General features: G+C 43.3%; 3 protein-coding genes across 12 annotated transcripts; all 3 read right to left on the bottom strand.

Moving 5' to 3' along the window:
* Positions 1-2,163: 2,163 nt before the first annotated feature.
* On the bottom strand, positions 2,164-89,147 carry mical3a (microtubule associated monooxygenase, calponin and LIM domain containing 3a). Of its 10 annotated transcripts, XM_080027966.1 has the most exons (36): positions 65,500-65,623; positions 47,568-47,997; positions 46,890-47,097; positions 46,547-46,663; positions 46,309-46,410; positions 45,105-45,260; positions 44,549-44,649; positions 42,400-42,657; positions 41,802-41,917; positions 41,321-41,447; positions 41,039-41,132; positions 40,182-40,329; positions 38,247-38,443; positions 37,939-38,057; positions 37,759-37,821; positions 37,436-37,609; positions 29,950-30,136; positions 29,155-29,249; positions 28,497-28,590; positions 25,147-25,342; positions 24,154-24,431; positions 22,502-22,642; positions 21,880-21,942; positions 20,499-20,573; positions 20,219-20,332; positions 20,047-20,126; positions 17,681-19,784; positions 17,492-17,586; positions 16,780-16,956; positions 15,497-15,547; positions 14,459-14,566; positions 12,384-12,477; positions 10,215-10,265; positions 4,402-4,501; positions 3,304-3,377; positions 2,164-2,704 (listed from the first exon to the last, which is right to left on the bottom strand). In XM_080027966.1, exons 2-36 carry the CDS (start codon positions 47,844-47,846, stop codon positions 2,520-2,522), a joined length of 6,621 nt encoding a protein of 2,206 aa, XP_079884092.1. In that variant the 5' UTR covers positions 47,847-47,997; positions 65,500-65,623; the 3' UTR covers positions 2,164-2,519. The 10 variants fall into 10 exon arrangements, with proteins under 10 accessions (XP_079884092.1, XP_079884085.1, XP_079884083.1 ...); XM_080027959.1 differs by lacking the exons at positions 16,780-16,956; positions 21,880-21,942; positions 65,500-65,623 and adding exons at positions 36,407-36,505; positions 89,013-89,147; XM_080027957.1 differs by lacking the exons at positions 16,780-16,956; positions 21,880-21,942 and adding an exon at positions 36,407-36,505.
* A 1,689-nt stretch (positions 89,148-90,836) lies between these two features.
* On the bottom strand, positions 90,837-127,953 carry LOC307250258 (UPF0606 protein KIAA1549; the record flags this gene model as incomplete). The annotated part of the gene is made up of 20 exons (XM_080027287.1): positions 90,837-93,212; positions 94,155-94,312; positions 95,314-95,458; positions 96,396-96,452; positions 97,808-98,140; positions 98,593-98,737; positions 98,831-99,051; positions 99,934-100,139; positions 101,866-102,002; positions 102,960-103,195; positions 106,991-107,178; positions 107,964-108,141; positions 111,442-111,587; positions 111,677-111,736; positions 111,903-112,095; positions 113,237-113,367; positions 113,477-113,636; positions 114,067-114,155; positions 114,309-116,474; positions 127,815-127,953. 20 exons carry the CDS (start codon positions 127,951-127,953, stop codon positions 92,979-92,981), a joined length of 5,322 nt encoding a protein of 1,773 aa, XP_079883413.1. The 3' UTR covers positions 90,837-92,978.
* Positions 127,954-139,164: 11,211 nt separating this feature from the next.
* On the bottom strand, positions 139,165-208,734 carry hipk2 (homeodomain interacting protein kinase 2; the record flags this gene model as incomplete). The annotated part of the gene is made up of 15 exons (XM_080027509.1): positions 208,437-208,734; positions 190,167-191,346; positions 156,973-157,096; positions 156,181-156,300; positions 154,645-154,731; positions 150,435-150,619; positions 150,137-150,299; positions 147,669-147,894; positions 146,877-146,998; positions 143,815-143,945; positions 142,261-142,443; positions 141,106-141,462; positions 140,449-140,693; positions 140,151-140,311; positions 139,165-139,662 (listed from the first exon to the last, which is right to left on the bottom strand). The coding sequence occupies exons 1-15, from the start codon at positions 208,453-208,455 to the stop codon at positions 139,165-139,167; spliced, it is 3,801 nt and encodes a 1,266-aa protein (XP_079883635.1). The 5' UTR covers positions 208,456-208,734.
* Between the last annotated feature and the right edge of the window lie 282 nt (positions 208,735-209,016).

The raw sequence follows: 209,016 nt of genomic DNA, 5'->3' as shown, positions 1-209,016 counted from the left end.
CATTTTATCATACAATATGGACATTTACCAGGCATTGATGGTCTAATAAAAAAGTTGCTACAGCTGCATTATGGGACATTCCATAATTCTACATTTTCCAACGGTCTAAAATAATGCTTTCTTGACCTCTGCTGCTTAGATGTGATATCATTCATCCTTTATTATGTCTCTTGTGAGCCGGCCAACTTTATGGAAGTGCAGCTTCGTGCAGTTAATCGTCCCAATATTAATGTAATTTTTCTCGGCCCCATCACAGAGCCCACTTAACTTTGTCTCATAACTGTATGTAGCTTTACGCTTTATCAAGTATTTATCAAAATAAATATGCTATAATTCTAAGCCAAAGTATCCTGCTGCTACAGTATCTCATGTTCTCAGCCAAAGTTAACTGATATCAGTCTAATCATTTACCAAGTTAGAGCTGATAAGTGGAGAGAATGGTGAGAGCTCTAGCCGGTTTGGGAAAAAAAGTAAGGGGGGAAATCAGGTATCCACCCCTCAGGTATAGTACATTATATATACTGTATCAATTAATTTACAATTGCGCTACATAAATGTAATAATATGGAGGTGGACAAACATGTAAGAACAACTGCATTGTTTTATTGCCGTTTTCAGCATACATCCAACACCCCTATGCATTTTAGCTACATGAAGCATTTACATTACAAGTCATGTGTCAACAGAACAGTTTAAAAATTAGGATTCAATTTCTTTACATATAATACAGTTTGCACACATGTTAATAAATATCAATACAATCATGTCAAACTTATCACACACCATCTAAAACGACAACCCTTAAAATTATGTAACTCGTTTTTCTTTTCTTTTTTATTCACAGCTCATACCAAGTCATACATATATGCCTCTAGTGTATGTGTGCTGTGAAACAGTGACCACCTGTTGTTGTTTTTTTTACACAGTTGTCGAAAAAAGGCTAGTAGATTTGACTAGCCCCCTAGATAAAACCATTATGTTCCTGTTTGATGCAAGTTGCTCATAAAGCACTTTGCACTTCTTCAGTTTGTTTGTTCGGGGACCTGACCTGTTATATAAAGCCATTTGAAAAAAAAGAAGAAAAAAAAAGACGGAAAGCTCCAGTGGGAGTGACGGCCTTAAAAACAAATCCACTCAGAAAAGAGAAACTATAACTTAACTATAGAGAATGAAAACGAAAAAAAGGCATCTTGTTCATGGGTAAAGTGGTAACACTGCCATATACTGATGAAGTAAGTGCTGTGTAGAGTGTACATTTCTTGTGGTGTACTCCTCAGATTTTGCAGCATAAGTATGTACCAATACATACAAAATGAGTGATGTGAGCTATGCTGCTGATAATCTCCCATTACTAAACAGTAAAGTCGGCTTCATTAATGCTAAAATCCCAAAAGTAAACGATAACTGTCAAGTGTGATATACAGTGAGTGTGGCATGTCACAGAGAGGCCCGTCATTATCCAGGCATGTGAAAATGCTTTAGTGTTCATACAGTATATAGTACAGTATAAGTCTGTAGTCTATGCCCTAGCTATCAAAAGACAAGGTTAAAGTTCTTCTATTATGCCTGCAGCCTTCATTCCTGACATGCAATGGCTTACGGGGGTGCACGGGAAGTTATGCACGTGCAAGACAACGAGATGTGGGCACTCTCCTGTGAATGCAAAATAAACAACTTAAACTGTTTATCTGTTAAAAGCAAACAAAGACAATAAATACATTAAAAAAGAAAACATGGCCACATTAAATGTATTCCTAGTGTTGACTCACTAAACACTAGAATGGAGAGGGGGGGGGGGACAAAATGAGCCTCTTGCGGTGTGTTTTGTGGTTCATTAGGATGCAGAGTCTGTCACTGTATAGAATAGAAAGGCAGCTTCAGCAGAGGATGTCCTTCCTGCAGTCAGGCTAATGGACACTGAGGGGATTGATACACACCTCTGTAGCAGTCCTTTTCACGAGGAGAGAGAGGACCCTCGCCGCGCTGAAAATGTAGCATGTTCTACTAGACGACTATACACAAAGAAACACAACTCTTTACAATTCCTTTACATCAGCAGGACCGTACTGCATCTCTTCCCTTTTTTTTAGACGGTGGAGAATGAAACAAGTCTTTTAAACATTCTCCCAAAGCCCCCGACCCCCTCCCCCCCCCCAACCCCACCACACAGGTTCGAGAAGATCCACTTCAAGGCTGGGCTTGATAAAGCTGTGAGTGTGCTCGCCCTCTCCACCCGAGGAGAGAGAGAGAGCAAGTATAACTGCAAAGTGATTAACGTGGACTGCCGTGTGTTTTTTCGGGCAGCGGATATGTAAACGTTGCAGGCTGCTCTCGACATCATAGGCAGCCGAATTGTCCGTGTGTGTGTGTGTGTGTGTGTCGGCGAGGGAGACATCTTAACACATTCACTGCTGCAGGTATCCGGCAGACTGTTTTTTGATCAGAGATGACAAAGCGCCTGCCTGTCACGAGACAACTTGTTTTTCTCCAAAGCAAATGTCTTTCCTTTACTCCTCTCCTTAAGCCCAGTTGAGGTTGAAGCCCTTGGAGAGCATGCAGGCCTCCATGTCCTTGTCCTCCTCCTTCTCCCGGAGCCTCTGCTCCTCCAAGAGGGCCACCAGGGCGTCACGCTGCTCTACCACCTCCAACATCTCGTTCAGGATCTGCTTCTCCTGAGCCAGCTCCTTCTCTGTTTTCAGGTGGTCTGAGTGGGGAAAAGGGGGTGGGAAAAGAAAGCATTTAAGAGGCTGATTGGATTATACAGACAGAACATTGTAGAGCTAAAATGACGGGCTGTTTGTTAAAGGTCACACATAATGAAAATGTTCAGATGCGAAATTGTAATTTGGGTTTCTACTAGAAATTGTTATCATGGTCAAGTCTCCAAAAAAAAAACTTTGTATTCCTCCCAGTGCCATTTTTATATCTCCTCTTTTTAGCCTCTGTCTGAAACGGTTCGTTTTTAGAGCCTGTCTCTTTAAGCCCAGCCTTCCAAAAAGCCCAGTTCGCTCTGATTGGCCCTGACTCTTACTGCCAGTTTGAAAGGTATCTCAGGCTTATCACAGGTGGAGATAGTGCTAACTTTGTTTTGTAATGTAGAGGGCTGTGTGTTCTCCCCCGTGACATCATGTGGGGGAAAAAATGTAACAAAGGTTGAACAAAGGTTTTCGAAAAAGGTGGAGAAAAGAGAGATGGTTGTTTTTTTTCATCATACTTTGGGAGTCTCTAGTTGCACTGGGGACCCATATTATTGTCGAAAAACCATGAAAAAATGTGACCTTTAATAAGCAGTCCTGAACTCACCTTCCACAGCCATTCGCTCCCGAAGTTCCTGCTGCAGCCGGCTCTGTCGGTCCTCCAGCTCTAGCTCTCTTGCGCTTTGGGACAAAACAAAATTATAATTTCACTGACGAATTATAGCGTTCAACATTCATGATTTAATTAGCTGCGTCTTTAGGGTTCCTTTAAGATTTGTAGTTGTTCCAAAAAAGATGAATGCTCATGCTCTTAGTAACCTATGATGAGTGAACAAACAATCGACAATCTAATGACTTTTTTAGAATGTAATTAAGTTGTTTCTCTACAATGAATTGCACATTGATCACATATCACGCTGAAAAATTATTATGAGTTCATAAAGGCTTCCAAACTTTATAAACGTCTGCTGTATTATTTATAATAATCATAAAAGTAAGGAGATAATATGGCAGTGTTATTTTGTCATCTGTTTACTCCGTATTAGGTCATAATTGCCTTGTGCTTAAATGAAGAAGTATCATTACATCATCAGGCAATTTATCACAGCTATTAGAGGTTGCATTACATTTACTGGGGCTCTAGGGTCATCGATTGAGTCAGAGCGAAATATCTTAACAACTCTTGCTTATCACGGTCCCGGGAATCGATCCTAGTGCCTTTGGTGATTACATTACGTTTCCCTGTAGCACCACCCATAGCTAAAAAAATGTCCCAGTTGACCGGGACTGGAGTTCATTCAAGGATAGCTCTAAACTAACCACCACATTTCCATCAGCCTCAGTTTTACCTTGAAAGAATAATGCTTAAAACATGCTAAACATTACCAAGCTAACTGTAAGTAGAGTATGTTAGCAAGATGATCTTAGCAGTGAACTCAAATAACAGTTATAACTGAGTACAACTGAATGTAATGAATGTTAAGTATTTAGAAGGCACATCGTTTTAGCAGTAAAAGCCTTTACTACATTTTCCAAAAAGTTGTAACATAACTCTGAGACTGACTCCTTAATTATCATTTAATAGATACAAGTCTTAATACAAAAGACATAGCAGCTTAGACTGCCAAGCTATGAATCTCTTGGAAATTAAAATCCATGTTGGCTGACCACAGTTTACCTACCCCCAAAGAGGTAATATACTTACAATATCATGAGTTCCGACTCATAGCGGACCAGGGCATTTTTCTCCTGGACCAGCTTGAACCACTCTTGCATTAGCTTGGGATCGTCCTTCTTGCCCATGCCTGGAGGGGAAGAAGGAGGAGGCACAGACAGGGAGTGAGTAAAACCTAAGATGGCTGGCTGATGACACTGATGCCACACACACAAGACAAGGACTGACACGGGCAATGCAAATGGCAGCCACAAAGCCAGGATGTCCTCGACCCGGGGATGGTGAGGTGGATGAGGATGGACTCGACATCACGCCATACTTAAAAACATGGCGCGCAGAAGATGGCGTGGAGCAAACAGCTTTTTCTCTGCAACTTTGGCAAGTGCATACACACTGGCACACACACACACACACACACACACACACACACACACACACACACACACACACACACACACACACAAACAGACGCCACCTGTTGTTGCAAAGTTGAGAGTTTGTGTTACCCAGTTTGGACTTTGTGTCAGGCGTATAGTTGCTCTTTGGGGAGCCTTTTGTTCCTCTTAATCAGTTGTCTTTTCCCCCACAGTAGTTTGGGTAGTATGAGAAACCCAATCACACCAATCAGTAGACATTGTGGAGAACCCAAAGTAATTATCGTCCCTTGCCTACAGTACATATTGGTCCACCAGCAGCAGAAATAAAACCCTTTTTTAGATCCCATTCATGCTGAGCGGCGTGAAAATAAATTCATGAATTCAGCCGACTTTACATATTCAATTATGGAGGTCAGATGTTCATGGGGTGACTTGCATCATCGAGAGCAATAGCTTAATTCACACTCCTTTTATAACGTCTGTCTCGGCCGGGGGTCAAAGCATGTTGGGTGCTAACTGGCATCATGCGTTGCAGTGGTGCAGCAGACTGCAGTCGCGCCGTAACGTAGCGGAGAGACCAGACTACGTGGCATGCTTAGAGAGTGTGTACTGCTAGGGGGGGGGGGGGGAGACGCATTCCTTTTTGCATGTATCTGACTGCGGCAGGTGGAGGAGCCAAGCGGTGCCGATGGAACACCTGGAGGCAATCAAAACCCTCAATGCAGCGTGACATACTTAGCTGGGGAAGAGGAGGCTCTCGCAAAACGAAAAGGAAAAACATTGTACACACATAGATCGCACGCCTGGGGTCTCTGGGGCTGGTTCTCGCTAATTAACAGAAGAAGGGGGTTAGAGAGAGGCAAAAAGCAGAGTCGCTCACACAGGAGAGGAATACAACACGTGGAGACACACAGGAGGAATTCTAATTGCAAGGCCTAAGTTTCTAAACCTTTCCCTACAGAAGTTTTTTTTTTCCCCATCGGACACGATTTAAACATCTCCCACCACCATCACCCCTAAGCCCAGGCTACAAACACAATGAGGGAAGAGCCACCCGCACAAGGCAATAACAAGAACGAGAAACCAGACCGCACACAAACAAACATAAAAAGCAAGTTTCTTTACACGGATTAGAGGCTCAAGCACTATCTCCGCCGACAGGTGTTGAGATGCGGGTACACACCAGATATTCCATACATTTTTTACGACTTTTTTGTTGTTGCAATACTTCAATATTTATAACAAATCATCACACACCATGCAAGCTTTTTTCACTCCTTGAACCACAAACTTGCCCTTGAGCTAGTCGAGCAGCAGGCGCTCCAAGCTCAATGTTATTATCATTTAATGATTACATGACACATTCAACTTTCATTCAAGGGATACGATTTCTTTAAAAAAAAGAACTGCAAAATGGATACTGCAACAGACTATGCAGCTTTACGAATCATTTGTTTAGCTCAACAGAAAACAGAACACATGCTGTTGATTAAAGACACGCTACAGCAGAGTAGGTTTCCCTTGTTTGTGGTTTTGTCATGTGTAACTAACAACGCAACCAATCTAGCATTTTCTTAACACTGCGCCCAAACAGAGATAGAATAACCATAGCTTTGCTACCATACCTAGTTACGGATGCCAGGTTGCCAGATTTGACAAACAAAAAAAAAGAAAGCCAGGACAGTCAAGCATTGGATTTCAACTTCTAAGAGCTATGCTGTGCCATTAAAATAGTTTGGACAGTAGTGTGTATTTCTGTTCTTAAACAGCATCCATTCTAATGCAAAGAACAACATTGGGGTTAAATGTATATTTGGGGCATTTTTTCCCCAACACTTTTAATCAATTGTATCCTGATAAATGCCTTTAACACTAAGTTTTGGGAACATTTGGGGGAAAGCTACTGAGCCTGATCACGCAGACACACACACACACACACACACACACACACACACACACACACACACACACACACACAAACAAACAAACAAACAGTGAGGACAGAAAGAGGAGGAGGGCCGGTTTGGAGGATAATGAGGGTAAAGGGCCCGGTTCTGGAGATCCATAGGGTTGCGATGGTAACCCGCCACACAACTGTGAGCAGAGGCGGGCGAGGTTACGTTACCTTCGGGGGAGAAGAAGCAGGGGCAGAGGGACAGAGGTCTCCGGCGCGGCACCACCACAAAGGGCTCAACTTCCACAAGACAAGATAGGGATAGAGCGTGAAGGGAAGGGACGTACACAGGGCGCAGTGGTGGGTCAGAGAGAGAGATAGATAGATAGATAGATAGATAGATAGATAGATAGATAGATAGATAGATAGATAGATAGATAGATAGATAGATAGATAGATAGATAGAGAGAATGGAAGTAATAAAGCAGGAGGGGAGAGCAGAGACAGAAAAAAGAGTAGAGGAAACGTGATGAGGGAGGGAGAAAGAACATCGAGGAGAAAATCAAAAGAGGGCAGGAGCAATGTAAAAAGGGAGAATACATATCACCTAGAGAGAGGAGGTGGGAGAGATCAGCTGTGTGGGGGGTGAGGGGGTGAAAAACATATAATAAAAATAATAATAAAATAGGAAAAGGAAACAAGAGAAGACAGAAACCTTGGGAGCACAGAACGGTAAAATAACCCTACTGTTTCGATCTTGCGTCTGCACTTCCGCGGATAATCTCCAGTTAGGCAACAACACCCAGTGTGGGTTATGAAATAGAAAAAAATCAATTATCAAAGTACACCGAACGATTTCATCCCATTAATGAAGCCATTACTCATCACCAGGAGTTCAATCTCCCCCTCACAGATGCAAATAATTGCTTCTTCTTTAAAAAGATGTTTCAGCCTCTCTGCTTGTAAACACTACTTCAACATGTTTAGACCACGCGGTTCAATTTCGTACCAGCGTGGTGGTGACGTTTGAAGTGCAGCTACCATTGAAGTGCAAATTGGGATTTTTGTAATACGCTACATATTTTGAAATTTAAGTAGGATCACTGATTAGGGTTGGTGCCAGACAACATACAAATAATTGCATGTGTGCCATTAAATGAAATGAAAGTAGAGGGCAGACACAGCGTTGTGAGGCTGGCGGGTATAAGGAGCCGGGGGTGCCAGATGATTACGACAAGGGAATATCACAGAGAGGGAAGTTAAATTCTGTTGGGGGAAAAAGGGCAGTTTACAATGTCTGTTTTGGACACATCGGAGTCCTAGTAAAATGTTTATGTCCCCACCAAATCACCTAATTACGGTTATGAAAGGCATCGTTAGCACTTTACGGCCACTAAATCTTTAATCCTGTAATCGTTAAAGTAGATGTTTTAAATTTTGAAGAAATATTACATAAAACTAGCTAATTTCAGAGTACAGGCAGTGTTGATCCTGGCTTTAGTTTTTTGGTGCCCCCTCCTGGGCTCGAAAAATGACCATGGATCTTCCACTACGTGCCTTAAAGCCTCGTAGCTATTCCCCAGCGCACAATCGACAAAAACCCGGTAAGTAAGACGAATAGTACTAGTATCAGCAGCAAGAATCCTCTTCCACACCGCATCCAGTTGCAAAGATTCAAAGAGAGAAAACCAGAAAACCTTAATTGTGAGAGAAACAAGCTGGATTGAGCTGGTCAACCAGTTAAGTTGGAAAACCTAAATTGGACGTACATTCATCTTTACATCCACGGACTCCACGCGATCTCCTGTCTTATTAGTGACAACAACGAACAGGACAGAACCACATAGAGGCACAGGCCCTGCTCAAATATGTTGAAATGCATCTTGTTCTTGAATTAACTACACAGGACATAGCTTTTTTCACCCCCTTTTTTTTGAAAAAAAAAGAGAAAAAGCTGGTGGACTTCACTCAACTGACACAACGAAGAAAAGATGCATTCCACTCATATTCAAACAAGGGGCAATGTCTACAAGAGAGACAACAGATACCACGAGACGTCTCACCCAGACACTTTGGACACAGTCTTTGCTGATTGATCATAGTTAAGTCACAGCAGCTAAGGGTCAAGGGTTGCAACATTGTCTATTAGCACTACAAACACACACACTCTGGGAGTTATGCAACTGAGCAGGTACGAGGAAGTCAAAGGCTTTTGCTGGGACTACAGGACAGGGGGGGCGCTAAGAGCCATGCCAGCAGTTTAGTACGAGTCAGTCCATGGCAGGATTTGCAATACTTTCACGGTGTGTGTGTGTGTGTGTGTGTGTGTGTACGAGTGTGCGTGTGTGTTCGAGTGTGCATGTGTGTGCAGGGAGTGGGGTTTATAAATTCATAACAACCATGATTAGGTGAGATGAGGTGAACCAAAAATGTCAGACAACATAATATTTTATTCAGCTAAAGCAGAATATTCTGTCAAAACAGATGCGCAGTTTTAATATTACAGTCTCAAAGCCCATCTGCTTCTACTTAAGAAATAAAACTTGTAGAAACTGGTCATGCAGGATCAGGTTTGATTACTTTAGATTGTTGTCTAAATTTGGATCAGTGGTTCCGAGGAGAACTACAAAAAACCCAGCAAGTAGGCCAGACTTTGGTGCGCGTCTATCGGTGCATTTACGGTACCGGTGCTTGAAGCGGCAAAAAAGGATAGTGCACCAATACCGTAACAGGGCCAATAGATGTGCATCAAAATCCAAGCGGCACATCCTGAACATATCTTCACATTTTATGATAAACTACTTCTATACTTGTTTTCCATCCTGCTGCTACTGTTTATAATTTTGGCAAACAAATGCTGTATTTATTTTATCTGGCAAACTATGCATTTATGGATATGCAAAGGAGGCGAGCTTCAATGAGCATCGTCCGTGTGTTGTCTGAAATAAACAAGGCCAGCGCGTTATTTACTTTTGCTTTGTGGTGTTCCCGTTCTTTATTCTGTCTTCTCTGACTGAGTGCTCTGCAGTGTTTCTGTGCACACAGAGTGTCTATCAGTGTTTGTACACAGATAAATAGTTTGGACGTTGTGTCTCCGCAACATGTTAATGTTTAAATCTCTACTGTCGTTTTTCTATTGTAAAGTCTGCGTGCGGGAGGCGTGCCAAATACAAGTTACTAATTCATCATTTCATCTATCATTCATAAGTTTACTGAGATCAAAGGGGATCTTAAGAGGACAGCATGAGGCCAAGTGTCTGATCTCTCGTTTGATGTATAGTGTCTGAACCAGAAACTCAGTTCAGTGTGCATGTGTGTGTCTGTGTGTGTGTGTGTGTGTGTGTGTGTGAGCGCTTGTGTGAGCGTGGGGGAGGGGGGGGGGAGGAGCAGAAAGTATTGCAATGAGGCTAAAAGACAGCCAACCAGCCAGCCAATCAGCCAGCCAGCTAGTCAGCTAATCAAGCTCGATATGAGAGGGACAAAGCTCAAGTAGTAAAAGAACAAAGGGTGTAAAAGACAGACTGTGTTAGCCATTAAGTTAGTTTTAAAAGCGACAGATTTGAAATACATACCGCCCAGATGCAAGTCGAGGATTTCACTGTAATTAGAATCTCCCCAATAGTCTACAATGACAGGGATATATTAAGAGATAGGAGTTATTTCACACAGCCCCAAACTGGGCACACAAACAAATACACGCAAAACATTCTCCAACAACGGCAAGTCATGCATGGGCTTGCAAAGTTGTTCCTACACACGCACAATCACACACACACACACACACAGACACACTGCAGGAATAATCGGAACAAAGAGAGTCGGTCGGTACTCACCACAGTGCATTATGCAGTCAAGCTGTGCAACGCTACACGGCATTTTCCCAAAATCAAAAGAGACTGCTACATAGATTTGCTGTATTGCCGTTAACTGGCTCAGTCTGCTTAATGCAACATCACGCAATGCCTCTTGTAATGTGTTGTGTGCCGACGACGTGTCGAGGAGAAGTGTTGCTCAATTTGACAGAGCTGTTCATTTTGTCCAATCCAACTAATGTGCGACAATGTTCGATTACAATAATGAATTTGATTATTTGATATTCAAGTTTCAAACATTGAAAAACCTTTGAGTGCAACAGAAAAATTCAAGACGACTCTAGATTGCCGTTGCTCAGCACAATAAGAATAGATAATAGATGAGATAGATCTCGACAGATTCATCAATTGAAATCACTCGGCCAAAGCGAATTGTAATAAACATATTTTTCAAGTTGTCAGCCTTGCAAGCCAATTTTCAGTTTGATTTCTCACATCCCGATTGCGTTCTCTAATTGCAATGTGATGCGAGTCTCGAACAGAGTACACAAAACTCTCCTCGTTGAGAGAGGCCGTGAAGGAGACGATAACACACACAAATCTATGTCGGGACACACACACACACACACACACACACACACACACACACACACACACACACACACACACACACACACACACACACACACATTCTCCTGATTGCATGCAGCTCGGACGGACTGACGGACGGATGGCGGACATGTTGTTGTGACGAAATGGGACAAAATGTTCAACATGTCAACGAGATGGGAGAACTGTTGCAGTGTGTCACCACAGATGGAGCCTTGTACATATAACAGTGTCACATGTCATTACTAAAAAAAAAAAAGTAAAAAAAAAAAAATGAAGAACGGAAACTACAGTCATTCTAATACCTGATCTTCGTTTGTGCTGTTTGGGTAACGTATAAGTACCTTTATACAAGCCTTTGAGAGAGTAGAATAATAAAACACGTTAAAACATACTTAAAACAATTGACTGGAGAAACAGCTGATGGGGAAAGTAAATAAGTTATTTAGTTGGTGGGGAAAATGGCCGTAATCGTAGAATTGTTCATTACATCGACGTGCACACATTTGCATGATGACAGCTTTTATATATAAATGTTCTTACCGGCTGTGTTAAGTAAATTAGGATGGAAATGCGCTTTCAACTCTCTAAAGAACAACCCGAGTAGCTCACTGGCATACAAAACTGAGCATCACGTAAATAATGTGTTATTGCTGCCGAGCACAAAGTGATGCTTACCGCGCTTATGAAAGTGTGCGACATAATGAACTGTGCTGCTCCCCTAGCAAATAACCTATTCTTCATCTCAGAAGTATATTGTCTGTGATAGTCCCTTGTCAACAATAATTTGGGGTTTATTAGTTTGGGGGGGGGAAACAAACATGTCTTTTTCTGCACACAAATCTACATGCTGAAATGTGCCGCAGTCCATCTGAATGAATGGTTAAAATGCAGACTGTGATTCCAACACGATTCAAATGATTGCGGAGGGGATGTTTTTATATATATTTTTTTTTAAGGTTTACGATATTCTAGGCTTTCTCATCTTAAATCATTGGCATTACCTTTATACCCCTGAGAGCTCTACAAAAGGCTGAACTCCGTTGACATTAATAAATGCAGAGCCAGCGCTGACACGTAAACAGGATATATAGTATTTGTATACAGAAAGACACAATAAAGCACTTGTAAATTGTGAATATAATAAAAATAGTTGTATGTGTTTTTATAACCAAATCCGTCACCTTTTAGGACCTTGGATACGGCGGGCGTGAGGTGCATCTGCAGTAGCATTACTCATACATCACGCCACATGGGATGATAAGAAAAAAATAAAATAAAAAGGGAAATGTACGAAGGTGTGAAGTGGCAAGCTGTTACCTGCTTCTCCTCTCAGAGCTTTCTCCACAGCCACACCCCTCTCCTCCAGCTGCCTCTGCTTCTCCTCCACCTGCTCCAACTGTCTCTGGATGATCTGAGCAGACAAGGCAGGGGTCACACAGTCACAATCACATAATACATGAATCCAAATGCACAAAAACAGCTCGCTACGTCAACTCGGGTTAAGTCACTCGGCCCGCACAGAATAACAATTTCAATCGAGCGCCACTAATTACAACGGATTTGTACCCGGAGGTTTCCGAGGGAGGTAGCCGCAGAGGTTAGGTCTGACTCTTTGACAGGGGCCACCGATGAAACGGTTTGCCCTCGTTAAAAATAAATATCTCAGGAGCCAGCCGGGACTGCAGGCTAATTAGCACTGTATTGATGTGTACAAGTATACGTGAGCAAGCATGTTCCAATGGTCAAATATTGTCGCATGATTTTCACAACAACAACAATGAAAAAAACGATTAACATTATAGCTTTTCCATTTTCAGACCAAGGGAACAGACAGGGGGCAGGGCACGAGGGGAGTCTGCGAAAATCGAAAAGTAGTTTCTATTAATGAGCACTTTATCTAAATCATCTGATAAATTATTAAGATGTGGAAGTATTCAAAGAAGTGGAGGAACTGACCATATATATCTTTTGCTGAGAGAGGGCTAAGTCAAAAAGTCAAAATTCCAGTACCACTACCGTACTTACAACACCCAATGCTAAGAAAAATAAATAAACCAGTATCAATCTTGAACACATATTTTTTTTAAGTATAATATTAACCCAACAATAACAGCCATTGTATGTAATCCTTTGATATTTTTTTATTATTATTCGGTTTTCTTCGCATGTTTTTTTAAAGGTTATTAACAGCCTGATATGTGACATGGCAGGTGTGCAATAATTAACAATGACTTCTTCAATCGACCCATGTAAAACCAGCTCTAAACAAATCAAATGGGGTTTGCTCATCTTTAGATGAACGATTGGCCAATTTTGCTCAAACATGCCCCTTTAGTGAAAATGAGAATTACCTTATTTATCCCATTGTTTAGTGTTGTGAAATATAAAGAAGATGCACGTGATGTGGTCCAATGAAATGATATTTTGAACTGAATAAGGTTGTGTATGATTTGATTGTTGATCATTTGGTAAAAGTGATATGAAGGGTAGAATGAGTAAAATGTGTCAAATGAGGACAAACAGCTAAATTTAAAATGCATTTTTTTTTCCCATCGGACTCTAGCTTCCTACGTCAGTGCTGAACTTTATCAGCGCTGTGCAGCAAACAAGCAGCTCGCTTCGGCTCCTGCAAAAAGCCACTAAAAAGGGAAGCTAAATTCAGGCCACTGCTAACCACAGCTCCTGGAGGAGAGACTTTGGACGCAGGCTTAGTGCTGAGTCAGTGGACTAGGAGCGCAGAGTGCACATCATCATCAATCACAGCGGATTTCCTGACCAAAGGAGGAATTTGGCCGCAATCCAAAAGGGTTGAGTCACTTTAGAGTGGCTGTATGGTTAAGTAAAATGAGATTAGAAAGAAAAAAGGTCAACACTGAGTTACTTTGTCAGCAACACTAAAGCTACATTAGTGTTATTGTGTGTTGTCCTGTATGTCCCTTTCTTTCTGCAAAAACCATAGACATATGAATACCCAAGTTCATTTAAAAATTGTTTGATATGCAAAAAGAGCTATTCAGGTCCAAAACGCTGAAAGCAAACCAAAGCAAAATAAATAAAAAACATAACGCTAACATTTGTATGCTCACATAAAAGAACATACATAACATTAAAACACATAATAATGCAAAAATAGAACAAAAATGCTAACAACATCATGCTAACATGCTCACAATGACACGGCTAACATGCTGATGTTTAGCAGCTATGATGCTCCTTGTCTTTGTTGCTTGCTTAGCACAAAAAAACAAGGCTGAGTAAACCTACACTTAAGTATTAGACAAACTCAATTTTTATTTTATTTTTGAATATTAACATTTCACTCTAAAACATAAAGGTCCACGTAACAATGGTGACAGAGTGAAAGGTCAAGAGGATCCCCAGTGGTCAGTTACCTGGGCTCTATGCAGCCTCTTAAGCTCCTCCTGTTTGGCTTGCCGTCGCGCAGCCTTCTGGACCCGGCGTGTCAGCTTGGCATTCAGCTCTTCTTCCGTGTAGGTTTTCTGGTGTAAAGGTAACAAAAAAAACATGGGTGAGTGAAGTCTAATTCATACATTTCTTATATGTGGACTTGACTCCATCTTGGGGCCCTGGCCCTTCAGCAAGACTGAACAGGAGAGGAAGGGGGAAACTCTGATGAGATCTTGTAGTGGGCAAGGGACAGCACTGACTAGCACAATGGAAACTTCTAGCCAGGGAATATTTAAAACTTCCCTACAAATCTGTAGGCTTAATGGTGGAGTCAGCGATTCTGGAGAATGCTTGATGTCAAAATCCCCTATGGTAAAAATCATTTAATATCGGTAGTGGATTGTGAGGAGATATTCACCGATTTTGACAAGAAGTGGTTCTGACAACAAGCACTCTCCAGAATCACTGACTCCACCTTTAATTCACAATCTCAAAGGTAACACAAAACATCAGTGTATGATAGTTCTTCTGATCCTTTTTCACATTATGATAGTTTGCATAAAAAAAGGCAATACAGTATGGAAGTAAGCAGGGATGTTTAACCCTTAAGCTGACTTGTGAGGACACAATAAGCTAGCATACAATCAGTGGAAAGAGAGAATAGAATAGAAAAACGTCCAGTTTCCAAGACTGCAGGAAGAGAGACAGTGCCACATTGACAGATATAGGCAGGTTAATATATCGTAAACCAGTCGAGAGACAAACAGCCCCTTGGTATCAAGAAATGCAGAGGTACCGTTGTGACCAGAATAGTGAGCCATGAGAGTCGTGTTTTAACAGAGTGGATAACCAGCAAGTGAGTTAGCGGGCAATGCGGTCAGAAATGTCACGTGCATCCACAGAGGACAGTTAGTTTTTGCGCATAATAAAGGTGTAACGACAGAAAACTGGCACATGCTCAGTTGGCTTGGGGGATGGATGGGGGGTGTTGGGGTTATCAATGGGAACATATGTAATACTACCTTTGTGGCGTACGATCTCTTGAACGCCAGTGCGTGGGGGACATAAACAGACTTGGGGGAAGACAAAAGAAAAAAAAAAAAAGGGAGGGAACAAAAACATGATACAGATGATGTGATTAAATGGGTTAATGATTGTGTTAAATTGTTCAAAAAAAATTATTAAAGATTAAAGAGTAATTATTTAGCTTGTACAATCCAAACAGGCAATGTTAATATCCCCACACCAGAACAACAATGACAGGATGCAATGACAATTTAAAACATCTATGTTAATCAGGAATGAGTCAAAACATAACAATTATGAATCACATTGTGAGAAAACTGATTTTAAAAAGATGTTTAAAACAAGTCTGATACTTTCTATGCTATGTCTACAATGACCTCTATAAGGACACATCTAACAACACAAAGATCTGGGAAACTGAAGACAACAGCAACAAGAGACTAGTCTAACAGGATTCCTATAGGCTCTTATTGAATCTCACATGGCCTGGCAGGCATGACACAAATATAACTGCCTATTAATGCTGCAGCATAGAGTCCAAATTCCAATCGGTATTGTTGGGCGGACAACAAAATGACAATTTATTCCTTGTATACGTTGTCAAAAAATGAAGCAAAACAAAATGAAGAGTGTGTCTGCATTTCTCAAATGTGTTTACAATGTTTAATGAATTCATGCCTCTGGGCCGTAAGCTGGACTCTTATCTATCTAAACAACCAGAAACACACACACACACACACACACACACACACACACACACACACACAACGACTCAGCAGTCACTGGAGACAATCATTTTGAATTTCAGACCAACGTAATGAATGCAAATGGATTCTGGTATAAAAAATGTGTAGAAAGTTTTTTTTCTGTGCTACATTTCCGCATAGTCATACCAAGATCTACGCCTTGTTCATAATTAATGAATCCAGCCTTCAGAACGATTCACTCATTTTATCAATTTCCCTTTGATATCACTGTGATGTGCATTTTAACATGTCATACTGTGGTGCTGAAGACCTTGAAAATGTGTTTTTATCATGTTTTTGGTTTTCATGATTTGCTCTGGGATAACCTGAAGATAAATCATTTAACATACTTTTTTTCTCTCTGAAATTACTGTTTAAAAATGAATGAAATTCACTATTAAGGATTCAATCGAGGTCAAGCTTAAAAGCCAGACACAAGCTCTGTGCAGCTAATGCTATTAAAATATGGCCCATTTACAAAATTATGTTGATATGAAATTCAAAAGGCATTTAACCCCCTTTCTGCAAAATACCTCCTCATCGTCTTTCTCCTTCTCTCGAACAACCTCTTTTTCCCGCTCTCTTTCTTTACGCCTCTCTTTCACCCTCTTTCTCTCCATTAACTCCCTCCTTTTGTCCTTCTCCAGTTTCTCCTCCTTTATCGCTTCCTGCTGCATGCCTGACACTATGTCAAAGATGTCCATATGCCGCTGGGAGTGGAAGAAGTTATTCAAAAACTTTTTTCTTTAAGGAAGTTAAAAGAGAAATGGATGGAACAGATGTGATTTGATGAGGATATGTCTAGCCTCGCTAAGCCAGGGGCAGACACTCAGCGTTTTAAAAACCTGGTTGTGAACACACCACCTGCTGGAGAGTCGTCTGTGTTTGCTTCCAATTATCAATTCAAAAAACTGAGGGGGTGTACTGTCAAGGTTTTGCTCACAGTATTCACCAAAATCGGAAAATCTGAAATTAAATATTGGCCATGAACACAGCCGTGTTCCATGTCTACAACGCTAGGGTCAAACATGCTTGCTGTTCAAAAGCTTTAGAATTTTAGCGAGGGGGTGAGTCACTTCCTCTCAACTGCTCAATGGAATTTTTGATGTTTGGATGTTTTTCAGACAAAAATGTAAAAAAAATTAAAAATAAAAATATTAATTTTTTTAAAAGCTCAGGCCGACTTTGCAAGACAATAGATGTTTCAATGCATAGTGACATAACTGTGCATATTGTTACACTCACATCTGCCTTTGACTTCTGGGAGGACCTCTCCAGAATGTCGTCGCAGGACAGGTCCGACTCCTCGGAGAAGCTCAAGTTTCTGCGCGATTTCAAGTCTGTAGCAAAATAAGCATAAAAAAAAACAGAATTAATCATTGTTCCTTCTACATTAACAACCAAACGGCCGTATGTTAAAACCTCTCTCCTTACCTGATGATTTCCCAGGAGACGACGTTCTCTTCTTGCCAGAGTCCTGGGTGGTGGAGCTGGACGATGGTGTGCTCGGACACGACTTACCCTCCTTCTTCTTCTTGTCCTTTTTGATCCCAGAGAACACTGCCTTCCACAGAGACTTGTGTTTGGGCGGCGTCTCGTCCGCGCCGGAGAGCCTGCTGCTGTCGTTGTTCTTGGCTTTCTTCTCCTTCTTGTTCTTGCGCGGCGAGAAGAGGGAACTGCGTTTCTTGCTCTTGCTGGCGGAGGAAGAGCCGTCCGAAGAGGCCACCGAACTGTCCAGGCTTTTGTTGCTGCTGAAGAAACGCTCCGGCAACGTTTCGCCCTTCTTGGACTCCAGGGCTTTCACCGCGGACGTCTTGGGCGACACGGATGATTTTTTACTTTTTACATCCGGGGTGGAGCTCCAGGCTACTTTGGGCGAGGCACCTTTAGCTACGTCCGACTCTTTCATCTTGTTGAGCTGTTTGGCCATGGCGTCTTTCAAAGCCAGGCTCTTCACCGACTTCTCCCGGGCCTTCATCCTCTCCTCGGCGATCTCCTTGGCCTCGGGGGAGAACTGAGTGGCCCTCTGGTTCTTGGAGGCCAGGGGGTTGACGGGGATGTTGGGCTTACCGTTTTCCATCGCTAGAGCCAGATGCAAAGGAGGCTTCACCCTGCTGTGTTTGCTAGTGGGCGGAGTGTAGTACTTGTTCATGCTGGTCTCGGGCGTCCGCTCGTCGTAGCCCTCCTCAACGTCGTCGGCGAACGGGATCTCCTCAACGGTCTCTACAAATGACTTCCTGGCCTCCGCTGGCCTCGGTTTCTTCTTCTTCTCCCTCATGACAACCACCACCGGAGCCTCTTTTGGTTCTGGTTCTGGTTCTGGTTCTGGATCTGGATCTGCCTGTGGTATGGAGACCTTTCTAGGCATAGGTGTGGGCACAGGAGCGGGCGACACAGGGCTAAGCTGGGTCCTCGGAGCTGGAACGGGACTCTTGATTTTGGCCGGCTCTTTGACGGTGGTGGTGGTGGCGGCGACGCTCTCAGGCTGGGGTTTGTCCGTTCCGTTGCTCCAGGCCGCCTGGTGCCTCTGCTGCCTGAAGACGGCCGGAGACTGGTTGGCGGGCACGGGGGGAGGCGGGCTGGAAGGTGGGGTTAACATGGCCGAGTCAGACGTGTTGTAGTAGCTGTCGCGGCTTCCGTTCAAGCCCAGGCCGGAGCTGCTGCTGAGGTCCCTCTTGTCGGAGCCGTTGGTTTTGGGCTCGAGCGGCGTAATGACCTGACCTTCGAGAGTGATGTTGAGTCTGCGGATGACGGCGCGGTGGTTGTTGGTGGTGGTGGTGGGGATGGCGGGAGTTTTTTGTTCCTCAGACACTTGTTGTGTCTTTACCGGGGCGGGGGAGTCCTGCGTCGGAGCCTGAATGACAGGGCTCTTCTCGTAGATTTTGCTGCTGCGGTCCAAGGGAGTCAAGCCTAGGCTCTTCCTGATCTCGGCACTCTTCAACCAGAATTCCTCAATGATGTCAGACTTCTTGGAGGAACTATCATCCGTCGAGGAATCTGTGGACTTTGAGGACTCCGAGGAGCCCCGGTCCGCTTTGGTCATGGGCGTGGAGGTTATCGCGGGGACGGGCTGAGTCCTGACGGGAGAGTCGGAGCTGCAGGGGGACGAGGGCTCCTGGCAGGGCAGCGGATGGGCACAGATAGGGGAGAGCGGGTTGCCAGTGAGAGGGCAAATAGAGCGGTGTGGGAAGACGGGAGATTTAGGCGTCCATGACTCTGGTAGTGGGGAGGGCTGAGAGCATATAGGGGTGCCAATGGGTGACATGACGGGGGATCTGATGGGCGATCGGACAGGCGACTTGACTGGAGAAAGGATGGGGGATGTGGAAAGGGGTGAGGCAGGGATAGTGATGGGGGAAGAGGCAGCAGCAAGAGTAGGGGATGGGACAGGGGAAGGATCTAGGATTGGAACAGGTGAAGGGCACAGGGGGCTCTTGGCTGTAGGTAATGGAGATGGAGTTTTCCTCTCGGGCTTTGTTTCCTCAACTAGGACCATTTCTGGGAAAAATCGAGTGCCGGGAGACTTCACCGGAGATGTCTGGAACAGAGAGGGAGACGGTCAGGGGTTAGGCAAAACCAATATCCAATACCTTCGACTTAAAAAATAAACATATCAAAATAATAATATTTTTATTTGTGATAATGTACAAGACAGAACAAACAAGTGCACACAAATGACAAACAACACCACATTTAAATAGTTATGATACTAAAATTAAAATAGTAATAATAGAAAGAGGGGGGCTTTTTTTTTTTTTTTTACCAATACATTCAAATTGATGCATGTGAAACTATCTCACCTGTGTTTGAGGCTCCGGAGATGGTTTGAGAGGGGATAGAACCACATCTTCCCTCTGGTTGGGGCTGACGCTGGATGGTTCTGATGAAAAAAAGAATGTTACTGCTTTTTATTCATGTTAAAAATGCACCTGTGTGATCGATTTTTGAGGAACTATAAGTGACATCATATACCGACACTGGAGGTCATTCTCAGACTTTCTGATTCCTTGTCTTGTTCGGGAACCACTTCAGCATAATCTGCCTGGTGCAAACGAGCCTCGGCTTCTGCATCTGAGGGGATGTCGTCTGGAATTTAAGCATAACATTATGAAATAAGACACTGCTACAGTGTTATAACTTGTTTGACAGTATATATATATCCTTGTATTGTAATGGACCAGAAGTTATTTGTGAGCCATAAAGGTTGTGACAGAATTGGTGGATTCATTCCCCCTTTGTATAATTTGCTCACCCTGATCTATCTCGGTACCGGGCTCCATGTCTAGGCCGTCCGCTTCTGCTTCTAGGTCGTCATCCTCACAGGGCTCTGGCATGACAGAGGAATGGCAATGAGCGAGTGATGCTAGTGACACATTCAATCTGTGTTGAGTGAATAGCAAAAGTGAGAACTTCTTAACAACCTAACCCCTTCGCTGAAATGTTCTCAGAATATTCTCACTGCAGGCTTAATTTCCAAAAATACAGAAAAAAGTTATAATAATAATAATAAAGAGCGCTACGGTTCAAAAGATCGTGGGTGGAGCGCTTTTATAGGAGAAATATGAAAGACTGGGAAAAAGATGAAAAGGCTTCAGAAGCAAAATCCTTTTTTTTTTTTTTTTTCGCTTTAAAGAAAATGGTTTGGTAGGAAGATAACACATCAGTTTTCGAACACATACAAATGAATCATCATGAACAGTCGGGGAAGTCAATACATTTGAACAAAGGATAGGCACAGATTAGCATTAGTTAAAAGATACATGCAGCAATCCATTTAAAAAAAATAGCAAACAGTAGGCATTCAAATCAAGCAGTAGACCCAACTGAATTGTTAATGACATCAGATAAGAGACGAGCAGCACTCCCTGGCGTACACAGTATTTGTTCCTATATGACTTAAGTGGCCATGACCTTCAAAGTTAATTGATGCAATTCTGAAATACTATTACAACGTTAAAAGTCACTTTTACTTGATGCATTAAATAGGCTGCTTTTCAGATAGGTGCACGCTAAAAGAACCTCTGAGGAGATTTTGACTAAGCTTTCATTTCAGAACATAAGTGCTGCCTATGACATCAAATACATGTTTTAGTACTCTCATTCCATTCATTCAAGGTTTCAAACACTTGATGGAGTAACTCAAAAGCCCCATTATCAGAACTTTGCACGAGTAAGTGCCATTAAAGTGTTAGTCCAAAGATGGAATAACAGCAATAGCAGATTTCAAGTGAAATACCTCACTCATTACCTATCAGGACAAGAAACACTATAGTGCTAAGTGTTTGCAGCCCCTTGATAGACCATCTGTGTCTGGAATAAATTAGACTGCATTACAATACTCTATGTGAGTAAAGAGAAAATACTTTTTTTTTTGGAAAGTTTGAAGAGGATGAGTGGGTTGGGAAGTGAAAAGTGAAATAAGCAGGTGTTGGATCTGACTCCCAAGAGATCGCAGCTCTTGTGGGTGACGGCCTTTGCAGCGTGCATGCTTGTGAGTGTACTGGGGCCTCTGCCTGGTGTTTGGTTTGCATGCCCTAGGAAAACCCTTCAGCTTGACAGACAGATACACAGAGAGTAGTAGGAGTCTAAGGCAGGGGGATGTCGTGATCCCTTTTGCGAAAAGTCTGTGCTACCTCCAGACATGGACTCCAACCAGACCCTCACTGCCTCGTGTCGGGCGGACGTGTGGGTGGGCGCTTACGTTCAAACCAGACGATACACAACAACGACGATGGGATAGATAGATGGCGGGGGGGAAATAACAGTAAAGTAATTAGACACATGGGGGGAAAGAAAAATAGCAGAACACCAACAACAGAACAAGGCAGGACACAAAAAAAATCTGAACAATTGACAAGAGGGTGGTTATGCAGCGCACTGGGGAAGAGGGGTGGAGGGGGTTGTGGTAGAAGGAGAACTGTAAATTCAGCCTTAAAAAGGGCCCACAGCGACTCTGAACGACAAATTAAAAGAACGAAACACAAAATTAGACATTCCAAAAAAAAAAAAAAAAAAAAAGGATGTGACACAAAAAAAAAATTATAAAATCAGGAGATGATTACAAACAACGAGTGGGTTAGTAGGTGGGAGTTGGCATCCTCCGGGCACGGACACACAAACAGGACAGCAGCAGCCACACTGGTGAAAATGACATGACATAGCCCATGGGCCTTGATTCCTTAACCCTGCCAGGCCTTCTGTACAAGGCCTTCCCCCCAGGTGTTTCCATCTTCCTCTGGGTTGGGGGGGGGTTACCTGTGGAGGAGGGCTGGGTGAGCTCAGAGGGATGGGAGACGCCATCTTTGTCTCCCTCAGAGTCCAGGTGTGCTCTCACCAGACCTGGAATGGCCTGGGGATCCACCGGCTCCAGGATTTGTTGGATCTGTAGGTTCCTGGCTAAATGAGGTTGTAGTGTTTGTTTGTTTTTTTCGGATTGTGGTGAAAATTGTGTGCAAGTCAAGATGATCAGGGGATAGATGAAGAGAGATGGAGGCCGTTGTTCAGGAAAGGTAAGAAGAAGAAGAAGAAGAAGAAGAAGAAGAAGAAGAAGAAGAAGAAGAAGAAGAAGAAGAAGAAGAAGAAGAAGAAGAAGAAGAAGAAGAAGAAGAAGAAGAAGAAGAAGAAGAAGAAGAAGAAGAAGAAGAAGAAGAAGAAGAAGAAGAAGAAGAAGAAGAAGAAGAAGAAGAAGAAGAAGAAGAAGAAGAAGAAGAAGAAGAAGAAGAAGAAGAAGAAGAAGAAGAAGAAGAAGAAGAAGAAGAAGAAGAAGAAGAAGAAGAAGAAGAAGAAGAAGAAGAAGAAGAAGAAGAAGAAGAAGAAGAAGAAGAAGAAGAAGAAGAAGAAGAAGAAGAAGAAGAAGAAGAAGAAGAAGAAGAAGAAGAAGAAGAAGAAGAAGAAGAAGAAGAAGAAGAAGAAGAAGAAGAAGAAGAAGAAGAAGAAGTAGTATGGGATAAAAGGAAAGAGAAAAGGTAAAAAAACAGTTAGAACACAATGGTAATAAATAATCCGAGAAGTGAGGTAGCGGGAGGCTGCATGCACTGACTACACTGCAAAAATAAAAAGAAGTCAAATCATAAAAGTGAGCTTTCAAGAAAATAGGAAAATCCATTTGTCGAAACGGAGCAATTCTGCCACTCAATAGCAAACCATAACTGCAGCAGCACCTAGAGGGAGAACACAACAACCTCTTAAATGTATCAGATTAGTGTATAAAAGCCATATAGCAGCAAAACAGCTGGTTAAAATGGGAACGAGGCTCACAGCAACACTTGGAAAGAAAGTAAAAAAACACACACACACAAAATACTTTGAAAGAAAGTGCAACCAAACAAACTGAACGAAAACCAATAAAGTAAAAAGCCACTCTCATATCGTAGAAATCCTTGAAAAACAAAACAAAATAAACCCACACCAGCCAGGATTATTTATTCATCACGCTCAAGGGTAAACTGCAAACACATCCACAGGCAGTTGCTGCTGCAGCTTGCTACCTTTAAAGGTACCAACATCCTCTTCATCTGTGAGGTACTTCTCCAGCCAAAGGCCTGACTGGAGCTCTTTATCCCACGGGCTGTAGTCCCCCTCTGCCAGCAGGGGGAGACAGAGGCCCGACAGAAAACCAAATAGAATACATTCAGATACACATATGTATAGAGTATACACAAAACAAACACACATAGTGGACATAGCGAGGAAGTTATGAGGAGAAAGGGATGGGGGGGGGAAGGAGCAGTGGATGAGGAGAACAAACGTTTGAGACAGACAGTGACACTTGACATGGAATAGATTTCTAATAAAAAGCAAAGTGGAGTTTTTGAACAGGAAAAAATGGAAGACCGGACAAACGAAATAAAGCATATGTCTAGTCTTCACAGGAACCATGCTGTCATCAAACTAACAGTGCTATTTACCGTCGCTCGACTCCTCCTCCTCCTCCTCCTCTTCATCCTCCTCTTCCTCGTACTCCTCTTCATCTAATTCCCCATCTCTGCTGACAGCGTCCCCCTCTCCCTCTCCCTCTCCCTCGTCTCCCTCCTCTCCGGCCCTCAGTTTGGCGTGGATCTCCACCGCCTCCTTCCAGGGCACCCCGCCCAGGTCTGAGGGGCTGCCGGGGAGACACTCCACACCCACGTCTGGATCCTGGTCCTCCTGCTCCTGATCCTCATCATCCATGTCAGACTCCGAGCTACTGTTGGAAAAAGAGGAGGAAATCAAGTTTAGAGTTAGGACTAGGCATGGGCCTGGTATCTGTTTTCAAGGTATTCCGTACGTGGTTTGAAAAAGTCAAGCTTTCAAAACTATTATTATTTTCCGTCATACAGTTCTAAAGGTATTAGCAGCATGTACCATAAGACAAAGGAAAGGCGAAAAGATTCTCGTGCTCAGCAGGGATGTGAACGACTCATTATTTTGACGTTGACATGAATCGACAAGTCGATAGACGTACTGTACCTTTTTTTTGTGTGTTGCTCAAAAAAGACAATGCTAACTGCGCTTTCCTTTAAGCAAACCAGCTGCCAACGTTATGTTCGGACAGTTGCGACGAGAAATGCTATAAGATCTCGAAACCTTGGGGAGAATATATCTGCCAATCATTTAGCCGTCAAATCAGTTTTTCGGCCCGGCGGCTATCACAATGGCGAGGTCACAGTGAAATTGGCCGGAGAATTCGGAGTTGCTCAGACGAATGCTTTTGGGTGTTTCTTTGAAAGGTGATTTAACATCACGGCCATAAAGGAGTGTTATATCACATTATGCGTCACAATTTGCACTGCAATGTTTTTTCATCTACTTTAAAGAAATTGTTCCCACACTGTACTCTTATTGCAAAGCTGTCTTTTTCATGCATGCACATTGTATGGAAGTGAAGTCAATTTAAAAATAAAAATAAATGTTCTCTTTACCTGGAGCCCAGGTCAGCGTCTGCGGCCTTGTCCAGGACACTGCTGAGGTTGTGTTCTGCCAGCGTCTCCTCTGGCACCTCCTCAAGCTCCTCCTCCCTCTGCATAGACAGGCGGTAGTTCTCCAGCTCGATGCGCTCTGGTGTTCCCCGCAGACGTTTAGCCAGGCTGGGCTCCTGCAGGCCGTTGACCTCTGCTACTGGAGGGAGGGGTGAGGGGGGGGGGGGACCATGGAGCAATGAGGTCGGAGAGGTAAGGTGAAGTGATGACGTCATGGTGGGCAGCAGGTTGAGACAGAGGAGAGAGAGAGAGCACAAGAAAATGCAACTGAGAATCAGGTTAGGTGCAACAGTGGAGTGCAGAGAACAGGACCCTGGTCTAAAAAAGTAAAAAGCAATATATGATATCAAAGTTGGATGTCTTAATAAGCCTTTTAAGTATTATAAAAACTTGGTTAAGAAAACAGCTTTTTTTTTTGCTGTCAAGAAAGTTAAGAAAGGACTGCGGGGGTGTGGCAGTATCAAATGGTCTCCATGGCAACAGTCATTGTTTTTAAAGAACGTTCGGGCAGAGAACCGCCGTGATTGGTCCAAAAATACTTATCGTGTAATAAGAACCACAGCATAGCCTGACTCATCTAAAACAAATGTATCAAACTTAAATGACATTATCTTTCATTTGGATTGATAAATATGCCTAACTCTTTTTAGATGTGTACTATCATGCAACTAACTTCCCAAATTGCATAGTTTGAAGGATTTTGTCATGCTTATTGTGAGAACATCTATGTCCATCCATCACACATCCAACATTGAAAACTAGTGCATCTCCATACACATTTGTTGTTAAACTACTTATTCCCATGTAATCCCTCTATACCTAAGCAACGTTGTATTTCAAAAAAGGACAAACTGACAAGGACACACCCATTTAAGATATATAACTGAATTTATTGCATTAGATTATATTCCTACAGCAAATACTATGAGAAAAAACAAATAAGTAAACACTCTAAAAAGAGCTCTGTCATACTTCAGTTATTAAGTTGGTGCCTTGCCTTTTTCCCATCCTGTGAAGCAAATCTTAAAACTGGATGTTTTTCTTTGTGAAGTCTTTATTTCCAGTGTGTGGAAAGTAAATGGAATGGATCCTTAATATTATTTCACACATTATACTACATGTCCCACTCACTTTATACTGATAAAGGGACATCAATCCTCTAAATAGTACAACATCACACATAACATAAGCAGTGACACTCTCGTCAATACCACTAGAGTGGTGTAGGTGTGACAGTGAATGTGTGATATTTGATACTGCATCATACTGATGAGGAATATGGTCGAAAATCTGCTGTAGTTTCTCTCAGTTTTGAGCTTTATTTAATCTGCAATACTAAAAATAATGAACATCCTTAATCATCATATTATTGGAATTACAAACGGATGAGGAACAGTGATCAAATTCATAATGATAAATAATGTGCATCTGGTTATTGTAATTCTCTTTTTACATGTCACCTATATTTGGTAACAAAAGTAATTTCTTAATATTATTAATATCCGGAAATTAATGTTTCATGTGTTCATACTAGTAATACTACATTAATGATGATGAGTAGCCATTTTAGTTCATAGTACTACACTTGCCACACAATGCAGCAGGCCTACACTTGATTTACTTAAATTCTAACTGTTGTTTTCTTACCAGCTTGTTCCCATTCATTTCTCTCTGGTCTGGTTTGTTATATAATAATATGCAATAATATGCGATGCAATTTAACGTAGCAAAGTTGCAATATATTTAGCGAAACAGAAGTGGGGCTTAGCAGCAGTGTGTCGGGGGGAAGAGAGGTTTAGGGATGCAGGAGGACAGGGCAGCTGGGGAGGTCCGACAGGGGAGTGAAAATCAAAAGAGAACCAATCACAGGCACTAATTCAAGCAAGAGGCGGGCTCTCAGTTTTAAGCTGCTCTGATAGGAGGGTGAAAGGTAAAGCTCACAAAAGTCACTAATACAGGCACTATATCACATCATGGTGAGTTTCAGTAAAAGGGATAATGTACAGGTGCATCCAAAATAAATTGAATATCAAAGAAAAGTACATTCAGAAAGTGAAACCTTCCTATATTCTAGATACATTACAAAGTCAAATACTGTATGTGTCAGGCCTTTTTCTTTTTTACTGCTCTACGGCTTACAGCTCATGGAATAAAACATCCAGTATCTCAAAGTATCAAAATATTAGGCCTACATATAACTAATAAAAAAAATGTTTAATACAGAAATGTCGACCATCTGAAAAGTATGTTTATTCTAGATTCATTTTACTTTGTGTAATGAATCTAGAATATATGAAAGTTTCACTTTTTGTATTAAATTACGTAAATAAATGAACTTTTCATTGATATTCCCATTTTTGTAGATGCACATGTAGGTGCAAAAAAGCTTTACAGAGAGAGAAAGAGAGAGAGAGAGAGAGAGAGAACACATCACAAAGCAGGCTCTAAAAGAAAACACATCACACAAAGGGGTAGAGCTCAAAGAAAGCAGTCACAGGCCACTAGAGGTTACAATCACAGAAGAATAAAGCTTGGCTCTTGGTCAAAACACAGGCAGGGAAACTACTTCATTTGAATATATTGCTATCTGCACAATTGGGACTGGTTTGAGTTAAGAAAGCGGGCACATGACTGCCACATCTAACTTTACAAATCAGAATAGGACACTGTAACAGAGAGTTGAACGAATGGTTAATACCACTGCCTGGAGAGCTGACCCGAAGGAGCTCTGTCCAACTATTTTTTTCTTTTTAATTCCAAAAGCCAAGGGAAATAAATTAATTTAAGATGCACAATTCAGTTCTAAAAGTATGCCGCCAGAGCGCTGCTTTTACTGCCTCGGTCAATCTTAAGTCATTAAATGGCTGCTGACAGAAGCAGAAAAAGAACGCTGCATCTTCCAGAAATCAATCAATCACTCACTGAGGATGCGGAATCACACGATTTACAGGAAGACTCCGCGTGGGGCTCAGTGAGTCGTTACAATAATCAGCTCAATCCATACAATCCCACTGGCATTAGTTAGCAAAGAGTAGAAAGGGAGTAAGGGAGGAAAGAAAAGGGAGGGGGGGCAACAGAGTCATGCTAGAGGAGGTTGATCAGGACATTGATGGAGAAACAGCAGAAGAGGTAGATGCAGTAGGTACACAGGAAGGGAGAGTCTAGGGGGTTGTGTGCCACCTGGTGGCAGGTCCAGGAGAGCGTGCGGCGGAGGGAGCGCAGTGCAGGGACTCCCGCGCCCATGGCCACACGGCAGGGCGCAGCCACCACAGACAGAGAGGAAAGCAGGGTACCTGAGGGCTGGAGCTCGGGGGAGGGGGCCGCCGCTGCCATCGACCGGCCGGGGGCATCCACCGTCAACGTAGGGGTTTTGGGCCTCTGGTGTTCCTAGAAAGAAATATGTAGAGAGAGTCAGGAAGCGTCAACCAAGGCAAAAATGGATGGAAAGGTTTACTACTGAAAACATTCCCATGGTAAGCCCTTGTTTTGAGCTCCTACTTAAAACACACAATCCGCTAGCCGCTGATTAATATACAATAACCAAATATGTGGTTTGATGATGTCATGAAGTTGCACAGGATCATGGGAGATTGCTTCAGCGTGACAATGTACAGCCGAAAGCAAGGCATACATGTGGTCTATCAAGATGGCACAAACAAAACAATACAATACAACACTACAATTTTATGAAGCTACTTCTTCCTTTCCCCTGTGTTATCTGGTCTTTTACAAGTCTATGGTTTTGCAGGAATTTTCACAAGTAAAGGGGTGATTGAAATTGTGTCTACGTTTATTAAAATGAATAATTTCTCTGATAAATTATTTGAAAATTGATGGAAACATTTGTGATGTGTTTAGTACAAAATCAATACATATTTCACCTTTAAGGCCAGCACTTTGAAGATGAGCCTGATCTCCACCAGGATTTCAATTTGTTACAAAAACACGTACCTTAGCAGGGATTGGAGCAGGGGAGGGAGCGGGCCTCTTTCTCTGAGCATAGCCAGACAGACGGTAACAGAAGTGGGGCTTGCAGTAAAATTTCCCTGTGGGATAAAAAGGAGACAAGACAGCATATGAGCAAATACATTCAATGCATAAATAAATACATGCACTACATATTCTGCAAAAATTCCCCCCTTCGCAGAGTCCAAGGGCTTAATCTGTTCTGCAGAAAAGAAAAAGAAAATAAGTCTTCCTTTCAGACCATCAGTGGGTTTAAGACCCAAGGGCTAACTCTGAAAAAACAGTTACTCTGTCTACATTGAACCATATGATGACTGTCCTTGAGCACCATAGACAAGTCCAGAGAGGAAAAAACATTGAATCATGGGACTGCAACTGAATCTGGGGTCAATTTAATGTCTTTAAAAGCTGAGGTTAACACGTTAAAAGCCAGACACTGTCGTAATTCAATGGTTATAGCATACAGCAAATTATTCTCGTTTGTATTTTTTTACTGTTGTTGTTGCTGTTGTTTGGAGATTGTGGTGTGCACACAGTCTGTCTGCCACCTTGTCTTTTTAGATACAACCACTGGAGGGCGCCAACGTCAGACAGTTTAGAATTATACAGGTGGTCTTAATATACTTCTTTATCAAAGAATTATTCTGTTGTCATGCTGACTTTGATTCAATTTGGCTGCAGGTGATATTCAGAACCTCTGTAGCAGAGATATCTTAAGGATATCATTGGAACCCTCAGAAAAAGAGAAAAAAAGGAAATCATTTCAGTGTTACGTCTTACCGTCCTCCACATCGAAGGCGTAGGAGGACAGCCGTAGCGTGGTGTTGCAGTAGTCACACTTGAAGCAGCTGCGGTGGAAGAACTTGCCCTCCGCGCTCAGCCTCTCCATCACGTACACGCGCTTTCGACAGAAAAAGCACACGTCGCTGCCACCGATGTTGACCGGGAACTCTTTTCTGAGAGAGCCCTGTGGAACGGATAGAGCACTGATCAGTTATTGTTTTGAAGGAGAGGAGAGGAGAGGGGAGGGGAGGTCACACACCAGGACACTCTTATTGTATGCTGGGTTTTCAAACTACTAGCAAGTCGGTGGTTACTGATCAGTAGGAATGGGGATCATTGGTCTACAAAAACAACTGTATACCAAACTGCAGTTACTAGTTGAGCAAACAGAGTTGGAACACATCAGTGATTTAACATATCAATGTGCCGATGATATGGGAGATAACAACACTCTCGGGCAAGCCACATGCCGCCAGTCTGCAGCCCCAGGAGTCTGGACAGCAAGCTTACCGCATCCCTCTTTTCAGCTAGGGGCTTAGGATCTTCCTGTGACTGAAGCTGATTGGCTATCTGTTCAGCCAATGAGTTAACTCCGCCTGTGTACATCCGTACATAGCGCTATGAAAGGCATTCGGAGGAGGAGAAGTAAAAAAAGAAAAGAAAGACAGTTGGAAAAACATTAGAAAAAATGAAGGATGGAAAGGAAATAGAACATGAAAAACAGACGGAATAGGTGAGATGACAGAGTGTGTTAGGAGATCACCGACAGCAACGGGAGCGTAAACACAAACAACAGTGTTGTGACGGGATGCTTAGACATGACAAAACAACGTTTCCATGCTTGACTGTTCAAGATGTACCGGCAGCCGTACCCAACTGCAAAAAAACAAATATAGCTCATAAACACAAAGCGCACAGCTGATAGAGTAACCTCTGCCCCCAGTCAAACAAATAATTCAAAGTTTAACAGTGTATTGATTTGTCAACAAAGAGCATAAGTGGATTTGCAACACCAGAAAACTAGCTCAGCCTTTTGAAGGACGACTAAATTCAAAAGTCCAACTTCTGAACTACCGTACGTGCTTACACACTCAAGTAAAGCAGACGTGCATGTACACACACACACACACACACACACACAAACTGCACTGTTTATATTACTAATCGAACAATAATATGAATGAAAAAAAAAAACGTCTGGAAGGGGCCATTCATAATCTGATTTCAGCAAGCAGTCAGCATATCTAAATGTGGTTTGAATCCCAAAATAATCTACACCGCAATTAGATTTCAATCTATTTTTTTTTTTAAATTGTAAAGCTCTTTTATCCTCAAGAAGAGAATAATTGAGGTCACGTGTAATACTGTATGAGGCAAACCTAAGCCGTGCCGCAAAGCTGGAAAAGGTTTTACTCCGTTTGAGCAACATGGGACTTACACTAGATGAGATGTTCACTGCCAAATCGCTCTCCTAATCCCAAACAACTACAGTACGGGCCAACTCCCTTTGGCAAAAAGACTGTGGGAATTATAATTGAGTTGAAGCACACCCCAGCTTAAAATACTTTGATATCTGTTCAGATAGAGGAAATGAGACGGACTAATTACTGTTGCACATGCTTATCGCAACAACCAAAGCAAACAATTAACAGGTTGCAAATCAGTTTGTTTGTAATTCACAACAAGCAGCCGGCTTATAAAGTCAGTCCCCGTTGAGTTTAAGTCGTGTTAAGTCATTTCTGTAATTAAGTGTGACGATGCAGCTTCCTGAAAGACCATGTGCAAGTTTAGTTTGTCAGCATCAGCACACTCCATTCCTTCCAGGCTTGAGGCGACTACCTGTCTGAAAGTATCGGAGGAGGAGGAGGGAGAGTCAGGGGGAGACTGGGTTCGGGCCAGGTGCCATTGTTCCATTATTAAACGGGAGGGTTTTTTCTTAGGCTTCTCGAAATGAGGGGAGAAAAGAGAGCAGTTAAAACCTTTTGAAAATGTTAATTTAACAATTGAAGAAAGCCATGCAAACTTCTCTAAGTTGATCATTTTAAATGTTCTGTTTAACACAATTTTCTGAAATCAAACCATTGGACTGAATTTATCTTTGGAAAGCAGCCCGTTGGTCAACTTCATTCCCTCTAGGGTCCTATATGCTAGCATAAATTGCTGAATAATAGTATGTAACTTACACTGATATTTTTATTTTTAATTATTTTATTTTGTTTCCATCCTTCGCAAATGGCAAATAAAGTCATTTGAACTTGACTCTAGCATCAAAATCCATTAGCGGTTAGCTAGTCATTCCCTGTCCGGTTCTATGCTAGCGTGTTAGCATACATTGCTGAGTAAGAATGGGCAGCTTGCACTATTGATATAAAACACTTTTAGTTTTTCTTGTGTTTTTACTAACTGGATTTACATACAATTGTAAGATTACATCTCATTTACCCTACAGTTTGTTAACAGCAAACATTCAGATCTCTTACAGAAAAAAAAACATTAGTCATCTCCTCTATAGTCAAGGTTAGCCATTGTCCATTTACAACATATCTTTTATTGTTTTGCGTTATATTTTATCCATCACCTTCATAGAAACAGTTATTATATTTTATTCACATGTACTGTTCTTAGTTATATGCTAGCAATTTTGTATCACTACTTCACCTGCCAAAGCAGATACTGTATATGGACGTGCTAAACAAACTGAACCATCACTTAATGGATACATGACAGATGTTGGTGTCTACTCCGAAAAAAGGTAAAGTTGACCAACAGGGCAAGTCTCCCAAAACCTTGTTTTACTTTATCAAAATATTGGATTTATAACCAGCTTGTTGTGTTAATAGGGGCATTTCACCTGTGGTCTGGCTGGCTTCCCCTCAAACTGAGAGGCGAGTTGCTCAGCCCTCTCCTGAATACTAAGAACATATAAGGGCATTTGATCATCAGAGTGCAGAGGAATAGCTGGCTCCTGCGGAGGAAATAGATCAGTCACAAAGGGAAGTACAAGGGGGGAAAATGTAGCTATTAACTGCCTTTTTGAGTTGTTGTTACCTAAAATATTCTCCATTCCAAATACGCTTTGCATTGAAGTGTAGGCTATAGATGGTTCGCTAGCCATTATTTCCATAGTTCCATGTGACAGCCTCTTATGTATGCAGTAATGTGAGCCTGAGTGAGTGCACTACATGAAAGCAATGGCCTGCAGCTAGCAGGGCTTTCTATCAGAAATGCTGACCCATTGGCAGACTTAACTTTCAGATAAATGAACACATGCTGAAGAAACTTGAGAGGACCTTCAAGTAAGGTCTTTTTTTCTCTAAAGTAAAAACTTCCAGTAGCGGTTATTTTTATCTCAGTAGAGCAGAGGGTGATGTGTTAGCGCAAATCACAGCACCCCATCCTAACCTTTCTGGGAGAGTCAGGAGAGGACAGTGGTGAAGCAGGACTCTCAGTTGTGTCAAGGGACAACTTCCACTGCTCTAAAAAGAAACGGGACGGCTTTTTCTTAGGCTCCAGGGGGGGAAGAGAGGAAAGGTTGAAAGAGGGAGTTAGACGTAGGAGGAAGTGCTAAAGTAAATCTATAGCATGCTATTTACATAAAGGAAATGCACCCCCCCCCCCACAAAAAACTTGATGACACACACCATTGGATACCATATTGTAATATGTCCATGCATGGTGTTCACCTTTGGCGGCCTGTCAGGTTTGCCCTTAAACTTTGAAATTAGGCGTTCAGCCCTCTCCTGAATACCAGGTATGTGAATGGGCCCTGGGTCAGTCAGATGCAGCGGCTTCCACTCACCCTGCCAAGGAAGCTCCATTTGAGACTAGTTGCTGATGATTATGGGTGCAGCTTATAAAAAGAAAAGCCTGATTTGTCTGCTTTTTATGTAACACAATCTGTTGACAGCTACTCCAATGTCAATTTCATGAAAAAAAATGCCTATAATAAAAACCAAACCACGAACAACAGAGATATAGCAAGTGACAAAACCGAACACACACCCATGCAATCATTCATTTACTGTACCCCGTATTTCAGAGGCTTCTCGTAGTATTCAAGCTCCTCTTCCTCCGGGCCTTTACCCAACTGCTTGAATGCAGAAATGAGCAGACACACGTAGTGTATTAAAACCTTGTTTATGCTCGATGCAAACCACATTTCTTCGTCATGTTTTTTTAGAACAGCTTGTTATGCAGAAACTCCGACGGCGCCTGACAATAAAGGTCCCCCGGGTTTTCATTCATTTACAAGCCGTCACAATCCCACCAACATACCCGCCAGCATGAAAACAAACCGCTCCGTTGATAATGACTCGAACTACCCAATCAAGGGGAAGAAAATATGACTGGGACCTTTCTGTGAATTTCATTTGGGGGGAAAATGCAGTGTTGTTTTGATTTACACTGCACACTGCAGAGGTCGGAACAGAACAGGGACACTAGATAGGGGTTTTGAGATCGATTTGTGGCAGAGACACACACACACACACACACACACACACACACACACACACAGACAGACAGATGGATAGAGCAGACTATGCGTCACCTCTGAGTGAAGAGAGAGCGAGGAAGTGGAGGAGGAAGAAGGGAGCAGAATGGTTTTCTTTGGGCAGCTCCGAGAGCCCGAGCCGGACACTTGGTCTGCGCCACCTCTGGCCTTGACGGATGAGTGGAAAGGATGATGATGATGAGATGAAGAGAATAATGATGAAAATGATGAGCTTGTTTCTAAGACTAATCATGCTCCATACTTCGAATTGCTGTCATTACCAGTAGGATGATATATGTCAATGCTTTCCAAATAAGCTTGCACAAATAAGAGGTGAAATTACATCGAAAATGTTTTGTATTATACACTCAATGCATCCATTTTGGTTAATAGAATTAGTGTGGCGTCCTGATACACTGGCACACTCCTTTTCATACACATACATACCGGCGACAAATTGAATATGAAAAAATTAAAGACCACAGGCAAGAAACTTTCAAATGGGAAAATAATTCACTGCTGCTCTAATTTGCCTTGCTTTATGGAAAGAGAGAAAATAAACGTTTACCAATATACAAAAATGCCACTGAATATAAATGTGGCTTAAAAAATGTAGTAAGTAAGTAAGCAAGTAATTAAGATCATCAAGCTAATTTCAAGTCTTTAGAACAAACTTTCTCAGCAGCTAGATACTTATACTGCGCAGGGAGAGGACATTTAAGAACAGCAGTGAATTAAATCCCTTTAAAACAGCACAGTTTGAAGCTTTAAATCAATGTCTTCAGAGACTTAATCTAGTGACAAGAAGACAACTTTGGAAGCATCAGCAGGAGGAAAGTGGTGCTGTCTCTCTCAGCTGGCTACAGCTACTCTTCTACTGACACTAATAGGAGTGACTGGAGGATCTTGGTTCTCAGCGAGCAACCTTTCAACACACCTAAGAGTGGGGTAGGTGGCTAACTAAATAGCAAGCTTAAGTATATCTACTTCCACGGTGAGGCTAGACACACGGCAGGGAACCAGGTCATAGGAAAGGCAACAAGGAAGAGGGGGGGGGAAGGTATACAACAGACATAATAGTAGGAGACTATCTATTACGTTTATTTTCTGTTTTCCCTTATCTGGTCTTACATGTTTTTATCTATCTTGAAAACACATCCAATCTTATTTCAAGTAGTCATTGTCCTGCAGAGCAGAAACATTAATGAATCACAGTTTGAATCAGCTTACTGCTAGGCCTGTCCCAACACAGGTGTCCATTTGGATCTTAGTGGAGGTTTTCCAGAATCGTGTGTAGCATAATGGGATAAGGTGATGTTGTCTGGCTACCTTCCCTTCCCTGTTGGATTTCTGTATGTAGGAGGAGTGTTTTGTGTGTGTGTGTGTGTGTGTGTGTGTGTGTGTGTGTGTGTGTGTGTGTGTGTGTGTGTGTGTGTGTGTGTGTGTGCGTGTGTGCGTGTGTGGAGGGAAGGTGGGGGGGATCTGGACTTAATAGGGATATAAAAGGAGCTACAGGACTACCAGACCATTGTTGTTAACCATACCTGCTCCCCTATGTAGGGCAGCGTCTGACCCTTGACCATTTCTTTGTAGCGAATGCTCAGCTGCTCCTGCTGCTGTGTGCGCCTCTGTACCGGGGACAGTTGAAACCGTGAAGGTGTTGCATTCAAATGCGTCTTTCAGGCGAACGCACAAACACAAACAAACACACTGCACAGCTATTTGATTGAACAAATTGCAAACTTTTGTTAACCACACAACAAGAGCTATTGAGTTAAATCCTTTCAAAATCTCAAACAACAGATCTGCAGAGCGTCTACGGAGAACGTGAGGCTTAGACTAGGTCGGGTCCCCACCATGACACATCATAGGGACGTACTACAGTAGGGTTAGAGACGGTCAGATTAGTCGTTAGTTAGCTAGTTGCTATTTGGATAAGGAGCGGCGGTTCCACTCTTTTACCTTTCTCCACGCTGGGACAGGTGCCAGGCGCTGCTGAGTCACACGGGTTTGGGGCGGGGAAGGGGGCAAAAGACGGTCCAGATTGGGCAGTGAGTCCCCCTTTGAGGTCGGATAGAGATGAGTGACAGCGAGCGGGGCCAATAAGAGGCCAGAACAGGCATGCAACAAGGCATCATGAATCGGTCCATGATGTGAGGTTGAAATAAAAAAAGGAGAGAGAAAAACAGAATGAAGGAAGTGAATCACAGGCAGATGGATGGAGTCACAGTGGTTTGAAAATGTGTGTTCAAAAGTAACAAGGAAATGACAGGGAGTCATAAGAAGATCATGCTGAGGGAGTTGTGTAGTATTTATAACTGCACTGTATATACATACAGTGTCATGCAGAAGGTACATCAATACACTAGTTATTTTTTTAGAAATTAATGTCCTTACAAACCCTTCAAATAATTCATAACTAGTTTGTTTTTACTAAGATATTCGTATAATTAGCTATTTTCATACACCTATGATGGCCAAAGCAATAGTTTAACAGAAAGAAGAAAAAAAGAAGCAGCTATTTCAAGACACACAGTAACAAGACATTTTTTCTCAACCAGCCACAGCTCCGTCAACAATACTGTCTAGTGTTCCGGCCGCGGCCCACTCCTCCCCTCCCACTGTCAGTCAGCAAGCAAATTAAAGCTCTGCGAAACCAATTCTTTTGAGCCCCATCCAAAGCCCAGTCAGCACTGTGAGGCCGCCTACATGATCCTTGGAACACAATACCCGGCCTGACCAATATTAGCATTCTGGACCGCAGCTCATCAGTACCCTTGCCTACAGCTCGTCCATCATGAGACTCAGAGGCCCTGCCAACCCAGCGCAAAATCTACATGTTCATGAAAAATACTCCACAATGACTACGCGTGCGCACAAAAATAATAATCTGTACTCCTACAGCGATCATTTGCGGAAAGCTTTATTTAAACCCGACCCCCTTCCAGTTGAAATACCACAAAGTGAACCACCACGTGACTTCCTCCTTACCTGTCGTTTGAGGCCTGTGGTCTGCGGAGCGTTCTCCTCGAACTTGGCGAGCAGCTGGGTGGCCATGACCTTGACTTTGTTGTGGTTGCTCACAGGGGAGGCGTCCATTTTCCTCTCCGACAGGACCGAGGGGGCGGACGGCCTGTCGTCGCGGCCGCCCCTGGATACCTCCTCCTGAAGATAAAAAGTGGAAAAACAGTCACAACGGTTGGTCTCCTGAGATTAATCAGTCTGTTCAGGTTGGAATAACGTCCTTTTTCAAAACACAACATAAATCACAAGCTCGACATCTGAGACATTCCGCCGTCAGAAGAATGACTCACATCTTCAGACTGGCTGGTTTTCCTTCTCTTCCCCAAACCGTCAACATCCTTCTCTTTTTTGTCCTGCCGATGACAAGTCACGAGTCAGTAAACTGTGATGTGATGAAGTGCCATTTTTCTTACATTGCAAGAAGGACCATACAATAGCGCTATTAACACAGGTACTTGTCAGAGACTCACCTTGGGATTTCTCTTTCTGGAAATTGCTATGCTCTGACCGAGTTTGCTGAAGAAGGAGATGGGTGATTTGCTGCTGGCTATCAGCGCTGCCTTGTCCTCGGGACTCAAGTTGTGATTATCTGAACATAAATCAACAAAGACAAAAATGGGACATTAAAATAATGACAAAGCACATTTAGTCCTCTCAGGATTATGGGTAATTATGATTACACAGCATCCGCAGAGGCGTCACTTTTTTTTAAATTGCATTAACCTTTCCCAACCCAGACTACAGAAGAGGCAGCCCTACTGCATCACCCCACTCTCACCTCCGGGTGGCACTGTGTCCTTAAACATCTCGTAGAACTGGCTGAGGTACATGACCATAGAGAGCTTGTCTGGCTCTACCACAGAACACATCTCCTTAGCAGCCATGCAAGGCGAGATGCCAAACTCCCTCTCTGCCACGTCAAAACCCAACTGGTTGTTCTTCTCGTGGTCTCGCTCGTCCAGCAATTCAAAGTCCCTGATCGGGGGAGGAAGAGGGAGAAAGAGAACAAAATACAAAGTGAGAATGAGATGAGGAGGGGAACAGAGCAGTGAATGTAATGTTAAAGATAAGTCAACACAGTCAATTTCACAACACAAGAGCCAATGAGATGTGCTTAAGGGTTATGGTCTTGACTAGGGTACATGTAAGAACAATACTAACACACGTTTTAAAAAAAATTGTTGTGTAAACGTTGCATTAACACACTTTTTGGCCACTAGGGGACAGCAGAAACAAACTGTGAACAAAACATTGACATTGACCAAGCTGATATGGTTCGTTTGTTTGGCCATCATCACTGCTTATTTCAGCCCAACAAGCGCAGAGACACATTATCGTTTTCTTGCAGCCCTGTTTCTGGCCACCTGTTGAATTTGAGACCAATATTCACTCTCACTCCCTCCACCCACTCCTAAGGTAAATATCGAGCACTATTTTCAACATCTAATTGCTAACTTTGTCTATCTGCTAGAATCAGCTGTTGTTTTTAAGAGGCATTTATGCTGCCGGCTATTTCGTCTAGAAAACCATGCTATGAGAACATAGTGAGAGTCAAACAAAACAGTAAAGTTGTGGGGTGTAAAACAAAAAGTCCGGGCGGTCATTATCTATGTCGCTAGGAGCACACCATTTTAAAGTCTTTAATACAATCCAAATAACTTGACATCCAGATCTCCGGGTGTGAACTGTGATAAGTGATGAGCAAATGAAGATTCACACTGAGTAACTTTGACATTGACGATTTGTCTTGATTATCTGGCTCTCTTTGTCAATAAAGAATGTATTAAATGTCGGCCTCATTTTGTAATAAATCAGCAAAACTAGAAAATGAATAAAAGGGAAAAAGCAAATCTATATATTCCGGTCATACGTATATACCGGAATATATATTCCTGGAAATAACTGACACTAATGAGGAAGCATTGGGTGTACAGCAGGCTACTGTACACCATGTGGAAAGCATTACAGTAAATGTCATTATACTGCAGTCAGAAAATACCATTAATATGGGTCATCGATACATCTCAGCTTCACATGCAGTCCATTTGAAAGCATTAGCAGGATCATCGAGCACAGAGTGAACCGTTCACTCAATTCCCCCGAGCCTGCTCGTCTTGTACATGCAAACACGTGAACCCATTTTCCCAAGGTACCTCCACTCATCCCGCTCCCTCCCCCTCCTCCCATTCACTGGCCTATCAAAGGCGGCGGAGCACAACGGCTACATTATTTGGTAAAAGGTCAGGCAGGACGCAGCCACTAACAGCTTATAATGTTAATTGGCGGGGTTTCCTCCAGAGGGTAACAAACTACATTAGGCAATGCGGATGGAGACTGTTGTTTATTGAGTGTGTGAGGGGCAAGGAGTGTTTATGTGTGCGTGTGTGTGTGGGAGGGCCCCCTTAGGGGACCCAAGAGGCCATTGTGACTGGTAGCTGTCACAATCATTGATTGTGGGTTGACAGTGATGAACAACCCAAAACCAGACAATAAACATAATTTGCAACAGACAAACTAACATCATCACAACAGGGCTAGTCATTCCAGACGGCAGCAGCAGGCTTAACCCCGGTCACTCTAACCATAATGAGGATACACTTTTGCAAATATTCGCTTGCAAATTCCAAAACTAAAATTTGTAACCATCTTAATCTATTTTATTCTGTGCTCCTAGTGGCTTGTGTTCTGCGTGCATTTCTTTTCAGATACTCACATGAGATCTGGTCTGTATCGGTGAATGAGTGCGCACAGGGCCAGGCCGCTCTTCCAAGACATAGTAAGGTCCGTTACTTTAACATTCCTGTATCCCTCCGTTTGTCTCTGGCACCAGTTCAGCAGCTTGCTGGATCGAGCGATGGATTCTGGCGAGGCAGGAGGAGAAAATTGAAGGCCTGATGTCATAGCAGGAGGTTGAACATAAACTGGCTTTAACATGGAAAGAAATATGAACTGTTCGCCACGCTACACGTCACTTGCTGGGAAAACGCAGGGCCTCGGTCAGGCAAGGCTTAGCATTGCATCATAAACTTTCATCCATGTTAGTACCAGTTTTCAACCAGACAATGAGGAAGTATTATGAACCATGAGATATAAAAAGTCACACTGATGGTAAAGGAAGAATGCAAATGAGAGGTTAGGAGGGGATGCAGAAATCATAGGAAACCTTTAAAACAGTTCGAATGAGCGTTATATTTTGAATTTTACCAGGGGCCGAATCTATGACCAAGTTAGCACACACACAAATCATTTCAGAGGCTGCATTCAGGCAATCCACAAGTTCCATCACTCGATTATTCATTTTATATCATCCATTCATGAGTCTGTAGCAATTCAACTTTAAAACTGTTAACACTATTAGGAAAACCCTGAAAAGCAACACCATGCATTTGTTACCTCGCAACTGCTTGTCAAGCAGGTAATTGTCTAGAGTGAAAATAGTTCATGGTTACATTTCAGCATCAGTGATTGCAGCAATACAGTACACTGATCCATCTGCACATTAAATAATGACTATTCCACTATAACAATTAAATGTATAGCCACCTTTATAAGCAATTAAAAGATACGAACCATTTCTAGCCAGCTTGGGTGTTGACGAGTTGATCACATTCTCAATTTCAATGCGCATTTCCCTGGACTCCCCTGTGTCACACAGGTGCCTCATCTGCAAAACACACACATAATGACTCTGCATCTCGTTATGTGTTATGAAAATGAGTTAAGTGTACACAAGTACAGACATGTTCAATGTTGTTATTAAATAGAGCAGTTATCCTTGAATGATACTTTCAATCTATTGTTTTACTGAAGAAACAGTAGAGACAAAGATGGCACCTTGGCTCTCATTCTCACCTGGCTGGGTTTGATATAGTTAAGGCAAATGTTGGGGTAACGTGTGGTGGGATCCACACTGTAGTGACTGAAGTTCTTGCTGATATTTTCTGGTGTTGTTTGGGGCAGAATTCGGTATATACTCTCCCTAAGGCAAAGAAGAAAACATTTGATACACACCCATGTTTTGTATAGGCATTATTGATGGAGGTGACATGGATTAAAAGAAACATAACAACATTGTTATTCAAAAGTCACATTCCATTCAGTGCTTATGCGGGCCTGTTATCCATTTAGTATTGGAAGAGGTGGGACTGATGCTTGAAGTCACATTCAGGCACAGTTTCTAGTAGAGCACTTAAAGATACTGGGGTGTTTGTTTGAAGAGAGGGAACATGTGTGTGTTTTTATGGGTGTGCACGAGTGAATGAATGCCAACTAAGTGCATGGGTAGCTTGAGTCTCCGTGTGTAGTGTACGCATCAAAGTTTCCACACCCTCACCTCTCAGCCAGGACCTCAAGAGGAGTTTTTCCCTGAGCCCAGCTCCTCACCATCCAGCCGGAGTCCATGGCTGCCAGGAACCCTCGGGCGATGCCAGTACCCATGGGCCAGAAGGGCTGGAGACAACAGCAAACACCACAATCAACAACCCAATATGGCCACGGAATAAAAGGGATATGAAAACAAAAAAAACAAACGGGGTAGGACTGTGACGCAAGGTTCAGCGATGAACTTGAATTTTACTACTAACAGTAAAACGTAGTGTCAAATAAGGCTGTGCTAAAGAATCGATATGGCAATATATCGCAATATTTATATTTGTGTCGTCTGTATTTCTAGCTCAAAATTCGATATATTGCCAGGTGCAATTCCTGGTATTGAGTGAAAGCTGGAAGCAGCATGGCCGACACGGATGACACAAATAGTGGGGCCCCTTCCAAATACAAAGCTCAACATCGCAATATACCGCAATATGCATCCTATCACTATGTATCGTGATGTATCATATCGTGAGCAATGTATTGCGATGCGTACCGTATCGTTAAATCATTACCAATTATCAGCCCTAGTGTCAAGGGACGCTCCGAATCCCACTTACCTCCAACAGGCTGTCGCCCACGAGCGCCGTCAGCAGATCATGGCCATGGCGTGTGCGCACCAATGCAGCGTTCTCTGAAGCATACATACAGGTGAAGTCGAACATGGCTACGTCTGGTTGGCCGTAGTGGTTGATGGCAAAGTCCAGTGTTGGCAGCATGTGGTTGGTGGAGAAATCGGCAGCTTCCTGGGCGTACGACAGCAAGGCAGCCTGGTCCACATTAGCCCTGGACAAGAGCATCTCTGTGTCTGCATAGTCCTACAGGAGAGATGAGATTAGAAGTGGCATTTAGAATGTAAACTAATAAAAGCAGAGATGTCCATACTCCAGAGAGGCTGGTGATTAAACTGTTAAACAACTTGAACAATCAGCAGTTTTGGGAGAAGGTCTTCAAACTGAACCTAGTCATAATGCAAGACTCACTTGGCAGATAGAAAAGATATTTGTTGGTAAAAACATGTATTTAAAAAGTGGTCGAGAGAAGACAAACTCGTCTGACATACAGTATGAAAGACAATAGACAAGGCGCAGCCAAGTCTTTTATTATATATGTTTGCACTAATGCCTAATTCACTTAACAAAGGAAGACAAGGCAGGCTCTTTTCAAAATATAATTCATTTCATAAAGTTTGTTTGCAGCCATTTTCAGTAAATGTTAGGTCTGTAAATATATTAATCGTCTTCTAGCAACGCAGTATCAAGGTGCATTATTGTTATTATGGTTACCTGTATTATTATATACCTTGTGTACCTGAGAATTTTTTTTTTTTTTGTTTCCTAATGCAAAGTTAATGGAAACCTTCCAGCCTTATGATGAATAACTCTTAGCCCAGCTCTAGGAGTATTCACAAAACCCATCAAAATTTGAAGACTGAAAGCATATCATCATTTATCAATTTTAGTGCCAGATTTATTAAATAAAAAGTTACACCAGATGTGAAAAGGCCCTATTTACACCTTGTATTCAAAATGCAATAAAATACATGTTACAACAAAGCTTAAAATCATGCAGAACACTTGGCAATCCGAGTGACCAGACCCCTTTTGGACAAAATCTACCTCTGACTAAAGGAACAATTTGAGGGTGACACAGACACTTCAACTGTGCTGCAAAGTACTACTTGCAGTGGAATGAACTGCGCAGCTCACGAGTCTCTCCAACAAGTAGCATCAAATCTCTACATGCTTCCATAGTGACATGTTTTCATAGAGGGCGGTAAAAGGCGCATTCTTCCATCTTCACGCTCCCTGTTTGTTCAATGCCAGACTGCTGCTGCTGGTAGTGGTGGTGATGGTAGGTAAAGGGGAAGGGCACAGCAGTGGAAGAAATTAATCAGTTTTTTTTTTCCCGATTTGCATTGCTGCCATGAACTGTGCTGCCCTTCTGCTGTCCCTTCCTCTATTCCTTTCCAAGGGGCAGGACTGAGTCAATGCCATTGCTATAAAAGGATCTGTCTAGGTCCTTGTTTTATAAAAGGGAATCTCCAGAAGTGACTATGCCAGAAACATTATGACTTTTGCATTAACATGTGCCTACATTCTCCAAAATCCCCTCTGGCTTCAGACTTTAGTGCATACCAAAAACCAAATTTATGTCCCCATGTAAACACAAACACACAGTCTTGCACACACATGCAAACCGAAGTATGTAAAACGATTGGAAGAATGATATATGACTGTAAATGGGTTTGCAAAAACTCTAATTGAAGAGACTTTTGAGGCCATTTAGAATCCTAAAAAGCCACCGCACAATCATAGCGCACCTTCAGCTATGTTTGTACATGAAGAAAGACATTTCGGAGGGCGTTCCGGTTTCCAGTGGAAAGTGGCCAGCCAGGGAAAGGAAAGTACCGTGTACAGTGAGGACACAAACACTCAGCAAGTATGTCGGAGTTGGCAGCTTGTTCCTGAACACTGTTGGCTTGGTTAGACCATTAGTCCCATACTGGGCAAAGACAGAAAGAGATTAAAGGGCTGAAAGAATGAAAAGAGAGCGAGACAAAGACTGGACAGGAACAGACTTCGGATTTTGTGGGTCTGTGTGTGCATATAACCTTCATGTCTACCACAGAAGGACATAATGAGATTTAAAAAATGTCTCCCACACACACACACACACACACCTAAGCTCTGGGCTTTGATCACTCACATGCAGAATGACTCCCTTCTCCAGCAGGCTCTGTTTTTTGGCAGTCATCACAAAGTAGTGCGTGTCATCCTTGTAGTAGACGATGTTTTCCAGGTCAACACCTGCAGAGACCCAAGAGAAAGACGTATTGTTGTCACATAGCAAAAAAAAACAAAAAACACAATCGTTTTCCTTATTGCTAAAGCTGGCTGTCATGTCGTCATTAGAGGAGCAATTACGCGACTCAGAGCACATTACCAAAGCCCCCGGGGACATCGGCATGTCAGCAGTAAATTGTGGCAGACTTGGCATCAGACCTGACGTTAAGCATTTATTAATTGGACCAGGTGACACATTTTTGGAAAGGTTGATCTGAGGACACATAATTGGTCCCGTTTACCTTTACTTCACCAAAAATGTCACAAGGCATCGACTGCTTCTTGGAGCTAGTTTGACCTAACGATTCCCAAAATTATAAAAAAAAAAAAAAAATGTATGCTGTATCCCTCCGCCAGTTGCCCCAGGAAAATTATTTGAAGTCCCTAAAGCAATGTAGCACAACAGAGGTGTGACGGACCTGTTGCTTCTCTGAGGTCTTGAAAGAACTTCTGGTTGAAGATGAAGGCCACGCCGCTGATCTCCTCCACCTTTGCCTCAGCCGAAGTGTTCCTGTTTATGAAGTTAGCCGTGATGGCGATGGCCAGCTTGCCCCGGAACTCCTTACGCCGAAACCCTGTGGGGAAAAAATAACAAGAGGATAAACAAGTAGACCTTAAAGCTCCCTGTAAAACCCACATCCACAAAATCCTTCTAAGGATGTCATTTGTGGAGTGAGTTGCATGATAGCAAGCACCTGAAAGGAGTTATTTATCAATCCCAACTAAAGATTTAAGTTTGATGAATTTAACAGAAATTTGGTTTAGATGAAGCAGGCTATGCCCTGGTTCTCATGAAACGTTAAGTATTTTGAACCAATCCCGACTGTTGATACGGCCATGACCATACAGTCAAACGTTCTAGACAGTGAAGAGGCTGTTTATGAACTAAGTTTTATAATATTTATGATCATTTATTTTCAATCAGACACCCAACTTTGATATCATATATTGATTTTTTGTGTTTTAGACCAGGTTTCCATTTATCACATAAATAAAACATTCCTGAATAGAGAGTAAACCCTCAAATCGCCTAACAAGATTTCTGTGTGTTCATGTTTTCTTTTACAACATATCAACCATTGCGAATGCATACTGTACACTATAAATGCAACCAGATGTTCCGTATCATGATAATGTAAACAGCTTTCTAGTTTTTTTCAAACTGTGTGATTGGAGTTCATGGTTATCCCAGAGGGAGCCCGCTGCCTCGCTTCATTGATGCAGCAGTCAGTACTACAGAGAAGGGTTATGGTACTACACAGGGATGTTGTTTTTGTTTTGTTTTTTGACTGTGTGTGTGAGGCCCCAACAGCCATAAAGGATAGCAAGCCAATTCACCACTCCCCATTCTGCTCTCCTGGGAGAATCCTCTTTTAACACAGCAGCCAGAAACAAACAAACACACACACACACACACACACACACAGATGTGCACAAATGCTCATTCATACATGAGGAATGGAGTGAGGTCAGGCACCCGACCACGGCTGTACACAAGTGAGATCATAATCCTTCTGGCTTGACTTTATATTCCGCTTAGATAAAAGAAAATAGAAACAAATAGTGCCGTTTGTGCTTTGTCTTGTTTCAGTAATTTCTCCCAGTCGTTGCATGCCGACTTGCCTGGTAGCGTGTTTCTCTTTCCATCTGCTCCGATGATGACATCAAACTCCAGCTCGTTGACGGGGTGTGTCCTGGGGTGGACCTCTGCCCTCCAACCTATCTCTGAAAATAAAAAAAATAAAAAAACGGCACGCGTATGACCAAAATGCATCAACTGAGCCGGCTTAGAAGTGCCTCTGACAGATAGTTCTCTGATGAATCACATGTTCAGTTTATTTTTCTTGGGCTTGTCCCTTACTTTCAGTCTCTTGATCTTCCGGGGGCTCGATGAGACCTTTGAACTCCACGTTGACATGGATCTCGATGCCCAGCAGGAGAGCCATTTTCAGCAGCATGAGCTGAAGCTGACGAATACCTACAATACAATATGGAGAAGGAATGACAATTTAGTCTAGTTTAGTTGATTAAGATCCCCATTAGCTTCAGTCTGTCTTATAAACAGTTCGCTATTTGACGGACATCGGAACTACAACACCCACAGATGTAATGTAGTTTTTCAAATGCAGTCAACAAATCCTACAGGAAAATATGCCACATAGAGTATTAATGATGTGGTGTAAGTTGCCATGTGTACTACTCACTGATATGATCGATAGCACCAGCACAGAACTTCCCGTAGAACTTCTTGGCCCCGAGGCCCCTGAGGTCCTGGATGGTGAAGGGCCAGAGGTGCAGCACATTGTTCCTGGAGAAGGCGTCTCTCTTCTCCAGCAGGACAACTCTGGCCCCCAGGAAGGCCAGCTCGATGGCTGTACGTAAGCCGCATGGTCCCGCACCAATGATCAGACACTAAATACAAGATGTACGGATGTTATCCAAGAGCTTTAAGGAATATATCATCCATAGACATGGTAAACCGAGTCAGGGCAGCAGAGTCACAGCCTGTCTTTGGCCACTTTGATATCACAACCATTCATACACATTATTTTAAAAATTGCACCTGCAAAGTAGTTCCTTAAACACAATTTAAAGTAGTTTTTATTTGCTTTGTGTCCACTGTGAACCAGAGAGGATGACATTTCATTTTTGAGACTCATTTGAAGAGAACAGTCACCTCAAGAGTCTCTGCAGTATCCCTCATAATAAACCAATCTCACACACACACTGGTGTGGCTGGAAAACATGATGCATCACATAACATGATTCTTTGAAACTGTCAATCAAATTTGAGCTCACTCACACTGAACTGAAGCTACCAACCAGCAAAAAGCCACCCTTGAATGAATCACTTGTATTGTGTAATAACCATTCAGGCTTACCTTTGAGTTGGCACAGGCTTTGTTCTTCTTGTACTCCTTTTGGCAGGCCCGCTTGTCTAGCTTGGCCCAGAGCGCTTTAGCCTTCCAGTAGTTGAGCTTCGACTTGATCTTGTGGTAGAAGATCCTGGTGTCGCTGGGCTTGACCTCCAGGTGGTCACACAGCTCTTGAAAGGACTTGAGCACGCCCTTGAACGTGGACGCCTGGACGAAGTTGTCGAACAGGACGTGAGACCTGTTCACCTCGTGTACCACAGCCGTACCGGCGCCGCCATCCCCCATGGTCCAGCTTCACGCTTGCAGGGCTGAGAGGGCCCTTCACCCTCCCCCCCTCCCCCCCAAGGGAAGAGCTCTCTGGGTCCAGCCCACAGCCCCCGGAACCCACTCTTTCTCTGATGGAGGGCTTTAACTCACAGCCTCAGGCATCTTCATCCTGATAACAAAGGGGGGGGGGGGAGAGAGAGAGAACACTCTGTGAACCATAGTAGATTATTCACCCTTCTTCTACTAAGTGTGAAGTTGTAATGAAACATTAGCACATGTTGCAGTTGGGCAGAAAAGCAAACGTATAAAGATTACAGCTTTGGAACGCTTGAGTGTTACCAACACAGTCAAATCCAACATTTAAAGAAACTTTAATTAGATGTTATGAACGAAGTGGAGGTATTGCATACGTGTTGATCCCTCTTTTGGGCCTCTCTGAGTCTAAATAAAATGTGCCCTTATCTTTTCTCACTGGACAATAATACATGTGAAGGCTGGTTTAGATAAGCAAGTTAAGCAGCAGTTAAGGAGAGAGACCAGCTCATTTCAAGTCCTGCTGTCATGCTTTTGCAGCAACATGTCCTAGAATAAACCTCATCATATGTCTATTAAATGAGGATTGCTGGGTGCAGGAAGGGCACTGAAACTACCTCAAGTGAAACAGGAAACTCACAGGGCACAAGGTAGACATGTCTATATGGCACCAAATATATCCAGACACAGGAAATGGCCAGTTCATCCCAAACACCATGAAACTAAAACACAATCCTAGTCATTCAAGATAACGATTTGGCCGAAGAACAATGTTTCAAGAAGCCAGATGCTAGCACGGATGACTGAATCCACTGAAGATGCCTCCTGGTTTGCTTTAGAAGCTTCTTGTAATACTGAGTGAGAGTTGACTTTTGCTGTTCGTTTCACCTGCTATAACTCGCAGCCATGCAGCTTTATGCGTTCAGCCTTTTCACCCCCAGGGGGACGACATTGTTCATGCTCTCCCCTTGTAAGCCTGAGGCTCAGCTGTCATGACTGGAATGTCTTGATGGGCTCTTCAACTCTGACTTCACATTGCAGCAACTTTAAGAACCTTTAGAATGTAAAAGGAGCATAATAGAGAAGAAGAGGATGAAAGAAATAATCTACTATAAAAGGAAAACGTTTTTGATTCAGTCTATTTGCTGGATACACAACAATGCAGAAACTTGTTTTGCATGGCAGGGGTTCATAATGGTTCAGCAAAAGGAAACTAATCCCAGCTGAGCATAGCTAACTTGTTGCTGACTAGCTTGATATTTGCCTCACTGACATGAGTGGTATATTATAAATCTTCATTTTTTTTCACTTTCTTAAACTATTCTTAGGATTATAGAGTGTGTGAGCGGAAAAAATCTAATCGGTTAAGTCGGTGTCAAGGCTTTTATCAAAACTGTTTTTATATAGAGTTGCCGCCTACAAATTATTTGAAGCCATCTTCTTATTTTAATATCAGATGTTCGGGATTGACTTTCGGCTCTAATCACAGAGCCACAATCACGAGCAGACGAGACTCTGTTCCTGAAATCCTGGGGAAATCACATGGAAATGTACACCGTCAACTACTTTCTCTGCATAAAATAAAACCTTGAGCTTTGTACTCCACAGTCCAGGATGTCGGACTAGTTCATGGAAACCAATGTAGTCCCAGTCCCAAAAGGCTACACATGATGAAAGGGAGGCAGGTACAGGGGTCAGCTGGCCTCCTTTTCACACTCTGCCAACTCCTCAGTGCAGTGAAAACAGCAGGCTCTGGGTTTGGCTCTGCCTCAGTCAGTCAGTCAGTGGATCGGGGCAGAATGATGCATTGCCAACACACACAGTTACGCAATCCAATGCAAGCATTTGGATAACACGCCACATCATTTCCTCTGAGTGAACAATGCACGGATGGAATATCACCTCAGAACATCTTCAACATCATAAAAAATCTGTAAAGCCTTTCCGCACCTGCAGCAATTGTGCCATGTGGTTATATGAACGATCAAAGTACCATTTTATGTCAAACTGTAGTTCCTCTGTATGAGAGTCGACATCAGACTCCATTGACAACGATCAAACAAACAAAATGGGGGATCTTCTGATCGATTGGGTGTCATAGCATTGCAAACATCTAAATGACTCAATCAATGGTGCTTCATTTGCTAGTCAATAATAATGATGGTGGGATGGGAAAAGGCAGATGCATTAACGTCACTCAAATAGGTGTCAGACATCTGAGACCGGTTCCTGTTTATCTCTACTAGGACTCCAAATATTGCGGTTGACTGCAGAGCAGACGGATGTGCAGTCAGGCTTGCAGTTCCTTTAGTGTTCAACACGTGCTTTGGGCCTGTGATAGCAGGCTGTGGACGAACAGAGCCAGCACAGTGTATCCTTCCAGTGTGCGGCCATCACACCCATGCAGTATGCAAATGCAAGAACACAATGTAAGAGTTATGGTGCAACAGGTGTAACATCAAATTAGTTGGTTAGTGCAAAGGCAACTATATTGGCTGTTTGAGTCTAAAAGAGACTAAAACTTACTATCTTCAGCATACAGTATAACAGTTCAAGGCTCCCATTAAAATTACTAACTTGCGCAACAACAGTGTATAATATAATGATATAAGCACTGAAAAGTGTAGCGCATAATAAACCTGTCCTGAAGTCACTGCACTGGTGTCCTGTGTGTCAAATGACAGATTTTCGTATTTTAAAGCACTCAATGGTCTCAGGCCCAGATACGTTGCTGATTTACTGGTTCCATTACAAAGGATCCAGACCCCTACGGTTCATCTGGAACAGGTTTAGGCAGCTTTTAGTTTCTATGTTCCCCACCTGTGGAACAATCCTTCCTGGACATCAGTGGTCTGCTAGAACAGTCATCTCATTTAATATCAGGTCTCAAAGAATAAATGTTAACTGTGGTTTACAATAAATGACATAACCTCCTTCTTATGTCATTTATTTGCTTGCTTTTGTTTTTCTATATTTTTTTAATGCTAATTATTTTAACCTTTATCTATTAGTATCTTTACTGCCTGTTTAGCAGGTCATTATTATTGTCTCTTAAGTGACATTTAAATGTTTTCTCAATGTATTTTTATGCCCTTTCAATTGCCTTGTGTCTGAATGGTGCTATAAAAACAAACTTGCCTGGAGCCCAGATTTCATAGGTCACCTTTTACAGCCCTAACCTGACGAGTAGTATGGAAACCACTATTTTCATTTGATACATTTTTCTTTTTTCCTCAATCATTTAAATTGGTTGGTGAATACAATTACAGCAAAAAAAGATTGAGAAAAACATAAATAACCAGTTCATTTTAGCCCTTTTTGCTTAAACTCAATTAATCGAGGTTGCTCTACTTATGCGTGAGGCATAGGTGACTGCTTTTGGGTTCTGGACTCCGGACTTTAATCCTAATGACATCAGCCAATACATTGTGACCTTATCAACCCTAAAAAGGCACTAGCATCTTTAAACAAAACAAGCTTAACAGGTATCCTGTCCCGACTGATGTCAAAAGGAAGACATCAGTCGGGACAAGAAACCCTGAAGTTTAGTTTCTTGCTATGTTACTCTTCCATTCCCAGCAGGGGCAGATGTAACAAAGGTTTTTTTTTTTATTTTACTGTTAAGACACAGACAGTACAGTGATGCATCAATCGACAGCCAAGCACGGGATATGGGAAGAGACTATAACCTCTATAAGACACATCTGAGAGAGCTATATCTAAACCTGAAGTCTTTGGAAGGAATGAGGGAGCTACTAATGGATTCGATTTATATAGCGCTTTTTTAGTCGAACTCAAAGCGCTTTACAGGGTTCCAGCCTTCCAGGTTCCATTCATTCACACAGTCTTACCGGTGGTGGTAAACTATGATTAGCCACAGCTGCCCTGGGGCAGACTGACGATAGGGTGGCTGCCATTCCGCGCCAAGAGCCCGTCAGACCACCACCTCAAACATACAGCATACAGTGGGTGAAGTGTCTTGCCCAAGGACACAACAACCATGACACAAGTGGCAGGGCAGGAATCGAACCGCCAACCCTTCAATCATTGGCCGACCCGCTCTAGCACCCGAGTCACAGTCGCCCCAAAATTGATAGACATGCTGCTTTGTCATAGTGTGTGTGTGTCTGTAAAGTGTGAAATGTCACACTTTACAGAAGATAGTGCGTCTCAGGCAGTTCTGCTGTGTGACATGCTACACCTTGACAACAGCAAAACCTGGCCTATAATTTGAGTAATAGTAGCCCCCTGCAGAGACCCATATGCCCCCTCAACAGGACATGTTGCACCGTGTGTGTCTGTGTTGGTAACGGAAACTACACACACACACATGACGGATTATCACTGGTCAGAGCAGCGATGTGACATTAATAACACATAAGGCGTGGGGAGGGTCGTCGTTATGAAATAAACTACTACTCTTTCCTACAATAAGTCCAACCAACACACAGCTTTGGCTTAGCACACACTTTAAATCTCCTGACATCTGGATGAGCTGCAGGATTCACACATTCACAGAATTCCACACATGTATGCAAACCCCTTACACACAAACAAACACCACCACAACATCAACAACAACAACAACAACCCCTCCGCGTATGCATTTACACATACACATTCTGCATGCCTTGGCATTTTACTGGTTGTATTACTATTGCATAATCCTCTAAGGTAAAAATAGAGCCACAGATAAGGCCACTAGGCTACACCACGTTTGGCAGCTCTGCTTTAATGTCCTGTCAGCTGTCACTACCAGCAGTAATGAGTAACATGTTTTTAAATAGTAAATTGATTTCTAAGCCTAGATAAATAGGGATATTGTATATTGACATTAATCAAAAATTGCATTGGCTTCTTGTATGTTTGGCCTTGTTGCTTTTTGATTTTGTTTGGTCAAAGTGGGGAAAAAAACAATCTGGGGATGCCACGTTATTGCATTTTTATTTTGGCTGCTGCATCTCATTTAAGTTTCATTCCAGGATCAAAGCCGGTGAGACTTAAAAAAAAGAAAAATCAAAACCCCAAAGGATAGACAATAACATAGTATACAAAACATGTCATTTTGTCTAACAATAGAAGAAAGAATACCAAGCAAACTCAACAAAGTTTGCTTTGGTGCTCTTTTACTGCAGACATGGTCAGTAGAAAAAAAGAAGAAAAAAATGGAATGACTGGGCAAGCTTGTGTTGGTCTGATCTCAAAATAAGCATTGTTTCCCTCCGTCAGTCAAACTCAGGGATGATTTATGCTCAGATGAGTTAGGTCTCCCGTCTCCTCCCGTCCACTCCAGAGAGCAGGACAGAATTTGTGAAGGAAAGTTCTCTACTCTCCCAACCAGAAATGGATATCAAGCAAAACATCTTCTAGTCCATCAAACTTGCAGCAGATCCCACCTGATTCACCAGTATAAATAAATAAAAATAAATAAATAAACTGCGATAATAGCTGGCTTTAACAGTTGTATGCCTCTGCTTATCTCCTCATGTTTGACAACTTCCCGTCTGCCTTTATTCTTAGCAGTTAACCACCACCTAATCACATGCCTTTTGTTCTCATTATGATAGTCACTGTAAGCCAATGTTACAGTTTGACTGTATTGCTATTAATTACAGAGAAATGCAGCAGCAGGTGTGGTCTTCATGGGACGCTCACAGGCGGTAAATCATACTGACAGAAAAAATAGAATAGTTCAATCTTATTTCTCGTTATTTGTTGTTGGTTGTTATGTGCACAATACGTAGGCCAGCAATAAGGAAAGTTCAAAGCCAAGGAAATGAAAACATGGAAAAATTCAAGACTTTGACTAAAATCTACTGTAGGTCAGGGCTCCCTATCTTAAGCGTATTAGCTATAGATGAGAAGAGAGACAGAAGGAAGAGATTGTTAAAGCAGATCTGTTTGTTGTACAAAACAAGCAATTTGAATACCAGTTTGCCTATAAAGGCTTTTTATAGACTATGCAAATATTATAATTAAAATCATGATTTATTATATTATTATTCAATTAGCCATTAATCAATTTTCATATAAATCATTAGTTGCATATCTGCTACTCAAACTGCTTAACATCTAACAAAGTTAGAAGTAAGTTAAACTTTTATGAATATGTCGTGTGGGTAACAACTCCGTTTGGGAGTGTATGTGTGTGTTCCGCCGCCATGTCCACAGCTGTGCATAACAATTAAGGTGCAAGCAAGCAAGATGCAGGAGAATATGTCCTTTCATAACATTGGGCCATGTTCCCACACACTTAAAAAGCATTACACTGTAATGTCTACAAGCGTATTCCTTTTATTCAAATTTCAAAAGGACTGAGGCTTTGTCTGGGACTCTCATCATCATAGAGTCTGCCTGTAAACCAGACTGTAAACAAAAGAAGGGAATTCAGACCCTCGGGTCAAACTCTGCAACAAGTCTGAGAGATATCATCCAGGATTGGTTCTATAAACACCGGCATAGAACACTGTGTTTGTCCAAGGATCAAAAACGGGTAAAATAATAATGACCTGAAAATGACAGTAATGATGGATTGTCACTCCCAACACCATCGCCATGTGTCAACAGAATGATGGCAAAAGTCAACAAAGTGAATGAATAGCTGTGTGGTGTTCTTTGGTATCCAACATTGTCTGTTGCTTCTCAGCTCTGGTGCTCCTGCATAGCACGATCAGCCTGCAGCACGGATGTGCGACCATTTCACATCGGCAGACAAAGCCTCAGCACTCACAGAAAACACAAATGTTTGTTGACTGAAATTCAACTTCAGCGACTCCAAACTATCTGGCTCTTGAATCACTTGTGCTTCCGACAGCCTGGCTGCGCTGTGCAGATGAGCACCTCATTTCAAGCTCCTACAACTGATTTATTTATTTTTCAAACCAACCCCAGCAAGAGATGAGCCTTTGAGCCGATAAACGTATGACTTCCATGTTGTCCTCTCGTAAACAGACTGACACATTAGAGCTTGACACGCTGTGGGGAAAGTGACCCATGTTCTCAGTCAAATTCATTATGTCCGTGGAGTCCTCCTGGGACCCATGATGAACCGAGATTTTAAAGTACACCATGTTCACGCAGCATCCTACGTCTGTGCCAGCATCAACACTGGTGCCATGTTCCATCTTCCCCCCCATTTCCTCTCCGACCCTCAGTTTCCAATAAAGCATCAATGTCCTTTCAAATGGATACTCTCGGTATGCAGTAGATTTAGGGTTTGGTTGAAAAAAACGTTCTCGATAGTGAGTTGCAGTAAAATCTACGTCGATAATGACTAAAAAGGTTATCTGGGTATATTGTTTACTTAGTTCTCACATACTACCTTTTCGTCAACGTTAAACTGAAATACAGCAGCTCCACTGGACCTCCTCACATTATGGCATCTAAAAAGGCTAAAATCTAAAAGTCTATAAGTGATTTCTTAGGTCAGAGGTCGTACTCCAAGATGAATTCCTGTCCCAGCCTGTTCGGTTGTGCTGCCCAAGCAACCCTCACTTTTGTCCCCCCCAAATGAGAGGACTTAACTGAGTCTGAGCCCTATTACATTACTAACTCGACCAGTCCACATGAGACCCGTTTTAAAACCATGACCGGAGATTTAGAATGAATTGGTTTCAAAGTGCAAAATAGCGACTCAGGGATATATTTACTGACGACGAAGGGTCTTTCTTATGAAATTCATATTATTGACGGCTTTGAGGGGTGGGGGGTGTCTGAGCCTGTGCCCAGACTGCTTGTCTATGGATGTCAAACATGGTCAATTAGAGCTTCCTGCCAGCTTTCGCTAAGGTGAAGCTATTTGATTTAGGAAACCTTTCGAATCCCAACTCAAATGACAATTCTCCCACCTTCATGCCTTTCAAAAAAGGGGCAAAGCAGGTGCTGTAGCTCAAACACTGCGAACGAAAGGAGGTATTAGCAACAATGCAAAAACATTGTAAAGCACAGCTACTGTATTTATGGCACTGCTCATAAAAATCTTCACAGATTTTTCAAATTTGGATACCTCCGTTGTCGATTTGCATATTTCACAGGAGCAGAGTGTGTGGTATTTGGTTACTCATACACCACAGATCCATCCTTCCCGGCAAACTACAAAGTGTAATCCGAGACCGGTTGGCAAGCACAAAATCAACAACACAGACTTGTCTCCAAGGCTTAGTCATGGCCGCAGTGGAATGGAGGCATAAAAGGAGAAAAGTAGAGAATGCCCTACAATGGACTGCGGGACCTGTTCATCTGATTTGTTTCATGAAACAGATGAGAAATCAAATCATATGGAAAAATCTAAATAATTGAAAGCTGGATATAGGAATCTTTAGCACCCATAGTAGAGCCAATAATATACAACACGTCAGTCAGAGTGGTTATATTTTCTTTCGGGCAAACTGAACATTTAAAATGTATTCCTTTGTCTCTCTGTGTGTTCAGAAGTGAAGGATGATGGACAGAAGTGTAAACGAGTTGGGCCCAGACATAAAATGTAACCCTTGAGGCCTCATCACTACATCAAACATTCTGTACACAAAGCTAACCAGTGGTATGTTTCTTATTCTGGCAGGCCATGGGAAACTATACTACAACTCCGTAGCTCTCCTTTCTTCACCATATCAATTACAAAGCTAATAGTTAAACTTTGAAGAGGCTCAGCTAACAGCCAGAATAACATTGTGTGACTGCTGAATCATGTAATAACCAGGCTGGACATAGTGTGATTCCATGCCAAGTTTGACCAAACTGAGAGGGCGGAATTTTGGTTATTATGATACTATGAATAGTTGTCATAATAACCATGGAGATTAGACCTCTGGCAGAACATTTAAACAAAAGGTGTTACCTGATGTCAACATGCAGACAAGACAAGAGACAGCAGAGATGTTCGGTACTCCAAATAAGCAACATAAGAGCAAGACAAACTATTTCATTTAGGGGAAAACTTATTATAAAAAAACATTGTCCCAGGCATGTCTAACACGTACACCTAAACCTTCTATCAAGATCTTTGCTTCCAGATTTAACAACATCAGGTTCGTCTGACGAAAACAAAGAAACCAATGGCTGCCTTGCGAAGCCTTGATGGGACATTGCAACGGTGACAGGCAGCCAGCACAAGCCGTAATCCTATCATGCCCACACTCGCTTTCTCTAATCTCAGTGTGTGGGGGCTGCTGTGTGAGCAGTTGTGATGGTAAACAAGTCGCGAGACCTGTCGGGATCGTAAGATGAAGGGAGTCGGCTCTATGCAAAAACACAGACAAGCCAACACCCCAAAGCTTTACTTTTCTCCAGGGCTCATACTACCTTACATTTGGAACTGTGACAGCCTGTCAAGAGTGCAACTGCAGAGAGGTAGCAAGCGGCAAGGCCTAAGTCCCATTTAAGAACTATAGCTATATTCTCACAGAATCCACTACTGGAGTGATGAGCAGGATACCTAACAGGTTGCATGTAAACTGAGGACTGGAGAAAGTGGGTATACAAATATCAGCGCTGGGCCAAGACCTGCCCTCTTTGGTATGAGGTTAAGCCTGTGAGTGCACACCGCTGAAACTCATTATTCAGTGTTTGCTTCTGCTCAGGTGTCGGTAACCGAAATCTACCGTAAGATTATTGCTGCCTTCAGTTTAACTAACTCCAGGTCACCAAATTCAACGTTAAGCTGCAAAGCAATGATCAATTGAGCATATGCCATATTGTACATCTTTTGAAAGGGCAAAAAAAGCTTACATACACCTGTATAAATCGTCAGCTGTGGTGGTAACCTGAGAAAACTCCAGAAAAGGTAATTTCCCCAACCACAAGTCAAAGCCACAAAGAAAACCTGTAGTAAAAGTGGTAAAGTCTAAATTGCACACATGTGCACATCAAACGGACAACAGCTAGAGAATATGTAAGAGCGGCTTTCTTCCCAGCCTCGCATTGCTGCTCAATCATTTCATTTCCCTCTTGCTTGTTCCACTGAATAGATCCGCACACCCAGGACCAGGGGACGGTCTGCCTTCCTGTGTGGACAGCAAAGAGCTGTGGGCTGATCCAGAAGGAAGGTAACTCAACACCCACACAGAGCAGTCAAGTGCTTTGATAGCCTCACAGGAAAAAAAAGTGCATGAAAACAGATTCCTTACAAATTACACTTTAATCCATGTCATAACATAGGATGCAGATGATAGTCAAATCAAGTGTGTGACAGGTGCAACACACATTACATTTAACCACTTGATGAAAGCGTAGATGGCTAAAGGTCATGTTTCAATAAATAAACAGAAATTAAAGAAGGGGAGGAAGAAACGCATGGAGGCAAAGTCCTGATGAAATAATTCAAAATTCTGGGAAGTCATTGACTGCAGAAAGCCACCACAGCATATCTACAACTCTGTGATACAGGAAACGGTCCCTGAAGCAGATGATAAGCATCTTCCTCAAGTAAAAATAAAGTGTGTATAGTCTCATAAGGGCACAACTCAAGCGTTCCATACTGCATACACAAACGTTTAGTTAGAGCTACAAGATTAACTTTTCTGCCCGTCATTGCATCAGTTGCAGAGGAAGTAGTTGCACCCCTCGACCTTCGCTTCAATGAAAAAAAAAACTGGTTAGCAGTGGCCGAAGCTGGTAAACCCACAGATTGATCTCCAGATCCCACTCTGGTGGAGGACAGGCCAGGAGACACAAGGTCTTTGTAACAGTTAGTTCCCTGTCTTCTGGGAAAGAACATGTGGTGGGCCTGCCAGAGAAGAATCCGTCTCTTGTCTAGATCAGGCTGATAACAAGTCCCACCAGCATCCCAACCAGAGAGTGAATGTGAAACATGATGTGGCCTCAAGAGGGATTTACGATTTACGGGAGTGTAAGGGCCCGACTGTGAGAAAGGTTAACGCCTATAGGCTTAGCAGCTGTTAGACACTTCCTTAAGCCTGGTAGCTAAAAAGGACAAGCTTTTATGTATGTTTTTCAGAATATAAAAAGTCTAAGACCTGAGTAGTTACAGAAGGGCCTAAATCCATCAGGCAACACCAGCCTGATACTTGGTAACAACTGTTGGCGCTCACTCGTCTATTGGAGCACAGAGACATGGTTTATTTATCGCAAGGATCCAAGAGCTTGGACTTCAACGGGTGCGCCGGTAATGGGGAATGGTGTCCGCTCACTTCCACTTCCACTGTTAGCCCGCACAAAGCTGAGAAAATATGACAAAATCACAAGACCAAAGGTTATATTTGAGTAACAAAATGTCTTTGTCAGTGGCCCCATGTTCGCAAAAGATAAATGGTTATTTTTAGATATTACCTTATAATTGTTAACCATTAACCTACAATGATTTGGATAAGTGTTCATTGGAACTTGGTACGAGAAGGGAAAGGATTTGAGACAAGAGCCATATCACGTACACGGTGGAATTTGTGAGTCACCTATAACAACCATATGAGCTGTTTAACAGCCATGCGAGAAATACTGTTTGACATTTACAAATGTGAAAACAATAACTGCGAGTCCACTCCTATGTCTGTACTGTATTTATTCCATAACAATCTATGACAGTCCTGACACACACAGAGGGAAAAGCACGATTGCTCGCCACTGCTTTAGCGTTCAAGGGTCAGCGGGCTGGTAAAATGTAAACAGTCTCATTGGCTTGGTCTCAGGAATGCACTTGTCACACTGGCCTACTTCTGACCTGCGAGGTAGAAGAAGGAACAGCCAAGAAGCAAGTATTTAATCCACAGAAGAGAGAAATCACCAAAGCAAATAGACTGAGCTGATACTTAGTAGGCATACACGCAACTTCAACCAGTGGCTTTGTTGTTGCTGTTAGTTACAATGCCTTTCTGACTCAACACTCAGGGAAACGGCAAATGAGATCATTCAGTAAATGACACACAATTGAAGGGGTACATGGTAATTGTTCCTTACAGTGGGTGCTTGCTGTGGAACAACACACTCAAACACTTAACAGCATCATGCCAGTAGCATCAAGTTACATCTCGCCTTTTAAGGAATTGCTGCAGACTAGACCTGCTACAGTAAAAATGCATGTGGGTTTGACATCATCGGGGGGGGGGGAGCAACCTTCTGATGAGTCAAGCACAGCAACAACAGAGCTCTGGGCAACCTGACATTTGGGCTGCATCGAGCGAATCATGACACAGCAGGAGCCACCTTTAGAAGACTTCCTTCCTTCCTTCTGTCCTTTCATCTGGCAGTGTTTACCACATCCATGGTACTTTGCGGGGTCAGAGCCAGGCAGGAACTCACTCTCTCTCTCCTCACCATCTGAGAGGCGTTCAGCGAGGGGTTAGAGAGCTTCACCGACCCTTACCTATGCACATCAACGCTACCTTCCATGGATGCAGCAGATGCTATCGATGGAAGTTAAAACATGCACAAATCTAAATGATGTGCAGTTTCAGGGTGCCCAGTTGGTTGAGGGGGGAAGTTGACTTTGTCACATAATTTAAGGGAAACATAATTGTCAAGGGTGTTTTTCCTCCCTGACAGGACCTGTCTTCACACAGGATGGAAGGATGGGACTACACTGGGTATGAACTACTATAGAAAGAGAACGGATTCTTCATCATGATTACATTGCAGCATTAAAGCGTGCGTTCACACCAAAAAGCGATGCTCGCATATTTATTTACATAGGAAACCATTGGTTGAGGCGCGATGAGGCGTTACAGGGGATTTCACGCTTCATGGCCTGTAACACCTCATCGCTTGAAGTTGAAAATATTGAACTTTTGAGGCGATGAAGCGTGACGTTTAGCCGCGATAGCCAATCAGCTTGGAGAACGACCGGATGTCACTGACATCGGCATGGAAGACAGTGTACAGAGGCTGAGAAAGACAGAGGAGAAAAATGTCTTTGCGGGGGCAGCTGGTGCTGTATGACAGCTGCTCGGGGTTCTACAAGACGGAAGCTAGGCACGTTAGAGGCGATGGATGCAATGAATCAAAATAAACCAAAACATGATCAAGCGGCGCGTTAGGGGCGTTAGATACGATAGCCATAGTGAGCATCGCTTTTGGTGTGAACGCACCTTAAAGGCCTACTTCACCGGTTTGAATATGAAGGTGTATTGAATTCTGAGATCCTATGTAGTATAAATATGCAAAAAAAAATTAAATCGGTTCATCCTAGCCTGAGAGAAGGCAGTGTTTTTTTAAACCCTATATTTCTCTTTCTCGTGACATCACAGAAAGAGAAATGTAGGGTTAAAAAAACGTACTTTATATTACTGTGATGTCACAGTAAAAGACATCACAGTAATATTTACAAAGTAAGTTTTTTTTAACCCTATATTTCTCTGCCACGAGAAAGAGAAATATAGGGTTAAAAAAAACACTCTTTCTGCCTTTTCTCAGGCTAGGATGAACCGATTTTAAAAAAAATTGCACATTTATACTACATAAGATCTCAGAATTCAATACACCTTCATATTCAAACCGGTGAAGTAGGCCTTTAAGAACTGGATGTTTTAGTGGAAATAAAACAACAATACACTGCTCAGCTAACCTAGGACTGGATATGATATGATATGATGATAAAAAAATCTTTACAGTTACACAGGGGATCTAATTGTTCATTACATTATCAATATACGTTTGGTTTGGCTAATCCTTTAAATTTAAAACCTGTAAAATCAAGATCCTTCATCATCACATTGACATAATAATCACCTTTTAAATCATCTTTATCAGAACTGTAAAAAAAAAAAAAGGCAAATCATAAAGGATTCAATGAACGTCTGACCAATTCCCTCAACCCCGTCCTGCAAGCAACACAAAACTATCATTCCATCTAAGCTAAAGCTAACGACCCAATGTTGCAGGGGATGCTACCATGGAAGTAATAAAGGGATGCTACACACTGAAGGTTACTGATTCCAGTCTGACCCAGCTCCTCTTCAGGAAGCCAGACTTCAGCCTTCTCCAGTTGCTTAAAGAGCTGAGTCAACCAGAGAGCAAACATCCTCCTCCCTCGCTGGCTCTGCTCCACATCCTGATATCTTACAAGAGATACCGTGAGTTATGAACACACACACACACACACACACACACACACACACACACACACACACACACACACACACACACACGGCTCAAAAGAGGCAGCACATCCCAGTTGACACCCTTTGACCTTGGAGAAGATGTCCAAAGTCTAGCAATGAAGCTGCTGTAGCCTTAAAATAAGAATTGTGGATGTAAGGCAACAAAAGGTCAATACCACTGATCAATAGAACTAACGCCCCAGCACTCCACTGAGACAAGATAAAAAGTCTTTGTCCAGAGGGAAACGCCTGTCAGGTCAGGACCTCTCCGCTCCATTTAGCCACAGACTGACTCCTGCTGCTGTGAGTTGATGTACAGTATCTCACAAAAGTGAGTACACCCCTCACATTTCTTCAAATATTTCATTATATCTTTTCATGGGACAACACTGAATAAATGACACTTTGATACAATGTAAAGTAGCGTGTTTACAGCTTATATAACAGTGTAAATTTACTGTCCCCTCAAAATAACTCGACACACAGCCATTAATGTCTAAACTGCCGGTTACAAAAGTGAGTACACCCCTGAGTTAAAATGTCCAAATTGGGCCCAAAGTGTCAATATTTTGTGTGGCCACCATTATTTTCCAGCACTACCTTAACCCTCATGGGCATGGAGTTCACCAGAGCTTCACAGGTTGCCACTGGAATCCTCTTCCACTCATTCATGACAACATCATGGAGCTGGTGGATACTGGAGACCTTGCGCTCCTCCATCTCCTGTTTTAAGAAGCCCCAAAAATGCTCAATAGGGTTTAGGTCTGGGGACATGCTTGGCCAGTCCATAACCTTTACCCTCAGCTTCTTTAGCAAGCCAGTGGTCGTTCGGAGGGGTGTTTGGGGTCATTATCATGTTGCAGTACTGCCCTGCGGCTCAGTTTATGAAGGGAGGGGATCATGTTCTGCTTCAGTATGTCACAGTACATGTTAGCATTCAATGAACTGTAGTTCCCCACTGCTGGCAGCACTCATGCAGGCAGCCCCAGACCATGACACTCCAACCACCATGCTTGACTATAGGCAATACACACTTGTCTTTGTACTCCTCACCTGGTTGCCACCACACACACTTGACACCATCTGAACCAAATAAGTTTATCTTGGTCTCATCAGACCACAGGACATGGTTGCAGTGATCCATGTCCGTAGTCTGCTTGTCTTCAGCAAACTGTTTGTGGGCTTTCTTTTGCATCATCTTTAGAATAGGCTTCCTTCTGGGACGACAGCCATGCAGACCAGTATGATGCAGAGTGTGGCATATGGTCTGAGCATTGACAGGTTGACCCCCAACCCCTTCAAGACCTGCAGCAATGCTGGCAGTATTCATACGTCTATTTTCCAAAGCCAACCTCTTGGTATGACGCTGAAAACGTGCACTCAACCTTCTTAAACTGGGCCACAGGGCAGTATTGCAACATGATAATGACCCTAAACACACCTCCAAGACGACCAATGCCTTGCTAAAGAAGCTCAGGGTAAAGGTTATGGACTGGCCAAGCATGTCTCCAGCCATAAACCCTATTGAGCATCTTTGGGGCTTCTTAAAACGGGAGATGGAGGAGCGCAAGGTCTCTAATATCGACCAACTCTGTGATGTCGTCATGAATGGGTGGAAGAGGATTCCAGTGGGAACCTGTGAAGCTCTGGTGAACTCCATGCCCAAGAGGGTTAAGGTAGTGCTGGAAAATAATGGTGGCCACACAAAGTATTGACACTTTGGGCCCAATTTGGACATTTTTTCTTAGGGTGTACTCACTTTTGTTGCCTTCAGTTTAGACATTAATGGCTGTGTGTCGAGTTATTTTGAGGCGACAGTAAATTTACACTGTTATACAAGCTGTATACTGACTACTTTACATTATATCAAAGTGTCATTTCTTCAGTGTTGTCCCATGGAAAGATATAATGAAATATTTGAAGAAATGTGAGGGGTGTACTCACTTTTGTGAGATACTGTATGTATGGCCCAATCTGGGTCAGCTGTAATATAGTGCTGTTATTCTTGTTGGAGGTCAGAGTGAAGCCAGTCAGACAAAGAACTAAAAAAACGAATCAGTTCCATGTATCGAATGGAGGCACGCGTCGGTAAGAGATTTTGATGCAAATCTCCAACAATAGGCAAAAAAACTGTTGTCAGACAGTGTGTGTGTGGGTGGGTGTGTGTGTGTGTGTGTGTGTGTGTGTGTGTGTGTGTGTGTGTGTGTGTGTGTGTGTGTGTGTGTGTGTGTGTGTGTGTGTGTGTGTGTGTGTGTGTGTGTGTGTGTGTGTGTGTGTGTGTGTATTGGACAAATACATGTGGAGCTGAGCAAACAAACAACACAACACAAGACGGTTTAAAAGGAGAGTCAGCAATTTTAGAGAAAGCTTGTTGGCCAAATCACTTTTTGTCAAAATCAGTGAATATCTCAGATCTACCTGTCCTGTACTTTGTGTGCGCTGAAAATAAAGACAGTGATAACACACAGCTTAGGCTCTTTTAACTAGTATGTAAACAAAGTGTTGGCCTAGGCATAGGTAAACAAAGTGGCCCACAGTAGCTAGCTACATGCCCTTTTACAGAGCCTAGGCTGTGTATTGAAACTGGATTTCTTTTCACCCCACACACACACACACACACACACACACACACACACACACACAAAGCGGATTGTGAAGAGATATTCACAGATTTTGACAAAGTGATTTTGACAACAAGCATTCTCCAGAAACGCTGACTCCACCTTGAAGCAGCAAACATCAACACATGATTATCTACAAGTGTGCCTGACTGCGGTTTGTGACTTAAATGAGAGAGCATGAAAACAAGAAGCGGGATTCAAAACGCATGAATATCCTCATGTTCAGTCAGTCCACCAGAGAGGAAAGACACGGTCAAGGTCACACAGTTTAGTTTGCCTTCCACTGGAAAAGTTGCCACACTGATACAGAGCGGGCTACTGACATCTGCTGTCCTTTTGTGACTCAATCATTGCTTATGTCAAAATAATGTATTGGGCTGAGGAATTGTTCCAGACAGTGAGCAAACAATGCCATAGCAACAGGTATTATCTCCTAGGAGACAAATGAAGTACAGGTTGTACACACGCATAGTAATAGGCCCATTATTACTTTTTCACAAGCCCAGATGCCAAGGCAAATCTGAATTAGCCTATATGTGCCATTATCGAATGCATAACATCCAGTGGATAGGTGTCAATAACATATAGACTCACCGTGGGGAAAGGGATTTTAGACTAGGCTACATAAAGTTTTCCAAGTTGAGGATATTTCAACGCAAGTGATCGCTCTATCCGTGCCGACCTGCCTGCAAACCAGCTGAACCGAATCAAATGCAGTGTTGGCAGATGCCCATTGATGCACCATTACAGCACTGTGCGTGCGTGCACAGTGCAGATAAAAACGTCAGATTTATTGTAAGCCCGCGTAGTTAGGATCGTTAAAAGCTGCTCTATCAAAACCGTCAAACCGTGACATTCCCAAACGTGCTGAGGTGCAGTCCGCGGATCTAGGGGAACGTGAGAAGGAGAAGAGAAAAAAATGCACCGTGTTTGTCAAGCGACCGGGAGGAGGGACTTGCCAATTCCTACCTTTTGAATCTCAGCGTGTTTACAATCCACTCGTATATGGCGGGAACAAATCCATATCCGTGTGAAGATCCCGATCTGCAACTTAAATATCCACTGTACGGTTGTATTGTTTAAGTGGGTAAATGCTTGTTAGGACCAGAGCAGGGGAGCCTCACGGCAGAGGAGAAGGCGCAACTTGAAACTGACAGAGAGGGATCGGTCTAAACCATACGCTCGTCAAGGAGGGGGGAGCGGACAAGTCCATGTATCAAAACACGTCACAGAAGCACCGTAAACGTGTTCAACGTTACTTTAATTCATGATAATACAAGACATGAGCAAACTCTGAGGGGTAGTATCGAGAGAAAAGAGTATTATTTTGGAATGTATCTGGGTTTGTTTGAAAATGCAACGTGAGAAACCCCCACCGCTCCTTGGACTGACCCTGCGTGTTTTAACTAAATTTAATCCGATTGGTCTCTTCCAACGTGACGCAGCAGCTCTGTTGCCTTCACATGGTGTCAGACACATTAGAACCGGTTTACACAACAGAGCAAAGCGGGCGGGATTTGACATGGTGGCAGCAATTCATTCAATAGATTTTCCTAAAAATCTCTCACTTTACTTAAAAGTTTTTTTATCTTGATTCTGTGTGTGTGATGTTGCACCTTCAATAAAGGCTACTGACTTGACATGACATGAGACGTTTTTGGTCAGTTTCAACAACTGATGCCCCTGAAGATGCATTATAATTAGCCATATTACACAGAACAATGTGCCATAGCAGCCCAGTTGATTTAAATAAGATCATATTCTGTGTTTGTTTAGGTACAATGAGCAGTGTTTGTGGCAGCCAGCATTTCCACATGGCCTCTGTTAAAGAAATAGGCAGCGCTGGGGGAAAAAAAGGGATTAGTCCTTTAATTGGCTGCGTTACATGCAGTTGTGGAAGTAATTCCTGAGGTCTTAATGAGTTTGATGCATCCTTCTCAAAGTGTCTTTTTCGACTAGAGCCTATGGATGCTATCTTGAAATAAATATCATTTTTACATTGAATTTAAAAGTTTGGTTTCCAACAAAGTGCATAGGCTATATGTGTGTGGTTTTAGAGGGGCTGCAGTTTGCCTCGGTGGAAAACCACCTCAGATAAATTATAAGTTTGAAACAATCGCTTTCAAATGGCAATACGTCACATGGAAAACAAAAGTATAATGAGTAGGCTATTTGGTTGCTTCCCACACACAGAAAGATGCATCACTGATACATGGCTTTGTTCTGTCTTAAACACAACACAATCAAACACTGACACTGTTATACACAAACAACATAGGCTACTGCAAAAGTAAACAGCCTGAACAATCCAGACTGCAAATCTAAAGAACCTATTAGACACTGTAATGATAATCCCACTGTAAGTGCCTCGGCTAATGCAAAGGAAAGGTCAATGACATGTGGGCCCCTTTCGTCAAAAAATAAATAAATCCACTCAACTATCAAAGTCACTGCTACTTCAAATGTACCACTCACTGCCAACAGCTGGATCACACAGTCTCACAATGTGACATGCTTATAGATAAAGTTCATTCGCTTTGATCAGTAAAGCCTCTACAGAATACAATGCTATGCTGAGCCCCTTTTTCGGGCTGTACTGGAAGGAGAACAACCCCTTCTGCTACTATCAGCTGCCTGCACATTACACAGGCCTCCTGGGGCATTCTGCGAGGTGGACACCTTTCTTGTGACCTCCTGTACACTGGACAGATAGGCGCGGCGTGTGGCTGGCAGACACATAGGCATTAGTTATCCCTAGATACTGTGTAAAACTTCAACTTGCATACAGAAGTGTGGAAGGATCAGTGCACAGGGATATTTAATGGGATTACAGAGAACCAAAGAGATAGAAGGATATGTATTTAATCAGGCACAATGTAATGGGCAGATACAGAGGAAAGGTTGTGTAGGGTTGAGTCCGCAGCAACATGTTATTTGCCTCAAATAAGTGCTGTGCTGCAAGTTCACGGGTAATTTCTATGACTGGTAGAAAATGGAATGATCATTATATTAGTGCAGCGCCAGCAGACTTGCTTATAATGAGGGGGTTACGTAATAATTTATTTTAGGCTGGTAAAAAAAAAACTAAAATATTAAACTTCTCACTTCCCACTGTGGCACCTTGTGAATTGGGCCATGTGATGCTGCATACCTGTTTAAGTGCATACTGGCTCTATAATTTCTAGTAATCCAAAATAAGTACTTTGTTACCTTTGTTAGACATTTATCTTTTCTGACTGAGTGAGTTGGCAAATAATACAAAAAACTTTCTGCAATTCAGGTCATGTGCATATTCAACACAAAAATACAGCTCTTTCGCATGTAACTGAAAGCATATTGTCACGTCCATCACATTATTGACATTATGAGGTTCACACCTAGTTAATGAATAAAAACAACTGACAGGACTTGCAGTGTTGAAATGGTACCGTCTCCACCACTGCTACAAGGCCATTCCACATATGAGGTCTCCGATGAGAACAAGCTGCCCTAGTTGGATATGTACGGATTTGCTAATTGAGCAAACCACAGGGGGAGGCATGATATCAACTGTGTCCCTTGTTTGAAAATGAAAGAGAGAGAGAGAGAGAGAGAGAGAGAGAGAGAGAGAGAGAGAGAGAGAGAGAGAGAGAGAGAGAGAGAGAGAGAGAAAGGAAGACAGACTTGGAGGAGTAACAATGAAGAAAAAGAAAGCACTGCCATCATCAGAGTTAAAACAGAATGGCCCGCTGCCAGATCAGAATACATCATAGAGAGAGTTTTGCCTTGTTATGAAACCGCCTCTCATTGCACTGAGCGCCTCGGTTCCCACCACGCCTCTGCTGTTAACTAACTGAAATATGACTGAGGAATCGGTGGAAGCTGACTGAAGCATGCAGACAATGGCTGTTTGCCTACCTAAGGTGAGGCACGCAGCTGCACACATTGCCAACATAACAAAGGAATTACACATGATGTCATCGCGCAAGCCTTCAAAGGCATCTGCCATATCACGTTATAAATAAACACAGGTGGACACAATGGAGTGAGTCAGACCTCTATGCATCCAGACACAATGAAGTAGGATGGAGGAGGATAGTCAAGGCAATAATAAGCACTTACGGCACAGTCAGAGTCAAGACAAGCACAAGCTGACGGTCCAAAAGGTATTCCTATGTCTGGGGATTTTATTCTTCTCTTTCTATCTCCTTATTCCTTCCCTCCCTCCTTCCCTTTCCCAGTCTCTTTCTGTCTGTCAATCTGTCTCTCTCTCCTCCTCCTGCCTCTTCCCCCACACTCTCTCTCTCTCTCTTCTCACCAAAGCAAGATGCTGCCTGGACCAGTGCTCGTTGTCATGGCAACCCAGATGGGGTCTGTCACGTGACCGTGTCTCCCTGGGTGCTGATTGGCTGAGCACTTGGAAGGAAGGAAGGAAGGAAGGAGGGAAGGAGGGATGGGAGGAGGGATGGAGGGAGGGAGGGAGGGAGGGATGGGATTGTGTGGTTGGGTGGGTGGTGATGTCACAGGCCCACCAGTTCCCAAATGGGAGGGATCTTCACTCAGGCTGCAAGCACACACACACACACAGACACACAGACACACAGACAGACACAAAGGGCTTCTTTTTAAGGTGGGGTTGAGGTTGAAGTGGAGCTATTAAGACAGGGTGATGGATGGATTTACCAGACTTGACTGACTGACCGACTGACTTAGTGGCATTGAGACTGACTTAAAGCACCACCTCTGACTCTGCTGATCTGTCTTGATGTCTGAGCCTGGCTCTGGCTCAGCTGCTCCCTCTCATCTAAAACACACTGCCGCACTCCAAACTGCCAAGGGGGCCAAGATGCAGAAATAACAGCAGTGTTACGAGACATGCGAGAGCACTCATATGTGGCAGCTTGACCCTACTGGCCTATACCACACTTCAACCCCTGCTACAGGGGCTGCAGGGAGCTATTTATTATGGAGCTGCTGCAGAAAGCAGACAGAGTGTAATTCACACAGTGATATTCCTACCGCATGCAAAGGAAAAACAGATAAACAATTGAGCCTTATAGGTCACTGAGACCTACAAACCAGAGGCAGCACTGTTTCTGCTCCTGCTGATAACAAGGCAATGACTGAGATGTATTTCCTGAATGAAAAAGTGACTGAGCTTAACACATACACTGAGCTTTATGTGCAGTGTCTAAAAATACCAAAGCCAACTCAGCACCGATAGGCATGCGCTTTACAGCCCATGTGCTATGATTGCATAATGATAACTTAAGTGCCCCCGCTGTCGAGCATTTAACTAGCGTTTTACAAACTTTGAAAGCTGATGGAAAAACTTGGCACAAGAATTGCAGCGATGAAAGCAGCATTGAGAGTTTTGAGTGAAAGAAAAAAATGTTCACTGAGGCAATTAAAGATTTCAGAAAGACATCCGGGCTGTTTTACTTTTTTACACCCCAATTGAGGGAAAGTATAGGTCTCAGTCAATGACACGCTTATTCCCAGCGATGGCATGAGTAATCATGGTTCAGGCTTGACGTCCAGACTGTTGTGTGAAGGTCTGGGATCAGTCCAGTTCTGCCAGAGATGAGAGATGTTCTTGTTCTGGGAGAATCCGGTGTTGGGTGTTCTGAGCTGATGTCATGTGTCGCTTGTCCAATGTATTGAGCCAGAAATATGTCTCACTAATCCTGCTTTGACACAGTTCTAAAACTTGGTGGCTATCTCGTTTTTTTTTCTCTCTCTCTCTTTTTCGCCTCTTTTTTTCTTTACAGTGGAAATGTTAAGAGTTATTTGTGTGTGTACCCTTCATTTAAAGGAAATCTGATCAAAAAAATAGATGGACATGGACAGACATCCAGACACCTGCCATCATTTTGCGTGTCAACACACACAAATATACACCAGCTAAGACATACACAACTTCCTCTTGCCTGATTTTTATGATTTTTATGTTACAAATAAGATAAACCAAACTATCAGGTTTAAATAAAAACTACACCAATAAATAAATAAGTAAAATCTAAAGTAGCTAGTTTTGACAACTTTAATATGTGTTTTACAGAATTCAATTTGCTCTTGATTATTCTCTCATCCCCAACTACCGTAGCACAGACGCCTGTCTGAATGAATCAGAAAAGTAGCTCAAACATCGTGGTCCAAAGGCAACTAGGCCTATGCATAATGCAGCCATTTTTCTTCTAATGCAATAACTGGGCAGTGAGCTTCATTAATAAAACATGCACTGCTGTCTCCAAAGCCTTCCATTCTACAAAGACCAGCAGACAGACAAAGTTAATATCACCTTTATGTGTGTGCATAGAGTGATATTCACTCACTTCTCACAAGTTCCTGTCCCAATCGCACGAGAACTGATGTAGGAACAAATGTTGATCATCTACTTTCTTTCTTGCTCAATTTGATAAGAGAGAGATTTAAAGCTCCCATATTATACACTTTTCGGTTCTATTATACACCATATTATATGGTCTTAGTGGTCCCTAATACGTTTTTCTTTAATTGTTTGCTGAAAAAAACTTTCAGATAATTTATTGTACTATGCTGATGTTCAGCTAATCTCACAATGGCCTATTTTTTAAAAAAGAGTTGCAGGTCCCCTCGTAAATATACAATCTTTGAGCTCCCCCCGCCCCCTGTCCGGAAGCGAAGCCAGATACGCCTCGCCCTCTGTCTGTCAGGGCCGTGGACCAATAAGAAATAGGGGTGTGGGCTGCACAGTGGAAGCTTCTGGCTTTACGGTTTGTGAGGTCAGAAAAGGGGATAATTCTGACTGGAGTGTTTTTGGGGGGAGGGGTGGGGGTTTCAGAAAAGGGGAGAGTGAGAAAAGGAGAGATTGTTATTTTTTTTGATATTTTGGCAGTCTCTAGGCACACCGTGGACGCATGGATATGTTGGAACACATTTAAAAAGTGCATTTAGCATAATATGGGACCTTTAAATAGTTAGAATGATCATGATAAATTTCAAACCAATTTCAAACAGTCAATAAATGTAATGTCAGTGATTATATTCAGGTTGTCACTGGCATTTTACACCAATCCTATTAAGTTTTATGTACAACGCATAGTCCATCTGCGCCCCTCCCATTTGCTGTGAGCATGAATAGATGGAGGCGCGAATGAGAGTGCTTAATGGGTGATCTCATCATGTTCATAGTCTGTCATCAGGAGCCTGTCATGGGCCAGTGATCACAATGGGCTACAGAGGAGGAGGAGAAGACAGAGAGACAGAACAGGGCTATTACTGGTCCTGGGCATCTGACATTTCCTCCTAAAATACTTGTTCACCAGTCTTTTATTTTTTTGTCGATGATGGCCATATTACACTGCAATAAGTGCATACTGGCGCACACACACACACACACACATGCACACACGCACACACACACACACACACACACACACACACAAACACACACACACACACACACACACACACGCACAACTGAACCCAGCAAATCCTCACAAATTTAAAACTATATAATTTCAGAATTCCCAGTAAGCGCACAGCAAGGACAATCACCGATGCAGGCAGAATGAGTACAGCTCCGGAAGGTTATTACTTAGTTAAAACAGGAGATAAACACAATATGAACCCTCTCAGTCCAAACTAATCATATTAAAACAGGCCTTCCCAGAACCACCTCACTATTTTAAGCAACATGAATCCCGCCAGTGCTGTAACTTGAACATTTAATTTCCTCTAGAACCAAGAGCACTAACCCTGTGTAAACACCACTTAGATGAGCTCCAGTCAGCTGCCCCTAAGTATCATGGGTAGAGGGAGAAATAAGGAGAAAGCGAGGCGTAAGTGTGTGTGTGTGTGTGTGGTGGTACGAAGTCAAACAAGACGGTGAACAATAGGTACTGTGTGGAAGAACACAAATTACAATGGCCAACAGGAGCAGAGGAGAGAAATGTCAGAAAGAGAGAGATCAGATTCCAGGGGTTATGGCTGTGTCTACGGTCAGTCTGAGCTGGTTCTATATTTAACTGTATGTGTTTAGGAGACCTCAGGCCGGGGCTGTGTGAGGACTGAGGACTGAAAAACAGAAGCAGTGGTCAGGGTGCGGCCACACTGGACTTGTTTCTCACACTACTGGCCGTTTATTGTCCCGGGCCTTGAGCTGCTATAGCATGGTAGGCTATAAATCCAACCTTTCCTAGGAAAAGGGGTCAAAAAGGGGTCAAAGGTCACGGCCACTTGTCCCCGACCCCTTCCCGATCCTTACCTCCCAGCCTAAAAGGGTCTGTGACTGAGGTGTCTAGGGGTTAAAGGTGTAGCAAGCTGTATACATGTCTGTATTTGATCTGCTCCAAGTGGTTCCCTTATTGAGCAGTGCAGGTGTCCGATCAAATCACTTTGTATAGCCCAATAACAGCTTGCCAACATTTACTACTTGTATTACATAACACACGCTGAAAACTGGTGAAAATGATGGCATTAGTTTTGCAGGTATTGGGTGAAAGATATGTGAGTATTGGGTAAAAGAATATGTTTGAACCAACATGATGCTGCTAGATGAAAACTGAAGGGATCACCAAAGTTATTGCAAGAGTGAGGGGGACATAGATTGTGTTCATACGACCTCCACCATAGCCAAAGTTATAAGAACACAAAACGGTGCATCACACGATAAAACCTAAAGCCTGAGAATACAAGAGCAACCTACTGTATATGTAGAATTGGTGTCTATGATACTGTGGATAATCCAGACCGCAGTGTTAACGGTTAAAAAGGGACATACTTAACGGCCTTACGGCAAATTAAAACCTCCTTTGCGTTCGGTCGATGGCAGAAGTCTCAGAGACACAAGTAGCATTTTATTTTTTTAGCTGAACCCACCCATTATTATATTCTATCCAATTTGTAATTTGTACATGATTCATATTGTTTTACTACAGAAAACTTGATAAAAGCTGCACCAAGACACCAATGTTTTAGTGATCACATTCACAGCGTACTTATCAGGAGGATGGGTCTTCCATAGTTCAGCTGAAAGAAAAAAAAACAGGATGTACAGGTCACTAATTCACTAATCAGATAATCTCAGTGAACACAGTAAGAGCAGGAGAGCCTTGAGTGGTCTTTGTAGGATGTCTGATGCACTCTCTCAGTATCGCTACAGCACTCAGTGGGTAACATACTAAAGAGCAACATCCTTTTACAGTATATTGTATTAAATCAATGCATACTCAATAGGCTACACATAGCACATAGAGTACATGCCTGTCAGCAGTTCTACACTGAGTTTTTGTTGTTGTTGTTATGTCTGTGTGTGTCTAGGACTTTGTCTGTATGAATTTTTCTCATTGAGCTCCAAGTACTCACCTTTAACCAACCTGTTCCTGACTGGCAGCCAGATCACAGCCCTTACCCTTGGGCTGGCACAAACAAGGATTTAGTAACCATGGCAATCACCTTTTCTTCCTGTCATGGCCAATATGAGAATCCAGAGAATATCGCCAAGCATGTCACATTTGTAGGCGGGATAAACAGCACAACAATATTATAGATATGTAGACCTTATATTCGGATAAAAACATATGGATTTTTTTGTATGTGTGTTGGGATACCATCTACAATTTCCAGTTTAGGTCTGTGAGGTAAATACAACACAGATGTGCTTACAAAAAGTCAACACAGACCTTTTGTGATTCAACAGGGCCTATAACCCCCATACCCAACAGCCCAATTAGCGGATAGTGAAGTCGCTTATTTAGTACCATTAAAGGTTCAGTAAGCGGAATGGTCAGTTTAGCTAACTTCCTGTCACTGAGTGCAGTTAGCGGTCCCCTCCCTCGTCCCCATGTCACCACATTAATGCTCTGCAGTCGTCAAACAGCAAGTTATCTAGCATCATCTCAAATAAGTAAGTGTGATGAAACATGATAAAAACCATCAAAACAGACATTGGGAAGGACTTTTACCTGCTCCGCCATAGTAGGCGCATAAACATTCACCCATCTGTGCTCTGCTCTGTGCACCGGCAGTGAGACGGGTGCCGGTTTGTAGCGTTCTCTCTTGTGATTGGATATCAGTTTCGGGATCCCCGAAAAGTTTATTTGCCGATTACATGCAGAGCGGTTGACTGAGAGATCGGCTTTATGAAACGCGCACACTATGTAGGCTAAGTGATCACTGTAGGAATAAAGAGCGATTTAACACTTATATTAACATAGATAAATCGCTTACTTCACCTTTAACATACAGTACATTAAACATATGCTTTTCGGGTCACTCTATAATGGCAGGCATATCATGCTGGATTCCCTTTTCACTCATATAGGCTACTGTGTGCCCCTACCACAGACACTAATCTTAACATAACTTAATCTTAATTTAATTGGATCAAGGATCAAGCCTGCTGTACTAAAGGAAGTACCAGTAAAATAAGCCAGACAAAACAGAGCATTAAATCATGTAATTGCATCTAAATCCAAGGAATTACATGATTTAATAACTTGAAATGACGTCACAGCACAAGGCTGTACTTCACCCAGGCATGAATGTTTCCGCGATGGTTCAGTTCATTTTCTTCATCTACAGCACAAGAACTCATGGTGGACGGAATGCAGTGAAACAGTGAACCTTTACAGCTGCACGTGATGCATATTAACCTCATTAAAACACTTCATTAGTTATGATAATGGATGGGTTTTAGACAGCCCAAGGGTCCAGTTATGTAAGGATAACACTCAAACTGATTAAACTCACGCTAACATGGTATCCTTTGTATTTCCTGCATTTCATTACAGCACATTTGTCTGGTCATATAGAGGTGGCTTACACTCCCTCCTGCTCAAAATAACAACTTAAAGAGATTTATTTCTCATTTATGTTTCAGAAAAAACTGTGTCAGTCTCATGTTGAGTGGAAATAAAAACACCACCAATATCTACGGACAGACTGGAGAGGAAACAGCTGTCTAATGACACCACTGGAAATCCAATCCACAGAATATATGCATACATCATTTTGTGTGTGTGTTGAAGTGCCTAAATTCTAATGTGTGCAAATATGTGTGCAAAATACTGTATTTTCAATCTAATATATTGCTATATATAGTGAAATATAGCAAAAGAAAATATCGGGTTGAAAATGTACCTGGTGTTTGGTTAATACAGCACCAATTAGCATCGATACATCTACTCCGTATCAATGGGTAACTGCGGGTACAGGTCACGCATGCAAATACTTCATCTTTGAACGTGAATTCTGCAAATTAAACAAAATAAAGGACCATCAGTCAGTATACCCTGCCCAACATGGCACAGAGGGTTTAGTTAAGTAGTCCCCTTATCATACCAATATACAGACTGCAAACAGAGTGTGCTTGTGACCACACTAGAATTTAAATTGTACTCTGCACTGCCAAGGTGCCTTTCTCTCTTCTGTCTTTCTCTCTCTCTCTCTCTTCCCCCCTTTGCCATGCACTTCATCCCTCGCTTCCTTTCCCACAGCTATGAAGTGTGCTGTATACTTACTAGCCGGATCAAACTAGCCAGCAGGCGCTAACTGTAATCTTCAGTGGGTAAACACAGTCCTGAGCAAACTTTTCATTCCAGCCAGAGACAATGCGGAGCTCAGCGGCGGGTTTTACACCATGACCTCAGAGCTCTGAACAAATCATTACACATATATGGCCCAGTCATCCACACTGAAAAAGTCTGCAGGCGGATTTTGTCCATCTGTAATCAAAAACCCGAGTGCCTCGCATAAGACAACATAAGCCGTGCTGAAGTTCTATTTTCTTATTTCGCATCAAAGCTGAAGTGTGCTTGACCCCATGTTGACCTTGATTCATAATGTGAAAACGGAGCCAGGCGGTGCTGTTTATCTAACGTTAAGTGTGTTGGGTTTTTTAAGCTCCCACACTTTGCATTTTATTTACAACTCATACGCGGGGCAGATGTTGACCCACTGGTCATTTCACAACGAAGCTGAGGTCATGGCTCCTTTTTTCGAGTCTTGAACTCGATACGGAGAGGCCATGATGGGATGGTCACGTTCTGCAGCCTTCACAATGAGTGTGTGTGTGCGCAAACACAGCCCCAAGGACAGGCACCAAATACCCCTCTGTCCTTACATAGAGACCATAGACAAACACACACACACGGACACACACAAATGCAACACACACACACACACACACACACACACACACACACACACACACACACACACACACACACACACACAGAAGACTGGGAGAGAAGAAACATTTACACAATATTGTACCCTCTGTAGCTCTCATAAACACTGTGTTTTACTGTGCCCTGCATTAGAGAAAAGTCAGTTGTAAAAATGCCTAGATACTTGACAAACACTGGAATTGTGCCAGTTATAGTTCCTGTAATGGATAATTTTCCTTCTCAGATCCCTTCTGTGCTGCAAGACTACAAAGCAGCCTCCTGCTGTCTGCCCTCAGGGCCCAAAGTCAGTTTCTGGAAGTTGATAATAACACAACAGGACATGTCTGTGAGACGGGCATGGCTGGAGGGTTCAGTTATTCAAAACTTTTAACATACATGCACGGACAAACATTTATAGGTAGCCTCTTTTTGCTATAGCTCTAACAATAAACATCCCATGAATCTCACAACACCAATGCACTCAATATTCCATTCTATAGCACAGTGTATTAATATTGCCGATCCATTACTGGCAGTATCTGACAACCCATTATTGGTGTCTCATAGCAAGACATTGATCTGTTATTCACACTGAGGCATATTCTCAGATGTCACTCTTTTTGATGGTTCATAATTGTGAGTATTGCCAACCCAGTCTCACAGTGAAATGTGTAATAGCTACGTAAGTTGGTCCAGATCGCAGAGTGTGAGACTGGGTTGGTATTGCTGGCTGACTCAATGTTTGGTAGTGGTGCTGTAATGTAGGCCTACCCATTACAGTGTAGTGAATTGTAACCTACCGGATATGATAATCATAAAAATAGCTTCTCAGACAATAAAACAATAAAGGAAGCAACAGACATTATATCAAGCCTCATCACCTTGTTCTCTTTTTCTCACTGCTCGGCTTCTCCAAAATTTCTCACACTCCTCCTTCCTATCAAACCAGATCTCTGCCCTCTGTGTCGATGGAGAAGAGCAAACACACACACACACACACACACACACGCACACACACACACACACACACAAACTATCGGCTGCAGCTGTTCAAATATTGTGACACGTGAGATGTTGGCTGGCACAAAGAGCGCTTGTATTGAACGACTGGGACACAAAGACTAGGGAACACAGGGAGAGCTCATCTCTGCGGCCTGTCCTCGCTTCTACACCGAAACGCGTGACACACACACACGCACGCACACACACACACACACACACACACACACACACACCTACACACACAATCACACAATCACACAGCATTGTATTTTCTGTACAGGGTGAGAAATAGCCGCACATGCAGAAAAAAGTCTGCACACACCGAGCGCCTGCTACTGACGCCACTTTACCACCCACAGTCATGTAAAGCAAACATGGCAATCAGGGAAATCTGAGGCAAAAAGCCTTATCTACATAAACCGTGTTTCAGATAAACATGACATTGAGTATCAAAGGAAGGCAGAGTAGCTAATTGAATTTTCTTTTAGCTTGTGAAAGAACAAACAACTGCTTTTGTGCTGCCGTTTGCCATGCATTGTGTCGTCGCTCCCGCCACTTGTAGCTTCTGTCACAACCATAGATGGGCGATCAAAGCAACATGCTATTCTAAGCCTCTATCAAAATCGGACATTTAAGTCTCTCTTTCATCACCTGCAACTGAGCGACTGTGTTTAGATCTAAAGGGATTATCTGGGGCCAAAGGATAGAAACATTCAACTAATCACTGGAAACAAGATTGGGTGGCTAACTGTTTTCACCATCAGCAATAAGGAGTTTTTAGGGTAGAATAGACCAAGTGCAAATCCCATAGAAAAAGTCAAACTTTATCAGAAAAAACAAACAACGTCACTAGAGGAAAGCTAAGATATCATTGAAGTTATTAGAATTTTATCCTGAGGGGAACAGGAATGTCAGTGCCAAATGTCAGACTAATTTATGCCATATAGGAGACATTTCACTCAAGTCAGAGGATCACAAAAGGAATTGGAATAGAAGAGGAATCCATAGATTAACACTTATAGATCAGGTAAGACTGTGATAAGAAAAGACATATGTGTGGAATTAAAATACTTCCTTGTTTAGGCTACACAACTTCCACGCGGTCAACTCACAAAAATGCCCCTATTTTAAATGACCTAACCGAGAACAATGTGTGACATTTCCTATGAGAGTTAAGAGACCTTTGAAAAGCCTGAATGATGCTGGTACTGTGTTTCCGTTTCAATGATATAAGCCCTAAAAGAGAAAAACACGTTCCAGTCCAAGGCAAATGCTATGGTTACACGTCTGAGTTTTGGTTATAAAAAAAAATCTTGCGGTAGAATTACACCATAAAGAGCTCCACCATGGAGTCAAGAAAAAATCCTATAAACTTGGAACAATTAATTATGCACTACAGGCACGGACAATGTGAACATCAGATAATGTAAGCTTTGCGGTCATAGTGGGGGAGATGAGAGAGAGAGAGAGAGAGAGAGAGAGAGAGAGAGAGAGAGAGAGAGAGAGAGAGAGAGAGAGAGAGAGAGAGAGTCACGTCAGAGTCCAGCTATTCTGATAATCCCAGTGTTGAGTCATGACCTCACTGAAGGGACCTCGCATGGTGTATGTCAAGTCCGCTTTTCCTCCTGGCTTGATGAGGCTCCACAGACCCCGGGCTCCTCGTGAGGGATGGATGAAATAATACTTTAATCTGAGCGGCCTCTTTAAGGTTGCTGCAGTGTGCCTGTGTACACAAACCTTGAACAAGGCTCATTGAAAAAAAAAAAAAAAAAAAAAAAGCATGTTTCGATAGTGAGAAAATGCCAATTCAATGTTTTGCTAGCAGCTTTCAGTTATTGTTGTTGTACATCAGTCAAAAGGCATCTCTGTGACCATGTCAAGCCATTGTGAATTTTAGACTGATTTCATTTGAAAAGCATGATGTCTCCTCTTCTGAAATGATGGCTGTCATGAAGGTAAAGCAAATGATGTGTCATATATATTGCTGTGAGTCAACTTGGTATAATAAGAGTTGACTCATTTTAGCTGTTCGTGATGATGAATACTGTTAAGGTAAGAGATCTGTAGTGCAGTGAGCAGAGAGTAATGAGTACGAAAACAGTGATGAATTTTTAAGCAGGTCAACTGCATTGATTTCTTTTGCATTTCTTACGCAGAGTATTTTACGTAAATGAACCATTAGAATAGAACCAACGTTATTTGTCAGAAATGCAGCCATTGCACTCCGCTCCACTCTCAATCTACAATTCAGTGTATTCAGTGAATGTAAGTATTTGATTTAAAGCTAACACCAAATCTCATGATAGTTAACTCTGTTGTAGGGAGTCCTGAAAAGTGACTTCTACAACAGATTACCAAGCCATAGCTTCATTTTGCATGTTATTTTTATGGAAACAATGCCATACTGTATATACTACATTCCTATGGCATAAATGACATAAACAACGTTCTAAGAGATGAAAACTGAAAAATAAATAGTTACTACATCTTGGCTTGGTATGAGACAGGATACGCTCCTTTTGAGAAAAACTCCTTCACCCAAAATAGAGCAAATCTGACAATAAGTTGCAAATGAAGTAAATCAGGGCAAACTAATGGACCATCTTCTCTTTGTCAGACAAAGTATGCTAAAATATGATCTCAGCACACGTTTTTAGTAGATGGACAGTTTATTGGCTTGGCTGTACATTTCTGTTTAACTAAGAGCTTAGCTTTTGTTAGTCCCTGGAGATACTGATACTTGTGTGTCTGTGTGTGTCTATGAATCACTTTTGGCCTGCAGCTCGTGCCCTGACATCAGCTCTGATCTGTGACCTCATGTCTTTGTTTCCTCTCCCTCGCGCCCCGTCGTCCCACGCAACTTATCATTACAGTAAATAGGGAAAGGGAAGGTTGCTATTATCACCTCTTGAAAAAAATAACATCCTTGAATAAACCCGTATAAGTGAAGTGATTCCACCGAGCCATTTAAACATTCGCCACATGTGTGCATCTGTTGAAAAACCACAATTACATAAGGGCATCAGAATTTCCTTTACTTATCCACTTATCAGATAGAGGCTACACTGGCATTCCGCTAGATTGAATGCACTGGAACTTAATGACAGTGCATGAGTCCATGTGTGCAAGCTGGATGTCACCCAAAAGAACAACACTCATTTCAGCCCTTGACAGACATCCCATAATTTAAGCATACAAGAAATGAAATGAAATAAATAAAGCAGCTCATCTCTGTGGCGCCTCAGTATAATGTGTGTTACCCTGTCTGTTCTTCTTCTCTATCCCTTTGGCAAAAGAAAAGGAGTTGAGAGACAGTTATGTATACGGGGTAAGCAGAAGCAGGTAAAGTGGTGCACACAGCCCTGTGCTGTAGCCTGAAATGAACCCACTCTCCCCTCGCTGAGAAAAAAATAAATCCACAAAATCCAAGAATAAAGCAGCTCAACCACACCCAGAGCACCCAGCCACATTCAAAAGGACTTTACAGAAAGAGAATACATCTGGCCTAAAGAAGATTCCCATAGTCGCACATGTGGCATATTGCCCCGAACTCAACTCAAGCGGGTCAAAGAAGTGCAAATGTGGATTATGAAAATGGCATGAACATTCGAATATTATACTCTGCACAATCCCTGCTGTTCCCCCGGTCGAGGGCGGCTCACAAACAGCCAGCACCCTGTCTGTCTGTCTGTCTGTCTGTCTGTCTGTCTGTCTGTCTGTCTGTCTGTCTGTCCCTCTACTCGGGTGGTGAACCCGCATGAGTGCCCAGCTGGAATCCAAACCCCGTCAGACAGGCTTTCTTTAATCTGGTATTGATATGTGGACTCTCTTCCATCAATGCAGTCTACATATTCAGAACAGCAATGTCCCCTGCCCAAAGCGTATGCATGAGTCCACTAGTGCATTGTGTCATTTTAGGACGGTTACTAGGTTACATGAGTGTTTGTTTGTTACTGTTGTGATGAAGAAGATGTCCAAGATGTCTGGCTCAGTAGGAGATGTGAAACGTGTTATTCTCAGACATAACAAAGGACACATACGTCAGCCAATAGCCAAAATAAGAATTGAATTTGATTGATTGCTAAAAAGTCACTTATTACAAAAATATTTGCAGTCGACCACAAATGTTTTAATAGGATGAAGGCAATTTGTTGTTGATGTGATGGAGGAGCACTTGCTGACAACCGGCTCATGTGAATTTTACAGTAATGTGATGACTTATTGCAGGTTCCCTCTTCGGCCGTGTGAGCTGGGTGATGTTTAACATATTTCAGAGTTTGCAAGTTGCAACATCTACTGATGTATGGAAAATGTCCACGCCCTCGGAAGTTACTTTACACATTTCATTTCAAGCACAGGAATTTCTAAAACATGACATTGTAATAGAAAACAACATGACAAGATTGTTCACCATTTAAGAAACGTTGCAGGGTAGCTTCCATTTTAGTTGTTTATAGGCCGCCAATTATGTTCTCACGATTTCAACCACATGCTCAAAATTCCCTCGCCCCAAAAATACACTGATAAAATTGCTCAGTGGCCCATTGCCGGGCCCTCAAGGTGCCCAGTGATATTTAATATCTCTCTCATTATAACTAACTACGGTATTACTACTCAACGTTTGTTTATATCGCATAGCATGACGACTCTGGTTGTTGTGTGACTGACACAGCGCCTGGCTGAAAGTTGATCCCGGTGGGATTGGGAAGAAGAAGAACCAAGGAGACAGCTGCCATGAAGCTTTTAGTCCTGTTTGGACTCTCTGGCCTCTCTGTGCATGTGTGTGTGTGTGGACATTTATCATATGTCCAAATGTGTGTTGCTTGCATCTATTTATGAACATCTGACCCCTTGCCTGACCTCATGCCGACACCCCTGGAGCCTATGTATGTGTCAAGGCGTGGGAACTCGCTCCTTCTCACTCTTCTCAAAGTTCAGGGCAGCACAATCACACACACACATGTACTCGTGTAAAGTACATGCACATAACGATGCAATACAGAGTCAGTAATGTGCACACCTAATCACAAGTTACTATCCACTTTTGGAATCAAATATCCTCAATCATTTAAAGCTGTCTGTCTCCTTTCAGTCTCCCATCTCCTGAGAAAAATATCTGGCTATTTATTGACTCTATCATGTTAAATGTTCACCAGCTGATTCACTTTATTTGGTCCGCTGTTAAGTACATTGTATCATTTAAGATATATACAGTATATATATATTTTTTTTTTACAACTGCCTCCTGCAGCAACCCGTTTGATAATTCTAGTATTCACTGATCAATTGTTATTCTAAAAACATTGAATGGAGCTTTGATGAGTACATTCAAACATCGGATATGATCTGATTACAATAATCCAATTGTAGCCTGGTTAATTTATTTAGGTTTGTTAGCAAACATGCATACTCCCTAACACACTAACTATTCAAGTACCTCAGTCGACCCCACTTCAAAAATTCCGAACTATCCCTTTAAGCAGAAAATCAACTCAGGTTATAGAAACAACACTTACTACAAGTGGGCCTGGACATGTCATGCATCAAGAAGCCTTGCCAAAGTCTGGCAGCCAGGTGTTGAGGATTGAAGCTGCTGTTTTGAATCAGTGTGAGGTTTCAGCCATCTCTTGTCAGATTTGGGCAAACCACTGAATAATATAACCACTGAGAGCTGCTTGTTCTCAGTCCACACTATATGTAACATAGCCTATGTCGTCATCAGGAATTAGTTGTGGATTACTTGGACAGTGATTGCTTAACAAATATTCAGACAGATGTTTGCAAACCTGCCACAGTCTTTTAGCCTTACATCCCTCCGACCTCTTTCTTGCCAAATGTCGCCCACATGTGAAACAGGTTAGTGGTGATGGGGTGTAAACAAAGGGCATGCGGGCAATGGACAGACAACACATCTTGCAAGAAGAACTAGTGGGCCGGTGTCTCTCCTACTGTCACGACCACAACAGATGTGTCTTTGTCCATTTGAAATACCTCTGCCTCTGAGGGAAGAACTCTAACTTGTGTGTTTAGTAGGTTTTCTTTTGTTTTTTGACAACTTTGTTAACTGACATGAACAGACATCTTTTTCCCATGGAGCATTGTACACAGTCACGGTCAGGGTCGATGGCTTTAGGCGTCATTGCTCTAAATTAAAAAATGTTTTGTAATATTATAACAGTTTCTATGGACGTTGCATGCGTATTTAAACAGAAATCTGATACCATGTATAATCACGCGATCATATGTTGCCCATATGTTTCCAGCCCAGTCTAATACATACATACAGCTGAGCTCATTAATAAACATCAGGTTACTATTTACATGGAAAATGAGGGTTTGCCCTCAAATGTACTTCTGAGAACTAAATAAAGGTTGATGGAATACTATTTCAAGTGCTATTTATGAGACTGAGAACATTTTAGGTTTCTTAAAATAAATTTTTCTTTATCAAAATGTGTTTAGCAGTTCTTCTTTTTTGCCCATCATCGTACACCGTGAAACTAGCTTAAGGGAAGGCAGTCCAGTGTCAATTCCTGAAAGACTAACAAGATTCATCCATACTTAAGGATGAAAGTGGAGCCCCTAACTCAAGTCCTGCAGAGTCAAATAAACATCCAACAAGAGTCCTGACCGACTCAGTGGGGGAGGGCATGAAAACAACAATGGCCGAGTGTCTCTATGAAGATGAGCTCATGGGCATTTCACTCGTCGCAGTGAAGAAATCTGTTCTTTTGTTTACTGGATATATAAACACTACAAGCAAAGAAACCTCATGAAATCAGTGTGTTGAGCTAATATGTGTATTTCCCCCTTATTCATTCAGAATATGTCATAATTCATTATTAATATTAATATACAAACTGAAGACTGAGGATGGGTCTGTATGGAGGGTTAATAAATAAAGCTTTGTGGCCTGACTGAGGTGGTCTCTCTCGATCCCAAAATCAAGCCGCTGACAGCTATTTAAAAAAACGTGTTCTGTTTTGATTGATGATATGGTTTTCAAAGTGCACTTCTATCCAAAACCAACTCTGCGTACTGAGGTTTTCACACAGAAAAGCAGGGGGAAATGGTGAGAAAAAGTTGAGAAAGGACGCAGCCTTAGTATTGTTGAATCTGGGCCGCAGTCAGATGATATCAGCGCAGAACACAACTCCGGCCAAAGATTTCCACCCGAGTTTTTCTTTAGTTTCCTTTTTTGTAACCCAGTGCTTTTCATTGTATACTGAGCACAACACATTGTCTTTTTCTGATGTCTGCTGATGAGGTTATAGCTACACTTCCAACTCCCAGCTCAGTAAGGGAACATGGAGGCAACGTCAGTGACAAGCTGTTGAGCCAGACACAGTTTTCATGAGCAGACCAAGGGCAAAGCCACCTTAAATGAGAATAAAAATGCTCAGCTTTGCATTGAAGATTTCGCTTCTTGTTAATGATGGCCAACAAGATGTCTGATGAAGTGAAAAAAGATGTAGGGAGATGCTTGAGAAAGGTTCCAACTATGTTTCAGAGTGGATTCCCAGTGGTGCTTACACAATGTTTTGGATGTTGTGGTTGTTCCAGAGATGCAATCAGAGAAAGACCAAGGAGGTTCTGAGATTATTTATAGAGCCATGTTTAGTCACAGCCTGTCCACATTAGGTCAGCACAAGGGATCACAGTAATGATACTGTGTGTTCTAGCAGTAAAGATTCATTCCATTTACTTCCACTAGTAACCAAATGTCAGACATTTTCAACAAAAGCTACATTTTTAGAGGATGAAAGACAAATCATGTGTGATTAAAAAAAACAATATTGTGTAGTCCACAGTGATCCACAAAAGCACAGTCTGACCAGACACAATATGTCCATGCAGGGTCCATCTGCTGAACAAAGCAAAGCTTTTAGAGAAATAACAGCTTAACAGGATTATCTGATGATTATCGTCCGGACGGTTGGCAAACAAAACATCAACTTTGAATTTATTTTAAATGTTTAAAGAGGTTAAAGAAATGCATGTTTACTGGAAAATACATAACATTTGAATGTTAAGCCTGGTGGAAATGCACAAAAACACACACACACATACACACACACACACACACACACACACACACACTCTCCCGATGTGTAACCTTTTTCAGCCCTTTCTCATTCACTTAGTGTTAATAATTTGACACACACACACACGCACACACACACACACACACACGCACACACACACACACGCACGCACATACACACTTTGTGTCACACACAACGTCCTCTAACTTGCCTCAGTCTGCACTGCTGCTGCACCAGTGGACATCTCCAAGAGCAATCGATTACGAAATGTACAGTTGTGGTGCAGCAAACAGTTGAAATGGTTTCAGTGCACATCCTGCAGAAGTCTCCCCTTCCCTATGTAAACACTCACACTGCCAGAGCTGCATTCTGCTGCTGCTGACGCTCTGAAAAACATCCAGAGGCTGCAGCATGGCAGTGCAGAGATCCAGTGTCAGTGCCAACATGGATTATCGCTGTCAGAAATGATCCGCTGTGGCATACCGAGTAGCTTTATAAAGCTTTATAAAGTATCAGAATACTTCCTAAATGTACTGCAGTCATTTTGAGTTACCTGTACTTTACCTGAGTATATCCATTTTTATGCTATTCAATTTATTACGTAGTCCACAATAATCAAGAGGCAACATTTTCACGTTTCCTTGTGTATTTTTAAAAACTACATTTATTCGACAACTTTAGTCAATAGTTAGTTACACTATTCTGAATTTGGACATACTGCAATAATGAGTATACTTCTTGTTTTTGTACTTTATGTTGATGTTGATGCTAATACTTCAATAGTTTTACTGTACTAAAATGTTCAAGGCATGACTACTGAAGGTCTGAGAACTTCTTCCAGCACTGTGTGTGTAGTGTGTATATTGTCCATATCGTAGTTTGAAGTTTGAGTAGTACATTCTACTAAATTAAAAAATGTTCAACTGATCGAATTGTATTTTTAAATTTGCTGATATTCAGAGGATAGTAATTAACTTTCGGCATCTCTCTTTTCACTGATCATTTCTATCCGGATATATTAAATTCTAATAGTGTTAGAGCCTACGAACGCTCCCTTCATCAAATGGGTCTATAATCCCATTTGTCACTCCATGCACCACGCCTCTCAATAAACATGTTCAATGTGTCAAGCTCTCTGGTTCTAAGAGGAACCAGTCGACAGTTTTGGCTGTGAAAGAAGCCGGGCAGCAGCTGACAGGGGCGGGAGGATCAGTGTCTGATGTCCGAGCATGAGGGCAGCTGCTGGTGAAAAACGGGCACTCTCCTATGAATGACAGCTATTCATCCCCCCACCCCACCCCACATCACATGAGCACTTGCCTCCTACTCAGCACAGCACAGCGCAGCAACAATATGAGGCTGTGTCTCCTGGTACAGTATAGAGCCTGGTGGTGGGGAGGGAGAGGGAGGCACAGATAACCTGCGCCACGACCTTGAGGACGGAGATGGCGAAAGGGAGTTTGTGTGAGCGAGAGTTACCTGACCTGACACACAGACCAGACCACAGTGTAACGCTGCAGTTAAAGCTACAGTGCGTCAATATTTCATATAAACAAATGTCGGTTACATTCAAGCCTCGGCCAAACGAGTTGGCAAAAAGTTGTTGAAGCCTATCAGATCCACAAAACTCCACTCTGTATTTCTCAGTATGGCAGCATTTACAAAGACAGTGTTGTTGTAATAACTCAGAATTTCTCATGGGGGGGGGGAGAGGGGCAACAGAAGTTACGCACTATAGCTTTAAATAAGCTACATTTGGTAGCTGTTTCAGAGAGAAAATCTAGTTATGTGTAATGCAGCAGCAGGCAGCAAGTAGGGCAGCACCAGCCAGTGGGTAAAAATATCACCTTCCTTACCCTTCCCCAAGCCTCACTCTGCTCTCCCACAGCTGCGTAGTGTTCATTTGTTATGAAAACACACCATGCGTAGGGGGGTCCTTTGTGTTGCGTCATACAACACAAACCTAACCTAATCCTCACAAACCCTTTTGTTTCTGCACCTCACATTGGGAAAGCTATAACCTCCCCTAACCCCTGCCTCTTGCTGTGTTATCTGCTGACGCCAAACGTCGGACAGAGAAATTAGAAAATGACCCAATTACAGAGCAAAGATAACCTGCACTGGGAGGGCCGGGGGGAGAGGGAGAGGGGTGGGGGTGATGGTGATGGTGGGAGAGAGAACAAGGAGTAGGTGGAAGGAGTGACAGTAAAAGGAGCTGCAATGGCGAATATGAGAAGAAAACTAAAGCTATAGTGCGTATATTTTTCATGTAAATGAATGTTGGTTACATTCAAGCCACCGGCAAACGAGTAGACGAGTTGATTAAGCCTACCCACAAAACTCTGTCTGTATTCCTCAGTATGGCAGGGTTTACAAACTGGTGTCGCCCCTTGACACTGGAGCTCAGAAAAATCCCAAGAAGCACCCAATAAATGTTACAGTAGTTGATACTCTGGAGGCTTACATCATGTAGATGCGCCTACAGTGTTGTTGTTATTACTCAGCATTCCTCATAGTAGGGGCAACAAAAGTTACACCATAGCTGATTTAGAAAAAGCAGGTATTGGTTGTGAAATATGTATGTAAAACAATTCAATACAAATAAAATCATATATACACATAGTGCGACAAGTGAAAACAGTGACATCCCTCGGTGACAGCGGTGGCACACAAAGCTGGATGCTGCAGGAGATGCCTGGCTGCTGCAGTGTCTTTCTTTGGCCAACCCATCGCAGGCATGCAGCAGCTGTGATGCAATGTAACTGAGCGGTGTGCAGAGCCCTTGCATAATGTTTGAGCCATGCTGGTAAACAAGGAGGGCGAGGACCACCACATCCTCTCCCGCTCAAGGAGACACCATGGCAACAAGGTATACAGCTGTCATGGACCCTAATCTTGGCAGGTCACGTCACTGGAACCCTTACTCGTTATTCATCATCAAACCACAGGAACGTGTGATCTTTGACAGGTAGCCACACACCCGCAGACAGACACTGTACACACACACACACACACACACGTCAGCAGCTAGACTGCACTGAGCTCAGGAGTAAACAAATGTAAACCTCAGTTACCAAAACAGACAAGTGTGGAAGGACACGCTGTTTGATCTGGTTGACAAACTCTTTTCTATTGCACCAATGCATTCCTGACATGTGACTCTCATCACAGCCAGCCACAGCCATACAGAACACCCCACCAAACACACACACACACACACACACACACACACACACACACACACACACACACACACACACACACATAGTTCCAGTGACTGGCAAGATAATAGCAGTGTACTCACGGGTGCTTCTGAATTCTCTGCTGGGATCAGTGAAAAGGCAGGTATCCTCTTTTCTCATCCGTCACTGGAATTGTGTAACACTTGTCCTCCCTCCCTGCTCTGCTTGTCTTTCGCCGACAGACTAATAAGCGAGAGTGGCCAACGACAGAGCAAGAGAGAGACAGAGAGAGAGAGAGGGAGAGAACTGCAGTGCTGGAACTCTGTCAGTGTGCTAAATGCTCGGGTCTGCTCTACGTCCCTCTCTGTTTCTCTCCTCCCTCCTTCCCTCCCTAGTAGTTTTCTCCAAGGTCAGTGGGTAGAACGGCATATTTGACTCCTCCCTGACTGGACAATTGTGCCCCCCTCCCCATAGCCTCCTACAGGCTGGACACCCGGGCAGTAATTACCATCATGATCCAGATTAACTCCTGGGTGTGCTCTTGTTGTGCTACGCTGGGCCTGGCTGACACACACAGACAGGATTATTGTATGTTTATGTGTGTGTGTGTGTGTGTGTGTGTGCGCGTGTGTGCGTGCGTGCGTGCGTGTGTGTGTGTGTGTGTGTGTGTGTGTGTGTGTGTGCGCGCGCGCGTGTGTGTGTGTGTGTGTGTGTGTGTGTGTGTGTGTGTGTGTGTGAGGGGAGTTTAGACCCCACAGGGCGGGCTATGAGGCAGCCAGACAGGACGGGATGGGACACTCTTAAGCCCTGGGGGACATGTAAGAATGAGAATAAGACACTTTTAGCATGAATTAGCAAGACAAAAAGCATCTGTGAAGGACTCATATAAACATTCATGCGAAATCCGGGAAACACATTTAGAATGCAGCAGCATGTGTATGAATCCATGACAAATACAATAAAGTAGAAGCTCACTGTCACAGACTTAACGCTTGCTAACACTACTTTAAATTCATCTCTAGCTGCAGTTCTCCCCTCGTTGTGCCTTTTCTCCAATTCAAGCGCTGTATGAATAACCACCAGGCTGTGAAAAGACAAGTGCCGTGACCGTGTTCCGGTGCCTGCACTGTCTAATGTGCACAGTGGAGGTCAGGAGCTTTGCTAGCTGTTTAGCTGCTTCCCTCAGTGAGATCCTGTGATGGGATTAAAGGGGGAGAAGTGCCTGATGGGATGAGACAGAAGTCAGTATATGAGCAGGAGCAGGAAGTAGTCCCTTCACCACCAAGGGGAAGTACAAACCCACAACAAAGGGCTTGTGGATTTCTTGTGGCTTGAAGCTAAACTCGGCTTACCATTAATATTGTATGCTTTTGTCCACTAAGTATTTATATTGTCCTATTCTCTGACTATTGGACATATGAAAAAGGCCAAGTCCTATCTGATGTATGGAAGCATATCTGACAAACACTGATGCCACACTGTGATTAGACTTTGCATAATCAAACACTTTCCATTCCATTATTATTATGTTCGCAATGTCTTGATTATGAACAGAGAAAACAACTTATTTTCTCCTATAGAAATCTTTGGAAGTAGGTGACATCATCAGTCAGCAGTGTTTGTTGTGAATACAGCTTGGTTTGGTTTTCTTGTGATGTACTGACACCCTCTGGTTGTTTATGGTAAGTACAACAACTTGAGCACTATTGATCATAGATAAGATATGATGATGTGTGTGCATGATGAGTTTCAGCTTTTCAACTCCAAATGAAAATGTTAAAACTAAATAAATAAAAGTGTCAGTGTAACACTATGATGGAGTTGTATTTAAATACACTGGTGCCACTGCTGGGTCTACCAATGTAAGGGCGATAATGTGTGAGAGCTCAAAAGCCATATATGGTTATGAACTAATTATAAACGCAAAATTCCAGGACACATCGAGGGACAGTTTTTCTTTTGTATTTCAAGAATTTTGGAACAGCATGCGAAAAAAAAAACAACAACAAAAGAAATCCAATAATCAAACATGCAACGTGGATCAAACATAAAGTTGGGCCAGCCAACAAATCATTTTAACACAATTAAAAACATAGAAATAGATTCACAAAACAACACCCCAAAAAAAATGAATTGAGAATGACGTGGATGGGCTGTTGTTACAGTACAGAACCAGCAGATGGAGGCATACAGTGTGAGATTGGTAACAGAAAACATGAACATGAGGTGACATGAATTAACCCATCTCCCTTCAGAGCAATGGGAACTCTACAAAATGACACTGTTTGATGATTGTTCAGCTCATTTAGGCTGGCTAACAAAACCTTGCATTGTATGTGACGGAATAAATGACAAGTAAAACAGAGCACACAGAGAAGCTCAAGTAGGTCACCTGTACAGGTGAGTCCAAAAGGCAAATCACATTGCAAATGAAAAAAGGACTGGAAGTAGCATCTGTTTTCAACTCGCTGTCAATTGTCGATTCTTGTGTGGGGAATATTTTTAATCCCAACTTAATACAGGTAAACACTCCAAAATATACTTTCAAACCCTGATTTTTACAATCCATCATTTCCTCTTTTATTTTTATATAAATAAAATATCAATTCAGGCCCCATAACATCACAAAATGGTGGTGGATGGTCACATGAAGAAAAGGTAAACTAGCAGAATGTTCAACCAGTAAGAGAGACATTTAAGGTGAACAAAATGACATTAGGCAAGGTCAATCCAGAGAAATGTAAAAAGCACGTGAACCGGTTGAAGTAATCCATGTATGACAAACAAATACAGTACACTTTGTTTTTCTCCTTCCTGTGCTGATAAAAAAAGGCAAAGCAAACTTTGAATAGTGCATGAAACAGGGATGGTGGTTCAATACTGGTCTCTATGACTTTCCCTCATTAACAGTTCTTCAACATGATCCGTGGAAATTACTTTGACGCTATATTATCCTCAATGAATCTCTTTTTGAATGACCTGAGCTGTACCAAGTAGTCTGCATACAGTGCATACAATTACAACCAAATACTGAGTACTGAGTACTGAATACTGAGTACCATTGTCAAGTACATACCCTTTGATTGGTGTGATTTCAAGGCCATTTTTCTTCATGTTTTGTCTAGCCGTCTGCGAGCTATTAATCATGAATAAAAACACAGGTTGTGAATGCAAGTTGTCCACTAAACACAAAAGTATGTACTGTAAGTAACGAGGTCAAAATATAACAAGTAAGACTAAGTCTGTACCACTGCAGGAAGTACTATATGGAAAGAATAGGTAGAGTATATAAGTGCTGTAAGTCTCTATGGACGCCCCCTGGTGCCTACTGTCTGAACTGGCTCGCTGGCTGTGAACTATGACCTGGCTTACTGTAGGCTCGTACAGTAGATCGGGTCAGGTGGATTACATCACAGTGTCAAGGCATAGCATGGCTCATCGTGGCAGAAAATAGTAAGTAGCACCTTGTGGTGATAGACAAGCGAAGGGCCTGCATCGGCAACACAACAAATACCTGTATGGTAGTTTAAGTCATGTTAAGAAAAAGAAAAGAATATATGGTGTGTGTGTGTGTGTGATAGGTGGTATTTCTGTTAAGTGAAGGCAGCATGAAGGATAGTCCAAAGAAATGCAAATAAGTTCAGACAGTGGACAGACCTTCCCTGATCCACAATGAAGTGCAAGGACAGACACATGGGCCGGACGAGTCCAGACATGTCATATCGTCTCATTCTGAAAAAGTTCCAGCATATATGTTTCACATTGTTCTTCATTTCATTACACTGTCTCTGGTTTGACATACTGCAGTTGATATGATTCTGTACTCTGCAAAGTACTACTACTAGTAATACTCTGAGCTGTATCCATCAACCATCCTGTAAATTCAGTATTTCACGAGGGCAGCTTCTTCAGGTAGAAATCTCTAACAGCAACCTCTTCAATTCACTTGAGCAGGACTGTCTCTCTGCTGTACACCCTCAGGGACTTCCATGGGAAGTATTGTTAGATTAGTTTGATGCAGGCAGGCAGGGTCAGTGGCATGACTGGTTATTATGGAGCTATACAGACTGGAGGGGGAGGGGGAAGCTTCAGCTGTGGTAGCTGGACACGGCAGCCTGTTTCTGGGAGAGACGTAACAGCTCCTCCCTGATGGCCTTGATGAGAGAGGCAGAGGAATGGGTAGGAGGGGAGGTGTCCAGGGGAGGTGGGGCTGACAGATAGCCCATCCCCGAGGTGTCTAGGTGGGCAGGGGGCGCAGACGGCTCCCTCATGCCACTCCTGGGCGTCTGGAAGATAGAGGAGTATTCAGGACAGTCCAGGAACTGAAGGTGAGAGGAAAGAGAAAGGCGGAAAGGAGAAAGAGGGAAAGGAGGAGGACAGAAAGTTGAGATGGTAACAGGAAGAAATTGTAAGAAGTACTACAGAGTTAGAGAAAAGAGAGAACTAGGGGAGATTTTCAGATTGTATCATAAAACAAATGTTGAACAGAGAGAGAGAGAGCTTTAAGGATAAAGCTGGCATTGTTTTATATTTCCAAGAAAAGATATAAATCAAAACTGACTTGATGGTTTTCGTTTCTTAAAACTCCCCTTTCTCTTTCCTGTCACTATCAGCCCCAATCACAGTGATTCCCATTGAGGATGTTTATCATTAAAATCGGGTTCTAAATATATCTAATTTAATTTTCATTAAAAACCCACTAATTTCCCCAAATATGTGGGCACTGTAATTCTTAGTAAATGTAACTTCAGCCGGCCTTAAATAGTGCATTTGTTAGGGAATATTTTCAGCCAGGGATTGATACATATTTGTGACTCCAGGGAGTATTTATTTACAAGAGCAGGCCGTCCTTTATGTGAGATGAGATCCACTCAAAATTAACTACAGTGACCATAGCCATGGTATTAAGCGTCATGTTACCCAGTGCAACAGTGACTTTTTTGACCAAGCATGGATCTCTATTGCATGGAGGAATGAACTGGATCAGGCTTTGGATACAAAGACAGTGATTGTTGTTCATTCAATCCCATTTCCATATCTATTTCAATGTAAAGCGCTCTTGTAATGCATGCCCTTTGAACCGCTTTTCTTGTATGAAAGGTGCTATACAAATAAAGTGTATTTTTATTATGAATTCCTTGTTTATTTTTGTTGTCTTTGGATTTGTTGACAATTAAACATATAAAATATAAATATTACATTAAATTGAACACATTTTAAACGTGGGTAGAGTCTTAACAAAATGTAATCAGTGATTCACTCACTGCATCTTTTTCGGGCACTGTCCTGGAGAAATTGTCGTCATTGTAGTGGTTCCAGCCAAGGCCTCCGTTCTGGCCTGGAGCAGCCCTGCCCCCTGCTGCTGGGTAACCATTCATCCGGCTCGACAGTCCCACCTGTGTAAGATGATGGAGCTGGTTGCCTACACACACACACACACACACACACACACACACACACACACACACACACACACACACACACACACACACACACACACACACACACACACACACACACACACACACACACACACACACACACACACACACACACACACACAGACATCCCATCAGAGCTGTAGTACTTGCAACTCAATCTTCGGTAGCCCCTTTAATGCACTTTGAAACAATCGCCACAGTCTTAAAAACACTGTGCTGTGCTTCACTGTATATGGTAAAGGCCAGAATCCATTTCTATTAGTGCGAGTCACATGTAACTGCAGCATCACGCTAGCTCTTTCAATAATTTAAAAGAGAGGGATGAGGCTCTTTCAGTCTGGCAGCTTTATGGGGTTGAGATGTGTGTGTGTGTGTGTGTGTGTGTGTGTGTGTGTGTGTGTGTGTGTGTGTGTGTGTGTGTGTGTGTGTGTGTGTGTGTGTGTGTGTGTGTGTGAAAGAGCAGCACTGTGGCCCACATCCAGAAGTGAAGAGGTGTCCCCAGACAAACCCTCTGTGTGAAAACAATAAATGCATTTATCAACCTCCAGGTTTTAATTCTTGAAGGTCTCTGTTTGTCTTCTCATATGCAAATGTTTTGTACGTGGATGAAGGGAAATAAGTGGAAATGAGGTTAAGGTACATGCAAAGGCATTATAAGTAAATAAATACATTAGAATAAATACCATCATATCATATTATCTTAAATCTGCCTCTAACTGTTAATTAGGCTATTCACCTCATGTTGATATCAGCCATTCTACATTGCTGTGTAAATATTTCAATTGTTTTTTGTCTCTTTATCAGCTTGTGGTGTTTTTTTGATGTATTTGCATTGTATATTGTGTAGGTATTGTTGTTTTTGCTTCGCATTTGTTTGACTCGACATCATTGCAAATAAGGGTCACCCCAATTGATCTCTCGAGTATAACTAAAGGTTAAATGAAAAAATTAAATAAGCAGCCTTGTTTATGTTTGTGTGTACCTGTAGTTCCCCCTACTGGTCGCGGTCTGGCTGATGAAGGGAGCTCATCGGCGTAGAGGCCCCTGCTGGAGTACATGCTGTCTGGCTGCATCTGCTCACATTGCCCTGCTGTCTCTCCTGGTGGCAGGTAGCTGGAGCCAAGGCCCTGCCTGAAACACAAAGAAATGTATTGTGTTCACTCACTTAGTTGGGTGACTGAAGGAAAACAAAATGTATTGTGTCAAATTGTATTGGAATTCTTCTCAGTTGCTACCTCTTGTCGACACCCTCATATCAATAAAGCATTTACAATAGGGAATAGCCGTGTCCAGCTCAGCCTTTCCCATAAAAGCAGGTAAAACACGGACATCTGCAGGTGCCAATGCTCAGAAGTTTTCACTGTAACAACCTACCTACTATATGCTTTAACTAATGCACTTTACAAATGTGTATGCAGCATAGTATATATTTCGTATTTCTGTGGATGTTTGCAATCATGATTGTGTTACCATGGTCACCCTGATCCAACAGTGTCTTCTACTGTATGTGGTACAAACTCATAATAACTCAAAATTGGTCTTCAAAGTTTCATAATTTAAAACCACATAGTAAAGTGTTTTGACATCTGCAGACGATTCCAATGTGCTATAGTATCCGGTGGTGATAAGTTGTTTGACCACAATTACATCGCTTAGGTTTCCTGTGGCCGCTCTGCTCTCTAGAAAAAGAAAAAAAAAAGAAAGCTGCTAACATTTTTGACTGTGTGCCTGCACAGTGTGTGTGTGTGCATCATTATGACGGGAATGTGTGAATGTGTATGGGGGGCTCTTTGGTCTTTTTGTGAGCCATTTAGGAAGAGAACCGCTGCCTTGGACCTGATCCATTAAAGCAATAAAATAAAGATGACTTTTTCTTTCATTATTCACGAGGCTCAACTCACTGGATGCCCTCAAGGAAAACAATTCCACTGGTTAAAGTGGTGGAGATTGGGCTCCGCTGATCAATAAAAAATCATTTTAATGTAGGAAAAAGTGGACGTCAAATAGGAATATTATTTATTAACTTATACATGAATACTCAATTTCTTCAATCCGCTGCTCTACTAACCTCGGCGTCAGGCCTTGGACAGAAGGAGGGGACAAGCCCAGCTCTGTGAACCTCTGGGGGGAGACAAGAAAAAACACACAGTCAGTGCTTAGGAAAGAGTGAGCAAAAAACAGTCAAGACAAAGATGAAAACAGAGACAGTTAATAAACTACATTACGTGTTGCAGGAATAATCAACCCATAAAATATTCAAGATCTTTATGTAACAGCTTTCATACTGTATCCAGATATATTTGGGAAGTAGGGTTCACTTGGTAGTAAATAGTGTTGTTTTTACTAAGCATGGTTCCTTCTTTTTCTTATAGCTCAATAATACCTCTCGTATCATAAGGCAGCATAAAAAAGCATTGAATACTATGCTTATATATTTCGATTGGGAGTGTGGACTGCATGGTTGCACCAGCAAAGTACTGATGATTTTCTTTTCAACGGCCATAATTCCAACTGCCTCACTGCTAATCTAATCTGAGCAATCGAATGAGCCACACTCTATACAGCTTACTGTGGTGATAATGTAGAGCTCTTCCAACCCTAAATAACTTATATCTTTCTTCCCGAATACAATGCTCGAGGGCACTAAAAACCTTTATTTAATTTTAGCTCAGCCTTTCCCTACAGTTTGAATTTCAAAGGAAAGGATATGCTACAGATAACTTGTACTACTACCACACACAGTGTGTTGCACATGCACAGTATTACTAATCTTAACGTGTTACCAAACTGCAGCACTGCATGGGCAGGCCTTTGTATGGTGCTACTATGATGCACCAACATCTCTATAATAAATAACCCTTGATGTAAGTACAATGTCAAATACAAAATGAGCTTTTGTTTTAAGAGTAGTTATTTGACTGTGCCTTCTTTGAACGCAGCCTACACTGACAGCCGCTAATGCAGAACAAGCACATGCAGCGGATATCACTGTAGAGTCTTAAGAGCAGTAGAAAGCTGACGAAGGGTGGAAGGTCGCAGCTCCACCGGGGGATGACAGATGGAGGAATACTTAACTGATTAGTTTGCTAAGAGGACACGATTAAACGTGAAGCTATAGGCTTCATGCTGGGAATGAGCTGACAAAAACCTCGAGTAAAAGGAAAGAGATAGTGACATCAAAAGGATTTTACATGTGTCTATTTACTGTTCTGCTGTTACAAATGTAAACAGGAAGGAAGCCTATATAGTCTTGGTTTGATGTTGAGATTACAGATAGGAACAGATGCATGGGAAAATACAGTTTATGGGAAAATGAACTAGATGCATAGATGCTTCAGAGAAAAGTTGTAATGTTGTCTCGATAGAGATCATTTTATTCAGTGCTACATAAAAAGCAATGTGATGACATTTTGACCAAATGGGTTCATTCTTCATCAAAACTATACCCTAAGTGCCAGGGGTTGGCTACTACTTACACTAGGGAAAGGGCCAAGAGGAGGGACTTGGTATGAGGGACCCCAAGGTCTGGGTCCTCGGCCTGGGGGGCTGGAGCACGTGGGGGGGTTGGTGTTGACCCCGGGGAGAGTGATGCCTGCTGTGCTGCCCTGAGAGGTGGGCGACACCAGGGCAAAGGCGTCGTCCAGCAGGGAGTGCATCTGCTGCCGAGCCTCCTCTATGGAGGGCTGTGGAGGCATGTAGGGCGGTGGGGGAGGGGCATGGCCCGGAGGAGAGCAGGCAGGATTCAGGAAGACGTCATCGGTGGGGGAGGGGCTCCTGTGAGGGGAGCCCTGGCCCTGGTCAGGGTCCGACTGGAAGAAATAAGAAGTATTCATGGACAGTTAGGATATGTAGAGGTAAGACATCCGAACATTTTTGAAAACCAATGAAGAGTTTCATTTATTTCCTGTAAGTTAATTCAAGATTCTACAGTAGATTCATTACAAATAAAGTAAAATGTATCTAGAATAAACATATCTTTCAGAAGGTTGACATTTCTGTATTATAAATCCTTCTTTTGAAAGGTTTTATGTCAAATTCTTATTTTTTAAAATACTTTTTGAGATTTTTATTTATTTTAATCCATGAACTGTAAACCGTTATCATCCAAATTAAAAGGAAATAAAAAACTGACATATTTCACTTTGTGTAATGATTCTAGACTTTATGAAAGTTTCACTTTCTGAATGGAGCCTCTTCAATCATATAACATTGTTGTACAAATGTACAAATGACTCTACAATGATTCTCCTGTGCCACTCACTACGTAGGCCACGTTGTTGACTCCAGGACACTTTCTGTAGACAGCGTCGCTGTCTTCACTGATGAGGTGGTCTTTGTCTGCCTCCATCATGCCTCCGTTCAACTGCTCCTTAAGCCTCTGTTTAGGAGAGCGCCTCCCTCGAGCACTGAAGGAAAAACAGCGAGGACTATTTATGTAGTCGACCCTACAACATTTATCAACCTGTCAAGTACAATGACCCGAAACAAAGAGCCCTTACCTTTTCTTGGATGGCATGAAGATGGAGGGCATCTGGACATCTGGGTCAAGGATCTTATCTATCTGTGTCTGTGCTTTCTGATAGATGTGATCCTGGTCTTTAGTGTCTGCGTTGCCGTCCTCCATGGAGGGGAAGTCGTAGTGGCCCTTCCTCTTGGCGCGCAGACGTATCTTGTTACGATGGTGCTCAATCTCCGACTTGTGCCTCAACGCTACCTGGATCTGAAGAGAACATTCTCTTTTTAGGAAAAATCCCTTGAAGACTTCAACAAGCAGGATGACAATATTTCATTCATGTACTGTACACACTATGAGTGAAAAATCACAAAAAACGCTGGCAGCATTAGAGAATAAATAATTGTATTGTTTGTTTATTTGAACTGCTAAATGAGTCAATATTATTTTCCAACAGGCTTCCATTGCTGTCATCTGCTTTTATGAGGTCTTACTTATTACTACACTGATGAAATTAAATTTTGGGCTGTGATTCCTCTGTACCTGACAAACGTTGTAATTTCTTCAAGCTAAATTGAACAGGAGCAGATGACAGCGTTGTCAGTAATTTTGAGATTAATTCACAGTTCATGTGTATTCACTCTGGTGGAACAAGTAAATGAGGCCGCTTTCACACCTGCAGCGTCTGGTTCTATTGAAGAAAACTCAGGTTCCATTTCTACCTTTGCTGTGGTTCTTTTGCGCAGGTGAGAACACAGCAATCGTACAAGCGGACCAATGGAGCATACAGAGACCTTCTTGAAGAGGTGGTGAGTGAAATAAACCTTCTCACACGGATTATGTGGCTACATTTGGGTTCACTTCACCAACTGATTCGGACCAGAGGAAATGATAGGTGTGAAAGAGAACGTAATCTGTTGGAAAACAAACCAAAGTATCATTCTCGCATCTGGTGAGAACCAAGAAAGCCAACCAGAAGCAGACTTTTAAATGCCCTTAGCCACTTAGCCTTTTTAATCCAAACCAATGTTTCTGCCTTTTATCAATGTGGTTGCACGAGTTGGATGCATTTTTTGTTTTTAAAAAACAAGTGTCGTTAGGTTTAATTTCATTCTTTGCTAAAATATTGAGAAAGTTAAGAGTTCAAACCTCTTTGTTTATCTGGTTGGCGTCAGACAGTTTGCCGTTGATTGGTGGGCTGTGCAGTGGTGGGACAGCCATGGGCTGCATGGCGATAAGCTGGACCTTGTTGGGGAGTCTCCTGCTCGCATCTGTGGTGCGAGACATCCGATCAACATGTTCAAAGATGGAGGCTGAGGACAGTTGCTCATTTGTACCATTCATAGGAGGAGGACCTACGAAAGGAAGCAAGAAAGTAGAGCAGAGGTCATCACTCAGTCATTACAAGTCTAAATGCTAATGTTGACTTAAAGCTATAGTGCGTAACTTCTTCATATAAAATAATGTTGGTTACACTCAAGTCATTGCTAAATGAGATGACACAACGTTGATAAAGCATCTCTGTATTTCTCAGTTTCGCAGCATTTTTAAACTGGTGCCGCCCCCGAAACGGGTGCAGGAGCTCAGAAAAACCCCAAGAAGCGCCCAAGAAATGTTTCAGTTGTTGATTCTACTGCTAAGAAAAAACCTGCGCGATCACAGGAGGCTTACCTTATATAGATGCGCCGACAGTGTTGTTGTTATAACTCAGAATTCCTCATGGGGCCGACAGAAGTTACGCAATATAGCTTTAAACTAGTGGGACTAGAACAAAGAGAACTACTGCGTAAAGATCTCTATCAAACATTTATGTTTTTACCAACTGGACTCTATATGACTTATAACACAAGTGTGGAGTCAGTGTTTCTGATGATCACATGAAATGAACACTGCAGCTTCTTCTAAAAAAGCTTGACTTCATTTCAAACAATGCCTTTGTTTGTGAAGTAGACTGTCTCTACGCTGTGTGACTGACAGCAAAAGCCAGTGACAGTGATGGATGGTGAAAAGAAGCCGAGCACAAAAACTAGCACAGAAACAATCAGACAACACACAAGACACAGCTGCTGCAGGTCAAGCCTTAGGTCTAAGGAGAGAGGGACGGATAGAGGACAAACTCTTACCAATTCTATTCTTGCCTGCAAACAGCCATAGGAAAAGGAAAAAAAAATAGTTTTATTGAGGTAAAGGACATCAAATAAAAGCATCTACGATAGACAGTAACTGTATGTTAACAAGAGAAAAAGAACTAGGGTTGAATGAAGTCCTGGCTTCTACGGATGCTGTTATAACTTCTTAACATGAAAAGAGCGAGGGAGCAGCGAATGAGTCATCTAAAAGAGGAGACATTTCTGCAGCTGATAAAAAGCTTCCTTCTGGGTCTTGTGAAGTTCGTAAATCAAAGGAAAAGGAGAAGGAAGGAGCTGCTTGTGTGATGAGCAGAGAACACGCTGATCAAAACACAGGCTGACGAATATTACACAATACTGACTGTGTCTTATATACAACCTGCTTCTAAACACTGTGGCAGAGCATATATATATACAGGCCCAGGAAGTGATTTATCAATAACAAAACAGAGAGCATTTCCCCTGTGGGTGAGACAGGCTGGAGTCTGTGTGCCTGACTGCCTTTTGGCTCCAGCATGTATAGTCCCAGTAGAGTGGTATTGCAGGCTTGAATCTATCAACAAGCTGTCAGATAGTGTAACTTCAGCTATTTTTTCCCAATTCCTGTTTCCTTCTCCTGCCCCCTCTCTCTTTCTGGGACTTGGTTTTTCCTCGACCGTGGAATAGAGTTCCTATCAGGTGTTACTTTTTTTATATTCCCTGTTCACATCTGTAATCTTTATGTCACTGATTGGGCTGACGCTGCACTCTGCTTTGTCTTTTTCCCCACCACTTCACTGTCTAGCCTGCCCTCGATGTGGCCCCTCAAGTCAATCAAATCACGCCGGCTTCACTTTCTGTCTGCCCAACAACCCCTCTGGGCTTCCTCCTTCCCCCCCTACTCCCCCCCCCCCCTCCTATTGGCTATCTGTGTGTTTGGAGGAGTGATGTAAGCGTTGCCAGGGCCACTTGCCATTTAAAACATTGATGGGGGCCTTACGGGTCTGCTTGCTGTCGCTGGGCGTGGCGTGGCCTCTCAGGTTCTCCTCGGTTGGATCCCGCTCGCTGGAATGGTCACTTACCACAGAGTCACCGTCCGATGGCGAGATCCTACTCCCGCAAAACACACACACACACACACACACACACACACACACACACACACACACACACACACACACCAAGAATAATCAAACACATACCAAAAAAAGAAATAAAGTGACGACAAAAAACTAATATTAATTTGACAGAGAAATTGACAACATTACGGAAGTCTTTAAATGCAATGTTCAGTAACTGCAGAATAACAATCTGATGATTCATATGTTTCTTGGTGAGAGCGGCTACAGAACTGGGAGATGCTGCACAAATTCCACTGAACACATGGAACATTCCTCATTCTAGCTATAATAACATTTGTTCATGGAAACTAGACACATGGTATGTGTTTGTCGTCCTAATTAATAAGTGATATACCTACTGAATGCGAGAGCGTAGGAAGTTCCCTCGCTGTCTAGTGCGTAAATAATTGATCTGAGGATATGTCCAAATCTTTTTTTTTCTGGCTGAATGACTGTCCCAAATGAGGAGAACATTAAAACAAATATATAGTATGGTAATGATAATTCAGGGCATCTTTTTTGGTACTTTCTCTCTGATATGAAAACCTATTTTTATTTTTTATTTTCATTAATTTTTTATTCGCTTGTTTTTATTGTCTGTTAAATGCAATCAGTGCATGAGAAATACAATATTTCTAGTGATGCGAGATTGAAAAAAACCCGTCTTGAGCCGCCATCAGTGCACGAGAAATACAATGTGTTGTGGCAATTTGTCCGCCTGTATTTGTTAGTGTCTAATCTTGATGTATTGTATGCCCCTGGGCCCTGGTAAGGCACTTTGAATTACATTGTGTCTGAATTGTGCTATATAAATAAACTTGGCTTGCCTTGCCTTTGACAACATAACTTACAGACACTAGCCTGATGTAATTTAATGTTCTTAATTCTTTATATTTACTTATCGTTAATAGTTTCTCCTGCCCTGTACTACAAAGGAGGCACTGACCTTCCTCGCCTTCGACCGCTACGAGACGCTTTGGTGGAGAAGGCCGAGTTTTTGGAAACGGAAGTTCGGATTTCTCCGTTCTCAGATGGACTGAAGCCATCTTTAGTGGACACGGGCAGGGCTCCAGGGCCGGGCCCCGGCGGGACAGGCTCCTGAATCACCATGACGTCATCCTTATTCTGCTGGCCAAGGTGCAGCTTGGCAAAGTCAAAGCCTTTCACACTGGGAGCCTGCAACTGAGGGGAGGCAAAGGGGGAGGGGGAGAGGAGGAATACAGTTTAATGAAATAGGGAATGGAAAGGAAGGTGGAAGGACATATGGCAGGCATTACACAGCTCAGAAAGGGTGTAAGAGAGGATGAGCATATACTGTAAATGTTTACTGAAGGACAGTGGCACATTCAATAATGCAGAATTCATCAGCTTTAAGTGGAGTCAGTCATTCTGGAGAAACCTTGTTGTCAAAATCACCTTTTGTCTAAATCAGCTAATATTGCCTCACGTACCTGTCCGTACTCTGTTAGCGCTGAAAAACAAATCATGTGTCAATACACAGCCTAGGCTCTGTATATGATGCTAGCTACAGAGAGCCCCCTTTGTTTACATACATTTTGTAACATATATGTTCACATATATAGAGCCTAGGCAGAGATTTGTTTTTCGGGCACAAATACTGTAGTATGGACAGGAAGCGGATCGTGAGGAGCTATTCATTGATTTTAACACAAAGTCATTTTGACAACAAGCGTTTTCAAGAATCGCTGACTCCACCTTTGAACATGACATATGAAGTAATATTAATCTCAGACAGTGACTAGCCAAGGCCGTTGCACTGAAATACCTACCGGAGAAGCAACATCCAGATAGATAGACATACTTAGGCTGAGTGACTGATGAATGGGTGTACAGGAGGGAGACTCAGACAGACAGACACTAATGAATAAAGAGAAAGAATATGAGAAAGAGGGACAAGGATAGATGTGGGGGGAAACATAGAGCTGCTTGCGTTTCCTTTGTACGGAGGCTGGAGATGAAAGCCGTGAGACTATTTGAGTGTAAAAAACCCTCTGGATTTTCCAACATAAAAAAAAACAAGTAAACAGAGGATATCAGATCCCGACTCAAAACTCTGGACCTGTGACGCTGAAATGTGTGTACTAGAGAAGGAAGTTGTGACGCCACCAGCTCCTGTTAATTCTCTGAATTACACATATAATCCATTTAATCCAGCGTGATGCTTTCCCGTAAAAAACTGCTAATCTGAAGGGGGGAAGAGAGAGAGAGTGTGTGTTTATGTGTGCCACTCTCCACGGACTTAAACAAGGCCAGCCATTGAAAAGGAAAATCTTTAAAGAAGCTGCAGCTGAAATAGTAACAAGCAGCCTCATTATCATTTACACTGCGGCTGAATGCAAAGAAAAAAACACTGCTGCTGTGATATCTCCTACACATTATACTCACTAATTACTACACGGCTTGGTCTAGTGGATAATTGGAGGATCACAACAAACAGTTGAAAAGAATAAATTAATCTACCACTTCACAATACAGGGATATTATATAAAGTATATTACTCAGGATTTAAAGGACTACAAACACACCAATACTCAAGTCCACAGCTACAGTCTATGGTCCACAGTGAAATCTAATGTCTAATACTTGAACATCTGTGTCTGGACTCCACAACCGGGTAAAACAGCTGTCTGACGTCTATAACCACAAACAAGCACTGGTCTCTATGGCTACCGAGCGAGAACAATATACCTCATCTTTGGCTCTCCTCCCTTTGGTTAACACTTTGGTTCTGTCTTCTTTCTTCACCTCCCTTGCTTTCGTTAACATTGCTTTGCTGTCTTGTCGTTTGTGCTCTACTGGTTTTATTCCTTTCTTTCCCAAGTTCTCCTTTTCATCGTCTTTGTCATCATCTTCTTCTTCTTCTTCCTCATCCTCCTCTTCTTCTCCTTCCTCTTCTTCCTCTTCCTCCTCCTCCTCTTCCTCGTCACTGCTCGAAATCTGTTTGCTCTTGGGAGGAGCGACTGGTCTCTGAGCAGAGGCAATGGTGGATGGGATCAATACTTTGAATGATGACGTATCGCTATCATTGCATCTGACGCATCCAAACTACTACTCAAACTATAACTACAGAAACACACACACACATAAACTAGGTCTTTTCTACACTTTCATGATTTGACCAGACACCAATCTGTACCTTCCCTCTTTTAACCTCCGCCTCTTCTTCTTCTTCCTCCTCTTCTTCATACTCCTCTTCTTCTTCTTCTTCATCTTCATACTCCTCCTCAATGAACTCTAAACCCGCTTTATATGGAGGGGGTTTCTGGCTAAAAGAACTCCTGGATTGTCTGAATGAAGGAGCGGACTGAGAGAGGGGGAGTGGTGTTAGGTGATACTGTAGATGGTCGTGTTAAACAGAGATGGCAGGCTAAGAGAGTTGAAAAAAAAACATCCTCCATACACAGTCTAGTTGTGATTCAACATGCAAAAATATTCTATTTTAGGAGTGGATTGGAGTGGTAATCCTGTGAAAATGTTTTCAAAATGGTGGAAAGGTTACTGGGACTTGGCTGTGAAGTGGCAGCTGAGAAAGAGCACTGGACGTGTGTGTGCCACTGCTACAGTTACTTCAAAAAATGTCAAGTGAAAATGTAAGTTTAGCATTTCATTTTAAAAGTCATAACGTTAGGAACTCGAAACTGGAACAAAAAATGTGAGGCCATCCTGTACACAAAAAAAAACAAAGAAATAAAGAATTGATTAAATAAATGAGCACTGCTCTGGAGTTTGCTGTGTCATATGCACAGTAAATGTAAAAACTAGAATATAATTCAGTGTTACTTGTTCTTTGTGTATCTCGAAGTGAACTTGCGTGTTTTTTGCAAAGAGTACGTGTTTTGTTCATCAGGATGCACAGTAGGAGGGACCTCAAAGAGTAGACAAAATATCTCTCGTGTAATTTAACTTCAGGGCAAAAAGAGTGCTTTAAAGTGAGAGAGGCAATGCTCAGAAAGGGAACGGCCTCAGCGCAGCCCAATGCCATTATTTCTCTTTGAAAGTGAAGGCAGAAAGGAAGGACACGCTTTTCAATGGTCACAAAATAAATGAGAAAATAGGGGGAAACTGAATGCCAATGGGCAATTCTGTTTGGTGCTTCAGAAGAAAGAGTATAGAGAGAAACATCCAAAAAGTTTGAAATAGAATGAAAAAGCCAATTTGATGTAGTAGCAGCATCTGTGAGTTCTAATCTAGTTCATGTCATTTAATAAATCTCTCTACTGGGATCATTAAAGTTTTAATAATCCCGACTAAAAAAAGAAAATGATGAATTCCAGATTCTTAGCAGTCTGCCAGGACATTCATGGCAATGACAGATACACCTAATTAATTAGCAGTTCATTTGGATTTAAAAGTGGTCTCATCTTTCTGGCTATTCACATCAGCTGCCTCCAATATTTCTATGCAGAACACACAGATGATTGAGAAAATGGTTTGTCCTTTAACACAAACCTTACCTGTTTTTAATATACAAAAGTCTGGTGATTAACACTGTCCATCAACCAAGACTTTCCTTTTCCGGTTACGTTTTCAGCTGCGTAAAGTAGCTACGAGGAACTTTTAAATATTTCTGAAATAGTCTTATTTTTCCTCTGATGATTAAAATGAGACAGCAAACGAGACCATCAGTGCAAAAAAAAAAAGTTTTACATAGTTTTTCCTAATGCCTTTGTTCGGGTAGGCTCACCCAGGAACAACACTACCGCTTTCGTCAGAACAGCGATGCTAGACTAAACACAAACTCAAAGGTTCCTCGTAGCCACTGTAAATGACATGGCACATTTTTTTAAACCTTGTGAAAGTCTTGTTCTCTCTTTGTCGATAATCGATTTTACACTTTTCTCTGACTTGCTATTTTCAAACATTACATTGAAAGAATGAACCGTGGATCTGAAATGGCTTACAAACACCAGCCCAATGAAGTGGGCCGTGAAGTCGCACCGAGGGGACTCTATATACCTTCTGTCTCTGCTGGATGGAAGTCATGGCGTCTGGCTGGAACTCCAGCTTGTCTGTGCGACACAGTTTCCAGTACAGGATGGAGATGATGAGGATAACCACCATGAGGGGAATCACCACGCCAATGACGATCCACGTGTTGGTGTTCCCAGGGTCAGAGGGTGAGATGGACGCTACCTTCTCTACAGCTATAGACAAATGAATTCAAGGATCAGACAATACAATGCAAAAAATCCAACACACTCAGCCATTTCATTTGTGTATATGGTTAAATTTTTTTCAAGCATATCCTTTTATTTCCTCTCAACCCCACTTCACAAACACCTTGAGAATTCAAAGCTAAACCATGCGGCATCGTTGGGAGCGCTGGCTCTTGTCTCGATGCTCTAATCTTAATTGCGGACATTCATTAGTTTTAATTAACACTCATTTCATCCTCTGGGAAAAGTACTGTAAGAGAGAAACACAGTCAAGACACTGAGACAAGAGAACACCCTTGAGGGGGATCACATTAGGCCTTCATCTCTTGTTTAGACTCCGAATGAGGAGGACAGGCTTTTTTTGGTACAAAATGTTCAAGGGGAGGAAATTAGCTGAAATGTTACTATAAACATAAAAATAAACTATCCAAACTGTTCCAAAACCTATAGAATTACTCAGTTTACTGCAACTTTCCCTTAGAACAGTTGCTTTGCCCATTACTCAAAGTAAAATATAGTCTATGCAGTAAATTGTATTTCAAGTCATATACTAACAAAACAACAATAGGGATAAATAAATATTCACAATAAATAAGGAAGTCACTTTTTTGTTATATCCATTTAGGCACATCAGTCACCTCCATGCTTAAACCCAGGAAGATGGCAGTGTTTGCTGACCTGTTAGTTTACGCATGCCAAGGACCATCTTGTTAATGGCTACACCACTTTTCTGCCCTTGAATGTCACTTGTCTACTAAGCAAGAGATACTCACGCTGTGCCAAAATGCCCTGGACACGATAACCCATGATGATGGCCGCCCTTTGAACGTCCAGGCTGTTGAGTAGGTTGGCTGCTTGAACTGCAGGCATCCTCTGGCCACTGGGACTCTCAACAAAATACACTATCTCCAAGGGATGGTCCGAGCCCACCAGTCGACTCACACTGACAACCTGGGAGAGGGTTGAAGAGCAGACGTGTGTCATTTTCATCCCCACCAAATAATCATTTGGTTCATGAGATAGTGCAGATATGAAATGGTTCGATTTTTAACAGTGCAGATCTAATGAGATTTAGAGCTATTTATTAATACCACAATGATCAAATACCATTATTCGAGTAAATTAAATGCATCTCTATATACCGTTATCCAAGTCAGTGTTTGTTTTTTTGCATTTTTTTAAGAGATAGAACAGATATAAAATGTGCTTCCCATAAAAGTTCATGAAGTTTGAATCTACAAGATTTTGGACAACATCCTAGACTAAAAGACAACTCTTCAGTTTATGAAACCATTTGTTTGGGTGCATTAGTGTGTTCGAAGAATCTGGTAACATTCATTGTCTCCAGGACACATTGTCTAGTACGTGGAAAGGATGCCAGGGCCCTATAGTGCTTGGCAATTACACAGAGCAATCATCAGGTCTACTGGCTACTGCATGATGGCTGCCAGTACTGTCCACCACTGTTTTAAACAAATTGGCAGACATCATGGCATCTTATGTCTTTTGCCAAACATAAACACGTCCAGATGTAGGAAAAAGGCTGAAGGACTCTCTATAGGCCGTATTAGCCCAGACAATTACCGATACCCGTGGCTGGGAATCCTCAGTCTTGTGGGTTAAAGCAATCATCTTGTTAAATGTCTTTATAACTCTGTTGATGAACTTTTAACATGACACCACTCTTCCCCTTTTCTGTGTTTGTTCACATACTGTATATTCATTCTGACGGGGTGCAGACTATGAGCTGGTACGATTCAAGTCCATCACAATTACATTAGAATTCCTGCCACCAGAATTACATTAGCTGTCTGACACGTTTTAATTTGGTTATTCCCATTTGTTGTAATTATCCCAAACTGCAACATTTGTGGCCAATAGACAGTGCTCATTCAACTGGAAAAGAAGTGCTTCAAAAAATGAACATAGGATCCATGGAAGATGAGGCACTACTCTCTCCACATATAACATTTTTTATTTCTGATGAAGGCCCTATTAAGTCACATTTTCAATAATAAAAATTACTTTTTATTGAAGAGTGTGGTACCTCATGTTCTATGGAATCCTGCAACATTAATCATTTTAAGTTTTTGTAACTTCAGAAACTAACATTCCGGCATTACCTACAATTAGCCATATGCCGTACTGAATTTTTTTCTAATGTATCAAATATGCATCCCAGTGAATCTACATGTTTAACTAGATTATCCCTTTGATTGTTTTTAAATAGCAGTGCACAGTGAAAAAAAGGCATTACGGTAAATATTAAATATTTTCATTGCATTGTATTTAATTGTATGTACTCCATAGCTCTTAAAATTAATATGACGCCTGTGTAGATCTGCTTGTAATTGTTGCAAGTTCTTTTTCATGAGGTGTTTATTATTTTGCCCATTATTTTAGCACCAAAAAACGTCTACATGCATTCGTATACACACACTACAATGAAAAGATATAGTGATAGCCAACTGCTTATATCAACTCATGTTCTGTATTCCCATCACAGTGTTCATTGTTTGAATATTTCTGTCTGTGTGTGTGTGTGTGTGTGTGTGTGTGTGTGTGTGTGTGTGTGTGTGTGTGTGTGTGTGTGTGTGTGTGTGTGTGTGTGTGTGTATGTGTATGTGTGCGGTCTCCCTCTGGGTGCCCTGAGGCGCAGAGCAGTCTGCCGTCTGCATTACTGGAAAGAGTAAAGCGCAGGTCATGCTTGGGTTGACACAGAAAAATAGCTGGGCAGGCTCTCTCATCCAGGGTCTAATACAGTCTATGCAAGCTTATTAGAGTGGAAAGTATGGCAGTGTGAATGTATGGGTTATCGCACAGCCCAATTCAACCTCCACTTTTATCTGTCTCGGCAGACTCATAAGGTATTCTCACAGCAGGTGACAAAAACACACTCATTCTGTCATGACGGGCTCAAGCATCTGTTTGAGATACAGTATGTGTTATGTGTGTGTGTGTGTGTGTGTGTAAGAGAGCGAGGCAACACATTCTTCTGAAGTTCAAACGCTCAGTCGGAGTCCCCCTCACTTTCATTATATCCAACAGTTATATGTACAATTTGTCTTTGAAATGTAAAAACTAGCTTTCTTAATGAGAGGCTCCTATCACGGCTGAAGGAACTGAGGCACATAATACCACTTCTGTGTATAACACACAGCCATATTTGTGAAAAATATGGTTTTGAAAGGCAGAAAGGATGCCAGAGCCTAAAAGTAGAGATCTAATCTTAGTGCAGACGCAGGCACTGGAGTTCTACCGTCAATATGGTCTTCCTTTTCCCAAAATTGCTGTGTTGGTTTTATGTAAAAGATGCAGGAGGCAGAAAGGTCGTAAAGAGCGAGACAGCTACTCACCCAAAGATGATATTTATCACACTGACAGCTCCCCTGTTTAAAGACCACCATATGCACTCAGACTTCATGAGGTCAGACCAAATATGCGTCTCTGGTCTCCCATAACAACAGTTTCTTTTATCTGAGTATTTTGCTCTCCGGGCTCCTTTAATTTATGAATCTTTCACCCGCCCTCTGTATCTCTTCCTCCATAGTGTTTACCTCTCAACAACAGAGACAGAGTCTTAATCATCTCAACTGTAGGACAAAGACAGAGAAAAAGAGAAGCAATAATAATTAATAATTGATCTGCTCTTAGCAGCTCTGTGGCTCGCTGAGCTCACGTCAAGTAACAGGACCGGAGAACTGAGGAAGAGGAGAGAGAAGAAGGACTCGTGGGGTTGTGGTCTCTGAGTGGCTGGTCCTCTGGGCTGAATGGGATGCTGCTGTTGCCATGGAGACAGAACCCTATCCTGTCCCCCTTTGAGATGAGCCGAGCAGGTGCGGAGCCAACCCACAAAAGCAAGAGCCTGATTAGTAAAGCAGTAAGGCTTTCAGTGGTTGCAAACGCTGCAACGCGCACATAATGAGGTCTCTGTGCTCAGGCAAGGTAGTTACAGAGAGAGCTTGCATCAGGGAATAATGATATAAATGGTACAAGAAAGCGAGCTCTTTCAAGATTGAGTCCGTAATCTTTTAACAAACTTCCTGTTAAAGAGTTTGGAAAGTTTGGTTGTGTAATGCACAAGAAATTAAACAAGTAATTCTGCTAAGTCTGAAAGTGTTTACCTCGATATGTGAAAAGTTCAATATTAAAGAAATTCGTTTTGTACATATTATCTTCTCCAAAGGCTTTGCAGCTGTGAATGCAAGTGCTGAGTACAGCATTGAGTAAATCTAAACATAGACCCAGTACCTGAACACTGCTGTTGCCTGTAGTGGTGGCTCTCTTAACACGTCTGACTAATCCCATTGCCTCCCCGAGTATCACAGCCACCTGGCGCTCCATGTTGGCTTGGAAGGTCCTCTCACCCACTTTCTGGTCCAGTACACCCAGCAGCACTATGTACACAAGAACCATAACACAAATCATCAGGTTTAAGTAGCTGTAGCCGCTTTTCACCGTGCTAAGAGAACTCAAGACGCCATACCTGTTCTAACCCAGGAGGAGCGAAGCAACTGGCTAGTGTTCAACTGGGGATAATGGAAAGCTGTAGGGGGGGAAAAGTACAACATGGTGTTAAAGCCGAGGAAGGATTTAACTAAATTCATTGTTGGTGATCACATTCAGAAAAATACAACGGCTATTAGTGTAAATCCGATAAATGATTAAGTGGAAATAGCTCAAACACAGAGAGTCGACCCTGTGGTACTCACGCTCAGCAATCTGCAGTACAGGGAAGCCCATGTAATAGCTGAATTCCACCATTGTAAGCTTCATCAGAGCAGTGCTGACCTCTGACCCCAGCAGGTTACCTCTCGTCCCTCGCACAGTGAAGGTGATGTCCACTGGCTGCCTGACTAGCCGCTGTTCCCGGGTTTTAGGAGCAGCCATGGTGATGTTTACAATCTAAAAAAAACAACAAGAGATGATCTGATGAGCCATTTTCTGGAAAATGCTTGTTTTGTCACATAAAGAGTTAAAATCATGTTCGCATTCTGAAAATCATTGGCTTCGTTGATTGGAAAGAAGAACAAAAAAAATGGTGTGTGCCCAAGGGTACAGTTTTCTAGTTGTTCATAAAAGATATTTCCATTCTGCAACAAAATCTTGATTTAATCTTCACATTTATTCCAACTAAAAGGCTATAATACAGGCATCAGAGTAATAGGATTACACAAAATTCTACCGAAGCCAGCTAACCAAATAGTCAAATAAGCTCATTATTAACAAACAGTAAGCTTCTTTAATGCTCAACAACTTGACCATTAACTCCTTAAAGTACAAGTATCCAAGGGAAGTATGTATCCCAGGTTCTTGTTGATGAGTGATGGTTAGATGGGAAGGAGGATTGGTGTGGCTTCCTGGTGATAGCCTTCACTCTTGCCTATGGTACCTGTGTGTAGTGGCTGAAATGCTGAGAGCGAGAATACAGCAGGCCAAACTGAGTAGGAACCTTTTCTCACAGAGCACTTGGACATAAGAATGGAAGGAGCTTATTAAGGTGCTCTTGGCATCCTCTTAGGAAGAGACTAAACAATAAATATTGTGGAATATGGATGGCGAGAGTAACGACTTGGCTACTCTGCCGATTTAGCTGCCCAGACCTAATTCATTATGGAAACAAGGATGAATGGTAAGATTGAGCAAGACCCGTCAAACCAAATTCATCACTTAGTTCTATAGCGATCTTAATAAACTTGCTTTCTCTACATCCCCAGGATGAACAGGAGAACAATTCATGCCACCATTTATTTACTGTAATCCAAAACCCTTCACAATCATGATTAAACAGAGCAGAGGTTTGGAAAGTAATATCCCAACCAGAGCCTACAGATAGATAATACGATATTTTTAGTAAAGCTATAGAATCCATTGGAGGAAAAGAGCTCAAGCAGAAAAGGGCTATTATTCAGAAGGCTCAAGATAATCGGCACTGAATTCAGCCTTGAGCTACTAAGCCAAAATGAAATACACCCTAATGAAAATCTCTTAGCCGAAATAGAAGTGAGAGGCTATTCGTGTTTCCCTGCCTTCTCGTCACACTCACGTGCACGGTGAAGTTCGTCGACTCCTTTGAGCGCCGACGCACTTCTGCAAACGCCTTGGTCAGACCTTTCTCGATGCTCTCACTGAAGTTGCAGAACCGCACATCTATGTGACTGGGAACAAACTGCAGCACTGCATGGAGTGAAGTAAATAAGGGTTTTAGATCGCCTTTAAAAACAAAAGTTTATCACAAACTATTTAAAATATCGACAAAACAAGAGCTCGTTGAAAGGTCATTTACCTGTGTGGATTTGATATTTACTGTCTGGGGTTGACCAGCTGGGAGAAACAGACAGGAAGCGGCGCCCAGACCTTCGCAGAGCATTGATGACAGATATGGCTGTGTACACAACTGGACCAGACGCCACCCGAAACACAAACCTCGGCGGGGGGTTCACAACCTTCACGGACAAAGAAGGAATATATGAAATAGAAGACGAATTACTCGTTATGTGTTCATTCACAGTAGAGAGCCTTGTGTTAAATAAGCAGCCGGAGTTCTTAAAGAGGTCATCGCGGTCTTGTGGATCTTAATGGGACTTCTCTCCTGTGGTTTGTTAATCACAGAACCACTGATAAAGAACTCGGGAAGTGGTCTGATCTTCATGGTTTATCTACACCACTGAAAATGTACAAATACACATACACACACACACACACACACACACACACACACACACACACACACACACAAACCGACACTCAAATGCCGTTTATGTGAGAGCCATTGCACAACACTCCATCAACTACAGAAATATTTCATATTCTCACCTCACACAGTATTACCTTAAAACTAATAACATGTCTTAACCCCTGTTGAGATAAATGTACCTGCAGTTCCACTGACTTGTTGAATTCCACTTTCAGTATGTCTCTCACTTGAGATTTGGCATATCCAACAGTGGCTCCGGAAGCGAAACCTACATAAGATAAGTATAAGTATGGTAATAGTCGTATTGTATTAAAACAAATATATGTGTAAAATTCCAATTACATTCACAGTTTCCATATGTTTCGAGTGGATTAGATGAAACATTGTTATAATAAAACACAAAGTATATTTTCAAACTTACCAACTTTTACTAAATAAGCAGGTCTATCAAAGTTGCAGAGGTACTGTCTTGATGTTGTTGTGGTGTTTAAAGTGGTGGAAGAGATGATGTTGACTCTAGTTGAGGCTTCAGTGGTGGCGGTAGTTATAGTCGTGGCTTGATGAGAAGTGGTGTTGGCAGTTGCAGTTGTGGGTACAGCAGAGACTGTATTAGCGTCACTGCTAGTTGGGTTCAAGGTCACAGCCGTGCTGTCAAATCCATCTTCAGTCACCCCCTGATCACCCATCAAGAGCGGGGGGACAAAAGTACTATTATAAGTGGGTTCAGTTGAAACTACAGTGATATTAGCGGGTTCTTCAGTTGTAAAAGTAGAGTCTTGGGGAGTTAAATCTATTGCACCAGCAGTGGTGTTGGCAGCAGCTTCAGTTGGAACAGTGGAAGAGTGTATAGTTGCAGTTAAGACAGAAGTGGTGTGTATGGTACTTTGTGGGATTGACTCTGTAATGAACCAATGGACATCTGTCAGAGAGGAGGAGGACATTACATCGACATCATCTGGCAGTAAGGGTGTGGAACTGGGTAGCATGGCTTCTGTCGATACAGTGCTGTCAAAGCCAAACGTTGGTGTAGCTGCTGACCAATCTGTGGTGGACACTTGACTACCCCAGGTGGAAGAGGAGAAGACATGGCTTGGGACTATGGAAGGATCCAGAAAAGGCTCTGAGGCATTGACCAGCTGAGGACTTTCCTCTGTGGTTGCTGCTGGGGTCGACTCATCATGAGGCTCAACTCCTGACAGATCACTTGAAGAACCATCCTCAGTCCATTTGGCATCATCGGTGAAGCTGCTGGTGGGTGTGATGTCTGTAGGACTGATGGACACCACAGTAATGTTCCCTCTGTGTTCAGCTCCAGATTCTAAACTGTTGTTGTCCTTGGTCAACTGAGTAGTGTAATACTCCAGGCTGTTCATGTCAGGTAAGAGGACATCTGTCGGTTGAATTGTGAAAGTATCGGGCCAATCTATGTCTGATGTGTCGGGTATATCATTGTTAGCTGCAGGAGTAGGTTCCAGTGTATAGTGAATTGTAGAAGAAGATGAGGAAGGATGAATGGATTTTAGTGGAACAATGGTGCTGTATGTTGTCACAAGGCTGGAAGAAGGTGAGACGTGAAGAGGATTCAATGATGTAAGTGATATGCCCACTCTGGAAGGGAAGGATGTGTCATAGGTTTCTGTATAGTCCTCCATGTCATATGGGTCAGTGGGCACCTTGGTGACAAATGAGTAATCATCTCCATTTGAATTTAAGAATGACATTGTCTCCAAGTAGTCACCAGAGCCCCAGTCCACTTCCATGGTGTTGGTTGGGTAGAAGTCCTCTGGAGAGACCTCAGTCGGTTCAGATAAAGGTGATAAGGTAAGGTGTGGGGCGATGAAAGGCACATCGTAGCCAGGGGCCAGAACCTCATCTGGATTGGGTTGTATGTTGATGTAATGTGCTGGCGTGTTGTCCTCCAAGGGGGCACTGCTGGGGTTCAGCTGATTCACATCCAAGATTTTACTATAAGGTTCATCTGCCGGAGAGTCAGCTAAATTCAGTTTAGGGGGCTCAAGAGGCGCACCAGTAAGTGATGTCAGGATTGCACCATCTGGTTGCTGGCGGAAAGTTTCTTTCCTCTCAAAATTTGGTCCTAGAGGTGTTGTTGACCTTGTAAAAGCAGGGGGGCTTAATGGTGCTATGGATATATTTGACTGAGGCTCAAGCCCAGATTTTGTAGGCATTGGAGAGGGAGAGGAAGATTGCTTGACAGGATTTGTCCTGGCCAGCTTCCAGTCTGTGGAGAGTTGAGCTGGTGCCTCGAATTGTGGGTTAGACCCCAATACAGGTTCGGAGGGGTTTAATGATAGAGTGGAAAGAGGAAGTGGTTCTTCTACAAGGGGGTCACTTGCTGTGAAGGATTTGGAGTTTTCAGAAGCAACACGTTTTGAATAAAATTCTGTGATGTCAGCAGTCTGAACTTCATGGTTATGTTCAGTATTGGATGGCAGGGCACCAGGTGAGTCTGGGCTCTTGAAGGCAGTATAATGTGAGGCTGGTAAGGCTGATGGTGATGATCTGGTTGAACTTGAAACATCTCCCAAAAAAAACACGGGATGTTGTGTTGGGACCAACAGAGACTTGTCTGCAGAGGAACAAAGAAAATACTTTAGTTTAGTACTGGAAAGAATAGGGATCCACCACTGACTTCAAACAAAGTAAATTACAAGGATGGGGGCTGGACTGATTAAAATAAGCAGGCTTTTTTAACTTCCCTTTACACACTCAATATCATTTTTAATTCACAAATATAGGGACCATAACTTGATTATTACAGAAAGTGTGTATTATTATATTTATTTTCTCCACAACTTTATCTGATATCAGCCTTAAGATGCAAACCACCCACTTCTCATCACTTTAAGCAAAGAAAATGTGCAACTTAGTCACATTGTTCAACACAAAAGCAGGCAAACAGCACTTTCCATGGCAGACAGGCAGGCACCTTTCTGTAGACCATGGTGTATAACTGGACGTCATGAATAACAATGGTATCTCATCAGTGGGATAGTTTAAAATAACAAACTGTTAGGCCACCCAGCCTCAACTAACCAAAATGAACATTGATCTGTGAGGGATTAACAAAACATATTGGACATGCTGACAAGGGGGTGGGTTTAGGATCTTATATGTAACCTTTGCCTATAATTAGACAAAATCAATACTATATTGACAGATTATTAATAAACTGAAGGTATTGACACAACGTGCAATTTGAGATCTAGTGAGGTTGGTTTACCAGAAAGCACTAGATATTTAGCAGCTCATTCTATTGAATTAAAACTACCAAGTGGTTCACTGACCACTTCACTTTCTAATTTTTGATTCCTCGACCTGATTATTAATCTAACCGGTGTCCCATTTGCTAAGGAGGCTACAATATTGAAACATAACCAAAAGCTGACACTGACAGTTTCCCTCGCTTCCAGTATTGAACTACGGGAATATGCTGACACGTATGCAATGACAATTTATTCCAAAATGGATACGTGTGAATTGGTCTTTCTGGTTCAGCATCTCGATGTCCTGGGATATTTACCAATGCACTCTCGGGAAAACATCTCCTATTCTTTATTTATGGTTCTGACCTTACAATGATGGATAGTGCATTCAGCTCATCAGGAAGCAACTCTACCCCTCATACACAACATTAGACTCCTAAGGGGTGACTTTAAACCAACCAACATGTAAAAATGGCAAATGTTGCTTATGCAAGACATTTCCAACTACATATGAGCGCCAAAGGCCTTCTTCTTCATATTGCATAACATGTTGTTTCATGCATGATTTAATTTGGGAAAGTGCCTTGATTGCACAACATGGTCAGGGTCTTCCATGTCCAAGAAAGTCTTCATGAGTTGAAGGGTAGGGAACAAAATAATTCTTAAGTAAGTCATAATAACAGACCCTTTTTACAGTTCCATGAATAGTATAATATTGAATTCTTAAATTGTTTTTCATACATTTTCACCAAGAAAAATATTCAAAGCCAAAACAAAGGTTTAATGGTTGTAAAACATTTTTTTTTATATCTTAACTTTTACACAGGAGCTGTGGCAGATAAACAGAACAGATAAAGAGAGATCAGTTAAGGTTCCTGCTTACATCAAAGGATAAGCTAGCGTATGGTTATCTGGGTTATAGATCATCAAAAAGGAACCATAATGCGTGCATAATGAGATTACAAGAATAAACAAACCACAATACAATACACCCAATATTATTGTTAAAGAAAGCTCAATGCAGAGCAGACTTCATGTCTTGAATGTGTCCTTTAAAGTGGGTCTTCAAATGAGCAAGACTTTATTGCCAGAAGTAAGCCACCAACAGCTTCTATATAGTGACTCAGCAGTTTCTGGTAATGTTGCTGCCCTTTGTAGTGTACAGATGCTCTGCAGAATCAACACACTTCAAAATAGCCACAGAATCAGCCGAGGGACACTATTTTTAACATTGGCAGATCAGGACTGATCATTTATAAAAAGCAAACAAGTCATCTTCAGTTAACTTCATCGCTTCATAACAGAAGACTGCCTCTGGTTTGGACCAGGAGAAAACTCCCAACTTAATTGTAACCTACCCTGGTACCTTAATCGAGTCAACATGCTATTATAACAGAGCCCATTGGAAAGGACATGGAAATGAAATCCAAGACATTCTTCTCTGAAAGCTAATCTGAGCTGTGCATTCTCCCAAGTGCCACACAGCACAGTCTGCTGTGCCAAATGTTTGAACCACCATGGAACCATCCCACAGCTGGGCAGCTATACACATTCTCAACTTATCCTGGACAGAGATGAACATGTTTGTAACCATTGATATGATGATGCTGTTACATGTTCTGTACAGGCTGTTTATTGATGGACTCATTTCTTAGTTTTGTTGTTTGTTTTAATTGCAAGAAAGATACCAGAATTTAAGTTGTTTTAGTCCAAGAAGAGTATGGAGCAAATAGTTAGCGGCCAATGTGAATGTGTGTTTGTGTTTCGCTGAAACGTAAGACTCATTACACAGCATTTGGCTGTAAACACATATGAAATACAAACAAAGACTATATAGACAAGCTCTGCAGGAGGCTGTGTTTGTTGAAGAAACATGCTGATGTTGGGAGGTCATTCTGCGGTGAGTGACCCCAAAATGTCACCTCATGTCATCGCACCCCTACAGTGACAAACCTATTCATCTATAGCCACATTTGGGACAATTAAACATGCATGAATGGACGGCAAAACATCCAGCTAATTAGGACAAATAATATTATTGGAAGGTGATTGATGATGATGATGGTGATGAAAGACAAGGTGCATAGAAAGACATACAGACAGACATAAAATACATGGTGGAACCATAGACTGTATATAAAGAGTGGAATCAAAAACCAATGCTCTCTTCAACAATGAAGCACAGTGTTTAGAATCATTGCTGTTGTTCAATCTCTGCATTATTAGGGCAAACACATTTCCATAAAAAATCTTTCCATATAAAATAAAATCCCAAACAGTTCTAATCCAAAACTGAATGATTATTGTATATAAAAAAACTGCCTGTTCGTTCTTAAAGGAATACTTTACCCATACGGAACCGGCGTTCTATGATTATAAAATCGCTATTATAATATAATGAATGAGGTTTTTCTTCCCTTAGTCTTTCCCTTTCCTTGGCCCAGCTGTCCTGTTAATCCTAACCCTACATTTTACCATGTGTGATGTCACACATGCAGGGTTAGACAGTGAGACCATAAAACACCCTTTCAGCCTTTTCTCAGGCTAAGATGAACCATTTTCTAAAATGTTTGCACATTTATACTACATAAGATCTCAGAGTTCAATACACCTTCATATTTCCACCGGTGAAGTAGGTCTTTAATAATTAAGCGGGCATGGTGATCTTAGGCAGAGCTCAGTTCAACAGACAGCAGCCGAGCACAGAGCAAGTGAGACTGGGCTGACATTACAGTAAGCAGAAGTTGACAAAAGGCCTTCCAAGACTAAGCAGCGCTGCCACCTGTCCCCTCGAAACACGAGTGTGTCACACTCGGCTGGCCACTCATTGTTGGGCCTGTCGGTGAAAATAAGCACAGAGACCCATGTTGAGGGAGACCTTTAAATTTCAGGTCACGAGAGCGTAAATGTCAAGTGCTCATCTCACGTAAATGACAGGGTCCCTCAGTACAGTTTTCCTTCCCTACTAATGTCACCCTCCCAGTCTGTCACCTTTTCTTTCTGGAGTACGTGAATCAGATCCTAATTTAACTGTCAATAAGAACACATTGCAGGAACAGGGTCAGGCTGTTACTATAAACAAAGTATTTGAAAAAAGAATAAATTATCTATACGTCTTATTTCTATTGATTAATATAGGCAGCTTAAATAAAAAAAAAATATCCTGCTTCTCATAGAGGAGTTAAAATAGCATGTGTGATCACATGAATGAAAAGAAATATGGCAAAGTCCCATTACTCTGACAACACTGAAGAATTAATGCAGTGAGATTTTCATTCATTCATCACATGAAAAATCCCAGACTAATAAGATTCTATTTCCATTCATCAGGCCCGGATGTGACTTCAGCCCAAACCTGGCCTATAATGAATAGCTGCCTTGTACATGAGCTGAACTAAATTTGCATTCAACCAAAATGAAAAGTCAATGAAAACAACAAGTCCTGAGTCACCTACTATAGGAGTGAATTTTATATTAATTGACCAGTCACTGGATGAACAGGAGTGACTGACGAGTAGACATATTAAGTGGGTGTAATAATAATTGAAAAAAAAAACAGTTTCCTACAAGGTGGTGTAAGCCGATCTATCCATCTATAAACAGCTGGTTCAGTGAAAACACATTTTTGTCAAAATGAAAGCAGACAATGAAACAAAAAAATAATGCCGTTCTTGAGGCTTGCTTGGTTTGATCGGCTTCCATTTATACATCCGGATGCAAGCTTGGGTCACTGCCAGCAATCATATAAAAAGGATACTGACAAGACAGGGATTATTACTGCTGCTGGCAGACGCAAAGTTTGTTTCTTTATAAAATTCCCACAATGGAATAGAAAAGAAATGGAGAAGGGTAGAGAGACTTTGCTGAATGCAGAGCAGCAGACACAACTTCAGGCATCTAAAATAGCACTAACCCAATTACCGAGGATATTGGAAAAGTCTTATGAGATCATTTTTGGACCTTCACAGTTCTTCACTGATGTCTGTCTGAACTATTTAGAAAAGCTCTCCGGAGACTTGGTGTCCCTGAATAAACTGGTTATTACATAATATGGAAAATAAGATAGCAGAGAAAACATGTTTTTTGCTAGTTGACTCAAGTGTTGCTTACAATTGCACATTTTTGTTTTGCTTCTGTATTTTTTTTTCCAATTCACCTTTAACGAATTCTTAAAGTTTGTCTATCAAAGTTCCGTGGAAATATTTTATTGCAACAGTCAAATGTGTAAGATTATGTTTTCCTCATTCATCTCATAAAATAAAGGGCAAGACATGTTGAGCCAAACTGCCATATTGCTTTGGGACTTGTATAAACATTACATAAGTATCGATGTTTGGATGTTTTTGTTATAACATTTTAAAAGCTAGATTTGTTCCGAATAAATGATTGTATTTTTCAATTATACTTGTCTGTTTTGAGTTTGAAATCTAATGAGTCAACTATAAACATAGCCATAACTGAGAATAGATAACAATGTACAGTACTTCTGCTTTCTCCCTGGCTACCTGAATGAAGCCTGCAACAGTGAACACCAACAGATTTAAATCCCCCGAGGAGGATAAAATATGATTTTTGTCTTCGCTGTCCTCCCATGACTACTGATCCCAAGGCTGAAACAGAGTTAAACTGATAATGTCCATCTGTAGACGGCACTCTGTCTGGAATTGAATCACAGAAGATACTTTAGCCTGGTCTCCTTTACTTCACCACTCCATGCGCATACTTACATATATAGATAAAGGGAACAAGGCAATACTCTAAACTAATTAAACGTTGTTTAAAATAGTGAAATATTTGGACGGATGTGAGCGCTGACATACAGAACAATTATGACGGCAGCATCATTTACAGAACACGAATAGGACAAACAAATGTGTTTTCTGATTCCATCTGTTTTCCAATGGCTTTAATGCTAGTGTTGGGGTGAAGCCTTAATATGACTTACCTGGTGAAAGGATGAGTACATATTTGGTTTAATTGCAAATACAGCTCTAGAAAAAATTAAGAGACCACTCCAAATATTAAGTGTCTCCCGTTTTACTATTTATAGGCATATGTTTGAGTAGAATGAACATTTTGGTTTTATTCTATAAACTACAGACAACATTTCTGCCAAATTTCCCTCAAAAATATTGTCATTAGGGGCATTTCCATTAAGTAATGTAGAGATGAAGATTGAAGAAAAGTCCTGATTGGTCTCCTAATTTTTATCCAGAGCTGCACATCCAAGCTGAAGGCAAGCTGTATGGTTCTCAGTACACTTGTTTACAAATGTACAGAGAAACACACAAAAAGATATGAGGTCCAATAGAATTTTTTCAATACTGACATTTATAAGAACCAACCTTCATTTAACTGTTAAAATTACTGTTCCAGCAGCAGGCAACCAATAGGGAACCAGCCAAGCAGCTGTGAAACACACAGACATTGTGCTTGTGTATGCTGCTCATGCACACACACACACACACACACACACACACACACACACACACACACACACACACACACACACACACACACACACACACACACACACACACACACACACACACACACACACACACACCACCCAGAATAATACACACACACATGACTATGTGTGCCGAGAAATCTGAGATACCAATTACAGAGCACTCTAATGATATCATTTCCTATGTTTGCCAGACTCCTTATTGCAAAAAAAAAGTTATTTAATGGTTGAGTAATTTGAAGAAAAAAAAGAAGAAAGAGAAGAAAGAGTCTTTTGGTATTAATGCTAGCTTACTACAACCCCACACATGGTTCTGTTTTCAGCTGAGCCCCCTTGCGTGACTGGCTCTTTATAGTTGGCTTGGAGCTGCGTACACTGAGTGCAGTCGAACAATCAAGATATGGCTGTGTGTTGACATTTGGTTTTATCGGGGAAGCTTTTAAGATGGGAAAGATCCCATTGTTTTTATCAGTGGAGTTCAATTAAATCAAGATCTCGGCAAAGGTTTGACTTCACAGGGGGTGTATTTATTAAAAAAACAACACCAGTTGCTTTCCGGTGCACTTACATGTCAAATTAAGATTATATCAAACATTTAAAGATCAAGGGACATATTGAAATGGATAAAGCAAAGGTTATGATTAGAATCTAAATCTGAATTCTAAATCCCAAATCTTGACCGTGATCTTAAAGGTCAATAAAGGTAAAGCTTAAAGTTTTTGAAGTCGGAGAGGTTGCCAATAGCTACCGTTTATTAATTCAGTTGTCTGATTTGGCCCAAAAAATGAGCATGAGAACGTAGACCTGACTGAGGTCATGCCTGCACTTCATCAAATATTCATACGACCTCTGTACTGTTTTCCTGAGGGAATACTTTTTAAGATAAGAGAAAGGAGAGTGCAATGAGAGGGGAAGCAGGATGAGGGGGGAGGGGAGCAGTGTGCGAGAGAGGTAACGGAGGGAGAATGGGGGGAATCTGAGTTTAAAATGTATAGTACCAAAAGCTGCAAGGAAAGCTGACTTCTCTCAACATTTTCAGTAGAGTCTTCGGGGGATTTGTAGCATGCCGGGATACTTTAACAGATTTAAAGACTTCAGGTAATAAAAGCTCACATGCAACAACTCAAAAGAAGTCTCCCCAGAATTTGTGGTTATGATGGTATGACCAATTTTTCAAGAGTGGGTTATGATGATGCAATAACCAATGCGTCATTCTTTAAGTAAAGTTGAGCACTTCTATGCACACAAGGACAAGCACGCACACACCAGACACACACACACACACACAGAATTTGGGTCCACTCTTTCACCTTCTGCAGTTCTGATTTTCTTCCAAAGACACAGGAAGGCAAAGACTTTGTAACCAGAGAGGCCTGGAGGACTGTGTCACTCAGCACCTTCCTCTACTTTGCCTGGGTTTCCTCCCAGCACCAGGCCGCTCTCAGGCTTTAGGTCCTGGGAGAACAAACACTGTAACACTGTCTCTACATGGGTCGGGTTAAGCTCTTTTAGAAGGGTCTGTTTTCTAATAGGCCTAAAAAAGTCAATATGTGAGCACAGGAGGGGACATATCTGTGCAGGAGTATAGGCCAAATAGTCACTGTCAGTTTTCTAAGTAGTTGCTGTGATGTTGAAAGGTCCAAAACCCCAAAATGATTTAGCCTGGAGTGGCTCAAAAGAGGCCATGGTGCCGAACCGCACCATCTGCTCTGATAAATATATATTAATAATCAGCTGCAGTTGGTCAGAGTGATTTGGGCTCAGCACAATATGGCCTCAATGTTGCCTTCTGTCCAATCTTGAACTTTTCATTGCACATTTCAGGCCCATGACACAAGAAACAGTAAGCACAGTCGGGGCGATCTATTCATTACCAAATTAGGGGTGTACAGTGTCAACAACTAGTCAGATCCCAGTCTGAGAGATATCGGAGGTCCCAGGTGTACAGCTCTGATTATAGACGGACAGAATAGGTTCAACAAGAGTATCATAGCGTGCATTTTGGTGATTCTCAACAGAACATTTAAACACGTCTGAGTAATGCTGAAATAATGGCAGAACCCAAATAGCATGGGTGAAACAGTTAACAAATTATATTAAAGTGTATTATTAATAACTATTAAGTATGTAAGGATAAAAAACTAGTACTAGTGCTTTGTAAAGATGCTCGACCTAACACAATTGTTGTGCTGCACAATATTTCTACCATGTTCGGACAGTTGTAGGATGCTCAAACTGGAATGGAAAATGGTAAAACACAGAAAAAGGGTACACAAAATCACTAACAGATGTACATTCACAGGCCCCCAATGTAGTTCCTTCACATTACAACCTAGGCAGTATGATGCAGGTAATAGCAGACAACTGGAATACATTAGGGTAAATGAGTCCGGAGCTATCCTCAGAATAGCTGCTGCCTGTCATACAACTTTGACGTGTGAATGTGTGATTGGAAAAGATAATGATGGACACAGATTAGCAAGTGGAAGTACATTGAAAATATACTGTCTGCTATCATTGAGCCACCCTTGAGCAGCAGACCAGCTAGGTTCCACTGCTATCCACACAGCCAAATAATGTTGTTTGAGGCCAGGCCAGGCAGATCTATCCGACAGTCACCGGCTGCTGTCGGATAGATCTTTCTGGTCAAGCTGAAGGCCTGGTGAGAGCAAAAGTAGCCACTGTTTGGCTTATGATTGCTGCTTCTTCCCCATTGATCTGCAACTGGGCTCCCCAGCTCTAATGAATAATGAATGGCCGTATTGTCATCCCACAAAGATCACATTTCACATGGCAACCGACTGCACTGGTAATTAGCCAGGACTTTGCTGGCCCGCTGCTCGGCTGTGTTGAACTTGCCAGCCACTGCACTGCAGGGAAAGAGGGAGACAACTGTCGGAAGGGAAATTGCAAGGGCACTTAATGGCATCACCTATTATAAAGTTTATGGTTATTTGTAAAGATCTTTTCATTTTAGGCATATGGGTATACTGGATGTAGAGCCATTTCCTTCACAGAAATTGAGCCCACGACCGGAAAGACCAACAGAAACAGGGAAGTAAGAAAAGGGGAAAATGACTACATGATGTTAGGGTCTGGAGGAACAATTATACGAAGGTCGCCATGCTCTATTTGACCTAGAAACTATAAAGTGTCCTTTTCTGAGACTGTAAAAAGAAGGCTGTATGACTGTATACCCATATTGGGGAAAGAGGTTTACCATAATGTTGGTTGTATGGCGTTGGCCTAACCGACTTATTATATCTTTAGCTGTATGACATAACTAACACAGTTTCTTTAAAAAGTAGTCTTCTGCTACAGGAAGCGGAAGTTTGTTTTTAGCTTAACTAACTTATCTCTGTATATAATACTCACTCAACAGTCAATGGAACATGTCTCACATGTATTTGACTTCACATTGTGCGGGAAGGCCTGAACATTTTAAAGGAATTGGCAACATAAAAAACAAACAGTGATTTTTCTGCACCTGTATGTTTTAACATCAAGGTCCGAATAAAGGGCCCAGTGAGTCTGAAAGCAAAACTGCTGTCCAGTCAAGTTTTATGGTGCCATTTTACAACGGAATATCTCATTACATTCGTCATGATCAGCTCAAAAGAACCAATTGCAAAGTTGACGCGTCCACTTGTTCCCTATACTTCTATTACCACTACATTTTTAAATAGCACAGTCTACTGTCACAGAGCTAATAAAATGCTTTAATGTAGCAACTAAAGTTAAGCCTGGACAAAGGAGTTTACATTTAAAGGATGTGTTTAAAAAGCTGTGAAAAACGAAGTAAGGCTTGCTTGAAAGAAAGAAGTAAACAATTGTGTGAGCTATTAGTTTATGACTGTTGCAGTGTGTTGTAGCAGTGAGGTGTAATTCATAGCTAAGTGTATGGGCTAACCATGGACCTATTATAAAAGTGGCTAACGTACTCATTGAATGAATGATCTGTACTTATCTCTATAGGAAAAGAAAATGCGAACCAGCTAGCAAACACACCGCTGATTGAATATGCTGAGCAAACGCAAAGTGGAATGTAAAACTGTAATGACTACAAAAAATATGAAAGATCACTCATCTGAAATATGACTTTCGGTCTCTTTGAAGGGTCTCAGAGATGCATTAATTTAAGGTAGATAGGCCAACGTTATCAAAATCCCTAAATCAAAATAATTGTGAATGGAGGTGATATAATCAACGTTATGTTTGACCTGATTTCCTGCACGAGGCTTTCACCCTGCCATTTACTACTACATAATCCCATTACAACGTAACATCAGGAGTTTTTTGGCTGCACTTAAAATGTGTTGTTTTCATTGGGGAGTGGGTTGGGTGGTATCATGAGACTTACTATAAAAAGTGCTCACTTTCATAGATACAGGGAAAACAACCATCAAGGACATCAAGCTGATGACTGGAAGGGCCCTGCCTGGTTAAGTTGGCCTTGAGCAAGGCACATGATAACCTCAACTGATCCAGTGCAGCTGCTCAGCGAGCCCACAGACAAGACTGTGGTTATCTCCTAAATGTTACTGTGTGTCATTGGTCTAGAATTGCTGAAAATCAAGCTTTTGTGCTGAACAAGCTAACAGTAAGTCCATAAGAAGATAAGAAATAAGACAATTCAAATGTTAAGGTTTAACACTGGACAAGCAGTAGTATAGGCTTCTGATTTCTCTCTAACTCAATCCTCAGCGCAAGTGAAAGGTAACCCTCACTGGAAAATAATCCATCAAGCCAAGGATCTAACTAGGTTGGCTCTTCAAGGACATTCAAGCAGTGAACTGAACAAACACACACTTATCAGCAGCATTCATTTATTTCATTGTTGTGTGCAATTTATGTAGGCATTCCATTCGATTATGTGATATATGAATATAACCATAACAATTATGAGATGTGCAACAATGATATGAATGAATCATATGTGGACCTTACTGTTTCAAAAAACACCATGTTGACTTCTTTTTACATGTGTTGATTTGCAAAGCTTTCCTGTCTCATACACTATAATAACAAACACATGAATGGGTGATTGTTTTTCTATCATAGTTCATTTTGGTTTGCATTTAGTTTTGGGTGTCTCTTACTTGCTAACGCTCCACTCCAAAGCTAACCGAACGTCGCACAAGAGATGCTAATCCGTGTGCGTTTACGTAAACACAAGGTACAAGTTAGTGGAGTGTGTCGTGTGTGAGCCAACGAAAAAAAGGTGTTCTCTTACCTGCAACAGGTGAGTCGGCAGCGATCACTGTTACCAACAGCGTCATCCCCAGGACCAACACCGTGTGCCGGCCAAGGGCATGCATGAGAGCCTTGAGTATCAGCTGCACCCAACCCACTGAGGAGACTAAACCTGCCATGGTGCGGGCGGAGGTTAATATCAAGGCATTTCACCCAGTGGAGAAGACAAGGTTCATTCCCAGGAGACAATCTAGGGTTCGGGGGTTTAATTCAGGCCGCCTGCTTCGGTCTCCTTTAGTTCAAGGCCCCTTCCTTCCGCCACATGTGGTCACACTGAAGAAAGGCTGCTGTGGAAAACAAGAACGCAACAGTGTGACACTCTGAACAAAGCAAGGGTACTGTTTGTCTGAATGAACATCATACCATTATTCAGCCACTGATATAACAGGATAACCACTTCTTAACTGAGCTATGAACATAAGGAACAGAGGACTAATTAAATTTTTTTCAAAACCCCATTTTAATTACACATGTCATAACATGCTCATTTAAGCAAGGGAGAGGTGTGTAAAATAACTCTTCTAGCATTGACAAGTCTTTTTTTTTTTCACAGGGAACTAGCTGTCTCTATTTTCTTTTCGTTTTAGTTCCAGGTCATTGGCTACATTTAGCTCTAAGCCTTTTTATAAACAATAGGTCTGGGGTTTCCGGCAGATTCTGGAGTGTTTTTTTAAGGGTTTCTAAAAAGTCACACAGTCACATCTCCATAGAAGAAGGCTATATAGGCTATATATATGTTTGTAAAAACTTTACATCCCATGTTAAAATAAAATACATCAAATCGGATGTGTGCAGACAGGATTGTCTTGGGCTATCTATCTATCTATCTATCTATCTATCTATCTATCTATCTATCTATCTATCTATCTATCTATCTATCTATCTATCTATCTATCTATCTATCTATCTATCTATCTATCTATCTATCTATCTATCTATCCTATTGGTTAAGAACCCTGACACATGTCATGCACATGGGCAACCTGTTATAGGCTATGATGATTATAATATTATTATAAGCATAGCCTGAATTTAGGATTTACTATCTGATTAGGCCCACATTAATTGATCAACCTACCAGACTCCACATAGTCGTTAACGTGCTAAATAAGGAAAAAAGAGGACCAGCGCAGCACAGACTCCATCTCCAGGCTGGGCTGTATGGGCTGTATGGGTGAGTTATCAGTCAAAGCGTCTCATCATGATGATACAGTGCAGTCTCTTGTCCTACATCCCGTCCCGTTACTGGCAAGTTTAGGTCATGTGGCTGCCCAAGAAGCTACATTAAGCAGGTTACATCCCTCATTTGACTGTCACAGACACAATTTCCCCAAAAATACAACATGTTGGCAAATATAGTCCTAATTTGGAAATATTTACCAAAGCTAGCGTTGAGTACAGAGATAAAACGTTTTTTTTCTCCTCCTTTCCCCCAGCCATTCCTGTCAGCCTGCTCATAGCTGCGCATTCAGACTTACCAAAAAAAAAGGAAGCTCCAATTCTATCAATTCCTTTGTCTGGGTTACGAGAAAAAATCCTCGGCTGAAGTAAAAAATGATGTCTGAAGCTTCGCCATTAACCTGCATGTAACCACCTGCCTGTGTTTGAAGTTATTACAATGTAAACGTGTTGTGCGCGAGCTGCTGGTAGCTGCCTCGCATCTGACACTCTTTCGGTAACAGTTACCTTCTCCCGTTCTAAGGATTGGGTTAGTCCCGCCCCCTGGCTGATCTGATTAGTTTCTAATTTATTAAAGCCCGCTCTCATTGGCTACGGTTCTTTTCAGTCAAAGTGGGGTTTTAAGAAACTAGGTTGGTCTTCCTCGACTGGCGTCTGCGGCTTCCACGGCAACGTTGCCTCATGCAATGATGTAGGCTACTTAACAACGTATAGTCATGGCTGGATTATATATAACTCTGTCTTTTATTGGATGAATGGAGTTTTAAACTTCTTGTCATGGTGCGAAAATCAGATTAACTCCGTCCATTTTTATCTACAAGGATGCTTCCCCAGAATAGCCTTCTGGCTGTTGTAGTCCTACCTATGCCTTTAATTTGCAACCCCATCGACATTTAGGCCTAGGCTATATTTAAGTGCAGCCTTTACATTTAACATATTGACAAGACACATGGAGGATACACTTAGTTTATATTGTAATGCATGATTTTAGACAGGAGGTTAATGCGCCATGTTTCCAAACAGCTTGTGATCTGGGCCCCACACTGCATGCTGTGAAAATGTTCCTTTTCCTTTAGCAAGGCTCCGTTGTTGAAAATAAATAGAGACGATCAGCATAACCTAATCACGTCAGTGCCAGTTTATATGCATCAATTTTATGGTACACACTGCCACCTAGTGGCAGTATAGTGTGACTTACTGGATCTTTCAACTAATATTGTGTTCCAAGTTATCATGGAAAAGCAAATCCAAAAATGTTTTCTTAAAATCATAAAATTATAACATAAATGTTACATTTTATATACAAACAGTTAATAGTACAACACTTATTTGAGCCCATGTATGTAAGAAAGTAGTGAGTAAAAGTTTTTATTAAATCACAGTTTTAATAATGTAAATCACATACACAGTGAGTAAGTGCAAGTGAAGTGGCCTACATAATAGAACAGAACAAAATGTTAAATGAAGTAAATCAAAACATGGATTTTAGGATGCTGTTTTTGTCTGCAGCAAATCCTCCAGTGGAGAATACATAGCCTACTGCCGGGTATAGTGGATGGCCTTGTAAGCAGTCAATTTCATGTTTTGCTCCTCTGCTTTGAGCTTGGGCTTTTCATCCTTCCTCTGTCTGTTGTCCTGGTTCTTATCAAGCCAGAATCCAACTCTCAGACTGCTTGGTGTCATTCCATTTGGGTTTTACAGGTTCTTAAGATGATACAAGTTCAATAACAAGTACAAACATAAACAATGAAGAATTGAATATGTAGGGAAAGGTTCATATGGAGCTTCAAATACAAATGTTCTCCTCTGAAAAAAAACATAATATTAAAAAAACATAATTAAAATAAAATTAATTATAGCTTAATTAGTTCATATTCTTGTGGACAATTTCCTTCCTAATACTGTATGCATGGTATAATATTGAACACTTTAGGGCTCGATAGGATCAATGTTAAAGTAGGATAAAGGACTTTGTTACGTGCGCCTTCAGACTTGTGACCATGCTTTGCAGCAAACAGGAGATAGGTGGCGCTGTTTGGGTTGACCTTCTCCCCGACAGGCTCACTGTCTGTTGTGTTTTTTTGCTCTCCAGCCCAGTTGTTGCAAAAAGTTTCCCTTTTGCCCTGCTCCTGTGACTAGCTCCTCATCCACCTTCATCACCTTTACCCAACCAAGCCTTTGTAGCTCAAGTTGGTCTTCTTTGCTTTTCTCCAGGACCTTTAGTCAATTTGCCCTCATCTTCTCCTCCTCTCTCTGCTCCTCCTCTCCTACACATATTTTTCTCTTTCCTCTCTTTCGCTTTTGCTCGTCTCAATGCTCTCCAAAGCAACCCTTTGTCTGTGCTCCATCTCCATTGCTTTCAGCTCCACATACAAGTGTCTCCTGACCTCTCTCTTTCTCTCCTCCGGGGGTAAGTTTCATCATGTCTTTCACAAGCTCCATTTCAGCAAGGAGGGAACTTTGATGTCTATGGTTCATCCTGGTTCGTAGTAATGCTCTGTGTGTACTGGTGTATTCGGTAGGTCTACTGAGATGTCTTCCCTTCAATAGGTTTTACTTGTTAAATGATGGAAATATACATTGTTACATAGAAGCCATAGAAGTCCATATACAGCAATACACTGTATCATACTGTATAACATTGTTTATAACGTAAACCAATATAATAAGATATACTGGGGCATCATAATCATGACTAAACTTAACAAATCCACACCATCACAATCAACATTATCATTACCAGCTTTGGTATTAACATATGGCCTAGTGCTATAAAAGAAGTGCTAGGCCTACATATATAAATAAATAAATACATTTATAAAGATTTACTTCTTACTCTAGTGTGCTGCATTTTGCATGTAATAATAATAATACAAATTTTATATATATAGCGCTCTTCTCTCACTCAGAGCGCTTATGTAGGGTGCAATGTAGCTGTACAATCAAATGGTTTTGGTGAAAACGGATCAATTTGCAATTGCGAAACAATCAATTGATCGCCAATCACATTAGCTAACATGGCCAAGTTACCTGGTGGTAACTTAGCTATGTTACACAATGTTAAATCCATGGCAACAGCCTTGAATTGAGGTGTTGGAGACTTTAAACAGTGCATCACCTTACCGCTGGGTGTAAAATCTCGAATCTTCAAGTTTTTCAGATCCTTTGAATTACTTCATGTCCCTGAACAGGTTGAGATAACTCTCTCACTTGTTATTCACCTGCAGATCGGCTGGCTAGTAGGTCTATTAAAGGTTATCACAGTTACACATACAGTAGCTATTGTAATTATCAAGTTTTTTTATATAGCTGTAATTTACTTTTACTTACATAAGGTAAGACAGTCACTACTGGTTTCAATGTCTTGCTTAATATTTTCTTTTCCTTTTTTTGCCTTTCGACAGGGTGTATGCTTACCAAACTGCGAACTTAAAGGGATAGTTCAGTATTTTTGAAGTGGGGTTTTATGAGGTACTTATGCATAGTTAGTCTGTTACCATATGGAGACGGAGGTCAGCACAGTAATTTTTTAAAAGTTTGGGGGAGACGTCGCTTAGGCAGAAGTCAGCATTGTACTGTTGCAGAGGGTGCCAGCCGAAAAAGTGTATGAATGCTTACCTTAAAACAAAATGTCTGTTTAATTGTATGCAACATTTTGGATTTGTTCACTGCTGATTTGTGGACTGATGGATAATAATTTTTTAGGTTATCATTTATATACATGGCAGAAACAAGTTTTTTTGGCTGGCTCCCTCTGTAACAGTACAATGCTGACTGACTTCTGCTACAGCGAAGTCTCCCCTAAACTCCTTATAATGACTGCGCTGACCGCCATCGCCATAAGGTAACGGTGTGCACTGACGTCCCATCAAACCATTTTGTAATAATAGTGTGCAGTTCATTTTCTTACAACATATATATTTTTATATCTTTTCTGATGTGGACCTATTGCTATACCCAATCACTCATACAACACACCTCAAACATGAACACACACAGACACACACCCACACACAGACACACACACACACACACACACACACACACACACACACACACACACACACACACACACACACACACACACACACACAACACACACACACACACACACTAAAGTCTACAGTAGAAAACCGAGAAAGAGAGACTGGTGCCGTGACTTAACAGTTTAATGTAAATCCAAGACAAAGTGTGATTACATTTCTACACATATACAATATGCATATGTGAGCATACAAATTCTCATTATTAACTCGATTCACCTCGGAGACCGAAAAAATGATCAAAAGTAACAGTGAATAACAAGCTATAACATAGTTCACCACAACGCGAGCCCCTTCTCACCCTACAGTTAGTAAAGAGGACAATTAAAATAACTATATTCTTCTATTTGACGAAGCTGTTTGCCTGTTAAAATCCTCCTGTAAAATGTACAATGCTATCATTCGTTTTTTTCAAAGCCTAATATAAATTCACTCCATTTTTCTACAACGAAAATGATCAAGAGAAGCACACAACATCATAATGGTAACACAAGCGCTTAGTAGCAAGTACTCAACTTGTTAGGAGGTTTAATTAATCCTTCTTCTTATTGTCATTATTATATTTATTTAAACATTCTATAAAGCCAGTAATAATATCCATTCTCATAACATACTTAATAATATTAAGCTAAGGAGCAGGGTAATACATAGAACGCTACGTCAACAGATTGAAATAATGAGACATCACACCCCAATAAACAAAAGCAAAATAAGAATAGACAGTTAACAGAGAAAGATACTAGGAAATACTGCAGCACACATTAGATTTATCGACAAAGAATGAAGATTTTACATCATTGAGAAACCATACAGCAATGGACACAAAAGGGGGTCAGGGTTTGATGCACTCTTAGGTCTTTAGAAAAAGTAAATAAACTGACATATTACTTGGATGGATTCAGTTGTGCAAGTATCTATTTGTGAAATTGAGCCACAAGCTGATATACTGATAGAATTGCGAGAATGTACCAAAAAAGGATTGTGACTTTGACATGACCTGTATAGCTTCAGATGATCACTTTTGTAGTGTCAACAGGCAAATCTGGCCTTGAATAGAGCTTTGGTGCACCACTTCTAGATTCCATTTAATTGACTCCACATAAATGACTTCCTAAGGGAAATGAATCCACGTCCTTGCCTGGTTTAGAGGAGTTAGAAGAAATATAGATAGTTGAGAACGATCGTATCTGAATCAGTTTTGGTTCTTAAATTCATACACTGTAATCATCTGACACCCTCTATCAGTGATGGCATCAAACCTTGACCACCTCACCCTGAATTCCCCCGAGGAATAGCCAGCAAAAGGAGCAGATCTTAACAAATGTTAAATAGGAACACACACACACACACACACACACACACACACACACACACACACACACACGCGCACACGCTCTCTCTCATCCAAAAGGGCTTTAAGAATGGTTGTGTAGCTCAAATTATGAATTTCTCTGTGACACAAAGTACATCAGCTCATGATTAATCCACCTAACACCGGTTCTTAACCCCTTTTTTTGTACTTTGGGAAGCAGCTGCGACTTTGCAGAACAAGTTATCCGGTACGAGTATGTCGGTTTTGATGTTGCGTGGGCTTGGAGTCCCCTTAGAGGAGTTTTGTCTGAAGAAGACTAATGTAGCACAGTGCGCCATCATGCTCTCAGGAATGTTTATCGGTGTATCCAAAGCTCAAGGGCTAGATGTAATTCATGATAACACCATGAGCAAAGCTGGAAGTTTGAGTGTATTTTAGAGGATCATTCCAGGCTTCGAAGAGAGTGAGACACTGCCTTGTTTTGCTTTTGTCTAATTTAATGTCACCTTAACCCTTTGGAGGTATTGTTGGTTATTTGGAAGGCAGTACTCATCAACAATAACGTCGCTTGCAGGGAAGGCTATGCTCACCTCAACAACACAAAAAAACAAAACATTTTTTACACTCTACTTAATAAGCACATTTTGGTAATTGTAAGGTCACTCGATCTACAGTACGTTAATGCTCACATTTCCGATCCCCTTCCCCCCCCTTTAGAAAAAACACAAAACATTGGTTATGTGGAACAGCGTAATTAGACAAAGCTATCATACACATCAAGTCATTTCCCACAATGTTACACATACAGGGCTTCTCTTAATTGGATGTTTCATTTGAGAAAATAGTGATTATTTGATACCCCCTAATTATGGGGATGGTGGTAATTTATACATTATGTCGCTCATATGGGATTTTTGCTGGATGGAGATCAGATGTATAATTATTGCATCATGCATGGCCACAAACGGTGTAGAAATTAAACAAATGGTCACCCACTGAGAAGGATCTAAAGCCATTTCAGATGTCACGTCTCACATATTACATTCATTGTGTGCAGGTGACCGTGTTTTTTAAAGGTTAAGGTTGGTACATTTTTGATTAATTCATTGTTATAGGTCATTCTATGTACCATGGCACGCTAATGCATTACACAGGGTATTTTTGTTTTATTTGTTTTGTGTGTTTTTTTTTTAACAAATAAATGTTCATACAACACCAATAAAGCTACAACATCAACAACAACTAAAAACACGTTACTGGCTTAACAATTTGGAGAGAGGTTAGATAATTATTGATTGATTTCGTCAATCTAAACGGGGGGCCAAGTGTGAGGAGTGAAGATGGTAAAACGGAAAAAAAAGCTTAAAAACAGACTGCAGCTCTCCTCATGGTTGAATCAAAATGACTGTGCTGTGTGCATTAAGTGTGCTCAATCCTGCCTGTGGTATTTGTACATTGTACTCACACATGCATTCGCCTTAAAAAAATCACTATAACGCTGTGGAGAAATTGCTTGGACCGTACTGTGCTGGGATGTACATGAACAGTCTGTTAAAATTCTTTGGTGGGAGGAGCGGGAAAATAAGTAGCGCGGTTATGCTAATCCCTTACGCTGACAAGAGAGAGAGAGAGGGGACGGGACAGCAGTGTAGCATGGGTAACGTCAAATTCCCTCAAAAAACAGTGGAATGTTTCAGTAGTCTGTCTCTTGACTAAAGATTTCAATTGAAAATCATCTCCCTTAAATGCATGTGTGCTTAGGCCCTGAGTGGCCTAGAAAGAAATTAAGTAGATATACAAGGAAATCAAAAGACAAAAACAGAAGCAGATAAGAATGGTGTAACCAGCAACATAGTGTGTAATCACATCTTTACCTGCCTGCACCCTGGACGCGTACATGCTGGAGCTGACGGGGAGTGGAAAGAGTTGTTACGGAAACAAGTACCAGGATGACAAACCACTCAAGAGCCCATCAAGGGATTGTTATGTTGGATTTTAAAACAGCACCCTCATTAGCGTTTACCTATACGGGCCCCGATTTTCATCCGACTAGACACTTGACTATCATCAGCAGTGTTGCAACACTTGACACAGGTGCACCCGCCACCTCCATGGAATACTTAACATTACTGTACACATCAACCCCCGGGTTACACAATAGAAATGAGCCTGACATATAAAAAAACACACACACACACACACACACACGCACACACACACACACACACACACACACTCTGATAAAACGTCCACAAGAATTATTGCAACAATCTCTAAAAAATAAACACAACATGTACTAAACAGCCATGTCAAAAAAAGTTCAAGATAATGTTAAGTTAAAAAAAGGAAGAAAAAAAACACTTCAAATGCAAGTACTATGGCATACCATGAAGGAGAGAGGGGGGAGGGGAAGGCTTTCACTAAAACACCAGCTGTTCTGATGTGCCCACATTCAAGAGGACAAATGAACAAAAGGAGATTATTTGTATCATTGGCTACGAGAAGGAAGTCGAAGAAAAGATGTCTGTTAAATCAAGCAGCAAAAACACACAAAGCGACAGCCCTATTGTTTTTTTAAATTCTAAGTGTTCAGGTAACCCCGTTCAGCTGGCGTGACTATGTCTGTGGTGTACCTGGTTTCGAAGACAAATGGACAGTGACAACAAATGGTCCACAAGGTGCCCTTCCAGGTGTATGCTGTGGCCTTTCCCCCTTTCTGTTCTATTCTTGCAGCTCTGAGATGCAACCCAAAGACCTCAAGCGCAAACAAATAAACTTGCGATTACCTTTAGCTCGGCAACGAATGACAAAAGGATTCATGACAGAATTTGTCAGAAGTGTGCATTCAGGTAAGGTAAGGTAGTGCTCCTACCGACCACCTGGACTCAGTGTTACTATATCAACCTGCTCAGTGCCAACTTGCTACCATTTTAGTCCCATTTAAGATAGAGTTTCACCCATGCCACTCCACAGTCCCTACCTAAACTGACCCTGTGCTTTCAACCAGCCCACCCCCTCTCACTCGTGCCTACACAGTGTATCTCTCTCTCTCTCTCTCTCTCTCTCTCTCGAAACCAACCCTCGATACTCTGTCTCTTCGCTGTATCCCAGCTATCTCTAGCCCTCACAGCACACCCCTCCTCCCCTCATGGCAACAACCACTTTCCGTCAGGCCCTTCTCTCTGACTAGCTTTTAACCTTAACAAACGACCTATACTGTGTCTCAAAACATTGTACTCTAACGCATTCCCCTGTACATGAAAACTGAGCTAATATCGCTGCTCTGAAATCACCATGCATGCATTTTTCCCTTGTGTGATTAAAAACAAATATATTCCCAAACTAAAGCCATATTTTGGGGTGAGGTTTACAGCTATACAGCTATACTGTACATTTTTTCATATTTTACATGAATATCCAGAGAAAATGTAACAAGACTTTTATCTATGACTTTGGTTAAGTACCCCTAGGCAAGTTATCTCATGCACACGTAAATAAAATAGCTCAGAGTGATTTCAACTCTGACATTAATCGTCGCCCTCTGTCCTTTAAAGGACAAGAAACAGCAAGAGCCTACACCTGGAAGAGCGCTACAACTGCCCCGACTAGGATGTGAAACCAGGGGAAACATGTCTCGAAGTATAGCTATAGTCTCTTGTGGCTTTCAGGATCCAAGCCAAGTAAACTGTGTCGTTATATCTGTAAGGCACTACGAGGGAACAATGGTCAAAACCTATAAAGACTAAAGATAATTCTGAAAGGAGGTGGACTACACACGGATGGCTGACAGTAGCACACACAGACAATCACGTTGTACATGCCTATGTTATTATAACCACTTTGTGCAATCACATTGAAAAAAAAATTGTAAATCTATTGGTATCAGGAAAAGAAAGAAAAGAAAGAGAGAAGGTTGTTCTTCTTTAAAAACAAACAGGTGCAGACTGCTACATTCTAAGAACGGGGCCCAGCTAAGACACCAAGCTAAAACTGATTTATCATAAAGGTGAAACATAAAAGGAAAAAAATATCTATAAATACACTAAAAAGTTTTGTTTGTCTTCTGTTGGTTATATATTTCCAGAAGCCTCCTCGGCTGGGGAAGGTGGAGCAAGGGGAGGGGGAGATGTTCCTCTCTTTTGCTCCCCCACACACCATGAATGATTTGGAAATATTAAGACAGTTCAAGGCCATCAATATTTTTTTTTCATCTTTGAAGAGCAGCAGGTTTCCGTATTTCACCTTCTCCCAAAATCTCTTGGGATTCCGAACTTCCAGTCAGTAACCCCTGTTCGACAGTCACTTCTCGAATTTAAGAGGGGGAAATAAAATAAAAAACTAAAAACCCGAAAAACCTCCACTGTCCCCAAAAAAGGCCTGCTCCCAACGTCCCTGCAAAACTGAAGAGACATTGCTTTTCCTCATGAAGAAAAGTAAAGAAAAGACAAATAAAAGCAAAAACTGGCCCTTCCAAGGGAAAACTAATTCAAACTGTACCCCTGAAATCCAGCCTTTTCCTTCCCTTCTTGAGCGGCTGTGAATCTTTTTCTTTTTCTTCTCCTTTTTTCTCTCTGTCGTTACATCTTCAAGTTATAAGTGACAGTTTTCGATGAGGATTGCATGTTCCTCTGTCTCTGTTTATATGTCTGAGGTTTTCGAGGAGAGGAGGGTCAAAGACGAGGGGCTCGGGGGGGGGGGGGGGGGACTGGTTGGGTGGTCGGGGATGTGTGGAAAAAAGCAGCAGAGCAGGTGTCAGGCTCTCCAGTGTCAGTCAGTCAGTCTAATGTCAGTTCTCTCTAGAGGTAAGGGTACTGGTTGACCTTGGTGGGGCTCAGCGGGTATCCAGTGTAGACGGTGGTGGAGGCGGGCGAGGCGCTGATGTAGGCCTGATGGTGGGCAAACTGGGCCTGGTACTGATGGCTGTGGTGCATTGTGGGCGACGGCAGCACGCGGTGGCCCATGCTGACGGGGACCTGGTGGTGGTGGTGGTGGACGATGCTGGGCGGGTAGCTGCCGTGCTGGACCGCGTGATGGTGGTGACGGGCCGAGCCCTGGACCAGGTGTGCCACGGTGCCGGTGGAGCCCAGGGTGGCTGGCGTGGCGTAGGCGTAGAGATGGGCCTGGCTGGTTGGCAGGTGCGTGGCGGCCAGGTGTGGGTGGTGGACGTGCGAGGTGGTATGAGAGGGGCTGCTGTGGTGGAAGGTGTAGGGCGCCTGGGTGGCCATGGTGGGCGTGATGTAGGCCTGCTGCCGCCGGTGGCCCCCGTTCCGCTCGGCCACCATGTGCTGCTGGGCCTGGGGGAGGAGAAGATGATGGAAAGTCAGTTGTTTTAGTAGATGGAACAAACGGTATGAAAACCCCTTCCAAAAAACTATTTGATAATGTCACAAATGCATCATTGACCTTACAGAGATAGTTTTAAAATGTTTGTGAATGCCCTTATTCGCTTATAGAGAGTTAGACGCGAAGACCAATATCATTGTCATGTCCATACAGAACATTTGAAGATACAGCTAGTTAGCTTAGCTTAGCACAAACATGTTAATAGGGAGAAATAACTATCCTTTTGTACTGATTAACCAAACTACATTTAGAGTGTTTTATTGAGATTTAAAGGTGAGGGTAGGCAGATTTTGTTTCCAGTTCTTGTGTTAAGCTACGCTAACTGCATGCTATTGCTTGCTTTAATTTTGTTGCACAGATACGAAAGGTCGTATAGATCTGAAAAAAGTGTTAATGTCAAACTATTCCTCTAAAACACAAAACATATGGCTCATCATACCTGGCTGAGATTGAGAGGCTGCTGCTGGAGAGGGTGTGGCCCTGAGCGCTGTTGTCGATAGGACCCGCCTCCAGTCATGCCCCCTGGTAGGTGATTATTGCCAGACAACACTCCATTGGTGGATTTGAACTTGTAAGCAGAATTCTGATGGTTCATTGCATCTGCAAAGGAGAGGATACAAGTTTGGTTAATTACAAAAATAGCAACTTTAATACCTAGCAACATATAGCTTCTAGGCTAGCTAATGTATGAGCTAGCGTTTTAAGGGTTAGGAAATAAATCCGTCATAGTCCCGTACCTGGCATCAGGCGTTCACACTCATTCAGGACCTCACTGTTCTGTGTTTTGAGAGGGGGAATGATGATGGTGCGGGGGTTGCCATTGTTGTAGTTGTCCAGTATGGTTGTTTTTGTGTCGTAGCTGTTGTTGTTGTGATGTTTGGACTCCATAGCATAGGGGCTGTTGTTGCTGGAACAGTCGGAGTCTGGGGAATCATGGACCGTCACACAACTGATGACATTCTTCCGCTGCTTTGAAGATGAACTGAGGGAAACAGAAGGGGGGCCAGAGAGGAATGTTACTGACAAATGCACTCCAGTGACTTGGTTAAACTCTAACCCATCAATAGAATAATGTTATATGTGCTGGCTGTTTAAATGTTTTCACTTACATTCTCCTTCAGCCTATACATCTGTTGCTACAATTGCTAGCTAGCTTTCCTTTTCTTCCTTCCGTGTGCTTGCTTGCATTGTGTTTCAGTACACCAATTTGTAAACGCTGTGTACGCTACACTGAGAAACACAGAAGAGAGTTGTGTGGAGCTTCTACGCCTAATCGACTTTGTGTCAACTCATTGGTGACAATGGCTCGAATGTAAACTGACATTCATTTTATTTGGAAAAAGTTACTCACTATAGCTTTAATCCCTTTTTTTTTCAAACCCAGAAGAACTGACCTTTTGTTATGTTTGTGGTCGTCCTCCTCGTCCGTGTCGCTGCTGATGGTGATGATGCTGACGGCGGGGCTGGGCGTGTCCGGGATGACGATGGTCTGTCTGGGTACGTGGTGCGGCTGGTGCTGGTGGTCTCGTGTGGTGCTGGAGGCCTGGTGCTCTGATTCGCCCGACCCGCCCCACCCCCCACCACCACCACCGCCGCCGCCTCCCCCACAGCCCTGAGGCAGGGGGGGGCAGTGGCTGGACGAGCCGTTCTGTAGCACCGCGCAACGTGGGGGCGTGTTCTCCTTCACCCGCTTGGAGCGCTGCGGGGACAGCACCACCTGAGACGACGACACCTCGTAGGCCGACATGTTCCTATGGTAGAGAGAGAGAGAGAGGGAGAGAGAGGGAGAGAGGGAGAGAGAGAGAGAGAGAGAGAGAGGGAGAGAGAGAGAGAGGGAGGGGGAAAGTGTTACCCTGGAAATTCAGACCGGTGTTTGGTGTTTTGTGCCCCCAACGGAGCCTTCAAGGCAGCGCTGCCTGGAAGACACTGTTGGGGGCACAACAGTTAGGGTTAAGGTTAGGGTTAGTTAGGGATAGTGCCTTCCAGCCAGCACTGCCTTGAAAGCTCCGTTTGGGGCACAAAACATCATCGAGCATCCAGACCCACCGCTAAACTGGTCTAGGCACGATATGGGGCGGGCGTAACCGGATGACGACAGCGCTGCGCATGTGCCTTCGGACTTGTGATAGTAAACAACAAAAATGGATGCGGATACATTGTTGTTCGAAACGGCGCTGGCCTCGACACTCAACGATTTGGAAGACGGCACTCAAATATTTCATCAGCAAGAAAGATGAATTTTCTGTTTTTTCCGACCGACCACGGCAAATACTTAATTTACCCTGTTGGCTAAATGAATGGGGCTGTATACGCCACCTTGTTCATTGCTCTGATAAGTCGTAGTGCTACCCAATTGCGTGCAGTGGTATTTGAAATGCATGCGTTGTTGCCGCCCTTGAGTTGGTAAGGTCTATTGCTCATCGCCAGACCCTACATCATTCTAGATGTGGGTCTGGATTTCCAGGCTAGGAAAGTGTTACATTGAGGGCAAAACACAGAGATGCTGAAGAGAACATTGAAGAGTTATCTGAGTGTTACAGTAATAGTACCTGCCAGACATCTGGTGCTGTTTGTTCTTTTTGGAGGAGGAGTTGTTATTGGTCGAGGGCTGCCTCATAACATGTGCCACTCCCACGTTGAGTGTCTGGTTAGATGGGAGTGTGACGTGGCCAGCCAGCAAGGCCGGCTGCTGCATGATGGGGTTATAATGGCTGCCATGAGGATGGGGATTCCTGTAATACAACAAAACACAACAGTAAGAAACATGCAAGTTGAAAAGGAAAGCATAAAATACTGCAAAGAAAACATTATGGCTGCATTCCAATACCTATACTTCCCTGCTATTTAGTATGGTATAAAAAGATTTAGGATGACCCAATGCATGTATTCAAATGTAGCATGCTTAAGAATACTAATACTAATGATAGTCATTTTTAGTGTGGAAATCAGCATGCTTTTTGGGGGCGATTCTGACCCACAATCCACTGCGCTTCGAACGTTTTGTCACATCCACAGAGCCTCCGAGTAAAAACAACCAGCAATACAACGGATATATAAGCAAGAGGATCAGCTCAAGGCACATTGTTATGATAAAATAAATACGTAAAAGTATGTCCCAATTGTGTTCCTATTGTATGCTTAGTTTATACTTTTTTTAGAGTATGCGATTTGGAACGCAGGGACTATGTCAGGAGAAGGGGGGGGGGGGGGGGGGGAAAGGTAGCATAGGTACATCTCACAGAAGCCAGCAGGTGGCAGCAGCTAACTTTTCTGAAGAAGAGGACAAAAAGTAGGAGAGGGAACAAGTGTGGGAGAGAGCAAAGAGGGAGGGCAGAGGAGCTGACACCAGCAGCTGTGGAGGGATAGCTCTGCAGAGGAAGTGCGACACTTTCCCAATCGTCTCTCAGAGGACAAGAGAGCTGCCACTGGACAGGATGGGAGGGTGAGACGTGGGAAGGGGGCTGTCTGGTCACAGATGGACAGCTCAGAATGAATTGGTGTACACTCGGTCCCAGCAGCCCCCCACACATACACATTATATACCTGCATCCTCCTTATCTCGCTGCAAATTGCCTCCGCCATCTATCTATCCATTTATCCAGTCATCGCAGTGACAGGCTATACTCGACTTGATGTGTCTACATGCACATATATCCCGTCTCCCTGAGGTAAAGCTGCTCTTATAAAAGCAGCAGTGTTCACGTGGGGCCTGTGATTCATGGCAGATAAAGGACAAGCTGTCAGGGAGGTACAGGCTCCTCGGTCAATCAGTCTCATGCCTTGCCAGCTTCCTATAGCACGTTTTGACCTATGAAAAGCCATAAAAACCAACGTTGGCCTTTTTGAAATCAATTTATCCGCCCCGAACTACACAGTCTTTTCCCCTGTACAAACTTGATTTCGCAAAGTGCTTTGTTTTTTGAAGCTTTTGAATTGACACATCAATTCAACCATTTAAATATTCATTTATCCATCCTTGTGTGAAGGACTGTGGACCCGCAAAAACTGTGGGCGACAATAGTCATTAGTCAGACGTCAATAAATGCTCTCCAACATCTGCGAAGGCTGGAAGCTGATGGAAGTGATGCAGCAGTGTTGCTCACCTCCAGTTGGCGAGAGGCTGTGTGCTACTCATGGAGTCTGGGATGACAGTGGCATGCTGGACTGAGGTGTGGGTGAGCTGCTGCCAGGCAGGAGGCAGCAGGATCTGCTGGGTGCCGCTGGGCCAGGCCTGCTGAGGTAGGACAAGACACAACAAAGAGGGGGGAGAAGAGGAGAAGTGGAGATATTATAGAACAGCCAGCTTGCCATATTAACAAAACATCCCATCTAAGCGTTTTATTAATGTCATTTTTATGAAGGCTGTCATGGGACCGCAGAGGTACCCATGATTAAATTGATTCATATTCATTTTTGCATAATTTAATTATTTACACATTATAAATGCATCAGCAAAGGGAACTCATTGAACTTGTCTGGTATAGGTTTAGGAGAGCGCTGTGATAAATTACAGTGTGTTTTCAAACGTGCACAACAGCTGGTTTTAAACGAGCAAGCCGGGCACGCGAAGCGAAATGAACCCCACCAGCTTCAAGGAGACGTCCATCGACAAACGAGATAAGACCAGGACTTAATAAAAATGTACAGCAGCTCCCTTCTTTGTCTGTGTGCGTATGAGCGAGTGCATCTGCGTGTTAGTGCGATTATGCGTTTGACTTGAGTCAAATCAGCCTATGTTCTAATTAAATTGGTAGGCCTATTCAAGCTGCTGTAAAAGAGGCTACTTTGTATTTCTGATGCAGAACAGGAGGGGCATTAGGCATAATATGCCCCGAGATGTGCCAAGATGAGTGTGCGTGCGTGCACGCCCGAGCATGTTACTGTGTGTGTAACCCTAATAGTTTAATGCAGCTCTATTGATTAGCACTTTAATGTCAGGGCTAATGAATTGTTCCTTTAATACATTTGCACATCTATTTACAATAACATCAGTATGTGCTGCAGCACACACACATTTAAACAGAAGAACAGAGAGAGAGACAGAGAGAGAGAGAGAGAGAGAGAGAGAGAGACAGAGGAGAAAGAGGAGAGGGAGTGAGAGGCACCACACAAAATGCAAAGCAGATTATCTGTGCACATGGTTCAGTAACTTTATTTTTACCTTTATCTCTTAACTTAACTATCTTAACCTCTCTCTTTGTATTCACTTGTTTGCTTTGCTCTGTCTCTTCCCATTATGTATGTGCACAAAGCAGCTGTTCTCTTATGTAGTCTGGCTGCAGGCCTATGGAAGTTAAATTGTTTTTGTATGAGGCATGTTGTAAGGTCCAAACCAAGCCAGCCTGTGGTTGAAGTGCTGCTGGCCAGCCAGACCTCCCATTGTCTGCACACTAGATGACTGACATCTCTAATGGGACATTGTGGAGCTGGTGATGGTCTTTACATCTAAGAACCACATCCAAGGCCTTTTATCAACATGCCATTAAGAGACTCTAATACATCCATCCATCTCCTGCTCTGCTCTATCTCTCCATTCCTGGCACTCTACATGCCTCTCTCACACAAGGCGTCTGCGTTTTGTTACCAGGCTGTCTGCCCTGAAATGGTAACCCAGTTAAGAGGCCGTTTTTCTTTCTCCTATATACCAATCGCTATCAGTGGCCCACACTGCCTCCCACCTCGACCTACACTCCCCGGGTGAAAAACCCTTTGTCACCTCGGGGCTTTGAGAGCCCTGGCTCTCACTCCCCAATTGTTTCCACATTTTCTGCATTCCTGCTCCAGATAAAGGTCCTGCTGCTTTCCCCTGCCTCGCTGTGTGGAGCCTCCTTCACTACTGCCCCCTCTTCGCACACCCAGGGAGCTCAGGGCTAAACTTTACATAGGTCCGAGGTGGGCAAAAAAAGGTGCATGGCCAATTTACAGTGAGCAGTGGTCGGGCTGGAGGCACAGGTGGGGGGAATGCAACCAAGAGGCAAACAACGACCCAGCCAAGCCCAGGGGACCTCCCACAGTAAAAGAATAAACATGCACGCCACACACCCAGTTATTAGGTGTGCTGCTCGCTGGCCTATATAAAACCATCTGCTTTCGTTAACTATTGCCTGTCTTTGTTTAACAATGTGTGCTGCAGACAGAGGCGAATACCTGCAGAGCGTGGCAGTTTAATGTGTGATCCAACACTAGATGCATCGTTTTCATGTGATTTGCATTTTCCTTATTAAGACGTGGATGTTTTTTATTTACATTTAGCCACAGGCAGATCCTGTCATCATATTCATATCAAATGGATCTAGTGATGTTGTGATGAATTCTCTGGTCATGCAAATCCTCATCCAAAGCTTTCCCCTGACCTCCTAGGATCCTCTGAGGCCTGTAATTTGGAGCGCCTGACTTGGAAGCTGCCCGGGAGCTAATCACCATTTGGTATCTGACAGTCTAACCCACCACAGAAACACAAGCGTGCGTGCATACACACGCACAAAGGCACACACACACAAAGCATTTCTGCCTGCCTGCCTACTGCATGATTAACTGGAGATAAGGGAGTGCTTCAAACTCCCTGGATTCTCAGGGATATTTAAAGCCTTCATGGAAATTTCCATAGGGAAAGAGGTGGTGTGGCGATGGAAGTGGTCTACAGTGTGTGTGTGCGTGTGTGTGTGTGTGTGTGTGTGTGCGCGCAGAGACTGAGTGATGCACAGTCACTCTCTGTTACTTCCAACAACTGCCTACTAGCAGCAATAGCTGGGGCTCCACTGTGCAGGCTCTAGTGAAGGCCCTCACTGTGTGAAAGGCTCCTGCCTTTGTGTGCATCAGACCATGGCAGCCTCAGCCTCCAGGAGAGCAGAGACAGAGAGAGAGCAGGGAGAGGGGGAGCGAGAGGGAGAGAGAAAGAGAGAGATAGGCAGAGAGCAATGCACAGGAGAGCTTGGCCTGAGTGTGCTCAAGTGAAACAGCTGCCAGCAGGGGCAGGGTCACGAACATTGAGTGATTTCCAGCTTCCATCGATGGATACTATTCTAAGTGAAGGCAGGCTTATGAAAAAAGGGATGCAAAGAGCTTTGTTCCAACGTGTGCAGTTCCAGCAAATGCCCTGTGTTGCTGTTAAGACCTGAAAAACTGCTAGTTCCTTCTCCGTAGTGGTACTCAAATCTTTCCTTACCTGTGTGAGCAGGCCAGGTTGGATCTGAAGAGGCTGGGCACCAGGGGCCTGGGTCACTATGGGAACGGCATTCTCCATCCGCACAGAGTAACTGGTGTGCTTGGAAGGCGACGCCTGCAGCCCTGTGCACAGATTAAGCAAATGCACATAGGATGTCAACAAATGAGATGACAGCTATATTCTCCATATCTGTCACTCATAAACAACATCGTGCCATCTGCGAAATGAAGAGATCAGATAAAAGATCATATTTGCACACTTATTTGTATCTGCATGCATTCAACAGAACGCTTTTGCTATGTTCGGAAATACAGCCACACTACTTGGAAAAACAAAAACAGTAGCCATGGCAATAGCATGGAAACAGCTTCTAATAAAGGGATTTTGTTTCACCCATGGCACTGAAAGAATAAATAAACAAATTGAATGATTCTTTAGAGCAAACACAGAGGAGACAAAAGAGGGGTGAGTAAGCCTTACACAGAGATATCAAATTTCCTTTCAAATAATTAATTGCCTCATCAAGTTGACACTGAATCACCATTTGTACGGGACAATAGACACTGCCTATGGGGGTTGCTGTGCCAAATCTGCGAAACAAAATTGACAGGAAAGTACAGTATATAACTAAAACCGACTACTCTACGTAGGCTACTACTACCGCATACCATAGTCAGTTCTATTGCATGATGTGGCTATGAATGAGATCTTGTTTTTTTGCACAAAAGACTACAAATCCCACTCTATCCGTTCATCCTAACACATACTGACTGACACACAGGCCTAACATACCTTGGAAGCCGGGTGGGCAGACGATTAGCGCCTGCTGGAAGGGGTCGGGCCGGGCGGCGCAGAGCTGAGGCGCCACAGGCTGCAGCGGCTGCATGCTCCTCTGGGCCACGGCCGCCATGGAGGCAGCGGAGGGCTGGTAGAGTGCAGATTGGTAGTTTAGTATGGAGACATCAGGACTTGTAAAGGAAAGGGTGGCATTGTTGTTGGAGGGAGCCAGGTTGGTGGCCTAAATGATGGGACCAAAATAAAAGTCATGAGAGTGGAGGTGATGAGGACGTGAGGAGAATGACAGGGAAGTGGAAGTGCTCCGAGAAAGGGAAAGGTTGGACAGGCACAGCAGGCATGAGGAAAACAACTATTCCAACAAAATTATGTTTGTCTGTTTAATAAAGACGCGAAAACAACCACCAGATCGAGGGAAGATGGATGGCGGCGCATCCATTATTGATGAGAGACAAAGAAAGAAGAAGAAGAAGAAGGAAAATTGGACGGCTGATTTGCTCGTGGCTTAAAATATGCAAACTGTTGATTTGATTAATTAGGGGAGAGAGAAAGACTGTGAGGAGAGACGCAATCAATTCTACAATTCATCGAACAATCCACTATCAACGAGCAAAATGCCACTGCAGCACACTTATTAGACTGAAGTGTTTGGGTCTTTTCGTAACGTTATACAGTGTGTACTGGCAAACAACCCTGCAAACAACAATAAATCACAGGGCAATATGAAGATCTTCCTTATTGAGACGCTTACACCATGAGTGTTTAACACACAAGGGGAAGTATTTTTGGATGTAATTGTTACGAAATCAATACGAGCCAATACAGTGAGCTGGAGCAAAAAATTTGACATTTCTTGTCACAGCTTCACTATCTCGCCTCAGAATTAATCAATAAGCCTGACAGGAGTAATACTTCACAGCCGACCCTCATTCTATAATGATTTAAGCACGTCTCGACCATTAATAAGACATGTGGAATACTAAGACTGTGCCTGGGAACATACCCAGATACAAACAAATGCTTTTAAGAAGACACTGTTTGCTCAGCTCGTATGAAGTGTTTGCACCGCGATACGTTGTCTAATTTTAGCCCTTTCATTAAGTGTACGACGTAGGGGCGGAGGGAAATACAGAGACAGCCGCTTTCATTTTTCATTTGCTCTCTTTAGCGTGTTCGATGAACACCAGGGGAGGAAAGCGTAATCAATATGGCACCGTGGCATTCATCATACGCAAGCAGCAAAAATATAAGCCAAAGATGCATTCCAGCCTTGCCAAAGAACGGCGCTGAATAAATCACTATCTTAAGTCTGTCTATAAGCCCTGGAAAGCATGGCGCAGAATAGACAAGCCGAGGGAATGTTAATTCATTTAAATCATACAGCAAGACAGGGTTTTTTTTTTGTCGCATGCATGCCACACATTGTGGGCCGACCCCCATATAGTGTGTGATAATGAACACTGTTTACTGAAGAGATGGGTGGAGGGGAAAGGGGAGGGAGGGACAGAGCAGGAGTTGTAACTTAGCACAATCTTGAGAAAACCTTGCAACCTGACGCTGGGTGATTCCGGCATAAGCCAAAAGTCAGCAGTTTCGATTCACGGGGCCGTACGGAAAAACCAAGCGGTAAAGCACCACAGGGCTCAACTCAGGGAAATGGGAGGAGAGGAACAGAAGACAGAGGAGGACAGGAGGAGTGAGAGGAGGAAGCCTGGTAAAGGGATTCTTAAGGCCCCTGAAAGCCCCCAGAATGCAAGGCAAGCAGGAAGTGGGGGCTTGTCATGTGTGTAATCAGCACTTTGTGACAATCCCACAGGACCTGGGGCACACGGACGGAAAACTCAGGCAGACAGATATACATGCGGCGAAGGCAGAAAAGGCAGGCGGCCGGTAAGCATGGAAACGTGCAGATAGACAGGAAGAAGGGACAGCAAAAAAAAAAAACGTGGAACAAAGAGACAAACAGCCACTCATGGGCTGTGAAGCTGTTCAACAACTGACAGCTGGCTGTTTAAAATACTATTATTCCGTAAAGACAGCGTTTGACTGGCTATGTAAGCAAGGTGCATCTGTCAGATTGTTGCCGGAGGCTTTCAGCTCGGCGTTAATTATCCATTGTGATACATATGCATTATGCGTATACATATATTTATGCACACACAGTACATATTTCCCTAATTGGTCGTTCAGGTGAAGAATAATTTTTTTATGCTTTGTCGGAATTCGTTCATTTTAGAGGTCGGCGAGACTTTTATTGTTTCCTGCACTTTTCAAAAACGTTCAATTAAACTTCCCATGTCATTGTTTCCATCATCATTTCATTGGAAGCCACCATGGAATTGCTGTAAACCAGAGCTAATACCATTCCGATTTCTGCATCCGACCGACAGCGTAAATACGTTGGCTATATTGGTGGCCTGGCAAGCATGCTGAGTGAGAATGTGTGTTTTTTTAGTCAGCGTTACCTGGCTGTGCACAGTGTTGAGCTGGTTGTTGAAGGTCATGGTGAGGTTGGTGGAGGTGCTGGGGGCCACGTGGGTGATAAAGGGCGTCTTGCTCTGGTTGACTGTGTCATACATGTTGACACGGCGCTTACAGATCTCCATGTTTTGGAAGCATGACTTCACGCTGTAACGGACAAACAGAGAAGCAATGAGCAATGTGACTTCTATGACAATGGCAATGTTTATTTCACACTGTTCAAAATGATAATTATATAAACAACAATGACAACAGGGCCTTGTTGTATTGCCACGCTCGTACTGTGTGCTGTGAGGGAAATCGAGGAGATGTGACATGGTGACAAAGGGGTGGTTGAGCGTTTCTATTGGCGTGATCCTCTTGTCCGCGTCGATGGTGAGCATCTTGGTTAACAAGTCGATGAACTCCCTCCGATCGGCCTTCTCCGACAGCATGTCGCTCCCCTCCAAGTCTGACGTCATGTTCACCTGGAAAAGCACCATACAAGAAAACTAATGAGAATCTTTTACATTTTCAAGCACTCATTCAATGGACGCCCCAAGTGTTCAAGGACTGCTGGTGTTTTCTACAGACTACAGACAAAAAGAAAAAAGCCCCCCACAGCTCATTCCCATGCAAAGGCCTATTAATACTCACAAGGCCTCCTCAGTTAGGGTGTCAGCGTATGTGTGTGTGTGTGTGTGTGTGTGTGTGTGTGTGTGTCACAGAGCCCCCATGATAACCTTGCACCTTGGTGACATTATAAACATTTGCACTGGTATTTATAGCACCCTTTTGAAATATCCCCCTGGCGCCTTCGCCGAGATCTTTATCTATTCCAAAGATGTGAAAACAAAACAAAAAAAAAACACGAAACCCAATAAATGCTGCCATTGGGTAGTAATTTAAAAAAAAACACTTCACAAAGGACACCATTTTGCGAGTTCTTCTGAAAGAGTTGACACGAGACACACTTAATCTAAATGTGTTTGGAGGCAGTTCTGGGAAGCTGACTTGGGACATGGTGTGTGTTAAACTTTGCAGCTTAGGTAGTGGGTAAAAACTGGACATTGCAGATTTCTGCAGACGAAAAGGCTAAATTAGAAATGATTGATTTGTTAAGGAGGGGGGAGTGGGGAAGGATTCTGGGGACCAGGGTTTTGATTTTTAAGTTTCTCTTGTGGGGTGACAAATGAGAAAAGTGGAACAATAGGTCACAATATCTCTACTCTGGGCTCAAGCGAACAAGCACATTGTCAAGGCAGTGCGAGAGGCAGAGAAAGGGACAGTGGCAAACGGGAGACAGGCAGCCTTGTTTATTGTGAGGTAGCAGTACTGTTTTTTTTTCCTCTTCTTTTTTTTAATAAAGATGCAGCGCTTATCTGTAGGCCTGCTCCAGAGGCTATCAGATGTGCTGCCAGTCAACACAGCGAATCTGATTCAATTCTCTTCCTCTATGCAGGTTATTCAGGCTCTGTTACCATTCCTCCCTGCTTGCCATCTCCGCTGGCTGCGATAAAGGAATAATCTGCAGAATGAGGTGAGAAATAATCACATTGTCCTCTGCCAGTGGAAGAGATGACTTTGGGAAATGTACATATGGGTTGCACATTGAAAAGCAGGTGGGAGTTGGCTGAGGTGTGCAACAATGATCAGACTGAGACGAAGCCCACGGATGGGAAAATATTTTTTAAGATATGTCAATTCATACAGTATTCCTTTATTCATCTCTTTAATTAATAGAACAAATATTTTTAATCGTCATTGTCTTTTAAAGGTACAGTGCGTAAACTTATGTTGCCCCCATAAGGTATTATGTCCGCTCATTTACATTAGGTAAGCCTTCGGTGATCACATATGGATGTTTTACTTTCTGCTGTAGGTACAGTATAATCAACAACTGACATTTTGTTTGGGTGCTTCTTGGGATTTTGTAGCTCCTGCGCCAGTGTCAGTGGGCCACACCAGTTTGTAAATACTGCCATACTGAGAAACACAGAGAGAGTTCTGGAGAGCTGATAGGCCAAATGAAGTTTGAGTCACCTTGTTTGGCGATGGCTTGAATGTAACCGACATTCATTTAAATGAAAATGTTAGGCACTATAGCTTTAATGACAGCAAAAGGCAGCCTTTTTCCTTTTTATAATTTGAATAGAAAATAAAAATTATCACTAAAAAAAACATAAAGACAAGGGGGCTTCAACTAACACGGCCAGCCGTGCGTGTGTAGCATGTCAACGGCTGTTTACGGAGCCACATCTGTGCCATGAGGAGCGCTGACATCCCGTCTCTGGAGTGAGGGCAGGGGAAGGCAGATGTCGAGCGGTGAGACAGATCGGGCTACGCCTCGGGAGATGCGGAGGATGTAGGCCTGTCTCCCGCACAGTGCTACTACATACAACATGTGCAGATCCCCCCTAAAAAAAACACGTTGTTTCTCAGTAGGGAAGAGTTGTAGAGGAAAGGGGGAAAGATTGTGATAAAATAAAGATAACGTGGAGACCATGCTGTTCCTCCATACTGCCATGGCTTCACTCGTGTGTCCAACAAGATATTGAAGGATTGCAGATCAAAGCGAATCCCTCTTTTTTCAGAGCAGCGCCGGCCCTTTTCCTGCCGTCTACTACATCAGGGCCTGGAGCGGGGTCCCTGCTGAATTTGCTGTAAGTTGGTCTCTTGATTTGCTCAAATTAGATATACTTGTGACTAAAGCCTCCCCACATTTCCCACCACTGAAAAAAGGGGAGGTTGATTATCTCTTCCTGGCACCCGGACCCTCTGTCTTTCAGTGCCTTCAGCTATATCATCCATTATACACGCAGACGCAGATGTCCACAATGCTGACTTGTTTATACAGTCGCGGATAGAGAGATGTGTGGGGGGGGGGGGCAAAATAGGCAGCTTCTCTCCCACATTAGGCTCTCTGCAGCCTCTCTGCTGTATCTCCTCTATGTTTTCCTAGTAAGCCAAGTCCGGCTGCAACAGCGAGAGGAAGATGGGACACTGGCAGCTTGAAGCGTATATGGAGACAGAGATGACCCAGGGGATATCATACCAGTGCAGGTTGGTTTCATTAAACTCTAAGCTGCATGTGTGTGTAGTGTGTGTGAAGTGTGTGTGAAGTGTGTGTGTGTGTGTGTGTGTGTGTGTGTGTGTGTGTGTGTGTGTGTGTGTGTGTGTGTGTGTGTGTGTGTGTGTGTGTATGTGTGTGTGTGTGTGTGTGTGTGTGTGTGTGTGCAAGTTTGTGCGTGTGTGTTTGTGCAAGTTTGTGCGTGTGTGTTTGTATGGGGTACAGTAACTGTAAATCCAACAAGCCCAGGCAGCGATACTATCTCGTCCCAGCCAAACTGCATGTTATTCCAGACAGGCCTGACAGCGGCCCCTAGGCGCTACTGGACAACCATAATTGTCTCTATCACTTAAGTCACTACATGTGTTATGTATCCACATGGCCAGTTTTTTAGAGGCTGCTGCCGGTTGTGAGCACCAAGATGGCCCGATTCCAAACTAGATAATTCACCTGCTTAACTCTTATCTCTTGGCTATAGTCATTATCAGAGGCAGGATCGAGGGTGCAGTGATGAGAAAGGGAGCACTGTCACACATTTTTCTTATGGTCCCTGGGAAGAACATTGTAATTTTCCATCAGCGCTGCCATATCTGCCAGCAGAAGCAGTATTTGGCCCAAGCGAAAGGGGCGAACAAAACAACACTCACTATCGTCTCACTGTCAGGCACGTCATATCAAAATGTCATGGCAGCATGTGAACTTTCCCACCGTGGAGGGATGTATTTACTCTGAGTCACAGAGGGAAAACGTAACATTAGCCATGTGGCCATGTTCATGTAGCAGTGTCTTTTCCCATACATACGTCCGCTATATAAGTCACTTCCTTTATCTAAGATCTCCTTGACACAACAGATTCCCACAGGTGACAGGCACGGTTGCAAAGGAAACCAAAGTCATGAAATCTGAAAACGTGTACGTCCACTATAGATGTACACAAGTGAAGCCATAGCCACAACACTCACTCCGGCTTAAATAAGAAAAGCAAACCGTACATACAGTATCGAAAGACGTTAAGCAGAACCGCCACATGTTGGGCTCAAATGTCTGTAACTCATTAGATAGCGGTTAAAGCCAAATGAAGAGCAGAGGCAGTGTTGAGAAGGGGCTTTGCAGCGAAACAGCTGCTTTCATTTCACTCTGGTCAACTCTATATAGCAGCAGCAGCAGCAGCAGGGCTACCAGTGCATCTGGAGATCAGGCCTAGTTGTCAGGAATAAATATTTTAAGGGATTTCAAATATTTGATTGATAATCCTTTGGGATGCGATGGATCAAACTGAACCCCTGTCAGTTGAGAAGTCTTCAAATATGAGACAGGTGGGTGTGATTCGGAGCGAAAGACGGAGCAAAAAGCGAAACAATTTATCTATTGGCCCGATGTGTGGGAACAACTGGGGAAAAGTGGGGTTTTTATTGTTTGCAATACTGGAAAAAAACGGCATACCTGCGCCATATCATCCAAGCAGTTGAAGATGTACTTGCGGGCCTCCTTCGACTTGATCGCCGTTTCACCCTCGTGGTCCTCTTGAGTCTGCGGGACAAGAAGCAGATGTTCACTCTGAAAAAAACAAAACCCCGTCACACTTCCCCTCTGGAAACGCACTATTTACATTTGGCTCATTACAAGCCCTCTTGTTGTCGGTGTGCAACAGGACTCGACTTGCCCTCTGAGCAACCCTGGGGTAGCACACAAACACTCTCTCTAACAGCCAAAGGGGAGGGTGAGGGGAGACATAACATGTGGAGGGCTATACACTATATCGCTGAGACAATATACAGAATCTAAACTGCACCAAACACACACACATGTTTCAGACGGACACACACATTGACGTAAAAGCACAGACGCGCATAAACACACGTCGTCATTCTTTTTCAAAGGATGCAAAATTTACACAAAACTGATCCGTGTTGACTGTAGAAACTTCCTGAGCGAACACATGATATGTTGAATCGCAGTCGGCAAAGCAACGCAGCAGCCTTTTTGCATGGAAAACACATGGCAAGGTCAAATTAAAAGCTGAGTAATCTCTCCTCGCTGAGTGGAAAGAAACTGGGGACAGGATGCCTTGACGTTTGATTTTCCACATACCAAAGACACTAGAAAATGATGAGGAGATACAGCCTGTGGTGTAGAGTGTGAGCTCATAATCTGTCCCTGTGCGTTCAATTCAGTGGCGCTGTCAAGTCAACTCTTATCTTTAGCAAGTCAGAACCCCCCCCCCCCCCCCCCCCCACAATGTTTTTTGAAGGCCTCATAAGTCATCATAGGTCGTAACGTTTTTCAAGGGGGGACTGAATTTTTTTTTTTTTTTTACATTTCAGCAAAAACATGAAATCATTGCGCAACTTTTACCTGACTGCTAAAAGGCCCATGGGCAACTGACTTGAAAGCATGCACTCTATGATATCGTATACTGTATCTTCATAGGCCAATCCTTATCATCAGCTGGTGTCAGTGTGGTATGTTACAGGGATGTATTAGGAACAAATTAACTCTACAAAAGAGATCAATCCTAGGCACAGGCAGGTGCACAAATGGTAAAAAAAATTGCCATACCCTGCAGAGATGGATCGGTATTCGCATAGTCCGATACAGTCAAGAGCAGACATGAGTTCACCCTATTGAACTTATCGAGGGGCCTACATAGAGGAACAGTGGAAAAGGACGTCAGGGAAAACACCCTCTGAGCTGAATCTCATCAGGCTGGGTTTCCATTAGCCAAATCCTTTAGCACGGATCAATTTTGCTCTCATTACCCTGCTCACACTTTGTTTACAGAAAGAATCGGGTCGTCACTGCCTCACAAAGTGTACCAAGCATTTCTGGAAATATCCTAGCATCCTGTGTGTGTGTGTGTGTGTGTGTGTGTGTGTGTGTGTGTGTGTGTGTGTGTGTGTGTGTGTGTGTGTGTGTATGCGTGCGTGCGTGCGTGCGTGCGTGCGTGTGTGTGATTCATTTGTAACATGTAAGCCGTACCTTAAGTCTCCAGAGTGGATAGGTGGAGTCAGTCTCTCTGTTGAAGAACCTGGTGGTTTTTGTCCCCGCGCTCAACAGATACTCCGCAGGCAGCCCCTGTGTCTGTGAGATGTACCGGATCTGCAAGTCACAAATAAGATGATGAAAAATGCATTGTGAGAACGTTATTATGCAGGATCCAACCATAAGTATAAGAATCTAGGCCGACATGAACTATTCCGGACTTATCTGGCTAGAAATATGCAAACATGGCCCTCAGCTCAACAGCCATCAGATTGATTTGGAGACTTGCAAATGAGACGCTGCTAAGTTTTTTTTTTCGAGCGTTTGTGAAAAAAAATCAGGCACGCTTGTTCGGTGATGGAGCGCGCTCAAGGTTTTGTGTCCCCACTGTGCCTCGTTCTGACTGATAAGAGAGAGAGTGGGGAAACGTGGCGACGTCTTGCTCTGGAGCACAGGGGCTGCGCTAATTGGACAAGTGGCTCTGTGGCATCTGTTCAGATAAACAGGGAGGTAGCGCAAGAATCATCAGGGGCTGTCAGGGGGGTTGGAATAGCAATCCCCCCCAAAAACACACACACACACACACACACACACACACACACACACACACACACACACACACAAACACAAACACACACATGGTGAGAGAACACGCAGAAATGCAGACACAGAAAACCTACCTGCACTTGAAATATGATACGTAAGTATGCTAGAGCACCAAAGCAATCATGATCAGGAGTTGTTCAGGAGACATTTTGAAGGTACGTATATACAACCATTATGTGTTACCTGATCGTATTCTGATGCCCCAGGGTAGAGGGGCCATCCTAAGAAGAGCTCGGCTATCACACAGCCCAGGGACCACATGTCAATGGCCTCGCAGAACGGCAGGCCAAGGATGATCTCTGGAGCCCTGTAGATAGAAAGAAAAAATACAGTGTGGTTAGAATCAGACGTAATTCTCTTTTGCCAAAATTTGCACTTACACAAAACATTTCGACCAAACTGAGCAGAACTGCTGTTATAGTGGAATTCCGCTTCAACTGAAAAAGACACTTAATACTCACACACTGTAATTGTGACATGACTACATTGTCATTGTCAATACAAACACATATCTCCAAAAGCTTTGTGAGGAGTTTCTTTCTTTTCACACTTCCTATATGAGCTCAACCAAGCACAGGTCTGAAGAGGGAATTAATTTCATTTTCATTTAACTTTTATTTATCCTTGAGAGACCAATTGAGGGGTGACCCTCGTTTTCAATGACGTCAAGTTCAAACAAATTCCAAGGAAAAACAACAATGCATACACAATATTCAATGCAAATACATCAAATACACAACAACAGGTGAAGAGAAGAAAAAACAAAAAACAAAAAACAATTGAAACATTTACATAGTGGTGAAGAGTGGCAGCAATTAAAATGAAATTAAATGGGTGAAAGTACAATATAGCCTAATTAAAACAGTTACAGGTAGAGTTTGGCAGATTTAAGATAGTTTGTTTAAATTGATTAAAGGATATGAAGGTATTTAGTTTAATTTGGAATAATCTAGGCTGCTGCATATGTAAGAGAGGAGACTTTCCACATTCCCAAACAAAAATGCGGGTTTAATTAGACAACATACACACACAAACACACTTAGAAGTAGACATATTTGCATGCAAGCACACTGCTGCCCGCCGTTCCACAGCGAGACAGACAACAGTGCAATTAATCTTCAACATCTGAAGGCTGTTTATGTTTTCTTAACACTGACCAGCTCAAAGTGGCCTTGAAAGTTGAAGTCAATAGGGGTTTCCTTTTCATATCACTTGTTTAGACCATTTCCAAGGTGCCACCTTGCAGATAACCTGATTGATTACCATGCATGTGTATGTGTGCGGTGGTTTCCTGGTCCACAGCCACAGCGCAACGTGGACGCAATTATGCCGTAAAAATAGGACCAAAACATAAATATTCTTTGTAAAGCATGCCATAAGCTTTAGCCAGTCTTTTAGTAGGCTACATCTGATGCCCCTACACAGGGCCACACAAATATACAATTTCACAAGGTAGAAGAGAGATAAATATCTGTGATTTGATGAAAAGGTTAGGCTTATTGTTTCAGTTATTCGAGGAGCATTGCAGTCTAAAACAATTTCCAACTTCCATTCAACATGTTTTATATCCTGTCAGAAAGATTAATACACTCCCTGCCAGCTCACATTTCTGACGGGGGCTTAAAATAACCCGAGAACACAGTAACAATCCAAAGCACTTTCAAGAGGGTTATTCTGGCTTTCATGGCCGTAAGGGGGGGGGGGGGGGGGTTACGTTTTTTAGTCTCACATGTTACCTATTGGTGAAATTTTTGTCACTTTGATATTGAAATTGGTCTCCGGCTCAGCTGACACAAACAGAAAGCGACAGAGCTCGCGTCCTATCTACGGCTTCAATCTAGACCGGACTACTGAAACCGAGATCCCCTCGCTATCAATTAACAACATATTAACAGCTCGACAACACAAGGATCACAGGAGCTTAAGGCTGATCTGGGGAAAGTTTCTCTTCCATAGCCGAGTTCACAACGCTGATTGCTGTGTGTGACCATGGTAACTAGGCTAGCGTTACCCCCTAAGCCTTTGGCGGGCTCTGGCGCTGGGATTTCGGTCGCGGGGGGAGAAAGAAACAAGGGGGCCTGGCCTTGGTCCCGCTGGAACTGTAGGTACCAGGGAAACAAAGAATGTGGAACACAGCATGGGGGGATGCTATGAGACTTTATAGCACTTTAGAGAGGGCGATGGGGTGAATGAACATACCGTACATACTTATAAAAAATTAAAAAATACTAACTGTAGCCATCTATTTACTGCTCAAGAAGGCAAAAATGGAAGAAAAAAAACAGGCTATTCATTGAGATACGTCTAATATAGAAAAGCAGACAATACAGAGCGGATGGACTATGAAACAACTGTATAAGAAAAATCAAACCGGAACGAGTCGAATAGAGGTAAAGAGAGAGGCAGACAGACATACGTAAAGCAAATGAGGGGGGAGCGATATGCCTCGCTCAGTGAAGAGTTCCTAGCTGTCACAGAAAGGTGGTTATTGGGGTCTGGAGGGCAGCGGTTGGAACAGACAACCAGGACAACACTCTAGCAACAGTATCTTAGGGCACCATTACAAAGCAACACAAGGACACCTTCACACACAATGAGCACAGACGTCTATCAAGGGGCTGCCAAAGAGACATAAAAGGAGCCAGCTAGGAGGCGATAGCAGACATAACGGCAAGGGCTACTGAAAAGGTATATAGGGGAAAAAGTAGAGATGGACACCAGGACAGGGGTCAGAAGCATGGTCGTCCACTAACAGCCTGTTAGAATGGCTGGTGGTTCCCATGTGGACATAAGGGAGAGGGACAACACCATTCAGAGAGGCAAGCACGTTATATTACAAGCAAAGTTATATTTGAAACTAATAGGAATAGGGGGTTGTGTACCTTTATATATATATATATATATATATATATATATCTTTTTGAGATATTCTTTTGGCATTTTTTGTGCTTTATTGATAGTGTAGAGACAGAGTTGAAATGGGGCAGAGAGGGGAGTGACATGCAGAGTACGACCGCGGGCTGGAATCGAACCCGGGTCCACTGCTGGCCGAGGCCCATGGGGGGACGCCCTACCAACTGAGCTAAGGGCGCCCCCACCTTTTTATCTTTCTCAATCAAACTTGAGGAAATGTTCATAAACAAACACATACCAACCCTCCTATTATTGCTTTGGAGTCTAGCTCAGTCTAAAGTCTTAGGATAATGGCATCAAATCAAATCACTTCTCAACAGTTTCAATTGAGACACACACACACACACACACACACACACACACACACACAGAACTACGGAAATACAGTTCTTTCACACAAACAGCTCGCCCGGCTTATGTTCTATATTGAAATACCATTGTTTGTACTCCATCATAATCACAGTAGTTTCTTCTTTTTTTTAATACAATTTACTGAAACCAATATACTGCAGCCCAGCCACACTTTTGGCCCAGCAGTTCCGTGACACAATTGGCATCTAAATGGGATTCACATACGTATATGTACACAAGAACACAAAATATATACTCCTGCATTTGCATGAGTATGAGCTCTCCAAAAATCTCATCTGACTGTGAGAAACCAAAAATATGTATGAGCCACGCTGCACGCTGCGAAAATTGGAGGCTGTTATTTTGGCTCAGCTGCGAAGAAATTCTCCTCCATCAAAATGCATTGTGGAGATGAAAGCAGCAGGAAACCCATTCATAAGATGGTCCTTCAGATCACGGTGACTCCGGTGCAGACCACAGGACCCTCAGCTTTCTCCTTGCGCCCCCCCCCCCCTTTCAGAAACTGACCTAAGTGACTTCCAGTGCCAATCACCAACGCTAATTCATGCTAGCTCACAAACCGGCAAAAAAACTGCCAGCAGAGCTCAAGTGGGGCTGACCCGCTGCCACACTGGACATCAAAGAAAGGTGTCTTTCATAACAGCCAACCAAAACAGAACCTGCTTTCAGTAGGGGCGTAATTAGCGCTGGGTCTTTTACCTTTAGCACAATGTTGCTACACATGTGTGAATAGCTTGTGTGCCATGACCACATGGACCTTGGCCTTGTGTCTGATGGAGGGATTTGCTAGTGTTGATGTTATGCTTGGATCCCTTTCAGCCTGAACCTGCCTGGGTTATGCTCCAGTGCTCTACTTTAGCCTTTTTTTCCTCATGGCTCCTCTCTACCTCTCACAGAAAGATCCTCCCGTTCAGAGAAAGACAGAGATGCTGAGAGAGAGAGAGAGATGGAGAGAGAGAGAGAGTAAAGGAAGGGTGAAAGGAACAAAGAGGGAGTAACAACGTTGCTCATGATATGAAACCACAAATGCAAATCTGCCACTACCAATGTATGCACCGCTGCCGTCGCATGCAAAGCACCCCACAGCTGCTGTTGCTGATTCAGGCCTTTCGCTGGCAGTGATAAACAACACACACATATGAGCAGCTCACAGACCTTGCTCCTTTCCTGTGCACCCCTCCCCGCCTTTCCTTAGTAGAGCACAAGAGATTGACAACACATGCAAATATGACAAGTTCAGTTTTTCATATCAAATAAGAAGGAAGCCATGGTTGATCTCTTTTGAAGGTGAACAAGAACACAAGCAGCATGCATTTACCGGTCCCATTTTAGTTTTTGGTTAGCACAGCGTGTTTGCATGCAAAACTTTTCTAATTAGCACTCAGCATACGGTAAAACCGCGGAGGATCTTTCGAAGTTGAAGTCTTAACCAATTTTTTTCATGAGGATAAGGGTTGTTGAGAGTATTTTTAATCGTAGCCAAACATGTGAACCTTGTTGTGGTGCTGGAAGAAAATCAGGGGATCACATTGCTCTGCATAGAACACACAACACTAGCCGCATATCTAAAAACAGCATTCTTGTCACCTGGTAGATCTTCAGAACTGGGCACTGAGCATGCTACATTCAGCTGACACTGCCAATCCATCAATCACCCTTTAAGGTGCACCCCACCTCGCTCATCTCCAGTTGGCATGGTGACCACACACAGACAGAGGGTGGTGTAGAGCTTCTCACTAAGCAGACCATAGATGTCACATACAGTACAGACCATGTGCAGTCAGACCACCGGCTAGCCAGAGGCTTTCTCTACGTTTTCAATGGCGACCCGACCGCATGAGAGGCCTCAGTGTTAGGCCTAGTGGGCTCTAACAGCACTGGCCTTTGACAAAAGGGAGAAAAAGGGAGGGAAGGATGGAAAGGGGGAGAGAGAGAGAGAGAGAGGGAGAGAGAGAGAGAGAGAGAGAGAGACAAGAGAGAGAGAGTCTGCATGCTGACATCCTCCCAGCTGGCCTGGTCATTGATGAGCCCCCAGTCCCCTTGGGAGCCAGAGATGGCACGATTCATGAATGGAGCCTTTCATTCTGCGCTCCCCAGCCCACCCCTACACCTCAGTCCCTTCACCCCCCCACACTCCGCCAGCCTAGCCAACCGCTCTATGCACCTCACCATCCACCCCATCTGTACAGGCCCCGCTGCCAGCTAAACCCCCTTCAAACCCCTCAAAAAAAGTAGGGCGCAGAGGCCAGGCTATAGCACTCCCTCCCCGCTCGCCTGTCCGCCCTCTGCTCTGTTGAACCGTGCCTGCGCTTGGCTCGCCTGCCAGCCCACACACACACACACACACACACACACACACACACACACACACACACAAAGACACACGCAGGCACACTCGCACAGACGCACACACCGCTGACATCACAGGCTGTGTGCATGTCAGTATGTATCCATCAGGCTGACCTTCCCTTAGCTTGGCTCCAGACGGGAGACTGATGGATCCCTGGAACCCCACAGCATAGACACACACACACACACACACACACATAAACATAAATGCACACCGCACACACACACACACACATATGGGTTAGCCAGCCTATGGTAATGGGTTTAGATCTCTTTCCCTTCCATTTCACAGACATCATCATCAGCCCTTATGTAAGTATGTTTTATTCAATAGGTAGACAGTCATACGAGTAGCATGTATACTAGCAAATAAGATCTCATACTGGGCATGTTGAGAGCACAGGTTATGACATAGGGCTGCGGCGGTGCACTTCACTGACCAGTGGTTACAGGAAAAAGCACTTCATGAGAAATGGGCCCGCCATTAACTTTTCTCCCTACTATCTCCATTTTCTTCTTTCCGCTTCCTCCCTTCCCCTCTCTCTGTCCCGCACTTTGCCCTTGCCTAATGTGAAATCCTCGGGGTTGGTGCTGTGAATGACTCCCTTCCTCCCCTGGGGGAATGGCATCTACATATTCATGCCCTCAAACGTTCCTCCACGGCCTCTTTGAAGATGCACCATGGAGAAACACTTTCCTCCGTATATTGCACGGTGGTCGCTGACTGTGAAATCAGTGTGCAGAGTGAAATCCCCTACCGTGCACCTGTGGCTCGTAGGAACCCGCCTCAACCCAAGGCACACACGCGCACACACACATACACACACACATGCGCATACACAAAACCGCAAACACACACACACATGTACATAACCTTCCCTACTGCTCCATCTGCTCTCATCACATCGGAAATTGTCTCACAGTGCGCAAGCCAAGCCATGTAAATGCACATTTATGTAGGCAGAGACTGATGGCATTCAAAATGTAAAGACTGGTTGTTCCAGGTGGTTCAGGGTTATAAATGGGGAGGGGGGATATCTGGACAAGGCAAACTGTTACACGGAGTCCTTGAGAAATGTTGTCTCACTGCCCAAGCATGGACGACATTCCTGGCGCTCAAGGTCCTGAAAACAGGCCTCCCGCTCGCGTTTTATTTCCCTCGCTCTCAGAAAAAAAGGCACAGCTTAAGCTCCGACAAGGCTGCACTGTTTCACCAGTTAAAGTGTTAGTATTCCCTGGGAATCTATAGCAATGCATTTACAAGGAAGGAAAGAAAGAAAGAAAGAAAGAAAGAAAGAAAGAAAGAAAGAAAGAAAGAAAGAAAGAAAGAAAGAAAGAAAGAGGGATGTTTACTGCACAGGGAGGGATGGAAGTTTCAAAGAATGTCTCACTGGAAAGCATGGGACGGTCATAATGATGCAAAAAGCAATAGTGACATTTGCAGATGCGCATTAGCATCTCCACTTTAACAGAGGTTGTGATAACATCAATTCAAATGCGTCACAGCAGGTGAATGATATAGATGGGTGACAGCTGCAAGTAGGATCATGCTGATTAAAAACAAGTTCAAGTACAGTATAGGTCAGCAGCCTCAGAGACGGAGTAAACTGTAACTGAGAGCCAACATACACAGCATATGTACATTCAGAGGTTGTCAGTGTGTGCCCTCTCCCAGTCTCACCATCTCACATTTAACTCCTCCCTCTTCTTTGAGGCATTTTATATAATGAAATATTAAGTGGGCAGGAAGCCACCGCTGTCACCGTGGCACACATGGCACATGGCACATGTCACAGCGTGGCACGGTCAATATTAGCGCACAGGATATGCCACACATTCTCTCACATGGCAATCTCTCCCTGTGTCATTACACACAAGCTGCTTTTCAGATGACTGCGTTCACAGCCCGTGTAAGATAACATATCAGATTGACTGTTAGGCAACATCAAACACATACTTTATTGGCCAGGCAACACACAGCACATTTACTGCCATGGAGACTCCCCCCCCCCTCCCCTTCAGTCCACCAAAGAGAAGCAGTGTGGTGCCCTTTTCCACCCGCCCGCTCGCTTCCCTCTCTCCCTCTCTTCGCAGCAGAGCTTCCATTAGCAATGCTTACAAACACAAAAAAACAAACAATGAGGGCAGCTACAGTGCAGCAGCTTAGTTGTTCGTTTAGACGTCTATGCGGTTCTTCCTCGTTCAACAGCTGGTAATTACTTATTTCCTGGGTTTTTTATTATTCTCCGGCAATGCTCCCGATCCTATAAGCAATGCATCTCATTTCCACCCGCAAACAGCGGGTCCTCCATACCCCCAACCCCCATCGCCTGGTATAGGGGTCAAAGGGACAGACCTCTCACAAATGGGTGGAGATGGAAGAGGAGAGAAGGCAGAGAAAGACGGAGAGGGTGGGCTGGGCACAACAATGCAAGATGGATGCCTCCCTTCCATCAACACCCACCCACGTACACACACACACACACACACACACACACACACACATGCACTCATATCCTGTCCCTTCCGCCTCTCTTGTCAAAGGGAAATGAGTGCCGGGAAGGATTTGCAATCTGCAAAAATGATGGGTGTCTGTCATACAGTGATGCTCTCTAGCCACGAAGACAGCCCAGAGAGAAGATGCATAGGGGGGGAAGAAGAAAGGAGAGAGGGAGCCCCTCAAGTCTCTCCAGCCCTATTAGGGTAGTGGACTGACAGTCAGACAGTATTAGGCCAGACCTACAGCAGCCAGTGGACAGACAGTGACCCAACCCCTCAGGCATGTTTCAGCTTTGCTCTGTCAGACTTGAGTATTCATTCAAATCAGATTTTAAAAGGAATCTCTAAATAATATTCTGAAAATGGGAAATTAATGTTGCATCTTGGCAGCAGAAATGGTTTCTTACAAGGGACACTTCCTTGAAAAGTATACAATCTCTGCCCTTCAGAATGATGCCGTGGCACCCTCCCACTCTGTTACCATACTGTCCATTGTCAACAACTAGCCCAGAGGAAATATGTGGGTCACAGAGAGCTCACTACTAGCTGTTGTGGGTAAATCCAAACTTAAGGCAGAGATGCAGACAGACGTGACACATTCTAGCATGCAGTCACTCCGTCTACCAGCTTAACCAGCTGGCAAGTCTGTCACCCATGCCTGAGACATTCACCAAAACAGACAGGAGATCAACATATAACGTGGGCAGCGAGACACACACTGCAGACGTGCTTATATAGGCGGTCAAGTCAGGCAGACGAGATCATGTCTGCTCGTGGCATAGGGATGGCTGAAATCAAAGCCTTGATCACTTCTGCCAATTTGTCCAAGTCAGTGTACTAGTGGTTTGACGTGCTAGTTCCAAATCATATTGCTCGGCTCAAATATGTCCAGCACAGTAAAAGCCAAAACAGGGTATTCCAGAGCAAAAAACAAAAAAAAAATGGGCTGAAAATCATATTGAAATTGTGTTATTGTACCCCTGCCTCCCAGTAAAAAAGCCCCGCATGACAGTTATGTAAACCGCTGGCCAAACCAATCACAAAATCCCATCTGACTGCTTGACAGCCTGTCTGTCTGTCTGTCTGTCTGACTGCCTCCCTTTCTTGCGAGTTATCAGTATTATTCTGCTGCCTGGTTGATGGGCATTATTGTCATTCTATTATCTAGAGTTTCCTAGAGCCACTAGTCCAATAAAGTCCAGAGCAAGAAATTGCAAGGCTTCTGCATCGATACGTCCCATTCTGTTGATTCTTAGGTTGACTAAGACAGAGATCAAGTGATAGGGGAGAATAAAAAATAAGGGAGGGTACAATCAATGTGGTTAGCTAGCGGAGCCTACACTGCATATGTGGTAGAACAACAGACGCTGCAAAAATCCATTTGAAACGCGGCGCCTGAAAACATATAGCTAAGAGCCACGGGGGCGCCGTCCTATTCTGTTGTAATGACATAAGTCAACCTGTCATTCAATACACATCAACAATAACGCACACACACACAAACACACTTTCACATACACAGTTTCAATCATAAAGGCTGCTCTGGTTGACTAGTTCCTTATTTCTGGGGCAAGTGAAAGAGCGCATGAGGCGGGGGAGACATTTGCTAGATATACTGAAATATTCTCCTCCACCAGGCATATACCGACATACAGTACATTTACTACATTTCTTTTACCTTCACCACCCATCCCCCCTTCATCCCTCCCTCTCTCCCTCTATCACTGGCCCTTGTTTGACTGTAGTCAAACAAGGGCCTGTAGTCTTACCTACCACCCAGTCGGGGCAGTAATACCATCTCCTGCCTAATCAAATTCTGCTGTGTGTGACATGAATTCTCCGTGCCCAAGGCTGCGCTGGCTCACGACAAGCTACGGGGCCGCAGAGAGCTGTAACTAAACCGCACACGCACACACACACACACACACACACACACACACACACACACACACACACACACACGCACACACACAGGTCCTATAGAATACAGCTCCCCATCTCTCGCTAACATTTAACACAGGCCAGGGGAGATACCTCATCTTGGATATGATTCCCTAGGCTTATTCTTTCTATCCGTCTGTTTATCTGATTCCCTATATTACTGTGCTACTCTCATTTTTGAGCTGTATGTGAGTGTTTCAATCCCTGGGGTGCAATGGGCTCATGGTTAGAGTTGAACAGAGAAGTGAACATTTTCCAAGATACATTATCCAAACTGAATAAATATACTTTGCTGAAAGGACAATTTGATCCCTGGAACCCCGTTTTAAGTTATAAAACGACCTTAAAAGTTACTGGTCACTGTTGTTGTTTACAGCAGCAGGACCCACCGTTTTGTTCACACACATATTCTAGTCTTATTTTTTGGATCCAGGTGCCTCGAAATAATGTTGTTTTGATTTATGGTGAAAGAATTATTCAATACTAAGAATTAATTATGTTTTGTAAACTAACCGCAGGCTCTGCAAATGTAAAAAAAAAATCAGCCTCCCTTGAAACTGCATAGCGCACCTTGAATTAGAGAGCGGATAAGACGGACTGACAAGAGGCTGATTACGATTGTGCCCTAGATGAGATCGAATCCTAATCCATTGCAATGGCTGACCCCTGTGTCCCTCTGACACAATTAACATCACACATGTATGACAGCCACCGCGTAAGCATACAAGAAAATTACACAGATCCCTAAACACGCACGCGCACACACACACATCCACACACACATCCTCCAGAGAGTCCTTGGGGAAAGGTGAAGGCGCTGTATACCGATCATGAGTCCCCCCCGTCCCTCCCTCTCTCCTCAGCCCTCGTGTCCCTCGATCTGCCCCAGCATGCCGACAGCCTGCTGTGCCTTCAGACACCGTTAACACAGTTTGTCACGCTGCATTCTTCCCTGACAAGAATTAGAAATGTCATCACGTAGAGAAACAACAGCAGGATTATTAAGGCTTTAGGGAGGAATTTTTGGGCAAATAGGACATTCCCTTCGGATAAACGGAGAGAGAGAGACGGATAGTGCTTGTTGTGTGTTTTGTGGACTTGTAAATGAGAGCTATACAGTTTCTCATGTCAGCTTCAGTCTTAGATGACACAAGCCATGTCCTAAAAGGGTCATGTGTTTGCTTTTTGGGTTTGTGCTTGGTTTCTCTATGTTTAAGACACATCAACACACATGGCATGGGCTATAAGCAAACGTCTGTATTGTCAATAAGATATTTTCACACACATCCATGGAATATGTGCATGAAAGCATTCAGATGAGGTTTTTCATGTTCATTCAATATAAGATATAGCTTCATTCCTGGTCCATTAAAGAACAGCAAACACAATGATTCTAAAAGTAATCCTCTGTAAATCAGAGACATGCACACCATTTGTAATTAAGCCTTTAATCAGTGCTAGTTGTGTTTCAATTGTTTTCGTCACTGCCCGGTGAAATGCACTAACAACTCTTTCCTTAAAGCACAGGCAATAAAAAGAAGAGATGTCTTCAAAAAACAATCACTCACAATGACAAGGTAATTAATTAGGCCAGGCAAAGTTGCCCAGTTATTTGTAAGTATAGTCACAGTTAATCACCTCCCAATGACAATATCCCTGTATTGTTTTCCCTTCCCTCTGTCATAGGGAGAGTGATCATTTTCTCCCATCCCCTATATATACACAGTCTACCGTGACAAACGATGAAGGCATGCTCAGCATTTAATGTGCCACGCTGTTCTATTGAGGAGAAACAATTACAGGACAGCAGCAATCAATAGGGCATTATCCTTTTACATGTAGCCTTACTTGAAGATTCAATTACTATGGACAAAATGGCATTGTTATTTCTTTGGTTGTTGTGGTCTCACTCACAGAGAAAGAAGGCCATGCTTTGATTCCATCTAAATTGTCATTGGAACAATTCTTGAATCTAGTCTAGTTATCACACCATTATGTCCACTATGTAAGCACTAAGGGGCAAGGTTACATACATTTATGTGACATAAACGTGTTATCTTAATGGGGCATTGCCTTGTAAGTATGACTGTGCTGAACTCGTCAAGATGGGTATCAATGTAAGAAGCACATTTCCTTCTCAAGTCAAAATCCTATAAAGAAAGATACAGACAGGGGGGAAAGGTCATGTTTATAAGCCAAATGATACAGTGTTAAAAAAAGAACTGATAGCACCACCTAAGATTGGACTATATTGCCCTTGGTCGTCTATAAGGACAAGATTGCTTCACTCTTTAAAGGATGTAGAGATACCAAAGAACAGATGCCAAATATGCTTTCATCACATAGGTTCACGTGATAGGCATGTCCTGGGACAACTCTGTAACTAATGGTTGCCTTCCTTAACCAGGTGTTTTACTGCCTTGACGTATACCTTGCCCAGAGGTTCCCTGCTCACCGAACACAAACTAACACACACACACACAACAACCAAAGCCTTTTATGGCGCTGAAAATTCTCCTTTTGTTTGGAAGTCGGAGGAAACAGACAGTTTTACAGTACCAGCAGAAAGTGTGCTGAGCGGCAGCGCTGGAGGTGCCTGCCGGAGTCAATGTGAATTTTAAACCGGGCGTGCAGTGCTAAACATGACACATTTACGATTTCTCACGCAAGAAATCATCCTGCACTGACGGGTTGTATACTGACAAAATCCTCTCTTCCTGCTCTATTTCCCTCCCTCCTTCCCTCTTTTTCTTCACCTCTCTCAACCTTTTTTTTCTTCTCCTTTCTTGCTGTTTGCACGAGCTGCTCCGAGAGGGTGCTGCTGCCTGGAGGGAGTCCAAAAGGACACGGTGTGAAATGAACACAGCTCTGACCTCCCAGACACCCCCGACACAGCCAATCAGATCACTCCTGCCCGGCACACGGGGCACTGTAATTGGTCGGTGGGTGGGATATATGACCAGTGGGGATTTCAAGTGGCGGGAAAAAAGAGAGGAGAGGAGAGGAGAGGAGAGGAGAGGAGAGGAGAGGAGAGGAGAGGAGAGGAGAGGAGAGGAGAGGAGAGGAGAGGAGAGGAGAGGAGAGGAGAGGAGAGGAGAGGAGAGGAGAGGAGAGGAGAGGAGAGGAGAGGAGAGGAGAGGAGAGGGGAGGAGAGGAGAGGGAGAGGAGAGGGAGAGGAGAGGAGAGGAGGGGGGAGCATGGGAGTGGTACTGTACGGCTCCTAGTCGGGACACTTTAACAGACCCCCTTTTGGCCCAGGACAGGAACAGGAAATCTCCAGAACAAAATCAAGCCGTCATCTCGGGCCTGACAAGGCTCACTCTGAAACAAAGCTGCTCTCAGCTGACTTGCAGACCCACCAATCCTTGAGGGAGGCAGCCTGTTCTAATCTGGTTCTGTCTCACATTCCAGGCGAGGCGAACAAGCTTGCCCCTAAACAGGAAATGAGTCCCAATGTCGTTAATTTCCCTTGGACTGGACCCTGACTGTGGCCAGTTGAGGGTTGGAAACAACACTACAAGTATAAATAAATACCTGTACACATCCACATGAACTGACAGACCTACAGAGGTTAAAAAACACATAAATGATCTATCGTTTTCCCTTTCTTCTTCTCCTTCTTTAAACACGTAGGTGTGGATGTGTATACACACCCTTCTCCCAGACATCACTGCTCACAGCTGCGTGCCCCGGGCCTTTGCTATCTACGGCCCAAACCCAGACTCACATCAGTCACATTCCACAGCCTCCCCGAGCCCCAGGGGCAGCTCCACAGCTAGGCACCGAGCTGGGTTGTTCCCTGACTCCATGGCTTGACTTTTTTTCCACCATCGCCATCCCTCTTGCTTTTTCCCATTCCGCTCACATTATAACATCACATTACATTTCATTTAGCTGACTATCTCACACACCCTGAAACACAGAACATATCCTGCTCTCATCGGCTCATTCACAGTTTACACGATGAGGTTAGACAGTTAGAGTGGCAGAGGTCACAACAACAGTGGATCGAGCTGCCGGGACGTTAATGAGTTCCTTTCGAAATTCTGCTGTTTGCTGAATATCGTTTTCATTCTCGCGTAGCGGCGGTTTCTTTTAAAGGTGTGTCATGTTGACAAGGGGTAAAGAGACATGCCAGCAAACTGACTACACAATCTGATAACTTCATCTGTGACTGCGCGAGGCTATATCTTGTTACCAGCGGACGGTTGACATACGAAAAACCGTAATAAAATTACGTAATGCAATAAATGATGGAATGAGACAAGTCGTGAAATCCTCCCAGGAACCGGACCCTGGTGAGATCGTAAGAGGGGGGGGGGGATCATGGAAACTTCAGTGCGGAGATAAAACACTTCTCCCAAGTAGTTCCTGCCCTTTAGCGTCTCAGCTCAGCAGTGACATTATAAGAGGGTGGTGCTATCATTTTCCAAACTAAGTGATAGTTGAGTCCGGTCTGTTTGAATATCAGCATCGGAATATAAACTCAACACTTTCTTAGATGTATAGACATACAGGCAAAAATGAAAAGAACATTTCCCAGAACCTTAAACCACTTACGAATGTGCAGAGTTGCATGTGGGAGAAAAGCACTCATAAAGAAGCCTCGGAGACATGTGTCCTTCCTGACCATGAGGTTTACACATGCAGGCTCCATAATGCCAAAAACATATACAGCGGCCCACTTGGACAGAAAAGCTGAATCCACACACCTGACATATAGCAAAATATCCCCAACTGGCAAACAAATACCTACATCTGCCTCTCAATGGGAGTGTTGACGCACATGTTTTTGTAACAGTGTTCATGAATGTGTGTGTGTGTGTGAGTGTGTGTCTGTCAGTAATTAGGGCCAGGCTAAGTCGCGGGTATAGTTTTTCCATCTCCCTAATAGAAAAAAGCCCATCTCCCATCAGAGCTGCTCCTCTCCCAAATAACACGTGGTCAAATGTGCACAAAGACGCACACACACACGCACACGCACACGCACACACACACACACACACACACACACACACACACACATACAGTACACTCACAATGCATCTCTGATGAGCTGACACAGAAAGATAGATTTGTTAAGAGGAGGGAGAGAAGGAGAGATATACGGAATGTTTGTGGGGAGTGCAATTTCAGCAACGCACACAGGTTCTTGTAGACAAAAACACACATAGGGAAAACCCCCATGCCCCCCCCCCCCCCACACACACACAAAATTGCAGCCGTAAAGTGCATCACTCTCCTCCACTAAGAGACCTGTTTATTTCAGACCTGCGACAGAAAAAGCCACAGCGGCATGCAGCCGACTTATCTCTTCCCACATCCCTTGAAACGCAGCGCAGCCCCCAAAGAGCTCCCCGGCGCTCCACATGCCACTTTCAATTAGTTCCACAAAGAGAGTCTTCCTCTACCAAAAGGGAAGATGGGAGCTCATTACTGAATTCCTCTCGTCTCTCTGCTTTGAAATATAGATCAGGAGGCTATATGTATGACTGCCGGGGGCCCTGGATGTGCCATTCGCCGTCCAATGCCACACACCAGTCCAGAGCAGATGAGTGCAGAGTGCCGCCTCCATGGATTAGCCACTCCTTGGGTTTAACAGCCCCAAAAGCTTAACCCTCTATCTCTACTATTAGCTTCTCTGGCTATGTCCTCCTTCTCAATCTATCTCTGCTCCCTCTTTGTATCTCTCTCTCTCTCCCTTAACTAAACAGGCTCCCAGAAGTCACAGCTCTCTCAGCACTAAAACCCACAAATGGGAAAAATAACAGCTCTGATAATCTGATGAGAGCGCGAGAGATAGAGAGGCAGCGGAGGAAATGTGCGGATATCATATCGCACGGCGGTACTACTACTAGAGTAAGCGCAGAAACAGAGGCAGGGGCTGATAAGGCAAATGCAAATTCATTGGGGTATTCTAATGAAGCTTAAAGTTTAGCTAAGCTGCAAAGGTGGGGCTCAATGAAAATGAGATGTTCAGGACGTATAGGAGTTCATTAAAGATAGGTTTGACACATTCAAATCCAAATATGACATAACTTCTATATTAAACACATGCCAACAGTAACAACGCTGTCATAAAACATGGCAGCTGCATTTTCTCTGAAAATAAACGGTCAGTGGGAACCTTTTTTCTTATCCGGCCCGAGCAGAAAGCAAGATAGCCACCATGAAGCTGCGAAGCTAGTTGATGCTTTCGCAGCACGATCACAAACATTTCGCTGTTTTAACTTTTTCACTGATTCTCATCTCATTACAGTGACTGCACTAGGCCTTCACTGTTGCGCCACCACATTCTTAACACTGCATGTGTGTGTGCGTGTGTGTGTGTATGTGTAGGCTATGTGTGTGTGTGTCTGTGTGTCTCTGTGTGTGTGTGTGTGTGTGTGTGTGTGTGTGTGTGTGTGTCTGTGTGTCTGTGTGTCTGTACATCTATGTGTCTGTGTGTGTGAGTGTCTCCAGTATGAACGTTTGTGGCATGACATCTTCATCTACAGACAGTACGTTTATACCTTCAATTAACAACTCCCATTAGCGCCATGCTCGGCGGAATAGCACCGACTAGGTCACGGGGAAGGCAGTTAATTAAGAGGAGATTGGCTGAAGCTAGAGGATGACCATCGGACAGAGTGCAGGGAGAGCTGACACTTTCATCTGGGTAGAAAATAATAATAAAAATCACAGTGTTGTGCCCTCCAGTTAGTCAATTCCCCGCCTGTCAATCAACCACCATGTGCGCAGGTATCAGGGTGAAGTGTCGGTTGCTAGGCCACTGATGGAGATTCGGTGTAGCAAGGGCGGGCGATAGAAGGAGGGAGGGGAGGAAGAAGAAGAAGTGAAAGAAGTAGGGAAGGGAGGAGTGGGTGGGTGGCTGTAATAGCAGTGAGAAGAGGGGTATAAGGGCTGGATAGATACTCTGTCTTTCTGTCTCTCTCTCTCTCTCTCTCTCTCTCTCTCTCTCTCTCTCTCTCTCTCTCTCTCTCTCTCTCTCTCTCTCTCTCTCTCTCTCTGATTCGCTCTCTATGCAAATCGCAACAATCACAGGAAATGCCTGGGCCTTGGCTCCGGCTAATTGCCACGGCAATAACAAAAGGAGGGCTTCCTTTGAGCGGGAGAGGCAAATTAAACATTAGTTTAGAGTTCTTTCTTGGAGACCGAGGGATGTTATAATTACCCAGAAACTAACACATCAGCACTTTAGTACGCCATGCGGCCCCACTCTGACAGCCTGGCGGAAGGAAAACAAATGTAGGCCTATCTCATATTCGGGTATGGGGGGGGCGTTTGGAAGGGGTGGAAGGGTGGATGAGAGCAGAGGGAGAAATGGAGGAGAAGATGGTGAAGGGCAAGTAGCAAGGGATGAGATCAGAAAGCAGAGGAAAGGGGGAGGACAGAGATTGAGAGAAGCGGGGGAATAATGAGGGGAAAGGATGTGGAGAATGATAGCCCGTCTCTCCAAACCACTTCATGCTGATAGTGAGGCATTCAAATCTACACCCACTATTAGCATATTGACCCCACCCATCTCCTCTGGCCTTATTTCCCCCCCCCCGTCTCATTATCATCAGACATGGTGCATGCATTGGACACAGGAAAACGCAAACCCAAGCTCATTTCCCATCACGTGTGTTAGCCTAAATGTCATGGCATGCATGCAGCGATGAAATGAGAACGCAGGACGTAATGGTCTGTCCCCTCCATGCAAAACGTGTGTTAGTTAGGCCGTCTAGTAGCCACCTAAGGGTTAAGTCGGCCAGCACTTTTTTGAATGTGAGCCGGTGCAGCGGAGCATGTTGCTTGCAGTTGCAGGCGAACCAAACAACAAGGCTGTTGGTCTAGCTGAGATATGCAACCATGGAAACTTCAGGAGACGTCCTTGGATCTCCTTGCCTCCAGAGGGGGAGGGAGGCAGGGAGGCAGAGCGACTCCCTGCCCCAGTCAGGAGGGCCGACGTTGGGGCTTTGAGCGATGGCATGTGTCCTGCATGGCTGCTTCTTTGTTTGATCTATGTCTGAGCGGGCAGTGGCAAAAGCCTGACACGCTGACCGACGTCTGCGTAACCTAAATGTTGACTCAAAGGGCCCGTCGCTCCCCGCAGCCACAGACCCTGCCCTCTATCTGTCTTTAGCTCTATTTGTCTAGTCCTTCCCGATCTTTTGGATTGCCCGTCTATCTGTCTTCATGGCTCTAAAATGCTTTTAGCGTCTGTCTATATGTGTGTGTCCGACCGTTTGTAGGTCAGGTCTGCTCGCTCGCCCGCCAGCAAAGCCTGCCTACCCCTTACAAAGTGTATAGACGCATGGACTCAATACGAGCCACTGACCATGCCCTGGAAATCTAATCAGCCAGCACAGTTGGATGTTTGTTTGTGCAGGCACACAGATGTGCATACAGGAGCGCAAACAGCCAGCCATGTACACAAACAAGAAAGAGTCCCAGCTATGACAGGCTTCTTTTTTTTTAGTTCCTTTGTAAAGCAGAGCCTGGCTGTTATGTGCTCTTGTTAGTATTTGTGCTCAAAAAGCTCAGGTTGTCTGTTGTATTAGTCACACAAGGCTAAGCCCCTTCAGCTCTACACGCCCATTTGCACACACACACACACACACACACATAAAGTTCCCTCACACAGATCCCTCTACGTCAGCAAGCAAAACTTATAAAACACACTCTCTAATTGGCATTTTGCTAGCTCCTATAATGTAAGAAACTTTTTTTCTATCCCAATTACTTCTCCCTGTTTATGTAATGGGGCTTGTTATTTTCTGACTTTTTTTTAATATCCTCCCTCGTATAACTGTAAACTATGTGAATAAAAGCCCTAATAGACCACAGGTCCTCAAGGGTTGGTTTCTTTTAGGGAAATCGGGGCCTGCGGTGATACAGTGTTTGCGAGCAATCCAGAGCGGTGACATCAGTTAATTACATAAATTTGGAGCGGGATGGAGCCAGCCATGAGAGAGAGAGAGAGAGAGAGAGAGGAGAGAGAGAGAGAGAGAGAGAGAGAGAGAGAGAGAGAGAGAGAGAGAGAGAGAGAGAGAGAGATTATGACACAAGGGCAGACTGAGCGGCTAGAGGGACACGGCCCAGTGTTTCTGACACCATGCATTCAGGGATAGAAAGGAATTACATCACTGTGTCAGGGTTATATAAAACACTAGACCTGCTGTAAAAGTCTCCAACAACCCCCTCTGAGGGGAAAAAAATGCTTCAAAGGAGTATACTCTTTAAGAGGGCCAGAGAAAAGAAATGGCCTAATTAGATTAACATATATTTTTCTCTTTGTGTTCAGGTCAGCTATGGGGCCATCTTAGAAAAAGAGCCAGTGAACTTTTTGCATCACTATTTATGTATGCACGTGAATTAACTACAAATACATCTACCGGTAATACTTCTAAAATGAATATCACACACTGACACCCAGGTCAAAATATAAGCTCCTCCTCTGTGTGGTAAAACAGAGAGAGAGAGAGAGAGAGAGAGAGAGAGAGAGAGAGAGAGAGAGAGAGAGAGAGAGAGAGAGAGAGAGAGAGAGAGAGAGAGAGACCTGCTTGTGTGTCGGCACTAGAGGGGGTATGAGATCTCCACCTCCTCATCAGTAGGCCTAAAGTCTATCCCATAGACGCTGCAGATACCCAGAGGGGAGATCAAAGCCTGTGTGTGATCCAGTGGCTGTTATATCACCCGCGGTCCGCTCTCCCACTGCGGGACCTCCTGTATATACGGAGCAGGCAAACAGGGAGAGAGAAAGGGGAATACAAAACACTGACCCCGGTCCCCCTTTCCAAATGCATTGGTGGTGCAACCTTCACGGAGTTTCTTTGGCAAAAAAGGATTTCATTTCCCCCCTCTCCACTGCGACTACATTTACATTCCACTTTGCATCCCATTAATTTCCATTTGACCACACTTGCATGTTTCTGCTGGCGACATGAATAGTCATGATGAGCTATACACAGGGAAAGAAAAAAGACGCACAGCCTCAAGAACAAAACAGTAGGTTTGAATGTGTTTTTTTTTCACTCATTGCTCAAAACATTATAGCCTCTGCACATCCAATGTAGTTTTTGCCGTGTTTTAATTCAACATTCATTTCACCAAGGTTGTCGATTATGATGAAAAAAAAGCAGACTGCTCTCTCCACTACAATGTTCACCTTGTTATAAACTCCTATTCAGAATGAGGCACTTCCTCCTTACCGCTTTCCTTTTTCCCTGTGGGTGCTTTTGGGTAGATAAAAGCGAGGGAAGAAGACAAGCGCGATTGGAGCCTGTTTTTTCTCTTGCCTCACTGGAAAGGCATCTCAACAGGGCCCGAGCTATTGACCACATCCACCATGGGGAGGGGACTGGGTCAATGCAACAGAGAGCAGGGGACCATTTTGGAGCACTTAACTATAATCAGTAAATGCACCCCGGTCGCAATTAGCGCAGGGCCACCCTGAGAGTGTTCGTTTTGCTCACAGCTCTGTCTGTCGTTCTCCTTTTTTTATTCTGCTCCGCGGGAACCTTGTAATGCAAATAGCACTCCTCACTCCCAGCTTTAACAATGGAGAAAGAAGGCACAGGGAGGTAGTGCTGGGGCTTGTTGCCGCTGTCTCTATTGGTGGTTATACACGAAAACAGTCGCTTCCCTTTGCTTCAGGCTCAAAATAATCTCAAAAGAAATCCTTAAATATTCTTAATGAGCATTGTCCCGCTCCTTCCAGCAAGGTTTTAAAAATAAACCTTTCAAAACTGGGCTCATTTTTGGTGAGAGCAGACATAACGGACCTCATCTGTCAATTGGCTCAAGATTTGTGACCGGTGATTTGCCCTGGTCCAGTGACGGCCCCGGTTTCAGCTGTCTGCAGTATATATCTTAAAAGGCTTGTTATACTGTAAATGGTCCTTCTGGATGCTTCACCAGCCAGCATGAATGCAATTAGCCCCAACAAAATGGCTTCTTGTTATACGTGAAGACTTGGTAGGGCTTGTGGAAGAGAAATATAAGTTTTTCATCTTTTTTTTTTGTTGTGAAAACCAAGGGGAGACAGAAATGTGGCAGGTACTAGTTGGTGCTGTCACAATGAGCCTCTCCAATGCACCAACACTCTTTTCTAACTCATGTATGATTCACTGCACTTACTCATCCATTCTCCCCCTTTCTTCTTGCCCTGTTCCCATGGAAGGAGAAAAAAAGAGGAAAACAAAGCCAAACAAACAAACAAACAAACAAACAGGAGCGGCCTTCTTAACCGACGCTGGCATTTCTGCTGAACAGGTGCTGTAGCTCTGATGGAGTTTGAGCTGCAGTGTGCATTGGCAAACTCAAAGGGGAGAGGAGAACTCCAGCACAAAGACACGCACATGAGTTCAAGGAGTTCCGTTAAACTCTCCCTGCTCCTGCGGTAACGCTTTGCCTTTGACTGGTTTTCGAGAGCAGCAAAGTTGACTCCGTAGGCAGCAGCGAGCGGGTGTCTGTGATGCTTGTGTGTGTGTGTACAAATACTTGACTGCAAGGGCACCTGTTAGCGCCGATACACACACCCGCACAATACAGTATCTCTGACCTCCTTTTCCCTCAACCACCTGTTTACTACAAAGGAAAGAACGGTATACCCACAATTACACTTTTTTTCTACAACTCCTCTGTGCCATATGAAATGCACATTATTCTGCATATGCATGATTTCGGTTAGATATTTCCAATTCTATCCTTTCTATCATCTCAAAATGATCTGCTGAATGGATCAGACACCCAGCTACAGTACTACTGGCGCATATATTGAAGCTCCGTGCCCTTAAGGCCAGCTTAAAAGGATGAGGCTTTGTGTTACTATATGGCTTCTGGATGTGATTATTGAAATGCAGGGTAGAATTGCATGAAGGGATAGAGGTCAGAGTAAAGGAAATGGAGGGAGGAATGGAGGGAGGGATGGAGGAATGGATGGACAGAAGCGGGAGGGCATCAGAGAGAAATGGGGGAAAAGGGGCAGGGATCACCAATGAAAGCTCCCTGCCGTTTTCTCAGCTGTTCTTCCCTGTGCACTGAGAAGTGCAGTGTACAAGGCCACATGCTCTGGGTAACTCACTCTCTCAAACACACACACACACACACAGACACACACACAGACACACACACACACACACACACACACACACACACACACACACACACACACACACTGCACTGCACTGCACTGCACAGCACAGTCTTAATGGTGAAGGAACACACATCTTTGTGTCTGACTTGAAGTCTAATTGTCACTATGGTGACACGGTGATCAACAGGGTTGGTGTGAGACCAAAGGCCTTTGGGTGTTTGTTCCGCCCTCTTCTAGCACCTATAGCATGTGTGTTAACTAGGCAAGAGCTTGGCACACATATTGACCCAGGTTAAGAGCGGGCTTCTCAATGTCATCACATTGTTGCATTGCTTCAAACCCAGATACCACCAGACAAATACTTAAAAGCACCGCTAGCAGCAAAGTCAGGCCAAAGACTTTAGGGAGAAACTAAACCTACTCTGGAGTTGTCAGGGAAGAAAGCGTTTCAGCGAGCAGAGCTATGACTCAAAGCCAATAATAATAACAGTGTCATCGGTAAAAATCTATACTTTCTTTCTGCGCAGAGAGGGAGCACAAATGCACAAAGCACACAGCTGGTAACAGGCTGCAGATGAAAGCCAATTTGGTTTCTTTGTGTAACCGAGAGCTTCAGTTGGACCACAGGTCCCCGTGGAACAAAGACAGAGACAAGCGAGGTAGAAAGGGGAAGAGATGGAGAGAGGGAGAGGGAACGAGATAGTGAAAGGGAGGTGGTGGTGGGGGGGGAGGGGTTAAGGCGTTCTGGCCCACCTGGGCAAACAATAGCAGCGAGATGAGAGTGTGGCTCAAGGGCCCTCCCTGTCCCTAAAGTACACAGCTGTCGGTTGGGGCGGGCAGGCAGATCAAAACAGCCCCGGTCTAGTTCAGGTGTTACACCTTTTCCACTAGCCAAAGGCTCGGTTGCTATGCCAACGCTCGCAACAGAGAGAGTCTTTTTAGATTTTAAGATGTGAAATAAAGCGTGTCAGTCTTCCTCATTCTTTACGACAAAGAAAAACTCAACAGAAGAGCAGTAAAAAGAAAAAAAAAGATTTGCATACACCTTCAAAAGAGGCAAGGACATTTTTTATTTAAGTCACGACGGACGAACGCATGCATTGCACAAATGAGAGCATTGTGCTGCAGTTTATTTGCGTGCTGAAAGCAGCTTGAGTAGGATCCAGGGTTGCACTTTAATGGATTTGTGTTATAATGTCTATACAGAGTGTACTGAGCCTTGATTTTCCTAGTTAGGGTGTTCAAGCCTTGAGCGGAAGGCAGACAGAAAACCTTTTGTATCCACTCCCATGTAAGCCTTATGCATACTTGCTCCTGATTAGCATGAGATACAAAAGTGTACATTGGTATACTTCAAGGATGGTATGTATGATGATTGAAGCCAGTGTGTATATGGAAATGCCATCATAAATAGATGCATGGGGGGGGATGCATGTAATTCCGCTTTTGCTGGATACAAGGTTAACCCTGAGGCAGGCTGTGGAAGAGGAGCAGATATGGGCCACTCAGTTATGGCATTATGGAGTTTTTAATAAGATGCATCAAGATCATCATCATTTCCAGGTCCCACCTTATTGGTCCTGTCAGTTGAGGCAGCGGGTTTGAGCTTTAGGTCGGCCTTTGCACTAGAGACTCACCTTCACCTTTTTAGACAACAACGCTGTCTTTGTTTAAAGGGACGCCATCTGTTTGATGATGACACATAGATTCTGGCTTTAATGAAAGACTGTGTGGTGGTGAAGCTGCCCCTGCTTTGTTTATAAGGGGGGTGAAACTAAAAAACACACACCGAGGTGCCGTGTGTTCTCTCAGCTCAGTTCTGAGCACACCTGGTGACACAGTGCATGCGTTCACTGTATATATAGATGCTAATATTTGCAATAACCTTGCAAATACCGCTGTAAATCACTCAATGATGCGGGGGCCATTAAAGGCTTTAGAGGATGTGAATTGAACAGGTTGTGTGCAGCAGGGACAGGACATAACCTCTGTGTTTAATCAGCCAGCGACACACACACACACACACACACACACACACACACACACACACACACACACACACACACACACACATACACACACACACACACACACGTGCAACCACACACATACAACCCAACTGCCCTGTACGACTGAGCAGTTACTATTCACATTTAAAGTGATTCATTTGCCTAGTTTGTTTTCTTTTTCTTGTTCCTTTATTTTCTTATGTCGTAGTTTTTTCTGCTTTTTCTTTTTCAGTTATCTACTGTACAATCTCAACATGTTTTTGATATATAGGGTCTTAGTGCTCTTTTGGTGCCTCTCAGCTTGTGCATCCAATAACCGGCTGACCTCAACAGACAATCCGACGCTCCTCGCTCATAAAACACTGGGATTAGTCTTCAGAGCTCGGTGGCCAAGCACACAGGAGAAGTTAATTCGTTTGCATGGCTCCTTTTGTTGTAAAATGTAGCAATGTTAGCAGTTTGAATATAGAATAATAGCAGTTTCCCCCCCCCCCCCGCAGTGTGGCAGCTTGTCTGCAGTAGTGACATCTCAAGAAGCGACGTGTTTTTGCCCAGGGGTAAAGTAAAACACCCTTGGATGCTGCCCCATTCCTAATGCTAACCCTTTGAATATTTAACCAGGACCCAATACAGGAGTAATTATTTTTCCAAACAAATTACGCCTCGGGCCTAAACCGCCGCAATCTGATACACCACGGCGATACATTCTCCGTCACAAGGCGCTATTAGTCATTGTAAATTATTTATCAAGACCATGGGGTTGAAATAGGATTTTGCTTCAGACCTGTTTTTTATGACACGCGTACTGCTTGAGCACAATCTTGCGTGGCCTTTTTATATTCCAAAAAAAAAAAAGCAATTTCTGTGAAAAGCTCTTCTGGGCTCATCCTCAGAAAGCCCCAGGAGACGGCCACATGTGAGGAGTTCAACGAGACACAAGGTCAATAAATGGATGACGATTGTTGACGTACATGCTGCGGGAAACAGCCTTTTCTTTTGACATCTGAACGAGATTGCTATGTAAGAGAGTCTTCACCCCAGACTTTATTCCACAAGGCTAACATACAGTTACATCAGATCCTTTGTGTTGATAAATGTCATGCCATACATTTCCTGGACCCCTTTTATCCTTTTGTTGAACCACACATTTCTAAAATTAGGAAAGAAAAATGACATCATGGTGTGTATAATGTTTCTTTAAACCTAAGATACAGTTTTGTTGCCATGCCTCCAACTATAGTTTCATTTCATACCTTTTTCTTTTCAAATCCACATTTTCCTCTTTACTAAAATAAGATTATGGAAAATACCATAAATGTGAGCTAAGTTCGGCCTTGATAATTGGAAATCTAAAAGTCACATATCAGCGACGCCGACGATGTTCTGTGACATGACGAGTGGTGTTTAAAATAGCCTGCGTGGTTAAGAGCGGAGCCTCATTTAAATGTTCCATCTGCAATGAAAAATAGCAACATTTTTATAGTGCAACAACTGTCACCATGAATACGATGAGCTATGTTTAACTGGGCTGTCCAACATCTTCTATCAAACCCGCAAAGAACACGTTTGAAAGAGAGATAGAGAGGAAGGTGGGACATGAAAGCGAGCAGGTACATTCATTAAAATGGTTGTTAGGGCAAAATCAAGTTATTGTGTTGAGCCAGGGATGATACTAAATGAAGAGAGAGAGAGTCAGAGAGAGAGAGGTGGGAGGTGTGGTGGTGGTGTTGGTGTTGGGGTGGGGGTCATCAAAGCCTCCTTTTCTCTCTACACAGGGGCCCCAGCTGGCTGGCTGGCTGGCTGAGCAAAGGAGAGCTCTGCCCACTTGCCTGCCGCAAATTAGCCAAACTATTTACCCTCGTATATGCACATTAGCAAATTCCTCCAATTGAGAAAACAAATGCATCTGTTTTGTTCTGTTGAAAACTTCATGGGAGCCCGCATCATGGGCCTCTGCACACCAGGCATTCTCTGTCACAGTGGCAGCCAGTCCGGACACACACACAGACGCGGATACATGCACGTACACACACACACACACACACACACACACACACACACACACACACACACACACACACACACACACACACACACACACACACACACACACACACACACACACACACACATAGCCAGCATGGAGCCAATTGCAGGTCTCTGCCGGGCCTCCCCAATCCCCACAATCCTCTCCCCAGCTGGACAGCTATAGCTCGGATCAGTCTCTCTCGGTGTTTCTCTCCTGCCCTCTGTCTCCTCTAGTTCAGACTGTTGTTGATAGTATTCTCTGTTTTTCTTTGTCTTTATAACTCTCTCTGTCTGTAATGCAGACACTCTGAATTCCCTCGATACTCCCACGACCCATGCCTTAAATAAGGAATTTCAGCTTTCCATATGCAGTTTTTCTTTTCTTTTTTAGCAAGTCTTCATTGCCCTTGCTGCATACTTTCCATCTTGGTGTGAGCTTTTAAATATTCATGGGAGTGGATGGAAGAGGTGGGAACAGGAGGGCGGGAAGGTGGGGGCTTCCCCCGGTCTGGAGCTCCCTGTGGAGGGATGGCGGGCATACAGGAATGGAAAGGACAGAAAGAGGAGGGGATCAGCAGGAGGCCTCATGATTTATTTAGACCAGAGGGGTACCTGTGTCAGTCGGCCGCTGATGGTAGCCAGCCATCACCTTACCAACTCTACTGGTGCTCCAATCCAGAAAAGAAAGACAAATGTGTGGCAAGCAGGACACTTAATAGACAACTATACTGCAATGAGAAATTTCACCTGTCCACTTAATGATGATCAGAAATAAATTCCATTGTTCTGTAGCAAACCTCACAGTTCAGTCTGGACATTTTCAAGACTTTCCACTTCAAGATTTTTCTTATTAGAGTAGCCTGTGGTGCTGCCGGGCAACAACAAACACCTGTATGGTGGAACAAGTTGATGCTTGTGTGTGCTGCCAACACATTTGCTTACCACCCCGAAAGCTTAGGTGAGAGGAAATACAATCCTATGTTTCAAAAGAGCCAATCTATACAGAGCAGCCAGGATTGCAGCCTTAGTGAGCTAAAGTGGGCGTCTCGCTGCATTTTATCAAGGCGGCTTAATTTCCGTCAGCTTAATATCCTGGGAAATGTATGGAAATTGAACTGCGGGGAAGAACAAAGACAAGTAGCCGGGATGAAACGATGTGGTGAGAAACTCAGAAAAAGCTCTTCTTTATCTTATGAGCACACAGTCCCACACTAGCAGAGGTGCACTAACACATACACCACCCTACCCCCCCCCCCCCCCTCCCCACACACACACACACACACACATACACACACACACACACAAATGCGCCTCACACACACATAGGAAGCCTGTCAGAGTGTATTCATAGGTGTATGTATCAGGTAGATGGTTAGGTTCACTTTTTTCCTTTAAAGTTAAATAATTCTCATTCACTATTTGCCCAAAACGACTGTGAGCGGTGAGACTCCTATATGTTTCGATGCATATGCTTGACTACCAGTAGTTAATTAGCTTAGCTGCTACAAGTCTCCTGCTTGCCGGCTGCTCTGTGGAGACACATGGAAGGGCTGCCCAGAGGCAAATTATAAATGAGAAACAGGTTATTAGGATTCTGTCATGCATACTAAGGTGTTATGACTGTCATAAAAAAAAGGCACAGTAGCGAATACAGGGAGCAGTAATTAGCATTTTAGGGGTCTTTCTTGTATGTGCCAGTTCCTGGTAATAGCCCAATGATTTCAGCATCTACATTCAACAACAACAAGACGGCCCTGGCCCCGAGTGGTCACAAGCGGGGAATATAAAGCTAAATAAAACAACAAACCATCCAGAGAGTCAGCAAAAAAAAGAAGTAAAGACATGCCACAGCAGCCACCCAGTCAGGCTGAACTTAATAAAAGCTCATCTGAATTAGTAATAATCTGCCACTGCTTGAGGGAAGAGAGAGAGAGAGATAGAGCTTTCTCAGGTACCGGTTAGGAATGCAAAACAAGGACTTTCTGCACACACCCCCACCTCTGTCACCCTAACCTTTTTCACCCCCCATTCCAGTTCCCTGTTCAGGATACTTTCTTGCATATCTTCAGGTAAACAACAGCTGCACTTAACAGTGAGGCTGCCAGCCAGTGTGTGCACCAATCTGCCTTCCCGTCCTTTTCTAATTCATCTTTCCTCCGTAGCAACCCGATCCTGGCATATACACACACACACACACACACACACACACACACACACACACACACACACACACACACTCAAACACGCTTCACAGGACAGTAACTAATAGCAACCTCATTCATTAAAACACCCCTTGATGTTTCGCACGGAGGCAGGGTAAATGTGCTGGAACGCCTTTGCCTGTCTGCTTGTGCTAACGCTAACAACAGATAGAGAAGGCAGATAGACAGACAGGTGTGGGGGGGGGGGGGGGGGCTATAGGCTCCTCTTACACAGTAGCGACTGCACCACCACTGATGGAGACAGATGCATATTTCATCAGTTATTAAGGCTACTACGACATAAGCCCTGTAGGTGTCGGGGGAGCCTACATTAGCATCAGCTGCACCCAGCTTTCACTGCCAACTCCAATATAGATACAGGCTCTAAAAGTAGAATGACAAAATACGAAGAGTTCTATAATGTGAGCCTTTTTTTCTCCATCCGGATGCATTAAGATCTCTTCTGCCAGAGGCCTCTCGTAGAGATATAGAGAGACTGGCCACTTCAGATCACTAGGGACATCAACAAGCACTATTCCTCCCCCTTACACTCTTGACTTTGCCTCGTTTTCCCTTTCACCCACAATGTACGAATGATTCCTCAGGCTCGACCCCTGTAGTGTATGTTCCAGTAATACGTTGCACAAGCATGTACAAGTATGAAGGCTGTCATGTTGTGCACGCTAAGTAACGAGCACAAGCCGAGTGGTGTGACGTGTGCAATGTCGAATGTAGCTTCAAGCTCCCAGGGCTGTTAATATTAAGATGTTTAATGACTTACTATGGAGGAAATGGCTCTTGTCTCTGTCTTGTGGTAATTGAACAAGTGAAAAAGCCTTTATGTGCATGTATAGAAAGGATCAGGTCGGCTCAAGGATAGGTATAGAATTAAAGACAAAAACTCTTTACAGCTTTTCTAAATGGCCACACATTAACAGGTTGGGTGTGAAGAGAGCGGGTCAGATTGATAATTCAGTATTGAATTAAGGGGATAATGGTGCACGCCTTAAGTCAGTCTCCCATCGGGGCGACGATTACATTGCACTCAAAATCTACACATCTTGCTTGTTTATAGTTCATATGAAAAGCCTGCCGCTGCAGCTGACTGTTTTGGAGGATTTAGTAACAGAATAGCAAACAGCAAATATTAAATTCCATTCATGTCCTTTGTATCGGCAAGGAGACATCACAGACGGTGATATCAAAACCTGAGCAAAAGCTATCTACCTGGCTGTCCAAACTGCTTAACTTTTCTTTTCTTTTTTTTCATTGATCAAATCTTTCAGTGCAATATTGGTCCAGGTACAAGTTTCAAATGTGGGAACCATAGTTATAGGCTCTGTTGTGTCCAGTTTAATTACCATGCCCATGCAGACTTTATAAACGTCTTCATGAGACAATTAAACTGTCTGTGACACCATAATGACCTTTGAACAACCCGGCATGGCAGACAGACAGACAGACAGACGGACGGACGGACGGACGGACCGACAGACAGACAGACAGACAGACAGACAGACAGACAGACAGACAGACAGACAGTCACGTGTAGGGTGTGAGAGAGTGTGTGTTGTCCTTAACATGCCTGCCTCTGTCTACACATTTCACCTCCCTTTGGCTAACAGCAGCCACCGCAAGGCCAGCAGCCACTGCCAGCTGCACGGCTTCAGGAAACTTTAACATCCACACTAAAATAATGTCTCGCTGCATTCCATCGATCTCATGGCCTCCTACCCAATCAGATAAATAGGACAAACATGCTCAACTGGGACAGGACAATAATCCCTTTATCTGGCACAAGGTAAACTTGACTAGCCAGCTTACCTGTTACATCATAAGCTATGTATATGGGCATGAGGGCAGCCAGGAAGGAGAGGGGAGGGGGGGGGGGGGAAGAATTAGGAGAAGGGGTTGGGTCACACAAGACGCAAACGTCTACAGCGAGATGAAGGTAATAATACAACTTTAATAATAGTAAGGAGAGTGTTTATAGGTACAGTTTGGTGGCACAGAGTCAAGAAGTGTTGCTACAGACAGGCCTCTTTGACAAGGACAGATGAGCTCTGCTACATGAGCCTGTATTTGCTAAGCACTGAGGCGGACAAAGTTGAAACTCTGCAAATAGCACATCACTTGTTTACCTTGAATACTGGTTGTTTTATTTGCATCAGTCAACCTTGTGGAAAAATCCATAAGTCATTTTTTACAGCACCAATGACATCACCAGCGTAAGCTATATGTAAGTATGACATTCAAAATGCAAACAGCCATGTGTGAGGTATAAAAAAATTCCCATTCAAATGGGTGCAAGGACACGCGAGTTCAAATCGCTATGCAGGTGTAATGTCAACAATGCAATGGGCTTAGATCGTCTCTTTTTATATCTTATCTGTGAGAGTAGATTGAAAAGAGGAAAAAAGAACAAAGAAAAACATGTTGCTTCCATGATTCCATATTATCATTATCATCTTGTGTAGTTTAAATCCATCAATCAAAAGGAAAACCTTAAGTGCACTAATACAAGACACAGATATTTACAGAGCAAGGATCAAAGGAGAAGACAGGGGGATGTTTGAGCTATTGCGGGAAGGAAATTGAGTAACGCAGAGCCAGCAGGTTAGAGCTGGCAGGTCCCACCTGTATGTAATCTCTACCTTGTAAAAGGTACCGTCAGCAGAAACAGACAGAGACAGAAACTATCCAGCTATCTTCTCATCCTAAAATCTTCAAAGACGGTTTGATGTTCTCTAAGCTTTTGAACTCCCCATGAACTCTACCCACAGCCAAACGTTTGCTTGCTCTACCTCAAAATGCATGGTGCTCATCATCTCCCAAGAGCTCATTCTTTATATTGAATGAATAGATTTGCCTAATTCCTAAGAATGGGTCCTGGTAAAGCGCACATACTCTTTCGGGTTTCATATTACTCTAGGAGTCTAGGTGCATGACACACACACACAAACGCACACACATACGCACACTCGCCCACACACACACACACACACACACACACACACACACACACACACACACACACACACACACACACACACACACACACACACAGACACTCCCGGAGCATCAAACCAGGATTCACCAAGTCCCTGGTCTAGGTTTTAGTGCCTGGTGGGTAATTTTCTGGTCAATGTCAGCCTTTTCTTCCCCTCCTCCACCTCCTCCTCCTGCTCTGCCAAGAGGAAATTAAGGGATGAGCTCTTTGCTCTTTTTCGCTCGTCACTCCCCGAGAAAAACAAACAGGGACATTTTATGGCCAGCTTGTTGACCCACAGCCCAGGAGCAACAACAGCAGGCTACTGGTGGTGTTTACTTGATGATGAGCTACTTTACTTACACTGATATATCAGCCACTGCCCTGTTGACATGTGCGGTACAATTCCCACACAGGGATCTTAAGATACGTTAGTTTTAGCAGACAGTTGGTGGGGTGGGGGGTGGTTATGAAATACAATTCTATAAACACTAGAGCTCAGATAAAGTAATACACCTGTCAGAGAAATGATAAAAGATGACCAGGATATGAGAACGTCTGAGCTTTGAGTTTTTTTCTCTATCTTCCTTAAGCAGGCCAGAATGTATCCCATTACCTTTCAGTCTAACTCATCTCCACTGTAATTCTTGCCACCTTCCTGTTTTCTAGCATGGAAACAATGGTCTTCAGTGCAACATATTTAAAAAGCCAGTGTTAAACTGTAAAGATAACAAAACCAAACTCTTCTCTCAACAGGATCTACACTGTACGCCGGTGCAGAGCCCGCCCGCCGCCACCACCACCACCACCACCACCACCACCACCACCTGGCATGCGTGTGTGGATTGATGTGTGTGTGTGGTTATGTGTATTTACGTAGGTGGTACCGTACACACACCTGTTCTTCTCTCAGCCCCAGCCCCAGGCTCCAGCACCAGGCCTGAGCCCCAGAAAACAAAGCTTCCCTCTGTACGGACATGGACACTGTTTGATTCCACCGCACCGCACTGCCCCCCCCCCCCCCCCCCCCCCCTCAACGCTGCCTCTGCTGAAACCTAAACACACTATTTGCTATGGGCAGAAAAAGACTGTTTAAAAAGAGTGGTGGTGAGACGAGAAGAAAGGCCTTCCCGGGGAGACTCATCTGGTTCTAATGCAGGGCCCCGTTGGTGTGGATTACAGGCACATATTACAGGAGAACTCGGGCTGACCCCTCATCTCTATCCCCGGGGGGAAATGGGAGCCAGCCCATGGTGATGGGGGGCTGAGGGTCTGGGGGCCTGCTGGAGCACAGGGGTGAATAGAAGACTGTGGGCAGGCTGCCACCCCCACATGGCTGGTGCCCCCTCTCTTCATTGAGTGAGTGTTTTCTGAGATCTTTTCAATATAGCTCTACGGAAAGAAACAGGCATATGTCACCCCTCTGCCAATGACCCCTCTCAATAACACCAAAAAATGTCATTGCTTTAACTGTTTCCTGTGGTCTGTCACCTCTTTACCCTGAGCCTCAACATGTTTTGAAAGGGCTAAACAGGGCTTTGATGATTTTCAAAGTAACATGCTATCACATTAAACACAATAGGCAGCTGGCTACTCAACAGCCTTTGAGTTTTACTGTCCTTTCCCACACTTGGAAGGAGGAGGAGGGGGGGGGGGGGGGGTTAACTACTGGTGTAAACACGCCAACAGGAAAGGCGGAATTGGAGAGAAAAGAGAGAGAACTTCAGCAGCTCATAAAGCTGGTAGCAAATATGGGTGTGTGGCCAAATAATCAGCTTGAGTAGGAAAACATTTCTATTAAAGCAGGGGTAAATCAAACAAGATGCACAAAGCACAATGATCATCGAAATAGAAATAACAGGGACACACAGAGGGGTCAGCCCATTTCCTCTTTGCATCAGCAATGTTTCGTGATTACCTCAATACCTATGGTACCTTTCATATCCATTTCATAAAAAAACATATTGTTATTAAAAAAAATGTGCCGCTCTTACCTGTAGTATCTGGACTGTAGGTACGTGGAGCAGACTGCTTTGGACACATGGCTGGCTGAGCCAAAGTCAATGACTTTGACCCTGTAGGGCTGTCGAGACGGGTCCACCAGCATGATGTTCTCCGGCTTCAGGTCAGCGTGGATCAGCCCCAGGCTCTTCAGTTTCATGAGCGCACTGGCCACCTGCTGGAGCACGGGTCTGATGTATTTGAGCGGCAGGGGGCTGAACTTGTTCTGCTTGAGGAAGTCGTACAGGTTCTGCTCCAGCATCTCAAACACCAGGCACGTGTGGTTCTTGTGCTGGAAGCACTCGTAGGCCCTCACAAAGTTGTAGTCGTCTGCGCTCTCCGTGCTGAGACGTGCCAGGATGCTGACCTCGATCTGACCCTGCCGCGCGTACGACGGGTGGTTCTTTAAGATCTTGATTGCCACTATCTCGTTGGTGCCCCTCTTCCAGCACTTCACCACCTGTCCAAAGGTGCCCCGCCCCAGGAACTCCAGCACCTCGTAGGTGTTGGTCATGGAGCAGAGCACCTCGTGTTGCACCAGCTGGTAGTCCCCCTCACTGTTGGAGCCGCTGTTCTTGGACGTGGCGGTGGAGGTGGCGGTGGCCACAGTGGCCAGCGTGGCTCCGCTGGCCGCTCCGTTCTGGATCATGGGTGGGCCGTGCTCCTCGATGATCTGCACACTGCTGTTGTTGTCGAGCTCTTCACTCTTGCGTTTAAGCCCGCATCTCTGGTAGGTATCCAGGAGACTGACTGTGCTGCGGCGTGTCAGGTTGTGAACGCCAAGCCCTCCGCCCAAACCGCTGCCACCGCCACCTCCTCCTCCACTACTGCTGTTGCTGCTGCTGCCTCCACCTCCACTGCCCAGCAGAGAGCCCAAGGCCCCCGAAGTGCTGCTGGCTGAGGCGACCACGATGTGGGCCGCGCTGGCTGGGAAGATGAGTGCCGGCTCGTAGGTCAGTGTGGAGCTGGCCACCTGCAGGGAGCTGTGGATGCCTAGGGGGCCACCGGCGGCCGACAAGTTTTTGTTGCTGTTGTGGCTGTAGACTTTGCTGTGTGTGCCGTACCCTGTCATATCCCAGTGACAACTCTGCTCCACCTTCAGTTTCTTCACGCTAAAGAAGGCACTTGACTGGAGAGTGTGTGGGGAGAACACTTGCACTTGCGAGGCCATACCTGTGACAAGAGGGGGAACAGAGGGGGAGGAGCAAAGAGGACAGGAGGGGAAAGGAAAGTGAGAGGTTAGGAAATTGAGAGTGTCTGAAACACGAGCGGAAGCCAGAAGCTTTAAATAAAGACAGCTTGGGTCAGAGCAGGTCATTAAAACACTAGGCGTGTACGCCAATGCGTCAGCATGCTAACATCTTGAACATCATAGTTAAGTAACAATCATGGAATAGTTAAAACATTTATTTAAAAAGTTGCTTTGGCTTTACATTATTTCCAAGTAGTAATTGTGTTTGTAAAAAACATCAGATCCTGCATCATGAACTGGCAGGAAGGGATTGTTTTTATGATACCATGTGATTCTATTAGTTTTTATTAAGAGTGTTATGTAACATAAATAAAAGCCAGAATGTTTGGCAGAAAGATAAGCAGGTTTAGATTGAGCAGTGCTTATGCAAACCACGGGTTCATGCAGAGGAAATGCCATTTCCCCCACTGTTCCCATCTGCAGCAAAGTAAATAGGCTGAGTGGATACTAAAAGAACACCGTTTCATGGGACACTCAGGGGAGATATCAGAGCAACACAAAACCGTACACAAAAAACAGCCCCGCAGAAAAAGGAGAAAAGTCTCAAGGAATGATAGCAATTTCCTTCCAAACTGCAAAACCAAGCCCTCACATTTATCGGTAGACAAGTATAGTTTAAGGAAGGGGTTGGAGGAAATTTTGTTCAAGTAACGATGAGAAAAAAGGAAAGGAGCACTGAACTCCCTATCAACTACAGATCCACAAAACAGCAAAACAAAAGCAAAACTGCAGCGAGGCTGTGCTCTGAACTCCTGGGAACAAGCTGCCTCAGAATAAGCAAACGCTTCTCCAAGCAAACAACTGCCCAAAAATAGTCCCTTTCTTTATCTCTCTCTCTCTCTCTTTGCAAACAGGATTGTTTGTTACGTTGAAATGAGTATTACATACAGCGCAAGGAAAGATTGCATGATACATGTATAGTGATGTATGGTTAAACAGTTTCCAGTAACCCCTAAATCTGTTTACTGCTAACAAACTAAGAGCTTCCACCTGGCCATGCCGACACACACACACACACACACACACACACACACACACACACACACACACACACAATTAGGCCTTGCTGTTGATCAACTGATGCATGAACCAAAGAATGTTACGGTCGTAGCTCACACACAAACACTAACAAAATCCATGCATGCAAACAGCCCTTACACTTTGTGGATGCTGGGGAAATTACATGTGTGTGTGTTTATAAGAAATATCTGAAAGCTGGGATGATTGTGGTTGGTTCTTCTATAATTCTAGGACCATTTTCCTTTAGGATCAACCTCTACAACTGTGGGCCCTCTTCTGCAGACAGAATGCAAAGAGGAAAGGGGAAACGTTGGTCACTTTGTCATTATTAGCCCTCTGAGCGGTGATGATGATTAATTCAGTGGGGAGTTGGCAGCCCTCCACTACACTTTGCTTCATTTGTCTTTTTTAACACTCCTAACCTCTCTTCCTCCTCCCTTTTTAATTTTTTTTTCCAGTCTCTCTGTGGCCTCGCTAGTTATCTGCGTGGTCATCTGGTCTTAGCCCTAATGCTGCAGGATTGAAGCTGCAATGCACATCGGAGGGCTCACTGTAAGCTCGGCAGTATACAGTAGCCAATGTAGCAAGGCACCCCCCATGCTGCAGGACTTATTTAAGCCTCGGCTATAATATCTATCTGCCCATATCTGCTCGGAATGATCATTAAAGATGGAGTCGTTTTTTTTTTGTTGTTGGTTGCTTTTAAGTGCTCATACTGGTCCCTTAGGTATGGCTTGTTCACAGAGGTAATGAAGATGGTCCTCTAGGCTATTAGGGGCAAGGCTCTCTGCTAATCACATAAGCCCCGAAGGCCAGATGTCACTCCTTGGATTACCAATTCCTGTGCCTGGACTTTAACGCTAAAAATAATTTGAATGATGGGTTGCGTCACAGAGAAGCGTCAACCGTGTTTGACTGAGAGAGCCTGACGGGATAATCACCGGCATAGACTGATGGTCACAAAGATGGATGGATGGGATGGACACAGAGTTGGCTTGTGTGCTTCTTATGGAAAATTCCAGCATTACATATCTGCCAGCATGATTAGCTCAAGGTTTTTACAAGGCCAGATCCAGCCTAGCTGCTCTTTGTATTAGCAGCATCACATGAATTCCTCCTCCCCAAGCCTGATCTTAGTCACTCATTCACTCTCTGTCCGTTTATGTGGTCAAAAAGTTCACTTGTCATTGCGTACACGGTGCAATGACCCGAAGGCCACACACGTTCCCTTAAACTGAGAAAAGCCGCTAAAAATATAGCTGCCAGAAAAATGAAATTGCACAGCTGGTTTTTGCCACAAATCGGCACCAGTTTAGAGCCCTGTGTGCGGAACACAAATGAGTAATTAAATTAACCAAAAGTAAGAGGTCAAATGGCTGGAATGTTATCTCATGGCAACATACACACAGGCAACAATGTGACCAATTATACTTCATTCGGTAAGCGGCTCCCTCATGAATCACTCTCCATCCAAACTGAAGTTCAAACATATTTATGATCTAGAATGTGCACAACCAAACCCTCTATGCTGATGTCATAAAAACAATGTGCAAAAGACCTTCCCTTGAAAATGTCTTCTTGAAGTTTATTTGAATTTCTGAACACTGCGCCAAGTGCAAAACTGTAAAGGTCCATTGTTGTGCGTTTACAACGTTGGAATGCCTTCAGTAGCCAAGGCTTTCCATTTAGCATACCTAAAGGAACACTGTGTGTCCCACATACTGCAATTAAGCATGCGAGAGAGGCATTTTCCACTGTTTAGAGGCAGCATGTTGAAATGGTAGTAGTCAATGTTTTTTGGAGAGATTACTTCTCTGTCAGGGGTTTGTTAATCTCCTTTTTGGAAGGATCAGGAGCTGCATTGCCATGCGATGGTGAGAGACGGACTGAAAGGGAGGGAAGGAGAATAGAGTGTGGCCATGAGTGCTCCTCTCATTCTAGCCTGTGACCTGCTTCTGTTTGCCCTTCCTTTATTAAACCCGTCATTTATACTCCACTGACAACATGACAGAGTATTGATGAGGACGCCTTTAGACACCTCCAAACCAGCCGAGTAGCCCTTTGTAATTACAAATCGTCTTTTCGAATAAAACCGACTTGTCATTCCCCTCACCCAGGCCTGTCCTCAAAGTTCTTGCGATTTATAGGAATAACAACATAAACGCAACATATCCAATATTCATCCACTAGGGGGCTCACGATCAACACGATAATAAAAGACCAGAGTTTGATCAAGTCATGAAGTTGCATAGGATCATGGGGGATTTATTTGGCGAGAGAATGCGTAGCAAAAATGGTCAAATCAGGATCATACTAGGTTTAATGTCATACACCACCCGGAAAAAAAGCTGCCTAGGAGACTATCCAGAGACACAGCGTTCAGGTTTTGTGTGGTCAATGTCCCCTGGACTGGATATATTTGGAGCACTTCCTGAGGCCTAATGGCTACTGACACCGATGGAGACGCTCTGATGACCCTGTCTCTTCACTGGACATCCCAGCGTCTGCAGGACTGTGTGTGTGTGTGTGTGTGTGTGTGTGTGTGTGTGTGTGTGTGTGTGTGTGTGTGTGTGTGTGTGTGTGTGTGTGTGTGTGTGTGTGTGTGTGTGTGTGTGTGTGTGTGTGTGTGTGTGTGTTTGGGGTGGGGGTGAGGCAAATTGCTGGCTAATGAAACAACCTCGGAGTGTCTAGACAAAGCATTATCTCACCCTTCGGTGCTGTTTGCATGCGGGTGTTGGGGCGCCTCTGTCCCTTTATCTGAACACCCCTGACACATACAGGAAACAAACTAAGAAGAAGAACGAACCAATATAATGTGTGTCTGGGCAAGGCATTGGGCTATACCAGAACACACCACCAAAAGTCACCCTGCCATTGTAGTCTCTGGCAATCTTCCAAAAGACATTCTCTCATTTGGAATTCTGATGATAGCAATGGAGATCGCTAGTCTGGCATGTCAGTGCAAAACTCTCCCATAGGTGTGAAGTGGGGTGGACAGCAAAGGCCACGGCATATGATTCACATCTATTTTATCCTCATCAAACCGTTCAGTGTGCAGCCCAGGCACTTTGTATTGAAGCAGCTGCATTTGTTTTTTGAAATTCCTTTTATCCATCCAAGTTTTCTTTTAATGGCCAACAGAAGCACAGGTTGAATAGTGATAGGAATAGGAACATGTTGTCCATACAGAGTAGCTTAGCTGCCCTCGGTGGGGGAGCTGGAGCTTGACACTGCATATCTTTCCCTTACCTACAGCAAATATTGACCGTCCTGTCGTCTCTCATCTCTGCTTATTTATAGAATAATGTATCAGACAGACAAGCTTGCAGGGAGCTACTGTCACACACACAGGCTGCTCCTCCATCAGCCATTACGCTGGTACTGACCACAGTGTTTGACCGGTCGGAGTCGCCTAGACTTTTCTCCCACACTCTTTTTTTTTTGAAAAAAGCAGCGAAGAGGAAAGGAGCCCCCATCGAGCACATTAACAGCCTAAAAGAGGCCAAAATGAATGCTGTTTGACAGACATACACAGGAATTCTCGGCTCGTAAATCAGCAGTGTGCCTGCTGTAAATGTGACACTCCCTCAACTCTCCCCTTCCTGGAAGCAAACAGCCAAAAGATACAGCACGTTGTGTTAGCAGTGAGATAACGTGTTTGGCACATATTCATGAGCAGGAATAGAGTAGACGACGTACGCAAGCAATCGCACAAATGTCCACATGCAGGTGCACACAGGAGCAGCACTACAACACAAACATGTTGCACCAACCGACGTGAAACACAACTCTAAATACTTTATAGACTTCCTCACGGCCCACCAGAGCAATAACAACTTGTGTAGTTAGAGTTAAAATATTAACATTTTTAATCTAAAGTAAAGCTGAAAAACCTGCACCCCCCCCCTGTAGATAAGGAGGGCAGCTATTCACGATGTAAGTGTGCTCATAAAACGGCTGGTGTGAGAAAAACATTTGCCATGTTTATACTGCCAGGTCAGCCTAACCAGGCACTGAACCAAGACACAGGGTGGACGAGAGGAGCTGGAGGAGTGGGCCGGGGGAGGAGGAGGAGGAGGAGGAGGAAGAGGAGGTGGAAGGGGGTGAGAGAGTGGCTCTGCTTGAGCTGGATTTCTTATTAATCAAATCACGAGTTAGTAGCAAGCGTACAAAGCACAGCATCCAACTTCCTCCCAAAGGATAAGAAAGAAAGAAAGAAAGAAAGAAAGAAAGAAAGAAAGAAAGAAAGAAAGAAAGAAAGAAAGAAAGAAAGAAAGAAAGAAAGAAAGAAAGAAAGAAAGAAAGAAAGAAAGAAAGAAAGAAAGAAAGAAAGAAAGAAAGAAAGAAAGAAAGAAAGAAAGAAAGAAAGAAAGGTCTGGCAATATACGTATGCCCTTGTCTCAAAAAGAGTTTAGACATTCAATGTTGTGGAACAGATAAGCAGAAGTCTTGTGTGTGCCCAACCGTAAACCAATGGCACCTGTTAACTCACGGCTTGACTGCACTACCGTTGATATCCGCCGTATGCATCAGGCTGTGTGGCTTCGCTCTACAGTTGCAGGGGCCATGCAGGGACACACACACACACACACACACTCACACACCTGATAAGCAGCCGCTCTCCACATTTCTTATCATTTACACACAGCTAAAACACGCCCCACTGCACCACACTTCCTCCTATGTCATTAGGATCAACAATGACAGCTGGACACAATGTACCATAATGAGATCAACATATGAGATCTGCAGGCGAGAGGCAGTAACCCAACAACACAGAAAAACAATGGGGGAGGACACGCAGATGAGTACAATGTGGGAGAAAACATTGTACAATGGGAAATTGATTTGTAAAAGGGGCCATGGCAGTATGGATTTTGTTGCATGCTGCTGACTGCTATAATCCACAGAAAGAGAAGTCTATGCATTTTAGTGTGAATGTGAAAGGCGGCCTTGTTTTGCTTGCTAAAGGTTTTCAAAGGCATTTGCTTCAGTAAGTGAAGGACAACACAGCCAGTGATATGCAAAAATAAAAGACAATGACGCCAATTTCCACACATGGACACACATGCCCGAATACACAGACACCAGGAGCCAGGCTCTTGTTTGCTGCATATCAACATCTTTGTCATCATTCACCCTAATGTTCAATGGACAAAAGGCCCAGGGTAGAATGAGGTTTGAAAGGGGACCTTTCAGAGATGGAGACTTTAATTCTATTTCTAAAGGGTCTAACCTTTTCCTGGAAACACAAATGTATAAGCGTACTCTAAGACAAAAACAATCAACTGATGAAGAAAAACATAAAAAAACAAGGAACAACTAAACCCACCATGATTTTAATTTAGTAAGATCCCGTGTTCATTACGCACATGTTTTTAATATATTTTGAACAGGTAATAACTTTTTAATTTATAAACCTTATTGATATGCTTACCCTCTTAACTTTTTTCTACATTTTTGCAATATGAGCAGTATTTTAGGTTGGTAAAATATTGATTGCAACGTTGCACAGTAAGACTGAGAGAGTCAAACTGCAGGATACAGTCACGGGGGAAAGATGCCAGTTGGAGGGAGGGCTTACTTGGACAGCGTTTTGAGGATATGGCATCATTGCCTCACCCTGCCACCCTGCCCTGCACCATAGAACTCAGACAGAATGGGTTTAGGGTGTGTTCCTGAAGTCAGGGGTCAAAGTCTGCTGCTGCAGTAACATCCAATAGAGACAGCTGCAATAATGCCTGTCCTGTTTGCTTCGCCCACCTTCACCGAGGATGCACTTAGCAACACACACACAGCTCTCTGCATGGGAGCATTGTGTGTTTGTGTGTGTGTGTGTGTGTGTGTGTGTTGTGTTGTGTTGTATGTGCAACTTTTTGACAGCTAGGCCTTCTTAGACTATTAGTCAAAGCTTTAACATCTTAGCTATGTAGTAACTTAATGCATGAAAAGAAAACACCCCAAAATACACACACACACACACACACACACACACACACACACACACAACATGAGGGAGTCAACTGATGCCCCACCCCTTCAAAACCCTTCGATGAACCCCTGACAACAGAGGAACCAGTCCAACCTGACCGGGCACCTGGGGACCAATCACACACGAGCACGGCCAAATTTTGGAAATATTTCCTGTAGTTCCAAAACACAGCTGCATTCAAACAACAAACTCATAGGGATGTCTACTTTAAAAAAAGAAAACTTGCTTGGAACAGATATGCCTGAATGAAAATTATTTTCAGATTTCCTGTTTTTGTTTGCCTGTTTCATTCACAGCTGGCAAGAAATCACCAATGCCTGGCCTGGCCTTTACTCTCAGCTCTCAGTCGCTTGCAAAGCTGTCAGCTCGAAACTCAAGTTGTTTATGAACGGCGAGTCGTGACACACAGGCTGGTGGTGAGCGTGTTTGATAATGATAGGTGCTGATGCTGGTGCACAAAGACCACTTTTTCACTGCCTCAAAAACCTGCAAGCAGAGGAAGAAAAGGGCAACTTCTCTCCATCTCACATCAGAACCCTTTCTAACCCCCCCTGTCTCCCCCCAGTGTGCAGCTAGATAGCAGGGAGCATACATAGGGGGACAAATGTATGCTCCCTGCTATCAAGTACAAGCCGGGGAGGGTGCACACATGCCATTTCCCGGGCGACATGAGTGTGTGATATTTCAGCGGTGTGTGTGAAGCTGCTGCTTGGGGCCTATTAAGCCCATCAGACTAAAGTAGACTACAGATGCCCTTTTTTTCTCCCTCTAAAATGCCTTCAACATGCACCCCTGTCTCCATACTGCAGGTCACTCATCCATATGGAGGCTCCATAAAGTGTTTAAATCTCCTCATTCATCCGACTTTTCTTAACCATCTCTCCTTCTGTTGCTTCTCTCATTCGGTCTGTCTTTTCTTTGACAACGTGGGGTGTGTGTGTGTGGGGTTGGGGCACCATGCTATATATTCAAACAGCTTTTAAGAGATTAGAACACACATACGCACACACAGACACATGCTCCCATACCAATTTAGAAAGGCATATGTGTCCTTAATCCAACTGACAGTGTGCCATTAACATGGCTGTCGAGTCGTTCTGGCCACACAGCTAAGGAAATAAAAAGTGGGTGGCCAACTCAGCCCTCTGTGTCGGATGCAGCGCGAACATAGTGGTTTCAGCCGATTATATTTGCAGTGTCCTCACAGTCACAAATAGCAGCCAACCCCAGGCAGGAAATGGCTATTCTGACCATCAATTTGACACCCACATACTGAGTCAATTTGATTTATATAGCCCAATATCACAAATTGCAACTGGCCTCAGGGGGGGGGGCTTAACAATGTGCACAGCATAAGACATATTCTGTCCTTAGACCCTTGAAAAACTTAAACAGGGGAAAAAGTTGAAGAAACACAGAAGGGATTCCTTTCACGGGACAGGCCAACTTAACATAGATGATGCGTGATTCTGAGTGGCTGGGGCGTCAATGAGAAGTACACATTAGACAGTTTCAAATATAGAATAACAGTAGTTGGTATTCAAAATCTAGCCATTATGACAAACTGTTTCGTAAATGACCCAAAACAAAAACAAGATCAATGCATCTACTGTGAGAATTTGCCACTTTGGCTTTGCTCCCGAGGTTTTCTCTTAACAACATTCAGTAGTAACTGAGGGGAGTTTTTAGCAGATGGAAAAGATGAGCTGTGGGTAGGCAGTAAATAAAGAATAATTGTACTGTTAGATGCTTTACTGTGAATAAAGATACAAAATGCTCGTAGCCTGTGAGCCTAGATAAGGGCCAGTTTTGTGTGTGAACCAGCTATTAAAATGCTGAAAGGATGTGAATGAGGTCCATGTTACTGAGATGCATGCCACTTAACGCGGCCATGTTTATTCCCAAACGTGTACAAGTTTATTTAATGCTCGAGTCACGAATGCAGAAACACCTCCTCCGCGCACGCTGTCTCACTGTCTGACAGAGACCTAATGAGGTGAAAACAACTTGCCTGGCCTGGACCTGCTATGGAGCAGTGATGGGAAAGAGAGAACAGGTCCTCTTATAGCTTAAAGGTCAACTTTTGGACTTTTTTTCTGGGCCAGCACCTCTAACAAGTGATGGAGAGGGTTCGTATGTGTTAGCAGCTGCTATACATACATGGGCTACGTCAAGGGAGCTGAGGCGGCAGACGCTTCACGGGACAAGCTCTGAGATAGGGTGAGAGCTATATGTCTACCGCCACCACCAGAATCCCTCTTAGTCCAGCAGTGACCCCCTCCACCCACCAACCCAACCCCCCCCCCTCCCACCACACCCCATGACCTCAAGCACTGCCCCAGAGGCCCACGGGCCCCCCGCGAAGGGTATTCATCTCACCACCCTTTAGCTCCATGGCCTCCCTCCCTCCAATTTCTGACCTGATTTTTCCAATCTCTGTCACCCCTCCCTCCCCCCCCCCCCATACCTCTGTGTGTCTGAATGGAGTGGTCAGCTTCAAAAGGCTGCCAGGCACAGAGCTGCTGCTGGCTATAGTCACAATGTGCCAAAGCCTTTGAAGTGAGGAGGAGTATGGATCTAAAAGGTGCAAGGACTGCTTTCTTTGTGTGTGTGATTCTGTAACACAATTTGGGCCCAGACACGTAAACAGTTCAGTGAAAAGCTATTGCTCTTCCTCAATTCTGTTTAGTTCAGTTTTATTACGAATGCACACTTAAACCTTACATTCACAGGAACTTTTTCAGCAAAAGGCCATACATGTCACGGTTGTATCAGAGCAGAAGTTCGTCGGAGCTATAGGCAAACAGTGTGTGCCTCTACTATTAAATCGACAAAAGTAGAACAGCTTATGAAACCCTTTATTGGAACTTTAAGAATAAAATGATAGGAATAACAAGGGCATAACCATTTCCTGGAAACTTTCAGAATATTTTCAACATTCTATTTCTATAATGAAGAGGTTCAATGTATTATTTAACAACCATTATCACTCACTTAAACTGCAACTGAATGTTACTGTCCTCGGAGACTTTCATGTGGGGGAAATATTTCTTACAGTTAGGACGAGAGGAGCCCCAGGATCGTCTAATTGAATCAATTACTTTTTAACATCTGCAACTTTCTACATGATGCCTTAGAAGCTCATGAAAAGAGTAGTTTCAACATTTATAAGCCCATTTCATCACTCCCACCTTTTGCTTCCCTTTGGTGTGTAACTTGTTGGTTTGCTGTGTTGAGGAAACTTATATTTCACCGGGAATTCCTTAGAGTATCCCCTGATATATGAACCAAATTAATAAAAAGAAAAGGGAGGGGGGGGGGGGCCTTTCTTTATTAGTAACTGCCGCATTTTTATTTTCCATTCCTGGCTCGCAGGGAGTTGTGCCATCACGGCGGCTTTAGTGGTAATAGAATAATGAGAATTGCACAGCATGTAGACTAGAGAAAGAGAGAAAAAGTGAAAAGAGATTGAATAATACAATGACAAGCAGAGGATTTAATACTTGCGAGAAAGAATATGAGAGCATGAACAGCACGAGAAGCTGCTCATTTCCATGCCTGTTGACTTCTTTGACTATAGACCCCCAATCCTCCTCTGTCTATCTATCTGTCTTCTCTCTCTCTCTCTCTCTCTCTCTCTCTCTCTCTCTGTTCTTTGCCCTTTTTTGCCTCCTGGCTCTGGACATAAAATAGGGCTTGCTTGAGCACTCCTCGTCTGAGCTTTGAAGTCCTTTGGTTATCAGCCAAGCGCGGCGCTGTACCTGCAAGCCATCTGTGAAGGGGGCCGCCAAACAGCAAGCCACCCACCATCCATCGCTCCACTTCCCTTCTGTGACCGAGAGGGGCCAGTGCCAGTGCCAGTTATTGGTGGTGGTGATGGGGCACTAAGTACACATTGGCTGGCCACACACACATGGTTAAAGCCCCCCTATCTGTGCCTGTGTGGATGAACACACAGGAGAGAGCTACATACACACTAAAAACATGATCAACCTCAGTGCCATAATCCTACTGTGTAATCTAGTCCATCTCTGCTCATTTCAATATCTCTCTCACTCTCTATCATCACCCTCCCACATAGTCTCTTTCCAGGGAAGAGGAGGGTACACATTAAGGTTAGGGAAGGCTTGATTAAAAAAAAGCGCAAACTGTCTTTTACCGTACACATCACGTAATATGAAAAGATAGATAGGGCAGTTTGTTTGAATGAGGTGGCTGTTGGGGAGGTAGTTTCCCTCACCATCCAGGTATAGCACCTTACCGAAGGGTACCCTTGAGCAAGGCACCAGACCAAAGACATCGCTCTGACATCTCTCCATCAATGCACGTGACATGTATATGGTTATGATTGCATGTGTAGGCCTAATGTGTATGTTCTGTATAATGCGTATGTACAATAACAGAGTTGATAACTGAATATCCCCCAGGGGATTAATAATGTATGTCCTCTCTTCTTTCCTTTCTTTATTTCTTGCATCATCTGTTGTCTTTTCGCACCACGTTCAATGCTTTGTTTAACTTCTTTCTTTTCTCTTACTTGCCTTGTGCGATGTGCGTGCATGTGCAAATGTGAACGAGTCAATGATAAATAAAGCCAGCAGCAACTACCGCATGCTCGCTTCCAGAGAGTCCGATGTGAAATGGCGGGACATTATCGCAAACAATAGGATTAAGACCTGCGGCAATATGCCCCAACAAAAACAAAAAAAAAGCCGGTGGTAGGTTTGGGGAGGGGGGGTTAGTTGTGATGGCAATAAGAGGAGGCGGGAAGCCATGGGGGGAGACTAAGGGCTTTTGGGTTGGGGGGGTCATGATTACAGAGAACAAAAAAGCTACAGTAGTTAGGCCTCTTCTCAGACGAGCCTGCAATTACACACACACACACACACACACACACACACACGCGCACACACACAGACATGAGGGCTTCCAATCTGGCCATCAGGCTGTCGCTGAAGTGTCACATGGGCACCATGTGTGCTGGCCAATGGCCTCTCGGCTTATCAACACACGGCGCTAGGGATGGAAGGACAGATAAGAGATAGATGGGGGGGTGGGGAACCGCAGGGTGGGAAATTGGAGTGGTCACTGGCAGGCGATGATTGCAAAGTGAGCGTGCAAAAGATGGTATGCGAGAAAGAAGGTGCAGAACATGTTCATGCTAAAATCGTATTAACATACTGTATATATGAATAAAAATATATGTAGTGTATGTGTGAAAAAAAAAACGATTTGACACCTTCAGCATATAAAGTATAACCTTTATGCTTCAGGAATCCCGGTGTAATTATTGCTTAACAGGCCCAAGTTGACAAAAGGGTCTCATTCACTGTGCTGTGTTGAGCAGCAGTAAAATGTGAACCTTTGTATGAACAGATGCTACTCTCATCCTCGCTGCAGAGCGGCTTCCACACTACTTTAAGCGAGAGGAGGTTATTTAGATTTATGACATGGTTTTCTCTGATCCCCTAATACGTGGAGGTGAACACTTTTTGAGTCATGTAACATCCCACTGAGCATGTGAAAGAACGGTTCCCTAGATGATACGTATTAACAAATAATTAGGGGCTATATTGCATTTGGTATTTAAATCATTAAAAAACTATGGATTGTAACTGTCTATATTGCTAATTCGAGCAATCAAGAATAATGTTGTGTGTTTTATAGCATCACATACAGTCAGAGTAGGTTTCAAGGGCAGATAACCCCTTTTTTGCAAACATCCATCTAAAAGGTGTTTTAACTTGTACATTAAAGGCCAGCAAGTAAAACAACTGTATAGTAAGATGTAAGAGCCCACCCCCCCCCCCCCCAAACAGAGTTGTTACACTGCAAGCCAGAGGCAGCTGTTCCACATAAGTTGACACCACGCGCAGTGTGAAACAACGGCGCATTGGGAAAAAAAAGAGCCTTCACACATGCATGACAAGCAATACGGAAATGACTTGTGTAAGCAGCGGGCAGGCTGGGTTGAGGCTCCATCCCAGTACACCCCGCACCCCCCCTCCCCTTTCGATAAAAAGGAACTAATGTCAGCAACTGATGTGCTCTCTCCCACTTCAAGGACCTCTGAGCCCGGCTTTCAGAGTCGTTCTCCGAGAGAGCTCTGCAACATATGGCAGAAGCACTAAAATAGGAGGAGGCTTATACTGGCCGGAGCGAGAGAAAATGAGAATTGCAAAGTCCCCTTGAATTTCAGTTGAATTTCCTCCATGTGAAACAAAAAAAAGAAAAAGAAAAATAAAGAGCCAGAAGAATGATGTGCAGGAGTACTGGAGGCAGTTTGACTCCAGAGAAATTGGCTGAGGACAGTTTATGAAATGTTGAGCCTGTTGAAATAGCCAAAAGGTATATTCTGCTCATATTCAGACCGGGGCCTCCTGTGTCAGACTGGCCTCTACTAACCTGTCATTTTCAGTTCAGGCGGCTGACATTACACTCCCCCTCCCACTCCCCCCCATCTGTTTCCAAAACCCTCAGATCACACCTGTGAACCATTTCAGCACACATCACAAAGCTCGCATATTCCTCTGTCTTCAACCGAGGGCTGTGCACACACACACACCTGATCTAACGTAAAAGGGAAAACTCACATTCCATCTCCCTCCAAAGCCTGGGCTTCTTCTACTAAATGTTTCAACAAATCAATAGCACAAAGAATCCCCCCTGAACACAGGAATCCCAGCTTCCTTTTTTCGAAATTCGGATAGGAAGCTTTGAATAATGCAAAAAAGCCTATATTTGTAAAGGCTGCGTATCCATTTTCATTATACGACCCTTACTGGAGAAGACCGAACTTCAGAAATGAGTCATAACATAAGGCTATGCATCAGGGTCAAACACAAACAGATCAAAACAGCCGCTGAGTGAACGTGAGAATAACAAGAGTGAGTTAAAAACATATCCACAGAGGCTCTGACAGAGATTTGCAGAGCGATGACTGCTCTTTCCTGTGAGCTGTTTAACTATCACTTAACAACTGTTTAGCCATCTTCCCTCCCTCCCACCCTGGGTCTTTCTCTTTCTCAACCGTGGATTAAAGAGGTGCGGTCTTGCCATAGCCTTCCGAAAGCCCCCCTCCCCTCCCCCCCGGTTCTTAGTTCTTTCCTGCAATTCTAATCAAAGTTTAAAAAGCTGGGACCTTGGCCTCTAAGCCGGGGTCACAGCCTGCGAGGAAGATATCAATCAAGCCCGCTCCAAACAAGCGTGAGGGCCGGGGGCAAGAGAGGGAGGGAGACGAGAGGAGGGGAGGTTCAGAGAAAAGACTGTCTTCTCTCTTGTCCTTCTGGCCTTAAGGGAATAGGCCAGGGTGCATTCCCTAAACCCCCGGAAAAAACCCATAAGGTAATTCAAAGTCACATTAACTCATAATGACCGTGTGGATGGATAAAGCATTAAATGGGCCTGTGATGCTGCAGCGACTGTCACCACCACCATCATCATCATACCATCATCATCATCATAATAAACCTCTGAGTCATATACTCTGTCCATTTTCTTTTCCAGGCAGGAATGAATGAATCCTCTCTGGAAAGCATATACTGGTTGACCCCTTGAGAAGCCAGGTCTGTGAATGCAGTTGCCTCTCTGACGGTTTGCCCAGGCCAAGCGCTGCATGCAGCTGTCTAATAATCCTCTCGTAGCAGCGCCTGCCCCTACAATTTGGGTGACGGCACATGTGCACAGACTCACCATACACAGATCGAGACATATGCAAGTGCAGGCATGAGCATGCAAACAGCATCAATATCTAGCCAAGAGAGAGAGAGAGGGCAGGGCAGGCAGATAGGCAGACAGGCAGGCAGTGTTTGAATATTAGCTTTTCCACAGCTGGGGGGCCTTTGCCGGACCTGCTCCGTTCAAGAGGCATCCATCAAGGTGTCAGTTTGGGTTATGTGAGCAGGTTCCCAGGGTGAGCAGACTGCTGCAGGATGGCCCTATGTCTAGGCCATGCGAAAGCAAACATGCAAGAAAAACCAACAAAAACATGGATGGACACAAACATTGCTAAAAAATATCAATCTTGTCCAAACAAATGATTCCTAAAGAACGATTATGACAAAAACAAAAACAAATGTCCACTGTGGAGTGGTTTGCCTCAGGGACTCAACTTTGGACAAGGCCAGTAAGTAGTTCATCATAAATAGATTTAAGTTATTAGTTGTGCAGCCTTTACAAGTGCGATCACCATAATAGCCGGTCTCAGTCTACAACGTGACATAAACCTGTTTTTCCACCGGAGGCTATATGATGGTCATTTCCATGGCTGCTCTATATAGCAGGCCTCTGTAAGGGAGGAGGACAGGCAAGGCAGGGTAATTAATTCCCCCCTGCCGCCTCGTTCTTTTCCCTTCTCCTCCTCTCTGTGTGGTGAGTGGTGACGCGGGGGAAAGCCGGGGAATGTAATTTACACTAATTACCTTTTTGCATAGGAGTCTCATTTCAACTTTCCTTTTCATGTTGAAAACGCCGGAGTCTCTGGGTATAGCCCCAAGCTTCAACAACCCCCCCACCCCCCCTCCCCTCCAATGAAAAATCACTCTAATATTCCGATAGTGACATTATAGAGCACTCCGTAAGGTGTTTGAGGCAATCTTATTGTACTTTATGATACTGCATCTCCCATAGTGGCACATAACATAACCAAAGTATTCATTCAAAGTTATTGTACAATGTACAAACGTGTTAAAATGACACTTTGTTGTTGTTCTTTAAATACAACACAAAAAAGGTAGTTTGAATAGAAATAAATAATGAGTTCCCTTTCACACCAGCAGAGGGACTATAGAGTAGAGACAAGAGGATGTTCAACATAAAGCTGCTCAAAAACAAATATTGTTACTATCAACGGTTATCATTGAGTTGTGCTACTATTATCTTTACGGATTCTCCTGATCAACCTTTAAACCCAGTACTTCCTTTACAAATTAAATGGTCAGAGGTTCTCTTTACTGTTGTTTGTAAAAAAATATATATATCTCTACAGGCTACAGTGCTACTTCTGAATAACACATTAGGCTACAATAGCTGATTAGATCAAAATGTTAACATAAAATTCAGGGAATTATATTATACCGTATAATCATTTGTGTAGTATAGTTGCACATGCATACATTGCAGTGCATGACCGGGGAGGTCATGCACTGATTATAGCCTAATGGGCCTGGCTCGCATTGTTTTACATTTGTAACCCACCGTGCAACGTCATTGCGTTGTTTATCTGTGTGTTGAATACTCAGAATGGAAAAAATAGAATAAAACACAGTATGACGGGAAACAGTTTAGAGAGGCACGTCGGGTAGCAGTCTCTCAATTGGATTAGTCGCAGCTACAATGCTGCAGCGTATAGCGAATATGTAGTATTTAAGCGTGCCTTTGGTTTCCGGGATTTAAAAAGAAATGCAACATTTGAATCAATATGCGCTGAGGTGGCGTCAGAAGTCGAGTCAGTTTTATGATTGACTTGGAATAATTGGAGATAGGAGATTGAGAGTGAATAGAGACGAGGCTCTCGGACCGATCGCTCTCCGACCTTCTTTCCATCCCTTCTCCTATAGCAGAGCTGTATCCTTTAAAACAAGAGGACAACACACAACATGTCCCTCCTGTCACACTGTGGGGTTATGTCAAACACATGCTGCTCCATGGCCCTGTTCAGGAGGGTTGGCAGCCCTTATCAGCGCTATTTTAACGGACACAGCTCAGACTGGTACCAGCAGTCAGTCTCTGACTCAGTATATTTACTCATATTCTCCCAACTGTGGCCAAAAGCGCTAACGCGCACGACTGTAGCGACCTGACAGTCCTTTATGGCAAGTTTAGAGCATAGCCTATAATGAAAATATGTAAGGATTTTGATTGCAAGGGGAGAGGGTGCAACGCATCTCTCGCTCCGTACCAGCCGCAATTCAATGGTATCACAATTGATACAGTAGGCTCAGTGACTGAGCCCCGCACAGGAGGGGGTGAAAACGGCACGTTCACAAAAAAGCATCTTACCTTCGTATATAGGGGCCATCGGTGCAAGGATTTCTGTTATTCATGGCAAAAAATAAAGCGAGGTTTCTGCTCAAAACTCAATGAAAATCTGCCATCTTGAAACAGTGATGAGAGAGTCGCCGCGGTCTCCTGCATTACTGGCCCGGTTAGTTAGTGAGGAAAATGCTCATAATTCATAGTATCCAGGCGTTTTTTCCCCCCAAACGTATGGTCCGATGCGATATAGGGAGCGGAGAGGCAGAGGCTGTGCAGTTCCAATCCCAAGTGCGGCGTATTTTCTGAGGGCTCGGAGGATGAGCCGCGGTGACAGGTTTACTTCAGCTATTGTGCGACATGTCTGTGGAGTCTCTGCAAAAGTTGCAGTGGTTGGAGCGCAGCGAGTTTGGTGTGTACAGTGAGCGAGTCGACTGACGAGCGAGTCGATGGAGGCAACGAGGAGGTGCATCGCTCCGGAGTCCAGTGCAAATATTATAATGAGATGAGAACCCTGTTACCATTATCATATGTATCATCACCATTGACGAAACGCTAATGATGAACACACGAGAAAAATATAACTATTTGCAGCCTCAAATAAAGA

Source organism: Ammodytes marinus (genome assembly GCF_949987685.1).
Source record: "Ammodytes marinus genome assembly, chromosome: 5".
In the NCBI taxonomy this organism is placed as follows: domain Eukaryota; kingdom Metazoa; phylum Chordata; class Actinopteri; order Uranoscopiformes; family Ammodytidae; genus Ammodytes; species Ammodytes marinus.
The sequence above is the reverse complement of the archived record's forward strand: the minus strand, read 5'-3'. Positions and strand labels throughout refer to the sequence as shown.

Bases quoted from the DNA above. Each gene is read 5' to 3' on its own strand.
- mical3a (XM_080027966.1), bottom strand. From the start codon at position 47,846: ATGGGGGATGGCGGCGCCGGTACGGCTGTGGTACACGAGGTGAACAGG. The intron at 21,943-22,501 runs GTAACCCCCCCC...TTTGAACGTAAG, and splicing joins CACCCAGCCCTCCTCCACAG to CGCCCACCCACACGTCCGCC. The intron at 12,478-14,458 runs GTAACTGACCAC...TTGTCTGCTCAG, and splicing joins AGAGGCTGCATAGAGCCCAG to ATCATCCAGAGACAGTTGGA.